The sequence below is a fragment of the Phaseolus vulgaris genome, chromosome 10, assembly GCF_051622355.1.
Source record: "Phaseolus vulgaris cultivar YP4 chromosome 10, ASM5162235v1, whole genome shotgun sequence".
NCBI lineage: Eukaryota > Viridiplantae > Streptophyta > Magnoliopsida > Fabales > Fabaceae > Phaseolus > Phaseolus vulgaris.
Window position 1 is genome coordinate 40,309,663 of NC_143507.1, and position 242,325 is coordinate 40,551,987.

Consider the following 242,325-nt stretch of genomic DNA (forward strand, 5'->3'; position numbering starts at 1 on the left):
TATAGTTTGAATGTTTTACATGAATTGCTTTAGAAAATTCAAGAATAATTTATCTAAAGAAATCTTTAGACACATGAGAGGAAGAAAACCTATGAATTTCCTCACTCTCAAATCCATCATTTTAATCCCAGAAAATCATTTTCTTTTCCTCTTACACTTTACACTTAGTGACTCGCACAAGCCGAAATTTCTGCAAGTGCAGAAGAAGTACACAAATGTGTGGGATTGACAAAAAGAGGACTTGTTCCTCTTCTTCTGTAGAGACAATTCTTGAGGATTTTAAAATTATGCATGGTATAAGTTTGAGCCTTTACTAATTTATCCTCCCATGAATCTAATTTTTTTCTACCATGACAAATATAATTTCAGCCTTCAAATATATGTAATAATAAATACACGTGCATTAGTAATAAATAGTTAGGTCTTAATTATAAGTACATATGATATGATTGGAGTATCATACTCAAGTTGGTAATGTTGTTGTTTTTATGTACATACAGGTTATATGATACGCAACACTACAACATAATTTCAAATTACTTGGAATGTGAAATCCTAAATTCATTTACTAAGTTCGTACAAATTTTACACAATGCCACAACTCCTCGATTTCACCATTTCTCTCCTCAGGCTCCAAATATGTCCAAATAGAGTTTCAGTAGTTTGGTTTTAAAATATGTATAAAAAAATTGTGTTTGTCCATATATATTGCTCTTATTTTTTTTCTTAGGAGTTACTTTCTGCATCCCATAATTTAAAACTAAACTTCTATATAATTTGAAAATTCATTTTTATTATTTTTAAATTATATTCCATGATATATAATACAAAATATAACAAATATATTTTGGATCATATATCAAAATAAATATTGTATATTTTAGATTATACATTTAAAAATATAAATTTTTATATTTTAGATTGTATTTCGGTATGTTTCGAAATGTACAAATTGAAATCGAAAAAAGTTTACTATTTTTTAGTTTTTTTTTAATATTTTGATATTTTTTATAATTAATTTTGAACACAATTAATTTATTTTAAAAAGTCATTTTTTTATTTTAAAAACAAATAATTTGTTTAATACAAAGATTTTTTTAATAATAATAATATTCTAAAGTACACAATGATATATAACATCTAATATATTAATGATACATATTTTTACAATATCTTGCTAAATTTAAATACAAAATTAATGTATATTGGAAAACTTTTTAAGAAAGCGGTCCTCCTTGACGATAAAAGATGGATTCCTCTTTGGATCCAATTTGTTGAACGATTATGAAGCTTTGAACATCTGCCACTGCAAGATGTTGACGGTGATCATTGTTGCGCTCATCACGGCCATTCTTTTTGGATTCTGCATTGCTCCAGTCAACGGCAGACGCCGGAGGAACAGAGCCGTCGGGTTCTTCCATCCGTACACTAACGACGGCGGCGGCGGGGAGAGGGTGCTCTGGTGCGCCGTCAGAGGCATCCAAGAGGAGATCCCTGATCTTGACTGCTATATCTACACTGGAGATCATGACGCCACCCCTCAATCGCTGATGGCTCGAGCCCTCGATCGCTTTGGGGTCACGCTCCTCTCTCCTCCAAAGGTACCTTCTTTTCTTAATCTCTTATCTGGGTTCTTATTTTTTTTCTGTTTTTGGATTGTGGGGTTTTGTTCATCTTTCGTTTTCATTGTGACTTCGTATAATTTGAAGTGGGTTTTTCAGTTGTAGTAACGATGAGAGAGTGGAATATTATAGAATGCTTTTCTGGGTTCGTAAGTGTATACTTTGTGTATTTTAGCATATTACTCAACCGTGGTTGTTATTTTATCTTTCAACTACTCCTCTTGTTGGTTCGGTTATTACTGCACTCATAACTCATGAATTTAATGTACTTTATTTTCTGCTAAAGAATGAGTGGATTAGGATCAATGGATCTAATTTTCCTTCTATAAGCTCAGGTGAAGCATTGAGTTTACTTCAAAGTCTTCACAACATTGATGATGTATTCTATTTTGTTGGGTGGATCAAACAACAGGACTTTCCCTAGTATCACGACCGCAGCAAAGAATTCTGAAGTAGTTTGGGGTTTAGGTGGAAGGAAAATTATGGGAATAGATTTGGTAAGCGTGTGGATAAAGGGTTTGTCTGGGATAGTCCATCGTGGTCCCGTGGATTAGAAATATGAAGTGATCAGAGCTGTACTCTTGGAAGAATGACTCAAAGAGGTGTTCTGTTTTAGTACAGTGGTGGACCAGAAGATATTTTATGAATGAACTGAACTATGTTCAAATTTACATAGACGTTCTGTTTTTATATTCCCAGGTGATTCTAGAATTGTCTGGAGCCTCACGTTGCTCAATCAAGCATTTATTGTTTTGCTAAAGTACCTAAAACACCAATGATGTAGATTCTAAGGCTCAACTATTTAAGCTCTCAGTTTACAAATAAGGGCCTGATTATCTGGAAAAAAATAAAACAAGAGAGGCCATTCCTGACAGCTTTGCTTGTTGTTGGACTATTTTGATGATAGAAAATACGGAATACTGAAAGCCAATACTCTTTATTTACAACCATAAGTTGCAAACTGATCTCAGACCTTTGGCTCTTCTTGAACTGTATTCCTCACTTTTAGGTGGAAGTGAGCCAGAGAAAGGCTGTAAAACATGGAATTGCTTGCTTAGCAGGTTTAGCAGACGATAGGAAGGAGGGGATGAGGGATGATTTAGCCATGGAATAAGATAATGTGATGATTATATAAAATAAACTAATATTGTTGTAATGGTATGGTAAGCAGCATTTAATTTTTTGGCACCAATTGTGCAAGAATATACTTGATTTGTTTAAAAGCTTAAACCTGTTTATCTTGTTATCCTGGTTTTCAGGTGGTTCATTTGTACAAGAGAAACTGGATCGAAGAAACCACTTATCCGCACTTTGCAATGATTGGTCAAAGCTTACTCCTTTATATTACTTTGACACAAGTGGATATGCTTTTACATATCCATTTGCCTGGTTGTTTGGATGTAAAGTTATTTGCTATACACCTTATCCTACAATCAGTTCAGACATGCCATCTCGTGTTCGTGAGCGCAGCTTGATGTATAATAATGATGCCTTAATTACAAATAAGGTTTGACTTCTTCTAACTATCGGATTTGTACATTTTGTTGCCACTTATAGTCTAGTCATACTTCACAAGCTTTCCTCACCTGTTAAATGATATCAGTTCTGTCATTTCAATATACAATAAATTTGAATATTATTCCCTATCCAATTTGTTTTGCGCCCAAGGTTAGAAGGGAATCAATCATTTTAAAAGTATTTTGGTATAGAAATTGGTAAAGTTGAAGCTTTTTCATGTGAAAGGTCACCTTGGCATGCTTCCCCATACCCTTCAGTGCATACACCCTTCTATGCTATAATTTGCATTAAATTCACACTCTATTTTGTCTCTTTCATGTTTTAAGTAATCTAACAGTTGTTTTTCTTTTCTTGCAGTGTTTGGCTTTCAAGATGCAAGATAGTCTATTATACATTCTTCAGCTGCTTGTATGGGATTGCAGGATCATGTGCAGACCTGGCTATGGTCAATTCATCTTGGACCAAATCCCATATTGAAAATCTTTGGAGAGTTCCAGATTGTATTAAGCGAATTTATCCTCCTTGTGATACTTCTGGAATCCAGGTTTGCAATTTGTTATTTATAGTCCTAGAAACGTTATTATATTATCTAGTTCATGTTTTGCTTATTTCTTTTGGTTGGGTGGATAGCTTTCCTATATTGCTTGTTACTTTGTGGCACTGAAGTCTGTTATGGTCTGTTTCTTCTATGTTTCCTCCTGGTGTAGTATGTGTATCTTTACCAAATGTTTAAAACATGAATTTAATGTCAAGTCTCAATATGAGGATGGTACTATGTGTGTTTGTGGTCTTTTTTACATAGTTTGGTAATCACCAAGGAATTCTAACAGGTGAGCAATATAAACAGGTACTTCCCTTGGAAAGATCAACAGAAATTCCTGTAATAATATCTGTTGCACAATTTCGACCGGAGAAGGTGGGCATATTCCTATCAATCCTGTGAACAAAAGGTACAACCTTTTTATGTGGCTCGTTTGAGCCTTTGTTGGTTAAAACCAATTTGACATTTTTTTCATTCAAATGCAGGCACACACTCTCTAACTAGAGGCTTTTTCAGCTGCCATTAAGAGATTAGATCCTACCTTGCCAAAAAATGTTTAATACCATTTAGACTGCAAAATTGGGTTAGAGGGAGCTAGCTCTAAACAACTATTGACAAGTGTTTACGAAATGGAAAGAGAATTATAGTAAAAACAGAGCAAAAGCTAATGTTTCACTGAAGAATCCATAGAAATTCTCTGCAAAAAACTGGGATCTTGATTGCCCTTGGTTAGCTATGATCCTATTCCCAACATGCTCAGCTCCTTACGTGGGAAAGGATTTGTTGAAGTATGCAGTAATTGTGCACTACGTGCCAAGACTTCTGCGGATCTACTTTTTATTCAAAGAAGTAACAAGCACTTCTGGCCTATTGACTGAGACAGCATGGGCTGGAGCAGCTTACAATCTTTTTCTCTACATGCTAGCAAGTCATGTGAGTTGATTTTGTCACTTACGTTCATAACACTTACCTATGTTCCTAATAATCATACTATGTTTTATGAGCATCAACTACCAGGTGGTTGGAGCTTCTGGTATCTGTTTTCAGTAGAATCAAGGGTGAGGTGCTGGCGCAAGCAGCTGAAGAATACTACTTTCTTTCATGAATCCTACCTTAGCTGTGGATCTTACAATTCTACTGTTCAATCATTTCTCAATCACTCTTGCCCTATCACTGATCGACAAAACATTGGAGACCTGGAAGCTTTCAATTTTGGAATGTTCATAGAAGCTCTAAAGTCTCGAGTGGTAGAATCAACTACTGATTTTCATCACAAGTTCTTCTACTGCTTTTGGTGGGGTTTGCGCAGTCTAAGGTAGGTCAATAATCTTTTCTACTGATACTCTTGACTGCATATGCAACATTCCCATTTTATAAACTTAGGAACTTAATTTAATCTACCTGTGTTCTTAATTTTGTTCCCAACTTTTCTATCTAATTGCCTATAGTTAGTGCATGTTTAATTTGAACCTCGGATCATATCAAACATAACTCAAACTTAAATCCGTGCATCCAAATCCATGCAAGCTGAAAGCATAGTACAACCTAAAGATGGAGGCTAAAAGCATGCAAAAGTCATATTTGTTTTGTGATCTTTTGCAGTTCAGTTGGGCAAGGTCTCGAGACAAGTACTTATGTAGGGGAGATAATCTTTGCTCTCTCCATTGCTGTCTCTGGATTGGTTCTATTTGCATCACTTACTGGAAACATGCAGGTAATTCTATGAGATAAGATAATAGACAAGAGAATAGAGTGATCTTGTATACATTGGTGTATTTACACCTCCCTAGTCATAGATACAGTGTAATTCATGAGTCTTTATTTTTCATTTTTTGCAAATTAAAGGCCAAACAGACAAAGGGACAGATTTTAAACCTTATAGAGGAAACAATTTTTTCATGAATTTTGAGTGTTATAGAAGAGTTAGTTTCATTCTCCCACCCTTGTCATTTGTTGAATTCATGGATTCGGTACTGTGTTGGTTATTGTTGCAGAAATATCTACAATCTCCCACTGTCAGAGTTGAAGAGATGAGAATCAAAAGGCAGAGAGATTGTTGCGTGAAGCAGAAAAAAGGATTCAAAATTTGGAGAAAGAGGAAGGGTCCTCACCAAGCTTTGTAGCCACTGTATATACATCAAGGTTTGCATCAACTGCATTGCGCCACCTGAGAAGTGGTAAACGCACCAGAGTGCCACAGGAAAAACTAGTTTCTTAAGAAAATTTACAGCAAAACTTGTTGTGATTTCACTTCTGTGCATATTCAACATGCATGTCCTTAGCAATTTTGTCAGCATATTTAAGTAGCAAGTGGTGTTAAGGATTTCTTATATGACAACATTATGTGCATAATCTTATTCTAATCAGTTTATATATTCTAGTATTTTCTTTGATAAACTACCTTGTGTTTTGTCTCTGTTCATGATAATAATACATTCACATCTTAAGATGATTATATATTATATGTTTTAGAAGTGCATTATGGTTGTTTTGAGAAAATGATTATGTTATATGTTTTGTTATGTTAACATCTTGGTTAAAATCATGTTAAATGTGATTTTTTTAATATTTTTTATTATAGTATACTTTCCATTACCTTTATATGTCTAATTTAATAATAATAAATTAATTTGAACTAAAATGAGTATTATTCTTTTCAAAATTAAATTAAGTACTATTTTGAATAAATGAATTTGAATCTTTAATGGTCAAACTAGTTGCTAAGAAAAATATTTTATATTCCACATCTTTTTTCCCTAATTAATAAGTTTATTATTTATTTCAATTCTAAAATGAAATACGAAATATTTAGTCATATTTACATAAATAAATTATGACATTTCCTTAAAATTATTATGCAAGTTAATAAAGATACGTTATCTTATCCAATTTCGTCATTTATGTTTACTAATTAGTTAACACATGCATGGATTTGATTCCGAAAAATCTTATCCAAGTCTAAATAATTGAAATTGAATTAAATTCAAAATCGAATTGAAATTAAACCAAATCCATATTTGTAAAAAAATAATAATTTAGATTTTATATATTTAAATCTAAATAATTGAATTGTGTTACTATTTTAAATCCATATTTTTTAAAATAAAGTTTGAATATTTATAGTTTGGTATATCCAAGTTTAAAATTAGATATTCTTTTTCAACTTCAGTTTTTATGAAAAATTTTGTTGCCATAGCTAAATTAAATTATCATAATCTCCGTTTGCATCTTTAGTCATTAAATTTGAGTATAAAAATTGGTAAATTGTCCATAAATTTAAGATTATGGTCATTTTTTTTTTTATAAAGTTTTCATGTTAGGCATCATTATGCAACTTGACATCTCAGTTAGGCTAACACCTCAAGTAACAACAATCATCTGCCATCACATGAAAAAAAGTATTATTAAAAAAAATAAAATAAAAATACAAAAAAATGGGGGATTAGATCAAAACCCACATGTTAACAAAAACGATACATAGGTAAACTATACCTATTCATAAAGAATTCTAATATAATATAATATACTTTTGCATATATCACTTTAAATATACCTATTTTTGCCCATTAAATATTAAACACATTTTTCACAATACAAACAACTAATGAAACCTAAACACCACATTAAAAGCTTTAGTTATTTTTCATTGTCTTCTTTTTCTTAGTCGTTGACAATTGTGCATGTGCTAGTTCCTTCAATATCCTGAGCACAATATTTTAGCTGTGTTACAAACAATTCAAGATCTACATCATCACTTGCTATTTTAGAAAACCTTTGCTCGAAAATTACAAATATAAATTAATTGATATATCTTTTAATTATGTAACAAAGAAAAATAAACAAAGAACCTATGCATAATTACTTATAATAAGATTTTAAGTATCTGCACATAAATTTATCATTATATTACAATAAAAAATTTATTATCTTCACCTAAATCACATTCATTCTTTTCTTAATTGTGTACTTTGTTCACACTATAATAACTAAAAAAATTATAAAGATCATTCAAACTATAAAAAATAGATAAATATCACAAAGAAAAACATTAAATAGAGATACTTATATTGAGTTTCTGTGTTATGTTTAAGTCTGGGGAATGAGTTTAAGCACCTCACTCTGCACTTAAAACACTTAGAAATTTTCTGATATCCCGAACTCCACTCCTTGTAGCTTAACCAACTCAAGAAACTTGAAACACCTAGATTTCAATCGTGTCCCAAACTCCACTCTTGCCTTAAGGAATGTTCCATAAAAAAACTATAGAGAAAAAAAAGCACATCTTGATAGAGGCAAATGCTCCCTGCACCCAACACTTTTCAACCTGCACCCAACATAATTTAAAAAATTCCGAAAATACTCTTTATTTCTGGAAATGAAAATCCGAAATTGAAAATAATGCATTCCAGAAAAATAAATCCGGAAGAGATTTTTGTGTTTTGGATATAAAAATCTGGAAAAAAAATTAAAATCTCATTTCAGATAAAAAAAATCCGGAACTGGAAATAATACATTATGAAAAAAATTATCTGGAAGAGATTATCTGGAAGAGATTATTGTGTTCTGGAAAAGGGGGTGGAATGTAATTTTATATGTACCCCAATTTTTTAAGGGTATTGTCGGTTTTTCCTGTGATTGGGTGCAGTTATATGGTGCAGGAAGCAATTGCCCTTGATAGATATACGTCCTTAATGTGCAAAGGACCGCTATGTCTGTCCAATTCACTCTTAATGGGCTGGGTTGGGTTGAAATCCTTCACTTAATTCAACTTGGCTGCTTCTTCCTGCACCTCCATACCTTCTTGTGTCACCCCATATGTTTTCTATATTCCAAAAATATCCTTTTTAATATTCTGGATTACATAATCTGGAAGTCTTTTTCTATATTTAGAATTAGCTTCCGGATTATGTAATTTAGAAGCCTTTTGTGATTAGTTTCTGGATTACATAATCCGAAAGTCTTTTCTATACATAAGATTAGCTTCCGGATTATGTAATCTGGAAGGCTTTTTTTTTTCAGATGTATGATTAGCTTCTAGATTACATAATTTGGAAGTCTTTTCTAAATATGAGATTGACTTCCGGATTATGTAATCCGGATATTCTGGATTACACAATCCGTAAGCTTATTTCAAATGCAAAAAAGAGTTCCAGATTTTATAAATCTCAAGAACACTTCCGGATCCAAAAACAATTTCTGGATTATGTATGGAGGTGGCAAAAAAAGGAGAAAATGGTATTTTTACATTTAGTATTGGGGTGGCAGAAGAAGATATGGAGGTGTAGGAAGAAAGAGTCATTCAACTTCCATGAATTCGAAACAAAAAACTGTGCCTAAGCTCTATTGAAAAGGGTGAATTTTTGTATTAGAACTTTTTTGTGTGACTTGCGGTTATCCACTTACATTACATCATTTTGTAATATTCCTTTTAGTATTTCATAATTCAATTTTTTACATGCAAAAAATGTGTTAAAACTGAAAAATCATGAAACCTTAATTACCACCATATTAAGCACTTAAAATATAATTATTGAATAAAAAATTGAAATATATTTAGGGAACTGAAAAATAGTTAATGTTATGTCTGGTGATTGATAAAAATATATTAAATCACAATGTATGCTCTTAATTGAGATCACAACTAAAATTCACCAAAAATCAACAATATTTGAAGGAATATATGAAGGATTAATTTGATTATTGGTTAGAAAAATGTTAAATAAAACTATTTATAATATTTTAGTAAACAAGTTTACATCCTAAAAAAATTAAAGATAAATTTTAAATAAAATAACAAATAATTTAAAAAAATATATTTGTATTTCTATATAAGATCTTCTACGTTCGTTTCATGTCTATATATATGGACTAGGTATTCAAGTTTTAACCAAAATTTATCTCAACATAATTTGCCAAAAGTGGAGTGGAAGTCACGTTTTCATAATTGCTGCTGTAACTACAGAATAAACTTCTGTTTCTCTTAATCTCTATTCTTGTCTAATTTTTCTTTCCTTGTTACAGTTTAATATGGATAAATTGTTTTCCTAAATATAACTAAGAGACTTCATAGTCTGTTTCCAATAGAGTTGTTCTACATACAGAAGATTATCACAACCACAAAATCTTAGCCAATGAAAGTTCACATAGAAATAACATTTATTATTAAGACCTCATGTGTGTAGTGTCCATTATTCTTATTATTTTAATTTAACAATGTAATACATTGTATTATTAATAATAAAAATATATCACTAAACAAAATATTGAATTATCTGCTAACAAATTGTGAAGGCTATACAGTAAATAGTGAGGGTCAAGCTTTTCATAAATTGAAGAGTAAAACTCACGTTAGATATTTAAAAAATATAAACAAGTATGCACATGAAATAAAAATAATAATAAAATATTGAAATTGTAAAGGTTTATCTCACTAACATAAGCGTGGGAATAATAAACGTAAAGTACACACTACATTTTTTTTTTAAAAATAATAGTGGCAACTTCTTCCTGCACCTCTACAAATTTCTTCCTGTACTCCCTTACTGTCAGAAAAGACTTTTTTCCCCTTTAAAAAATGACTTTCGGATTTCCTTTTCGAAATATTCACATCTTTTTCGGAACTTATTTTATGAATTCTGGATTTATAAATCCAAAAAAAAACTGTGTTCTGGAAAAGATATTCCAGAATGATTTTTTGTCTTCCAGATTTTATATTTCGGAAATATCTTTGATTTACGAAACTACAATGCTAGAAACATCTAAAACTGCAAAGGGTAATTTCGGTATTTTATAAAAATATAGGGATGCAGGAAGAAAAGTGTAAAGGTGCAGGAAGAAACATCCAATAATAAAATATTAAGATTGTGAAAGTTTAGCTCACACTAACATTTAAAAAAACAATAAAATGTCAAAACATGTGTAATCCTGATAACTGTAAAGACACTTAATTTAAAAAAAATTAATAAATATGTATGTTAAATATAAATAATAATAAAATATTAAAATTGTGAAGGTATGGTGCATACTAAATGTTAAATGTATTTTTAAATTACATTTAAATTCATAATAAGTTTATAAAGTTTGTAAATATAAAATGAGGATAAAAAAATATATAAATTTGAATTTTTTTTATTGGTGGGATATTTTGTGAGACTACTGTGTTTTTGAAAAATAATAATTTTTAAATTTTAATTAAATTTTATTTTTTATTATTATTTATATATTTTTTTATTGGTGGTGTGCCATATAAAATAGTATAATTAGAAATTTTATGAGTGAGAGATGTGCAATTTGATACAACAAAACAAAAGAAATATTTTTAAATATTAAAACATTTTATTATATATATTTGAATTATGTTAAATTAGTTATTGAAGAAGAATTTCACATAAAGTTAAAAGGTAATATAACTAATAATATTTTTGCATGAATAATATGATAAAATTAAAAATATTTATGAAATTTAATTATCTTAAAAAAAAATTAATTATTTATTTAATTTGATTCTTATGGTAATAATAAAAGATATAACCTTTTTATACTACATTACAATAAAAAAAATGTGAAAAATGCTACTAAATTTAGTAGTTAAAATTTTGGTAGTTAATTAGATATCAATTTAAAAATTATTTAACAATAATAAAAATTAATTTAGAAACCAATTTTTGTTTAATTTCTATGGTTTCTAATTTAGTCATTATAGCAACTAATTATTTTTGTGTGTCTAAAATTAGTTTTTACTCAATGATTTTCTTGTAGTGTATAACTAATTTTAAAAAATTAAATATTATCTGTAATCATGCATGTACTTAGTTAATAACGAAGATTTCCTATTAAAGTGGAATTGTTTTAATCATAATAAACATAAAAAATTTACGATAACATATACGATTATGATACTATAACAAATTATTGTATTATTATTATATCTAAATATACCTGTAAATATATAATACTATATAATTTAAATTTGTAGTGCTAAAACTGTCAGTTTCTAGTTTGCCAATATTTTCGTTGCCTCCAACCGCACTTTCTAATTTCCTAATATATTTCAATTTCTCAATCTCAAATCCCTTTCAGCTAAAAGTTTCGTGGCTAAAGCTCAGTTCCGGTATTGCATTTATAAGAGAATAATAAAAAAAAAAAATATAATTTTTTATTCTTTATGTGTATCACGTATAAGGAATATATAGATAATTGTTTTTCTCTTCAAATTACAATCTAATTAGGTAGAATACTAATGAAATTATATTATTATTAAATTAATTACATATAATTAGATATAATATTGTATAATATTATATACAATAATTATATATAATTTAATTATTATTATTTTTTTAATAGTATTTTTATTTTATTTTTTTTATTTTGTCTTGCTTCATGTTTTCACTATAATATCTGGATTATTTGGATTTTGAAGGTGCAGCTCTAATATTTTCTTTCACAGTTTGACGTTTTGTTTCACAGTTTGAGGTAAAACTTTTTTTTGAATTTTATGGAAACTTTCGCTTATGATCATTGTTTTCACTTGTGATGTGATACACCACAAAGTAGATGGCACAGTTCTATTTTTCTGCTGCGGCAGGGTCATGTTTTGGTTCTGGACTTGTAAGGTAGAGAGGTTTCTTTTTTTATATAATATCTATTAGGTTGAACACATTTTTAGTATATATATATACTTAGAACATGTTACGGATTCAACATGTTCGTCAAATCGTCTAATATAAATAAAATTGTAGACACTTCGATTGTTTATTATATGGTGTAACTTTCATTAATCAGTGTTAAATAATTTAAATCACATATAAAACATATAATTCAAATCACAAATATAGAAGTTAACAATTCAGTTAGCTTTTGTTATCATAAAAACATAAACTTCACATATAATTTTCTAATATATCAACAGACCATCTAAGCATATTGTAGAGTCTTAAAAATCAATAGAATTATTTTTAGTTATTAGTTCCTTTTTAATTTTCAAAGTTGTATACATTTATAAATTTTACTACAAGAAAATCATTAAATAGAGACCAATTTTAGAGATAAAAAATAATTAGTTACTATATTGACTAAATTAGATACTATTTTAAAGACTAAAAAAATTATTGAATTCTAAATTAGTTTTTATTATTGATTAATAGTTTCTAAATTGGTATATAATTAACTACCAAGATTTTTGCTATAAAATTTATAATCTAAATAATTGATAGCTAAATCACATCAATTACTAGTTGTTGTGTGTATTAGATAAACATGAACCTTTATGGTGTGTTTGAATCAAGAAAAAGATTTGAATGAGTGAATTAGAAGTGATTTGAGAGAAAAATGAGAAAAAAGTAAGATTGTTTGAATTAAGATACGTAAAATGAATTTATGAGAGAAATTTATTGATGTTTACAAGTGATTATTTTGAGAGAATTTTTAAAATGTAAATTTATAACTTTACCATTATCTTAAAAAATATTTAATTAATAAAATATGAGATATTTTTTGTTTAAATTTTGAGTTATTTTTTAAAATAATTGTTAGAACATAAAAAAATTTCATGTTAAATGGATAAAGAGAGGAGCAGTCATATCTGTAAATCTATGTAATTATGGCCTTTGTTCACTTGAAAAATGATGTAAAAGGCCTTTACAAAAAGACCCTACAGGAGAAATGCCTTTACAAAAACCACAAGAGAAATAATCTGTATGTAATCCATCAGAATCAAATTATTTCCATATTCATTCCATATTCCATGTAGTAATTATGGTTTTCCCATAAAGTTGTTCATTCTATTTTCTAATAGATTGGTGATTTTTATTATTATTATAAAACATTTTTATAACATAAAATTTATTTAATATTTTATTTTTTAAATATTATAGTATTGATTTTTTTAGATGGATTGTTTTAGAAAATTCAAGGATAATTAGGATAATCTATCTAAAGATGAATAAAACATGTGCATTGGGTCCCTTACAGTTCCAGTAAGACAAGGAAATTCTCCATCATTTCTTTATTCTTTTATGTTTTGTTTGTTTCTTTCCATTTAAGAAAGATTTGCGGGAGAATTTGTGTTTGTTTCAACAAATTGAAAGAGATTTACAAGTGAAGAAATGTGGGAATTGATTGAAATGTATTCTTTGCATATAAGCAAAGAAACTTCACAAAATAAAGGAGAAAAACATGTAACATTTATTTTTTTCTTTGTCCATATTTCATTTTTTAATTTTTAAAACATAACTAAATTTAAAAAATAAAAAGATAAATAAATTTACACAATTTTCAATTCAGAAAATAAATTATGAATATAAAATTATAAATATTTTATTATATGTATTTATAATAAAAATAAATATTTTTTACACCAAATATTTTAATTAACTCAAATTTACACAAAAATATTTTATATTTTATTATTTAAATATTTTTAAATATAAAGATAAATTTAATAATATAAATATATTTATATAGTAATAATAAAAGAAAATAAATTAGTAATATATTTAAAATTTAAAATAGGAATAATATATATAAAAAAGTAATAAAATTATGAATAATACTAGTAACTAAAATAATTTTTGAAAATGATAATAATAATAAATTATAAAAAATAATAATAAAAATAAATTTCATATTTAATAATAATTAAAATAAATTTATTAAATAATAATATTAACAGTAATAAAAATTAATTTTAATTTTTATTTGATTTGATTTTATGAAAATATTTTTTATATATATTTATAAAATTTTAATTAACTAAAATTTATAAAAAATATCTCAAATTTTATTATTTAAATATTTTTTAAACAAAAGGTAAATTTGTAAACTTATATTTTACACATTTAAAAAAAATAAAATTCTCTTTACGACCATCATATTATTCACAAACTTCAATAAACTTTTCTCACAAATCTACCATATTATATCCTAATCCAAACAATTTCACTTTCTTTACATTAAGTCGGGTCGCTAGAATCACGTGTCCAAAGAAAAATGAAAATGTTACATTCTTTTCTAATCCGTCACGTGATTGTTTGTTTCGGACAAGAAAAAAGCACAAAGAAAGTCCCACAAATATTTGAATTCTAAACTTTCTTTAATTCCTAGTTCATTATTTATTGAAGAAATCCTATTTTCAAAATATTATTCCCGATAATCTTTAAACCTTATTTTTTCTAATAAAAATATTATATTATAATAAAATAATGTTTTTTTTAATTTCTTTGATGGTTTTCGTAGTTTTGTATTTGAAAAATGTTTTTTTACATTTAAAAAAATAACATTCATTTAACAATCCATTTTAAAATATAATAATGTATATTAGAATTTTAAATTAAAAAAGAAAACAAATATTATTAAAATATTATTATTTTAGAGTGTAAAGTGAATTTTTATTTTAAAGACGGTGATATACTAACACTCTTAATAGTTAAATTATACACTTCATTACTTAATAAATTAATATTTTATTTTTTAATTTAAAAGTATTATTATACTTGTACCTGAGTGGAGAGATGGGGCCCAGGCACGGTCGGTTGATGTAGTGTAGTTGCTGACGTGTCGGTCTTCTTCTCCTTCAGTCGGTCGCTCCTTCTTGGTGTCTCCTTCGGTCGGGCGGGGGAGGGTACCTGCGAAGGCACTCCGACGCTCAAGTAAGTATGAGATTCTAAGTGAGGTTTAGTAAGTGAATCAAAACGTACCTTTCTCTGGCTTGAGCACTGTATTTATAGGATTGCTAAATGGGCTTTCTACCTCTAAATGGGCTTTCTACCTCTTGGGCTCAGGGTGGTTATGGATAGGTTTTACCAATCGTGCTCCGGAATACCCGGGGGAAAATATCTTCTTCACACACGTATTCCTTATTTTTCGGAGTATCTTAACTACCTTAGTCTTGTTGCGCCCTCACATTTATTATGAGATCGGTCGGCAGGTCGGTACATCTGTTCGTCCGGTGCCTGCCGGTACACTTGCCCCCCAGGCTCGAGGTGAACAAAGGCCGAAGAGTCGTAATGGTTGTTCTTTCGAGGTGTCAGGCATTAAGTGTAACGGTATGATGGGACATTTGCTTTTGGTCGAAGACGGCGGAGAGGAATCCGGCGGTGTGGATTAAATGACGTTTCGAATTCCGGCTGATATGGGTCGTAGGATGAGAGGGAATCTAACGGATGGGGGTGAGAGGGAAATGCTATAAATAGCGTTCCCAGTGGCAAAGAGATCACGTTTCGTTGAGTTCGGCATCCGAGTTGCTCTGATTGCAGCGTCTACATTGCGAGTTATTGCGCCGTACGAACCATAGTTGCCGACCGAGGTGTTAATTTGTGAACGAAAGGTTAGTTATGTCGCAACTTTCTTCAAATAGGGTAGGGAGTAGAGAGTCGGGTGAGAGTGGGGAGTCATCGTCCGGAAGTGACGAAAGTACGAGTGGATCTGTGGGTCCGAGCTATGACTGGGTAGATATGAGTGTTAAGAACACACCCACTGTTTTTAAGAAACCGGACGACCTTGACAAAGTGATATATTCTCATTGCTGAAATATGTGGGTACACCGACCGTGTCTGTCATGGAAGGGAGAATGCTCCGGTAGATTTCTTTTATGTTTATGGTACGTTATTCGTTGATTTGAAAGTAACGTTGTCGTTCGATGAGTTCACAATGGATGTGCTACGGTTTCTCAACATAGCACCAACCCAACTTCATCCGAACGCGTGGGCGTGCATGCAGGCCTTCCGAATGGTGTGTCAACTTTTTGACTTGACGCCCAGAGCGGGAGTGTTTTTATTTTATTATAACACACATTCGTCCAACCCTGTAAGTTGGGTGTCATTGACCAGCCGTCCGGGAAGTGTGCGGTTTGCGGCCTTCACCACGTCCTACAAGAATTTCAAGGAACGATATTTCAAGATATTCGTAGAGCCGGACGGCCTAGAGTACTTTTATAATGATGGTATTACTAAGTTTCCATTCCATTGGACCCAGGATCCGACTGTGCTTAACGCGAGTTCTCGTATGGCTCTGTCGGATTTGGATAATTTCATTATATGCGTCGTCCGACCCCTGGGCGGATTTTATTGGTATGTAATTATAAATTCGGTTTTACTGAATAACTTCATTAATAGTGTTTAATTCCTGTGTTTTGCAGAAATCATGAGTCGTGCGGACACTTCTATCGGTACGGCCGGGCCATCGGCAGCTGTGCCGGCCACAACGGTTACTGCGGCGGGTGCTTCGGCTGCTGCAAAGAAAAGGGGTTCGGCCTCCGAAGGGAAGTCGTGAGGGCCGAGCTGGGTCATCCCGTACGGCTTCGGAGCCAACGGTGTTGGCGGTCGGCCTAGATATAGCAGCTCACTTGCAGGCGGAAGAGAGTGAGGTTTTTGCCACCATCCCAACAACTAAATTGATGGTGGAAACATTAGAGTTGCAAAGTAGGGCGCTCATGGCAAGCCGGACGGTGGTTGAAGAGCTAGAGAGAGTGACGACCGTTACCATTCCTTGGTTAAAGAAGGATGTGACCGAGGCCACTCAAGCTGCTAAGATGTCGACCGAGAAGGCAGAGGGGTTGAAGGTTCAATTGGAGGAGAAGCAGACAGCCTTAAAAGCGCAAGAGGAACTTACAAAGAACCTTGAGGCGCAACTGAAACAAGGAGCCGACCAGGAGGAGGCATTAAAGACGGAAGTGGCTAAGTGTCAGGACTTTATGCTTCGCATTAGCGAAGAATACTTCCGGCTAGGCATCCAACAAGTGGCTTGTCTGCACGGTACGCCCCTGGAGGACGACCGGTATGATATTGAGAAGTTAGTGGTGGATGGAAAGCTTGTGCCGACCAACCTTGGTTGTATGCTGTAGATTTTTATTTTGGATGCCGAACGGGGTGTAGTTGATTCTGTTAGTAACAATGCGAAGCCGAACGAGTAATACATAATTGTGATTTCGTTATAGTAAGTTAATTCTGATGCTGAACTCGGCATAAATGAGTCAGATGCCGAACGAGGCATAAATAAATTAATTTTGACGCCGAGCGTGGCATAGATAATTGAATAATTTTGATGCCGAACGTGGCATAAATAATTCCGATTGTTAAAGTAATAAGTCTGATGCCGAACGAGGCATATATAAATCCGATAAATTCTGATGCCGAACGAGGCATAAATAATTCCGATTACGTTAAAGTAATAATTCTGATGCCGAACGAGGCATATATAATTCTGACTACGTTAAAAGTAATAATTCTGATGCCGAGCGAGGCATATATAATTCTGACTACGTTAAAAGTAATAATTCTGATGCCGAACGAGGCATATATAATTCTGACTACGTTAAAAGTAATAATTCTGATGCCGAACGAGGCATATATACTTCTGACTACGTTAAAAGTAATAATTCTGATGCCGAGCGAGGCATATATAATTCTGACTACGTTAAAAGTAATAATTCTGATGCCGAACGAGGCATATATACTTCTGACTACGTTAAAAGTAATAATTCTGATGCCGAGCGAGGCATATATAATTCTGACTACGTTAAAAGTAATAATTCTGATGCCGAGCGAGGCATATATAATTCTGACTACGTTAAAAGTAATAATTCTGATTTCGTTAAATACCTATGAAACCGAACGAGATATGAATTGAGTAAAGGACTAGGAGATTTGGATTTTAATTTAGTGCCTCGTTAAAACCTTCCCGGTCGTAAACCCTCCTTAGGGAAAAACCGACCGAGCGAGGAAAGAGTGCACTTTTATTATTAAAGTTCAACTGTAATAAAATTTGAGATGTGTGGCATTCCACGTTCTCGGTATTTCCTTCCCAGATAAATATTCTAAATAATAGGCTCCACCGGCTGCCGTATCTGCTATGCGGAAAGGTCCTTCCCAATTGCTGGAGAACTTGCCTCCTTCCTTCGTGCGCTGCTCCGCATTCGCCATACTAAGTCGCCTTTGTGGAACAATCTTGGTTTAACTTTGGAGTTGTATCGTCTGGCCGCCCGAATTTTGCATGCTTCTTCTCTAATTCTACACTTGTCCCGGAGTTCGTTGATGAGATCGAGACCGACCGAGAGGCTTTCCTTGTTTAGATCAAGATCAAGGGTTTGCCGGCGGAGAGAGGGTTCGCCAATCTCGACGGGGATCATAACCTCGGTGCCATACGTTAGGCTGTACGGCGTTTCTTGTGTAGTCGTCTGAGGAGTACAGCGATATGCCCATAAGACTTTTAAGAGTTCTTCAGTCCAGTTGCCCTTTGCTGGGCCGAGACGTTTCTTCAGTTCGTTCAAAATAACTTTGTTTGCAGCTTCTGCCTGTCCGTTTGTTTGTGGATGTTCGACTGAACTAGCGATGTGTTTGATGTGGAGCTTCTCGTAAAATTCAGTTAACGTTCGGTCGGTGAATTGCCGACCGTTATCGGTGATGATGATTTGTGGAAGCCCGAAGCGGCAAACGATATTTTTCCATACGAAATTTTGAACATTGCGGGCGGTGATTGCAGTCAGGGGCTCGGCTTCGATCCACTTGGTGAAGTAATCAATGCCGACTAGTAAAAATTTACACTGGCCTTTACCGGGGGCGAAAGGACCAATGATGTCCATACCCCATTGGACGAACGGCCAAGGTGATAACATAAAATGGAGTTCCTCAGGCTTTTGGACGAAATTGGTGCAGTCACCCTGGACGGTCGGCCAATAGTATCCGGCCCGGAATACTTTGGCAGCCATTGTCCGTGCGCCGGAGTGAGTTCCGCAAATTCCTTCGTGCAACTCTTGGATGACATAGGAAGCTTGGTCTGGTGTCAAACATTTAAGGAGTGGTTGGGTATAACCTCGGCGATAAAGGTCGTCGCCGATTAAGACAAAACGGGCGGCCTGCAGCTTCATGGTTTTTTCGCCGAGAGGACTACATGTGCCGTCGAGTAAATATTGCTTGATTGGGGTAATCCAAGTAGATTCCGTGTCGGTCGTCAGGCATTCCTGTAGGTCGATGCTTGGGCGTGCAAGCGTAACATGGATGACCGACCGATGCATTCCTTTACACTTCGTGGTTGCTAACCGGGACAAGGCGTCCGCGCGGGTATTGTGATCGCGTCGAACGTGCTGCATAGAAATTTCAGAAAAGGTGCCCATCGACTGTTTGACTAAGTGATAGTATCGCTGTAAAAAGCTTTCTCGGACTTCATATTCGTCGTTAAGCTGACCGATGACAAGCCGGGAATCACTTTTGCAAATTAACTTAGTGATTTCTAATTCTTGAGCGAGACGTAGACCGGCTAATATGGCTTCATATTCGGCCTGATTGTTTGAAGCTTTGAAGTCGAATTTGAGGGCTTGCTCGATGACAATCTCGCCGGGGCCTTCCAAAACAACTCCAACGCCGCACGACCTCTCGTTGGAGGAGCCATCAACATATAAGATCCATGATGAATGTTCGGTCTCGGCTGAAGAAGTAGTGAGTTCAGCTGCGAAGTCGGCGAGAGCTTGCGACTTGATCGCTCCGCGTGGTTGGTACTGAATATGGAATTCGGATAGTTCGATCGTCCAACCGATCATTCGTCCGGCTAAATCTGGCTTAGTGAGGATCTTTACAATAGGGTAATTTGTCCGAACAATAATCCGATGATTCTGAAAATACATACGCATTCGTCGGGCGGTAATGATGAGGGTCATGGCTACCTTTTCGATCGTCTGGTATCGGATTTCGGCGCCATGAAGGGCGCGGCTGACGAAGTAAACCGGCCGTTCTTCAAAATTAATTTCTTGCACTAAGACTGAGCTGACGGCTTCGTGTGAAACGGCGAGGTAGACTATGATGGGTTCTCGTGCGTCCGGTTTCTGGATGACCGGCGGGGTTGATAAAAAAGTTTTCAAATCGAGGAAAATTTCCTCACATTCGGTCGACCACTCGAAGCGGGATGCTTTTTTCAGTAGTCGGACGATGGGCCTCGTTCGTTCGGCGAGTTTAGGAACAAATCTGGATAGTGCGGTGAGTCGGCCGATAAGTCTCTGAATTTCCTGAATGGAGTTGGGACTTCGCATTTCGGAGATAGCTCTGCACTTCTCGGGGTTAGCTTCTATGCCTCTATGAGTTAGCATAAAACCTAAGAACTTCCCCCCCTCGACGCCGAACGCACACTTGTCCGGATTGAGTCGCATCTGGTGTTGGCGGAGGGCCTGAAAAACTTCTTTTAGGTCGGCAATATGTTGTTTGCATGAGTCGGACTTGACGACGATGTCATCGACATAGACTTCAACATTCCTACCAATCATGTCGTGGAATACGTGGTCCATTAGTCTTTGATAAGTGGCTCCGGCATTTTTGAGTCCGAAGGGCATCACTTCATAGTAGAAATTGCCGGAATCAGTCATGAAGGCCGTCTTCTTTCGGTCGGCCGGGTGCATTTGGATTTGATTATAGCCAGAGTAGGCATCAAGGAAGTTGAGGATGTGATGCCCGGCTGCACCGTCAACGAGACGATCAATGGTAGGCAGAGGATACGAGTCTTTTGGGCAAGCTTTATTGAGGTCTGTGTAGTCAACACACATACGCCATTTTCCGTTCGCTTTCTTCACCATAACCACGTTGGCTAGCCATGTGGTGTAATGGGCCTTCCGAATGAATCCAGCCTGTAACAATTTGTCAGCTTCCTCACGTGCGGCTTGACGTCGTTCTTCGCCTAGATGTCTTTTCTTTTGAGCTATTGGCTTAGCTTCTCTATACAGTGATAATCGGTGAGTGATAACCTGTGGGTCTACGCCAGGCATATCAGCGGCCGTCCAGGCGAAAAGATCGGAATTTTTAACAAGTGTCGTCCCGATGGCTATTCGGTCGTCCGGTTTCAGCGAAGTACCGATGTGCGTAGTGTGGCGATCATCGCGAAGCGGGAATGGATGCAAGTCTTCTCCTGCTTCCATACGGGGATCGTCCATGCGAGGGTCGAGGTCAACAAGGGCTATCATTTGACGACGGGACATGTATCGTCCGGAACGCCGTGTGGGGGAACGTCCTCGTTTTTGCGGGACTCGGTCGTCCGTATTGGTTGTATAGAGTCGTCGAGTTGGCTCACTTTTCAAACTTGCGACATAGCATTCCCTAGCAGTTTTTTGATCGACATGGATGGTTGCAATGTCGTTAGTGGCCGAAGGGAATTTCATGGCTAAGTGTGGGGTGGAGACAATGGCTTTTAATCTGTTGATAGACGGCCGGCCGAGCAGGATGTTGTAAGAAGTCTGGGCGTTAACCAGCAGATATCGTACGTTTATTGTTTTGTGGAGACCATCTTCCTCACCGAAGGTTGTATACAAGTCTATATACCCCTTAGTGTCGACCCGTTCACCTGAGAACCCTACAATTTGTTCGTTATAGGGTTGAATTTCTGATTCTGGAATGCGCATTTTTTTGAAGATTTCCCAGTATAATATGTCGACTGAGCTACCTTGGTCGACCAAGGTCTTGGCAATTGCGAACTTGTCAATTTCGACAGTGATTACCATAGGGTCGTCCTGGGCTGGATCTATAGCTGTAAAGTCGTCGTCAGTGAAGGTGATCGGAGGTATGTGTGGACGCCTCCTTGTGGTAGCATGAGCGGACTGGATGTCTCGGAGATGTTTCTTTCGGGCGGAATTTGAGCACCCGCCACCGGCAAAGCCTCCAGCTATATAATTAGCTTCATGGTTCGGTTCGCCCAAATTAACGGGTCCAGCAATCATGTTGATGACTTCGCGGACTCGTTGGCGAGGGCGGGTGTTTCGGTCGGGACTTATGTTGCGGGCGCGTGTACGCCGAACGGGGCTTTCACTGCGTTTCCGCGAAGCCTGGTTATGGTCGGTTCGGCGTTTATAATCGTTACGGTAAGACCGGTCGGCACCATGAGATGTACGGTCGGTACTCCGTGGTGGGGATCTTGAATTTCTTGCCCTCTTAACGAACTGTCTCAAATGACCAGCATGAATGAGCTCTTCGATTTTGTCCTTCAACGCCTGACATCCTTCGGTCGTATGGCCGAAGTTTCGATGGTATTGACAATGCTTAGCGGTGTCTGCATTCGGTGGCGTTTGATATTGCTTTAATATCGGAATTAAGTCTGTTTGTAGTGCTTCATCTAGGGCTCGTCCCCTCGGCACAGTTAAGGGGGTATAACTGTTAAACCTGGGCATTCGGCCTCCTCTGCTCCGGTCGGATCTTGGAGTGATTCGGGCGGTGCGTTCGGTCTCGACTTCTCTTTCTTTGTTCGGGGTTTGATCTTTGAGGACCCCAGATCCGACGGTTTTGAACCGTTGGTGGTAATCGATGTGTTCTTCGATTTGCATGAATTTGGTTGCTCGAGCTCGAAGGTCTTCCATGTCTTGAGGCGGTTTCTTGATGAGACTTTCAGTAAAACGGCTCGGCCGGATGGCCGAGACCAAATGGTGCAATGCAACTTCCTGCTTGAGCCCTCGGATGTGCATGCATGCTTTGTTGAACCTATCTAAAAAGGTTATGAGAGATTCACCTTTTTCTTGTTGTACCGCTAAGAGAGACATGGAGGACATGTGATGCGGTCGGCTGGTGGCATACTGAGTAGAGAATTTTACGGCTAAGACGTCGAAGTCGTCAATGGAATTCGGAGACAGCTCTGTAAACCAAGTAAGAGGTTCTCCCTGGAGCGACGTGGGGAATACTTTACACCACACATTATTATCTGTGGTATACAAAGTCATTTGCGTCTTGTAGACATTTAAATGCTCGTCCGGGTCGGTCGAGCCGTCATAGAGTTTAATAGCGAGACCTCTCCATTTGTCAGGAAGTGGAGTGGTGATAATTTCGTCTGTAAAAGGATGACCCCTTTTACTTGACTTTCTTTCGACTGTTTCAGCTCTGGAAGCAGGATTGGTATTGGCAGGTGTAGGTATGCGAGAGGCGGTTCGGTCGGCCATATGGGATTGGCCTTCTCGTTCGGGATTATCGACCTGTTGTTGGAGTCGTGCATTCTGCTCTCTTAATAAGGCGATTTCTTCTTCTTGGCGGCGTCTATCTTCTTCATGTTGACGATGGTCTTCCATCCCCTTTTGTCGCAGTTCCTCCATCTGAGCTTGGAGGATTTGAATCATAGTCATCTGTTCTGCCATAGCGTCGTTGTTGTTTCTTGTCGCAACCATTATAGCTTCAAAAATTGAAGATTTGCCTCGGCCCCACGGTGGGCGCCAATTGTACCTGAGTGGAGAGATGGGGCCCAGGCACGGTCGGTTGATGTAGTGTAGTTGTTGACGTGTCGGTCTTCTTCTCCTTCAGTCGGTCGCTCCTTCTTGGTGTCTCCTTCGGTCGGGCGGGGGAGGGTACCTGCGAAGGCACTCCGACGCTCAAGTAAGTATGAGATTCTAAGTGAGGTTTAGTAAGTGAATCAAAACGTACCTTTCTCTGGCTTGAGCACTGTATTTATAGGATTGCTAAATGGGCTTTCTACCTCTAAATGGGCTTTCTACCTCTTGGGCTCAGGGTGGTTATAGATAGGTTTTACCAATCGTGCTCCGGAATACCCGGGGGAAAATATCTTCTTCACACACGTATTCCTTATTTTTCGAAGTATCTTAACTACCTTAGTCTTGTTGCGCCCTCACATTTATTATGAGATCGGTCGGCAGGTCGGTACATCTGTTCGTCCGGTGCCTGCCGGTACAATACTATTATAAACAAATAGCGTGAATCTAAAATGTATGTTTGTGAACCAGCTTTTCTCTATTCATTCTTTATGGAACACACTTTATTTAAAGTTGTATGAAGACGTTCAAAATTAGTGAGCTAAGCCACACTTAACACCTCCTGCACAGACATATTACTCTATAAATATCTAACCATATATTACCATCCCTGAAGAAACATTTGAGAAGTGTAGAAATGTGTGGGAGGGACAAAAAGAGGGTTTGTTCTTGTTCATGTTCAGAGAAGAAGAACAAAAGGATTAAGCATGGAAAAAGGCCTCTTCCTGATCTCAATTACCCTCCTCCTCCTGATGACCACCACCAACATTCATCATCATCTTCTTCTTCTCCCCCTCCTCCTCCCAATTACGATAAGGTTCCACACTTCTCTCTATAATGTTTTCATCTTACTTAGATTCCACTACTCATTACTTTCAGCTTCAGCTTCTGGGGACTGCTCGTCAACACAGTCCTGCTGCTGCTGCTGCCTCTAGGAAGCGTAAAATGGAAGAGAGTGAGAGTGAGAGTGAGAGTGAGAGTAGCTCCCACTGGATCAAAGCATGCTGGAACAAGTTCATGAATTATATCATATCCAATCCCAACAACCCCAACAAGAAGAAGAAGAAGAAGGATGAGCCAGCACAACAAGAAGAAGGATGACCCACTACAATAACTCCAAGTCTGTCTCTATAACCCTTTCACTGTTCATGTTGTTGCTACAGTACGTGAAGAGTGAGAGTGGTCGTTTCGTTGGTGTTGTGTGTGATGTTGCAGTAGGTCAAGTTCTGTGTGTTATAATAAATTCAGTATTTTTATATACTCTCCTTATATAACTTTTGTTCCAAGTTTGTTTCACTTTGTTATTGGGAAATATGTAAAAATAAGTAAATTGTAATATATTATTTCTCCATTTGAATTCTATTGTCTTTATCTTTGGTCTATTTTCTTTTTTTTTCTTGGGAGTTACTTTCTGCTTCCCATAATTTAAAACCAAACTCATATATAATTTGAAAATTCATTTTTATTATTTTAAAATTCTGAGGTCATCCTTACCAACCTAAAAGCATATAGTTTGACACAGTAGATTATGTCAACTCGGCCACATATAGTTTGATAAAGTAGATTCTGTCAACTCGAGGCACATATGGCTATAAATAGAGATTCTGCAAAGGTCTAAACATATTGTGATCCCTAAAGGGTCATTTGGGTAGAAATGTGTGGGAGCTGCAAAAAGAGGGGTTGTTCTTGTTCTTGTGCAGAGAACAAGAACAAAAGAGTGAAGCATGGAGAAAGGCATCTTCCTGACCTGAATTGTCCGCCTCCTCCTTCTGATGACCACCACCAACATTTATCATCATCATCGTTTTCTTCTCCTCCTCCCAATTACGGTAAGGTTCCACGTTTCTCTCTATAAATATATGCCATCTTTTTCAATTACTTACTTAGATTCTCCTCATTACTAAGTTAAACTAATTTAATTATATCAGCTTCAGCCTCCAGCTTCAGCTTCTCTGGGGGCTGCTCGTCCTGCTGCTGCGGCCTCTGGGAAGCCTACGATGGGAGAGAGTAGCTGACACTGGAACAAGAAGAAGGATGACCCAGCACAATAACTTCAAGCCTGTTTCATTATACATGTTGTTTCAGTGATCGTTTCTTTTGTTTCTTTTGCTTTTGTTTCTTTCGATGGTGTTCCTTCCGGCCAAATTCTGTGTGTTATAATAAATTGAGTATTTTTATATTGTAACTTGGGTTAAAAGTTTGTTCACTTTGTTATGGGGAAATGTATCTTTTTCTTATTCACTCTATCAATCTAACAAGAGGGTAAATCTTGTTCATGTTCAGATCAATTTATTGAAGCATGGAAAAGGGTCTCTTCTTGATCATAAAACAAAAATGACGGAAGCGGTATTCAACATATAATGATTCTGTCTTTCCCGACATAGGCAAAAGTATTTAAGATTAAAAAATGGTAATGTGTCAGAACTTACCCCTTGTCCCTGCAGAAACAGAAAGTCCTAAAATAGCGTATCACCCTTTAAAAATTTAGTGAGAAAAATGAAAAGGATAACTTAACAAATGGATTAAAAGGTTATTTTTTCTCACTATTATACATAGAATTACATAAAATATTCTTATCTTATTAGTGTATTTTTATCTATAGATAGATTTTTATAACTCACTATTTATCATTGACGAAATAAAAGAAAATATAAATATATATAAATCACATCAATTATTGTTTGTCTATTCCAAGTTGGGAAGGGAACCGTCTTTACCAAACCATGCCCATTATGACAATGACTAGGATGGTAGTTTCAGTGATCGTTTCGTTTTTTTCGTTTCGTTTGTTTGTTGGTGTTCTGTGATGTTGCAGTAGGGCAACTTTTGTGTGTTATAATAAATTCAGTATTTTTTATATTTTTTAATTTTTTTTAAATATTTTTTTATCAGCACAGTATTTTTATATAGAATAATGTTTTTTTTATATACTCTCTTTTATAAATTTTGTAAATAGCATTAAAATAATGAATAAGGAAAGTGGAAGGTCCTAATTTCTAAAATATGGTGTGGACTTTGGGCAAAGGCAGATCCACCAGAAATTGCAGTCTTGGTGGTGGAGAGGAAGGCGAAGAAGTAGAGTGGGTCCAAAAAACTCTGTGTTGGAAGGTTGGATCGGGAAATAAAACAAGATTTTGGAAGGACACATGGACTGGAAGGAATAATTTCTTATCCTAGATTGTTCTCTCTGTCTTTGGATCACGGTTTGACGGTGGGTGAGATAGGAAGTTGGAAAGAATCAGTGTGGGGCTGGAGATTAAGGTGGAGGAGAAAAAGATTTGAATGGAAACTACACAAGAACTTGAATTGTTTAGGAGCATATCCTTGAGTTCTCTTAATAGGAAGGAACAGGATGTCCTTGTATGGGGTGGGAATCCTAATGGTGAGTTCACGGTAAAGTCTGCGTACAAAAACCATGCGCCAATCTGGTCTGAGGCTTCTTCAAACAGTTGTGGCAGGTCAAAGCTCTCCCCAATCCCATGGAAGATTTTTTTAGAAGAGGAGTGTTAGGTGGACCCTCGGGATGTGCATTATGCCAAGGTTCAGTAGAAACCTCTCACCATCTTTTTTTGGAATGCATCCTATCACAACAGGTTGTTTGTCCCACATAAGGACTTGGAGGTTTACTTTGAAATGCACTTGAGCACAAAGCAAAATCTAGCGTGGAAAGTTTGTGGGTGACAGCTGTGAGAGGAATATGGGAACAAAGAAACCTAGGCATATTTGGTATCATGCAGGTATACCTTGGCTTGGTTGTGCTGGTAGTTACTCCTCCGATTCTGGTAGGTACCCCTTAGCTTAGTGAGCTTTGGTTGTGCATGTTCCGTTGGTCCTAGTAAGTGTGATCAACAATCGTGGCTACCACATGGAGTTGCTTGCAATGTTGCTGCTTTGCTGAGAAATCTTTTGGAGCTAGTTTATCCCTTAATGCAGGTCATCATGGCAAGTGATTTTGCAATAGCTCAATTTTGGTTTCTGGAGAGCTCGGTGTTGGTACATGAACTTTGGAGGCATATGCCTCTTTCTCTGCTCAAGCTGCTCACAATGATTGGTAGATGCGTGGTGGTATGTAGTGATGCGGGAAGCAAATGCAGCAGGTTCGGGCATCATTTTGTCATTACAATTGTTGGTTATGCTGTGCTGGTCCTAAATCGCTGCAATGGGAAGGGAGGAGGTTGTATACACCTAGCTCTTAGCTTGATATTTTTCCAGCAGCTACCTTGTCATCAGGTTTATGTTTTTGCTGGTTTTATGCAGAACCAGTTTTTGGGACTGGGTATCTTTAACTAGTTTTAAGTTTTTTTTGAGTTAAGTGGTATATGCTTAACTAAAAGTGTTTTGTGTTTTAGTATAAGGGTTAGACACCCTAAATATTTCTTTTAATTTTTATTAATTTATTGTTGATAAAAAAAATGAAATTATTTAATGTCTTCAAATTTTAAATATTCGTTATTTTCTTTTATTTTATTTAATAAGTTGTAATTGATATAAAAAAATTATATTTATGAATCCCAGACAGTGCATTCTGCTTTCTCCTTTTTAGCTCCAATGCTGGAATGTAACAAATAGCAAAAGAAAACTCATCAAATAATTGTTGTATCATATCAAATAAAGCTGCCTTACTTAAAACTAGAACCACAGAAAAAGTGCATAAATGATATCACTCTTGTTGTGACAAGATGGAGTTGATAAAATCCTTCTTTTCAGTCTAGGTCTACCTCTAAATATTTAAATAATTAATTATAATTTTCTCTAAAATATTTAAATAATTAATTATGATTTTTTGTGTGTAGATTTGAATTAATTAAATTTTTTAATATATAATATTTATAATTATTTATATTTTATAATCAAAATTAAAAAATATAATAGAAAATATTTTTGTGTTAAATTGAAATAAAATTATTAAATATATTAAAATTTATGAAAATAATATTTAATTTTGATATTGTAATAAAACACAGAGTTGTTTAGAATTAATATAGGTAGTTTTTCTACCATTTTTTATAGTATTAATATATAAATACAATTTCTGATTTGTTTTTCATGCAATGTGAAGTATTAGTTGGTAATTTATTCTTACATTAATTTATTTATTACTTTTTTATATATATAATATCTAATATCTCATAGGTTGAATGCACTTTTAGTAGATTTATCGGGACTCGAAACCAAGTCTTTCCGGTGATCAAGGAAGTATTGACCACTAGACCAGACAAGTTTTTTGGTCATATTATCATTTTTATTATACTTATATATATTAATATAATTTATACATATTAATATAATATAATTTATACATATTAATATAATTTATTAATATTAATATAACTTTAATACTATAAATACATATATATTGATTAATATATTTTTTTATTTAATCATTTATTTTTTAAAACTCATGGTTAAATTTAAATTTACTTTCATATTATATATATATATATATATATATATATATATATATATATATATTAATATAAAATTATTTGATATCTTATTTTCAAATATAGGTTATTATAGGTAGTTGTGAAGTTTTTGTTAGATGGCTATATAGGTGCTTGTATCTTACACTTCTTTTCTGATTTGAGATTCTTGTATAAGGATTGAAATATCCTTAAAATGTTTCCTTTAATTTTTTTTATACTTTGTAGATAAAAAAAATCTTATTTTCAAATATTTACTTACATAGATTAAAATTGATATAATGTATAATTTTTAAAATATTTTAAATTATAAATTATTTAATCACTTTGTCATTATGATTTATATATTAGTAGAGAAAGTTATTTAGTAACAACTTTTTACATAGATTTATGGAATAATTAATATAGTTTAAACTATAATATATGCTAACTAGTAATTTGTATTAGAGATTTAATTAATAGTTAATGTAAAAGTCATCATTCTATGTTAAAAGATAATATTGTTTGTTGACAATATTCTTTACTATAACACACAAGTAAAACCAACTACCTATAATGAACTTAATTAAGTCAATATGATCGTAAAATAATAATTAATATGATAGTTGATTTTAATGTAATAGGTAATATGATAACTATGAGTATGACATATATTAAATGTGATTCATACTAATAGATAATATAATAAATTATGTTTAGTTTCAAGTAGATTATAGATAAATTAAATGTGATTCATATGTTAATATTGTTAGTATTATTATTATTGTTAGTATTGTTAATATTGTTAGTATTGTTAGTATTGTTAATATTATTAATATTGTTAATATTGTTAATATTATTAATAATAATAAGTATAATAAAAATCATAATAAAACTAAAGAATTTGCTTAGTGTAGTTGTTAAATTTTCTTTGGTTGCTGAAGGAACCCGGCTTCGAATAATTTTATTTTATGGTGCCAATATTTAATTCCCGTTCCATGGCGCCAAAAATTACATACGAATTTGTAATACGTTTACATACAAAATTTAATCCGTATGTAATGTTGATTTTACATACAGATTTTGACCGTATATAATTCGCGTGTACATAATGATTGGAGTATCATACTCAACCTGTTGGTAATGTTGTTTGTCTTTATGTACATGTAGGTTTGATGATAAGCAACATTTCAAATTACTTAGAATATCAAGTAAGATTTTATCATGTTTCTAAAAATTTTAAAAATTGACACCAACAAAAAATTTAGTGAAAAAAATGAAAAAGGATAACTTAACAAATAGATTAGAGATTTTTTGGATCATTAGTGTGCATAATTATTTGTGTATTTTTATCATAGATAGAATTTTAAAATTTAAAATAACCCATTAACTATGTTCGGTAACAAAATTTGTCACTAGTATTGTTTATAGTAAAATAAAAAACTAAAAAGTCTTTTTTGTGAACTTTTTACAATCCGTCTGTTCGTGTTTCTGACATGTTTCCGTCACAGACATTCACGTGTTGCCGAGAGATCTACCACTTACACTTTTCTTTCTGAGTATTCATTCACATTGATACCTATAAATTCAATTCAGTTCTAAAAGTATTAGCATCCCTAATCTGAGAAGTGTGGAAATGTGTGGGAGCGGCAAAAAGAGGGTTTGTTGTTGTTCTTGTTCATGTTCAGAGAAGAAGAAGAAAAGGGTGAAGCATGGAAAAAGGCCTCTTCCTGATCTCAATCACCCTCCTCCTCCTGAATCATCATCTTCTTCTTCTCCTCCTCTTCCTCATAATTACGATCAGGTTCGACACTTTTCTCTATAAATATATGCCATGTTTTCATTTTCAATTACTTACTTAGATTCTCCTCATTACTTATAAGTTACTAAGTGAAACTATAACTTCATTATATCAGTTTCAGGTTCTGGGAGCTACTCGTCCACACAGTCCTGCTGCTGCCTCTAGGAAGCGTAAAATGAAAATGGAAGAGGGAGAGAGTAGCTCCCACGGGATGAAAGCATGCTGGAACAAGGTCAAGAATTATGTCATATCCAATCTTAACTCCGGCAAGAGGAAGAAGAAGGATGAGTCAGCACAAGACCAAGAAGAATGAGCCTGTCTCTAAAACTCTTTCATTATACATGTTGTTTCAGTGATTGTTTCAGTTTCAGTTTCAGTGATTTCGTTGTTGTTGTCTGATGTTGCAGTAGGCTAAGTTCAGTGTGTTATAATAAATTGAGTATTTTTATATACTCTCCTTTTATGAATTTTGTTACGAGTTTGATCACTTTCTTATGGGGGAATATATTAAATAAAAATAAATATGCTTTAACAATTCTTAGAATTTATATAATTTTTTATGTGATGAATTTAAAAATAAATATATATATATATATATATATATATATATAATAAAAGGTAGATTTGTAATAATTAAATGATATGAAAAAAATATTTTAATTGATGTACTTTTATTATATATTTAGATTGTAACCTTTAAGACTAAAAACCTAACCTTAAATGTAAATTATATAGAAAACAAATGTAACCTTTAAAACTAAAGTGAAACCTAATGTATATTATATAGAAAACATTTAAGGTCATCCTTACCAACCAACCTAAAAGCGAAAGCTTCTAAAGTAAATATATTTATTTTATTTTCGTATTCATCTAAATCAGTAATTAGGTATATGTAATTAGACTGTAAAATTTCAATTATTGTGAAAAGCCACACCTTTTAAATATGATTCACAAAAGTAAATTAACTTAAGTATATGAATTAATGCATACAACAACAAAATAAATAAATTAACTTAGGAAATAAAATGAATGAATATTCATAATAGGATTTTAATAAAGTCCTTCATGTCTTTAATACTTTAAATCACCAACTTTTATTAGTTTTTGCCTTACCTGGTTGCAAGACAAATACCCATCATTTCTTAAATTCAACAAAATTAATTAGGATAATCTATCTAAAGAAATCTTTGGACACATAATGTATATTAGAATTTTTAATTAAAAAACAAAACAAATATTATTAAAACATTTTTATTTAAGAGTGTAAAGTGAGTGTCTTTTATTTTGAGGGTGTTAAAATAAAATAAAAATGGCAAAAGTTGTTTGACAAAAAATTACTCAGAATGTCAAATAAGATTTTATCATGTTTTAAAAAATTTAAAAGTTGACACCAACAAAAAATTTTGGTGAAAAAAATGAAAATGATAGCTTAACAAATGGATTAGAGTTTTTTTTTTTATCACTAGTGTGCATAGAATTACACAAAATACTCTTATTTTATGTTTTTATCTTTTATTAGATAATTTTTTATAATTTAACTATAACTCTATTTAATTTATCCTTTCTTCTCAATAAAAATATAATAAATAAATAATTTATTATAATCAAGTTCGTTAAAAAGTTATTGTCACTAGCATTGTGTATAGTAAAATAAAAAATTGGTGGATAAGGAACAAATTTATTGTTACTAGTATTTTCATTATATTTATTTATGTTTTTAATATAAAATATTATTGTATCATTTTTGCTTGAGCTAGGATAATTATTGTGTTGTTTGAATTATGTTTTTCTTTTCAATAAATTAAAAATATTGTTATATAGGTATCTCAAAACTAATTATTTCACCATTACATTAAGAAATAGTCAGTCAATTCTTATAGTTTATTAATATTCACTAGTGCAAAAAGAAGAAAAGGATACGCTTTATTTAGTGCAGTTTTTGCGCTACTCGTTTTCGTAAAAAACGCGATGGCATTTTTGAAATTATTTTGATTTACGAATGCGATTATTTGTATAACCGCACTTGTAAATCAAAGCGCTTGATTTACGAATGCGGTTATTTGAATAACCGCATTCATAAATCAAAATCCTTTTTTACCCTAAATTTTGAAGCGCGCCACACACAATTTCAAACTTTATTTCTCCTCTTTGCCTTCGTTTCGCGTTCGCACTCTGAGTTCGTCTCCTTCTGTTGCATCTGCTTTCTATTTGTGCAATGTAAGTTTCTTGAACTCTCTTTCTTCCTCTTCATCTTCACAAATATATGCATAAATGTTTTTCGTTTTTCTTATATATGTTTTTTTCCTTGCATTGGTGGTCTCGAAGCACTGTTTCGTTGGCTAACATTTGTTTTTCTTACATTGTTTGGTTTCTCGCATTGCTCAGTACTCTTTCATTGTCTTCGTGGTTTCTTGTGGATTTTTTGGTTTGCTCCATTGTTGCTTCCCTGTCCGCCGTCGCTTCTGCTGCCGCCACCGTTGTTGGCACTCCCGTGACTCTTCATCAATCTTGGTTTCACACAAGATTGACGATATTTTAAAATTTTTAATTTTTTTTAATGATTTGGCATATACAAGTGCGGTTAAAGCAAATAACCGCACTTGTAAATGGTATTTATAAATGCGGCTATATAGTCGTATTTATATTTATTGATTTACAAGTGCGTGTTGATCAAATGCGGCTATAAAGCCGCATTTATAAATTCGAAATAGCCGCATTTGTTTTATGTTTCTGCACTAGTGATTCTAATAGATCATCTAACAATAATAATAGAGTAAACAACAAAACATGAGCAATAAGAATAATGAGATATCAACCCATAAAAATTTATCTTGGTTCACCTAAACTCATACTACATCAAGTTTCCTTAAACAACTTCTTAATACTTGGTTACAACGAGTATTCACACCTCTTCACGTTACAATGAGTATTCTCAACTCTTTAGGTTACAAAAAAGATTTGTTCATCTCCAAGTTACAACAAGTATCATATTTTTAGCTTACACCTTCTTAATATCTCTCTAAGATTAAAATTTCCCAAGAAAACAAATAACACTCTCAAAAGAGAACAAAAACAAAAGTTCACATGTGCATAGTTTCACCTTGTGAAGAATTACAATGGTTTAGCACTCAACCTAATAGATTAAACACTATAACAATTTGACTAAAGCTCATTGTAACTCTTGTAATTTTAGCGTGATTACTTCTATAGCTTTTATTCTTTGACTTGCCTTCCTTTTGTTCTTTACCTTCAATCCCTTTGTATAGCTTTTTAAATTTGTCCATTCATACTTGAATTTTCAATTTTGTTTCCTTTTTTAAAAAAAATTATTTAGATTTTATCATGTTTCTAAAAATTTTAAAAATTGACACCAACACAAAATTTAGTGAGAAAAATGAAAAGATAACTTAACAAATAGATGAGTTTTGTTTTTTAACACTGTGTGTATAGAATTACATAAACTATTCTTATCTTATTTGTGTATTTTTATCATAGATAGATTTTTAAAATTTAGGATAACCTATTAACTAAGTTCCTTAAAAATTTTATTGTTACTAGAATTGTTTATAGTGAAATAAATAATTCAAAAAAATCAAATAAAAAAATTAAAGAAAATACAAATATTAGAATTTTTTATTTATATATAAATCACATCAATTATTAGTTGTGGTTGTAAATAAACATGAACCTTTATTATTAATCAAAATATTTCATTTAAAAAATATAAATTATCTAATTATTAAAAGTACATTTAAATGAAAATAAATAATATTCAAATATTTAAAATTATGTATATATTAAATAATAATATTATTTTTATATTTATTTTTTTATAATTAATACTATTGTTATATAAATTATCTTTTATTATAAATAATTATATTTATTATTATTATTATTAAATATTTTTATAACAAATTTATTTAATAGTCAATATTTTATTTTTTAAATATTATAGTTTTGATTTGTTTTAGATGGATTGCTTTAAAAAATTCAAGGATAATTTGGTTAATTATGATAATATATGTATAGAAATCTTTGGACACATACATGTGTAGATGGAAAAAACCTATGTATTTCCATTTTAATGTGTGAACACAAAGAGCAAAATCTTTGTCATTTCTTTCTTTTTTTTTTCTTTGTACGACTGTACTCATTCCACATTTGCATTTGCTTTTTGTTGAAGCAATGTTGGTTGTGTTTATGTACATATAAGTTTGATGATAAGCAACATTACAACAACATTTCAAATTACTCATAATGTTTTATCATGTTTCTAAAATTTTTTAAATTTGACACCAACAAAATATTTTAGTGAGAAAAATGAAAAGGATAACAAATGGGTGAGAGGTTTTTTTTATCACGTGCATAGAATTACACAAAATACTCTTATTTTATTTTTGTATTTTTATCATTTTTTTTATTTAACTATAATTCTATTTAATTTATCCTTTCGCAATAAAAATAAAAGACATAAATTTGTTAAAAATTATTGTCACTAACATTGTTTATAGTAAAATAAAAATTTAAAAAATGAAATAAAAAATATTCAACTAAAGAAAATATAAATATTAAAATGTTATATTTATATATAAATCATACCATCTGCTCATGAAGAAAAAAAAGTTGATGTGGTGAAAACATTTTCTTTTTCTCCTGCACTTTGCACTGCTCATTAAAAGGAAGAAAGATGTTGTCATAAAAGCATTCATCCTTTTCACAGATTCATCCACAGTACACATATTAAATGAGTAATGATACTGACTAAAAAAAACATGTGTGGGAAAAAAGAAACATTGGGAAGTGCAGAAATGTGTGGGTAAAAATAAACATATCCACTTCACCTATAGATAAATTAATATTTTAATTATACTTAATTTATTTTTTAATTTAAAATATTATTATATTATTATAATGATATGTACCTTTACTTTTAATTTTTTGCTTACTCTACATCAAACCTCTCCACCAACAGTTTTTCATTAATAATCACAAGAGTTACATGGTAAATCTTTTGCAGATACACTTAGTATTGAGCTAGCATAATAACTCAAACCTTCTCTCTAAAGCTCTTTCATTATACATGTTGTTTCAGTGACCCTTTCTTTCTTTGTATGTTGGTGTCGTGTGATGCTAGGCCAAATTCTATAATAATTGAGTATAACTTTTGTTACGGGTTTGTTAACTTCATTTTATAAATTCTATTGCCTTTATTTTTCTCCATTTACTCTCTTTTTTCTTTCTTGGGAATGACTTTCTGCATCCCATAATTTAAAACCAAACTTCTGTATAATTTGAAAATTCATTTTTATTATTTTAAAATTATATTCCATAATATATAATACAAAATATATTTTGGACTGTATATATCAGAATAAATATTTTAGATTATACATTTGAAAATATAACTTTTGTATTTTAGATTGTGTTTTGCTAATTTTGGAAATATACAATTTCAAATCTATTTTTTTTATTAAATAATTTGAAATATTCTTTTTTTGTTCTTTTTAATATTTGATATTTTTTATCATTAATTTTGAATGCAATTAATTTATTTTAAATAGTCTTTTTTTATTTTAAACACAAATAATTTGTTCAATACAAAGATTTTTTTTAATAGTAATAATATTTATCTAAAATACATATAATGATACATACTTTTACAATATCTTGCTAAATTTAAATACAAAATTGATGTACATTGGAAAACTTTTAAAGAAGTGGAATTATGTCCTTATTGCCTATTCCCTACCGCACGTGATCCCATTCCACAGACAATGTACTAGATTTTGTCTTTATGTTGGACTACATTCTCTCACATGTCCATCCACATTGAATCACGCCGCAACTTGCAAGGAAGGTGTCAGTAGTTCATTGAAATTGCATTAGACATCTCAAACCCTCTTATTCTCTTCTCCAACCTTTCTTTTCCTCTTCATTTTTTTTTTTTTAATGTTTCCTTTGTTTAATCAGAAAGATATTGGATTGGAACAGCTTCGCCGCCCTTATCGGAGCCCGTGGAGGAGAGACCGACGACGAGGCCTGCGCCGCCTTCTGCGGTGGTCGTGATGGGCCTCCCTCGCGGCGGTCGTCGACTACATTACTTACTGGTCAAAGGACTCCGTCGCCGCCGCCATAGTCGCCGGGTATTTTCTTGCAGGTGGGATCTATGGGATGCCCCAACTGTTGGGTTGCTTTTCGGTAAGAGAGTGAGCGTATGAAGAAGAGTTCATAGCAAACATTCGTTTATACCTTTACCATTTTATAAAATGCATTTTCATTTGTTGTTTGAAATTTGTTTTTTTGTATTCACGCATTCTCAAATAAAGATATGATGGTTCTGATTTTGAATACATAATTTAAGTTAAAATAATCGATTTGAAATAAGAGTTACTTGATTCGTAATTGCCGAGAATCTAAACCAATGAGTGTTTTTAGATCTATTTATTTTTAAAATAATTGTTCATTTTTGCAAATATTTTCATTTAATTTTTGTAGTTGGTCATGCTTCTTCTACTCTACTGTTATAAATCGGAAGAAGAGTTCATAGCAAATGATTTGCAGACTGCATTGCTGCCAGTGTATCTGAAGTTATGTTATCATGGGTACGAATTGGATCGTGCACATATATTTTGCATGAGCATGTTTGATGACTTTGACAGGTTTATGAAACAAAGCCATATGCTCCAGGGGTAATGTTTATATATACTTTTCTTCTTTTTGCATCTTAGGATATGTGATATTAAGCCTAGATTTTAATATATCGTTGCATAAATTACTTTTTGTGACAGTCATGGTCCTGACTTTTCCTTAGTTTTGTTTCAATTAACAATTGTGCCCTTTAGATACAATGTGCATGATGTATACCAGATACTTGGGTCATTGATCAATATTAGGATTGTTGAGGCTTTTCACTATGTATATGTTTGCACTGGCTCGCTTTTAATTTGGTTCTGTGCATATTTTATTATTACGTGGATTTTGTGAATACAGTTGCTTTACTTGTTGTGTAGTTTAAAGTTTGTACAGTATCTATTTGTATTTAGCTATGATCTTGTAGCTGTCACACTGGAACTTTGTAGCTTATTGATATTTCTTATGCTCTTTGGTTTTGGCATCTCTTTCAGGAAAATCTTCAACACTGGCTCTCTGATGCAAAGGCCAGGGACCAGTTTGTGATTCGTGCTGGTTCAAATACTGAGGTTTTGTGGAATGATGCAAGGCATTTGAAGCCTGATCCTGTTTATAAGCGGGCTGTGAATAGGCATTTTATTTAAGTATCTTGTACTCTATGATATTTATCATTGCCTACCTTTACATGATTGTGGATTGATGTAGTTTTGGACAGAAAGTTTTGTCCAATGGTCTCCTATGGAGACATACTTGGCCACTGTTCACAGATAGGGGCTTCTGTCTGGGGAGGTTCTTCAAGCTTTAACAGCACATCCTCAGGTTTTCTTTGAGATTTATTCATTATCATTTATCAACCGTTTTATATTTATGTTATCTTTTACATATTTATAGGCGAGTCTGATCCAAGTCCCCAGCAAAGAAGAACTCAGGCAGAAGAACCTTTTCTGCAGAGTTATTATATACTTTTTGTTAATAATTTGTGTACTTTTTATATGCTTATTGGCTACTAATTTCATAGATATTAACTTTACACTTCCCATGCTGCAATGCAGGTGATTGGTTCAGGAACTGAAAGGAAAGGATTCATGGCATTGATATTCATTTGAAGGATGGTGATAAGTGGATGTTTGCTGACCATGAGGTGCGTGTAATAGACACACCTGGTCACACCCGAGGTCACATTCATTCCTTATTTCCATTCTTAATTCTTCTTAATGGTGAAAAGTGTGAAAAAAATTATCATTTTTCTCTTGTGTAACTCATTTTTTCTAACTTTTTTACTTGATTTATACTGTAGGCCATATAAGCTTCAAATTTTAAAAATATTTTTTGGGTTAAGATCTTCAGTTGTTGACAATTTGATCCATGTTGCAGATGATGTTCTCTTAAAAAGATCATGTCCCTACCAGATTCAAATATATACTGTGGACACGAGTATACTTTGGCGAGTTACACTTACTCCAATGGACACGAGTATACCTTTATATTCTTTGCTTCTTTTTCTTAGCCTAAGTGCTGTGAAATTGACTTTGTTAATTTGGTGTTGGCACAGCAATACAAAGTTTGCATTGTCTATAGAAACTGAAAACAAAGAACTTCAATCTTATGTTGCTCATGGAGCTTACCTTCGAAGTAAAGGCTTTCCCACAGTAAGGTTGTATTAACTTTAGTTTTAAAATATTGTTGTTGTTACTTGGATTTGGTTTTGGATTTTAAAACTGAATTGGAAATATATTCCCTGCATTCTATATTCTAAATGTTGATTATAGAAAGATTTAAGATTAGTATTATAATTTACATTTTGATCTTAATTGAAAAAATTAAATTTATTCTGAAATTTGGATTTTGATAATAGAAAAATTAATGTATTTGGATATTTGAACTAAATTGAACATAACTATTGTATTTTCTATTTTGGTTTTTAAATTGATAATAAGGTTTTCCAAAATAAAATTAACCATCTTATCGACGGTCAAAGTTCACTCAAAATAATTCAATTTTTAAAAAAAAAAAATCTCTAACGATATCTCAATTATCAAATTATTTTTAAAAGTTGATCTAGAAAATAGTTACATACAGAGTATATATTCATGGAAAATTTTTTTTGGTATGAAATTATGTTTTACATACTGTTTTTTATGGATTATGAATTGAATATTATTCATTTATATTGAAAATAAATTAAAATTATTAAAATTATATATATTATTTATCTTTAACAACATAATATAACTTGCAACTATTTTGAACTAGTTGTACATGTGAATGAGTGTGACAACTTATTATATGCATCCATCATATTGTTGATTAAATCGTGTCAAAAGTAATAAAAATATTTTCTAATGATGAATATTGAACTCACAAGGAACAATTTTAAAATCTCAAATATAATATTAATTAAATATAATGTGCCAAAGTTTGTTGGAAAGGTTGTTTGTATTGTGAATTTGCAAGAAATCAATAAAGCATACAAGATTTGTAAAAGTCAATTGGGAAAATTGGGATTGAGATCCTTCTCACTCTTTTGTATTTTTTTAAAAAGAATATAATATCCAATTTTAATTGATATTGATGCACATATAAAAATCATTCATATTGATTCGTTGCATACAAAAATTTTCTGAGAGTCTCTTAAATATCGATTTCTCGCATTTATAAAATTTCCTTATTATTACAAATATATGTTATAAAATAATTAACATTTCAAATTTATTTCTAGCATTCGAATATGTTAATCATTATCATTTATGTTAAATGCTTTGAAGTACTTTTCATTTAAATCTAAGGATCAAAATCATGAATAATTAAAGTTTTGAAAATAATATGATAATATTAATTATCAATTAAGAACTTAATATTATAGATAAATATCATCTCAATACATAAGAATTTGAAAAGATTACTCCCAGTCCAAAGGGAAGAATTCATGTTGGTCATTATAAGCATGAAAAACAAAGAAAATAAGATCTAGGATGTTTCTCCTTAATGACGATCTCCTTTAGGATTTTCTATGTCTCTATATTCTCTATGTCTCATGCCTTCTATTTAACCTAGTTGAGCTTGGGTTATGACATCTTGTTTAAGCGAGTTGTTACTTGCTTAAGCAAGTAAGCAAGTTTGATGAGAAAAAAAACCTAATTTCACTATAGGCAAGTCTTTGGCGAGTTTCTCTGGAGTCATCTTGCTTTGACGAGTTTTGGGCGAGTTTCCAATATTCCAACTTTTCATTTTCATATTGTCAATTCTCCTTTAGCCCTTTCATCTCCATTTTCTCTTAGAATCCTGAAATTAACACAAATTTGAGAATAAATCGTTGTAATTCATTTTATAATCACAAAATATGTAAAAGTGTTTAAATTCCTAAATTAGGGGTTGAGTTATAGTTATTTTATCAATAAAAATCTATGAGTTTATATATTTTAATATGGAATATTACTAAATTATGACACTTATCACACACATCCTCACATTGTCAAATAACGATAAGTATGACACGCTAACTGATGTTATACTTTTATTAGCAACAATGTATCAACAAGTTCTCCCAATAAATCCTACTTACTCATCTTGTCATATAGCAGTTGGTGGCAACACATAAGCATCAATGTCAACGACAACTTATTATCTGTCCCTTCTAATGTCCAACCTCATTAGTCTTTGACCAACTTATTATGATCCATATTTAGTCCTTACCTATATTTTTGCCAATAATAATAACAAACAATGATTACTTTTTAAAATTAATACATATATTTTTGTGTTTTGGATTCGAAAATATATTTCAAAATGCATTATCCATAATGAATTTATATATTTCACACAGTGGATTTTGAAATGTGTTTTCAAATTTAAATACATACATGAATACAAAATTCAAAATATGTACTTATATTCTTAATTATGTATTTCCAAATTAAAAAAAACAGAGATAACACAACACTAAAAACATAAAAAAAAAAAAACTACATAAACCTTTAGTTATTCAACCGGCATGACCGTGCAACATAATCTATCAATGAAATTGACATGAAAGGGATGCACCACATGGGATATATAACACATGGGGTACGACTGAGATCGAGAAAAGAAAAGGTTGATTTATTAATATAAATATATGGGATGAATATTTTGGCCTTTTCAAATATACTATAAGGATGCAGTTTAAATTTATGTTCTTTTCAAAAATATACTATAAAATGCAGTTTAAATTTATGTTCTTTTATCTTTTGTTTTAAAATCCAAAAGTGAACGTTAATGTGGAATAAAATAATTAAAATTGTATTGATAGAAAATAAGGCATATTAGATTTAACAAATTTATTTTAGAAGGAACCAAAACTATTAATTCTAATTTAGACCGATTAAAAATTTGTATTTAAGTTAAATAAACTTTTGTTTTTGTTCTTGCAAAAATTAGGTAAAGTCAAACTCCATCATATGTACGTGATACCTCACGCTCTATGGTCCATTCGCTTTTCTCTTCTTAATCTTCTTTGTCAATATCTGTTTGGATTTATGCCTAATCTTCTTATCTCCGTCGGCTAGAAAACTTGCAAACATACTTCGATGTCCAAGTCAACTTCCTCGTATATTTGAATGACTTATTGTGGTTAACCTTTCTTTTGAATTTTTTCAACTTCCCCAACTGCATGAACTTTGTTACTCTTCTCCTCAATTCTTCTAAGTTCTCAGCCAACTTTTTACAAAGGATGTCAACGAAAGGGCCAAGTTTTAGAGTTGCTAACATGTAATGCATCATGACTTCCAGACTCAAGTTTCTTATATTGATTTGCCAAATTTTTTCCTGAATGTTCGTAGTGACTCTCACTTTTCCGCCTGATGTTTACCAAGACTTTCGAAGTGAGGTGATGCGGTCGACTGATGAAAAATTGCGAACTAAACAAACTAGTCAACATGTTGAAGCAGTCTATTGATTAGTGGGGAAGCCTTGTAAACCAACTCAGTGTCATGTTTTAAGTGAGGTAGGGAACACTCAACATAGTATGGTGTCATTGGAGGCATACTAACTGACCTGTGTTACATACATGACTAGATGCTCGTCTAGGTCAGTATACCCTTCATACTTGCCAAAGAGACCTCCATTATATCGGACGTAATATTGAGGAAGATCCTAACAACATTCTAAAGATATTCTAACGTTTAAATTAACTTTTTCTTATATATTTGAGTTATTATGATTTTATCTACCTTCTAAACATTCCTTAAATATTCTATTTACATTTATTTAGGATAGACTTAATTTTAGATATTTTCTTCAAGCCTAACCGATTAAACCTTTTAAAGTATATTTGTAAATGAATATATTTGTTAAACACATTCTACGACATTTTTTTTCTTCTTTTTTTGAGACCGACAAGCCGATATAAATTAATCCTACAAATAGATGAGGACAAAATAATTATGATGAGGAGAGAAACCGAGCGGTATAATTTATAAAATAAAAATATATTAAAAAATATATAAACATATTGCTTCGCATTATATTAACTCGATAAATAAATTTATCAAATTTTAGTTTTCAACTAATTACTTAATTTTTGTTTAGCTAAATATTTCCCTATTCTATGCTTTGGTGATTGGTTATGCACCGATAAAAGATGAATTCCTCGTTGGATCCAATTTGTTGAACGATTATGAAGCTTTGAACATCTGCCACTGCAAGATGTTGACGATGATCATTGTTGCGCTCATCACGGCCATTCTTTTTGGATTCTGCATTGCTCCAGTCAACGGCAGACGCCGGAGGAACAGAGCCGTCGGGTTCTTCCATCCGTACACTAACGACGGCGGCGGCGGGGAGAGGGTGCTCTGGTGCGCCGTCAGAGGCATCCAAGAGGAAATCCCTGATCTTGACTGCTATATCTACACTGGAGATCATGACGCCACCCCTCAATCGCTGATGGCTCGAGCCCTCGATCGCTTTGGGGTCACGCTCCTCTCTCCTCCAAAGGTACCTTCTTTTCTTAATCTCTTATCTGGGTTCTTATTTTTTTCTGTTTTTGGATTGTGGGGTTTTGTTCATCTTTCGTTTTCATTATGACTTCGTATAATTTGAAGTGGGTTTTTCAGTTGTAGTAACGATGAGAGAGTGGAGTATTATAGAATGCTTTTCTGGGTTCGTAAGTGTATACTTAGTGTATGTTAGCATATTACTCAAGCGTGGTTGTTATTTTATCTTTCAACTACTCCTCTTGTTGGTTCGGTTATTACTGCACTCATAACTCATGAATTTAATGTAGTTTACTTTCTGCTAAAGAATGAGTGGATTAGGATCATGGATATAATTTTCCTTCTATAAGCTCAGGTGAAGCATTGAGTTTACTTCAAGGTCTTCACAGCATTGTTGATGTATTCCATTCTGTTGGGTGGATCAAACAACAGGACTTTCCCTAGTATCAGGACTGCTGCAAAGAATTCTAAAGTAGTTTGGGATTTAGGTGGAAGGAAAATTATGGGAATAGATCTGGTAAGCGTGTGGAAAAAGGGTCTTTCTGGGGTAGTCCACCGTGGATTAGAAATATGAAGTGATCAGAGCTGTACTCTTGGAAGAATGACTCAAAGAGGTGTTCTGTTTTAGTACAGTGGTGGACCAGAAGATATTTTATGAATGAACTGAACTATGTTCAAATTTACATAGACGTTCTGTTCATAGACCCAGGTGATTCTAGAATTGTCTGGAACCTCACGTTGCTCAATCAAGTATTTATTGTTTTGCTAAAGTACCTAAAACACCAATGATGTAGATTCTAAGGCTCAACTATTTAAGCTCTCAATTTACAAATAAGGGCCTGATTATCCGGAAAAAAAAAAGAGGCCATTTCCTGATAGCTTTGCTTCTTGTTGGACTATTCTGATGATACAAAATACGGAAATTCTGAAGGGAAGAAAGCCAATACTCTTCATTTACAACCGTAAGTTGCAAACTGATCTTGGACCTTTGGCTCCTCTTGAACTGTATTCCTCACTTTTAGGTGGAAGTGAGCCAGAGAAAGGTGGTAAAACATAGCATTGCTTGCTTAGCAGGTTTAGTAGACGATAGGAAGGAGGGGATGAGGGATGATTTAGCCATGGAATAAGATAATGTGATGACTATATAATGTAAAGAAATATTGTTGTAATGGTATTTATTTTTTTGGCGCCAATTGTGCAAGAATATACTTGATTTGTATAAAAGCTTAAACCTGTGTATCTTGTTATCCTGGTTTCAGGTGGTTCATTTGTACAAGAGAAAGTGGATCGAAGAAACCACTTATCCGCACTTTACAATGATTGGTCAAAGTCTGGGTTCTATGTATCTTGCTTGGGAGGCTTTGTGCAAGCTTACTCCTTTATATTACTTTGACACAAGTGGATATGCTTTTACATATCCATTAGCCCGGTTATTTGGATGTAAAGTTATTTGCTATACACATTATCCTACTATCAGTTCAGACATGCTATCTCGTGTTCGTGAGCGCAGCTTGATGTATAATAATGATGCCTTAATTACAAAAAGGTTTGATTTCTTCAAACTATCGGATTTGTACATTTTGTTGCCACTTATAGTCTAGTCATACTTCACAAGCTTTCCTCACCTGTTAAATGGCATCAGTTTTGTCGTTTCAATATGACTTAAATTTGAATATTATTCCGCATCCAATTTGTTTTGCGCCCAAGGGTAGAAGGGAGTCAATCTTTTTAAAAGTATTTTGGTATAGATATTGGTAAAGTTGAAGCTTTTTCATGTGAAAGTTCACCTTTGCATGCTTCCCCATACCCTTCAGTGCATAGACACTTCTATGCTATAATTTGCACTAAATTCACACTCTATTTTGTCTCTTTCATGTTTTAAGGAATCTAACAGTTTTTTTCTTTTTCTTGCAGTGTTTGGCTTTCAAGATGCAAGATAGTCTATTATACATTCTTCAGCTGCTTGTATGGGATTGCAGGATCATGTGCACACCTGGCTATGGTCAATTCATCTTGGACCAAATCCCATATTGAAAATCTTTGGAGAGTTCCAGATCGTATTAAGCGAGTTTATCCTCCTTGTGATACTTCTGGACTCCAGGTTTGCAATTTGTTATTTATAGTCCTAGAAACGTTATCATATTATCTAGTTCATGTTTTGCATATTTCTTTGGGTTGGGTGTATAGCTTTACTATATTGCTTGTTACTTTGTGGCAGTGAAGTCTGTTATGATCTGTTTCTTCTATGTTTCCTCCTGGTGTAGTATGTGTATCTTTACCAAATGTTTAAAACTTGAGTTTAATGTCAACTCTCAATATGAGGATGATACTATGTGTGTAGTGTGTTTGTGTTTTTTTTACATAGTTCGGTAATCACCAAGAAATTCTAACAGGTGGCAATATAAACAGGTACTTCCCTTGGAACGATCAACAGAAATTCCTGTGATAATATCTGTTGCACAATTTCGACCGGAGAAGGTGGGCATATTCCTATGAATTTTGTGAACAAAAGGTACAACCTTTTTATTTGGCTCGTTTGAGCCTTTGTTGGTTAAACCAATTTGACATTTTTTTCATTTAAATGTAGGCACACACTCTCCAACTAGAGGCTTTTTCAGCTGCCATTAAGAGATTAGATCCTACCTTGCCAAAACCTAAGTTACAAATTGTGGGTAGCTGTAGAAATAAGTCAGATGATGACAGACTTCAAATGTTAAAAAAGAAAGCAATTGAGCTGAATATTAGTGAACAAGTGGAATTTCACAAGAATGTAACATACAGGTTAGTCCCAGTGGATTTTCAAATTTTCCTCCCTCCTTCTAATTTTAATGATCATAAGAAACATGTTCTCTGCAGTATAAAATACTTAAAAAAGTATTATTTTGTAGAATGCATACCTTTTATCCCTTAGTTATTGCCATATGGTAGTTACTAGTCCGGCTAGCGATGTGCAAATTCAGACATTTTTGTTTGGTCTATTTATTATTATACTTGACATTCTATTGGATTATCTACTGATTAACTAAAGAAACTTTAAATGAAATGGTAAAGGCATAAAGAGATGGCTGGACACCACCTATCAATTTACTATGTTTAATACCATTTAGACTGCAAAATTGGGTTAGAGGGAGCTAGCTCTAAACAACTATTCACAAAAGTGTTTCTGAAATTGAAAGAGAATTAAAGTAAAAACAGAGCAAAATCTAATGTTTCACCGAAGGATCTATAGAAATTCTCGGCAAAAAACTGGAATCTTGATTGCCCTTGGTTTGTTTTCCTAAATCCAAATTTCAAGCTGATGTTTAAAGTTTCAAAACTTAATTAATAGCCGATACCTAGAGTCCTCCTTAACCGACTTGTAGCTCTTTACCATTAACCAATCACTTACTTTAAATCCATAAAGAAAATTCCTAAACTGGATAAGGAATTCCTCAAGTGCAACCACATAACTAGCAACCTCTATTTCTTGAATTATACAAGGATGTGGTATTTATCATAAAAAGTAAGGACATGTCACAGTTTCCCAATCTCTACTCGAACATCACAGCAATCCATCAGTATTGAAAGCATTGAAGTTGTGTCTGATCTGTAGCTTTTTTAACCATCTTTTCTCCTTGAAAGTAAAAGTTTCTCTAATTAGCTTCTACAAAAGCCCTATTAAAGTTAACTTTTTAAAAGAGCTTTTTTTAGAGAAAAATCCAATAAAGTTGGGCTGGATGTTGAGGAAGTATAGATATTGCATTCAAGCCAAGGAAATAGAAGATCAATTACTTGATCCCATGCAAGTAATGTCAGAACTGTAAGAGAAATCAGCTTTGGAAGAAAGAAATCTTTAAGAAAACTTGTTCTTCATTGGGTGTCCAGAAGATATGAAACACTCCCCCTGTGTGAGCTGTTAGATTTAGGAGTTTGAATGATGACAAGCCAGAATTGACCTTTTCCTGTTTGTGAACTTTCTTCCATGCATGTCATCAACACTCCCACAAATAATCACCTAGATCGAATAAAAAAGGAACTTGAAAATTTTCATTTTAATGAAGGTAAAGAACCTAACTTGTTAGAACCACTCAAATGACTTAAAAGTGAAACCATGAAAAAAAGAAACATAATACTTCAGTAACATTAAATGAAAGACAGAAAGTCTGATCTAAGGTTGGTTTAGCATATTTTATCAGCGTTTTCTTAGAAATAATATTGTCTTTAACCGTGTTATCTGCATATTTGTTCATCTACATTTTAGCTGTATAAAAAGCAGCCTTACTTATGCATCATTACTGGAAACTTAATGTATATGATTGTATTTATCTTATATAGCTAGTTTTGTCATTAGTTGTGTTGGAGAGGAGTAGGGATGTGATCAATATTTTAATTTATAAAGCTAGTTAGAATCCTTAATCTAAATTTTTTGAACTAGGAAGGATAAGTCTGTATAGAACCATTTTTTGTAGGGTATTTCACAATTTTAGTGAACTAATTCTGTCTCTCAGACTATATTATTCTTACGATATAGACTTGTTCAGTTTTTCTGTAATTTTAAAATCATCAAGATCTATGGCCAAGTTGATAGGGCTGCAAAGACTTTCCTTGTAAGAAATTTCAGTTGTTTTTGTTGAAAATAAGCAATTTGAAAAATAACCCTTTGTACTTGGGTGTTAATGAGCCTTTGAGCTGGGTTGAGATGCACATTATGTGGCTGGGAAACCACCTGAAGAAGTCGATTGCATGGATCGTTAATTGGGTTTTGAATTAGCCAAGAATTCTGGATAAATGACTAACAATTCTTTCACTAAAATTAGTTTATCACTTTTATCACATGAATTCATTTTTGTAATTGTCTATCAATTATTTAGATTATATTTGTAATTTCAGAACCTAAATTTTAAATGCTGTCCTTCTACTAATACATATGATGCTTGCCTCAACCTACAGAGATTTGGTGGGACTTTTAGGGGGTGCTGTTGCTGGCATTCATTCAATGACAGATGAGCATTTTGGCATTAGTGTTGTAGAATACATGGCTGCTGGTGCTATCCCAATTGGTAGGCTTATGTGCAATTGCACCTTTTGGCAAATGTTCCCTTTTTTTGTCTATTTTGGCATCTCTTGCATGCATTAATTATTCTTGCAATATTTGCATGTCAGCTCATAATTCTGCTGGCCCAAAAATGGACATTGTGCTAGATGAAGATGGACAGCAAACAGGATTTCTTGCCTGCACTGTTGAAGAATATGCAGACGCCCTGGTGAAGACAGTAACTATGCCTGAGGTGGAGAGACTTAAGATGGCTGCAGCTGCAAGGAGAAGGGCAAAGAGATTTTCTGAGCAAAGGTTTTATGATGACTTCAAAGCTGCAGTGCGTCCTATTTTATGTCATGTTTCTAGGTGATGGTCTAGATCTAGCATCAAATTAGCATGATTGTAACCTGAGAATATATACCAAGAATTTTGTTGCACTGTCCTTTCTTACTAGATGGTATCTCTTGCCCTTTCTGCCAAATAGTAGATAATTTACTTGTACAGAGCACCGTTGAAAGTTGAATTTTTAGATCTTAAAAAGTAACCATTTACTTTTTTCTTTCATATTTACAATTCTTTCTTCCAAAAGGTAATTGTTGGATAAAGTTTTATTGTCTAATCCTAGTTATCCCTTCATCGTGGAAACATGTTTTGTTATGTGTTTGTAAAGTGAAATTCGAAAATCCTTAGTATAATGTTTGATTAGTAAGATGGAATCCTCACATTTTTACTGTAAATTGTACTATTTATACTATATTTTTTTAAACTGTTAAACATATTTAAAATAATAGAAACGAAAATATAGTTTTTTAGTTTTTAAAATTTTATCAAACTAAATAATAAATACATACTTTTTTTATCAGTAAAACATCATTTTCTATTTTTTTAACTTTTATCTCTTTTTTATTATTTTTAATACTTTTGTAATTTTTATTGTATTTTTCAAGTTAATTTATATTTTTCCATATTTTTAATTAATTGTAAAAGATTTGGTGTTGAGAGTAGTATAATTTTGACCTCAAGGCAAGAGCGATATGAGTGTTACGTTAAACGCGTTTTATGAATAAAAGCCACATAATCAAACACCATCGTAAGTGTAAACAAAAATACAAAATAAAGCAAAGAATTATAGTCCCAATACTTTCATTTTTCTGCCTAGTTTTGAAGTTCATTCTATTCATCACGTATATTTTAAGACATAATAAATATTAAATTTCTTTATAAGATATCAAACTATAGATAACCCACAATGTTTAATATTTATATAAATTTTAAAATTTTAATTATTAAATAAGTTTGAGATGTATAACAGCATATAGTTAAACTTATTAAATTGTTATTTTTAAAAAGATAAATAATGATTGTAGATTTTTTTTTATTAAGATATTGAACCAAATACACAAATCACTATCCAATGTATAATGATATCTAAATAAAAATCAAATCTAAAACATATTATTACATATTGAATATTTGGTGAGTTGTGAAGTTTAATAACTTATTCAATATTATATATACTTATATATGTATATACGTATTATTTAATTATTGTTTTTGTATAAACTACTATGAAGAAATAATGCTTTAAAAGTTAAATTTTTAAAAATACTAACACGGTACACAATCTAATCTAACACATGTTCATAAAAAAAATATAAATTTTAACAATTTATCAAGCAAAACCTGGATCCGTGATATTATTAAAATCTACTTATATTTATTATTCTTGTTTTTTTTTAACTGTTATATAGGTAAGACAGTTATTTGATTCAAAATATTGTAATTTTAAAATTTAATTAATAAATATTTAATGTAGTTTTAATATTATTTATTTATGTTTGTCTTTCTTTCATACAAATTTGTAATTTATATTATTTTTATTCAAAATTATAAATGAAACCCTAAACCTCTGCAAAGAAAAATTATCTTTTGCTCTCGTACAAATAGTATTTAAGTTTGTTTACCTTAGGAAGTTGTATATTGAGATAAAATTATTCGTTGGACAAACTAGAAATAAAAAGACATTACCAAAAAGGTTGAAATAATAGTGAATATATTTTATGGGAATAATAACAAGTAAAATTTTGACAAAGTGTAATATAATATTTATGTAGAATAAAATAACAGCTGAAACACATTTATATATATAGAAGTTGTAAAACTTTAGGGGCAACAAAAATACTAATTAAAAAAAATCATTTGTATTTAATTTCCTAATAATCTTTCTTTTTAATAGTTAATTTAATATCAAGTACTTGTATTATATAATTTCCTATCCTCGTTTAACTTTTTGGATCCTTTTTATATTCTTCACATAACTCTTTAGTGTTAATCTTTACTCAAATTGTTTCTAAGTTTTAACTACATTATTCCTTCTCTTCATCATTTTTTTCCTTACATTTTGAATACACGTGAAAAACACATTTTCAGATGAATCTATTTTTGTCAAAAAAAATTGAAAATTCTAAGGTCAACTTAGAAAGTTTGGGGGTAAGTTTAGAATGTTATTTACCTTTTCTTATGGTTTTGTTTGTGTTTATTTAACATTAGTTGGCCTTTTTCTTCCTGCACCTCCATATCTTCTTCTGGCACCTCCATACACAACATGAAAAAATATTTTTATTCTTCTTGTGTCACCCCATAGTAGTTTCTGGATTATGTAATTCTAAAACTCATTTGAAAAAAGACTTCCAAATTACATAATCCATAAACTAAATAAAACTTCCGAATTATGTAATCCATAAAGTAATCATTTTAAATTATATAATCCGGAAGTTAATTAACAATTTGAGAAATGACTTCCAGATTATGTAATTTGGAATATTATAGATGAGCATTTTTGGAAATTCGAAAATTTATGGAGGTGAGAGAAGAAGGTATGGAGGTGCAGGAAGAAACAGTCCATTAGTTGTTCTGATTTTTTTTTGTTTTGGGCAGCCGGAGAATGCACGTTGTTGGGCTTATGTGGACTGAATAGTACTCTTCGTTCCTTAGGGTATTGCATTCTGTACCCCATAAAATTTCAAATCTATCATCTTGAAAATAAATTATCAGTAGGTTTTCATTTTTGCACTTTCAGTTTCACTTTAGATTTGACATTCCAGACCATTAAAAGTAATATTTTTGTTTTTAAATTGTACATTTTAAAATATAATTTAAAATACAATTTGTATTTTAAAATATATTTTATATTATGAAATGTGTATTTTAAATACAAAATTTATATTTTAAAAGGTTGATTTCAGAATGTATTTTTCATTTTTTATAACATAGAATCTGGATTACATAATTTGTGTTATGGCATTCATTTTTTATACATTGCGAAATATGTTCAGAAAATATAGAATGTGTAATTTATAATGTATTTTTTTTAGACAATTTTATCATTTTTACATAGGGGTGCAGCATGCAACTCCACATTCTTTATCATTGTTGGACTTGTTATATTTTTGGCAAACTCTTCTTGCACCTCCATAGATTTATTTTGCACTTCCATAAACATGAAAATTTTCATTTTACCTTTTTTGTATGGTAAATCTGAAAGTCATTATTTTTCTAAAAAGAAGTTTTCATATTGCAAATCCGAAAGTCATTGTTTTTATAAAAAAAGGTTTCAAATTATACTGTAAAAAGTCATTATTTTTCTTTTGGATGGTATCATTCTGGATTGTGCCATTTAAATTCTTTTAATAAAGAAAATTAAATTTTGGATTGTATAATCTTAAAGAAAAAATAATTCTAAATTGAATAATTCAGAAATAAAAAATGAGTTATATATTATGTAATTATGAAATTATTAACAAAAGAGGCCAAATGGAAACTTTTATGTTTATGTTTATGAAGGTACAGAGCCTATATTTTATGAGTCCCCAAACTAAATGAAAGATATCTTGTAAAATAAGAATTATATTTTAAGATATCTCATTTTAAAGTGAAATAGGATGCTCGAGGATTTTTATATGCAGTAAAATATCCCCTTTATAAGCTTCGCTCTATGCTAGCTGTTGTGTTTAAATAAATGAAAGGATATATCAATTGTGTTTAAACTTTAAGTTGTGTACGCAATTTTTTTTTCTTGATTAATTTTAGTTACTAACGATAATGTTTAATTAGAATAATTATTTTATAATAAAATCCTTTTGGAAATACATTAATAAATGCTTTTCATAGCAAAACTCTGCGAAAATAATTACAACACTGAAAATAATAATATAGCCTTGAATAACGTAACTATCAAACTCAATTTTTACATTTGAGTTTGAAAGTTAATGATTAAAAAAATTTATAAATTCATTCAGGTGTACATCTATATCTGAACATTTAATAAAAAATTAAAAATATCAACAGATAATTATTCTTTTTGCAACACTAACTTCACATTTTTTTTGTTTAAATTCTCACACATTACCAGTGGATACATAAACATTGGTCTTGCCAAGAATGTGATTCATCTGCGAAAGAAAATCGTTGATGATGTTTAGGGGTTAATGGAGGTAACACGAGGAGAAGGAGAAGGAGAGGGAGAGTTACGACAAACTGGGCACGTGGTATTGATGCGAAGCCACTCGTCTATGCAATCTGCATGGAAGCAGTGTTCGCATTCAGGAATACATCTTATTGTCTCTTTGCTATTGTATTCTGATAAGCATATCCAACAGCAACCATTGTTGGGTCCAGGAACTCTTCTACTCTCTCCAAGCACTACCTTCTCATAGGACTCAATGGTGGACTCGTCCAAACCAGTGGTAACAATCTCTGGTGATGGTAATATTGTGGCTGGTGCAGATCTTGCAATAGCATTGTTACGAATGTTGGTTAGTCTGTCCTTGTAGCACACGCAACATGCCATCACAATTGCAAAGATTGCTGCTGGTCCAACAACGCTTAATGTAATGATTCTGAAGATTTGGATTCCTTGTTTTGATGCACCTGAACATTAAGCCAGAAAGAAAACACAATATATAAGATTGTCTGTTTTAGAATGGTTATTAATTGTGAAATCTGAAAATGGGACTGCAGAGGATCCTTGTTTGTTAGGAAATGTCATCAGTAACAGCAAATCGATTAATAGAGAGAAATCTTTGTCCTAAGAGTTGGGCTGCTTTAATCCAGCTTTTGATATTATAACCTAGAACAAAACATTATTCAATTTGAACCTACAGATTTATTCTTTAGACTGTTAAAACTCAGTACCAAACCTTTGAAATATTAGTTTTGACTCGAAGAAATTTACTTAATATTGTTTCTAATCATTTTTTTTCAAGTCAAGCAAGTTATACATAACGTGAAACAAATAAAATGGAGTTGTTTTAATTTACTCTAAAATCTAATGAGTACCAAGTAATAATTGAATAAAAAGGATTGACATGTACCATACATCTATAAGTGAAGATAATTTAACCTTTTGAATGCAGATATGCACATTACACTTGCCTATCTTGCTTTTGATTTTTCTAAAAAAAAGCATTATTTCCCTTGGTTTTAATTTAATGTCTGCATGCAGTTCTAATAATAAAGTCAACTACTCAAAGGTAAACAAAACAATAATTAGGCAGACATCGTGAATACCACGTAAAACCATTGACCAAAATATTTTTTTCCCAGTAACTTCAACATGTGACCAACTATGATAGATAGCACTCCTGTGATAATCACTTAAGTTATTTCTTTTAGTTCTTTGTACATGTTACGTCATCTAGAGCTTCGGTGTATGAAGTTTATGTAAATCCATATAAAAGATCTTTACCTGTTTGGTAAGAGAAACAGAAGAGTTGATTGTTGTTGTTTCGATCAAACCCACATAATTGTTCTTGTGCTTCACAATATCTACAGTCAGGTCTATCCCATGTTAATGCAAGATCTTCACTAAACTCACCTTTGAAATTACCCTCAAAGCGCTGCTCTGGTCCTGCAACTGGGACAAAAAGACTGGTAATAACATGGCAAGATGCAGGTAATGGATTGGGCAAACTAAGTGAGAGGACAGCTGATACAAAATGTGTGGAATTACTGAGGCAGTCAATGGGAATGAATTGTGATCCTGCGTTCTTTAATGGGCAGCTTAAGAAGGTGTAGTTACGAGTAAAAGTGGGACTAAAAGGAGAGGCTGAGACATTGAGGCTGAGAAGACGTTTGGGGAGGCAATCATCTGGGTCGTAGACTTGTATCTTTTGTGTGAGGTAGTTAATGTTGCGCACGTAGAATAGCCCAGAATAAGGAAGTTTTAGCACTGTTTTGCTATTATTCGTGCAAATTAAGTTGAAACCAGGATAGCCACAATAAGGATTTTGCTTACCTTCTTGTTGAAAGGGGAAACGAATAATGATACCATTGCTGCCACAAAAAGAAAATCGGCAATCACTAGAGGCATATATGACAGGAAAGATGAAGAAGGGAAAAAGGACTTCTAAGATGCCCATTATTTTTGAGATGTAAAAGTCTTCGGTAGGAAGGGAACGGACATGGTTATAAGAAGAAGAAACCGTATTTTAATCTTAAAGTCTATCCAAATTTAAAAGCAACGTTGAAAATCATTTTGCATTTTATATTGGTACAGTGTAAGAAACTAATAGAGATATAAAGAAGGTATGACTTAAGAACATTATAATATAATTCCTGTTCTTGTCACATCAGCCATTCTGGGGGAGAATATTCAAAATCCTCAGTTCCTCACCGATGATCATTAAGTTATTCGGATTTCGTTAGTTTGTTTCCAGCACACTGCACAAATCATTCTCTTTCATGGGAGCAGATGGATCAAGATCTACAGAATACTTTCTATACTTCCATACAAAAATAATAATGCTTGGTCATCACCAATTTGCAACTTTCCATTGGGAAATATTATTTGTCATTATATTTCAATGCTTAAACCAGAGCTACATGTGGAAAATTAATGGAGGATTATAGAATAGTTGTTTTCGGGTCCTAGAATGTAGACTTGTATAATAATGCCGAGAAGACATTTTAAAAGCTAGAAAATAACTACCCAACCCCTGCTCCTCTCAAAAGACAGGTTGGAGATGAATCACAGGAGCTGTTGAGAGATTCTAATAGAAACAACTTCTCCGTCGGCCCCTTCCCTCATAGCATGGTATTTCACATGAAGACCTGCATGTATTGAAAAAGAAAAACAAGAGAAGACTATAAGCAAAGGAAAGAAGTGAAAATGAGTTACTACACCGACCAGTGAAATTGCTAAGGAAATTCGAAAAAGGAAATCTGGGATTCAATTTTGCCCAGATTTTTCAAGTAATTGATACAGAAAGCTGTCAAGAAAAAGCTTCTCACCTTCATTTTCTTGTAAATTAGTATTCACAGCTACGGCATGGAAAGCAATCATAGCCTTGGGTTGCCAGTCATTTGCTCTTCCAATCCATGACTTGTAATCAAATACCGCTGCCATTTAATTTGGAAATCAAAACAGATTGTTTAATGTGTTAATGTCTCGAGTTAACAGTCTTCTAGAAAGTAGTAGGCAATAAAAAAAATTAGAACATGAAGTAATTTACTGAAATGCTCATAATCTAGACCCAGAATCATTCTGAGGCATCATGATATTGTTATCGAAGTTCGTTTGTGGATTATCTATGGACTCACTCTTCGCTCGCCTATCTGTAATTAAAACTACTTACAAAACACAATTTTATAATTATGGATCTGTGCGACAAACAAAAGGTGATTTCTTTATGTACAGACGATAGACCAAGGTTTATTGTCAAAAAAAAATTTGACAGGGTTACGGAGTAAGCCGACTGAAGTATCAAGATTTACCCGACGTTGAAGAATCCCCCAGGTGTTTAATGTCAAAAATGGAGCCAGCAGCCCCATCAGCTCGTTTTTTTATATCATGAGATCCTACAAGCTGGTAATCCCAGCTCCCATTTCGGTAGCCTTCACAGAGGAATAGTTCTATGTGCCTTGCATCTAACGTCTGCATTGTTCCTATATAAGTGGGAGAAACCTGTCAATTTAAGTTTAATCTCGCTTCTCTTAATGACAAATCCTTGCTGTGCAACACAATGATCAGTGATATAAATTCATGGGAGTATTATTGTGTTGTCCAAATTAGAAGGCAATGGCAGTCAAAGGGATTATGGATATGCAGGGCTCTGCGGATTGTATTCAAATTACCGTCGCACGTATTGAGGTCACAAACCGGGCATCTTACTAGCTGTAGGTCTGAAAATTTAACCATAATAAACAAATGAAATTAATTAAACACAACTGAGATAATATGTTGACATATTCACTTCAAGTATCATCTCATAATCCTAGTGTAAAAGTTAACTTGGAAGTTACCAGCTATCCAGATTCCAGATTTAACGTTGTCTAGCACGCAACAACCTTGAGACCGCAACAACTTTTCAATGCTTTCTCCTTTCCGTATCTTCCCCGGAAGACTCATTCTCTCTGCCAGGACGGCTACAGAAGAATCAAAAGAAAAGGCGCCGATACGCATCCAATCTGATGGTACATGATATAAATAAAAAGTTACAACATCGATAATTTTCTAAATCTAAGACATTGAAGCTGCACATTTTGCGCCTGTAACAAATCTTCTGTTAACTGAACTTCTGCTTTAGTCCAAAAATATATGCACTTTAAGAAAGACTCAGTTAGTGGTTGGGTAAATTCTAGAAAGACATACACTAAGAAATCGGCACAGAGGATGAAGAATAGGTGCTAGAAGTGGTTAATGGTCTCCGATCAGTTCAAGAGATTGCATTCATAGACTTTTCTGCTCTGTTGATATAAATTGATTCACTAAAAGAAATTGAAGATTAATTTTAAAATAAAATAGAATATCATGTGATAATGAAGAAAAATCTGGAGCTGTTCATCCACCAACAGTCATTGTGTCAACTTAGTCTTGTGAGAACCGGCCCACCGGTCTAGGCACAAGCTTAATAATCAAATGGTTGGCTATTGATTCGATCTTTAATAAAAAAAAATGGTATATATATCTAATATAATTTGACAAATTTATCATAAATTTCAAATTATTACCACTAACAAATACTAATATATAAAATAAAAAATAAAGTTAATGTAATTTTAAAATTCAAAATTTCAAAAGTATTATTATAATAAAATAACTAATATTAAATTCTTAAAACAATACAAATTCATAAAAAAATAATACAACTTTATAAATAAATTTGAAAGATATATATATATATATATATATATATATATATTGTTGTAGAAGTTGTTGTAAAAATAAAGTTACTCTAACATTTTTTAAGAGTAGAATGGGGTTAATATTTGTGTGGTTACTAAAAGTTAGTATGAATTCCATAAAGTCGATTCTATTTAAGGATTAATTATAGGTTTTTTCTAAATTGAGATTGATATAAAAAATGATGTTTTTTTTATATCTAATATTAATAAATTATTTGTAGAATAAATTCATTTTTATTGAATAAACAGTGTTAGCTTTTTTATAGTTTCACGAACTAATATAACTAAAAAAAACGTCTCACTTTATATATGTAAATACGTTAATTTAAAAGTAAAAAATACCAAAATCAAATTAACATATTTATTAAATTTTGATATTAAAAACACTGGAAAATTTTTAAAAGTAACAACGAATTAAATTTAAAAGTTTACAAAAATGATTTAACTAGAGAACTATGACTTACTCCACTTAAACAATAACTTTTTTTTTCATTTCATTTTAAGTCAATGGTTTTGTTAAACAAATTAAGAAAAGTAACTGATATTTTTTATTTTTTATAAAAATTACTGTATTATACATTTTTTAATATACTTCTTATCTTTCTTAAATCAGTGTTGTGTTATAAAACTTACTTATTATAGAAAAGATTAAATAATAGCCAAACTCATTACGTGTCTTTTGCGTTTTCTTTTATGAATGTGAAAGTTTACCATCCAGTTAAAAAAATTCATACCTCTAATTTCATTGTTTAAAAATGTAAAGCCAAACATATACTTAACAAACAATTAAATTAATATTTTTATATTTTAATTTTAATTTGTAATTTAAAATTTAAAATATTATAATATTATTATAAAGGATTGTGGAATGGTGTTAGTGTTTGCGTTGTTAACAAAACCTTTTCCAAATATAAAACAGAAAAATAGGACTGACAGGAACGAAGTGTGGCTACCAAAGAACCAACTCACCGATGTGTTTCTCTTTTTGACGGAACATGTAAGAGTGGCTTCCATCTGAAATTTCATTTCAAAATCGAATTTAGTCGGACGATGTTACCACTGGATTGATTGAATATTGAAGAAGAATGGAGAGGTCTTACCAAAGGCTGACGTATACAGCTTGCACCACCTGAATGCCACGCGTTCCGGGGGTGGAACCTGAAGATCACGCAGGCACACGAACTTCCATATACCGTCCTCCATAATAACACGCTGGAACCATCGGCTTGTGGCTGCCAGCATCACCAGAGATTTTCCATCCAGAAATTTAGCAATCTCTGTCCAAATGTCTTCTTCGAACCTTCTCGTTCAGCGTTCACAATTATAAGGTGTTCAGACAAAAATAGAAACAGTAACTAAGCAAAGCACTAGAAATGAAAAAGAAAACAGAGTTTCCAAATTCCACTTATGAATTAAACTTTCATACATACAAATAGAATCTACAGTTAACGCGGTCTCAAACTTTTCAGCATTTTCAAATTCGAAATTGGAAGGAAAAAAACAGAGAGGCATCCATTAATCGATATTAGTTAAAGCTATAGAAAATGACGATCTGAAATTCTGAATAGTTTTAACATTTTCTATTTAAGAAGTTCATAGAAACCAAAAACACTTCAGAAGGTCAAACTTTAAACAGAGTTCGAAGAGAGACTAGGCTGTTTTGAATTTTTAAATCGAAAATGAGCGTCTCAATTTTATGTAGATAGCCTAGAAACTCATGGAACTGGAATCTCGAGAATGAAGGAAATTATTGAAATCACAAATTACCTACCGATGAAGCTTACTCGTTTCCTCTTATGTCAAAAATGTCATCAAACGTGATTCAGCGCGCGAATTATTATTATATCTATATTCGAAGTTCATCCACAAGCCGAAACTCAGTAAGATCGCATTCAAAAGCATCTTGCGAAAATAATAATAATAATAATAAAAAAAAAACACGGAGATGTGCAAAAATAAAACGTATAAATTAATAGATCACACAACAGTTCTTTTACTAGTCTAATTTTGCTGATAAAAAACGAGTCTCGGAACAAGAAATCAAGCATTTATAATCACGCGTAGAACGGTTCAAAAACCATAACTAAATGAAAATCCGAATCCAGTTCAAATTCGTGACTAATAAACGCATAATTGCATAGTAAACATACGAATGCGTTTAATAAACAGCAGAATTCATAAATACAAGCTGAGTGATTGAAATTTAAATAATTTGCAATTGAATTTTCAGAAATATATATTCATATATATATATATATATATATAGAGAGAGAGAGAGAGAGAGAAAGAACCAGGAGAAAGTGGAATGAGCAGAGAGAAACGGAGGACGGGGAGAGTTGCAAGAGCAAATGGTTTTGCTCCGGCGGATCCGCTTTTCCGGCTGCATCTCGCCGGCGGAGGAAGTAGCGTTTTGGAGGCGCTTTCGCATGCTGCTTCAGGAATCTGTTATAGCTCCTTTTTTTCTACCTGAAATTATAAAGCTGAAGCGGGAACAACAACCCCCTCTCAACTCTGTACTGAAACACAACGGTTCTAGTGATCTTAATTCCCTCGTTTTATAGACGCGCCAAAAGCTCCCATTTCAAACAAAATAAAAAAATTAAATCACAATTTGAATCTTTATTGTAACAAAATAGTTTTTAAATAAACCTACTTTCTAGTTTTTTTTTTCTCTTTTTTCAAGAATCATTAACTTTTAGTAATTAAAAAGATGAGTTATATTGTGGTGTCTAAATTTCTTATTTAAATTTTTTGTTAGTTTTAATCATATCAATTCAGGTATCATAGAGGTACGATTTAGTCCATCAACTTTTAATTGTATCCATTGTTTCCACGTGATATATTTGTGCAATTTTATGTGATTTATAAAGAAAATGAGTTTTTAATACAAAAAATTATATTAATTTTTCAAATGACTGAAAATTAAACATCATAAAGGAAATACTTATATGTAACTAAATGTCTAATAAGTATTAATGTTTACATTTACTAAAATCTTGGGCTACTATTACGTTCCCCTTACCACTTTAGTTCTGCTTCAGTAATTAGTCATACAATCGTATAATTTAAATATATCTAAATAAAATTAATTATACATCAGTATTAAAAATCATATTTATTAAAGAAAATGAATAGTTACTTTTGCTAGATCAACCATGATCCAACACTTAATCTATTCACAACAAACAAAACTACATGTTTATGAGAAAGTATAATTCTTTAATATATCTATCACGCTTTTATAAATGTATGTTTTCACATATTAATAAAATTTATGAAAATCTTATTGAATATATAATAAATAAAAATACTATTATATTTACTTTTTTTGAATAAATTTAGCCGATGAAACATTTAAAAATAATGAAATTCAGACAAATGCTAATATAGTACATATAATTTAATAAACATGTATAATAATTTATCTATTCATTTTTAGACATTATTTAAAATAAATTATGAATTGCTATAAATTTAAATATATTCAAAATTATTTATTTGATGTTTGTAAAACACGACTTAAAGTAATAAAATGTAAAGGCATGTTAATATAATTTTAAAATTATGTAACATCATTTGTTATTTCATTTAGCTTATTTTTTTAAAATTAATAACTTTTTCTAGCTCTTTAAAAAGACTCTTAAAATTTAAGTTAAAACAAACATAACTCAAACCTTTCTCGCTTAACCAAGGGAATTTGAAATTATTGGCAAGTTATTCATGAAATATTATTTCATTAATTTTAGCACTAATTTTACCGTACATTGACTATTAAATTTTTTTTACGTATTTTACTATCTGAGTTTCTCACACTTTTGTCATCATATTTCGTAATTTATATACAATTTGTCAGCATGTAACTAATAAAATGACGTCATTTTTCAAAATTTGATAACAAATAAACTTGATCTTTTAAGGATACGTCAATACTTTGTAACAAAACAATAAAAAAACATAATAAAAGAGACTATGTTAAAATGTAAAAAAAAAAAAATACTTAAGTAACAAAATTCACAAAGTAATAGTAGCTAAGTTGTAATATAGAATTTAGAAAAACAAATTAATAAATGCATAATTAGTTATAAATATCTAGGGTAATTTTGAATGAGGTCCACATTTTACCCTGGAAATCTTATAAATGAATTAAACAAGTTTTTAATGTAAAAACACACAAAAAAAAAAAAAGTCAACAAGGAAATAAACGTAATTCAATCTTTACCTTAAGGAATGGGGTGATTTGCTAAAATAAGGTAGGGAAACTTGTCAATATTTTTCATATAATGAATACAAAACTACTGAAACTCAGTCCTACGATATGTAACAGGTATAATAGTTCATTTTACTGTTGTGAGGAGGACCATATAATTAGCGTGTCTAATTGGGAATTTGTTTCACATTTCGTTAAAAAAACATAGTATGGAGGGGAGAAGGGTCCTAATAAATAAACCCCAAAAGCCAATTTTGGTTTAATTTTGAAAAGGCCAATTCAAATACTGCATTTTTGGAAGAAAAACAAATCAGATATAGCAAATATGGGTTAGGGTTTACTTGGAATGCTCGAAATGTATTATGGAACATGTGTGCTCCTCTATAAATGCCTCTAGATGTCAAATAATTTGAAGAACATCCTTGCAAGTTAGGAAAATGCCACCATCTAATTTGCACTGAAGGTATCTATTTTATTTTATATAATGATATACAAATTATACTAAACTAGTAAAAAAATTAAAAAATGGCTCAATTGGACAAATTTACTGTGGTTTGGTAACTGCAATTTTTCAAAGAGCAAATAAAAGCTAAACCTAATTCATAAATCTCCTACAATTGGGGGCTTTGCAAAGGCAAGGAACTTTCAGGTCATCCCGCTCATCTGGATCGAACAAGTAGTCATACCTGTTGCAAAATCAGAGGAAAATAATAGTTCATTCATGTCAGTCTAATCAACTTCTTGATAATGCAAGATGTATGCAGCTTGTACATGTGAGCACGTTTAAAAAAAATGCAAACACAACAAACCGTACGTTAGTTCTTCACCAGCAGAAACATTAGTCTTGGCAATAAGAACAATCCGGCTCTCCTGATCACCCAGACTCATTATCCTTGCGTAGCAGTTTGGCATGCACTGAAGCAAGCAAGTCAAGGTTAAACATCAGTTTCTTTCCTTTTGTTTTTGGCTCATTGTAGTATTATCTAGTATAAAATTTGCCACGTTTTTCTTCTTTCTTTGGGCAAAACAGGAATTACTGCTGTATAAATAAAAACCAGACTAAGGAAATCTAGCAGCCTAAGGCAGTTAAAATTTAGAAGGAAGAAAAGCCAAGTTACTGAGGAGAACAATACTTCCCGGCTTTACTTATTTTATGCCCAACAAAGTATTAGGGCAACTCTCTGGGACAGGTCACAAATCAAAATAAAATAAAAAGATTCATGAAATTACTGTAAAGTAAACTTATAATAACTTACAGAATGATTTATTAAGCGTGCAATATTGCCCGTGTTTGTTGCATCAACTACCACTTCCTCGCTAATCTTGAACAGCTGCATATTTTATTTCCTTTCGTGTTAAGATTAGCAAAAATTAACTCAAATATTAACAGCAATCATGAAGCTGCCAAGACAGGCGTTTCAACTAATTACCAAATAGACTTCACCTTATTAACCAATACAAGAAAGATTGGAAGCATGTACAGATATTTAAACAAATCTTAAATATAATACTCACATAGCAATCTTTGCCTTCCGAACGATATTTTGCTTCCCTCAGATCAGCAACACTACGCCTTACATGCACACCACGATACTCAACAACCTACATACAAACACAACAAGCATGAACTTAATGTCTTCAGAATAAACTGCAGCAAGATAATATATCTAAATTTGAGTGACTCTTAAATTAATAAAGTTACCATCTCTCCTTCTTGTATATCTCTACGAGCAAAGAGGCCCCATCCATGAATGCCCGATTTTCCAAAGCAAACTCTCAATTTTTCCATTTCCTGCTACGCCAAAACATTGTAATTAAATTTAAAAATTATAAGAGAAAGAAAGATTATTTAAAATTAAAAAAGGAAAAAAAATGAGACAATTAAATGGATACATATGTTTTACCCGTAAATGGTGAAGACGTTCCTTGAAAGAAGTGAATACTTTAGATTCATCACCAGCCTATCACAATGCAGGTTTATCAGATAACAAATTGGCCCCTTTCCCCCCACATATTAAGCAACAACTCAGCAAAAATAGGTCTAACTCTTAAAATATATATATATATATATATATATATATATATATATATATATATATATAACCTTAGGCACAGAGATTACCTTAAAGCCATTCAACAGAGTTATTGCATCTAGGGAATGACGGGTGGGTCCCCTGGGCCAGTGAATTATTGGCTCATTGGCTCTCTGACCAAATGGGAGAGAATGAGTTGTAAGAGAACAAATTGAAAATAATAAATAATGTAAGTAATTAGCATGTTTGAATTAGCAACTAACATTAATGAAGGAATAGAATTGGGTGTAATAAAATACCAGAAGTTCCATGAAAGTATTTAGAATCACCTTATTAGGAGACCTACGGTACACACGACATCTAGCAGCAGACAGTGGCTCAACTACCTCATTTTCAGTCGTTGAAGATTCAATAAGCTCTATATTCTTTGATGAAATTAGCCTTGATCCCCTGAAGCATCCTTTCTGATTTTGAAGGGAAGTTCTGGGAGAGAAAATCCCCAGGGGTGTGTGTATGACCAGTACTGAATCTGGATTTGGGACCCTGAAATGAAATTAACTTTTAAAACTACTAACGAGAAAAGAAGTCAAAAATAGCAATAGGTATAATCACAACACTAAAGCTCGAACCTGTGAACTGAACAATATATTAGCTTCTTCGTTATTTGAGACCCATTCTTCTCCATGGAATGCAACTGTAAATTTTAAAAAATCAGCATATTTCCCCAGATATTGCAATCCACATATATTCAAAATTGACATATGAAAAAACAAATTTAAAAATACTAGCAATTCCAGATCAACACTTACTTCCATTGTATATCCTGCCCTTGATGCACACATCACATGAAAATATGTGGAACACTTGCAACAAGTTATACAGGAACCATGGCTCTGTTTACAAATCACACAAGTCTGCAGTCGCAGGGACAAGAACCAGATACACGAGTTTATTATTAAATCAAGCCAAAAAAAACAAAAAAGGAGGCAAAAGTGATTATTACAAAACAAAAACCACACAACCATCTTCGTGAACTAGAGAAATAAAATAAAAAATGATAGTGGAAGATTATATGGTGCATTTGGATTGTTGGTGTAGAATTTACTTTAACAAAAAGTAATTTGGAAGAATGAAATTTCTCTTTGCAGACAAATCATCCAAAAGCAATTTGAGAACAATTATATAAATAAATCATTAGATTACACCACAAAATGTATTTGGGTTCATTTTGGTTTACGAGTCAAATAAAAATTATAATCAGTCAGTATTTATTTGAGGCAATATTTAGCTGAAACCAACTGTAAAAAAACAAGATCACCATATTTACCCAGCTTACCTTCACAAACGAATTAGGAGGAATTTTAAGGATTCCCACAGCAGGTTCCATGGCCTCATGGTTTTGGAAAACAACTTGAGGTCGAAACCAAGCACATGTTACATGAACCCACAACATTTCAACATCAGTTGGCTTTAAAGCACCACCTGAAAAGCAAGTGTTTCCGATATAGTAAAAGCATATTAGCACTTGATCACAACACTGACCATTAAAGATAAAAACTATGAAAGACAAAACAAGGCTGGTGCAAATTGCAAATTTATAACACTAGGAATGCTAGATAACTACTATCACATTTGTATAAGGATTAGAGTTATAAGAGGATTTCTTAACAATGTGAAAATGCACAAGAATGGTAAAACATTAGATATTGTGATTGATGATCCACCAAAGTAAAACATTTTTTTAATATAATTAAGGTTAGTTCAATATATATGAATGAAAAGGGCCTCCCTCTTTAAGAGTGCTGAATCCACCGTGTCTACTTTTGTAAATAATTTAACATTGCAGGAAATAGACACAAAAGCAAATAGAATTCTTCAGACTTCCAAAAATACTAAATGTGACATGCCTTTTACTGGGCAGAGGCAACACTCTCTCTCAACATCAGGAGTTTCACATACTCTGCAAACCCAAGAAGTTAAATCCTTAACATTTTTTGCCCCGTAGCACTCTTGGTGGACAGCTATTTGACATCTGCACAATAAACAAAGTGAACCTTTGTAAATCACTTCCTTTAAAGCCTCGTAAATTTGAAATAAAACATTAGCAACCCAAAAATTCCAAAACTTAAGGGAAAATAATATGAAAAAAAAGGAGAAAACCTGTTGCAAATAATAATTTTATTATCTTCCCAATCTTCAACCCATCTGCAAACAGCACACCTTTCCGTTGTCCATTTTGCATTAACAGGCTCGTACTTCTCTGAGACAAGGTAGAAGAAAAATAAATTTGTTTCTAAAGATATATTCAAAAGAAAGCATGTATGTGCTCTGTGGCAAAAGACTGTCAATTAGAAAAAATACAAGCATTCAGTGTGTAAAAGTTTACATGAAATGCACATTTACCTTGCAAGAAAGCAAGTACCTGCTGCTGATCTAACTGCTGGGTTATTCCCTCTAGTGGAATGTGCTCAGCCATCTGAAGTAATTCATGTCAAGTCAACAATGAGAAATAAGTACACAACAGTAACAAAACAAGAGCACAATAATAGACACTAAAAAAACACAACGTATTCAAACTCAGAATGTGGAGAGTTTAGGAAGTCAAAGATATATGGGCAGTAATCAAGAAATCCATGTCACAGGACTAATGCTATGACTGTGAATTAAAAACCACCCAATAGAGATACTGGGCACCCCTCTAATATAGCAAGAAACACTTCATACCCATTTTTCCAGAGGTAGCATTGTACTTTTCACTTTCACACTATGTTTCCATTTTTTCGCTCTGCAACCAGTATGTTTTTCCCATTCACTGAGTGTCTGCTTCCTTGAACCACAATAACCACAATTGCACATGACTCTGCAAGAAAAGGAAATCACAAGCTGCTCAAAGAAATTGTTCAGGGAAGAACTCAAATGCATTCACCTGGGGTTCTTTTATGCTTCTCAAGCTGTTTTCATGGTATAGAACCTCGTCAGGTGATAAAAAATACTATTGAAAGTTCTGAGATAATACTGGATAAATGCTAACATAATAGTCAACTACAAATAATCATAAATAAAATAAATGGATATACAAAAAGGAACTTCCTTCTGAAATCCCTGGGGGCAAAAGGAAAGACAACAGTAAAGAAATGGAGAGAATTCCTATCCAGGAACATGAATTCAAGAGCCGTATAAAAAAAAATCCTACTATCATATGTAAGAAGACAAATATTTAAATTGAATTATCTCCCATTATATCCAAAAAACACTGAAGACGTACAGATGAAGCTTTGGGATATATATTCCTTCCATGCCGTTGCACACCACCAATACACTATCGGGTATCATAGATTTTTGGCTATTCTCTATTGATCTGTATCAAAAAAGTATCACATCATAAGACCCATAATAAAATGACTTTAGGTAAACAGATGAAAAAGAAGAAGGAAAAAGGCAATTACTGCATACTTGATTCTCGGCTTGTATGTTTGTGATGCTGGTAAATTACTAATAAATTTTCCCTTGCAATCTGGACAGTAGTAATCTGTATTTTCCAGATCCTGTAACCACAAGCCACGCATTTATCTTGGGCCACTTTACAAATGAGGGCAATTTAAAAAAGAATAGTATCAAGTTAAACATGATACAGCACCTTGAAAAGTCTGCTGGTTATTTTATCACACTCAGCATGCACCCACACATTACATCCATCACAACACACCTGAAACATAGTGTTCAGTCGCAAAAGATGTTGGAAGTGAGCATATTAAACACACATAAATTTAATTTTTTTTAAAAACAAATTTTAAAAAAGAAAATCTCACCCAATTCCCACCATCTGAATGATGCCAAGTCCTTTTGCAAATGCCACAATATTGTTTAGATTTTCGTAGCTGCAAGGACATAAATATAGTTAAAAATAAATATGTGCTGTAAAATTATTTAGTGAACAGTTTGAAACTATTATAAATTGACCATGCTTCGTTACCTTGGTACAATGTTTACAATAAAATCGTGGTGCACAATTTGAATCCTTAATCTTCTTCATGGTTTTGCATGGCAACATCAGACCACAGCCAGCACAGTACCCTGTAACCTGCAAAATATATCCATACGATAAAAGTATACAAATAACATAAATATACACGATACATTTTTCTAAAGTTAACTATTAACCAAATCTGCTTTGCAGAATAACTATCATTACAGGACAAAACATCAAAGTAACAAGATGACTGCACAAGGTTCATAATCAGCAATTCACCACAAATTATTTTCATCTCTCATACAAATGTATTAGAAAAGGCAATCACAGAAAGAATTGGTTAAATTTTTATTCGGAAAATGAATTGAAAACACTTAACCAAACAAATACTGCAGTTTAGTAAGTTGCTACAAATCTTAGAATTTGGAATTTGAGCGATGGCCATAGCAAAATCCTGTTTGTTTAAAGTTTCTCAAACAGGGTGTCACTCACGACTGGAAGATTTATTTTTTTTGAGGGTTGACTACTTTTTAAGTTGGGAGTAACGTAGTCATAAAACCAATTAATTTAGCATTTTAACCATTAATTAAATACTAAAAAACCTCACTTGCAAATGTGATAGGTTGCTAACGAATAATTTAAATTTTAAACCTGTGATGACTAGCTCAATCGTAACAGACCAATAGGTTAATCGCTTATCTTTTGCATGTCACGCAATTCAGACATGATCTCCTACTTCGATACAGGTAAACAGTATTAGTACATGGCTACGTACAGCATACAGACAATAGCCCACTCAATCCACCGGAAATACAGAAGCTTGATAAAATAATTATAAAAAATTAAATAGTTTTACTAAAGCTTTGCATTCCTTAAAAAAATAGTTTTTCTCTGTTGACCATTCTAGGTTTTTTCCATTTTTTCTAGTTCCAGCTCCGGCTGAAGAATATATATCATAGCCACTCCGTCCTTCCTCCACACATAAGAACAGTCATATCATAGACACTTCCGCAGTCCTTCCTCCGTAAATAAATATTGCCTAACGCAACCTTTGACAACGATAACTCGACATGTCTAAAACCTTTATCTTATGCATAACAGTTTGTAAAAGCTTTCATCAGATCATAAAGCATAAAATGAAAAACCCTGATAACATAAAATGAAAATCTCACCTGTTCCTGGCCGTAGTATTCTTCATCAACATAATAGCAGGTAGCCTCCATAAGTCGAGCAGGATGAGCTTCTGCATCAGGTACTTCCACTCTTCCCAAATGTGATTCCAGAACACCATCTTCTGCCAGCATTGCCTCCTCCAGGGCCATGCGGAAGTCACTAGGTTTGCTCTTGTACAACCGAGTCTGCCCCTGAAACCTGAACAAAGATAAATTTCCACCAATTAAACATCCAACATTCTTACAGAATCAATCCACTGCAGCAAACCCAAAAATAATTCACCCACACACCTGTGCAAGAACTCCGAGAAGGGGAACACCATTCCCTGCTTCACCCACGCATAGTCCTGCACACCATCGCTCTGTTAGACCCCACCACTAAAACCCGCGATCAAAAAACTCAAATCCTTGACAACATAAACAAGACTTGGAGATAACTTAACCCTTTGAGTTCCGTTCTTTGAATAACCAAAAAACATCACGCAGAGCGCGCCGGGAATACAACAGCTGAGTACGGACTCTGGAGCTTCCAAGGCAGGATCAATCACTACAGCAGGCCAAGCCGGATACCTCTTCCCACACTTAGCCCAAACTATATCCCCCAAAGAAAAATCCTCCAGCTTGAAAACCTCATTCCTCTTCTCCCCATTGGATTTTTGGTCAACACCCTCGAAACTAATCCCAGACGTATTACTCTCAGCCATAACGCCAGTCCTTCTCCCAACACTAGACGAACAACACACACTATCACTCCTCTCCACACTCACACCAATGCCACCCCTTCCGTCCTCCACATAACTCTTATCATTATCTTCAAAGCTCGAGTCTCCGTCCGCGTCAAGAACCGAGTCATTGAACCTCGACGGAAGCTTCTGGACGCGTCCACGAGAGGACCGCAGAAGCGGAGGACGACGTGCCTCCTTCACCATTTTCCGATTGAACATAAAAGAATTCGAATTGGACTGAACCTCACCACCACCACCCCAATACGATCCTTCACTGCTCCAAGAACCAGAACCGCTGCTGAAATACTCAGCATCCCCCGGCACTCCCAGCGAGTACAACCCGTTCACCCTACGCTTCTTCTGAATCGCATTCTCGGTCCCGTCAATCTTACATCGTTTCAGGTTCGGCGCTTCGGCTTTCATTGTCCGCTTAACTATCATGCTGTTGCAATCATCCACATCGAAGATTTCGCGCACCGCGAAACCCTAATTGCATTCAAATCGAAACGCCGTCGCCAAGAATTGTGCAATCTGAACCCCCACACTCACGAGCCTTAGCCAAATTCGCAATATAGCCTGTTATTGTCACGATAATTGAATCTTGAAACGCTCTGCGAACCACAAGTGAGTGAATTTATTTTATTAAACCCTGAATCGAACAATGATGCCGCTAGGGAATGAAAGAACGAATGCTAGAGTGGGTTTTTTCTTAACCTTTTGAGAACTCACGAGAAAACGGAACCGCAAGGGAATTGGACAGAGATTGAAACCTTGGTTCCGATCGAGGAAACGATTAACAGGAACGCGGAACGATATATCCCGGGAAAACGCAGCGTGGAGATTTTCCCGAGAAAGGAGCAATTTGAATTCGCAGAGAGAAAACAAGAAAGAAGCAGAAGAAGCTTGTGTGTGGGTATATGTATGACACAGGAAACGCCCAGGCCAAAACACATAACACAACAAACAAAAGAAATGTACAGGGGAATTTTATTTATGAAAAAAGATGCTTTAACAACTTTAAAAATTAAAAACATTCATTTTACTAATTTAAAGTATTAATATAAAATATTATATTATTAATATGATTCTCAAATGAATATTTTTAACTTTTCAAGTATCAAATCAAAGTATCTTTTATCTTAATTTATACTTTCGAAGAAAAATAAAAAAGAATGGAAAATCTTACTTAATATGTTAGTAGATGGAAAGAAGGTTTTCCTAATTAATTTCATGTTTGAGAACTTTATTATCAGTTCTTCTGTTAATTAATTTTATGTTTGAAGAATTTATAGAAATAATTCGATTTTAAATAAGCTGTTATTAATTAATTTGATGCTTTAAACTTTTGTAGAAATATTCTAAGTGCTAATGATTTGGTTTTCAATCTTCGATAATTAATTTTGTTTATCTTACGAAACGAAATAAAGGGAAAAATATTTGGGAACCTTATTACTTTGCACAAAAGAAAAATTGTATACTTTAATTATTTATATTTCTTCATTTTATTATATTAAAATTAAAATTGTATAATTTTAAAAAACATAAAGAAATATTTTTAAAGAAATAAGAGTTCAAGGATTATATAAATGTTTCTTAGTTGAGAAATTATCTAGTTATTCTTTAATCAATGAATCATTCAGTTACTCATCGCTGGTAGGATTAAATGATTATGTATCATATTAAATTAGAAACAAAAAGTCATAAAATTTTTATATAATGATATAGGTAGCCAAATAACTATTATTGACAACATAAGGTTTATTATCAGTTTTATTTTAGATGAAATTTTTACTTTCTTCATTTTATGCAACATTGTGGTGAAGAACAAAATTAAACTGAATTCTAATTTATAAGTAAATAAAAAAAATAGAGGCATACAAAATAAAATAAAATAAATATCTAAAAATAATAAAAAGATAAGAAAGACAACCAACAATAGAAAAAATTGTGATACTTATTTGTCTAATGTCCTTATTAAGATATGTTTTCAATTTATTTTAATAAAAAATTCCTTTTGTAAATAAGTCATTTTTTAAAATTACTTTTTAAGAAATGTCTATTTAAGTTTAATCAAACTGGTTTAATATATAATGTGATTAAAAAAATTAATTATTAATATTTTAAAAGTGAATATGCAAAAATAAATTGAAAGACAGGTAGAAAATAAATATTTTACTCAACAAAAATAAGAATAAAGGCAAGTAACAATAGAAAAAAAAATATGACAATGGTCATGTGACTATTGTTATTTGTGATTTTTTATTATTCTTTATAATCATGATTTAATTATTTTTTTTAATAAAAACGTGTAGATAATTGATATTGGCAGTAAATTACATGAAGAGGTTATGTAAAGCTTTTATAAATTAAAATAACTAAATAGTGAAAGTTATTTCTACATATTTCCTGAAATATATTTAAGAATGATTTTAATAACGTAAATAACTAAAATTTTGAAATGCAATTATATTAAATGTAGGAATTTAATTTCTCCGGCTTAACAAACCTTCAACCCTTTCCTTACACATATATAAACTTTAGTTCTCACGGTTTCAAGTTCAACCAAATTATTCAAAATTAATATTTTAATCTTGGAAGCCTTTAGAATTTTACTAAACTAGTCAATCCCTTTATCAACTAAACAAATCCTTACAAGAATCTTAAGAACTTTCAAAAATAAAAAATTGCTTCTTATTAATTATCAAACATTGAAAACAAATTAAAATTATAAATATGAATAACAAAATTCATATATATGTGTAAGTAAATAATTTAATGAGAGGTTAACATGTTTAATCAAATTTTATTAAGAAGAAAAAATTTATATAGTTTCACATCTCTCCATTATTTTTTAAACTTCATTTATGTGATTGTTTTCTCTCTTTCTTTTACTTGTTCTCCAAAAAGGATAAACAATTTTTATAACGATTTCCTACAAAATCTACTAAATATGTTGAGTTTTGAAAGAGACCTCTTCATATGGACATTTTCAAATTCCTTCAACAAAATTAGTTTTTTCATGTTGAACGTTTATTTCATTGCACACTTGCAAATTAATTCAACAAGTTGTGCAACTTTGACTCCAATTCATTTAGCACTTTCAAACTTGTTAAATGATGTGAGCAACTTTGTGATTTCGTTACCTCCAATTCCCTCAACGCTTCCGCAATGAAATATTGCAGAAAACACAACTATCAAATTTCTTTATTAAGTGGCAAATGGTCATATCACTTAAGGGATTGACTCTATATTTTTTTCTCTTGTCGAAGTCTTTCGTAATTTGCATTAAAATATTATAAATCTATCAACCAATATTACATATGTGAGATCTCCAACACACTCTTACGTCGAGAGGGACAATAACTCGTTTGTAGGATAATATATTATGGGTGGTTCGATAACGGTCCGATAACGGATGACACGATATGCTTAACAAACACTCATTAGGATAGACTTTAAATGACTCTAATACCATATTACAAAATGAACTTTAAGCCTAACTCAACCCCATAAAACCGACTCATGTTTGTACTCACTTATATACAATGAATTATCCTCTAGTCGATGGGATGTCCAACAACCAATTTGTTAACTTTTCTAAGTATCAAAATATTTGTCGTAAACAAATTTTAATTTTGATTTTGATATGCGTGATTGGTAATAGTGGTTATAATACTTTAATTTTGATTTTTTCGGTAAGACATGATTTCTAGAGTTTATATATATATATTTATATTTTGCCTATTATGTTGGTATTATTGACCGATCACTGCAAATTAAAAAGAATTTCATTTCGCTTTATTCTACGTTTGGTATATCTTATTAATAATTTATAAAATAAGCCTATATAGTGAAGGGAAAAATATTTTAAAAATCAAAGAACACATTTAGCCAATAGGCAAATCTGGCATGGTGTTTTTAATTTATTTTATTTTTGTTCCAAATAATATGGAATGCATGCGATTTGGCCGTGGAAATTAAGGATTTGCTTATTCTTTTGCGGAATGCGCGCCAATCACTCTAGTAATCATAACGTAATATATATTCATGTATGACAAAAATTAGTGGATAACTCACAGTTACAACATGTCAGGAATTAGACTCTGGTTAAATTAAAAAATAATATGATATAATAAAATGTTATTTTAAATGTTTATTGATACAACATATTTTTTAACATGCATAAAGGTATGAAATAATATCGCAAACAAAATTCGACTCTAGTTTAATAGATAGAAATAAATGTGGCAAATAAAATTCAAGCTCTTATTTTCCAAAATCTTATTCTTTCAAATTTAAATTACTATAATTATGACTGTATTATTACAAGAAACTTACAATTAGTTTGTATTATAACAGCTATCATATTTAATAAAATTTAAATTAAATATTAAAATTACCACTTTTCCAAATTAAATCAAATCCCATCTTAAATTCCAAGAATTCATCTTATCTTAAAAATATATATATATATATATATATATATGTGTATTAATTGTATTATTATCTTTAAATTCAGCTAAAATAAAGAAAATAATTTAATTCATTTAAAAATTTAATTTACACGAATATATATATTTTAGAATTTACACGAATTTAATTTTACAATGAGATTTTAATTTTTCAATTCTATTTTAGAATATCATTACAGAACACAAAATATCTATTCTAATTTTTTTTTCCAAAATACATTTTTTGACTTTTGGATTTTCAGTTTCAAAATAAAAGATAATTTTAGAAATTTAGAAGGAAATCGGGTGCAGGTCATAATTTATAAGGTGCAGGAAGCATTTTGCTTTAGTTAAACCCGCAACGGGCTTAAGTCCAAAATGACCAGGCTTGGGTTTTGGGCCTATTCGAATCCATAATATAACCCGTGTTCCTATCTTCGTTAGGTTTTCGCCCTTTTCACTAACGCCGCGCGCTCTCTATGTTACAAAGCTTTTCGTCTTCTTCCACAAAAATCCATTTAGTTTCAAATCTCAGTTTTCTTCTTCGTCGTGGTGGTGTGTTCGTGAAGTTGATTCGGCGTGGAAATGATGGGAATAGTAAAAGGTTTGAGCAGGAAGAACATGTGTTGATTTGGTTTGGCGGTGACAGTGTTTGGAGTTAGGGCAAAGTGAAGAAGGCCCCTGTCCCTTGCCGAGCAATTGCATTGCGACACTCGCAACTTCTTCCACATCAATGGTGATTTCAGGGGTTGTATGAAAAAGGCGTGGGTTGCATTCTAGTATGGAATCGCAACTTAGACTTCTCCCCACACTCTGTTCCCTCCCTACGACTCAATCACTGTTCCGCCACCACTGCACTTCCTGCGTTGATTACAACCTTCTCTCTGATCCACGCCGACTAACATTTCTTCTTTATTTCATCAATTTCTAAATCGTCTTTATTCATTATTATTATTCACTAACCTAACTTCTCACAATTATTCCTGACTATTGGTTGTTTCTGCAGAATTTGCTTTTCGTTTACGTAAATACTGACGTACATTGTGTTATTGTCAGAACTTGACGCTGGTGGTGAATCGCGTATTTGATCTATACCAGTAGGGCACGCACAGTAGGTTAATCGTAAATTTTTTCACTCGCTGTTTACTCTATCCTTGATTCGATTCGGAAGAGAAAATTCGTTTATTCCTTTATATAAATGTGTCCGCTGTTGATAATATAATTTTTTTGTTTAATAAGCCATGTAATAGAAATCAAATGGCGATAATTTCCTCAGATGTCAACAAATTAAATTTTAGCTTCATATATGGGTTTATTTTCTGTGTCACTGTATGAAAAACATATGTAATTTACGATTAACTGGATTTTATAAGTGGTTAATATTTTAAGGAATCTTATATTCCTAAGAGCAGGTTCCATGTGTAATTTCGTTTCTAGATTCACTTTGAAAATTACACAAATGTACAAATGCCAAAATGCGCATGCATTTATGAGTTAAAGTTTTTAATATTGTAGGTAACATCAATTAAATGCATTAAATTGTCATTGAGTTGAAGAGAAAGTAGGGTACAATTGTATTTAACATACTATGACGGTATTTTCATTTCAGTCATCTCTTATTCTCTTCAACTTTTAGAAGATCACTCAACTTTCTTTTTTCCTGCTCTCTTATCCTCATCTTTGCCTGATTCAAACCGTGGTGACATCTTCTCATTAGTCCTAAATCCAATCCAAACAAAATGTAAATATTGATTTCCTATTTCTGTTATAATTTCGCTTGAGCTAAAGTTTCTTGCTTAAGTGAAAATAAAATTCGTCATTATGATTTGTTTGCTTCTAAAGACTTATTTGTCCGAGTGAGGAACAACGAAAATTTTACTAAAATTAATAAATAAAAACTATTAAAATGTATAAAATAAAGCACATTGTTTTGCGTGTTTTATCTTTGTAAGGTAAGTACGATTTGCGAGAAGGTTAGTTTTTATTATATATATATATATATTTTAATTATTATATTATATATACTATACTTTATATTATTAATTCACTAATAATATATAAAATAATAATAATAAAAAGAAAAATAAAACGATTAAAAGAATTATAAAAATAAATAAAGTATAATTTTTACATTATTCACAAATTTTCATAATTTTTTTTTCCATTTTTTACTCTATTGTTCTTAATCTAAACAATCATATTTTTTTAACACTTTCATTTCAAATTCACTACTTTCAAATCCAAATAAAACATTTCAAATTCACTATTTCAAATCCAAATAAAACATCAAAATCTTTGCTTAAGTAAAAATATTAGAAAAAGCAACTTTATGCAACAATACCAACTAATTTTCAAACTTTTACCCCAAATGAATATAAAAGTTTACAACTTTTAAACAATTCAAATGGTCACATGACTTTAATTTGCTCAAAATATAACTTACTGAACTCATAAATCAATAATGACTAAGAAAATAACAACTATTCTCATCAAAATTTATATTCAAAACAAAAGTTTAACATGCTTCACAACTTAAGCTTATCCACCATCTCAATATTTATTTAATCAAACAGGCTCAAGAAATTATTCTATTAACCAAAAATTAAAATGTATTATACTCTAATTCAAACATTTACATATTTTGAAACAAAAATGCATGTCCTTCATACAAATCAAAATCATAATGACAAAGTCACCTTTACATCTAAGTTATCTATTCTAAAGTATTGTCAAAATCATAAGAGTTTTTCTTAGTTATTAAAACTTATTTAGATTTAATGTCAAACTTAAATTTTTTCTTATCATACAAGAAATTAGACATGTACACAATATGATCAATAATTTGAACATATTATTATGATTTTAGACTAACAAATATTCATCTTTAGTACTTGTGGATATAAAAGTTTTCAAAGAGAATCTTATTTTAAAACAAATTCTTATTGAACAAACTTGTTGTAATGAATAAATCTCTGAAAATTCAGATTTAAAAATAATATAAGAAAAGTAAAAAATACATTTTTTTCTATTTATAAATTTTATATTTAAATAATATGATTTAAACATATTATTATGATTTTAAACTAATAAATTTTCATTTTTCTATAAAAAGAAATTTACTTTAAAACAAACTTTTATTTTCTCTTTTTTCCATTGAAATTCAAAAAGTAAACTTTAATTTACAAAAGATTGAATAAATCTTTTAAAAAATTTAATTTTAAAAAAAATGTAAAGAAAGTAAAAAAAAAGTGTTTTCGAAAGATGGTAATTTATTTTAAAATAAAGTTTAATACTTAATTTTTTCTACTTATAATCTTATACTTAAAAATAATAAAATAGTATACTTCATCTATTCTCCTTCCACTCTTGTTTAATTCACTAGATCCTTGAATATAATTTTATAACAGTGAGATTTAAAAAATGAAATAAAAAAAAGTTATATTATAACTCTCATTCGTACAGTGTAATATCTTAAATAAAAAAGTAAATTTAATCTAATCACAAAACGTGACACTTAATATATTTATTTAATTTTTCAATAGTCATTTAAAATTTAGGTTACTGTAATTCTGCAACTCACTATTGCAGCAAGATGAACAACCACCACTGCAACCCTTAAACCCTAAAATGAACATTCTCTTTTCAAACACTATGCACCCTTAAACCCTCATGTCTATCCTCACTCGTGTTACCCGCCAAAATTCCTCCACCGCCACCTTCCTCACGCGCCACCTCTCCTCCGCCGCTTCCAAACTCCACGCTTCGTACACTTTCAAACCACCGTCGTCTCTCACTCCCGAGCCACAATGCGCCAATTCCCCTCCCATTAAGCCCAACCAAAGAAAACCCAAGCCCAAGTACCGGCCTCCTTCCTCTCTCGACCCGGCCGGCTACAAGCGGGTTCGTTCCAATGACCTGCCCTTCGATTTCCGGTTCAGCTACACGGAGAGCAGCGCGAAGGTGCGGCCCATTGGGCTCAGGGAGCCCAAGTACTCGCCCTTTGGGCCGGGCCGGCTCGACCGGAAGTGGACTGGTGTGTGTGCGCCAGCGGTGGACCCCACGGTGGAGAGCTTGGAGGCTGCGGAGGATCCTAAGTTGGAGGAGAAGAGGAAGATGAAGAGAGAGATGATTCAAGGAAAACCCCTTACCAGTGACGAGAGAAAGGCATTGGTATCGCAATTTGAGAGAAGCAAAACTAATAGGCATGTCAATCTCGGTATGAAAGTCAAAAGAGGCTTGATATTTTTCTTCATTAGGATCGGGGATGTGAAAAATATTACGAGAATTGAATACTTGTATATGTTCTCATTTAGTTAAATATTAATGTTGAGATGCTGGTTAAGGAGCAAAGGCTAGTGATGTACCGATGATGAGAGTAGTTTGCATGGTTTTTTATCCTGTGGAAAGGCGTGACCAAGAAGAACATTGTAGGGAATTGTTTAAATGGATCTCATGGTATATAAATGATCCTGAGAATTTGTTTGTTATAGATCCCAGTAGTGTCGTGTCATGTGATCTATATATGTGTCCTCACCTAATGTGAGGGGGCTTTTGTGTTTTTGAAAACAATCAAATGGGTATGCTTAAAAAATGTTGAAGTTTGTCATTTTTTGTTTTTGTCTTTGAATTTTTATGCCAGTGGGGTGGTATTGCATATGAATTTTTTGAATGGTTACTTGGTTTATAAATTTTAGTTTGATTAGATAGATAGCAAGACTTTCTATAAAGTTTTGCTTGATGAGAATGACAATTCACTGTTATTTTTTATGCTTTTGTTGGGTGTGGTCGTGTTGAGAAATGAGTAAGTCTATTGGTTCTTATAGTAATTGTAGTGGAAATGTATTGGATGGCTAAGTTGAGGAGGCATGTATGAAATGTTGTTTTCCTTTGTACTTGTTTTGAGTAAAATTCTGGCAGATTGATGTTTAAATAAAAGTTATTGGTTCCAATGTTGTGAATTTGATGCCTTCTCCTTAGTCCATTCAGTTTGGTCTCGCCTTTCTCAAGCAACTAAGATATTTTTGCACAGAAAAGGCTAAATAAAGTAACCAGAATTTATCCTTTTTTTCATTATGTATTCTTCAATCAACATCTTATCTGTTAACTACTGACTTTGATTGTTTTGGTTTCAGGAAGGGATGGTTTAACTCACAACATGTTGAATGTTATTCAAAATCATTGGAAGTTTGCTGAAGCAGTTAGAATCAAATGCATGGGTGTTCCAACTATGGACATGAAAAATATTTGCACCCAGCTTGAGGTTCATCTCTCTTCATGCTTTTTGACTTCTTTTTTCTTACTACTTTGCATATTATGTAAAGTTTTACATCCCAATCTATTTTGAAACATGTGGACTCATATGATTGTTGAACTTCGGGTTGCATTGTCTGTGATGCTTATGTCTAAACTTGTCTGATAGCATGCACAAGTAATTCTTATGTTCTTGTTGCAGGACAAAACATTTGGGAAGGTCATCTTCAGACATGGAGGTACACTTATATTATACAGAGGCAGGAATTATAATCCTAAAAAGAGATCTATTGTTCCTACGATGTTGTGGAAGCCCCATGAACCTGTATATCCCAGACTGATTAAGAAAACAATCGATGGCTTAAGTCTTAATGAAACAAAAGAAATGCGGAAGAGGGGACTAGCTCTTCCTGCTTTAACTAAGCTTGGTGTGTGTTGTTTTTTCTTATTTCAGTTGCTAGTATGCTTTTTGCAAACATTATTTATTGACTCTGAAGTGAATTGCAGCAAAAAATGGTTATTATGCTTTTTTGGTACCGATGGTCAGAGATGCTTTCCTCTCCTGTGAATTGGTTCGGATAGACTGTGAGGGGCTTGAAAGGAAAGATTACAAGAAAATAGGCTGCAAACTCAGGGTAGAAGACAATTAATTCTCTTTAGCTTTGCTGAGTATATTGTTGTGATAGGCAGCATTACAAAGCTATATTTGCCATGTAATTTTCTTGTGTTGTATCATTATAACAAAAAATGCCTTTTTGATGATTAGGTAGAACCTCAAAATAAGTTTTAAAATTGAGTCTGTTTGGGCATTATAAAGTCGAATCACTTTTCAAATAGGACTTCAATGATTCATTTTTATGGGGATATTCTGGGTCGTACTTCTTAAAAGAATTTATTTCGTTTTATGGAGGGAGAGGTGAATGGAAAAATTTAGTACCTTTTTTCTAGTTCTTGTCCCTTAAAATCAGTTTTTGGGTCTAGTCCCCATAAAAGTTTTATTTAGTTTTTGTCCGTAAAAATTACAAAAATATCTTATTTGATAATCCTTTCTCAAATGATAAGATAGGTCTCTCTCAATCTCCCCTCTTATTTGTTAGGCAATATGCCCTTATTTCTTCTACCATCTCAACTCACCTTTCTAAATCCCTCACTCACTAACACACTAACTAGCTATCAATGGATATCTATCGGTTTTTAAGTCAAACCAATGGAATAAGGTATAATTTTTCTTTATATTATGTATCTCGAAGGGAAATAAAAATGAGAGTGGTAATGGTAAGTAATACAATAATGTCGGCCCTCTGCTCTACCTTTCAAACATATAGAGAAGATATGATTTCTAATCTTCAAATTTTGTTCCCTGTGTTTTGTGATTTAAGTTGCTCATTTTCGATTATCTTATGTATTAATGCAGGACATGGTCCCCTGTATTCCGGTGACGTTTGAGAATGAACAGGTTGTGGTTTGGAGGGGGAAGGATTATAAGCCTCCAAAGGATGGATACTTTCTTAAAGATAGAGAATCATTTGACGACGACAATGGTGATTTGAATGTGGGAGAAGAGCAACAGGCTATGTAACACTGCATTCAGGTGTGATAATTAAGTAAAATCTTTGTACACATTGCAGCTATGAATCAGAAGTTCCCTTGAGATTGTTTGGATTGTTATGTTCTGTGCAAAGGTGGTGATTATGGGAATTTGGGATAGTTTACTGCCAAGTTTTATGCTTCTATTTTGAATATAAAAAGATATCTAAACTGTTTAATTCGAGTCTTCTCCCCACGCTTTGTTTCCTCCCTTCCACTCAATCACTGTTCTGCCACCTATGCCATTCCTGCGATGATTACAACCTTCTCTTTGATCCATGCTTCCAAAATTTCTCCTTTATTTGATCAATTTATGATTTGTATTGCACTCGTTGTTATTCAATATTCACGAACTTATAATTGTTATGATTTTTCGTCTGTCTTTTAGGTTATTTAAGTGACATATAGGTTTTTTCCCATAAATATATTTGTACTGATATAGACTGTGTTACTGTCAGAACTTGACGATGGTGTGGTAAGGTGCATATTCGATCTGAATGAGCAGGGCACGCACAGATGGGTAATCATATATTCTTATTGAGCCTCTAACATTTTGGGTTAAAATTTCATTATCATTCATTGGAGAAGAAAATTGGAATGAAAAATGTTATTTGGCCATGACTATTATTGGCCTTAGATGTTGTAATGAAAAATGTGAAGATATGAGATGAGCTTTTAATCATATGCTGGCTATTTACATTGCAGAATTGCCAGATATTGTGGGTTGGAATTTTTCATATTCCCTGTGATTTGCAATGGTGTATGCAGCTGTTCTATTTGGAATCAGACTGAAGTGCTTATCAAGAGTTTTTTACCATTGTTTAGTCACAATACATGTTTTGGTATTTCATCTTGTCAGAATCTTGGACTGGAAATCGAGTTGTCACCACTACCAAATTGATAATTTAAATGTACAGATTAGTATTTTTTTTACACAGTTTCATGTTTTGATTAGTTTAGTCTTACAAATTTCTTATTCCAATACATATTTTGGTAACAGTTTAAGAAATGGAATATCATTGCAGAAACTCAATAATAGCAAACAAATAATAGTAGTAGTAATCTGTGATACAAAATAAAACAATTATGATACTTTTTTATTTATTCTCTTTTCCCTTTCCAATGTTTCATCTAAATCAAACAATAAAATGTGTAAAATAAGTCTTTAAGTAATCTAACTTTAATTAATTAATTAGCAATTAGTGGCTAGTTAGCAACGAATTAATTTGACAGGACCTTTTTTTTTCATTTTAAAAATGTGAAGTAATCAAATATAATTTTTCTGATGGGAAAAGATGATCAATGTCGTGCAACCAAAAGAATCAATGACTTTTCGTACACGTTTAAACTACTCTCCTTTTAATCCTCGAAATACATGTTTTTTAAAATAATCTCTTTTTTATATCGTAAAAAACAAAATAAAAAGATATATACATGTTTTTTTTTCCTTTCAAATTCATCCTTCTTTTATTAATTGAAACTAGTCTAAATGTTATCGTGTTTAATAATATGAACAGAAATAATAGAGTTTAATAGATATATAGTTAGTGTAAAAAATTATGATGTAAACTAATATTTTTTTAATGAAAGTAAAAAAGTCAACACAAAGTTGGAGAGTACGAGGAGAAAAATAAAATAAAAAACTGTTTCGTATTTGGAGTTTGGCTTTCTCATATTATTTTCCACTAAAACAGCATGATTTTAAAATGGAGAAACTATCATATGATTTAAAATTTCTATATGTCCATAATCTTAATCCAATTTTACATTAATTATTTTTTTTAATTTGTTAATAATAAATCTAATTAGTGGAAATAAATGTTATTTGATTGAAAAGAACTAAATGAGAAAAAAGAGAAAGATTATTTGTATTAAAAAAGGAAAAATAAAAAATGCTTTTATTTCATATTTGTTATTATTAGTATAACTATTAACAAATAAAATTGTAAAAAAGTAGAATCGATTATTTTCTTAATTTTCAAACAATTATTTTTAATTTTTGAAAATAATAAATTATAATTCTAATTTAATGAATTGTGAAATAAATATATTTGATTAAGTAATAAAAAGAATGCAAGATATGATATAACTTTCTTATTTTTTCACGAGTTTTCTAGAAAAAAAAATTAGTTAATTATTTTTTATATTCATTAATAATTATAAATGTAATGTATATTTTGTTGATGTAGAAAGTGAGTGACTTTCGTAATTAATTTAAAGACATAGTAAAAGATTTACCTATCACACAATATAAAATAAAAATTGATTCAACATGAGATCAAAAATTTAGGTTAGAATGACTTTTTGTATTGATGGTAATCGATGTCATATATTAACTTTTTGACTTTGTTATTGATATATAAAGTGTCTTCATATTTCATCGATTATGTATATAATTGATGTAAAAATGATATATTACACCAGTTTTATTTGAAATATTGTAATTAATTATTTTTATATTAGTTATATGTAAAAGTATAACTGACATAGAAAGTACTTTAAACATTTATAATTATATACTACATTCATTTTTATGTTAATTTTTCATACTCTAGTCTGAACAAAATTCTCTACCGATAATAGATCTATCACATTAATATAATTTTGAAAAGATTTTAATATCGTGTTAAACTCTAGAAAAGATAAGAACATTAAACTGAAATCATCAAGATTTTAAAATCATCAAGATTTTAATATCATCAAGATTTTAATATCGTGTTAAACTCTAGAAAAGATAAGAACATTGAACTGAAATCATGATTCTAACTAAATTAGTATGCATTAATGAAAAGAGGAAGAGAATCACACATTTCTTCACAAATGAGCTATGATGAGCTTAAATGTCATCCATTAAAATTCATCCATTTTCATCCTCTTCACATGCTTTGAGTCCATAGAAATAGAAACTTAGAGACATGATATGATTGGTGTCATGGGGTGTGCTACACCTTGTTGGTGGTTCACTGCATTCTGCAGCTATCTTATGCTTATCTTTGCCTATACTATGCATTTTGCATGGCCTTTTACACTGCTCAAACTATGCTACATTTCTCTTAGTGCCCGACATCAGTGGAGACTAACAATCCAATTCATTGTAAGAATAAGTTTCAACTTTCAACTAAAACTGGTGTGTGATGAATTTCAATGCACCAAATAGTAAGGAACACAAATTGTTTACAATAAAAATGGTTTTAAACTCTCTCAAATTTGATCACTCGTGCATATAAATAGCTAAATATTTGTGTAGAGTGATAACATCGAAAGATTGTTGCAATGGAAAATCACATTTGTCGCTACATGACTGTTTTCCTAACACTTAATGATAAGAGTTAGACAAAATAATGTTATTGGCATGAATAACACACTAAATTTAACAATTTTAGTATTTCCAACAACCACATTAAAACTCACTTTTTATTACTCAACTCTCACATATACACTACAAGAAAATCATGAAATAGAAACCAATTTTTAAAAATAAAAAATAATTAATTTTTATAGTGACTAAATTAGAGACTATTTTAAAGACAAACAAAATTTGGTTTCTAAATTAGTTTCTATTATCGTTAAATAGTTTCTAAATTGGTATCTAATTAGCTACCAAAGTTTTAACTATCAATTATTTAGATTCTAAATTTGGTAGCAAAACCTTATTTGCTAATTAGATACCAATTTAAAAACCATTTAACAATAATAGAAACTAATTTAGAAACCAAATTTTTTTTAGTCTCTAAAATAGTCTCTAATTTAGTCACTATAGCAACTAATTATTTTTTGTTTCTAAAAATGGGTTTCTATTTCATGATTTTGTTGTAGTGATAATACCACATTTATTAATAAATTTCAATATATAATTATGCTGAAAAAAAATTAGTATTCTTTTAAAATTATTCAATACATTTGATTTCTACTATTTTTGTTGCTTTTGTTTTTTTCCCCAAAACCCTAAATTGGATTTTAAAATTTTATTAGTCGATAAATAGTTGTACTAAAAAAATTACAAATTTTATTTTATCTAAAAAAAATCATTAAATAAAAACTAATTTTATTAAAAAAATTAAAATCTAAATTAATTGGAAATTAAAATCTTAATAGCTAATTAGATATTAATTTAGAAAGTAGTTTATAAATTTTATTATTATTAATAGAAACTACGGTAGATATCAATAATTTTTTTAGTTTTTAAAATATATCTAATTTAGTCAATGAGAGCTAATTATTTTTATTTCTAAAATTGTACTAATTTAATGAATTTTTTAGTAATAAAATAAAGTAATTTTTTACTTTAGATAAAATAAAGTATCTACCAACAACTTCTTTTATAAAATCAAATAAATTTGAACTCACATATTTTTAAAATAGGTTTTATTTTTTGGATTTAATTTAATTTAATTTATAAACAAAGTCAAAAATGAATTCATAATTAAATTAAAATTAAAATTAATTTAAATAATTTGATTTTTTTTTCATTTAAAACTTAAATGTGAGATTCCAAATATAAAACCAAAACACTTAAACTAAACAAAGTTTCTTTTACTTAATATTTTTGTTAGTAAGATACTAGGGTAATTAAGGTGTTGTGGTAATGGGGCTTCCACCTTAGAAGGAATGAGCAAAAAGTGTATAGAAAGAGTGTCTCTGACATAAGGAGTGATGATGAAACCCTACTTCCATTATTTTACATTTTGAAGTATTCAAACTTAGATTCCTAGGAAAAAACATTGATTTCATTGGCTTCATTTGCCCAATCTCTACCTTGCATTTTCCAAATGTTTGATACACTTTGCACCAATAACAAGCCAAGGCCACTTGGAAGACACTTCAAAAATAACCATATTTTAATAAACAAAACTTCAATGTTAGTGTCATCAATATTGATTTGGTTATTTTTTTAATGAAGTTTTTTAAGTGCAAAAAGTATAGGTTTAATGGAATATTTTACTATTTCACTACTTAAGTTTAACTATAATATTTTTTCAATTTGCTAAATGTGTAACTAAATATAGATGTGCCTCTTAAAAAAACAATGTGGTTTATTAACAACATTTTGATAAATATGTATAAACGGAAAAGCATGAAAATAAAATGTGCGAAAAAAAAAACTTAGATGCTAAAATATATATATAAATTTTAATTTTAATAGTAAAATACGTAAGATAGTTATAGTTAAAAAGTGAAATATATATAACTACTCCTAAAATTTACCAATAGGTAAACTTGGAAACTCGAAAAAAAAAATACCTCAACTGTAAAAAACTCATAATACTATACCCAAATTTTGCCCCTCCTTTAATGTTGTAATAATAAAAATATATATACAAAAATAAAATAAAATTCTTACTCATTTTATCTAAGTGATTCTTTACCAATTTAACAATACATCATCATATACTACATAACACATATTTATCATAATAGTATCATTGTGATTATTACTTATAAACATATGAATCTCTTTTATTCTATACAAAATGAGTTTCATATAATTAATATCTACCAATCATACTCTCAACATCTTAATGAATCCACATCGTCCTACATAACAAATATAAACAATGAGATAATCAATATTCAACTAAAAATTAGGTAATTTATATACATCAATAATTAATGATAAAAGAATCAAGGACATGATGTTTGAGTTGTGAGTACTTGCTTAAATAACACTTACATAGTTTACATTATAGGAAAATCATGAAATAAAAATCAATTTTAGAGAAAAAAAATAATTAGTTGCTATAGAGACTAAATTAGAGACCATTTTAGAGACTAAAATTTTTTTTTGGTTTCTAAATTAGTTTCTATTATTTTTAAATAGATTCTAAATTGGTATCTAATTAGCTACCAATTTAGAATCTATTTAACAATAATATAAACTAATTTAGAAATCACAAGCAATTTTTTTTTAGTTTCTAGAATGGTCTCTAATTTAATCACTATAACAACTAATTATTTTTTGTCTCTAAAATTAATTTTTATTTCATGATTTTCTTGTAGTGTTAAGTGACAATTATCTTGAGAACCATATTTATTACTTAAGAGTTATATAATTATTTCAATAATATAATAAAGGAGGAGAGAATTGATGTGACTAACAACCATTTAAGTGTAGTAACTCAGGCTTTAAAACACGAACAACATTGATTTCCTGATACGTGAGTGATTACTGTCCGTGAGAACTTATCCGTGGTGTATTGTGCAAGCCCCCCCAGGATACAACCGGAACTCCATGAAAATTTTTGAGGATCAAAACTAGCAAGTTACTCTTAAAAGAGTAAGAACCTAGTAAAACCCAGAAAAATATTTATAATAAAAGAAATGAATAAAAAGTGAAGGGGAAGGGAGAAAGTGAGGAAGAAAGGAAGCGAAAATTTGTGTGCGAAAGTGAGAATAGAACCCCTCTTTATATAGGGAGAGAAATCAAAGATATTTTGCATCTTCACAACAAAATTCACTTTGTTGTTGCACTTTCAAAATCGAATTTGATATTTCTTTGACAACGTTCTCCATATTTTCGTAAGACCAGGACCAAGCAACATGAGTTTACAAACTGCTTTTATGTTTTTTTTGCAATATCTGCTTACGGTTTTACAACATTAAGTGCCAATAAAAGAAAGAGTGTTTTATTATTGTTTGAGAAGTCTCACATCGTTTTACCGATAATAGTTGTTAAAAAAATTTATACAACATTTCTTCTTATTCAAATCTCAAACTAATTTGAGTAAGGACCGATCATAATACATTTCAACTTATCATGGTTGACTAAGAAATATAAATCCAAAGTTAGAAAAAAAGTTAAAACTAAACTTAAAAACCTAAAAAAATATAAAAAAAAAATCACGTAATCAATTAAAACACTTATAAAAAGTTAAAACAATAGCTTTATCAACAATTAAATCTACAAACTTTAAAACATTTACTAGAAGAGTCATAAGAAGATGAAACAAAGAGATTTTAAAATAAAAAATAACTTATAAATTAAAAACAATCTATATTTAATCCGCTTTCTATAGTCCAATTAGTCAAGATTGTTGAAAAGATGTCATAGTTTGAGAACAAAATAAAGAAAAAAAAAACATAAAAAAAGAGGGATTTTCTTTTCTTTTTTTAAATAATAAAGGAAAAGGACTTAGAAATGTAGAACATGATTTTTGGTGCAATGAAAGAAAAATGTTATCCCATAATGTAACACCGCCCCACACATTTTAGCATAGGGTAGTGGAGTTTATATGTGGCCACTCTCCTATATATAACCTTTACCTATCTCTTCCCAAAACCCCATTAAAATAATTCCCAAAACCTTCAACCTTTGCTCTTCAACCGTTCAACTTTTCATATTGTCCCAAGAACTTGGAGTATTCATCTTAATTTAACCCATTATTCTTTTGGGTTCAAAGATAGTGGCTTTCTATGCATTTCATTAGTTAAGCTTAATTAGTTGAATCATGTGAATCATTTTCTTTTCTTTCAACAAAAAGAAAAAAAATAAAAATTAGACCCGATTGAAAAGAAAAAATGAAGAAGAAGACAAATAGAAACTCAGAAAATGTGTAAACCAAAGAAAAACACATATTTCTGTTTGGTAACTATATTGGAAAAAAATAACACTAAAAGAGACAAAAAAAAAAACACATTTCCACGTAGCGTTGTCGTGTAAGAAAGCATAGATCCAGTGTGTCTAATTGTCTATACACACGTATGACATATCAATTGCATTTCCATATATTTATTAGAAATTCAAAATAATATATATACATACATATATATATATATATTAATGTATCATCTAGTAGAGATTCCTCGACCACCCATAAATCTTAATTAAATAAAAAATTAAAAAGGATTAAAGGTAAAATTATAAATTATGTTAGACCATTAATTGAAAAAAACGATAATAATACATATCTAAAAACAAGAAAACTTAATTATACACATTTATTAAGGATTAATTATAGCAGGATACACATTTATTAAGAATTAATTATAGTATTTCATCTAAAATCGAAAAATAACTTAATAATCTTTTCTAAATATCTGTTTGATAATTTTGGTTAAAGATCGAGACCTCAATATTAATAACAAGTATATAAGAGAAATATATCTTCTTGATCCAAAGAGAAGCATTTAAAATTTAGTTAAATTATGTTTTTAAATTTAAAAATTAATTGTGTAATATAATTCAAGAGGATGAATTTTGTAAAATGAAATTTGTCCACTAATTAAATAGTTTGGAATTAAATGAAGTTGTGTTAGCATTGGAAATACATAATAATTGCATGAAACAAATGGTGAATGACGTATCCGAAAACACCATGGGAGTTATCAACTGTGTTTACAATTCTTCAAATACAAACAAAAGGATCAGACTGAAAAGTTTAAACGAAGTGGCTGCAATTTTTTTTTCATTTTATGCTCAATATTTCACGATTATTGCTGGAAAACTATGCACCAAGTAAATTATGAAAACTAAATTTTTCTCTAAAATAGAATAATAAACAAAGACAGCGAAAGCTTGTCATTACATTTCTTCACTCACCAAATTCTAATTTTTTTAAATATTAATTAGTTTGTTTTTCGTACTCAATTACATCTAAACAAGTTGGAATTCACCAAGTTGGTCCCTTTTATTAATTAAGACTAAAAACGTAATCTATATATTAACATTATACGTATATTCAAGCACAAGTCATGATAATAAGTTTATCGTGTTTAAAAAAATAAGTGTTCATTAATATTCTTACTCGTGAAATTGGTATAAAATTGATATAAAAGAATGAATTTAACTTATATATTATGGTAGGCCTAATATTTTTCTATTGCTTAAAAGTTGAAACTTAAAATAATTTTAATACATTTTTCTCTTTTAATTTTATGTATAATCTAGCATACTTGAGATCAAAAGAATATATATTATATATAATTAAAAAAAATTATGCATAATGACTATAAAATTTAAGAAATTTATAATAGATATAATTGAATGATGTTGATTCTATGGCTTTATAAACTTTGTTAAATATAATAATGTTTTTGTTATATTTTTTTTTTTGCCACAAAGGAAATATTACAATTAATTATCTGTGTGAACTTACCTCTCTCTAGGGGTGACAAAGTGGGGTGGGCCGTGCAGGTCGGTCTGCGACCCGCGGTAAAAAAAGTGGGGTGGATTGACATGTTCAACCCGCTGACCCGCATTAGCCCGCCCCGCATAACTCGCGGCCCGCGCGGGCCAGTAGCGGGGCGGGGTGGGCGGACCCGCTAGCCCGCCAAAAAAATAAAAATAAAATAAAATAAAAATAAAAAATTAATTGACTTGACAGCAATGGTCCAATGGAGGAGTGACAACTTTGAGTGAAAGAAAATTAGGTTTTCACTCAAATCACAACGTAGTTACGTTGTTCCAAAAAAACGCACACAACACACAACACACTCTTCTTTGCAGTGCCACCGCCTGCGACTCCGAGTGGCTTCGCCTGCAATTGTTGCACACTACTGTCGCTCCGCTACTGCACACCGCTACTGCCTTCACTCCTCCTCTACGTTAAAAAAAAGGCGTGTCGGCTTGCAAGCCCGCAGGGCAGGTCATGAAAACCAGCCCGTATTTTTACGAGCCTATGCGGACGGGCCGACCTGCTTTGCCACCCCTATCTCTCTCAGTATCATGTAATTAATTACCTAATGTTAGTTATAATGTAATTTCTTAATATATATATATATATATATATATATATATATTAACTAATAAAATTTTTCATAAGTCTTTTAAAGGAAGAAAAAATATAAATTAAAATTATATTTTGTTTTTTCGCATTCAGAGCCTTCATGACTGATCTACTCCAAAAATGATAATTCTTCGGAACAGGTTGCAGGATTCTCATTAAGGTGCAAAGACAGATAAGTTTGATCAGATGTTTCTTTTACCACTTATGTCATATCTGTTGAGAAAAAAAAAGATCTTAGGGGTAACAAATAATAAGATGGGATGAATAAAAAAAAAAGAACCAATAAAAGAAACAACAACAAAGAAGATATTAGATAACCACACAACTCTTTAAACGAGGAGTTCTGATACCATATTAAGAAGTGAATTTTAAGCCTAACTTAGTCTCATAAAACCGACTGATGAGGTTTACACCCATTTATATACTATGAAATGTTCTAATCTCTAATCGACATGAGATCTCCAACATATTTTTTTAAAAAAAATCGATTAATTTAAATTTTATTGATTTTATTTAAAAAAAACTTATAGATAATTGTGTGAAAACACCACCGTAGTTATCATATTTTTAAGTAGTAATTATAGATTATTTTAAATCATAAGATAATGTGATGAGTCGATCAATAATCATATAAAGTTAACTAAATAATTATATGTATGAAAGACTCTTAATTAAATGTGCACAAATAAATTGGAGCATTTTAGATATGTTGAAGTTCTTATACAAAAAGTTTGAGACTATTTATTTCATTGACTACTAAGAACAATATAAACCTTACAAACAAGACCTATAAAAATAGTGATAAAAATGTAAATTAGTTAATCAGATTGCAACCAATAAATTTTGTTAAAGTTGACATTTAATAAAAACGTGAAATGCAATATTGAAATTGGGTGTTAACAGTTTTACTTCACAAAAATCAGAAAAAAACTTGTGTGTTAAATAATCTAGCTATTTAAATGAAATTTAAATATATTTAATTAATATAATTTGGATATATAAGTTACCTTTTTAAAAGATTTCAAATGTGTTAGTTAAATTTTAATTTTTTTATATACCAATTAGTTTTCCAAAAAATGTATTTATTATATTGTTAACGAGAAATTTCGAGCAGTTTTTATTGGTAAGCTGACAAATTCCTAACAAGTTATACATACAAAAACTATTTATATTAGTTAATTTAGTTTTTAGTAAAAGGAAATAATTAAAATGTTACCTTAGAACTTAAAGTTAAATGCAATGATACTAGATACCTTTGTAAATAAGAGAATAAAAGTTTTAGTCATAAATGTCATATATTATTAAGAAAATGAAGTTTAAGTCTAATTTAAATCAGTTATAAAATATATTTTACACTTATTTCTATATTATGAAATGTGTTTATCTTTAATTGATGTGAGATCTCTAACCCATCCTCTTATGAGTGGTCGACATCGGATGATCGGATAGGTTCAACAAACTCTCGTTAGGATAAATTCTAGATTGCTCAGATACCATATTAAAAAGTGAACTTTAAGTCCAACTTAATCTTGTAAAATCAACAACTTATAAGATGAGATTTGCACCTACTTTTTTTATATATATTCTTATCTTTAATCGAGATCAAATATTCACCGTATGTAAAAAGAAATTAACTTTAATTAGAAATACCGAAAAATGAATTTCATATTAAAAAAAAAAGTGGAAGATCAAAACTATTTGGAGAAAACAAAAAAATTTCAATACAAAAAGTTAATTTAAAAACACAAATTATTATAAATTTCATGTGAACCTATACCTTAATTAGGATCCAAAATATAAATATTTAATAATCTGTTTCAAATTGTTCACACGTCGTTCTCAAGAGAATGTGTGGGTTATCAACTCACATGCTATAGGACAATTTTGCTCAGACGTATAAGATTGAAACCCTAAATTGTCTATTGACTTCAAAATTCAAATTTGATTTTTAAATATTTTATATCTTTTGCCATAGATTTCTTATTATTACCCAATATAACCAAAGAGAAAGACACGAGACTTCAACTTTTTAGGCCATTATTTAAAATTTATTAAAAATTATAAAATTATGAATGAAGCTTGTTAACTAGAATCTAATTCTGATAAAAAAAAATTGAAGCTATTTTTGTGTGATTTATAGTAAAATTTAATCAATAATGAAGTGTGTTTAAAATGCTATATATTCTTATAATGAAAATAGAAGTAACATAATAAAAAAATGTTTCATACTATTGAACGAATGAGTCTGCTAGAAGAAAATTATTCTAACTTAATAGTTTCAAAATATGAACTTTGGATATATAACTGAAATAAATATTTGGAGAATAATTTTATTATCCACAATAAAAAAAAAATACGTGTAACACTACTAAAAGAAAGAAGTATCACGCAGTGTTAATGTTTAGGTAATACATCACTGAATGTTTGGATAATCACAATCACAAAGTGGTTTTCTTTCAATGTTAGATAAGCAAATTAATGGGACAAGCTCTCCATAGCAAACCCCTTTGACCAAATGAAATTTTTTTGAGAAAGATATATTAATTTTGATAAAAAAAATCATTAAATAAAAATAATTTTAGAGATAAAAAAATAATTAATTACTATATTGATTAAATTATAAATATTTTAGAGACTACAAAATTATTGGTATATAAATTAGTTTTTATGATAAATAGTTTCTAAATTAGTATTTAATTAACTACTAACTTTATAATCTAAATAATTAGTAGCTAAAACCTTGATAACTAACTAGATACCAATTTAGAAACTATTTATCAATAATAAAAACTAATTTATATCAATAATTTTTTAATCTATAGAATAATATTTAATTTAGTTAATATAACAACTAATTATTTTTTATATTTAAGATTAGTTTCTAGTTAATGATTTTCTAGTAGTGTTAGTTATTAACAATGATATAAAAAAGACTATGAAAAAAAAGAGTTTCAGTAATTATTTTCAAAGTGGATGATGAGGAAGCTTATGGTTTGATCTCTTACCATTTCTTATATGTTAAGGAGGTTATAGGGTTTTATGATAAGTCAGCATGGATTATATAATAGGATGTGTAAGTTGAGGTTGTGTATTTGCTTTGATAAATAGAAGTTTCACAAATGAGTTTTAGAAGTAAAAAATGTTTACAAGGGGATTTATGGACATTTCCAATTCAAAATTATAACGAAGGGATTGAGTGGTTTGACGAGGAACAAACCTAAAAAGTGATGTTTAAAGGGGAGTGATGATGTTATACAATAAGCCACTTTCATTTAAGAAATTATTTAGATTCTAAATTTGGTAGCAAAAATCTTGGTAGCTAATTAGATAACAATTTAGAAATCATTTAACAGTAATAGAAACTACTTTAGAAACCAAAAGTTTTTTTAGTTCCTAAAATGATATCTAATTTAGTCATTATAACAACTAATTATTTTTTATTTCTAAAATTTGTTTTTATTTTGTGTTTTTCTTGTAGTGTAGGATAGTTGGAATGGAAGTAATACTAAAACCAATTGTAAATGGCAATGAGAGAAAACGTAGTTGGTGGACTATGCGGAACCCAATTGGAAGCATAGTAAAACAAAAGGATGCTAGAAATTAATAAGTCATTACTTTATCTTTCTGTCAGAATAATATGTCTTGTTAAGTTGTGGTATTGTTTCCAAGTTAGCTGTTTGGATAACTTTTACTGGTTGTTTGGATATTATATAAGGGTTGGATTATCCCTGAAATGCTTCATTTTAATTTATTTCATTCTTTGCTGAGAAAAAATAGAGTAAAGAAGGTCACTCAAGCTATGAACTTTCTCCTATTTATTGAAGATGTAAGCTCACTCATATGACATACCTTTAGTGGTTTTCATTTATTATATTCATGAGATGAATATGTGTGTCTGTGAATGTTTTGAACTAAATAAAATGACATGACGGTATGGGTGCCTATAATGGTATTGTGACCTGTAATAGTTATATAGAAACCGATTAAGAAAATAAAATATTTTGACTTCACTAATAATATAAATCACATAAATTAAGATATATATGATAATGAGACGTTGAAGGAGGTTCATGCATCAATTTTTATAAAGTAAGTGCAATGAATCACTCTAACATACGGAAGTTAAGATGGATTCCAATATTACTTCTAATGGATCAAGATATAAGTCTTTAGTGAGACATACTTATTATAAGTCTTTCAAAAGATTTAGAGTGTGACATATTATCTTGATGTCATTAGAAATACAATTGAGAATTCCTATAATCTTAGATAGTAAATCAAGTATAATTTATTTTTGTGGTTCTTTGGATTGAGAACATGAAATTACATGAATGATATATATATATATATATATAATATTGTATATATATATATAATATTGTATATCATTTTTAATAGTGGAGTGGCAGATGTGTCTGAGGTGTTCGCTTCAGTGCAAGTTAAGGTATGGTCTTGGATTCTTGCGAAATCTCGTTTTTCTTATTTTCCGTATTCTAGTTGGGTTTTAAATCATTTGGACTGTATGAGGTTGATTATGTAATGTTGGGTAGAGTTGGTCTGGTAGCCCATTTGACAAACTGGTAGACAGGCGTTCTAATAGGAGTTATTGTCAGGTATTTATGTATAAGGGTTGGACCACCCCTGAAGTGGTCCCTATTTATTTATTTATTTTATTGCTGATAGAAAAAAAAATTGTATATCATTTTAATATGATTATTGCAATTACATTTGTGTTATGTATTTTGAAATTATTATCATATTTAATATTTAATGTAAAAGTAAATAATGTTACAATTACAAACAAAAGGAGATTGAATGATATTATTTCATTATAATTTCATATATATATATATATATATATATATATATATATGAGTATGGTATGTTTTGATATAATTATATATATATATATATATATATATATATATATATGAGTATGGTATGTTTTGATAGGTAGTTGTTTTATATAATTAAATAAATACATAATTAATATACATAATTTAAATGTACATATCTTTCTAATTTTGCATTTGTTAGGAGTTATATTTTCTAGAATATTATACTCATGAAATATTTTTTTTATTAAAGATGCTTGAGAAAAAGTTTGTACAAACATAAAAGTCTAAATATAAAATCAATTTTTTTTATATAAAAAGCTTAAGGCATCACTATAACATCTCAGTTAGACAACACCTCAAATAACAACAATCATTTGTCATCACATGAAAAAAATATTATTTAAAAAAAATACAAAAATATGAGGGGACTAGACCAAAATCCATATATTAACAAAAATATACATAGGTAGACTATACCTATTAATAAAAAAATTTTAAATATAAATAATTTTAAAAGGTATTTCATTTTATTATGCGTATTATTATTAAAATACCATTTTTTGCGCGTGTTATAAAAAAATGCAATTTAGTTTATATATGCAAAAACTAAATTGTATTTTAATGATAACATATAAAGCTTTACTTGAAATGAATGACATAAAAGATAAACATACTTGAAATATTTTTTATAAGTTATTAGCATTAAAAGAATAACGTGAAACCACCATATACTTTTTTAAAGGACCACATAAATTACGTCCTAGGGTTTCTTAAAGTTAGGTAGGAACATGATATGAGACTCTAAGTTTGAGTTATTGATGTTAATCTTAATGCTTTTATTTATTAATTGAGCTTCATCAAAACAACTAGAGTTTAAGATGAAAATGGTCACCCACAAAGAAATTGTTGAGTTTTATTTATTTTCCTAACTCAAATGATACTTAATGGAAATTAGTTTTAAATGAAATAATTCAAAGTGGTAATTAAAGGATTTCATTGTCTAATCATTATTTTCCATTGTTGCTTTAACCCATGTGCATATGTTGTGTTATGTATTTATATTATTCTTTTTATTTGCATGTTAGGCATGAGACATGGAGGTTTTAATCACTATCTTAATCTTTATATATCCATATTATTGCTTTTGGGGACCTTATAAATAATATCTCATTTAAAAAAGTATCAATCTCATTATTAAGATCCTTTATATTGTATATATTGATTATGGAAATATGCTTTGCAACATTGTGTTTGAAAGAGACAAATGCAAATTTATAGTTTAGTGACAAGTATCCACATATATCTCTACCTCTATCTTTTATGCCTAAAAAAATTGTTCTATTATTTTGTTACCTACACAAAAATATGTGAGTTTTTTTTTTATATGTATGGGTATTGATGGATCTCACACATATTTTTTTTAAAGAAATTAACTAAGATTATTTAAAAGTAATTCTTTAAATATAAATTTAAGTAAAAATACTTAAATTATAATTCAAAATATAGTCATACAATAAAATATTAGTATAAATAATTTTAGTCTATTAAATAAATAATTTTAAACAAGTTATTCTATAAAGTATAATTTTAAAGAAAATAATCTTTCAAAAATAACCATAATTTCATTAATTAGTCTAAATAAAAATTAAGTTCACAACACATTTTCAATTGTTAATATTTCTTTCACCTGTAATTTTATTTATTTTTACTTAATTTTAGAATAATATCCAAACAAAAAACATTAATAATGACTAGTTATTTATGAGTTGGATACCACTATACTTATACTCGTACATCGGTAACAAATGGGTAATTAGAATACTTGTATACGTAATATCTATTAAAGATACTTATTTAGTACAATATTTATTGCAGATTTCACCCAAAAAATATTTGTGGACATATATTCTTTTGTCATCTCCAAGTAAGTGTGGTGTGAAATGAGTTATGATAATGTTGGAAGACTCATATCTAGATTCATAGATATAATGTTTGTTATAAGTCCAAGTTGTATTTGAGTTAGTCATATTGAAATTGATATATGAAATTAATTTGCCCTAATAGTATTTTTTTTATAAAAACTTTCATGTTAAGTATTATTATTCAACTTGATATCTCAGTTAGGTTGACACTTCAAACAACAATAATCATTTGTTATCACATGAAAAAAGTATTATTAAAAAAAGAAAAAAAATACAAAAATACGGGGGAACTAGACCAAAACTCATATGTTAACAAAAACGATACATATGTAGACTATACCTATTCATAAAGAATTCTAAGAACAAATTAGATAGAAGTCTATTATACCAATGAAATGATTCTATATGAATAAATCCTAAATTAGCCAACTTATTAGCACATGCATTTCCTTCCCGATAAATATGAATAACCCTAAACTTTTTGATTTTCCCACCGTAATTAAGACAAGTATTTCATTGATTACTAAACATCCACAGTAATAGTATGTTATAACTCAACATAAATTTTCATGTTTTGGATCAATAATTTTATTTTTATCTTGTCATTAAAAATGCATAATAATATGTGAAAGTTTGTTGGGAGTTTGTTATGATTGTAATAATTAAAAAAAAAGTAAAAAAGTTTGTTGGTTCAATTGGAAAAATTGGGATTGAGATTCATCTTCTTGAGTTTATTGGTTCAATTGGAAAAAATTAGGATCAAGATTTATCATTCTTACTCTTTTGTAGTTTGATTAACATGGTAATATTATATTCCTTGATTGATATGGATGTCCGTATAAAAATTATTTATATTGATTTCTCACCTATAAAATTATTAAGTGAGTCTCCTAAATATTCATTCCTCGCATATTTATAAAAACTTCTTATAATTACGGTTAGACGTTAATAACAATTAACATTTCAAATCTATTCCTAACATTTAAATCATATATTCTTATTTAAATTAAAATTAAAAAAACATAAAAAAATATAAATTCATAAATTAAGAATTATTTTATAATTATTTTATTAATTAATATTCATAAGTATTTATATTTTAATATAAAATATTACTGACTTATCAACTATGCTAATGATCTAATGATTTATTTTAAGTAATTACCAATTTTGTATTTTGTGTGTTTGACATTAGCTTTTAACAAGTTTAAAGTGGATTGTTATGCCTTATATTATTATTAATTTATGACTAAACTCGATGAATGTTACACAATAATAGTATCCTACATTTACAAAATAATAAAAATATTTTTTCTTGATAAAAATATATTCTATAATAGGCAAGCGAGTGTTAAAATTCCTATTATAAGTTTTAACATCGTTTAATATTATTAGATTAAGAGTTTACGAGTAACTCAACCATTATAACTAAATAAACAAATCATGTAGTTTTATTTATTTATTTTAAGAATGAAAGAATATTAAGATTTAATGATTTGACTTACTTGATATTAGCTATTAGTGAATTAATATAATATATAACAATCTCACCTAATTGATATTGATATTTGTATTATACAATTAATGCAATACTTAACTATCTTTCTATTCTATTATTATGTTAAACTTGATAAACTAAAAATTAAAACTATAATTAAGTAAGATGCAATTATTATACAATTCTTCTAACCTACAGTAACTACTTTTAATTTTATATCAATTCAATACTTTTAATATTTAATATGAATAAATCGTTACACGGGTGGTTGCTAATAATCTTTTACAATTTTTTTTATACATTATCTTATAAATAAAAAACAATCTAATTAATGTGATTAAAACAATTCATAGTTAAATATTGGTATATATGTAGACATACCATGTGTTGTGCACAATCCACGTTTGAATAATAGTGACACTGTGTGATAAGTCATAGTTAAATGTTGTTGTTAGAAATTTAATAGAAGAGATTAAATTATATTTTTTTAAAAAGAAAAAGAAAAGAAAAAAATTTAAATTTATTGTAGTAAATTGAATATTAACTCTAAATATAAAAAAAAATTAAATAATAATATAAATATTATAAATATGATACTCCACATAAAAGTAATTAATCTATTTCTTAATATAATTTTTTTTATTAGTATGTTATGATATTGAAGTCATATTAATATTTTTTTATTAATGTCTTAATTAACTTTTCTAAAAATGATAAATATTAATAAAAAGTATAGTAATCTATTTGTTTTGGCTCATCAACTATTAAATACGGACAAAATAGAGGAAAAAACAATTACAATAAATTGAGATTGTGTGAAAGATTATAATAATAATACACTACACCAAAAATAAAATTCTGGAAAAAAAGTGAAGGTGATGCTAGAAACCCTAAATAGTGTCCACTAAGTTTTCATTATTAAAAAATTAAAAAATAAAGCATTTAGGGTTTAAAAATAATTTTGTATGGATAACATGTAGGCTAAGTTTAAAAATTATGTGGCCAGCTTCTTTAAATAAACCATATAAAATATAATTTTGTGTGGGGAGCATATAAGCTAGACCTATTAAAAAAACACACAATTTGTGTCTCACACACCCGCCACTATTTTTAGGTCCAACATATTAGCTTCCAAGCTTTGTTGAACAGCTTAAAAGAAAATACAATTAGCCATTAATTATGATTAAAAATTTCATCATAATATCATGTTCACATGCAATAAAATTATATGTAACAATCAATATTTTATTTTCTTCATTTTCTACACTTTTGATCCCAATGTGAAAATAAATTCTTTAGTTTGTGTTTTTTTATGACAGATGTTTTTCAAGTATTAGATACATTGAAAAAATCCATCTCTTAAAATGTTTTTGAAATCCATCCTTTGTATTTTTAGTATATTTATTTTTTAAATTTTTTACTTCAGACTCTAACTAGGGTGTAATTAATATTAGGGTATATGTGGATGAATTATTTTATTATTTTTTTAGGAGAGAAAAAATAACTTCTATAAATTGACAAATTAGATTACGTTATAGATTAATAATAAAAAATAGGAAAACTATATGAAACAACTTTTACAAATTAATTCATATGTAAATTAATTTAAATTTTTTATTTTTTTTAATTTAAGAATAAACTTGTAAGAACTTTAGTTAAATCACATTATTTAACCTTTTAAAGCTGATGAGAAATTATGTAGTTTGAGGAAATATGTTGGTGAGTTAATTAAGAATTTGGTATGTCATTATTAATTTTCCAGAAATTAATCTAAATTTGGCATAAAAAAAGGTTATGAATGGTTTACTTATAATTATAAATGTTAAACACTTTAATTCTTCACCATTAAGTGAATCAGAAGACTAAATGACAAATATTTACAACGTTGAAGCTTATTTTGAGGTTTTCTTTCTCAAGAATTAATTTAGTTAAGTCATCTTAGATAGATTAATTTAGATATTTAGTATAATTATATTTTTTTAACATATTTAAAATTAGCTTAAGTAAATACTTTATAAATTTAGATATTTTTTTACTATGTTTTTTTTATTGAAATGTTGATTTTATTGAGTGATTACAATGTATTTTTATTTTTTTATCCTGTCATTTAATTTTTTTTGTTATATAGGAGATGACATGCAGATTGCTTTGGTTTTTTTACATTCTTTATATCTAATTTGTTGACTAATTTATATATTTTCTCTTTAATTTTTCCAACTCATGCAATTAACTATTTTTTCTTTCTTTTTTAAGAATGAATTGATTTTTTTAAGAAAACAAAAGTATCAATCAAGTAATCTCAATAATAAATATAATATTTAAAACAAAAATATAAAATATTTTGACTACTCAATAAAATATTTTTTAATAAAAATTTAATAAATTTATGAAATACTTACAAACTTAATTAAACTCTTTAAAATTTGAATACTTAAGTATTAAATTTGGTGGTGAATAGAAAATATATTCTTATATATGTATGCAAGTACTATCTTCTATAAATAGAGTGGTGTTGGATAATAAATGTGGCATATTTTCAGGGTAAGCATGTGTACTAAGACCAAAGTTTTTGCCATCTAACATTATAGTTTATTTTGAAAATTAATAAAATTGTTTACTAATGCAATTTTTCAACCAATTTGTGAGTGGAAGAAACCCGTGAATTAAAAAAAGAGAGGTTATTTGACATTTTTAGTTTATTTTATTTTATTTTATAAGAAAAATACTATTATTATGTTAAAGTTAAAATTTGCATACATTTTTAATGCACAGAAAGAAAGAAAAAAATCATATATTAAATAGATTTTATATTAAGTGAATTTTAAGTTTAATTTATATTATAATTTTTTTATATAAAATAAGTATGTACTTAAATATATACTAAATATTTATATTTATATTTTTAATTATTGTTCTCACTTCGATATCTTCAAACTTGTGCATGAAACAATATTTATGGATAATCTAATAACATATCGATAATGGATAAACTAATAAGTACAACAAACTCTGAACTTTAAATCTAATTCAATACTATAAAATCAGTTTATAAAATAAGGTTGGTATCTAGTTATATATTATAAAAATACTTTTATCTTTATCTTTAATTTATATGAAATTGGTGATACTAATTAATATCCCTAACAATATTTTATTAATTCAATAATGATTTGTGGTAAATAAAACTTCCTGGTAAACCCTAAACCCTAAACCCGTTAAACATGTACTATGAGTGAGATAATAACATATTAACAACTCTAATTTTGTTATACAACCACGCTACAATTCTCTCGATATTATTATTTTAATATTTTTATATTATTTAATTACAAATTTATTTTTTATTATATATATTTATATCTAAATCAATTACATAAAAAATGTTATACAAAATATATCATTTTTCTTATAGGTATTCGTTATTCTAATAAGAGTTCTTATTTATTATTTAAAAATTTAAAAATGAATTTTAATATTTAAAAAGTTCACATATGTTAAAATTAAAATTTATACACATTATAAGTCTTTATTTATTATTGTAGGAAAATGATTTGAATTTCCCCCCTCTATTCCATTTTATCCAGAAGCTATAAGAATATGTTTAAATTGAATGTGGATAATCTGATAAAAACTAGAATCAAACATAGCATGAGTGAAACCGACTTTCAAATTTCTTAAATAATATTTTGATCATAACATTTTAAACATAGAAAAACAATAAAAAAAATTGATCAATTTTTTTTTCACACAAATTATTTATTGATGCATGTAGATATTTTTTTATTGTACTCTTCTAACACTTACAAAAAATCTTTTGCTGGCTAAGTTCTGAATTGAAATTCACAATGCAAATTAGGTTTACCTGTCGACCCAATCCTTGCTGTGGTCCCTCTTGGCCTCCACCAAATGCTGCACTGCACCAGCTACTGATTCCAAAATAAAAACCCTTCTCTGCATTATTCACCCAATTAATTTTCTTAAATTTTAAAAAATACCCACAAAGCAAAATGATAACTTTAATAATAAAAAAATAAAATTTATAATTAATCTGTAATCTGCATAAAAAGGGTGTCATAAAATGCCAAATTATCTAACATTCTGACCGTTGAATCTCAGCCCTTCCTTTCTTATCATACAAACCTCTCATCTATATCTCTGTTTCCCTCTGCCATTTCTCTTCCTCTAACAATTTTCTTCCTTCTACTGGATGAGACCTCCAATCCAAACCCTCTTTTTTTATGCACACTTCCCTCTCAACTCTGAACCCTCTTTCTCTGCATAATACCCTATTTGTTTTCAGTTTGTACTTTAATGTTTCTACCTATCTACTTCATACTTTGAGTTATTTATAAACATGAACCCCACAATGCATTAAGGGTCTCTCTCTCTTTCCCTCTTATCCAATCCTACAATAAAAACATCTCTTTTGCTTTGGTAATTCTTTTGCTGCTCTCATATCAGTATTCCTTTCACACCTATGCAGCAAGAACTTTCTTTGCAGATGACAGATATATATTTATTGGTGCCTTCTGATTTTAATAATCTATTCTGTGAATAGCCTAACCTGTGCTTCTGTGTCTCCTTGGTGCCAGAATTTATATTGTTTTCGATTTCAAAGAACTGCAAAATGGCACCAAGAAACAGTCGCGGAAAGGCCAAGGGTGAGAAGAAAAAGAAGGAAGAAAAGGGTAATCCAATTTTGTGTCTCAATGAAATTGTAATTCTTTTAAACAGAGAAACCATCTAAAATCCATAGCTTTATGTTCTAAAAACTGAAATGGATAAGTTAAGTTAGTTTTCAAGGAAAAAACTCACTTCATTTTACTTTCTTATCTTTTTATCTTCTTATTCTGTTAACTGGTTTTAACTTAGCAGATAAGTGTAATTTATTTTAGCTTCTTTTCTTTTTCTCTGTAAGGTTATAAGCTTTCATAAAAAGAAGTTCATGCAAACAGAGATAAGACATATTTAAGAGCTAGTTCATGCAGGAATGGCTTAATTTGAGAGTCTTTTTTTCCTTTCTGATGATTTTGCAGTTCTTCCAGTTGTCATAGACATCACAGTGAAGCTTCTTGATGAAACTCATGTTCTCAAGGTTTGTTTTGTTTCTTGGAGAAAAAACAGAAAAAAAGGTTTAATCTGGTTATGTTTTTGTGCATTCACTAGTTATTTTTCAACAACTTGTGTGTCTGTTTTGTTATGTTTCTCATTTTCACTAGATTGTTCTTTTTAGTGCTGCACTTTATCCCTTATAGATTATTATTATTATTATAAGCATAAATATTGTTATATGTATAAGATTTAACTATAGGTGCCTGCCATTATCTCACTTTTACATTTGAAAATTCTTATCATTTACCTTTTTCCTTTGCACTCTGATGTGTGGCTTGGCATTAACCAAAAGTCCTGTTTCTCAACATGTGCTTCACATCAATTCTCTGGTTTATTTTTTGTATCACATGACTTTGAAATGCCCTTTTTTTAAGTGAATTTAAGAGAAATTCCACGTACTTTATTTAAATTTTATTGTATTTGATAATATATATTTCCATTTCTCTGTTATCATAAGTAGCTTCTTTTATTGTTTTTCTTGTCCATATAAATGATGAAACACAAATTTAAATAGCTTGTTTTTTTTTTTTTTAAATTTTGAAGCAGGGAATTTCAACAGACAGAATAATAGACGTTCGTCGGCTTTTATCAGTGAATACGGACACATGTTATGTCACAAATTTTTCCCTGTCTCATGAGGTAATCAAAATTAAGAGTTCAGAATTAATAATTTAAATTATTTAATTTCAAGTTTTCAACTATTGTTTTGTACCCATTTGGAACTATAGTTACGTGAACTCCAGTTTTTGGTAATAATGCCCTATGAATGTCAACATGTTTGATTTTTCTTGCACAAACGTTAGACATAGGTACCAATAAAAAACAACCATCATCGTCTCTATAACATACAAACCGGTTGAAAAATTCAACATTAGAAACCAACAAAGTTACATTAGGTGACAAATTCAATTCAGAAATAAAAAAAATGAATAATATCCACCTTATAAGATTGTGAATGGCAACATTTTTTAAAGCATAAAACAAATAAATATCAAATTATAGATAATTTTAAAAATTGATTATAGATACTTTATAAAGTATACTGAGATTTGATAATGAGTTGTTACACAATTAAAAATGCTTAATTTTATAATAATTGTTTTATAAGTGAAAATTAAATTTAGTCACTACGAAGAATTGTGACACGTATTACTTTTTAAATTTGTTTTTTATATTATGTTTACTTACCAAACTATTTTTACGTACAAATGCAGGTAAGAGGGTCACGTCTGAAGGACACGGTGGACGTGTCCGCACTGAAGCCCTGCCTCCTCACTTTAGTTGAAGGTATATAATCGTTAATTACTATTAATTTATTTTCTTTTATTATTATTATTATTATTATTATTATTATTATTATCGTTTTCTTTTATTTCAAATATTAACCACGAAGTTGTTGCATTCATCTTGATCCTCATTTTCGGTTTCAAAAATTTTCATGCGTAGAGGAATACAATGAAGAACGAGCAGTGGAGCACGTGCGAAGACTCCTTGACATCGTCGCCTGCACCACGAGCTTCGGTCCGTCGCCGCCTCCGCCACCGAAGGTCGCCGCCGGCACAGTTACGAAGTCCGGCAAGTCCGAGGTCCCGCCAGCGAAAGATGCGGCGGTGACGGTTGCGGACGTAGACGGCGAGATAAGCCACTCGTGCCCTAAGCTGGAGAACTTCTACGAGTTTTTCTCTCTCTCGCACCTCACCGCACCTATACAATGTGCTACTCTTAACTCGCTCTCTTTCTTTCGCACACTTCTCCGTGTAATTAATTGCATTAGTGTGTGTGGATGATGGAATTTATGAACCGATCGATGTACGCAGATGTGAAGAAAGGTTCGAGACGGCGCGTGGAGGAGATATCGGAGGCGGATTATCTGTTCTCGCTGGATGTGAGCATTTTGTTTGATTTTTGCTGTGTGGCGTGTGAGGCGAACGGTAGTTGAGGAGCTTTTGTTTGTTGTGTTGCAGGTTAAGGTGTGCAACGGGAAAGTGGTGCACGTTGAGGCTTGCAGGAAGGGATTCTACAGCGTTGGGAAGCAGCGGATTCTGTGCCATAATCTGGTTGATTTGTTGAGACAGATTAGCAGAGCTTTTGATAATGTAAGCCCTCTTCTCTCTCTCAATATGTACATACACACACATATACAAACATATATATATATATATATATATATATATATATATATATATATATATATATAAAATAAAATAATGTCGTTTCATTTTTAAGCATTATTTTTGTGCATGTTACATATTTATAAAACAATAATAACTAAAGCATAAAATGTACAATTACATTTTTCTTTCCTGTATTTTAGGATTTAGATTTTATTTAGATTTTACTATCAAGCTATTATCATTTTCATTAACTTTATCACTCAAGTTTTAAGGTACATTTTATCATCATAGTTTATTAACCCACATTAAATATGTAACTATGAGCTCTCATATCGTAAAAAAAATGAAATGATGTTTTTTTTTTGTAAAAATAAAATAAAATAACAAAACGATGTTTTTATCAAACTTCTTTTACAAACATATACGCGTGCTGTTGATAACATACCAGTAAAAAGCATGGAAAATAACAATTAGGATGTTAAAATTTGGCAAGAAAACTTAAGTGGTAAAATTCTCAAAATTATAATAATTGAGCCTAATTATTTTGTGCTTAATATTGAAGTAAATGTATAATTTAATGTTTAAAAAGTATATTTAAGTACACATTTATTTATTTTAGTTTGGACAACATGTGGTTTTATCATTAAGTTTTTAATCAATTATTTTTTTATTAGTTTTAAATTTTTATTTTTTCTATCTAAATTATGAAATTTTAATTTTCTATCTAAATACTTGAGAGTTTATAACTATGACATGAAATAGTTTTAAAAATACAAATTTATTGACATTTGAAAGAGTTTATAGAATATGAAATTCAGATTGAGGTAGATAAAAGTTGAGAATTTGTTTTTGGGTGAAGTTAATATATTGAGCAGAATTTTTTAAAATAATTTAGTTTATTGAAATTGAGTAGAAAATAAATAGAGTAAATGCTCAATTTAGTCTTTAAAATTGTATCTAGCAGTCATATTAGTTCTTGAAACTAGGAAAAAATTGAAAAAGTCTTAGAATTTTTTTAAGACTTTCATATAAGTCCCTGAATTAACTCATTTGTTTCTTTTGGTCCTTAAATATATGATATCATTAATTTTTTTTTTTATAAATTTAGGAATCAAATTAGCCATTTATTCAACTTTTTTTAAAGATTTTACGTAAAAGAAACGTACTGAAAGATCATTTTTACTTATTTTTTAAAATAAAGATATTTAATCGACTTTGTAAAATAAAGACACCAAATTCATACCTTGTCAAATTTAAGAGAAATAAAAGAATTATTAACTTTAAAATATTATTGTGTTCTTTATCTCTCAAATTTTTCATTTGTACAAAAGGAAGTTGTTAGTAGGCATAGTCTCTTTAAAGCATGATATCAAACATGTATGATCCATTTTTCCTAGTTTAAATTTTCTGAAATGAAAATAAGAAAAACGTTAAATAAAAGGATAAACAAAATAAATTCTATAAGAGTATAAAACTTTAGTTACTAAAGGGATAGTATGTTATAAATATTTTTTAAACTTTTATAATCATTGTTTGTTAAATTTATTTTGAAGATTTTTTTTATTTTATTGATTTTTTAAAAGATAAACAATTATTTTTCTTAAAACTCCAATCATGCCTTAAGCTACACCAGTAACATTTATATGAATCAAATTGGACAAATTTTAATAAAAAAAATATTTTTTTTTTCTAAAAAAGAATTAAAAACCAAACATGCAAGCACGCTGCTTCATGAATTTAAAAAAAAATTATGTTTAAAATTCATGTTTGTACATCTTTTAGATTTGTTTTTTGTTTTAAGATTGAGGAAAGGGGTTAAACATAGTAAAATGGTGAATGTATTTAGATTAACATGTATGAGCTGTTGCAAACTTGTGATAAAATGAATGGAAAATAATGGTGAGTGTACACCTTATTTATTTGTACATCTAATGTGTTACCCAAGTTTCATTCTTGTGAACGAAAAGAATGGTGAGTGTACACCTTATTTATTTTGGTGAATGAATGGAGAAAATAGAGATAAAATGAAAAATAATAAAGGAAAAGAGAAAGTAAAACATGTGATAAATGATGTGATGAGAAGTGAAGACAGATTAGAAAGAAACAAATGAGATGAAATAGAAAAATTATATATGATAATAAGAGAAATGCTAATAATAATACATTCTTTTTGACACATTCTGTATTGCTAATTAAAATTACATAATCATGAGAGAAGCTCATTGAATAAGAAGTGAGACTTGCAAATTATTTGTGATTTTCTATAATTTTCAATCAATACAAGAGAATGTGTCCAAAAGAGTTCGTCGTTACCATTTCTTTAATAATAATTCTTTAACGTGCGCAGCCTTTGAATGAACCTTGCTAGGTTATTTTGCAGTTGCTATATATAATATCACCACTAGCTTCTTAATATTATGTTTATCTAATTAAATGGTAAATGATTTCATATTGATTTTAAATAGTTTACAATTTCGGTATGGTGTTTCTTAGCTAAATTTATTTTGTTACCCTGGAACACGAGCATAATATGGCACCTCTTACATCACCAATTTTGAGGAAAATTTAGGTTAGTATAGGAAACTTGGTATTAGTTAAGATGAATGATAGCAACAAATTCTGTATAAACACATTTTTGTAATTAGTTAAATTTATTAAAAAATACAAAATCGCGAGTGAAATCATTAAACAAAGAATGACACCCACACAATTTTCTGATTCCAGCCAATGTTGGCAGTAGTATCTTTAATGAATGTTTCTCGTAGCTTAATGTATGTTTTGAATTTGATATTCAATGAAGTATGGGGAGACAAACGTATAGGTGTGCAATAAGACGAAGTTTTAAGTTCCCAGTTTCAACATTCTTATTGATGGTACTATATGTTTAATGTGATTTACGGTGGTCGTAAGTCATAACTTGCTCAAGTTTGCAATTTTACTCTTAATTTCAGGCTTTCGATGACCTCTTGAAGGCATTTTCAGAGCGTAACAAGGTATTGGAAAACTTTTTTGTTTGTTTTCAGTTTTTAAATTACAAAAAAAATTGATAACTGACGAAAAGAGCCATAGAAATGTTTGACTTCTGTTGGTATATGTGATTGATTCATTGTCATGACCATTGTATTTATTTGTGCTCTCTGCCCCATTTTCGTGTCTTCAGTTTGGGAATCTCCCATATGGCTTCAGAGCCAACACGTGGCTTGTTCCTCCTGTTGCTGCACAGTCACCCTCATCTTTTCCTCCTCTTCCTGTGGAGGATGAAACATGGGGAGGAAATGGTGGTAGTCTCGGAAAAGACGGAACGTATGATTTGATTCCTTGGGCCAAAGAGTTTTCATTAATTGCATCTATGCCTTGCAAGACAGCAGAAGAAAGACAAGTTCGTGATAGAAAAGCATTTCTTCTGCACAGCCTGTTTGTTGATGTTTCTATTTTCAGAGCAATAGGGGCTGTTAAACATGTTATGGAAGAACCCAATGTTAGTTGCTCCGTTGTAGAAAATAATGTTGTTTACACTGAGAGAGTAGGTGACTTGAGTATCAAGGTCTTGAAAAATGGTTCTATTGCAAGCTGTAAGATTGATACTAAAATTGATGGAGTTGAAGCTACTGGAGTAAATCAAAAGGATCTAATAGAGCGAAATCTACTGAAAGGCATCACTGCTGATGAAAATACTGCTGCCCATGTATGCTACTTTTATATAGTTAAGATTGATGACATTTAGGGCTGCTGCTTTTCACGGAAGTGACTAATGCTTCGCATTTTTTATGTGCAGGATATTACCACTTTAGGTGTCATTAATGTAAGATACTGTGGTTATGTGGTCGTTGTGAAAGTTGAGGGTGGAGTCAGGGAAAATGTTGACTCTCCATCGCAACAAATTATTGAATTGTTTGATCAGCCAGAGGGTGGTGCCAACGCACTCAATATTAACAGGTTGCCGAACCCTTCCACATTATACACTTTCACCAGTTTACAACTTTGCATAATATTCATATCAGCCTGTTGTGCACTCTTCCATCCCCTTCCACTCTCTCTACAAATGTGATTGTTCCATTTTCCAGGAGAATCTACTGAAAGGCTAGATAAATTTTTCTCTATCTTTGTATAGTGCGGCAAATTTTATTAGCTTGATCTGCAACGTGTATGGGAATAATGTTTTTGAATAAAATCTCGCCATGGTTTGGCATTGTTTCTTAACAAGAATCTTTGTCGAGATTTTCTCTGTTTCTTCTGATGATGTTTTGATCTTGCATTACTTTTGGATATGTATTAATTGTTTTTCATTTTGTTAGTGGGCCGTAATCCTAGAAGATTTTGATCATTTAAGTTTTGCTTCTAGCTTCGAAGTTATTTTTTTTTAAACTTTGAATCATTTACCAGAGGTTCTTATTTAGTTTATAGCTGTTGTTCAACTTCATTTGGTCGATTGAATTCTTTTTCATCATCTGACATTGTCATTGTGCCTTGCAGTCTGAGATTACTTCTTCACAACACAGCTCCACCAGAAAACAATAAACCAATGATTCAGATACAGACGTTTGAGAGTGAAGAGACTGGTGCTTCCCATTCTTTTGTGGAGAAGCTGATTAATGAAAGTCTTGCTAAGCTTGAGGAGGAAGAACTTGGTATGGACTATTTTGTAAGATGGGAACTTGGAGCTTGCTGGATGCAACATTTGCAAGACCAAAGTAATAATACAGAAAAAGATAAGAAACCATCCTTGGAGAAGGCTAAGAATGAGATGAAGGTCGAGGGTCTTGGGAAACCCCTTAAATCCCTTAAGAATTTTAAAAAGAAATCTGATTCAAGCAATACTACTTCTGCATCTGAATATTCAAAATTTAGTCGGGAGTCCCAAAGCCCTTCATTGCCCTCAATTGAATCGCAACATGAAACTACAGAAGCTGAGAATGAGCTTGTTCTGAAAAGGATGTTATCTGAGGAAGCTTTTACTCGATTTAAAGAATCAGGAACAGGACTTCACTGCAAGGTAAGCCTTATGGGTATAATGAAGTATTTTTAAGTTTTATTACAAGTGAAAGTGTCTGAACCAAATCATCTCTTGTCATTAACAGTCTATGCATGATTTGATTGACTTATCTCAAAAATATTACACAGACGTTGCACTCCCAAAATTGGTAAGTATGGAATTTTATTTGGTTGCCTGTTTACAAGGATTTTGGTTAAGACGACTCTGGTGATTTTATTTTCATCTTAATTGTGGAATACAGGTAGCAGATTTTGGCTCATTAGAACTCTCGCCAGTTGATGGACGCACTCTAACTGATTTTATGCATACTAGGGGTCTAAGAATGCGTTCTCTTGGACATGTTGTGAGTGCTCTAAACTTATTTATGTTATTCATCTGTAAACATCTTCAATGGGAATCCCCTTTTCTCTCCTAACAATCCTCTTTGTTCTGAATTTTGGTTATTTTCCTTAACTTCTTCTGCCCTCTGAATTTGTGAAATTCAATTTTAGAGTTTCATCAATATGTCTATCCTAGTGTTACTTCTGAAAATATGACTTTAGAGACAATGTGTGTTGGTCTGTCATTTTTTAACAGATTAGATCGCTTTCTCTTTCTATTTGTATGGAAGTTTTTTCTTTTACTTTTCAACTCTGCCACACATCTTTTTAGAAGGCTTAGAGAGTGATTTTGTGTCTTAGGTTTAGAATCATTTGTTATATCTTTATGTCTGATATTTGCGTTTTACTTTTGTTTATAGGTCAAGCTTTCAGAAAAGCTTTCACATGTGCAGTCACTTTGTATTCATGAGATGATAGTTCGAGCTTTTAAGCACATCCTGCGGGCAGTAATTTCTTCTGTTAACAAGGAGAAAATGGCTTCATCAATTGCTGGTGCTTTGAATTTGCTGCTCGGTGTTCCTGGAAATAGAGATTCAGATAAATCACATGAAGTTCATCCCTTGGTGTGGAAATGGCTAGAGATGTTTTTGAAAAAGCGATTTGATTGGGATCTTCACAGGTTGAATTACAAAGATGTGAGGAAATTTGCAATTCTCCGTGGCTTGTGTCACAAGGTAATGAAATCTATAATTAATCAATAGAATCCAAAGTCCTGCTTGCTCTTGCATTATAAATTTTGTTGTTAGAGTCACGCGTTTGTATATTTCCTATTTTCTAGGAATTTACTTCACTAAATTTTATGAACTGAATTCCCTGCTTGAATATTGCCAATTTTCTCTTTTATGGAAGAGCGTGTCTCAGTTTAACCTTCTCAGTGAAGTTGAAGTATCCTCAAGTATCGTGGTAAAATTTTTTACATACTTATATTCTGTGTAGGTGACCTTGTCAACATAATCGCATTCATTTACTCATACGATGTGGTTCATTTGACTTATCTTAAAAGTTAACTCCTTTCCTTCCCTCTCACTTCAACTGCTATGTATGTCAAATTGAAATTTTTGTGAACTGCTTATATGTTCTGTCCTTCTTTTCTTCGTAGGAAAAGATTATATTTTCTTGTACAAGTTGTATATGACTATGCATTATTCCCAATAAACTTTCAAATAGGTACATATAGATACACAAGACGGATCTACTTAAGTCAGTATTGGGTTTATTATAATGATACTTTGACAGAGTAGTTGATCATGATTTGTTTCTTATTATCACTTTCTATGTTAGGTGGGAATTGAGCTTGTTCCAAGGGATTTTGATATGGATTCTCCTATTCCCTTCCACAAATCTGATATTGTCAGCTTGGTCCCTGTTCACAAGGTAATAAATAAGGCATGCCAATTACAGATTTTCTAGATTATTTCTTTGAAGTTGATTGAATAGATCCAAACTTAATGCGTAATGCTCATGCTGAGTATTTGCAGCAAGCTGCATGCTCATCTGCAGATGGAAGGCAGCTCTTGGAGTCATCCAAAACTGCTTTGGACAAGGGAAAGCTTGAGGACGCTGTTACCTATGGCACAAAGGTATCTGCATCCAGAACCCTTTGTTTGGAAATCTTCAAACTGTTGACAAGGTTTTCCACAGTCAATAAAAAGGCTTTAATTTCTGAATTGTTATCACATATGCTATTATTCATTGGTGACAGGCTCTTGCTAAGCTAGTAGCAGTTTGCGGTCCCTACCATCGAATGACAGCAGGAGCATACAGCCTGCTTGCTGTAGTTTTATATCATACTGGAGACTTCAATCAGGTCTTGTTCGTCTTGTATTCATCTAAAAAAGTTTGATATTCTGTTGACATTTTATCAAATGGAAATAGTCCAATTAAAGTAGAGGACTAGTAAAGTTCAAAGCAAACATCTGATGAAATCTTAAAAGGACCTGACTAAAAATGGTTTCATGTAAAATTTGGTTTTTAATAGTGCCTAATGGTCAATGCCATTGTTTGGTCCATGTAATCGACACCATCTGTAGGGACAATGCTTGTTTTTATTGCTTTATGCAATAGGAATTTTAACTAAATATTTCAGCCACTGTTTATTTGCACCTGTCTCAAATCTCCATTTGATTTCTATTAATCAAGTTGTTTACCTAAATCACAGGCTACAATATATCAACAAAAAGCTTTGGATATCAACGAGAGAGAGTTAGGTCTGGATCATCCTGATACCATGAAGAGCTATGGGGATCTTGCTGTTTTCTATTACAGACTACAACACACAGAGCTGGCTCTGAAGTATGTTTTGCTCTTGTGCAATATAGTGATATATGAATTTTCGTGAGTTTAATTCGGTTTTGAATTAATATAATACTTACTCACTTTCAATTTGAAAGCAAAGAATTTATCGAGAGAGAAATAAAATTTACAAATTTGTGTTATATGTTATGGGATAATCTAGGTTTTCTTTTCATCCTTAACAGAAATTTATGTATTGATGACCATAAATAGGGAAAGATAGATTTTGAAGTTTTGAAATACTAATTAGTTAATTTTAATTTTTCTTCTGATTTAGCCTTTTGTTACATTCAGGTATGTGAAGCGTGCTTTATATCTTCTGCATCTAACATGTGGCCCATCTCATCCAAACACTGCTGCTACTTACATTAATGTGGCTATGATGGAAGAAGGTCTGGGAAATGTGCATGTTGCTCTCAGATATCTTCACAAAGCTTTAAAGTGCAACCAAAGATTACTTGGCGCAGATCATATTCAGGTTATTTTATTCATCTTATTCCTGTTTTTGCGAAATTATGAAGTTAGGTTATTTTATATTTTATATTTTTTTATGTAAAATGTTGTATGAAAATTCTCTTCTTGTTTCATATCAAGAAATGATCAACAGTGGGATCCATATGAATTAATGTGCCACAGCTTTAGCATAATAAATAGAGATTACTTCGAAGATTATTTTAAAATTTGTCAGTAAGTTAGTTAGATAAAATTTGATGATTTGCTTTAATTTTAAAGGATGATATTTTCAGTATTTGTTATAATTATTGTAATGATTGGATTCATATGAAGCTCAGAATCATATCTTATAAAGGTACTAAAATAATAAGAACCAATTGGATTGTATTATTTGTTTAGTGAAATAACTTCTCGTCATTCTTACACTTGCATCTTTTCTTGGATGTTAATCCTCTGCAGACAGCTGCAAGTTATCATGCAATAGCAATAGCACTCTCATTGATGGAAGCATATCCATTGAGCGTGCAGCATGAGCAAACAACTTTGCAAATTCTGAGGTCAAAACTTGGTCCTGATGACTTGCGAACACAGGTATACCGTCACACTTAGTATATTCTTTGTCCTGAAAATAGTCTTTGGCTTTGAATATAAGGCAATGATAAACATACTAGAACACAACTTTGTAATTATAGTTGGTCGAAAGTTTCGCAGGGTGTTGTAGAACACTGTTTAAATGGTTTGCAACATAATCATGGTTATATATAATGGTGCTCTGTGTTTAAAAATTTGATGATTTCTCTTTTTCTTAAAAAAGGAATGAGGAATTTAACTCTTCCCATAATCTATAGTTTCGTGATAAATTTGACAGGATGCTGCGGCTTGGCTGGAGTATTTTGAGTCCAAGGCTTTTGAACAGCAAGAAGCTGCTCGAAATGGTACTCGAAAACCTGATGCATCAATAGCTAGCAAAGGCCATTTGAGGTATGGTAAAATTAATCTTAGCGATGTGGTTAACTCTGCTATGTTATCATATTCAAATGTAATTTAAGTATGAAAAGTCGTAGTTGTTACATCCTTTGAGGTTTCTGTTCAAGACTGCCTTTGATACAGTTGTCTCTGGGTTATAGCTTCTAAGAACTGCTCAATTTGGTTGACTTATAAAGAACTGTTTTCTGTACTTTGCCTACAATCTTGGTCTTTGCATATTTTAAAGTGACAATGCTAAGAAGCATAAGAAAATATACATGAACACTACAGACATGGAAATTGCAACAGGAAAAAATTTAATCTGTATGTGGCAGAAGAATAGAGTTTCGAACCTTTCAGCAGACAGACACAACTATTTTATTTGTCTAAATGTCTATGGTTTATAGAGTGATATATTATCCTATTGACTTGTCAATATTCTTATGTTTACTTTGTATAAGAAAAATATTGATATGTTGTACATATTCAGGTATTCATATCATATACATTTTGCAATTTTTTTTAATGATTTCCTTTTATTTTTATTGAATTTGTCAGTGTGTCAGATTTGCTTGACTATATTAATCCTAATCATGATACTAAAGGGAGAGATGCAGCAACAAAGAGAAGAAGCCAGATAACAAAGGTATGCTGTTTTGTTACGTTTACTGGTTTTGATGAGTTGAACTCATCAGTTTGAGTCTTGAGATCTAGGGGAAACAGTTACTAAGAGTTGTCTGATTATTAATTACCACTGCCACCACCAGTCGTCTTATATATCTCCTTTCATATAGCTACAAATATTTGACTAGGAAATTTTCAGGATTTATAGAACTGTTGGTTGCCTTTGTTGGAGTTAAGCCTCTCAAGGGTATTCTATTATAGCTTGACATTCTTAAACTCTATGATCAAGTAAATAAAAAGTATTTGTCATCTGGGTCATTAGATCTCTTTCCTATTCTTTAAGCATTACTTTGGCTTTAATTTGTGAAAAGCAGGCAGCCATGCCAACAATCTTTAATCATAAATCTGGTCAGCTGCACAGTTTTTTTGAAAACTAATGAACAAAAAGTGACATGTTTTTCTGTTGGCAAAGCCCAATTTGGCAGTCAAAGAGTTAGGGTCTGTTTGGACAAACTTCTCCATAAGAACTTTTAATAGAGAAAAATAAGAAGAAAATAAGGAAATTGACTTTTCCATAAGTTAAATTTAGCTTATGCACTTCTAATTTGTAGAAGTTCTCTCATGTAACTTGTCTAATTTATTATTTTTAACTTGAGCATAAGCTAATTTTAACTTATGAAAAAATCAATTTTATTTTTTTCTTTATATTTTTCTCTCCTATAAATATTTATGGAGAAACTCATCTAAACAGGCCTTTAATAATGTGCAATACATATAGTAATTTCTAATGTATGGTAGAAATCTAGCTTACTTCTGCTGTTAAGAAGGCTAACCCCCGTTAAAACTAGGCAGCTGTTTTACCTAACATATAGCCTATAAATTGTGACAAAGTAAGGTCCAATTAAATCATCTTCTCTATTTTCATATTTTCTCCATACTGTTATAAAATGTAGAATCAACCTAATATGGAATGATCTTCAAGATGAATCCAATCTGTTATAAGATGGAAAAGAAGTAATTGGGCGATAGTACCTAGATGAGGCAAGTTTCTTGCCTTGGAACTGTTGGTCTTTAAATTATTGTGAGAACTGGCTACTTCTGCTTCCTTTTTCATACATCCACATCTTATGTGATATAAATATACATGGACACACACACGTGGGTATATACTTAGAGTGGTGATACACAGACCACTCATTTTTTGAAACACCCACCTATGTGGCTTTATTTATTATTTTAGGTTGTTTTGTTTGTTCCTATTTATAGTCACTTGTAAATAGGGGTGTTGGGACTGTGCTGGGTGACAATTTCTCCTTTTCCTAGTTATTAATATTTTAATATTTGGCAGGTGAGAGCGACATCCTACCTTAACCTTGGCATGTCAAGTTCTGATGAGTCTTCAAAAGAAATTCCCAAAGAGGCTTCAGATGAAGAGGTACAAATACCTGTAGCTGAAGGTAGTGCAGATTCTGAGCAGGAAAGCAACTCTGGACCTGACTCAGAACATACTATTTTAAAACAAATACCAGATGAAAAGCCGCAAATTTATGATGAAATATTGTCTGAAGCACATGCTGAAGGAGAAGATGGATGGCAACCAGTTCAAAGACCAAGATCAACTGGTTCATATGGCCGGAGACTGAAGCAGAGACGGGCAACACTTGGCAAAGTTTATAGTTATCAAAAGAATGTGGAAGTTGGCACAGAATCTCCTTTTGTAAGGAATGCTAGTCCAAATAGTAGGTATTATTTCTTGAAGAAGCGGCCAATTTCCCATGGGGGTTATACTGGTGATCATACAGTAAACATCACCCAAGGCCCTAAATTTGGAAGGAAAGTAGTTAAAGCTCTTACATACAGGGTCAAATCCATACCCTCAACTTCCAAGGCTAGTGCAAATGAGACGTTAGAAACAGGTGACAAGCTGTTTAGTTCTGTTTCAGAACCTGATCCAATTGATGTTAATCCAGTTAAGAATTCTATAGTTAGTCTTGGAAAGTCTCCTTCATACAAGGAAGTGGCCTTAGCACCTCCAGGGACAATCTCCAAGTTTCAGGTCTATAATCCTCCAAGTGAGATTTCTGTTAGCTGTGAACATGATGGTGGCAAACCTGAAGAGGAAGATATTGAAGCTAATAGGAATGTTAATCCAACCCCGGCAGAGGCAAATGATATGGATAAAGGCAAGAGTAATAATTCTGTTTCTAGTTCTGTTGATGGTTCACAGGATGATACTGGAGTTACTACTGAGGGGAAAGAGGAAACTCAGTTGATTGTTGCTGTGCAAGATAAATGTATGAATGCTGAGGGGAAATTAGGAGATGTTGAAGCTCAAGGAGCAATCGATAATAGCAGTTCGATTCAGGAAGTAGATGATCATGTGGATTCTTCCAAAAAAGAACTCGATGCAAGTAATTTAGCTGGCAGTTTGGAACCTAGTGATAATACAAATCCCATTTCCCAAGGTGGCAAGGATTTAAGGGTCGATGTGTCATCATCAAATCAGAGTCACACTGGGGGCATCCCGTATAAGAAATTGTCTGCATCTGCAGCTCCATTCAACCCATCGCCTACCATTGCACGTGCTCCATCAATTGCCATGAATATGACTCTTCCTTCTGGTCCCAGTGTAGTGCCTGGAATTGGCCCCTGGCCAGTAAACATGAATGTTCATCCTGGACCTACCACTGTGCTACCTGCAGTTACCCCCATGTGCTCCTCTCCTCACCATGCATATCCATCGCCTCCAACTACACCAAACATGATGCAACCACTGCCATATATGTATCCTCCTTATACTCAACCTCAATCAATGCCACCTGGCAGCTTTCCGGTCACTAGCAGTGCCTTTCATGCGAATCATTTTACATGGCAATGTAATTTGAACCCCACAGTATCTAAGTTTGGTCCCGGTGCTGTTTGGCCTGGTTGTCATCCTGTGGAATTTCCTCTTCCGTTACCTATTGTTGAACCAATCCCTGATCCCATTTCAGAGTCACAAGTTCCGTGTAATGGTTCTGAAAGTCCAAGTTCAGCTTCAGTTCTTCCTGAGGACATTGATAATATTGGTGATTCTAATCAATTGGTGAAAACTTTAGTATCAGACACTAGTGAAGATGAAGCAGTGAGAGCTGGTTCAGAAAGTGTAAAAGAAAATGGTGATATGAATTTACATGGGACTGAAAATTCTGGGAACGAGCAAAATCAAAACATTGGTTCTAATGGAAACTCTAGCAGTAGTGAAACAAACATGGATGGTGAGAAAACCTTCAGCATTTTGATTCGGGGGAGAAGAAATCGAAAGCAGACTCTAAGAATGCCAATAAGTTTGCTTACTCGACCTAATGGCTCACAGTCATTTAAGGTTATTTATAACCGCGTAGTTAGAGGAAGTCATGCTTCCAAGTCTATCAATCTCTCGTCTAGTAAAGATTGTACTGCTACTGCTTGATGCACAGTTCTATGTTGTTACTGATGAAATTTATCAGAACTATCATGGATAAAGAAGACCTCATAATTTTGCGTAAGAGGTGTTTGCTATTTCTATGATTTCTGGAATTCAGTTACAAAATGCCCTGCAGTATCAGCTTCAAATTTATAGCTGCACTATCATTTGCAAGGTTTCTGGGTAGGTCACTTCCATATCTTTCTATCTGCTGAAGTTAACTTCATATATTTGAAATTTGAAGAAACTGAGTCCTTTTGACCTTGGAAATCAGATTTAACTAGCTAAATCATTCAAATTCATGAAATATTGCAGATACCTGTCTCTCTTTAGGATGGAGGTTGAAGGCATTTCTTCATCAATAAACGGTACTATCTCACTGCCAACAAAATGAACTATTTTATTCGTTCCTTTTCCCCAGAAATCACAGTTTTATATTTCCACAATGCACTGAAACCCACTATTTTTGCTTAAATATGAAGTTACCCGTGGAGCACCATTCATGCTAATAATGTTGCTCAGGTTCGTCGGAGTCAGTTTCAGGGTGAGGCACCTTCAAGGTGAAAATTTTGGTATTTTGTACTTAGACAATTTTGATATAATGAATTACGGGATGGTGGAACGTTCTAATTACTATTTTTTTGTTAGAACATTACCTTTGGTTTTGATAATTAATTTTGTTCAATTGTATATTCTTTCTTAATTTCTTAATATCTTGTTAGGTAACACACTAATACATCATACTGATGAAGATCATTATTTAAATACGTAAGTGAAAACTTTAGCTCTATTTTTGGAATTAGTGTGCGTGTCAGTACCTTAGTTCTCAAGTTAACCACTAACTTCCTAATACCCTCAGTGTTCCAAAACATAATGTTAAGGGTAGTTCACAGATTAAGATTCATTTAATTAGTGTGGAATAGTAATGTATTTTGTCTACAATAACCCTTATTTAATATAAAAAGTAAATGTGGTTTATTGTTTGCTGAAGTGCTTTTTATATACTATAAGTGGGGTTTTCCTTGTAAAGACTGAATATAATTATTTTAAATAAGGGTATGTGTGGAAGCAGATTATTAAAGAGACTTGAGATTTGTCAAACGTCAATAAAAACAAGACTAAAACATCTTTAGTTTCGTAACGGAAGTGTTATTTACGTGTGCACGCGGGTTTGTAGTATGTATACGTCGTATTGCTTTATACTCCTTTTACGTACGATAAAATTAGCAATTATGAATTGTTATGGTTTGTTTCAAGAATGAAAGGGGTCTTAAAAATAAAAGGAAATAAAAAGAAAATTTGGTCTTCAAACTCCATCTTATTATTTTTTCCAAAAATTTCAAGATTATCCTCTATTTTGGATTTTCAAATCCAGAATTTAATAAATATAATTTGAAAATAAAAATCCCATTTTAAAAAAGTAAATTCGAAATGAAAAAATAAATTTAGAAAATAAATTTCGAAATACAAAATCTAAAGTTGTATTCTAAAAAAGAATTTTCAAAATTCAAAAATATATTCTGAAAAAAAATTTAAAATTCAGAAATGTGTTTTGAAAATTCAAATTTACAAATGTATTATGGAAAAAAGAATTCTAGAAATATTTTTTATCCACACTTTTCTTTTCGTTTAAAATATTTTTGTCATTTTATAGGATGTAATTGGTGCAGTTGCCATGGAATAAATAGCAACTGTCAATCTTTAAACCGGGCATTCAGAGTTTAAATAAATTTAAAGGGTAAAATAATCACTGAATCACATTTAAAATCATTAGCATATTGTAATACAGCTGGTAATGCGACGAACTCTGTACGTTTCTGTCAAGTTAAAGAGAGGACTATGGGCTCAATTAGGAACATATCTCTTGAAAAAGGTGCTCAATTATTAACATATTTCTTGAAGAAGGTACTAATGATTGCAATCTTTTGTCACTCAACAAAGAACAAAGTATGATTCTTAAATTCCAGTACATGTATCTCCAGAAGAAAAAAAGGCTACGAATTATAAAATCTAGCTGTAAATAGAAAGCTCTTATGAATCGTCATTTACAATCTTGGCAAACTTAAAAAGAAACCCGATGAAGAATGAATAAGAAAACAAAAAGACTTCAATCTCCTGAAATTGAGTGAGAATACCAAACAGGGATTGTCCAACTTGGCATCAATATGTATGCATTTCCACCAATATGTACACCAGGAAAAGCACACCCAGAAATGGCATCAAGAACATGCCAAAAAGAATTCAAATGTATGGCTGGTTTAATGGAACAATTGACAGCGTCTGTGAAAGTGTACAACTTGTAGTAATCACATTCCCCCTGCTTCATTAAAGTGGTATAACGTTGTTAATAGATAGAACTAAAACATTCTGTTTTTTCAGCACCATTTTTCACTCGACAGATTATATAAAATGAGGGAAGAAAAAGGCAAGAAAGGGCTTGATTACTTGGAAATGTAGCTCCTCCAACAGGGTCTGTATGGAAGTTAGGAGGCAGAGAACGCATCTCTAATCTTTTCAAATAAGCCAATACTTCAAGAACAGTAGCTGCAGCAACCATAATACCAAAAAGAAATCCATAGCCTATCTTCCAATCACTTCCTGCCCCAGCAGCTTGTATCCCCAACACTATGTTGATGGTTGCAAATATGAGTGCAAACCTTCCAAACCAACCGTGGTACCAATTCCAAATTTTTCGGATCTTGGAATCCTTGTTTGGTCTCAAGATCAATGCAAATATCTGAATTTATGTTTAAAGTTAGTTCAAATTGTACTTCTCAGAGTGCTATATAAAAGACTGAATATATTAGAGTTCAGTTGGATAAACTTTATTAAAGGAGAATAAGAAATGAATTAAAGCTCCCCCTATAAGCTTTTTCATTTTAATTCTCCAAACGTTAATTGAAAAGTTATCTACAGAAGGTTAGATATGGGTCAGTGACAAACCTGAAGAATACTTAGTACCAGGACAAAGATGCCTATCCCTCTGTGAGCTTGAATATTGGCATGCATTTTGGAATAGAGTTGTAATCCAAGAATGACTGTACTAAGCCCAAATGTGAATCCCACAAACTGAAAGACTGCATGGAGATAGAGCCACACGGGATCCTTGTGCCTGAAATATCTAGCAATAATTGCCCCTAAAGGCAGGATTAGACCCCACCCTATTATGCCCAAAATTCCATGGTTCGTCCTCATCTGAGTCAATTCTTGGGATACAGGACTCGTAGAACCTGTCAAAGTATAGTTGATCAAGTTTCATGCGCTCAAAAGGTTATGCTTCACAAAATGCCAGGCTTCATCATGCAGTTATATATATGAAAAAGACACGAGTATACATTTTGTTGCATTAAAATATGGACTAATTCTAGCTTAGATACTTAAGATAAAATAATTTTCTACTTCAATTGCTGAACTTGGTAATTTTAAGTTGAGATGTGCTTGTTTGATACAGTAGCATGTTGTTCACTGAAATGAAAGTTAACTAAAAGGAGCTGAGAATAATTCTATTTGGAATTAGAAACAACAGTCACTATGTGCAGCAAATTACAAAAATTGCTTAAACTGCTGTTAAGAGTCATAGATAAAAGACTTCAGACCTGCAGAGAAATCAAATACAATTGCTGTTTTGTCTTCATGAGTGGAGAGGTGATGGTTCTGTGGATATTTACTGCCAAAAGCCAACAAAATTGGCTGTTTCTGAAATGGGGTTGTCGTCTGCAACTGAAATGCCAAATGAATTTCAGCCCCATTAGTTGCCACAGCCGCAGGGACATTATTTAGGGGAAGTTCCCCTTTGTCTATTATGACTTCTGATGGCCTCTTTCCCCGTAGGTAAAATTGGTTGATTTTTGCATGACCATGTTTACTAATCCATCCCACCATTGCACTGGAACCAACCATCATACCATCTCTAGAAAATCCAATTCCAACCCACCCTATAGTGTAGGGAGCAGATAGTATGACAGTTGTGGTATCACCATTCTGGATGTACTGAAATAAAACATCATTCTAAACTTATTAGATTGTAAAGGAACAACCCAGTTATCCACAAATTAACAAAACAAAATTTCAAGCTAGATTTTAGATTTGGAATGGATGTCTGATAAACAGCAGCTCATTATGTACAAAAATTCTGTGCTTGCATAACAAATGAGACCAATCTGAACTAAATCAAAGTGAATTAGTTTCAACAAATCATGAAAAAAAAAGAATACTTGAATGGGTAGAACTAGAACCCACAAGACAACAACAAATTGAACTTACCCTCAATTCGAAGGTATGCCATACAGGTGTGCATATCAAGTGGGATATATTCTGGTACGGTGGAGGGAGGAAAGTTTGATAATTTGTGTTCTTGCAGGTGTCTTCTGTTGCAACACCACCATTTCCACTGTCATCAGCCAATGCTGTGATTTTGAAATTCACTACAAGATTCAGAACACACAGCCTGACAAAAGATGGCCATATCAGTGTCCAAGATCTACTATTTGCCATTCATAGACTTGGTTAAGTGAGATCCAAGGGTTGGAGCAATAGTGGTTGGAAAATTCAGCAGAAGGAGAGGAAGTGTGAACAGGAAGGCTAAGCAAGAAAGGTGAGAGTGAGACGAGAGAGATATGAGTCTCTTGCATTTGAAGATTAATGTGTGGTGGTTGTTGTGGGGTTTAGTGGTTGGTACTGATAGCTAATCATCACTCCCTCATATTCTTGAGAACTCAATATCAGCATAATTTCTCTACGTCAAAACTTCTTCCAGTTAATACCTCATTTCCATATTTATTCATTCATTCTCCAATCTTACACCTTCAACTGTTACTACTTTCAATTCAACCACAACAATGGAAGTAATGGAATACATAAAACCACAATAATTTTCCTTCTAAAGAAACTCTATCTGCTTCCTTATGCTTAACTAACAGTCTACCCTCTAACCCCATCAGTAAAAAAGGTTTTTTTACAGTCAAAAAATGTTATCTACACAAGAGAAACACACCCATTATAACAATTTTTTTTTCCAAAGATCATATTAAAAAATTTATTATGATTACCCCTCCTAAGTCTATGGTTATGTTTCTGACTTTCCTTTGCAAAATAAATTCTGTAGCATATAATGATTTATTTGTTTATGGACAAAACGAGTGCTCAATAATGTTACCCGTCAATATTCTTCAATTATTTTTTGTCGTTTGGGTTTTTTTGTAAACCACGAATTATGATATGTGTGTGATTGAACAACGACCTATACTTAAATTAGAGAAACTCATGTGCTGTTGGTAATTCATTTCATGCGTTTTAGTTTTTAAATATCTTGTTAGCATATTTATATGAGTAAAACAAAATGAATTATTTGTCTCGTGTTAGTTAAAATAATATAATACCTAGCTGTCTAACTTCTTGTTACAACTCATCATGCTTGTCATAAAAATGTATTAACGGTGTATGGTTGATACAAAATAATCAAGATACTTGTCATAAAAATGTTTTAACTAATCCAACATGTTTTTTTAAGATTTCTTTATTATTTTTTAATAAGGAGAGTACAAAAATAGAAAATGTCAAATGTTTCTCTTTCTCCATTGTTATTTTTTCTCACTTTGTTAGGGATGGTAAAATAGGTTAGCCCGATCCAACCTGTTTTGACTCGACTCACTGTTGATCTGCCAAAAATGGAGCAGGTTGAGTTGACCTATCTAAATTAGAAGTTGAAATTGATAACTCGTCTCGTCATAAGATGAGCTAGTGGGCTAGCGAACTCTTCCATCACTTTTCAATTTTTTTTTGTATGTTTTTTGTTTTGAACCTATTTTTGTTGTTGTAGTTATTGATATCATTCTTTGGACAATAAAAATAGAAAGAGCAATAAAATTGAATCAAACCTTAACATTCTAGTCAAATAATGTTTCATGTCTAACAAAACAAAGTAAATATCAATAATAATCCAATGAATAAAATGAATAAAATGATGTATAAAGAAATTAATGTAAATAAAGTTTTATATAAAATATTGACAATTAAAAATTTTGATTTCAAAAATATTTTAAAATTATCAAAAATAAAGAGGGTTGACTCGGTGAGTTGGTGGGTTAGGCGGGTCAACCCTCTTTTAAAATACTGAAAAATACCAATATAGACTAACATGTTAAAAAAGTTTATTCGTCCCGCTTAGTTGAGAGTGGGTTAACGTCACTGACCCACTTTTAACATTCCAAGATTTTATTTATTTTTTCTCATTTACAAAATCTATAGATACTTGTTAAAATATAAAAAAAAATACTCATTTCGAATTTTTAACAAGGTATTGGTATTTTTTCCCTAAGATATTTTATAAAATATTTAACTTTATATATTTGCAATAAAAAATATGATTTTTTTTTTATTTGTCGTTATCAAAGACTTTATTATTTGGAGTTGTTTTCTAACCAGTAAAGATATTTAAAAAAATTCAAATTATAGATATCACAGGCATAGGAAACATAAAGTTAAATGTTAGGAAATTAATATTGATTTAGAATTTAGATACACAATAATTTGCAAATCTATGCTTTGCAGCTAAACAGGACATGCTTTATTTAGTTCCTGACTAATGCTAATGCACTTTTGAGACTCTGTATATTATTTCCTAGCAGCAGAATACTCATATTCTGCTATGACATTCAACTCCAGAACCAATCAACCTGAGGTACCCTGTAAATATGTTCCTCACCACTCTCCTCATCAAATTTGGCAATCCATGAACTCTTTCTCCTTTTCTTCCCATTATCTCCTCTAACCCCATTTGTCTTATCACTCTCATCATTCATGCAAATCCTTGAAACTTCCATGTCATTCCCTAAACGATGGTTTAGAGATCTTACTTCTAACTTTTCATCCTTTCCTCTCAGATGCCATCTTAGCCCTTTTTTATCAGAAAGCACATTTTTTGCCACTACTATCGATCTTTTGATATTGATATCTACCAAGTGGAGCAACCTTGTGTAGTTCTCATCCTTGCAATCAACTAGAAAGAAATCAATGTTCTCATAATGAGATAGTAGCTTGGAGGGGTCTTCTGTTCTGAATTCTACTCGATCTTCAAGACCCGAGTTGATGATGGTTTCTTTCGATTCATCAAGCACTGACTTTGGGATAATACACACCAATCTTCCACCAGTGTGTCTTGCAGCAACTGCTAGAGCTATTGTATATAGGGACACACAAGAAGTCACTTCCACTATAAGTTTGGCTTTCATTCCTGCTGCTAATGCTGATATAAGTTCATTGCTTCCAGGATTTTGAACTCTCCAAATGCCACATTCTCTCTTTTGACTCTCGTACTGCAAAATACTCAAACATAATACTTTATAAAATCTTTTGGATGCATGCTACAAATCTCAATATGCTACAGACATTTTATAAAATTTCACATAGCCCTCATGTTATTTGAACACATTCATTAACTAAACTTTAGTTGAAATGACTCTGTGCTTGAAAATTAGAGATTTTATTGATCAAACCAACTAACAAAAGTGAAGAAGAATCCGTTGCACAAAATAAATTATTTGGTTGATCCTTTATGACTTCTTAAGATTGATCTACATCCATCTGAGAGCAACATAATTTATAATAAACATTAACAGATAGAAGCAAGTAATTCATAATCCCTTGTAGATATTTAATTCAAGAACTAGCTGATACAGAAAATGAACAATAAAAAAAAGCTGTAGAAAAGAATACTGCTAAAGAACTAAAAAAATGTTATATATAATTCTAGATCATTATGTCTCCACTAATCCTTACACGATATATCTAACTAAGATTCTTATTTAACGAAAATGTGTTAGTGATATTCAATAATCTTTTATGTGTAGTTGATGAGATCAATAATTCCTCTGTAGGTTGTTCTACACAATTTTGTGATAAAAAAGACAAGGAAAAGAATTGTCAAGCACATTGGATACAACAGAAGATAAGACCACCTTGATTGAATTGATTCTAAAATAATGAAAAAAAGACAGGTGAATATATACCAGTTGAAGGGTATCAAGGTATGCCCTTGAAGCAGATTTTGAAGACCATTCCATCATGAAAACCAACCAAGATTATTTACATAAATCTATGTGCAGAAACTATTCACAAGTCCAACTTATGAATAGTAAATTCAGGTAAAGATATAAGAAAGTGAATGCAAACGAGGACGAGAAGCTAGCTAGCTCGTTTGCTTGATGTGGTTCTGTTCTCAAACGTTAATGTTATTTTCTGGTTGTGGAAGTTATTTATATGGAAATAGAAGAGAAAATGTGATGTGATGTGTGTGTTGTACGAAGAAAAAGTGGTCAAAGCGTGGAACCATACAACGTAGGGAAGGGAGTTTCTGTTGCAACTTCCATGAATTTAGCTAAATTTGTGAATATTAATGTTTTCCTCCTAACCAACATATTTGCACTGTTACGCTATGTCAAAATTCACCTTTGACTCACTGCACGACTTCGTTCATGGTTGTGTCATGTGCATGTGCTCCTACAAACATGCATCATTCTAAGTCAAACCAACATGTATATATATAATTTTTTTCATTATAAATTAAGTCAAACCAACACACACACACATATATATATATTTTGTTTAAACACACTTTCCGTACACTTTGTAGTTTTCAATCTATTTTTGTATATCATATAATTTTTGTACTCAAAATATAAAAAATTAAGGCAGAGACATAAAAAAAATATTACTATTATAACTCCTTTAATCAAACTAATCCTTAAACATTTACAAAAAAACTATTAAAAGTGGATACTGATTTTTTTGTTAAAATGTAGTAAAGTTGACATATATTTACACCAATACCATGTTAATTCCAAAAAGAAAGATAAAAAGACACTCAAGATTAATTAATATATAACTTAGTATTGTAATGAATGACAAAAATAGGAAAATTAAGAAGACAGAATAGTGTATTATTATAGTTTAATGGCTATCAACAATGGATTGAAGCATTTCTACTCAACAATAGCAAGTTTTAAGAGAATATAGAAGAGAAAAGTAGGAAGAGAGAGACAACACAAATTTTTCCTCCTTCAGGTGTGAGTTGTTTTTTTTTTCCTTGTGCTCCTCCTATTTCCCACACTATCCGCAACATTTGATTCCTGTCTTTGACCCATAACAGAATTCTCTGATTTTTCTGTGACTTCAAACTTTGCCCTTGTCTCAGTTGCTGATATGACATTACCTCCTCCATTAAAAATAACCTTGTCCTTAAGGTTGTAATGTGGGTATGTTTGTTAAAATGATAGCCAATCCTCCCATGTAGCATTCGCATCATCTAAGCCTTCCCACTTCACTAGTACTTGTTGCAAATGTTCTGCAGAATCTTCACCGGTTGAAGAATTGGACCAATGTCATCTGTAATCATAGGAAGGTGAATGTAGGGTCTATGGTAATCTCCATGACATGGCTTTAATTGTGAACAATGAAAAACGGGTGTATTTTGACATGGGGTGGCAGAAGCACTTGATATGTCACATGACCTATTTTCTGCATAATTGGAAAAGTCCCAAAGTATCTCATTCTGATTTTTTTTTTCTTAGTGCTAACGAGTTTTGTCTATATGGTTGCAACTTAACAAACACCATGTCTCCTTCCTTGAATTCAATCTGTCGCCTTTTTTTGTGTGCATTTCGTTTCATGTTCTGTTGAGCTTTAAGAAGATTTGCCTTCAATTGAGTCAAGATAGTGTCCCTCTGTTGCAACATTTGGTGTGGATCTGTTGGGTCATCAGTATCCAAGACATACTTATCAATTCTACGAGGGTCCCTTCCATACACAGCCTTAAAAGGTGCCATGCATGAATCTGCTTAACCAAAACATGTTGGTGTGGAATAACCAACTTCCCATTCCAATACAATAATTCATCGTGGAGGAGTGCCCTTGCTGCATAAATCCCAAATGACCTTTAATTGTTCATCTTCTGCTACTGCAACTTTTAAGGTAGCTAAGATCTGTAGTTTAGGTTGGGAGCAGGCCATGAAAAATACTCTAAGATCTCACAATTAAAATTTTACTACTATGGAAGCCATTACGAACAAAATAGGCTCTTATCTTGTACCAAACTCTGAGGAGATTATTTAAGGCCACATAATGCCTTCTTTAATCTGTACACTCTCTCTTCTTCACCTTTTTCCCAAAATCAAGGGGTTGCTGCACATAAATGTTCTGTTTAACTTCACCATGAAAAAAGACACTTTTCGCATCTAAGTGAAAAAATTCTATCAAGTATTATGTGAATGGTATTAAACCTGACAACCGGAGCAAGTACTTTTTTATAGTTTAGTCCATATTGTTGAGTATACCTTTTACCTCTAGACTTGTTTTGAATTTGTCTATTTCTCTATTTTCTTTAAATTTGGTTTTGAAGATCCATTTTACTCCAACCCACTTCATTTCTCTTGGCAAATAATCAACTCTCAAGTATTGTTTTTCTCTATAGATTCTCTCTTTCATTATTGCATCTCTCTACTTCTTGTTCTTGATGACTTCCTTGAATGAAATGATCATCATTACATTCAGGTCAACATCATCTAATAGACCTTCTTCTCTTTCATAATCAATTATACAAACAGACTCTCTCTTATTCCTTCTAACCTTCCCTTTAACTGAAGTTTCATAATTATTAGGAGGAGCACCAGTAGTGCCTACAAAACTGTCCACAATATTACAATATTCTCTTCATTTTGTTCCTCAATTTTCTAATCATCATTTTATCCACAATATTCTCCTCATACTATCTTCAGTGTCACTCACACATTCTTCATCTTCTCCCTAATCAATAATATCATGTTGGTATTCTTCAATTTGCTCCCAATTCCATCATTTTGTTCTTCAAATATCACATCCTTGATTATCAGTAATTTTTTGTTGATAGGATAAAAAAACATTGAATTCATCACTTACTTCCAAGAGAACATATTGCTTGCTTTTATCATCCAATTTGACTCATTGTTGATTTTGTATGTGAACATGTGTTATGCATCCAACACACCTGAAAGTAATCAATTGTTGGTTTTGATGTTCCCTGTTATTTTACTGTTGGGCTGGGCCCTCTCTCACAAAACTGTTGGGCTGAGTCCTCTCTCCTTTCGTTCTCCACGTGTATATATATATATGACTCAATGCATGCAACTCAATGCATGAAAAACGTGAAACATTACGTTAATAATAAAAGCTTTAGTTTCTCTCTCATTGTTACTGTTCATCTTCTCTTTCCTTGGCTCTGCCCTTTATTACTCACTGTGGGAACGCAGAACTTCAAAACTATTGTAGGACCTATTGATAATATAAACACACCATCTTACAACTTCGGGCCAAAATATCTTAGGGTCTTGTCTTCCAATCAACATAGAATGAACTATATTCATGATTGTTTTATTTTTTGTCTTAGCAACTCTAGTTTACTAAGGTGTGTAAAATTGATTTTTTTTAAAATTCACTTTAGTAAATTGAATATTGACCCTAAATGTAGAGACCAATAAGGTAATTATATCTTCTTTATCTTAAGATCTTTCTTGTTTTTCTATTACTTTGAATTCAACTTCTGATGTGGCGACTTTATCTGTTACGACTGAAATCCCATGTTCTACCAAATTCTAGTACTCCTTAGAAGATTTTCTATTAGTTTTGCCCAATGATCATAATGTCCATCAAACTAGGAAATTACAAGTTGCACAAATTTGTTGGCACTAGAATTTTCCATTTTCTTTCTTCTCAAAATAATATCACTCATGACACACACTCACCATTATTTCTCTCACACTCATGGATTGTTATCCCAGACTCACAATTGTTTCTCTCACACTCAGATTCTAGATCATACCTCTTGTGGAGGAGCTCCGATACCAATTGTTGAACACAATTGTAAGATTTTTCTCTATTTTTTTTTTGTAATTAAGTGTATTGAATTCAAAGTACATTTTAGGGTTTATAGTCATGCAAACATAAAACAAAATATAGAAAAAAAAATTGATTCTAGATAAGACCCCTTGTGAAAGAACTCTAATATCTATTGTTACACAATTGTAAGATTTGTTTATGTTTTTTTTACTTAAGTGTATTGAATTCAAAGTGCATTTTAAGGTTTATAGTCATGCTAACATAAAACAAAATAAAGAAAACATCGTTTTCACTAACTAATTTCATGTACAAGATAGTGTGTGATTTCCTAAAAAAATATATCAACAATTGACCACCTAATTTGAAATAGAAAAGACACTCTACTTATTTAATTAAATTTTGAACAGAAACTGAAATTCTAACCGCTAGCATTCACAACATTTGACACCCTTGACCCATAACAAAATTCTCTTAATTTTTTAAAATTCCAACTTTGCCCTTGCCTCTTTGTTGATATGACAAATATCTTGTACTATTAAATTAATTTATATATATAATGTACATTACTCATTTTATTACTATTATCTTATGCATTATTATATTGGTATAGTACTCTTGTATTTTAATTCGGTTCCTTACATATTCAAGAATCAAATTCAAAATGCATGAGATAATAGGTAGCTGAGATCAAATCATTATACATATAAAGTGCAATTTATTATTTTTCATGTGTAGAAATAAATCATTATATATGCAAGAAATAAATCATTCGTTTAACCTATTTTTTTTTTATATAGAACAGCGACTAATACCTAATAAATAGACTTTACGATAAATTAAGCGTACAAAAAGTAATAATAATTCATGATTTTTTTCTTATAATTAGAATTAAAGAAAACTATTTTAGATTTATTATATTATTCTACTTAAGTATCATCAATGGGGGTGTAGCTCATATGGTAGAGCGCTCGCTTCGCATGCGAGAGGCACGGGGTTCGATTCCCCGCACCTCCAACTTTGTTTTATCCTTTTAATTTTGTTGTTCTTTTTTATTTTTAACTTTTTGCGTGGAGTTCATGTATGGGGGTATCAATGACAAGATGGTGCTCCTATTTATATAATCAAACTAACCTGAAATGGTCCAAACTCTACTATTAAATGAATGGGTTATTTTCTTGCAATTTAATCAAAAGGAACTGTTCTTACCTCAAAGGGAGTGCTGGTTCTGTTACTTGACAAAAAAACATATATTAGTGTCAAATCCATAACTAAAATGAAGTGAATAGGAAAAAATATTTAGAAAAACAAAATTAAAATCTTTTAGAGAAAACATTTATTAAATAAATTATTTTTAATTTTTGACAAGTATTTAGTCGATACGAGATATCCAATATATCATCTCATAATGCATGAGATTTGATATTGTGGATAATTTGATAACGGTCGGATAATAAATAACACAATAAGTTCAACAAATCTTGTTAGGATAAACTCCAATTCCTTAGTAAAAAAATAAGTTTAAGTCTAACTTATCTTCATTAAAATTCACTTGTAAAATGAGAATTATCCCTGCTTATATATTGTAAATTAGTTTTATTTTTAGTCGATGTGTGATGTCATATTTGTTCCAAATAAAAGAAAGGTAGAACAAATTAATTATATATATTTATTTCATTAACAAATTTTGTAAAAGAAATACTAATATATAAATAAAAAAGTAAAGAATATAAGTCGATTAATGTTATTTTGAATGAGATTAAAATTCAATTCTTCTATGAGCATATCGAAGTAAGTTCTAAATATTAAGATTACGTTGAAATGATAAATATTAAGATTACGTTGAAATGAAATGTATATATATGAAGAAGAAAAACTTTATTATTTAGAAGATTGAAGAGGTGATTGTACATTTGAAGAGGAGTTGTATATCAAGAAGAAAGTAATTGGTCAGATAAATCGAGAAAGAGATTATATGTCCATGTTTCATAGAAGATGACATTAATAATAGTCTTCAATAACATTGTATATAAATCATCATATTTGTCAAATACCATTTCTTCCACCAATCATTGAATTCTTTTAATGTTGTCTAGCTTGATTGGTGGGTCTTTTTAGTGATTACCAAATATCGATAGTTGATGGCATTGGATAATTATGGATAAGGTATGAGTTGACTTAAACTAAATTAACTCAAGAAGATTTGAGGTTAATAAAGAAATAGTTTTACATCCTTCATTTGAAAGTCAATGTGAAGGATGTTAAAGTTAAAATGTTACTTTAAATTTCAAATAGTTTAAATTAGACTTTAGATTTAATCGATATCTTTGTGAAGAATGATTAAGAATTTCTTTATTTGAGGAAATATATTTTTAAAAAAATAAAGATAAGCAAAATGGAATAAACTAGACATAACCTTATAAATTATCACCAAGCTTCAATGAATATAGTATGTTTGAAGGTTTATGAATTGTGAAGTAAACACCGACAAGTAGAAGAAATAGACGTGCCCCTATATATTAGAAAGCTAGATTGAAGAAATTCTAGGAAATTTAAATTAACCTCAAGTAAAAACTTGGGTAAACAACATACACTAGAAAAATTATGTGTTTAACCTGAGCAATAATAACTTCTCGATCTCATTATAATGATTCAATAAAAAAATAATCGTAAGCGTTTTGGGACCAATCTATCTCGCCATTAACATTAATTTTCAATTTAAAAGCTCCTCCCACAGTGTAGCATTCTCTAGTTAGCCTTAAGTCAATGATAACAACTACATCAAGAATACATCAAGAATAGTGGAGTAACGGATTCCATAGATAGTTTGAGATTGAATATGCACTACGACCATAATATGTAATTTTTTTTTAAGCTAGATGAGATTGAATATATTGATTTTTTTTTCCAATGAAAACCATATAACTTTTGGACTCATTTCAATTAATAATTGTTTCTTTTTGTTGTAGATTTGTGTGATAAACTTTTGCGATTATATTTATAAATTATATTCTTTCCTCTGAACTATGAACCAAGGCCAAGCCTTCTTTAGTAGAAGGAAAGAATCTAACAAAAGCAAAATGTTTACCAGAGAGTAGGGAATGGTTACTTGAGTTTTCCAAAAAAAATTGGTTTCTTCTTTGAGACATGATTTTTTGATTTTTTGTTGAAGTCCAACAATTAAACTTTAGCGGTGGAAGGAGAATAAGGAAGAAAGAAATTTAAAGAAATTTTGAGCTACAAAGAGAGTTAAATTACTAAATAGGGGTAAATATGATAAACATGACGAAAAAGACGGTCGTTTTTTACTTAAATAAAAAGTTGATTTGTTAATATTTTCAAATTGTGTAAAGTATAATCATATGTCACACTTAATGTATGATTTGCTCAAGGAAATAAGAATAACACTTAATGTATTATTTGCTCAAGAAAATAAGAAAGAGAAATATAAATTGCAAAAGTTAAAATAAAGATGTTGATAAACTTCTTTATATTCAATATCTTTAGAAGTAACTTTTTTATCAACCACGTTAACAGAAAGATGTTGATAAAAACATTACAAGGAAGAGATTGAATATAAATAAATTTATATCTCTTACCTCATTTTAATTTTAACATAGTATTTTATTTTGGGTCTTAAGATTCAAGTTAATCTTTTAATTCATATTATCTTTAACATAAACTTCTTCATATTCAATCTCTTTCATCTTGTTTCAAATTACTTACTATTTATTTTATTTACATTAATTTTCTTTTCATATTGAGAATTTCTATTTTCAATACGAGTCTTGTATATTATATATATTTATTATTAAAACATATTTCGTTTGCTTTCTTTAATCCATTCAGATTAAAAGTAGTTTTAAAGTTGTTAAAAAAAGATTTTGGATTTTAGTCACTACAAATTTGATCATGGAAAAGAGTATCATGAATTCATTAATGAGAGGTAGAAATAAATGAATAGAATAGAATTAGATGAGGAGTGAAAACTGCAGTGTTCCTGAAGAACGTATAAAATAAAGAATGGAAAAGGTTAAAATGAGAATTGAGGGGTGGTTTCTACCTCTCCCATGCAACTGCCTCAATTTCTGTTTGTGCACTTCTGTATAGCTCTAGCCTCTTTGCCAGGGAGGTACGCCGCTGCATGATTGCTGGGTCCTCATTTAGAAGTGCAGCTAGTTGTTTTCCCTACATTTTCATATCACACCATTTCAGCTACTCCAAATTCAATTTCAAGGATAGACTCAATTTTATGATACAAATAAGTTTCCATAAAAGTATACCAAACAAATTCAGATTGTAAAATAAAAACTAATCCAAAATTAAATTCATCAACTTCAACTGGAATATGCATGAATTCTTCAAGGAAGACAATAACCGAAACTCACCTCCTTTTTCCCCAATTCTGTGAAGAAATGATCCAGTAAGCTCCGCTTAGCCTCACGCACTTGACAATAAACTACGGACTTTGGAATGGTATTCCTCAGGGTCCCACATACCATGTTCACATAGGACAGGACCGTGGTTGCTGTTCATATTCAAGGAAACTTGGAATCTCAGTAAAGGGAAAAGAAAAACAAGGCCTCTAATTTCATGAACATATATATGTTGGTTTATGTGTTCATCATGTAAAATGGAAGTTTTTTTTTATCAGAATAAAATTAAATTAAGAGGGATACAAAAAATATCTCAACCTTTTTACATGAACCAAACCAAATTAAAAATCTCCACGAATAAAGAGATAAATGTACAGAAGTGCATAAACTAGACATAGTAATACAACTATAGTACGTGGCTAACGGCTCCTTCAGTTCTTTTATTAATTGAATTACTACCTAGGAATAAAATCATCGAAAATCACATGTCCTTACCAATTCGACGAAGATAAGCATCATTATATCTGTCGAAAAGTGAATGAGTTGGATTTCCACCCTTTTCTGCGTCTTGGGGAAGTTTGCGGAAAAATTCAACAGTCAAATAGCCATACTCCATGTCCACTAAAAGCAGAGTTGCTTTCTTACTTTCTTCTCTCATCCTCTCCAACGAATCAACAGCTGCACTTCCAAGTTCTACCTTCAAGGTGGGATACTGCTTTAATTCCTACAACCAAATGAAAACTGCTTCCATTGAAACACTTGAAAAATATTATACTAAACTATAATATCGAGCTAAATTACTTAAAGTCATCTTCAGGCTTAACACGTTGAAAACTATATGCATACACACAGACAACATAAAATAAGTTATATGCGACTTACCATTGTCTCACTCATAGATTTCTGAATCAAATCCTTCAAAATTCCGTGAACCTGAATGCATTATAAAAGTCAGGTGTCAAGTACATAGTTCAACGTAAAAATAAATGTTTCGGAGTTTTCCAAAAGTGATTATCAATTCTCCTTAAATAAAGTAGTCCAGAGTAAAAAAATTTAGAGACTTTTTAACTATGCCAAGGAAAGAAATGCTTAGGCCTAAAAAGTAATGCCAGTATCAGTCTGATCTTTTGGTTCGTGTCAAAATATACAAGGAGAAAGAAATCAGACACAATTTTCTAATATAATTTCTTTAGAAGAACATGTTTCGCACCTTAAAGCAAAGTATTTATTATATTTGTACAAAAATATATTATACCGCATCAACAGCTGCTTCAGCAGGCCCCCTAATTGATACCAAGCAAGATTCGATAAGGCGTCGGTATCCTTGCTCAGGAGCTATGAGATGAGGTTGATAACCATCTGCTTCAGTTATTAGTTTCCGCACATTGTCCATTGATAAATGTTTGTCAAACTGCAGCCGTTTTAAAGATGCTGGAAATTGATTATCAAATACTTGGTAAATTTTCTCTCCACCAGGCCGTCTGTGGACATTCAATCATTTCCAAGGTCAAATATCATAGAGTTACATGTAATTCAATATAAATACCAAATAACATTGGAAAAAAAGGGGACATACATGCCATCAAGATGATCTTTAAATATCTGATCAAAAGTTCGACAGATTTCCATTATCGTGTACAACTTCCCCTACAAATAGGGAAAATAACTTTAATTATTCCTGCATCCAAAAATGCAAATGGTAGAAGGGGAGGGGAAAAAATGAATAACCTAATCATGAAGACAAGTTAGTACTTATAAGAAGATTCCAATTGTTTTACATATAGAATCTACTGTTAGGGGTGAGGTGAAGAAAGTGGCATACTCCAGTATCAGCAGCAATAGGTTTGCCAATACGGTTCAATTCTGTCTCCAATTCAATGATAGTCTTGTTAATGAGTGATTGTAGGCCTGGGATCCGAGACTTGATGACAGTTTCCAAATGCTGAAAAATTAAGCACGTATTTAACGTAACAATAAAAACAATATTCAACTCAACAGTTTGAATCATTTACACCCCAAAGCCAATGCATCGATTGAATTTCAATTTTCAAGTAATACCTCTTAATATGCCACAGCTCAACGTACCTTGGATAGAACCTTTCCTAGATGCACAGAGCCCATTCTGGAAGCAAGATGTCTGTATTCTGGGGTATTAGCAAAATACTCGTTTTCTCTTTTCCGAGCAGCAATCATATCAACTTGTTTATTGATATCAGCTTGGGAGCGGTTTACAACACCAATCCAAGGGAAGTTTAGCTTATATGATTTCCCTTCAAGGATCTAGAAAAATTAAAAGGGACAGAGGAAGCCACGTTATGACCTTACCAAATATGATTCCAGTAATTTAAGCATAAGAAAGAAAAGGGAAAGTTAAAAGGGAAATCCCAATTTCTGAGAAACGGTTGTTTGAATGATTCCTAAGTTTTATGGGAGTTATTTAGACATGTATGAATACGTATAAGCCAAAACATAACAATGAGACTAAATATGAACGATATATAAATCCCATCCTTCATTCCGCGGGATAGATGTCCAAGTAACTGTTAGGACCATAAGGGCTTCATTCGTCACTGAGTTTATTAAATTTCCAGAAAACAAGAAGAACACAAAGTAGGGAACTTATTAAGATGTGATTTTAAGCTTATCTCATCCTCTCCGATGGCTTAACATGGTGCACTTCAAACCAACTTTCTTTAACCAAGAACATGTTGTGGCGTTCTCATCTTCTCCCTATTCACTAGAACCCGTCTTGGTGGTATGGAGTGTCCATCGTTAGTTTGGGAATTTTTCTTTGTAAGACATTCCATGATGAGGCCGCTTATTTGGTTCAAGTCGGGCATGTTTTCTTCTTTTTAGTGGAAAAGAGAGGGGGTCGTTTGTTGCATCCTGTTCTTCTTTTTAGTCTCTGTAGTTGCTATAGCTGGACAGCAACATTCTTCTTTCAATGCAATGAACCCATCTTATTCATCGTCATTTTACATTCTTATTTGACTTGACAATGTTATATTTTCTGAAACTACAAAATAACTCTCATATTGCTAAATTCTTGGTGAAAGGACGCCAAGAGGGAAACATATTGCCTAAGGCAAACCGTTCCAAATTCTGTATTGAGAGGGTCAAGAGAGTGCTTACCTCACTCGCATCAGTACCCTTGTCCATCAGATCAATCTTTGTCAACACTCCGAATGTCCTTTCCCCTGAAAATTTAAACTTGTTTCATAAGCAAGCGATCTCAAAACCACATAATAACCTATCCATCTAGTTAGTTGCTCGTAAAAAAATGAGTTTTTACTCATGTAGAGGGCAAGCGACATTGAGCAATTGACAAATCAAGAAGTACAAAAGTGAGAACAAAGAGTTAAAAATTTGATGCTCGGTAAAGAAGTCAACCGTAGAAACTTAAAGAAACCAAGCTACTGGATCTCTCAAAACACACAACCAGCCTAACCGTGTGCTTATAAGTTGTAGTTCTAAACCTTGAAAAAAATTAAACATGCATGTACTTTAATACTAGAGATATTTCTGGACAATAACTGCATAAAATCCCATACAGCTAATTAGGTTTCAACAAAATTGAATTTACCTATTCTATTGACAAACATTACATGTCAAGGAAATTTGAACCTGACATTCTGTACAAATATGAGAATTTATTGATATAAGAAGCCTAACACAAATGACTTAATCAATCTTCTACATATTGTGTTTTGCAGCAAACATTACGAACCTTCTGGGTTTTTATTTTCAACATCTTTTTGGTTTTCAGCTTCAGCTGTTTGATTAAATTACTTGATACGGATTAGCATCAACTAACAAATTCCCACTGTTTTGTCACCGAAAAATTATGTTCAGCATCTTCTTACCTTTAGGATCTACTTCACGGGAAATCTTAATTGCATCTGAGGTTGCAAGGTCTTGATTAGCAGGAGATATTGCCAAAATGATGCAATTCGGCTGTAACAGGTGATTAGTTCCAGAATTACTTTGAATGACATGGTCAGGAAGTTTAGCTAACACCAGTGGAGCTCATACATCAAAATAAATAAACTACGAAGAAGCATTTAACTACAGTAAGAGAGCTCAATACACATGCTGGATCGGGAGGGATCACTAAAATTGAATAGAGTTCATGAGTATTAAATATTTAAATTGATGTTTCAATACAACCTCTAAAGATTGCATTCAAATTTTCTGATCTCATAGTAAATTAATGTTCCCATATGCATCAAAACCTTTCTCGTATGCATGCACATATTCATCATTTTCATTGTATACAGGAATAATTTACCTTTTCAATAAAACCCCGAACCATATTTTCAATGTCTTGCACAATGCCCTCATGCTGACCATCTGCAATTTACCCCAGAAAACTTTATTGCCATTACACTCCATATTTATAATGTAATGGTTCTCGGAATTTAGAGGTAAATCTTAGAAACTCACCAACAGCGACTTTTGTTAGTCCCGGAAGATCAACCAGTGTCAGATTCACAACTGCCAAGTGAACAAATTCATTGCATGAAATGAGTGCCTAAATAATAATATCTACATAAATAAAAAAAGTAACAAACAGAAGAATTTGTATGTAGCCAAGCCAAGTAAAAAGGTCTCTGCTCTCATAACATTAACAATTTGAAACGTAACTTATTTAACAAAGTGGTCACTGTGAAGTAGAAGATAGTAGTTGATATTCATCTCGTTTTGAAAAGGAATAGTAGTTATTTACGTTATTTGATGAGAAAATCAAATTACCTAATACTATGTATATAAAAAAAGGTAAACATAAAATTTCTGTATATTCATGAAGAGATAAACTAGAACATAATTGCCGTTAGTACGGTTTGTATTCTCCAGGAAATCATTGGTAAAATTCTTTGTTTTAGAAACCGAACGGAATCAACCAATCGGATAAAAAAACTAACGAATCAGTTCATAAATAACAAAATTAACTAGAAGAAATCAATAAAAGAACTGAAATATCGATCAAATACAGACAAAAGAAAACTTATTCACAAACTGAATAAAAAATATTTAATTCAATGTCTTGTTTTATTTTTTAAATCAACCTATAATACTTTTCATTTTCTTTATTATTCTTAATGTAAAATTGTTACTATAAACAAATGATGACGTATATTGTTAAAATTAATTTTTTAAAGAATTTATAAATTTATGTTTTTGTTTAAACAAAATAAATGGTAGACCTATTTTTCATTAAATCTTTACTGTGGATAAAAATATCTGCTAATATTTATATCTCACCGTGAGGGGAGTAGATACTCAGATGGATGGGGACAGATGAAATACCCTTGTTGCGTCCTGTTTCTCTATCGGTCTCGTCAGCGATCTCCTGCCTAACAGCAGCTACAGAACAAGACAAAATTAGTAACTATGCGACAAACAGAAACACAAAGATGGTAACAAAATTAAAAACTAGTTAATGCAAACTAATTGAAAGGATCATATTCAACATTTGATAAGCCCCTTCCCATGAAAGAGAACAATGAACAATGGCTAACTGACGCATCTAGGAATAAAAGTAATATGTTGGATTCAAAACTATAACAAAGAGTGAGCTCTTCAATAGATCATTTATTGAACATGATTTAGAGTAAAACATCACAATTCTCAACCTTGACTTCAAATCATGATCATGGTAGAGCTAACAACATCATCTTCCTTTGTCCTCAAAGGAAAGATTAATAGCTTCAGACACCGTTTGAACTCCAATCTTGACAAGGACTTCGTAAATACATCTATTGGAATATTCTCTAAGGCTATCTCCTCGAAGTGCAATCAAGTCTATGTGTTTCATCCTCTCGTGGTAGGTCCAGTGATAAACTAAATGTATGACACTTTGACTATCACAATGAATAGTCACATAAACTTGCACAATATTCAACTCTCCAATCATCCACTTCAACCAATATGACTCCTTCACCCTTCCTGGAAGTGCAATATACTTTGCCTGAATAGTAGATAAAGTCACTACTAAATGCAAATTGGATTTTCAACAAACTAGAGTACCAAATAGTTTAAAAATACATCCAAAAAATAACTTTTTAGTATCAACATTCAATGCATAATCAACGTCTAAAAACTCTTCTATAACAACTATGTCATAGGTAGATCATCTATACATTAGACCAAGCGATATTATTCCATTCAAATATCTCAACACCCAATTCAAAGTCTCCCAATCAACACATTCAAGATCTGTCATGAACCTGCTAACCACACTGATAACATGTGCTATATTTGGTTTGCTACATACCATCTCATACATTAAGTTCCCTACTCCATTAGCTTGGGTAACTGAGAGTTTTGTGTGGTGTCCCAAAGGTGTTTTGAAAAGTTTATATTCATACATCCTAAATCTCTCAACCACCCTTTGCAAGTATCCATGTTGAGACAAACGTATCCTAACCGCCCAATTCCTTTATATGTCCATCCCCAAAATTTGCCTCGTGCTTCAATTCATCTTTATACTAGTTGGATATAAAGATATTGTATACATATAAGATCAAGATTAACATTACTGCTCCTTTAGAACCTCGTCTACCTTAGAAAGTGATCATATCTTTTGTACCATTGCTCCAGACTCTGTTTCATGTCATACTAAGATTTCTTCAACAGACACAACTTCCCCTTTTCTTCAATAAACCCCTCTAGTTGTTGCATGTAGATGATCTCCTCCAAGATTTCATACGGAAAATGTGTCTATATGTTTAACTATTTCAGCACTAGATTGTACTGGTTAACAACAAAGATCAAAATCCTTACAGAACAATGTTTTACCATAACCGAACAGATCTCATTATAGTCTACCTCTTCCACTTGTGTAGCATTTAACCTTTGTCCCTTCACACCTGGTATTCCCTCATTTCTCTTGAACACCCACTTTCATCTTACCATCTTCTAGTTTCTTAGTAGATCAACAAGTATTCATGTGTAGTTCTTCCATAAAGATTCGATCTCCTACCCCTTGAACCTGTCATTGTTGACCTTTTATGCCTTCTATAGCCTCATGAATGTTTTTAGGCTTTGAACCACTTATCTCTTCAGTTGCTGTCACAACATAGTTCATAAGGTTAGCATATCCAAACAGTTTGACTGTCCTCCTTTCCCTACCACACGTAAGCTAATAGCTAAAGTCAACTTTTGTACATTTTAGTCTTTCTCATGTAAGAGATAGAAAGTTGGTCTATATTGTCTTATGCTTCATCGTCTAACACCTCCAGATGGTTTGATCCATCACTAGAAGGCTCTACCTCAACATGAATTTTCTCCTTACCCTTATCTGGATATCTACACATCATAGTCATTCGAGTCTCATCGAATGTGATGTCCCTATTCACAAAGAATTTTGCATCTCCAAGCTCCAACCTCCACATCTTATATACCCCTTCACACCTTCTATGTATTTAATAAAGATACATCTCTCAACCCATGCTTCAAGTTTGTCCTTCTTGACATGTGTAAATGTCAAGGAGCCAAATATCCTCAAATTCTCTCATAATTTGTTGATCTTACACTCCATACTTTTATAGGAATCCTGCAATTAAGAGTGAATAATGGACTCATGTTTATCAGGTAGACAATAATGTTTGCAACTTCTCTCCAAAAGGACTTAGGCAATCTAGTTCCTTGCAGCATAAATCTCACCCTATCCAAAATGGTTTTGTTCAACCTCTTGGACAACCCATTGTTGTGGTGTACTCTTTATACCTTTCACCCTGCAAAACTCGTTGAACTCCCCTAAAACAAAATCCAATTTGTTGTTTCTCTTAAGCACATTTTTGGTTCCTTGTTGATTACTCATCATGGTGTACCACTCCTTAAACCTCTAAAAATTTTCAGTCATACTTTTCAAGATATAGATCCAAACTTTTCTTCGAGTAATTGTCTATAATGGTAAGAAAATAAGACCCTCCACCATGATTCTATGTTAGCATTGGACCCCACGACATGAACATACATAAAAGGTCTACTGGGCACATGTTTACTAGTCTCAAATTTCAGTTTATGAGACTTTTCGAGTACACAGTGATCACAAAACTCCATTCTCTCCATTTGATAACCTTCTAGCCGGTTTTTCTTCTCCAACTCCATCAAATTACTTTCACTAATCTGTTTCATCCTCATATGTTACAACTTCATCTTATCTTGCATCGTCTGATTAACCAAAACACATGCAAAATCACTATTGAACCGTCTACGATGTATATGCCAATCCCCCCATACCCATTCACACCTTCTACGTATCCAACAAAGATACACCTTTCAACCCATGCTTCAAGTTTGTCCAACTTAACATGTGTAAATGTCAAGGAGCCAAATATCCTCAAATTCTCTTATTTTGTTGGTCTTACACTCCATACTTTTATAGGAATCTTGCAATTTAGAACGGATAATGGACTCATGTTTATCAGGTAGACAACAATGTTTGCAACTTCTCTCCAAAAGGACTTAAGCAATCTAGCTCCTTACAACATACATCTCACCCTCTCCAAAATGGTTTTGTTCATCCTCTTGGCCAACCCATTTTGTTATGGTGCACTCTTTATACCTTTCACCCTACAAAACTCATTGAACTCCCCTAAAACAAAATTCAATCTGTTGTTTCTCTTGAGCACTTGGAGGTTATTCCCTATTGATTAGCCACAAACACATGCACGATCACTATTGAACCGTCTACGATGTACATGCCTATTTTTAATCTAACAAAACCTATGTTTTGTACCTTACAGGATTTATGGTTTCCAAGAAAGACCACTCCACCTTTTTTTCAGTTCCAAGGTCTCAATGAACTCTTTCACTAGACACATGCGATAAGCACATCCTGAGTCCATGACTCAACTCCTCTATGTATCATACGTATCAGACACAGAGGCCACCAACACCCTTGCAAACTTGTAGCTATTAGAAGCTACAAGAACATCAACAGATTCCTTCTTCAAGTGAAATTTCTTGCATTTCCCATTTCTCTTCTTCTGTGAACAAATCATCTTGAAGTGACCTTTATTGTTGTAGTTGTAGCACTCAATGTCTACCAGATTATCTAATGAGTATTGTTTTGACTTCTTCCCCTTAAAATCCTTTTCTTTCTTTCCTTTTGACTTAGACACATTCAGACTCAATCCATTATCCTCTACCTTTGACTCTTAAAACTTTTGAAGGTCCTTGGTTCTTATTGAGGTTTGCACCTCCTCTAGAGTAATGTTATGTTCCTTTTCGAACAACAAAGCATCTTTAAAATGTTCATATGTATTAGGCAAGGCATTAAGAAAAAGCAAAGTCTTATCCTCATTCTCAGGCTTCACTTCAATGTTCTCTAAGTCGTCCAGAATCTTGTTAAAATTTGTTAGTTGCTCCATCAACGTTCTTTGTCTTAGTCATCTTGAATGAATATATAGTTGTTGCTTCAGACAGAGTCTGTGTGCCAAAGACTTAGTCATATAAAACGACTCAAGTTTCACCCACATCAGTACAATAGTCTTCTCCTTAGTGACTTCTATCGGTAATGTCAATTATTGGGTTCTCAAAAATAACAAGCAAGAAAACACAAGTACAAAATTGAAAGAAAGGACTTTCATTAATACTGGAAGGTTCTATACACAAAGTCTAATACAATACAGTGTATCATCTATATTCATAAGTGTCTCTATGTATAAAACCTAAGTTAAGAGAATAACAAAAAATCGTTAAGATAGTTAAGCCTAATAAATGTCTACATTAGACGGTTTGTCACACTATTATTAGACGATCTCTAGTGAGAAGTATTTTGCTCCCTTCCATCAGACAATCCAATCGTCTGATTGAACTCTTGACAGATTGTCTGCTAGCCAAATATCAAATTATTTTTATTTTTTTAAAATTTAAAATAAAGTTGCTTGCTAATTGCTACTGTGAAAATGTTTTACGTATCAGGATACCAAAATCAGCAAATTTCTTCCTTGGAAGGTGCATAAATTCAGCGTATTCTCTCCCTTCGTCAATCTTATGAAGTTGCAAAACAAGAGGACGCCGAGTAACAATTCCTGCATAAAAATAGTGGTTCAATTATCCAGAAACTCATCGAAGGGAGAGAGCAGAAACTCATCGAAGGGAGAGAGCAAGAAATACAATCAGGAAATAACAGGCTCAATTACCAGATCCACGTGGTAGAAAGTCCTTTCCGACAACACTCTCTAACACTGAAGATTTTCCAGAGCTCTGCAAATTAAAAGTAGCAGGAAATTTTAAATTGTATATACTTATGACAACTAAATGGTAACATTAAAGTTTATCACAAATATATAATAATCAACTAAAATATGTAAAGAAACGTGGAATTTAATCTTCTTTTGTTGCAACTTGCAAGGTCAATACAATAAATGACAAAGAGAGCTGAACCTCGAATTTAACAGTGGTAGATTAAATGGATACAAAATACAACAAGCAACATATCAATAAAAAATCCCTAAGCGATTGGATCAGTTTGAATTTTCTTTTAAAAGCCAAAATTATATTGAAAAAGGAAATGGTAGAAGCACAAGATGTGCCAAACCCTCCAAAGGTCATAATGCATCCAATATCAAGACGTTGATTATAAATGAAGAAGGTATCTTGAATATTGATAATTAAAGAATTAACTACAACTTGTAAAATCAAAACGAGACACATTAATTCGAAACAATACAAATTGAAAAATGTGTTTTGTAAACCATTCATCCTAACAACTAAGAAAATAATTAAATCCAGTTTTATTCACACTATTAAAATTATACCTTAAAAATAAAAATAAATAAAAATTCACAACACTTAAATGATCAGAGAGAAATCGGTTACTAATAAAATCCAAATATATTACAAGCAGAGACAAAAGTTTCACTCATGGATATAAAAACTTGTTGCCAATACTTAACAGGCTGCATTTACTTGTAATTCCTCGCTACATCAAATGTCATCATGAAATTGATACTCCAGTTTAAAACCTTAGTTTCATCTTAACGAAGGCATGAAACACCAATATATAACTATCTTTTATTTTCTACATCACTATATATATATATATATATATATATATTATAATTTGTCATTAGAATATATTTCCATACATAATAAATTAGAAGTTGTCTATGATATTATCATATTGATATAAAGTATATAAAGGACAAAATTAAAGGAAAAGTCAAAGCAACTGTGTGGAACTATATATTATAGGTAGTCTAATAGTAGTCCGATGATGGATGATTAGATAAGTCCAATAAACTCTCGTTAAGATAGCTTCTAAATAACTTTGATATCATATTGAGAAATCAACTTTAAGTTTAACTCAACCTTATAAAATCGGTTTATAAGATGAAATTTGCACCTAATTATATATTATGAAATATCTTTATTTCTAATGTAATAGTTATTAAAAGCATAATAGAATTTTTTTCGACTAATATCGAGATTGATTGTAAACTTCTTTAAAAGTATTTTTTGGGGGTGCTTCTGGCTTGGAAGGGACAATGGTGGAACAATACAGAGAGGATTGCAATTTAATGAAGTTTCCTTTTTCTAGAGGGAGGAGATTTGGGATCCCGTTATTGAAAAAAATTCTTGAAACATAAAATATTGTATTGGGAAGAGCGTTTGTGTTCATTAAATCTTGTTCAGATGCGTACTTTTGTTCTTTAAGATTTCCACTAGGATGAGAAGGAATAAGTCAATCAAGTTTATTATGGAAGAACAACAAGAAGATAAATTTGGTAAAGTGGGAAAAAGTCTGCAGCCCGAGAATAAACGGGACTTAGAATATAAAAAATTACATCATTAAATGAAGTTTTGTTAGAAAAATGAAGGTGGTCATTACAAAATGAAGACAGTATCTTATCAGATTGAGTACTACTTTCAAGGTACGAAGCTGGAAAAATCTAATAGGGATGCAGAAGACTTCTAGTTCATCTTAGAGGAAGGATTTAAGAAGGGTAGGTGGGGTAGAAAATCAGGAAGTGATTTGATAATGAAATAATGATACACTTAGATTGGGTATTGGCTACATAGGTGGTTAAACGATTCTATTACAGCAAAGTATTTTAACAAGTTGTACCTCACAAAAATAACACAAAATGGAGAGTATGGGAAAGTGCAAAAAAGACACCTAGAAATAGAGTTTTGATTGGGGTAGACAAATAATTCTAGAAAGAGGATAATTTGCAAAGATTACAAAACACATACAAAGGGTTTAAGCCAACAGAGAAAAGAAGGACATTTGGATTTAAAAATAAGAATATAGTGAGGAGTTTTTTTTCTCGGCAGAATATAGAGAAGAGTATATTCTGAAAAATAATGATATATGAACAATCTATTTTTTTTATACAACTTTCAATATTATTATTTTAATACTTTTTTATATTATTTTAATTATAAATTTATTTTTTATTATATATATTTATTTATAAATTTATAACATCAGGATTATATCAAGGTTGTATATGATTCTTTGAGTTGTCATATTTTTCTATTCTGAAATTGACATATAACATTATTCAACAACATAACAACGCAGGTTGATAGCAGTTTTATTAGTTTTTGGAATGAGAAAATATGAAAACACTCCTACCTAGTAAATCACGAGACCATTACTAGAAACACAAAATTGGTGAAGAGCAAATTCAAGAAAAAAGAGTGGACAATTCTTTGATTTGTTGTCGCATGAAGCCTATGGAATGCAAGAAATCAAATTATGTTTTATGGTAAAATCTTTGAAGGAGGAGAAGAAATTCAGAAAAACATAAAATGAAATAGGATTAATTCCTTTGGTTGTACATCTTTCTTTCAATGGCCCTTTTGTCCGGGTCATTTATAAGGGTTGAAGTAGGTGCCATATTTTGGCACGACATAATTTAGTGTTAATGCTCTTAAATATACCATGTTACCATTTTTAAATCTATTTAGTTGAAAATAAAAGGGATTTTTGTTACATCTTTGTAAATGAGTTAGTACTCTGTACTGTACTACTATATAAATATATGTTTCTTTACTAAGAAAAAAAATGTCAAACAGTGTGCAGCCACAATTAAAACTACATCAATGTTCACAATTTTTCAAAAGATCATGGATCATGATGAAAGAATGACCATGACCAAAATGTAAACCTTATTTTCACAACATCACTACATAACTATTTATATATAGTAGTAAAGACATTTTCATAATGAAATAAAGTAATCAAATATTATCAAATTGATACACCAAATACAAAGTTTTTAGATTTTGAGCAATTCCATTATGACCAAATTATAATTACATCAATTATATCTTTTTCACAATTTATTACAACATCAAACAATCGTAATAAAATTAAAGCCTTTATATTTTGACAATTTTGTTATCTTATATAACAACTACATAATTAAATATATTATTCTATTTTAAAATTTTATTTATAATTATCTGAGTACATTTTATTATTAAAAAGAGTCGTTTCCTGGTTGTTTAAAAAAAGTTGATTATGAAAGGATATTTTACAAAATATAATTCTAACTACGATTTAAAACTTTACTTTCACTCTAAAAGAGGATTTTGGATTTCTGTAACGGCATTGCAACCATAATTGGAATTGCATCGACCCACCTTTATCTACAATCTCCCATAATATCAATCACCGTGTAGAAACACAATGCAATTTAAAACCTTAGTTTCACTTTCTCACAATCATCTTGTGGAAATCACAATGCAATTTAAAACCTTAATTTCACTTTCACAAAGACACATCTTATAACTATCTATACTTATATTTACTATTTTTTCTTTAAAAGATATTTTCATAATAAGCTAGAAATAACTAATGATATTGTTATGTTGATACACAACTACGATGTCAAGATTTTTGGTCTTTGAGCAACCAAAACACAACAATAATTACAACAAAATCAATCACATGTGTTAACAATTTTCAACAACACCAAAGATTGCGATGAAAATGTGATTGTGCCTCAATTTAAAACCTTAGTTTCACTTGAACTAAGGCATCAACATCACTGCATAATTATCAATACTTACTAGTTTTTCTTTCAAAAAGATATTTGCACAACAAATTAGAAATCACCACTGAGATTGTTAAATCAATTTTATAAGTACAATGAAAAGATAACTTTATGCAACCACAATTATAACCACATAAGGATCGTGAGGATTAAACTATCATCGCAACTACAGTTCAAATCCTTAGGTTCACTAGAACATAAGGATCAACATCACTGTATAACTATGAATATTTATAAGTTTTTATTCAAAAAAAATATATTATAAACTAAATTTCACCAATGAGATTATCATATCATATGCTGATTACAATGTTAAGGTTTCAGATTTTGTGCAATGACATCACCACCACAATTACAACCGCATTTGTTTACAATTTTTCATAACATCAAATATTGCAATGAAACTGCTACTATAATGTAAAATCTTAATTTACCGAGACAATTATCACAGCTTAAATATATATCTACAGTTTTCTTTTTAAAATACATCTCCATAGTAATTTAGAAATCAGCAATGAGATTATCATATTAATACGCCAAATACAAACTCAACTCCACAAACAACTCCACAAATTACGCAAAATCACCCTGAAAAGTGGAAATGAATGGACAAAAACATTTATTGAAGAGAAAACATTGATTTGCGTGAACAGATGCGGAGTTGATAGAAACAGCAAGGAACTGAAAAGGTAGAATTTCAATCTCAAATCTTAACACAGAAAAAGTTATATAAAAATATTGCAGTAGAAGAACGATTCCTAAATTAGAAAAAATAGTAATAACAAATCAATGGCGATGAATAAGATGCAGATCGTTAAGTGTTTTGAATGACCTGTCCTCCGACGACAGCGATGGACGGAAGGGCGTCCCATAGAGTAGGCATGGCGCTTTCCTCGCCGTGATCACCGAGTGCAGTGCACGCTCTCTGGATTTTGTTCACCAACTGTATCAGATTCTCCATTGTAGGAGAAGAGTGAGTTAACTCGGAGCTTCTGAATGAGAGAGATTATTGAAGCGCCAAATGCAGAAAGAGGAAGAGAAGTTGAAGCAACTTTCCAAAAGATGGTATTGAAAAATTCCTTAACTGATTTCTGTTATGTGTCTATTAACCATTTTGCCCCTCTTCCTTTTCATCTATAATCTTATATTATAATATTAGTCCTTAACATTAATAAAGAACTCACCTTAACTACTTTTTTTATGTATATAAACTTTTATCATTTTAATTAAGGAGTGATTATGGAATAAAGTAACAAATGAATTATATGATGTTTATAAATACAATGGTGCCAAATTACAATAACCATAAATTATTGTCCTTCTAAATAATAAAAAAATTATATCATAACTATAGTTATAACTTTTCTTACAATGATATAACAAAATTAAATTATCCACTAGAATAGTCTAATTAGACCAACTCTATTGTCAACTAATATGATAGCACCAAATTTACAGTTTTTTTTGGGAAAATTTACAAGATATTTGTAAAACTAATAAAAATGGAAAATTCAAGTTACATTGTATAAATTTTCTTATTAAAAATGAGGATATAAAAGTCATAAAAGGTTAAATTTAAGAAATGCAAAAAAAAAATCTATATTGTGAAAAGACAAGTTTAATGAACAAACAATGCTATTAAAATAAGTGAAGGAATTGAAATTATAAAAAAAGATACAGTGTTGGCATAAAACTGTCCATAATAATAAGAAAAAAATTGAAAATTACTCTTTTGTACTCTTTGAATGAAAAATTACATATTAAAATTCATTTTTTTTTCATGACTTAAAATTATTAATAATCGAAGAATAAAAACTTTAAACAATATTTAAATGTAATAGAAATACTAACAATATTAAAATACTCTATTGAACTTTTTTATTCTTATCGGTTAAATATGATTGTATATTTTGATCTTATAGTTTTAGAAAATTTTAATAATAATAATAAAATGTTAGTTAAACGTATATCAAATTATAGGTATATCAAATGATAGGTGTACCGGTATGGACGAGACCGACCCTTCGTCTCCCTGACCGAGATCCACCTGGCTGCCCGAGATCTCATCTATCTGACCGAGATCAAGGAACCTTGGCCGAGACCTAAGAGATTTGGCCGAGAGGACGAGGCCGACGGTTTACCTGATCGAGATCATGGAATCCTGGTCGAGACCTCAAGGACTTGACCGAGACGACTGAGATCATGGAATCCTAGCCGAAGGCCGACCCATATTACCGTTAATGCTCAAACCAAGGTCAATGAAGTTAATCCGTCATTAAGAATTAGGTAATACAATCCTAAGCGGTATCCACTCCGGTAAACGGGCCCAACAAGGTAGGCCCATTAGAATAATATAAATAGCACGCATCCCAAGGAGTAAGGTACGTCATTTATTATTGTTCACCTACTAGAACACCATCACTCGCTTTACTGACTTGAGCGTCGGAGTGCCTTCGCAGGTACCCCCACCATCCGGTGTTCACCCGAGACCGAGTGTCGAAGGAGAAGCAGGAGGACGAGAAGAATCTCAGTTCATCACCCAGCAACCTGACCGACCGAAGGAAGGAGAAGAAGACTTCAATAGTTCTCTAGGTCTCATCTCCCTAGTAGGAATAATTGGCGCCCACCGTGGGGCCGAGAGAAACTAGCTGAAGGAAAAAAGTAGATGATCTCAACCAGAAACATGGAGAGAATGACCGAAGTCGACAGACTCCAGAGAGAGATGGCAGAGATGAGAAGGAAGACCGAGGAGGCTTCTCAGAAAAACGAGCAGGAGCTGCAAGTTCTCCGTAGGGAGAACGAAGAGATGAAAAAAAAGCTGGGAGAGGGAGGACCTTCTGTCATACCGACAAACGTTGTTGGCAAGTCCTACACCTCTCCTCCCAACCCAGATGTGGCCGAGGGGACGAGAGGCCGACCCCCTCCCAAGGGCGACGAGTCGTGCCTAATCAGGTCCACCCAGACGACCCTGACGGCCGACTCGACCTGCCAACATCTCTTTACCAACACCATCATCAAAATCTCACTGCCTGAGAAGTGGAAGGGTTTCAACCGAGACCGATATGACGGGTTGACCGACCCGGACGAGCATATGGACGCCTACACTACCCATATGAGTCTCTACACCTCGGATGACGTCGTGTTATGCCGAGTGTTTCCTACATCCTTGAAGGGAGCAGCCCTTAATTGGTTCACCAAGCTCTCACCCAACTCCATCGACAGCTTTGCCACGCTCGTAGCAAAGTTCGAGATGAGAAGGAAGACCGAGGAGGCTGCTCAGAAAAACGAGCAGGAGCTGCAAGTTCTCCGTAGGGAGAACGAAGAGATGAAAAAGAAGCTGGGAGAGGGAGGACCTTCTGTCATACCGACAAACGTTGTTGGCAAGTCCTACACCTCTCCTCCCAACCCAGACGTGGTCGAGGGGACGAGAGGTCGACCCCCTCCCCGAGAGACCAAGATGGGCGACGAGTCGTGCCTAATCAGGTCCACCCGGACGACCCTGACGGCCGACTCGACCCGCCGACATCTCTTTACCAACACCATCATCGAAGTCCCACTGTCTGAGAAGTGGAAGGGTTTCAACCGAGACCGATATGACGGGTTGACCGACCCGGACGAGCATATGGACGCCTACACTACCCATATGAGTCTCTACACCTCGGATGACGTCGTGTTATGCCGAGTGTTTCCTACATCCTTGAAGGGAGCAGCCCTTAATTGGTTCACCAAGCTCTCACCCAAATCCATCGACAACTTTGCCACGCTCGTAGCAAAGTTCGAGACCCAGTTTGCGACTAGCCGGCCGCACTACCTAACCTCTATCGCCCTGGTAGGCATCCGCCAAGAGAAGGGAGAGTCGCTGAGAACCTTTGTCGATAGGTTCAGTAAGGTGGCAATGAGCATCTGGAATTTGAGTCCGGACGTTGCCATGCACCACATGCTGACAGCCCTACGTCCAGGGCCCTTTGCCGACAACTTGTGCATGCAGCCAGCCGACAGCCTGGACGAGCTGAGGAAGAGGGCCGCTAAGTACATGCAGCTGGAAGAGCTCAAAGAATTCCGCAACCAGGCTCGCGCTGAGGCCGGCGGGAATAAACACAAAGAGGAGAAGGACCGCCAAGGGCGGTCGAACCAAAGAAATGATCGACGCCGAGACAACCGAGACCGACCAATCCAGTTCTCAGATACACACCCCTGACGACCGAGAGGGAGAGGATTTTGGACGAGGCCTTCAACACTGAGCTGATCCCTCCTCCAAGGAAGGGGGTCAGCCCAAACAATGTCGACCAGAGAAAGCAGTGTCGGTACCACCAAAACTCCGGACACTCGACCGAGGAGTGTCAGGCCCTGAAGGATAAGATCGAGGAACTTATCCAGGCTGGGCATCTTCGCCGATTTGTCAGGAATGACCGAGACCCACTCCGTCGGGCGGACCCTCCCAGGTGGACAAGGTCAGCTCAACGTGACCGAAATGATCGAGATAACAGAGGCGATCAACAACCCAAAAGGGACGATCCCCCCAAAGGGACGACCCCCAGGGAAGCAATAGGAAAGGTAACTGAGAGGTTATCAACACTATAGCCGGCGGCTTCGCCGGGGAAGGAAGCACGAACAACGCCCGAAAGAAACACTTGTGGGCGGTACACCAGGTAAACGCGGTGGCATTCCGACCGAAGATGCCACCCATCATGTTAATGGATGACGACTTTAAGGGCGTGGATTATCGCCAGCAAGACGACCCGATGGTGATAGCTGTCGATATAGACCGATTCGCCATCCGGAAGACCCTTGTGGATCAGGGAAGTTCGGTAGACATCCTTTATTGGAAAACTTTCAAGGCTGTGAGGATAGTCGAGTCCGAGATGATGTCATACGACGATCACGTGGTAGGATTATCGGGCGAGAGGGTGGGTACCAAGGGTTACATGGGAAAAATTAATTTATTATAACTATTTTTTAAATTTTATTATTTTTTATAAATATTTTTTTCTAACAACTTTAAGTTCAATATTTTCATTAAGTCATTATTACTATCATTATTATTACAAGAGGAAACACAAACGCTACCGCATCTATATCTGGATTTTTTTGTTTATGTATATATTTATGTTTTATATTAAAATTCTAATAAACAATGTTATTATTTGCCTACTTATGTTAACAATATGAATAAATTTATAGTACATTATGAATAAAAAATGTCATCATCATCATTATGTAAAATTATTATATCCTAAGTGTCAATTGGCTTAACCAATGCGAGTGATTGATCATTCTTTCATTTTCTTTTATTTATTGTTTTCATTAAATTGATAATTATTAATAAATATAAAATATTGAATCATTTTTTTCTTTATTGTTATATTATCACTTTAGATATGTTAATGATAAAAATAAAAAAATATGGACACATAGGCACATGAGCAATGAGCAATAATGTCAATCTTCATTTATGTTTAATATTAAAATTATAATAAACAATATTATTATCTGCTTTTTTTTATTTTTATCATTTATAAAAAGTTTTAGATTTTTCTCATTCTCATAATTTGTACTAAATAAATCTCATAAAAACTGACTTGGTTCAATTGTGTTTATTCATATCCCATATTATATAAAATAAATATCTTGTTTATTGCACAAATTACTAAATATTTTAAGATCAATGTAACAAACAAACTTCTTACAAAACCTAAAAATTAGAACTTAAACCAAATTTGATTTGAATTACATTTTTTTTTAATTTTAAAGACAAAGCAAGTAATGAAATTATTTGATTCAATGGATAAAACTAAACAACTACTAAAACAACTGAATTTTGAATATTAATAAAAATTACTGCACGAAAATAATATATTTATTAAATATTAAAGATAAAAAAAATAGAGATACCACTTTCAACATAAGAGTGACCACAAATTAAAGAAAAAGAAAAATATCCCATTTGAAGATGGGATAGGATCAATCGAAAGAGGAATTGTGAGGGTTGGGGCGTTGCCTCCTTCTGATGGTGGTGCAAGAGAGACTCTTGGCGAGTGTGTTAAATTCCGTCATCTGAAAAATTCTACTGGTTTTTGTTTTGTCTAAACTCAAAAGAACATGAAGATAAAAGGGTTAAAGGAAAATAGACAATTTTACTAGGATGGGTGACCTTCTAGGAAGTCATCGTGTTGCACCTCTTTTTTTATTTAAAAATAATAATAAAAAATGGACAAGTTGAAGACAACGAGAAAATACAAAGTTGAAGTATTGAAAATTCGCCCAAGTAAGATCACTCTAGAGGCAAACTTGTTCTCAGGAGAAAACTTACCCAAGACTCGCTCAGGCTAACCTAAGTGAGTTCACTCCAATGAAGTTGAACTTTTTCTCATAAAACTTGCTTAAGCAAGTAATATCTCACTTAAGCGAGATGTCATTTAACCTACATCAAAATAGGTTAAATAGAATGTGTAAGGTGGAACCCTAGATGACAAAGGAAGGATAATCAAAGATAGAAAATCCTAGAGGAGGCAGCGGTCAAGAAGAAACACCGTAAATCTTCTTTTCTTGGTTTCCATGCTTGTAATGGCTAATATGAGTGGCTAAGTCTTCCCTTTGGGATTGAGAATAATCTATTCAAACTCTTATGTATTGAGGTGATATTTATTTATAATATTTTGTTCTTGATTGGGATTGGTATTATCATTTTATTTTTAAAGTTTGAATCTTTATTCATGATTTTGATCCTTAGATTTGACTGTAAAGTACTACTAAGCATCTTACCTAAATAATAATGCTTAATTAACATATTTGAATCCTAGGAATAGATTTGAAATGTTAATTGCTTTATAACATATGTTCGTAATAATAAGAAAACTTTTATAAATATGCGAGAAATCAATATTTAGGAGACAATTTTAATAATTTTGTATGCAATTAATCAATATGAATTATTTTTATATGTGCATCAATGTCAATCAAGATGGAATGTTATATGTTTTTATTCATTGGAAATACAGAGTAAGAAGGATTAACCCTAATCTCAAACAAGATGGAATGTTATATGTTTTTTTCATTGAAAATACAAACGAGTAAGAAGGATTAACCCTAATCTCAATCTTATCAATTGTATCATCTAAATCATTTACTTTGTTTTTATTTAAATTTCTTACATAAATTCCTAATACCAACAACCTTTCTTTCAAAAAAACTTTGATAGATTTTTTATATTTAGTGAATATTATACTTGATATTTTATAATTGTTTCTTGTAAGTTCGATATTTGTCCTTAAGGATAATTTATTACTTATGACTCATTATACTTGCTGAATTTAAGAGCCATCAAGTTTTTTTATGGCGTTGTCAGGGAACCGTTTTAATTTTAGAGTACGAATTTCTAAATATTGTGAATATTTTTAATTTTTTTGTATTTATTTCATATTTGTTTTAAATTTCATATTTTATAAATTTTATTGGTTTTATTGCTAGTTACTCCTTGTGCTAATCCTTGAGTGAGATATCTTATATAATATTAAGAGGACATGTTTCTAAAGATCAATTGCAATTTGAATTGAAAATTGAAAAGGCAACTCAAAAGAAAATAGTTAAAAAGAGAAAAGAAAAGTAAGGAGAAATTAGAGAAGAATCACCAACCATCTCTACCCTTCACGTTGAAATTTTTCAAGAAGAAAACAACATGGTTGAAGAACAACTACATCCCAGAAGAACACTTGATGATTATGCTAAGCAACAGGGCCAAAACATTTTTCTAGTATTGTAATATTTGCTACCATTAAAGCCTTGGAGATGAAATATGCACCTCAATTTGATCCGTACCCATCAATTTACAACAATGGACCATGAGGATCCATATACACATTTGTCTACATTTTATGAGTTGGTGGAAACAATGGGTTTTCAATCAGATGATATAGAATCCGTTTATCTACATTTGTTTCCTTTTTCATTGCCAAAAAAGCGAAGGAATGACTCAAATCTCATCCAAATCAGAGCCTCACTGGTTGGCAAGACGTAGAGGATGACTACCCCGCTACATCTAAGCAAAGTCTAATATTTCTATGTTCATATAAGGATCAGATGAAGCCTTTTGTGAGATATGGGAAAGAGAAGAACAACAAAGATTATTAATACATTGGCATCAACGAACTATCAAGCCCATAATGATAGACAAAGTGAGCAAAAGAAAGGGATGCAGGATTTTAGTATTTCATATGCAATTATGGCTCAAAATAATCTTCTACCACAGCAAATTGAAGCATTGACTGCCCAAATGTCTAAAATGTCGCAATAATTACAAGTTGTTTAGTTTTGTCAAAGTCAACATCAACCAATAAGGTGTGATTTCTATGGAGGTGACCAACCAAATGGTCATTGTTCTTACCAGAACAATCCATCACAAGAGAAGATTAATTATATGAGCAACCAAGGAAGACAAGGTGATTTCTCCAACAACAATTATCAAAATAATATGCATCAAGGTTGGAGAAACAATTAGAATCAAGGTTTTGAATGAAAAAAATGCTATAGTTCAACCAACAGACAACCTCCTTTTCAACAACAACCACTTTATCCTTCCGAAAAAAACAAACAAAAAAAAAGTGTGCATATAGAAAAAAAAAAAGAGAAAAAAATGTGAAAATCTAGAAAAGAGTGTTCCCGTTATGAATCTATCTTATTCACATGCTCTATCAAGAAAGGACAAAGAACCACAATTTATCATATTTTTTGATATCTTCAAGAGAAATTGAATGTACATCAAATACAATAATCATTTAACACCACAAGAAACATTTTAATTTTTAATAAAATCCCATATACATTTCATAAATATATAATAATAATAATAATAATAATAATAATAATTTAAAAAACACGATTAAATAAAACAATAAATAGCTAAAAATAATTGATGCAAAATCTTTAAAGAAAAATTGATAGTTTTTTAAATAAAAATACTGGTTGGCTACAAAAATGGACATAAAATTACATATTGATATATTTTGTTTGAATAAAAATATTATACGTACGTATTTGAAGTTTTAATGCAAAATAATCATAAAATTCAATAATGTAATAATTTAATAATTTTGAATTTTTCACTAGTCAATATTCAACAATGGAACAACAACAAATTAACAAATTAAATTATTACATTTAAAACTGATTAGAAATTTTTCAATGTATGGAATAAAATGTCATTTAAAGGCTAGATCTTTCACTACACACTCCTTGATAAATCTTCTTAAAACTAGATCATGTTTTTTCACTGTCCATTTGTTTTAAGATTGTACATAAGGAAAACATTTATAACTTTTAAATAATAAAATACTTATTTTGTATTTAACTTCAATTTTTCCCTTTTAACTTATAATATTACCTACAAAAGTGTGAAATTCTTTTTCATTTTGTAATATTTATAGCCAGTTTAAAAAAATGCACCCATTCTAAATTAATTTCAAGAAAACTGATTAGTTAAATGCTTGTACTTTATAGATAATTTTCAATAGTTGATATTTTATCACAATATTTTATAATAATTAAAAAAAATTAAATATTCATGAATTAAATTGAATTTTTGTTCTGCTAAAAATTAAACTGACAGTGTATTATGTATTCAAGAATTCACACTAATAAAAAATAATAATTCCAATAATTAAATCATATATTTCATTTCCAATAACCACTAATTTATAAAAAATGTTGTACATAATTTTTAAAAAATATATTAACTTATAAAAAAAACACTCTATATTCAAGTACTATCGACCGTTAAGGAAAGAGGCGTGAGTGACATGACAGTAGTAAAATGATGACTAATGTCCCTGTCACTATCACTTCTGTCATTGCTAACGTTATGAACTTTTTTTTTAATATTTTTTTAATAATTGTTTATTCCTAAAGTGTGTGCCTGTGAGAACTACATGCAACGGCTTCTCCGAAAATACCACCAATAATCACTGTTCGTGTGCGAAAGAAATGGACAAAAAGAAAAAAAGAAAAATACAAATAAGAAGGTCTCTACTAGGTATAGGTATACGTGTACGGTATGCTGTATTAATCCTTATGTTTTGATGTTTTTTGTACGCCAAAAGCTGTATACTAGTAGTTGTACACCAGACGTATACGCGCGTCTTTCTTGTTCTGCAATCCATTTTTTTCTCTCTCTCTCTTTTTCTATCTCCCATTTGTGTTTCTTGTTTTTGGTCAGAGTCAACAATAACATAACAACTCTTCCCTACTTTCCCGAGTATTGAATAGAAAACTCTTCCACAACTCCATTAAGAAAACCACCCCATTACTTTATTTCGCATTATTCGGGTAAAAGGTTCAAACTCTCTGCTGCTTCTACTTCTGCTCCCCCAGGGTAAGAATCTGCTTTCTCTTGAGTTTGTAGCAATTGATTCTGGCCCTTTTGTGATTGGATCCAAATCCTAGAGCTTTTCTCTGCTGGGTGGCTTGATTCTGGGTTTGGGTGGGGAAATGATGGGAAATTAGGGCTTGGGTCTGGAATTTTTCATCATTTCTTACGGAAAATTGTTCCTTGTGTGCATACTTTGTTAAAGTTTCATTTTGAGCTTGTTTGGTCATATGGGTTGGTGGTTTGTGTGTCATCTCACAACCCAGGCAGCTGTAATTGTATAAATCCCATGGCTGTGTTATTGTAAAAATTGTAGAAATTAGGGTTCAGGCTTAGGTGAAAGCCTCGAGCTTCTTTGTTTTTCATCGCCTTAATCAACCTTAAGAATGTCTTCTGCTGGTGTCACCATCCTTAGCCCTGTTCCAAGGGAACTATTGTTGTTCCCAGATGGATACCATTGGTCCCCACTGCACTTGTCATTGGATCCTGGGTTTATTTTCATATATCTCTCCCATTCTGGATCTTTGACTCCGATGCGAGTCCTTCCGTACGATACCATTGAGTCGGTGAAACTCAAAATCCAAAAGGGGCTTCCTTCATTGACAAACAAACAGAAGTTGGTTTGTGATGGGCGGGAGCTAGCGCGGAGCAATTCCCTGCTGAAGGACTATGGGGTGACTGAAGGAAATGTTTTGTATTTGGTGATTAGGCTGTCGGATCTCCAGACCATCAGTGTGAGAACCTCTTCTGGAAAAGACTTTACTTTTCAGGTGGAGAGATGCAGAGATGTTGGGTATGTTAAGCAGCAAATTGCGAAAAAGGAGAAGCATTTTGCTGATCCTGAACAGCAGGAGGTTGTGTGTAACGGGGAGCTGCTTGAGGATCAGAGGGTTATTGATGATATCTGTAGTAAATATAATGATGCAGTGATTCGTCTTTTTGTTAGAGAGAAATATGGAGAAGTTAGTACAGGACAAGATGAGTTGTCCGTCAAGGCGAGGGAGTTGAATGGTACAAAAGATTACGATGTTAGTGAAAATAATTGTAGGAGAGAACTTGATGTTAGCAAAGAAGATCCGGGAAGAGAGGATGAAGCTGCTGAGCAAATTGTCCCGAGGAAGACTGTTGATAGAAATCTTCTTTTGGAGCCTGTCATTGTTAATAAGAAAATTGAATTAGCTTCAGAGATTTGGAATATGATAAACTTTACATATGAAGGACTAACCAGTGGAAATTATCCAATCAGATCTGCAGAGGGTACAGGGGGAGCTTACTTTATGCTTGATCCAACCGGGCAAAAGTATGTAGCTGTTTTTAAGCCCATTGATGAAGAGCCAATGGCTGTGAATAACCCTAGAGGTTTACCTTTCTCAGTAGATGGTGAAGGCTTAAAGAAGGGTACGAAAGTTGGTCAGGGTGCATTCAGGGAAGTTGCAGCTTATATTTTGGACCATCCAATGAGTGGTCGTCGATCATTATTTGGTGATCAGAAGGGCTTTTCTGGGGTTCCCCCGACTGTTCTGGTTAAGTGTTTGCATGAAGGATTTAACCATCCTGGGGACTTGACTACTAAGCTTGGCTCCTTGCAAATGTTCATGGAGAATAATGGAAGTTGCGAGGATATGGGTCCTGGGGCATTTCCAGTGAAGGAAGTGCATAAAATTACTGTTCTGGACATGAGACTCGCAAATGCAGATAGACATGCTGGGAATATTTTGATAGGCAAAGAGGATGAAAATGACCAGGCTGTTTTGATTCCAATTGATCATGGATACTGCTTGCCCACTAGTGTAAGCACCTTATTTTTATTGTTCAGTTCAGTTCAGTTGTTCTTCTTATTTTTATGGATCAATTGTTCTCTTTTAGTGCATCTTATGATATGCTTTATAGTGCTCTTGGTCTGAAATGCTTAAACTTGGTTTTCTGGTTTTGGGTGGTAAATGTTTTATTTACAGATTGCAGAATTCTGCTGCTCTTGACCCAATATATATTCAATCAAGTTTTATTTATAATATAACTTTCAAAAGGTTTATTGGCTGGGGTTATTTTTAGAATACATTTGTTTTTTTCCTTTTTCTTTTTTAATGAATTGTGCTACTATAGATCTTTTTCCTTGCATGTCAGCAAGGACATGTCTTTTCAGGTGCTATTCTTCTCACTATTATGTTCATTTCATAAAAGTTGTTATTTTGGATAGACTGCATGTATTTTGAGAGGTGGGAAACATTATTCTCTTGGTGCAATTTCCTGTTTCGAAAGAAGCATGATTCATGTAGCTGACCTCTCCCAAGGCCTTGATGTTGTTATAATTACAAGTTTTGAAAAATCTTATATTATATTATCTTCTTTTTTTTCTTGTTTGGTTGGAGTAAAGGGTTTAGTGATATTTTGTGTGGATTCTCCCCTGAATCTTTGTTTTTGCCATTCCAACAGTTTGAAGATTGCACCTTTGAATGGCTTTATTGGCCCCAAGCTCGCCAACCATACTCCCCTGAGATCATTGACTATATAAGGTCACTGAATGCCGATGAAGATATTGCCCTTTTGAAGTTTCATGGATGGAATCTGCCAGTTGAATGTGCCCGCACTCTTCAGATCTCAACCATGCTTCTGAAGAAAGGAGTGGAGAGAGGGATGACACCCTTTGCCATTGGAAGCCTAATGTGTAGGGAATCCTTGAACAAGGAGTCTGTGATAGAGGGAATTGTAAAGGCAGCTCTGGATTCTGTTCTTCCTGCCACAAGTGAAGAAACATTTCTGGATGCTGTTTCTGAAATCATGGACCAACACCTTGATGAGATTCTGTCATAGAAGTTGGTATATAAGTAATATTTTGTATAATTGTTTTCCAGTACATATCTATAGCTCAAATGGTTGTTTTTACATTACTTCATGTATGCCTTCCTAGATCTTGGCTTTTAGTATTTCCAGCATTTCACAAATTCTTTCATTGATATTTACCTTTTGACTTCTATAAATCCTTTTCCTTTTCATTTTATAGCTTCACCTTGCTTCAGATTGGATACACAATTTTATAATTTATAGAAATTTTGAATATATTGGATTTGTCATATCAATGTCAACTAAAAGGACTGACCTACACAAATCGATAAATAGAAAAATAGTTTTATGGACATCATTAAAAAAAAATTGTTGATATTTGTTGAAAAATAGTTCATATAGATTAAGAAAAATGTTGGTTGAGAGATAATTTTTGTTAACAGAAAAAAATATTTTAATATTAGCAAAAAGCTTATTGATGTTGACAAAATTCTTAGTTCTAAGTTAATTTAGAAATTGATTAATTTTAAAAAATAATTAAGCTAATATCACTTATTCTTTATATTTCAATTTTTTTATCTGAGCAATTTTTGTTATTTTAAAATATTTCAAATTCTTTATATACATAAATCATCTTCAAAAAAATGTCTCACCCAAAGTGATACTAACATTTTGTGTTAATTATCATTAATAAGTGGAAATTAATGTCTGGATCATAAGATATGAAATCATTTTCTACCCTTAAATCATTGAAATGCTAACTTTCTAAAGCACATTACAAAGATTTTCTCGATCAAAATTTTCAATAAAAACTAAAAAAAAAATGAACTTTTTCGTAAGCCAAAATTAATTTATGAATAATTCAAAAAATAAAATTTTAAAAAATTAGAACTTTCATAAATTAATTTTAACTTTTGACGAATTTTTCTTGTAGAGAAGTTTTTCAGCCATAGCACAAGTATTCCAGCTTCTACAAAGCTTAAATAAAAGCCATGCAGAATAATTAATACCATTTTTGTGAAGAAATAATACTTTTCAAAGCATTAATTTTTGCAGGGGTGCTTAAAGGTACTGAAGTGGAAGATAACTGCTGCTGTGATATAACGTTGGAGGTGGAATCGTGGCAGTGACAATGCAACAGATTAAAATATCAGAAAATTGCGTCCTCCCATCAAAATTGACTTTCCTTCGCAGGAAAGATGAGATTTTGGAGAAACCAATTCTTCAAAGTTATTAAACTGTCTTAAAACTTACAATGGAGAGTTTTTAATCAAAATTTGGGTGGGAAACAGGTAACCTTATATTAAGTATAGTTAAAATGTTATAGTAAAATTGTCTAAAAACTTGTAATATTTTTTCATTTATTTTGAATTAATTAGGACACAGTTATATGCACAAACTACATTCAATCTAGCTTTCATATCAGGAATACAGAACTGCAAAAATGTACGAAGAGATACCATTTTAGAAATTAAATATTAACCATACAATTAGAAAAATATAAATTGGCTTTTGACAGAAAACATAGTTGGCAAAGTTGACAAAGTTATTCAACTTTGACGAAATTATTTCATGCTAATCAGCATTTTTGCTTTTAAAAAGGATCCGCAGCCAGCTGAAAATTGAAAGAGTTTTATTCTAAACAATAAATAGTACATGCATGAAAATTAATGTAAAAGACATTCATAAGGTCATGTTATCAAAATCCAACATACATATATGAAAGGTTTATTGATTTTTATAATAAGTTATGGATTTTAAATGGTGAACACAGTAATAAACTTTCTACACTTGCATGGCTATAAAACTTTATTGTAAAGAAGCTTTCTATTTTCCATGTCAAAATAAATCAAAAGTCCCACTTCTTGCTTTTTCTACACGTGGAGCTCTAAGTTGATAACTACATTTTACTCAATATATACAAATCAACTATGATTTGCGTAGGAAAAACAAAGTACAAAAACCAGAAGTTTGAAGGAGGTTACCACATCTCACTGATGATGTGTTCTCTCCATCTCCTCGTGAGTAGGAAAATCTGGTCAAAAATATTTGTTCCGGAAGCAAGAAAATTTCCTTGCTTTGTGAAAGGTTTTTATGTGCCTGTGTTCAATGTTTGGGTGGAGGACTTTTCACTGTCTTGAACTGGTCACATTGCTGAAAGTTTAAGAGCCATCACCCTTTCTGGATTTCTTCAACTTCCGCTTTAACCTTTAAGATACAAATGAAACCACTAAATATTGTATACACAATGATGAAAAACTTCACAGATCTGAACTTGTAATGTTGTGTATTCCATACCACTGAAGAATTGTGAAACTAGAAAGCAAATAGTTACCTCTTGAAGGAGCGGTCATTAAAACCAAATACTCCTTTCATTAATGTGTTTATGTCCACAGATCGCTCTTTCATCATCATATCGTGATACATTTTGCTGCCAATCTCTGTAATCAGTTCCTCCACTTCTTCTAGTGGTTGGTCTATATTAAGGTGAAGTTCGCCTTTCTTGATGACGGTAACACCAAACCCATTTGCTTTGGCCTCTCGAAAAGCATCCTATAAAATGCAATAGAAGTTCAGAAAACATCCATATAATTTACACCCTTAAAGACAACATCAACAATGCCTTGTTCTACCAGGTGAGATCTGCCATATGATATGGATCATACTACATTAAATTTTTTTAAAAATCAAAGCTTTTGGAATAAGAAAAACCTCCTAGCAGAATCCCCCCTCACTCCCCAGAAAAAACATTAAAGGGTGTTAATGCATATTATCTGCACAATAAAATACTGCTTGGGACAGGGCAATTAACCCAAATCATCAAGAGATCTAAAGCTATCTCTGTCAAACCACTGCAGTAATTTTTCTAACAAATACATTATCACAGTCTAAAAATCTATGAAACCAGTAACACGCCAATGGTGCCTCCCTTCACAAATTGCCTGCTGCGTTTGGCAAGAATCTGCCATGCCATTCCACATTTGGTGCCTCCATTTAACAATACAGATATCATTGGTGAGAGCGCACAAATACCTTAGGAGGTCGTGCAACTACGAAGGCATTGCCATTTCCCAGCATTTCCATATGAGCCTGAATTATGTAACAAAGATTTTTGCAGTCACTGGGATCTTGGAAAGCAATCACATGAGATGGCTTAGGTTCCAATTCAAGATCTCCAGCCATCTCCAATGAATAAAGTCCTACTTTCTGTTCTCCCTCCTCAACTGTGTACAATTCGATGCACTAACAGAAAATAATCAAATTAATTCAGCATCAATGGGCAGAAAAATAGAGCAAATCTGGAATTATCATTCAAATACACAACTGATATGTCATCTGTAATTTGATGTGCGCCAGTGAACAAGTGGAAACTGGAAACCAAGAACAAGATGTATACACGTACCAGTATGTGTGAAAGATCTAACCACCATAAGTAATCTTGCTCTTTGTCATCTGCATATTCACGATACTTGCTAACCACTGCTTGAGGGCCAAACAACTCCATCTCTCTTTTAATCTTGTTGAGTTTCTTTTCCATGAAACTCTTATTCCTATCAGGGAGTTTGTCCATTAGATCAGCCGCTTCCTTTATTTCTTTTTCAGTGATCCAGCGATCCAAATCCTTCCCCATATCCTTCATTATGGACTTTACTTCTGGGTCTGTCTCATCATTGTAACAGTCCAAAAAACCTTGGGACCATTTCTTCGTGTGCTGCCAATATTCCTTCCCTGATTTTTTGCCAGCTTTAACAGAACCATCACTTCCTTCAATGATAGTCTTGGGATTTTTCAACTTCTTAATAGGCACTGTAGAGCCATCAAACTTTTCTTGTGAAGAGGAATCAGATGATGTTATAGCAAAACCACTCTCATCCTTCTTCACTGGATTCATATTTCTGGTGGAACCTATCTTTCTTTCATCAAGGAATTCATTTAGAAACTCGGGAATTTTCTCTACTGCAGGCCCTTTCCAGCGTGGTATGATTTTCTCTGGTGGGTCATATATGCTAATGCCATCTAGAGGAATTAAAAGACAGCTATTAGCATCATGTTTAAATTTATTCAGAAGAAAATGCTAGTTAATATATTTGGGGAATTTCCAGGAACATACTAATCGCAAAAAGAAGTTGTTAAAATCATTTCAAGAAATTAAAAGTTGATCAAATTCTCTATATCATATAATTTCAGAAACAGGTACTTACCTGCTCCATAATCAAGATTTTCAATATTTGAATGTAGCCATTCATGTACGTAAGAAAGTTTCATATTCTCTTTCTCCACTTTTTTCTCAAGACCTCTGAAAAATGTGTCCTTATCTTCATCACTCATTAAGTAAAATGGATCCCTTTCAGACAGCTCATTCTCCCGGACCCGAAAGACAATATCTCTAAGATGATCATCCTGCATCCAGTCAAGTTCTCCACCATCCCCAACACCTCTAAGTGACTCCATCTCAGTGAGTATATCTAAAGGTTGATCGACTCTATCTTTTGCAGCCATGTAGTTATTTCTAAATCCCGCTCTAATTTGCTTCACTATTGGCTCAACTTCATGGAAGTTTTTCTCAAGCCAGTTTTCTGTCTTTCCAGACACCTTTGTTTCTGTACTAATGTCATTAACTTCATCTAAAGTGGTACCTGAATTAAGATGGTTTCTTATTCCAGGTTCAACACCAGCAACTTCTGTTTTGCCTAATTCCTTATTCTTCTGATCAGAAACTTCAATAGGATTTGTGCCAGGCTTAGAATCTGATAATCCATTTAAAGCATCACTCCTGATTTGCTCAACTTTGAGGAGGTTCTTGTCCGTACTGATGCCGTTGAATTCAAGGTCTAAAGTGGTGTCATACTTTTGAAGGTTTTCTACACCAGGTTCAACACCAGAGTCTTTGAAGTAGTCATCCTTCATTGGGCTAAATTCCTTATCCTTAGGATTAGAATCTTCACTAGGTTTTGTGGCAGGCTTAGAATCTGATAATCCCTTTAAACCATTACTAATGATATGCTCAACTTCGAGGAGATTTTTCTCTGGCCAATTTTTTGGTGTCCCACTTGTACCATTGCCATTAACTCCACAGTCTAAAGTGGTCTCAGACTTTTGATGGTTTCCTGAGCCAGGTTCAACCCCAGAATCTTTGCAGTCATTCTTTATTGGGATTAGTTCCGTATCCTTCTGAGTAGAATCATCTTGAGCATTTTTTACAGGCTTAGAATCCAATGTTCCATTCAATGTGCCACTTCTTGACCCAGTTGTGTTCATCTTCAAGTTCTGGCTTTTCTGGTCCGTAAAGTCAATAACACTTGAAGACTTCAAATCAGCAATACTTTCTTTCATGGATTTAAGTTTAGATACTGTGTCAGCACCAGGATTTTGCTTGTGATGTTTTGACGAAAGATAATCCCTAGCTTCTTTAACAGACCGTATGATCCTGTGTTTCTTCTTCACAGAATTTTCATTTGTCACAGATGAGCCATTAATAAGAGTATCTAAGGGATTGTCATTTTCTTTATCCTTCAGGTGCACATTATTCTCAGAAAATTCTATTTCCTTATCACCAGAAACTATGACATCCGAAGCATATACCTTGCCTTCATCTGCAGGAACTACCTGATGCAGGACTGAATTATCAATGTTCTCTGGGACATCAACAGAAGTTGATTGCATAATGACATTACTATCTGTCGTTTCCCTTGCAATTTCATTTTGATTATCACTTAAGCTGTCATCTTGTTCGATCTTCTTTTTAATGAATTCATTATCATCAGATGATTTCTTAATCACCGAATCATCCATTTCCAAATCCTTCTTAACTACAACACTATCTCTTCCCTCAATTTCCCGTGCCTGCCTAGCCATTTCTTTTATTTCTTGAACTTTATAATCTACCTCCATGGATATAGTTTTTATTTTATCAGACGAATCACGTACTACCAGTTTATCAGAAGATCCCTTAGCTTTCAAAATATTACTCCTTAGTTGTTCCTTATCTAACTTAGGCCTTTTTATGTCCACCATCAGAGTCTCCGAAGGTTCAACAATAACTTCAACAGCACCCTTCACCAACTTCTCTTTCTCCTTTCTCGCCTTCATCTTCCTCCTCATCATTTCCTTCTCTCGTGCTGTATACTCCACCTCCTTATCTCCTTCTCCAAAAGCAAATAACTTCTTCACCCCCCACATAACAACCAACCCATATAACACATACCTCCCAACCCTGGAAAGCCTAGGAAGCAATTGAGGCTTCGCAACAAAACCTTGGACAGCCTTAACAAAACCACCCTCCTCCTTACCTTGAACCACAAACTTAGCCACAGAACTATTCCTTGCAATCACATTATTCCCACTCTCCATCTCCCTAGCCATTTTCTTAGCATTCAAAATTTTACTTCTCACTTCAGGGAAGTCCCCAATCACATCCCTCCTAACCTTGCTTCTTTTCAAAATTTCTTCTTCGTCAACAAACACCCTCTTGACACCTCCAAGGGAATCTTCATAAATAGTGAACACAGGACCAGACCCTACACCCCAATACTCAATATCTCTCTTGTACTGGTCAACCCAACTCTCGAACTTATTCCACAAAACAGATTCACCCAAAAGCTTGGACTTTGTTTTTTCAGCTTCAACCACACTGTCAACAACGGAAACCCCCTGAACCCCTACACCACTCTCTTCAACGCCATTACCAGAAACAGAAAGAGGGTCGTTGGGAATCTGATTAGGGATTACCTTGTGATCGCGGAGAATCTTCTTCCTCAGGGAGTTGCGGCGCTTGGTGGGGCGGCCGGAATGCGCCCAAGTTTGAAATTTTACGGCGGTGGAGCGTGATAGGTAAAGTGGGAATGGGGTTCTGCGAAATGGGGATGTGGGTTTGTCATAGTTTGGTGAGAATTTGCGGTTTAGGGTTTTGGGGTGGCAGAAAGAGGGGACTGAAAAGTTGGTGGGGTTTGAAATTCTGAGAATGTCCATGGATGAAAAACAAGGTTACAAGGAAAGAAATGGTGAGAGCATGGTTAAGTTTAATGAAGCTTTTTGCTTAACTGTGTATGGAGATTGCAGATAAACCCCAAGCAAGACGATAACGCCTTGCACTGAACAAGCACTACGTCGTTTTTGTTATCTTAAAATGGTCACACATAAATTACATAATTTATGAAGTGTTAAAGATTAATTAATAATCTAAATCAACAATTAACTACCTCTAAAATATGGTTTTAGTCCAATATTTTTATGTAGATGAATTTGATTGAAAAAACGTAAATTAAGTTTTTTTTTCTTTAAAAATCCAATATTTTTTTCTTAAAGTTAACTGTAACTAAATCAACATACTTCTTAAAATATGAATATCAAACTCAATAATATTTTTTGCAAATAATCTGTAAGTACAAAAAAAAATATTCCTTTTTTCTGTTTGTTTACTGTTTGTGATGTTCATGTCATTAAAATGTTCATGTTCATGTCATTTACTGTTTGTTTTTTAGATTGTGATGTTCCTTTTTTCTTCATCTAATTTGACCATTTAATCAACTTTCATCTTATCTTTAAAGTTTTTTTTTTCTTTTGTATTCACATTTTTTTCATTTATCTTTTCTGTCTATTTTAGTCATCTCATTTATGATTTGTTTTTCACTTTCTGGATTCCAGTATTCTATATAAAAAAAAAAAAAATCAAGATTCTACATCTAAAAAGACTAATATGTTCTCAACTGAGTTAGTGTGAAATGAGTATACATATAAAGACACTCCATATTTAAGTTAGTGTCTCTATTAATGAATAATTAATGTTATGGGATATTTTCTAAATCCGTAAAATGTGATAATGAATTTTGATTTGTATGGGTTTGGATTAATATGTTCATTAACTCTAATGATATATTATTCATATAATTATATTTATCCATTTAATTTTAATAATTGTTTTTTTTATGTAAGTGAGTGGTGTGCTTTTTGTGTGTGAAGAATTCTCAATCTACCGAGTACATATATAATATTTTTCCTTTATTATATGCTACTTTTAGCATAAAAATATTTAAAAAATTCATGTACAACTAATATTTCTCTTGTATTATTAAATGCCTGTTTGTTTCCAAGTGTTGAAAGTTGGAGTGGATGGAATGGAAAGAAAGTGCAGATTTCAAAATTTTAAAAGCTAAAAGAATACGGAAAAATGACAAATTTTTTATAACCTAAACTTCGAAATGATTTGCGGAGAAACACTGTGCATTACAAAAAGATATTTGGTTATATAAAATTATATAGTCGATTACTATTTTAATATTTATATTTTTTATAATAAAATAAGTAAATTAAAGTAAAAATATTAAAATAGTGCATTAAATCAATTAAGTTATTTTTAAAATATTATTTTGCATATTACTTTTTAAATATATTAATGCAAAAAATAATTATACCGTGTGAATCAAATCATCTACTATTTTTTATTCAAATTCACTATCTTCCTTTTAATCTAAATAATCTCAATTTTCACTTTTTTTTTATCAATTCATAATTTTTTTTCTTTCTCAAATTCATTCTCCAATACAAATAAAACATAATATTAAATCCTTACGAAATTTTAATACCATTAAAATCGTAGCCTTTTCTTTATTAGGTAGTTTGATCTACCTAATAAAATTGAATTCTTGCACCAAGTATGAAAATAAGTTTATAGAAAAAATGTGACTATAGGTTAATAATGCGGCAAAGAAGGGATTTGTTTTTGAATAAATTATCTGTTTGTTTTTTTGTCTCTAGTTCAGAGTCGTAAGAATTTAATTAAGAGTGAGAATATTTTTGGACAAAAAGAAATAATGGTAGTCTTGGGCACTGTTCTTCAATGCAAAGCATAATATTTTATTGAATCCAACACTTTTGTCTTATACGCTCTATAATTAAAGTACCATGAACTTGCGTCGGCCCGTCTTCTCCAAACAAACAACATTTAGAATTTTTACGAATGTTCATCCTTGCTCCTTCAATTATTCAACATGTTTTGCACTTTATTACAGATACATTTCTAAATTATAAATTCTAAAATTCAATAATTTATTTTTAAATAAAGCTCTAAAAGTGTTCTAGTATGGAAATAGAACTGAGAGAACTATAACATTTTTTCTTGATCGGTTGATCGTCTTTATTTTATTGAACGACTTCCTTTCTTTTTTTTTGTTGTTTTCTCTTTTTTAAAAACTCTCAGTTCGAATGATACTTGTAAAAGACACTCTAACCATTAAGTAAGATCTTGATATTTGGTATTTGGTGTAATCAATGTGTGATGATGACGTACATTTTTCTCGACGTGATTATCATGAACTTTTTGTCATTGAGTCAAATTAAAATTTTGAATCATAATTAAGAACGTATTATCTAATATTTAATCATTGTTTGGTCATATTAATCTTCAATTAGACTTAATAAATTGATCATGTCGATTAACACTTCAGACATCGAGACCTTCATCTTTTGTCCGATACCGAACCGGTAGAAAAAATAACACAATTTAAATCCTTTAAACTTCAAATTATTTCCGTACTTTTATTAGAAAGAAGATACTCAAAATCTGGTCTTTATTTAAGAAAACTTGTCCTTTTTGAACTTGCTTTGGGAACACATTTAAGAAATTTGTACAAGAGATTGAAGAAAGAAAGAGAAGGAAGAAGTGAGTGTTTGATGTTGGAATTTGAAAAAAATAAAAATGAAATGTACTTGTACTTCTGCAGTGACTTGGTGCTTTCTCCGGTATAAAAAGTCTCTTTCACAGGTTTTAGAATCAAAAGACATGGAAAAAAATAATTGCTGTGCTCTTTCCTAACGTATCTTCTAATTAACCATTTGCCATTTTAATTTTCTCAGTTTCTGAAAGGCCATGTTTCAATTACTTTTCAACTTTTTTGCATCAGACTAATTACATGCAAATAATTACAGAACAAAATGTTTAAGAAGATAACAAAACATTTTTTTAATTAGTATAAAAAATATTTCTAACATGAATTTTTTTCCCACTTTGTGCTAATTTAGTTTCTGTGAATGAATTTAATCACTGTGTACAACATCTAAGAATTAAATTGATTAGAAATTTACTATAGGAAGGAAAACCTATTTCATGCAAATCATCAGGGCAAATCTTGGTTGTAAACTTTAATTCATGATCAATTTTGTCTGTAAAAATTCTGAGATGTTTTTGACTAAAATTTAGATAAAAAGCCTGATTTAATATAATTTATTTACTATTTTTAAATTCTTTTTGTTAGATTGTTATCTAGATTTTATATTTAAGTAATTTTAATATTATTAAAGTAAACTTGTCTGATAGGATATCTATCATAGTAAATTATATAACTAGTTCATCAAGTGCATCTTAATATATAAATTTCCTTCTTAAATAACATTTAATAAAAAGAAGTTTTGATTAACAATAGTCATAGGTATAATATTGTGAAGAATAAATTATAGAAAAGTTACATTTTTTTTTCTTAAAATGCTAATAAATCCACTCATAATTTTAAAATAAATATTCATTTTTTATGTTTGTTTTGAATAAAATAAAATGATATTGATATTTCATATATTTTTTTTTTACTTTTAAAGTTCTATTTTAAAATTTTGTTTAATTTTTTATCAATATAATATTCTAAAATAAAATAAAAAGGAATATCAATTTATTAAAAATATTAAAAAAATCAATATAATTTATTCAATTTATAGAAAAGATAAATGCTTAAACATTAGAGAAGAGAGGAGATTTAATTAAAACATAATAAAGACAAATATCAATTTTAAAACTAAAGGGAGGATGAGTGGTGTTATCGAAAGGGTGGTGGGATCTAGAGAACGGTTGTTCTTCCACTCTCTTCGGTCAGTCACGGTCTCATAGGCGGAAATGGAACTTACAATAGGCACTTCAACGCTCAAGTCAGTTAGAGTGTCGACCATTGAGTGTCAGAGTACAGTAGATAATGACGTACATGGTTCTTGGGGTTTGTGCTATTTATATTACATTAATGGACATTTGTTAGTGGGCCGGATTAGAACGTTAGTTCGTGTTTAGGATTGTGTTAAACAACCCTTAATTGTTGATTAACTCTACTGACTTAATCAACTCATGCGTCGGTCAATACAAGTGTTATTTAATATAACCTTTAATTTCTCCTAAATTATTAGCCATGTACATTTTATATTAATATATTTTATTATAATTTAATTAAAAAAACAAAACGTATAATTGTCATTATTCTTCACGTTATAGTCAACATATGATTCAGCGGAAAATAATGAAGATGACCTCCGTGATTGACGATTCACAATCTCACACACTCTTTTCTACCTTCCTTAGATGATATCATATTTTTACATTTTCATAATTAAACACTTTCATTACAATTTAATTAAAATATAATTATAGTGAAATATTTTTACACAATCAAATTTAGATTATTACATTACTAGAAGTTGCTATTTCTAGTACAAATTTGGTGTCATTTTTTAAATTGAAAATAAACAATATTTAGTAAAATGGGATCCTATTTTTTTCCCTTCATATTAATTTTATAATGCATATATAAGAAATACTATAAGCAACATCAATACATAGTAATTTGTAAGCACTTAACGAGCTAATCACTCTTTTTTTACCACTAATCAACATGTCATTAGGTAAAACGATGAAAATTAATATCTTCATTGGTCTACTAATTTCCCATAAATAGTAAAAAAAAGAGAGAAACAGAAGAAAGTAGAGGGAAAGAGTTGTTCCCAAAACCCTACTCGCATCACATTCCATCACGCGCACCCTCTTGGGGCAAACCCGACCCGAGAACCCGCCAAATCGAACACGACCCGAAACCCTTGCTGTTGAATGTTCCCAATAATAGAAAGCCCACTCATCGTTCCGGCGAAAGCAAAGCAGAATCTGCCGCTATTATCCACCGGAATGAGATAATTCGCCGCCGGAAACGACACGTCGGCACCGCGGAAATGCATCACCACGGTTGGAACCTTAACTTCCGATATCCCCGACAGATCATAACACGTGTCGAAAAGCGAGAACTCGGGCGCGCGCTTCAAATGAGAAGCTCCAACCCGAAACGCGTCTCTGAGAGCCACGTAAGCAGGTCGCGTGAGGCGGGTCACGGAAGTCCCCGAGTCAATAATCACTCCACCATTCCCGGTCGAATCAAGCCGAAAGAGTGAAGCCGAAATGCCCCGAACCGGCGCGCCGCCAACGCTAATACCGAGTAACTCGAGATAGTAAAAGGTATCTAGTTTAGGGTTATTAATTATAGGAGTGAACCGCGCGGTTCGCGAAACGGCCGAGTCGCCAAACACAATTGAAGACGGTTTGGCGGAAGCGGTTCGATCGGTTAAACAGTAGGAGAATTTGTTGTTGAACCGGGTTCCGGCTTGGGTTGGGAACGACAACCCACCGCGACCTAGGCCCAACAAACCTGCGGCGCCCACAAAGAGGCCCTCGTTGTCGTGGCCGCAGCCGAGGGCAACACGCGGGACTTGGGCTCGTCGGAATGTGAGGGTTTCCATTGAGAAATCGCCGAACGTGAACGACCCGTCGCCGTAGGAAACCTGATACTGGCAATTGCTGCTTTTCCTGCTGCATCCCGGCGAGTCAAGGCTGCGGCACAGGGGGGAGGAGCAGGATATTCCGGCGAAAGATGAGGACTTCGAGGGATCGAAGATTTCGTCGGTTTGGGAGTAGCATTTGGCGCAGGGTTTGCATTGGAGCCAAACGACGTCGCTTCCAGTGTCAAGGACCATGTAGACATACTTCGGAGGAGTTCCCACGCCTAGGCGCGTGAAGTATTCACCACTACCCTGGGCGAGACCCGAAATGACAGAGCTGCTGAAACCCGACCCGGAAGTGGTAGGTCGGGTTTGGTTCAATGCGGCGAGGGAGGAGAGGCTTTTGACTCTAGCGGCGTCCCGTTGGAGCCTAAAGTGGAAGAGTTGGGAGGGGGTTTTGTTGAGAGAGAGCGCGTCTATGTGGTGGACGTTAACGGAGATGGTGTCCGGGTCGGGTTCCGCATCGGAGCCTAAGGTGGTGGATTCGGGCCAAGAGAGTGTGGGTGGGTTGGGGAGGTTACGGAGAATGAGGGTTTGGGATTTGAGTGGTTCAGTGTAAGCGGCACAAACACAGAAACACATGAAGAAGGTTAGCAAGGAAGAGAAAAAATGGTACTTTACTTTCTCTTCCATGTTCATTCTTGCAGAGTTACCTGAGAGGAAAATGGGACAAGAGTCTCTTGAGAAGGAAGCCAATTATATAAAGAAGATTTTTTTTGGAACTGTTCTCATTTTGTATTCCATTTACAAATTCAGTTAATTTCACTGTTGTGGGGAATCAATAATTTTTACCTGTAGAAGGAAGAAAGTTTGAGAAATTGTAAAGAATAATTATATCACTTGTATATAAGTTGGTTTTAGTGCTTGGTTAGTGAAAGTTTGACTTGTTCTTCTGAAAAGTGGTGGGGAACTTTGTAAAGGTGTGTGTGAATTTGTTTATTTCAAGTAATTATTAATACTTTGTGCAAAACTTTGAAATGAAGACATTATAATACGTAAAAGCTAAAATAAACTGATTCATTTCAATACTCAATTCTTTATGCAGAGTGCAGTAAATGGAGTGGGCCATGTTTGCTTCTTCCAATTGGATTATCTTCTTGTTCTTAAAAGATGTACCAATGTGAATGTTTTGAACATTTAAGTGTTATTCCTACAGTGATGATGGAGTGAAGAAAAAGGATATGGATGATGATCCAGAACACATGCTGGAATTTAATATCCTTGTCCCTTATGAATCCTAAGAGAAAATTTTCAATATGCAAAACTTACTCATTAAAGTGAAACCTTTATTTTCTCATCATGTTTTTTTTAGTGAAGTCACTTTCTTGTTGTCTAAGCCAAAACCCCATAAATTTTCTGAATTCTTTATGAGAATATTAGCATTGCTGAAGAAGCACTCTCAAAGTTTACAAAGAGAATGCAATTTCAGTAATTGGTGAGTGATGAAAAAATACATGCTTGATGCTTGAATTATATAAATTTGCTTCAAACATTTTCGAAGTACCTTAAATCTTCTTTATGCTTGTAAGATTTTGAAGATGTAGAATAGGAATCAATTATCACTAACTTGAAAGTTACTCTGGCAGATATATAATTACATATTTGTATTTAATAATGTTCTCAATGATTCTTATCAATGATAATGTTTAATCTGTGATATGTATTTGTAAATGACTATTGAATGAAAATTTTCTACTTTTTATTGAACAAAAATAGTACAAATAAAGGAAAGGTTAGATTGGGTTTTGTTGTAGCTAAAAGTTTATCGAAATGATTCCCAAAAATATCAAGAGTTAAAGTGTATTTGTTTAGATAGGTATATTTTACAAGTCTGGTTAGTTATGTTATTTTTTAGAGTTTAATTAATATTATTGAATTTTTAAAATGTAATTTTTTTTCTACCGATTTTAAGAACTACAAATAAATATTTCAGTAATTTTAACTTTATTGTAAATAATTTTATTAAATTTCTCTATTAATTATTAATAGAGCATATGCCTATTAAATAAGTTACTTCTTTTTAATAGAAGATTACACACTAATTAAAAGTAAAGATCTAAATTGAAAGAAAGTAACTTTAAGAGATACCAAATTAGATGTTTTAAGATCTGTTAGTAATTGACTTGTTTTGATTTATTTTGTTATATCATATTTACATTTAATTTGTGTATTTATTGTGTAACTATGAATGTCATGTATAAATCTTAATAAAAATTGTTTACTAATTTGTCGTAGTTCAATTTTAAGTTACTAATTCACGTGAAACACATTTTTTATTTAAAAATTTCTTATTGACTAATAGTTCATGTGTTATATGATTTTTTTTTGCAAATAATTTATATATATAATAAAACATATTTTAAGTACTTTATAAAATTGTACTTTATAAAATTGTACGTTTAAAGCATATAAAATAAAATTAGTTGACACAAACAAATTAGAATTTAGAAAATTACTGTCAAAATAATTATAATATTTTTATTCCGAATAATGAATAAAAAATTAAAAATAAAAATAATTATTTGTTATCTTAAAGTGAAATTAGTACCACAATTGATTTTTCTTAAAAAGAGAAATATTAATTACATTAAAAAGTGGTTAGATTTAAATGTGAGTATTTTTAATGTAATAAAATGTTACTTTTATTATCTTCAAAATTTGTTGTAATTTTAAATAAGTGATTAATCAAAACCAGGAAAATCTCTACAGACCAGTGAAATTTCTTTTAGAAAAAATATTTGTAATGTGATATTATTTTAATTATTTCTTTAAAACTAATCTAAAATATGTTACATTTTATATTCTGGATTTAAATTTTACACTATTAGATAATATAACTCTACATAGTTAAAACTTATATTTAAGTGTTATTATATATTTGATTTGATTTCTTTTTGTATAATTTGAATATTAAACATGTGCTATTTTTAATATTAATAACTTAGTTTTTTAATTTTATATATTAATTAATTATTATTATTATTTTGTTTATAGGATTCTAATTATAAATTTAAACTAATAGATTAATTTTGGAAACATTATAACTTATTAATAGCTACATACTTTTTTCCATCTCAGGAAAAGCAAGCACGCGCCAACTGCAGTGGCTGCCAAAAGCTTCATCCCACTATGCATGGGCTTAGTGGAAAGATACATTAAAGCAAAAAAAAAAAAAAAAGTTTTCAAAATTACTATTTTGAAAAATTATTTTTATGATTACATATTTAATCTCTACACTACGATGTAAAAAAATAAAATAAAAATACCTTGATAATTTAAAACAAAAATAAATATATAAAAAATACTTATTTGAATTTCGATTTTAATTCACGATTTATAAATTTGAATATCACCCGTATTCATATTTAATGAATATAAATATTATACTCTCGAATAATTAAATATCTAAATATTGTTGGAGATCCCACGGATATTAAAAAAAAATTTATTGTATATAAGGTGGATATAAAAATCTCAACGTCATGAACCGATTTTATGGAATTGAATTAGGTATAAATTCGTAATAAATATATCATAACATTTCAAAGTATAAATAAATATAGTCGAAGGTATTTTTTTTCCAAAAAAATTCACTGAAAATTTGAGATACAGAAAGTGAGAGTACTGAAGAAGAATTTGTAAACGTGTGGGGTCAATAAGAATCCTGAGAGGAAAAGTAATAAAGTTATTAGGTACATTGAATAATATAATCTAAAGTAGTGTGAACATAGGACTCAACAAGACAAGGACACATGCAATCAAAATAACCAAAAAATATATATTCTCATTTCCTTACCTTATAGTCTCGTATTCAAGAACAACAAACAACGTTAATATTATATATTATAAATGGTGTTCAATCAAAAGAGGTGCATTTCTTAAAATTTGAGTTTTGTGAGGAATGATGGTGAATTTGAGTTGTGTGGTCCTTCACCACATGCCTTTTCTTTTACTTTTTTTTTTCTCCTATTATCTCTCCTACTTGTTCTTTCTACTTTAGGACAAAAAAGGAAAATACGGAGTTGGAGTTTTACCTCGCATACACACACATAAGAAACTAACTAGATATACTACACAAAAGCTAAATATCAATGATAGAAACATATACAATTAATTGTAGATAAATTTTAAAAAGGACAATAAAAAAATAAATATCTTTCAATTAATGGACAATGAATGAGTAAGTATTTAATATAAGTTTCCGATCAGTTGGTGGGAGGAAACGTGGAGAAAGTTGATAATAATCATCCAGATATTTTGACAGGTTATTAATAATTTTTTTATTAGCAAAGAATAAACAAAATAAGATGAGATACTTTAGGGGTGTCCAAACCCTTATACAAAAAACTCAAAACAAGTTTCCTATTTCCCAACCAGCTAAGGATCCAATCGAGATCTAGGTACAAGAGTCCAACAAATACAATTACATCAATCCACCGAAGAGATCACTCCCTCAAAACATGACACAAAATCCAACAACTAAATAAGATCTTTGCCAGCACAGAAATACACCAAATATCCAAGTGCCAAACTCAACAAACTGATCCTACAAGAAGGATACATAAACCAAAAAAACCCGCACGAAGTGCACAACAACTTCCCAAACCAAGATCAAAATCATCAACCTGACCTTGCCAGGTAGAAAAAAGCCAAGAAAACCTGCACAATACACACCACAACTTTCAAACCTGGACAAAAACATTAAACATGAAACACCAAACATCAGTCTCTCAAATACCTCATACAACATTGAGGTTCCAAACACCAGTCTGAATAAGAGAAATCAGTCAATCTTTCCTTTACTGTAACCCAAGACCAAGTCTTCCTTTGTACCACAGTAAAAACCTCAACTAGATCTACTCACTCATTCTCGACTAGAAGGTCATCAATAGTGACAAGAACTTGTTGTTTCCACAATAGAAAATTGTCCTCCGCAAGCTTTAAGAAGATATGAGTGGAGAACTGATGTACGAAAGCGGTGGTTGTTCCCATGGTGACAAAAGAAGCATTCGTAGTGGACATGGCAGAAGACATGATCGACAACAAAAAAATATAGCTCTTGATACCATATCATGAATCACACATAGCCATTATAAGAAAATAGAAAAAATATTATTTATGAATATAAAGATGCAGTGAGTGCAGAAAGACAAAAGAGATATATAAATATATCCATGTAGAAAACAGTAATGCAATTATATAACTGCTTGCCTAATCGACAATGACACCAAAAACTTCTTAGATTTTCTTTTAGTGATGCTATCACCCTAATTAAACTTGCAATAAAAAAGATTTACAAAAGAGTTAAAGTGAAATGTTTTTAATTTATTATTGAATTATAATGTTAAATAAAATGCAAATACTATAAAACTAAAAACTAAAGATAGAGGAGATGTTGAAATTGAACTTCACCTATCTTACTCTTATATTTTTCTATGAATATATACGAATTTCATCATTCAATGTTTTTGAACTCCCAAAAATCATTTTAAATCATTTTTGCTACCAAATTTAGAATCTAAATAATTAGTAGCAAAAATCTTGGTTGTTAATTAGACACCAATTTAGAAACCATTTAACAATAATAGAAACTAATTTAGAAACCAAAATTTTTTTAGTCTCTAAAATGGTCTCTAATTTAGTCACTATAGTAACTAATTATTTTTTGTCTCTAAAAATTGGTTTCTATTTCATAATTTTCTTGTAGTGTATCATATAGATTTTCAGTAACATCCACTTATAAAAGGTTAGCAAATCATGGAACCAGGAGTGTATATATCTTTGGAATTTAAAGGTTATGTCATCAACTCAGTTTTATGTATGAAGGGTATTTTTTGAATAGGATGGCAACTAAACAAAACCTGTACAAAAGGGGTGTTCTCTTGAGGGATACATTGTGCACCCTATGCGGGAGGGAAGAGGAGTCGACATCACACATTCTAATTTTGTGTAATGTATTTTTGCAGTTTGGAATATGTGCAATAGGTGGCTTGGGATTAGCTCGGTGTATCACAATGAATTGATTAATCATTTTGAGCAATTTTCCTGCATCTGCTTTAATAAAGAAGGTAATAGTTTATGGAAAAGCCTATGGGTTTCAGTGATATGGTGTATTGAAAGCATAGAAACATAGTCATTTTCAATCAAGCAAAGATAGATTTAGAGGAAATTCTTACCATGACACAAATCTAATCATGGGCATGGATGAAACACAAGGTAAAGAAAGCTAAATTCTCTTTCTCTGATTGGATTTTATCTCCCCTTATTTGCATTAACATGGCAACAAAATAATTTGTTTGGTATACAAGCCTCACCTGTAATATTTGTTTGATTATTCACTTGTTATTGGTGGTTTTGAATTTATTTCCGTTGTATAGGTTATTATAGTCAATAGTTATGGTTTTGCTTTAATATTATGCGCTAGATTATGCTTTATCTTATGTTGACTAAGACGGTGTGGAATGCCCAGGTTGTTTTATGTTGATGCTGCAGAATCATTTGGTTTGTTAAGGGTCTACAAGAGCTTGGCAGCAGCTTAACAAACCAAACTTATTATATTTACTGCATAGTTATGTAACAATTGAAGCATAACCTTGCAGGGAGTATTAAAGTTGATGTCACAAGGGTCCACAAGCACCAAGCAATCGGGCAACCAATGAAGGGTGGAAGCAAACTAATCTTGTTTTTACATTGTTGTACAATGCATAATTATGCAGTATTGGCCATTACAGATTGTTGTATTATAGTGTAGGGAGCAATTCTTTGTTTTGGATGCTTGTAGTGATTATGTGGTTGTTAGTTTGATGGAGAAGCGGAGAGGTTGAAAGTTTTTGTATAAGGGTTGAGACACCTTTGAAGTGTTCCCTTTTAATTTAATTAATTTATTCTTTATTAAAAGAAGAAGAAGAAAAGAATGAGTGATCCTTGAAGCATGGGTTTGCTTTAGTGATGGATCTAACAATTTGCCATTTATTGAAACTTAAAGTGGATTTGCATTTGAACCACATAGAGACACACACCAAAAACAAAATGGGTCACATCTACAGTTGTTTGCTTCAGCATCACACCACATCCCATTATTCATTTTCTTGACCCTTATGTTGTTGCATCAGACGATCCACCTTTCTAATGGACTTTCACTACCTCCCAAGGCCAACTATCTTTCATATTTTCTCCTTTTTTATGGAATCTATCAAAATTAAGTGTCTTCATCATCTACATGGAATAGAATATGGGTCTCTTCTTACACTGTGACTACATGATTTTCAACAAAGGAAAATAAAAGATTCTCACCATGCAAAGATTACGAACTCGAAACAATGTTTTACAAACTCATTCACACTTGTTGGTCCTATGGATTCCATCCACAACTAAAGGAGAATTTCATGGCACATTTTGTTGTATTTTAAAATATTGCTTTTATTTATTTATTATATTAATTAAATAATTTTGAGTGTTATTAAAAATAAATATTTTATTTTAGTCGCTATCAAAATCAGTTTTTGGTTTCACTCCTTCCTTTACATTTCATCTCACCTTACCCCATTGGTAGTTTTAAGAAACTTCATTTTATTATTATAAGTAGTATACAGATAAAAAAAATTATATATAGAGTTTTATATTAAAGAAATGAGTATCCATTTTAATATTAAATTATATATCATTTTATTTATTATGATTTTTATCTTTTGTAAAAAATATTTTTACTAGGTACAAGTATACTTATTATGCAATGAAGATGAGAAAGAGACACAAATGTTCATATTGATCGGATATTGAGGATGAGAATGTATATATGTTTACATCACAAAATAGAATAGGTAGAGTCAAAGTCACACTACATTGTCTTGATGTCATATTTACTAATAATCTTTTCTTTTTCTATTTATAAGCCTTTGGATTATTCTTATTTTTAAATAGCTTGTTATATATATATATATATATATATATATATATATATATATATATATATATATAAAGTGTGAATTTTTTATATTGTTTGGGCAATATTCATGTTTGTAATTAAGATTTTTTACCTAAATATATCCAATTGATTTAAGAATCTTATAACCAATAGTAAACCCTAGAAAAAAATTTAATATATGCATAATCAGGAAAGGTCAAAAGGAACATTTACACATCTTTCATTAGTAGTAGTAAAAGCAACACCCTTGCCTAGTTCATGTGTTCGAAACCATAAGATGGTGAGACCTACCTTAGAGGAAGTAATGGTATAATTGCATGCCCAACAAGCTCAAAACTGAGTTATGTTAGGCAAAACAAAAAAATTAGTTCAGAACTGAGAACCATGAAAATATTTGATAGAGAAATCATGGTTGAACCTCCATGAGACTTTCAACCCTGCAAAGGAGGTCACACTACTCTAATTTCCTACAACTTCATCCTTCCTTTAAAGAATTCCTTTGACGAAACTCAAGAACACATACAACATGTCAAAAGCTTATGAGCCTAAATGTTAACTATGTGAGGCAATAATGCACATTGCAATGCAAGATGATTGTGTCTGTCACAAATTTTAGGAAATGTTATGAAACATTTATGATAACAATGGATCACCTAAAGAATTTTTTGTGTAATCAAGTTATTCAATGAAGATTATGAAGGCATGACCCTCCACGAGGACAATCATGTGCAGTGGTAAATCTTAGACCAACAATTTTGAGGGAGCAAATAATTTACCAATAGGGTCCGCACGACTAAGACTCTGATTCAGTACGCGGTTTAGATTTCATTTCAGACCGACTAACATGACTAACAACGAGACTGATTAATGATTCAGCATTTGTTAATCTCCTTTTATTATTAGGTCCATTAACGACAATGGACTCACAATAATTATATAAATAAGCACAAATTCCAAAAGATCATGTACACAATCATCTAATATTAAATATTGAGTGTCGAGTGTCAAAGTTGACTTGAACGTCGAAGTACCTTTTGCAGGTACCATAGAGAATGAGGTGTAGACCGACCAACCGAATAGTGTTTTATCGTTCACTTGATTTCAATCTCGTTTGAAAATAAATAATATACTCAAACTAAACGTAATTTTAATATATATAATGTCCATGAAATATACAAGAGTTCATTGATCGCATTGACCCTTGCTTACCTTCAAAAGTAGTAGGTTTGACACAGGGTTGGAAAGGCCAAGGTTATCTCTTCTCCTTATAAGCTTTGTCACTGATCTTGTGGTAATATCCACCATTATGATAGGTATAAAGTTTTATAAAGTCATTGTTGACCAAGAAGCTCTACCAATGTTTTATATTAGGATGCCTATGGGTTGAAAATTTGTAAAGACGTGTTGTAACCTCTTCGCCAGACCCATTGCTTCCGTAAATTTTTTTTTTCATGAGACAGTGGTGGGTGTTAATGATTAAGAAAGGTACGTACAATTATTCCATATCATTGTTGTTCACATGTAAAGTAAGAATAGTACAATACACATCCACATGTAAGAGAAACATAAACTCGTTTATACGAACTTCTGACCAATAAAAAATGAAGGTACATAAAATTATACATATTACTCATTTGGGAATGCAACGTCCACCTGTAATATATCATTTGGTCCTCCCACTTTGAACAACCTTTGCAGTTTCCACTGTGCATCTAAAACAAAAGTACATGACCTGCAACGAAAAATCAATGGGAAGCATTAATGTGAATGAGGAGATATAAAGAAAGTATGCATTCTCTTAAATAATTTTCAACTTCTTATAAATCGATGATGGTACTCTTCTCCCATACCCTTAATCATGTATTTTTAAGAAAAACAATGAACTATTCAGATTTTAAAACATTATTTGAAACACAATGTTCTATGTGCTGCTTTTCCGTCACCTAACTTGGATCATATTTTGTCAGTTTTTACGTTGTTCCTCTGAAATGAAAAGCACGTTTGGGCGAATGTCCCTATTCACTTCTTCCCTGGACCATTTCTGTTTCTCTTTTTCTTTTTGGGCTTTTGCCCCCTGTAATCTTCCAAATTACTTCAATAATGCTACAACTATAACACCACCTTCAAATTGTAATCCGCTGCACCTGTTCAAGAAATAACCATTTCCCATTTTTGATGTTCATCAGGTTATGAATCTGAAACCAACATAGAAAAGTACAAACAATGATTTTTGTGTACTAGGATTTTCTTTACAAAAATCTCAAATCATAGTTTATATACAAAAATTATCTCGCAAAACACTTACCCTCCATCATGTCACTACCCATATTCATTTATTTTTATTTCTATCTCCTTTCAAAAATGTTGTGGTCCCCAAGTTGGAGATTATTATTGTTCTCTTAAAAGATATTAAGATAACTTTTACTTAGTGATTTATACTTGGTTCACTTTTTTTTTTAAGATAACTTTTACTTAGTGATTTATACTTGGTTCATTTTTTTTTTTTTATTCTCACTCGGTCAAAAGGACATATATAAAAAGTAATATTTCAATGTTTAATGTTTAAAGTAAATATTTTGTATTTGGTACTCAGTGCAATTAATGTGCGATAATGACATATTTTTTCTTGAAAGTTGTAACTATTTATATTTTAATCATGAATCCAATATTATTAAAGCCAATTAACATTTAGATCATAATTAAAAACGTATTATCTAATGTTTTCATATTGTTTAACTCTTTAAATTTCTTCTGATATTAATGCATTTTGAACATGTGGTCGGTTAAAATCGCGTACTGAAACTTCTGGATTTTGTATATCATTCATATAAAAGAAGCTTCGTTATTAAAGTTCAACATGGATAACGAGCATTAAAAATCATACCATTGTTTGTTAGAGCTTGCATTAGTGGTAGTTTTACCATGATTATTATAGCTTCACAGTATTTTAGAAGTCACAGAGTAACAGTGAATGGAAGGGGAAAATACAAATATTGGTGGGCGATCTTTATCATTCATCTATAGGGAAGGAATCATTCGCAAGAGTTTCATGTAAAATTGACACCACCTCGTTGGAGTTTCTCTCACCATCAACGACACTTTCTTTCCTTTGCTTTTCTCAAAGTCCCACCTTTTATTCTCTTCCATAAGCAAACACATGCACCACATGATCCTTGTCACCGCATAACTCATTGGCACGTGAACGTTTAACAATTCAATATCATCAAAAAATATCCGTTCACAATTCAATATCATCAAAAAATATCAAATGGGACACGAGTCACACGATGCTACACTGTGCAGGACCACGCAAGATAATCTATATTATTATTATTTTATGTGAACTTTGCGAAAATGCTGCTTCTATCTCCTTAATTTTTACTTTGTTTCTGGCCTAGGCCATGTTTGTTTGGCCTCCTTTTTCAGCTTCTTTTACTTTCCTTCAAACCCGTGAAGGTTCTTTTCTTCTGCATGAGATACCTCAAACTCAAACTTATTATGGAAAGGTGGATATAGTAACAAAGGAACTGACTACAATTTAAGGGCAGTGGTCACTTTTCCTTCTAGTGTAGAATGTAGAATCCATTTACAGTACTATGGTTGATCAAATAAAACCATGGATCTACTGTGCAAAAGTTTGTTGGTCCTTTTATTTCTCACTCTTTTTCTAACTTCTGGAAAAGCCAGCTAAAGAACTGAATCACAGACCACTCCCATATGCAAGCAGAAAGAAAAAAGAATGCCCAATTTCAATAAATTGCCCATGTGAGTGCTAAAAATAATAAACTCACCTTCCTATAAAAGGAAACTCTTCTTTTACACCAGCTAATGCATTTTAACAATAAACATGCATTTCTATAGTAGGAAACAAAGATGTTATTGAGTTAGGAATAATGAAGTATGCTGACATTAAAAAATAAAGTATCCTGTATGAGAAAGGATTAGGAGTATGAAAGAAACTACATTGAAATGTGACAATGACAAAATCAGCAGACAATTAACTAATATTTTGATGCAGAAAAGAAAACTAGGTAGAAAACAAGAAACAGGCCAAGAAAAAGAAAAGAGAGAAATTATATTAGGCTATGATATGACCAAAGTAAGATGGTAGATTTGTTAAACTAAACAAAATAATTGACATAGCAGGAATAATAGATCTTATGATAAACTGTGTATATTATAGACAAACATAAATTGACTGCCCTAGAGGGTTAATAGAAGCTATTATTCTACTTTCCTAGTTCCCACTGCTTTACTTTAAGATTCTCTATAGTATAACAAAATTTCTGAAGACGATGTAGATATTTGGCTCTTCTATATGTATCATGCCTATGGACTATGTTAATTGCAATTCTCCATATCACGATGTCTGTATGGGGTTGGATGCTTTGGAAAACAATGCAATCAACTTTTCCTTGGTCAGCTGATCAGGTCCCTGAGATTTAACTACAAATGTATGGAAAACAGTATCATTTGCAGCAGTAAGTTTTGAATCAACAACACCAATCTCTGCCTCTTTGAAAGTTTGGATGACTTTTGAAACTGGATGAACATCAATAGGGCAGCTCACCTTTACTACCACCCCATCTTGTGCAGCTTGAACATCCACATCAGGAGCTCCATTACTATGATTTTCTGCTCTTGCATTGGCTTCCACTGCTGATCCATCCATAGAGGTGCTTCCAAATCTCTCTCTCTCAGACTCCATGGTCTTGAGTTTCGCTTGAAGTTCATTGATGTAAGCAATAGCATCACCCAATAGTGATGCCTTGTCCATCTTGGAGATATTTGGAACAACAGCACGCAGCGCATAGAACCGCTGGTTCAGCTTCTCCCGCCTTTGCCTCTCTGCCTCCACATGATTGAGGGGTTCCTCCCTTCCATTAGCTGGCTTCCTTCCCCGCTTCCTCGGCCTCCTGTCATCAGCAACACTCACTCTCTCCTCCTTGCACGAGGCCTCAACATCAGAAATCTCAGATTCAGCAATGATTGATCTCCCTGAAGCCCTTGAAGTGGCTCCCCTTGAAGTGGCTCCTGAGAAATCAATTTGCATCTGAACCGGCCGTTGCTGCTGATAATTGTTATGCACAAAATCATGCCTTGTGCCATTGGCCAGCTCAGGCACAGGCACAGACAATGTACCGGAGCTGGCCAACCTACGAGCATGCATTTCAGGAGGAGCAACCTGCCTCACAACTTGACCGGTCCCCCAATTAGAAGTATGGATACCATTCGGAAAACCAATAGTATTCCCATTGGGATGACCTCCCCACGCCCTGGGCCTCTCCTCCATTTTCCTCACAGCAAGTTTCTCCCTGAATTGAGTCACACTGTTCAAATCCTGCCCAAAAATCTTTGGAACTCCAATTCCTTCAACTCTATTATTACCATTACTGCTGTTATTGTTATCCTTATCCCCAATTGGCACACTAGAAAAAGGGGCATCTGCATTCTCTTCTCTCTTCTCACTCACCAAATCCAATGGTGCAATTGGCTTGACCCTGGGAGGGACCAATGATGCCTGTGAAGAAAACACAGACTTCAAAGCCTGCAAAAGCTCAAAACTCTCACCCACCATCCTCACAGACCCCATCTCCACCACCCCCATATCAGTAGGCACTAAAACAACAGTCTGAATTCCAGCAGATTTGGCCAAGAAAGACCTCACACAGTAATCAAAACTAGATTTGAACACATCCGAGAGCCACAAATGCTTCCCAGAAGCAAAGCACTTACCTGGACCCCCTAGTCCACGGGGAAAAGAGAAGTACATGGAAGCAAGAAAGAACATCTCGGTGTCAGTAACACGGTCCAACCCAAAAGCATAATTGTCCTCGTCAGAACCCCCAAAAGTCATGTGCAGCTTCTGCAACACCCTCTTCCTCATCCCCTGCACCTTCTCGTCATCAGCAACAACCCCTCTACCTTTCCCTCTCGCTTCTCCACCCTCTTCTCCCTCCCTCGGTTCCCTACAACACCCATCTCCCCACCCCAAAACCCAATCCCCAAACTTGGACTGCGAAATTTGCCAGAAGATCGCGTAGTTCCAACTGAAGTTCGACGCGTTAGGACGCTCCACGAGATCCGAAAGCTTGTTCTGCAGATTCTCGCCGCTCCCAAACGCCATTAACAGATTCTCATTAGAAACCGAATTCGCCACCAAGTAATCAAACGCACCGCGACCCAAAACCTCCACCACCGTCGCTTTCTCTTCCTCATTCCACACCCCTCCCAACCCCACCTCAATCTTCATCCCCGAAACCCAACAAAATCTCAACTTTCTCAAAACCAAATCCAGAAACCTCAGATCTCGCAGAATTTCAACCTGGGGCTCCGGAAAATAAAAAAAACCTAAAAAAATGCCCAAAGGGGTAACAACTCAACAAGGGACAACATTACGAGTACACCCAGTGTTCAAGTTATCAAAAGGGTGTCTGTGTCTCTGAGGAAAAACATGTTTATGTCCAAGTTTCACCAAATAATAAAAAAAAAGGAAGAGATAAAAAGGATTTTTCAGTTTTCTCAGTGAAACTATTCCTAAAACGAAACAGCGAACAAGGAAAAAAAAAAGGCTTCAGAGTTTGGGAGAAAGAGAGAAGTGTGTGAATGAACAATGAACAAATAACAATGCGGCTTACGTTCTCTAACTCCGAACTCACTCTCTCTTTCTTTCTTCCTAAGTTGTAACTGCAAAGTGCGAGACAAACCAACCAGGGTTAAAGTTTAACCAGGGTTACTTGGTTGGAAGTTGAGAGGTAGTGGTTTTGGTTGTTTGCTCCTATCTATCTACTAGTCTTGTACTGAAGCCTGCAAATACACTAAAATAAATATATTAAATAAACTCATAGTAATTAATGTTTGATATAAATAAAAAATGTATATTTAAATTAGCATGTGTGGTAATAAATGAGAGAAAGAGATAATGGAAGAAACAAAATAGTGTGTAAGTAGATAAAGACAAGTTAACCTTAGAGTTTAAGGGAGTATATGAAATTCGTGATACTCGTGCTCAACAGTGACAAGCAATAGCAATAGCTTCTCACATGTGACTCACAGTTATGAATCTGAATGGCTGAATTTCGTGTTTCTGTGTGTCCATGTTAAAACATGGAATTGGTTGGTTTGGTGCTGTCTTTTCTCACTCTCATGCCAAAAATCATTGCTCAACTTTATTTCCTTTTGCTCAATCAAAACATCAAACACTACCAACTGCTCTTTTAAATACTGGCAAAAATCCACACTCTATCTCACTTCTGCATTATTTTGTCTTTTATTTACTCTCTCCAAACTAAACTCATCAAATCTGTCATCACATTCAGGGAAAATACCTTCTCTGATCTCACACTGCATTGGTCTTTCTAAAATCTTGGGACATTCAGAGCCAAACTTTATTCTCCAGATCTCTTGTTCATAGAAGAAAATGAAAAAGAAAACAGATTTTTTGGGAAATAAATGAATATTTACTTGATGTTTACTTTGTCAAACATTGAGCTAATCAATAAAAAACAACTTGTGAGAAGATATAATGCAGTGGATACAGGTATTAATAACTGCCTTATTAATGCTTTATTTATGGTGAATTACTATAGTTTGTTAATTACAATTATGTATGGTGTGAATATAAGTTGGATGTGCAATGCATAATAAATATATCATTAATAACTAATTAATTTATGTTTTTCTTGGAAATTTTGAATTTTTTAGTATTTTGGAAAATTGCATTCAATAAGAATCTATTTGATATTTTAGAAACATATATATAAACGTATTTAATACTTTTAGTAAGAATGTGATATAAATGAAATAGAAATATGAAGTAAATATGTTGGTTATGTTAATTTTTTTATCCAATTGAGTTAGTCTCATGGACTAAAATGTTTATTTCTCAAATTTGGAAAAGTTATATATTTTAAATATAAGATACCAAAGGTGAGCATTACCCTGTTTTGATAGACTAAAAAACATTTAAATTCTAAAATCAATAATTCTCTTCCATGGAAAATAAAATAAAACAATATGTATAAATTTAGATGTAATCTTTTTCATATTTGTATGTTATTATCTTATTAAAATTAACATTTTCATGCATGTGATCCAAAGAAACTACAAATTTTAATTAAGGAATAATATTAAAATGCTTAAAGAATACTTTCTTTTTTCTCTCATAGGATAGATTTGAGCATAACTAAATTTGAATATCTCAAAAAAATGTTGATTTAATTTAATTTCATGTGATAAGTAAATCAAATGAACATGATAAGGGGATTAGTATTTTCTTCATCTTAAAAGTAAAAAATAATAATATAATCTATAACAGTATATATAAACAGATCTCTCTTTAGTTTTTTAAATTTTATCCTTTATAATACTAAATTATACTAAATTTAACAAATATTTTTAAACAGAAAAATTGAATTTTAAAAACTTTAAAGAAATTTGAATTTAAAAAGAAAAAAAAACAATTTCTTATAATTTTATCCTTTAAATAACTACTTTTTAAAATTTAAATAGTTCTTCACAATAAAAAATCACCTATACAATAAAAAAATTAAATACAACAAAATTTATTTATTTTTTCATAAATATGATTTTTCAATTCTAAAATGGTGAATTTTCCTTTAAATATAAAATTAAACAATTTTTAAAAACACAAACACGTTATAAAAATATTTGGAAATATATAATTTTTATTTTAAAATAAATAAATTTCCAAATAAATGTTTTAAACATTAATTCTTTATCTATATTCGTGTTTTGAAACACTACTAATTTTTTTTCATAAATATTTAAAAATTTAACTATTTAAAAAATCTAAGAAATCACCCCAGTTACATTGAAAACGTCATTTATTGGCAACTAATTAAAATTAACTTGTAATCAGTGTGAACCTTTGTTAACGGACTTCACTGTGCCAGAAATAAAAGTGAGGTTTTTATTACAAATATTTAAAACACTTAATTAAAAAACTCCATTTAATTTCTGAAAGAGTTATAAATAAATATAAGAAGACAAAAAAAAAATAGAAATCACTGAAAAAAATTAATTGAATTTGTTCAGACGTTAAAGGGATACAGATAAAATAAGATATGAGAGAGGAAATAAATGATATCATATGAAATTGATAAAAAAGATATTACTTTCAAAATATATATGATACTATATAATTTTAGAATTATTCTAATTTTTTTTATGTGAAACTTATATTTTAAGAAAAAAAATATTTATTTTTCTAAATATAATTTGATGGAGAATTACTATGGCATAAAAAAAATATATGGTTCACGCATGGTTATGTTTATTTCACTTTTTTTTTTTTATCATGATACGGTAACACGACAAGGTTAATATAATGATGAAGAAAGTTGAAGAGAGGGTAGAAATTGCAAAGAAACATTATTATTAATAATTAATTTGTGGAATCATAAAGTTGAAAGCTATCCAGAAAAGGATTCATAGGAACCAAACATATTTGTTGTGTTTGAGGTTCCAAGTTTAATTACTTTGCTAAAGATAAACCACTACCTTATCCTCTTCCACCTTTATGGTGGACCTAATTTGGAGTGGAACATAAGACAACAAAATTCAAAATATAAACCCATATAATAAATATCAAATAACCTAAATCAATTTTACTAATTCCATTTTTAATATTTATAGTTTATAACTATATAACTCAAATTTATAATTTATAATAATTAATTTTCTTACTTGATATATAAATATATGTTCTGGCAACACAATTTTGTTTATAAAATACCCATAAAAAAAACTAAGACTATCTTTAAGTTAGTGATGAGAGAGTATTTCTACCAGTTTACAAAAATTAAAGATTTTCCGTTTTACAAAATATTTTTCTTCTTCTTTTCCTAATCATCATTTATGTGCATTAAATAAAAAATTGAGTTATCATAAGTTTTTTAAACAATGGTATTAATGTCATTTATTATTTTGCACTCATAGTCATGGTTGGAGAATGAAAGCCTTCATCTATCAAATCAATTTGTAGTTTCCTCCTCAATCATCAATGAAGAAAATATCTCTAATCAATCAACTTCTTCCAAATTTTAGCTTCCAATGTGAATTATTAGCACATGAATTTTTAATAGTGAAAACATTAGATTTTCAAAAGAAAATCTATTTGAAATTTCAAAATATAAAATTCTTACATCTCTAAAGATATTATATTAATTTACCACATCATCTCCCTTATATAAATAGATAGATGATCATAAAAAAAAAACTAATTACACATGTGATATTAGTAAATTATCTTATTAATTTTTTTAATTATCCATGATATTCCGCGTTATTTTACCACATTTTTTAATATAGAGAAATTTATTTCCATCATAAATTATACTTAATTCACCTCAATGTCCATTTAGCACTACTTGACTATTTTAAAAGACTTTTATACTAAGTATATCTTGCTAAAAATTAAAATATTATTTATTATAAAATCATTTGGTCTGTCAACCTTAATTGCATATGACAAGTTAATTCTTTACACTGAATTTATATGAACATTAGTATAAAAAAAATCAAAAGATATATTTTCAGTAAAACAATATTGTTAAAATCACTATTTTTTACTAAATGATGTATCATTCATCGCAATAGCTTCCATTAATTATAAAATAACTTTTAAAAGGTATAAAAATAAGAAATAAATGATTCCTGTCCCACAATAACTACAATTTGAATTAAAAAAAAGAGTAAAAGATAGTTTAACTTTTTGAGAAAAAAAAATATTTTTTTATTCTTAATTTAACTCAAAATTAATTAGTCTTTCTATCCAATGACACTGATATTATTTTAATAAAATGATTAAAATTAATTTTGAGAACAAAAGGAGTATATTATTTTTATCAGCATTGTTTTTTATTAGTAACAAAAGGGGTAAATTAAATCCTAAGAAATCAACTTTGTTCAGTAAGTGGTAATTTAAAGCCTTTAAAAAATAACCAATAGAATCTTAAATTAATTATATCTCTATGAAAACTGAGACAAGAAAGTGTGTCAGACGTGAATTTAAAATGCGGGTCTTAAATAAAATATTTAGAAATTAATATTTATAATTTGACATTTTTTTCATTCTTAACAAAGGCGCGTGAAAGGTGTTAACATTGTTATTGGCGCGGGTCATGTCACGCGTTTTTGGTAGCTTTCCATGGATGCGACTTGGTCTGAATACAAACACGTTTTTACACATCACACGCGTTTCACGTTTGGGTTACACGTGTTGCAATATGGTGCAGTTAGGTCCACTTTGAGACTAAGGATGCACGTGAAGGTCACGTGAAGGAGGTTGAAGTTGGAGGGGGAACACGTGAAGAGCAACTGCACTAATGAGTATAATAATTTACACTTTTCCTTTTTGGCATTTTATGGCTACAAATTCTCCTTCTTATCAATCCACCGCTGCAACGTTTTTCTTTATTTATTATTTTATATAATCGTGTCTCAATTTGTAAGTTTCTTATACATTTAAATCTTCCAAATACATATTTTAATTAATATAATAAATTGTGATTATTTAATTAATATAATGTATTTTAATATATAACTAAATTATTTTTATTATTTTAATATTTATTATCATTATTATCATTACTAGCGGGAACACAGGCACTCAGCATGTGTATCCGCATTTTTCATTTTTACTATTTATATATTTATATAATTTTAATAAATATTAAATTATATGTGAAGATACGTAAATTATCTAAATGCACCATTGATAATAGTTTTATTAAGATTTTATGTTAATTTTTTTATATTTTCATTTTATTGTTTTTGAATATTAAATTTTGATTTAACTTTGGTGTAATCTTGAACTTTGTAAGGTTATCAAGATTAAAATTAAGGTTTAAAAAAAATGGACCAGCAAACAATGTCAAAACATAATGCAAATGGTTGTATGTTGGAAGTTGTAGAATCTATCACCATATCAATTGAATCCACATCTTCCATGGCAAAGAAGTTGAAAAAAATAAAATAATAAACTAAATACAAATTACCAAACTTACAACTTATGTAATATCTAATAGATCAAAGCACCCGTAGACATAAAAACTTTGTCCGCAAAGCTGGGTTTAGGATTCATACAAAAATATAAAAAAAAATTACGAAAGCAATAGAAACAAAAATGTTCAAATCCTATAACAATGAGACACGTCTCTGCTTCGAACGCTGGTGGTTGTTGTTGTACAGTGGTGATTGAAGAGGTACTAAGATGGGTGAGAGTAGGAGAAGAACATGGAGCGTGAAGGAAGAGGGTCCAAAATGTGTCAAAATTTATGAGCATTTTTTTTATGCAACGACTACTCCTTATAAGGGAGTGAATATAACTGGTAAAAACTACTCTTTTCTAGGAAGGTGGATGTAAATGGTGACGGTGGAAACTATTAAAGAAAGTGGTAACCGCTCAGTAATAATCAAATTGTTCACGTTTGGCCACTACTCACATCTCCTAATATTTATTTCTCTCTCATAAAACAGACACTCCCTCTCCTTATGCAATTAATTTTCAAAATAAATTATCTTTTTCAATTCATAACCACTTATTCACCTCTCTTTCAATTCATAACCGTTCATCCACCTCTCTCTCTCAATTCATAACTGTTCCTCCACATCTCTTTCAATTTAAAACCGCTTTTTCACCTCTCTTTCAATTCAAAACCGCCCCACTATTGTAGAAAAAATAAGAAAGGACACAATGATCATAATACAATACTAAAATTAAATATTAATATAAGGATAAAATGAAAAAAAAAATTAAGAGTAGTTAAGAGGGGAATAAGAAATGACACAATGACCATGATACAATAATAAAATTAAATATTAATATAAGAATAAAATAGGAAAAAAAATTAAGAGCAGTTAAGAGGGAATCCCCTTTGTATATAGGTATAGATTATTTTTTTATTATATAATATAATGAATTATATATACTCAACAAAATATATTCTATTTAAAGTTTAAATAACCACCACTCAAAGCATATAAGTTGAGTTCACTTTGTTATTGCTTAGTTATCAATTATTTTTTAAATTTTAATTAATATTATTAAATTTTTAACAAAATTTGAACTGATTTCAAGTATCAAAATATAGTACTGATTACTTACCTTTTATTTTTTACATCTCAAGTTCTTCAAATTCTTATAAACTGATTTTAAGTACCAATCAAGAATTCTTTTATTTTTTTTAAGATTTTAAGACTTTGATTGGAGCATCTGTTAATATTAATAGGTCGTATAACAAACTATTTAGATAAATTATATTTTCATTTAATAGGAGATACTCAGATTCAAATTAGGTAGAAGAAAATGTTTATCTAAAAAAAACTTAAAAATAAATGATGATATAAGTTAATTATATTCCTTTTAATAAGAGATATATGTATACAAACTTTTAAAATAAATTATATCTCCTTTTTAATAGTAGATAAGGCATATTATATAACATAATTTATTATGCTAGATGTTATATTTAATCAATTATCATAATTAATTATATTATCTTATATAAAGTAACATATTTTGGTGTTTGATGTTGGATTGATGAATAAAAGTAAGGTTTGTAAAACATTAATGCCCACCTTTTTATAGTTGTGAGTGTGTAAAAACCACCATTAGCTTAAATAGGGTAAAAATAATTATGTTTGAATTTTATTTTTGAAATTCACTCATATGAAATGTCATTATCAAAGTAAATTTTGTTGAGATATGTTTAAAGTTTTAATTTTATTTTTTATACGATTAATTTTTGTAAAAATTAGTGATAAATTGCAGGTCAAAAAGTTTTTTTTTTCTATTTTATTATGATACTTTTTTCAATTTTATCTTATTATTTTAAATGCTTTTAATTTAATTTTAATTTTTTCAAAAATAAGTTAATATAAGTTTTCCGTTAAATGTTATGATATGTTACCAGTTAAGATAAAATTAAAAATATATTATAACAGAAAAATAAAAAAGAGTATTTAACATAAATTGCATAAAATGATAGTTCATTAAAAAAATAATTATTGAAATCGCATACAATTTTTTTTTACTAAAGATTCAATATATTTAATTTATTTATTAAAAATTAAAATAAAACTAAATTAAATTTCCTAAAAAATAGTTTCATCTAATATGAATCAGATTTGAATAATCTATGAACTTACAATTTTAATAATTCTTATCTAATTAATTCAATGCCTCAAATGATAGAATATGAATTTTAAAAATTTAAATTTAAGTTAAGCTAGATTCATGGTATTAGATCTGAATCCAATCCAACATGATTTTTTGCTTATTCCAATACCTACTATTATTTATTCAAAACAAAAACTTTAAAGATCTTCTTTACCCCTTTTGTTAACTGATAATTAAGTTTTTAAAAAAATATTAATATCAATTATTTATCAGAAAAAAACATGATTAATTTAATTTTGGTTAAGGATATAATTATAAACATAAAATAATGCATATAATTAAAAAAGATGAATAAAATATGGTTAATTTTATTTCGTTATGGCTTTCTCACGATTTTAGGTCAAAATGGAATACATCCGACTTGTACTTGTACTTGATGGATATATGTTCAATCAAATTAGAGATGGTACACAACTCCCTAGTCTTGAGTCGAGCAAGTGAGGTGAAAAGACTTGTCAAAAACATTTGCGGCTAAGTCCGACCATTCAATACATTTATCTTGAAGAATAATATAAACTTTTAGGCAAGAAAGGTCAAGTTAAAATCAAACCTGAGCTTTGATCGATACATGTGCGAGCATTTATCAAAGTTGTTTGCGGCTAAGCTCGACTGCTTGTTGGATCTACCCTTGAAAAATAATATATTTTTAAGCAAGAAAATAGACCTAACCTTTGGCAAGGGCGTGGGTTCAATTGGGCAGCTCAACTCTGGATGACAATCGAACTGAATCTGAGTTGCTTTGAAGCTACTATTGTTCATAGACTAATTTGGTCTGATGCAAGGCCAACTAGATTTTTATTCCAAGTTGTTGTTGATCGCAGATTCTGATGTAGAGGCAACTAGTTTTTATTACAAGTTGTTGTTGGTCGCAGACTCATCATGTCCAAGATGGAGACAATCAGATACAATTAGAGTTGTTTTTTTATCAGACTTCTTGGGCCCAAGATGTAGACAACCAGATACAGTGTTAGTTGTTTTTATTGAACTTCTCGAGTTCGAGAGGAAACAACCAAATACGTTTGAGTTGTTTTTTTATTGGACTTCTCGGGTTCAAGAGGAAAGAATCAAATATGTTTGAGTTGTTTTTTATTGGACTTCTCGGGTCCGAGATGAAGACAACCATATATAGTTTGAGTTGTTCTCGAGTCCGAGATGAAGACAACCATATATAGTCTGAGTTGTTATCGGGTCCGAGATGGAGACAACCAGATACCGTCTGAGTTGTTCTCGGGTCCGAGATGAAGACAACCAGATACCGTCTGAGTTGTTCTCGGGTCCGAGATGGAGACAACCAGATACCGTCTGAGTTGTTCTCGGGTCCGAGATGGAGACAACCAGATACCGTCTGAGTTGTTCTCGGGTCCGAGATGGAGACAACCAGATACCGTCTGAGTTGTTCTCGGGTCCGAGATGGAGACAACCAGATACCGTCTGAGTTGTTCTCGGGTCCGAGATGGAGACAACCAGATCCGATCGGAGTTGTTCTCGGGTCCGAGATGGAGACAACCAGATACCGTCTGAGTTGTTCTCGGGTCCGAGATGGAGACAACCAGATCCGATCGGAGTTGTTCTCGGGTCCGAGATGGAGACAACCAGATCCGATCGGAGTTGTTCTCGGGTCCGAGACAACCAGATCCGATCGGAGTTGTTCTCGGGTCTGAAATGGAGACAACCAAATTCGTAAAAAAACAAAACACAACGAAAAATGCAAATTTATTGAAAACGCCCTTGTTAGAAGTAATTGTTATATGCATATTTTTTTTCTTTTCATTTTATGGGGAACATACTAAAATTAATCATCTTCAGATGAAATCAAATATACAATGACATATAATTTTATGTATAAGATATAAAATGTTTTAAAATGAGTGTTTAACAATTATGATCTTATAACAGAATCTGAAACATTATGATCTTTATATTTTACTATTATATAAAATTGAAGTATCTTTTATTTTATCCACATAAAAATTAGTAATGATTTATTTTATCAAAATATCTAATTTTCTCCCTTTCATGTATTGAAATAATATTTCATTTTTATAAAACAATATATAATGAAACGAAAGTAAATAATAATTTGAGTGTAGTGGATGAATATAGTATACATAAAATAAAGTTAAGACATAATAAAAATGCATACATCTCTTTGTAATTTTTTTTATTGTTTTAATCAGATTTTTAATGCTTAAAAAAAACGATTTCCATTGATATAAATTTGCATCTTAAGTGGGTTTTTTATCCTTTTGTAAAACTGTAATTGGCCGACAAAGCTAGTGCAACGAAACACAAAATAGTTGTTTTTATTTTCAATTAAATAATTGCCAAACATATTCAAGTGCTCCAAAGTTCAAATTTAATACAACAAAAATTAAAATCCTAGTAGTTCATATGTTTAAACCTAAATATCCACTAAGGATGGATTGAATAAATTTTATTTGAAGTTATAACGGATGGGATAAAACAAATTCATTAATTTATTTTCATCCATTATAAATTTAACTAAAATGCGGTTTAAATAAAAATTTAATTCAATGTTCATTGACAATTTTTTCCATAGATGCATATCTAATCAATTCATAAGAAAATGTTTTTAAGAAAATTAAAATAAATTCTTTATTTTTTTTGCCAAAATTATAGTTAAAGTTGTAATAAAATTATGTCTTATTGAAAATAAAATCAATAAAAATAATATATTCTAAGTGAGTGGTGGTAGTAGAAATAGTTTTACCTGTCTCACGGTGGATGCCAAATGTTCTTGCCAAGATGAGGTTGGTTATAATCTGGGTTAGTTTTGAGTATTCTCCCTTCAAGTTCTAGTGATACAACATACAGGGGATGAGGGAAACTTCACCTGCAGTATTTAATACTCCGACGCTTAAGAGCATCAAAATCAAATCTTGTGTATATAGTGCTAATATTCGAGTTGGGATATACTCCCTATTAGTGGTCATCTATTTATAATTTTTCATGGGTTTGGATCTTTGACACTAGTTTCTCCAGGGTTTTAATGTGACATGTTATAATATCTTTTCATAAAATCTGAATATCATGTATGTAAATAAAGTATTTTGAAATATAATCGGAGCATTGTGCAGGTAGATTAGAGCATTCAAAGATATCAGGATATTGTGCATTAAATTCACGTTAATATTGCATTAATCAGATTGATTCCATAATATATTTATCTAAATTAATATTATTACACTAACATAATTATGCGGGAGTTTATAATAATAGTCCAAAAAATCATGGTTAATTTTACTTCATCATGGGCTTTCTCACGATTTTAGACCAAAATGGAATACATCCGACTTGGACTTGATTGGTATATGTCCGATCAAATCCAGGACGGTACAAAACATAACCCACTTAAAAATTACAGTTGAAAACCGAGAACTTGTACTATGTTTCTTTAGCTCAGGTTTTCTCCCTAAGGTTTTACCAAGCAAGGTTTTAATGAGGCAAGCTCGGAAAAATAAAATCTCTTTCTCACAACACAGTCTTGTTACAATTCAATCAAGAACTAAAGATGTTCGACTAAGAGCACAAGTTCAATCAAGAACTAAAAACGCTCAACCAAGAGAAAAGTAAAAATAATATAAGTTCAATCAAGAACTAGAAACACTCAACCTAGAGCATGTCAATCGACTGAACCAAGAGCACGACAAAAAATGTTCAACCACGAGCATAGCTAAAAATCAAATCCAAACGAGTCCAAGTTGAACCTGTACATCTTCTCGGTTTCTGAGCTGGGGGACTTATGTACATATTCCCAATTACGACTGGGTACATTCAGGCCAATAACCACTCATTTAATATAATATTTAAGGCACATAAATCAAACAATAACTGTCCATTTAATATTATATTTAAGACACATAAATCAGACCATAAATTGATTATAAGTTACTGGCGATTATAGGTTATTGTTATAAAATCCATTTATATCACATGACTATCATTCAATGTTTTTCTTAATGGTCTGAGTCCAATAAAACTTATAAATAGATGATGACTCTCTCGGTAACGGGGCACACTAAACTTTATTTTATACTACTCTTCGCTCTCTATTAAGAATTTATCATCATCTTTGTGTTCATACTGACTTAAGCATCAAAGAGTCTTTTGCAGGTGGACTTCTCCCCTCATCGGAGACCAACTGAAAGCTCGTTCCATGAGGAACACAGAGCCCTTGTCGAGTTGCACTCTCCGAATTCATTTTCAGTAGGAACAATCTCTAAAATAGTATCTAATTTAGTTAATATAGTGACTAATTATTTTTTTTTATCTAATTTTGATTGTTATTTAATGAATTTCTTATAATGTTATTTATCAAAATTTCATATAAAGTAATATGAATAATGAAAAAGTAATAAAAATACTATAAAAATAAAAATAAGTTGATTTAAATGTTGTTATCACAATTTAATAAGTTTTTGGTTTAATTAAATTTGAAGTTTTTTTTTATAAACTTAGATATTTTAATTGATTTTTATTAGATTTTTTTATATTGATCATTTAAATTTTTTAATCAAGTTGGTTGTTTAATTTATTTTCACTAATTAAGCAACGTAATTGTTATGTTGTTAAGAAATGTGACATGTTGTGATCATTATAAATATTATGGTTAATATAAAATAATAAATAAATTTTATTATTTTTTATGAAAAATAGGTTGAATAATAAGAAATCATGGAATCACTTCATCAATGGTGATGACGATAAGAGTCTCTCGTTTTTGTTGTAAGTGTGATGACATAGAAATTATCGAAAAATATGATAATCTTTTTAATAAAAATAATAAAATTAAATTTATTTATTCACATGAAATAAAAACCAATTTTTAGAGACTAAAATAATTAGTTATAATAGGAACTAAAAATAGAGACCATTTTAGAAATTAAAAAAAAAATTGGTTTCTAAATTAATTATATTATTTTCTATTATTGTTAAATAATTTCTAAATTGGTATCTAATTAGCAACTAAGGTTTTAACTATCAATTATTTGATTTCTAAATTTAGTAGCAAAAACTTTGGTTGCTAATTAGATACCAATTTAAAAACTATTTAACAATAATAGAAAATAATAAAAACTAATTTAGAAACCAAATTTCTTTTTAGTTTCTAAAATAGTTTCTAATTTAGTTACTATTGCAACTAATTATTTTGATTTTTACAAATTGATTTTTTTTGGGATTATTTTATATTAATCACAATAGTGTTCTATATTAATTACAACTGCTCATATTTTTTAACACAAAAAAATAAGTAATCAAGATAAAACAAATAACATTTATGTCATTTAATTAACAGAAATCTAAATGATAATTATTTAATTAAAGATATCAAAATTTCGAGTATTTAATACAAATCCACCTAAAAATACCTAAACTTAGGAGAAATTTAAAGCTTAATTAATTAAGTTTAATTCTTTTAGATGGATATATAATCTAAGATGCCTAATTAATTTAAATTTGTGTTACTTAACTATAACTTTATTTATGATTGTATTTATGATTTTTCTTATTGAATGATTGGGAGTAGATTTGACCACGTAGAATCTGCAGACACACAAAAATTTATTATGCACGTGGCGCTTGAAATAGATTTATTTATTACACCAACATAGGAAAACATTAATTGATGAAGCTACTAATGACAGAGACCATCTTTTGTTGTTGTAGCTGGGAATAAAAAATTGTTAAGTAATTGAAGATTCACAGCTGAATTGGTGTTTTATGTCTACCTTCTAACCCTACTTAACCTACTTTCAGTATCACTATTCAACACTGTCAATACCTCTTTTGACAAAACCTCAACACTAACTCTCTTATTTGTCCACACACCTAATTCTGTCGGCCATTTTCTGTTCACAGGTCAAAATAAATAATTTTTTTATTTTCTCTGCACCTCATATATTCGTCAAATAAATACTTGTATTAAATGCCTCTATTATTTAGTACATGCTTGATTTATGCATAATTATTGATATAAATTCATAATTTATTTCTAATTTGAGATTAATTTAAATAATTATTAACAACTTAAGTTTTACTTATCGACGGTTGGATTTATTTATATATTATTTTTTTAATTATAGTCGATCTAATATCTCCAATATAGGTTTGAGATTCTTAAATACTTGAATGCGATTATACATTTATATTTAATTTAAAATTATTTTAAATAATTATCAAGAAGTTAAGCCTAATTCAATTTTATCATGAGTCTTCACCCACTTATATATTATAAAATATTTTCAACACACCCTCATATCAAGATCCTTAAAATTGTGTATGAGACTAAATATTTATGAATGTTCCGATAGTGATGACTTGACAAGACTAATAATCTCTTAATATAATAAACTCTAAATGACTCTTATATCATCTTAAGAATTAAATTTTAAATTTAACTTAATCTTAAAAAATTAAATGATTATGAAGTGTTGAAGATCCCACATTGACTACAGATTAGAGCCTTTCATTGTATATATGTAGGTGCAAACCTTATCCTCATGAGTTGGTTTTATGGAGTTGAATTAGGCTTAAAATTTCCGCTATCCGATCATTTTCGGACCACCCATAATGTATAGTCTCACCCATAATATCTTATTTATATAGTAGGATTTAGAAAAAATTATATGTGAAATGTGATAAGACATTTTAAACATGATTTTTTTTTATGCAAAAAGCAATGGCATGTTTTGAATTTAGCTTGTGATTCACGAAGTGTGCTTCTGTGGTCGTAAATGGATGTTTTTTTTCAACATAATTTGATTGCGGGTTTGAAAATTGAAGTTGAAGATCTACGCCGTCATGCATGGACATGCTGACCCATCGTACGTACAATGATGAACCAGTGAACCTGTACTGTTTATTTACGATCAATTCCATACTTGTGTTTTGAATTTCCTTATTAGACTCAAGTCAAATAAAATTAATCTTAATTTATTATCAAAATTATGCCTCACATAACAAACGTCTCCATCTTCTATACTAAAACATCTTCTCCTCAAATTCTTATATCTTTAATTAAATTTTAACTATATTATAAATTTAAATATTTTTAATTAAGTTTGGTAAAAAAATTATTTATTATTTTTTATGTTGTTTTCATTTAAGTATCTTGTTACTGCTGAATTTTGCTTTCAACCGGATATTATGATCATTATTTGTATCTTATTTTCTGTTTGTCACCAATTACGTATACTACAAGAAAAACATGAAATAGAAACCAATTTTAAAAAAAAAAAATAATTAATTATTATAGTAACTAAATTAGAGACATTTTAGAAACTAAAAAAATGGTTTCTAAATTAGTTTATATTATTGTTAAATGATTTTTAAATTGATATGTAATTAGTTACCAAGGTTTTAACTACCAATTATTTAGATTTTAAATTTGGTAGCAAAAACATTGGTTGCTAATTAGATACCAATTCAAAAATTGATTTCTATTTCATGATTTTCTTGTATTTCTTGTAGTGGTAGTTCATTTTCTTTAGAATATGCTCTAACTTACCAACGAAAAAATATTTTATTATTATTCTAATATTGTTTTCACTTCTAATAATAAGGTATTCCAATTGTATGATTTTAATTTATTTATTAATGTCATGTTAGTATTTCACTATGTAAGTAACTTCTAGTAATATTAATTTTATCAGCATTTATATCTAATATACATACCAAGAAATTACTATGGAAAAAACAAACTACATCACTCATAATATTGATTATCCAAAAATTAGTAGGATAACAATTTTGTAAGTAGTATAATAATTTTTTATGTTGTTTAAAAGTATATATTATATTGATTGTGGAAATAATTGATGTAGAATATACTCTTTATACTATTTTAAACCTTTGAAGCAATATAGAAAGCTTTTATAATAAGTACTAACATGTGGTTTCTCTCACTTTTCACTTTTCTTTAGGAATATGTCACAATTCCTCCGTCTCCATTAATTTCTATCTTTGTGACAACAACAATTCTTCTCCTCATTCTATGCTATTTTCTATATTGTAACCCCACTCTAATATTGCCAATCATTCTCCTTTTGTACAATTTTATTGTTTGAAAATGTAAGTTAATTCTTTGTATAAACACATCCTAGATCGTGGTTGTTCTATGGTACAAGTTGGAAGTTGGAACAATGGTAGGAGGAAGTGGAAGTTGGGATGGAGGAGAAATTTATTTGTGTGGATAGAGAATAGTTCCCTCATTTGTTTCTCTTATTAGATAATAAGGAGGTAGTCGAGGAGGGGGAGAGTGGTGTGGACAATTGGAGTTGTAGGGATGATAAGCATGTGCCTTTTTATGTGAAATATGCTTATAATTCCTTAAAGACGAGGAAGGTGAGGATATGACTCTTTTTGAGAAATTCTGGAAGATAAAGGTTCTTCCATCTGCACAAACTACAACTTGGAGGGTGTTGATTAATAGCATAACAACAAAGAATAATCTACTGAGACGAGGAGTCTTACTAGTAAGTAGCTTGTGTGGATTGTGTGGTGAGGAAGAGAAGATTGTTTGCCATTTATTCTTTAAGTGTAAGGTTGCATGGAGAGTTTGGGGTTTGTATTTGTCCTGGTTGGGATGCTTCTCTGTGAACCACTTTGATGCTAAGGTACACTTCTTGATGTTTGGACCTAGAAATGATAAAGGATCATTATCCAAAATTTGGGGAGGAGTGTGGATTGCAATTGTAGGTGAAATTTGGAAACATCGGAAATAGGTGTGTCTTTAAAAAGGGAGAGTAGACCTTATAGAGGTGTTTGCGGTGGCACAAAGAAAAGTTTGGGCTTGGATTACTAGTAAAGAAAAAAATACAAAGTTATCTTATTTTGATTGGTGTTTGGAACCCGTGGCATGTATGAAATCAGTTAAATAATTTTGCTTTCTTTACTTTGGTATGTAATGCTAAACCTTTGTTTTTGGAAGGAAGAAGTTGTGAGTTTTGCAAATTGGATGTAGGCAGTCTAACTATCTGGATGGAGTAAAAGGATTTTTGCAATAAGAGCATTTGCTCCTTACATTAGATTAATATGACTCTTTGGAGGTGTATTTGTGTCGTGCAAATATTATGTTTTTTTTTTTTGTGTTCGTAGTTTGTTAAGATGTTGTGCTTTTTGCATAGGGGATTAAAAAAAAAGGAAAAAAAAAGTCTCATACTGTTAGAGGCTAATGTTTGGTGAACTGTTTTTGTTTGTATGTTTTTGGAGTTTGTTCTCATGATATACCCTGATTGCCACCAATGACAGATCTCTTTGGTTGTTTTTTAGAGTAAGGTTTTGTTGTTAGTTTCTGTTGAGAGTTTGGGATAAAATGTAGAGTGATGTCCTAATTTTTTTTTTCTAGATAAGAGTTGGGTCACCCCTTAAGTGACTCATATTTATTTATTATTTCTTGTTGATAAAAAAATCCTTTCATTCTAAAATAAAGACTTTAGATGTTGAAATCATTTAGAAGCATAATTATTTAATTTCTCTGGTGCTATGATCTTTTATATATATATATATATATCAACTTCCCTTGAGTTGAGTGTAGAGTGTAAAAAAAATCTATGTTATCTTTATTATTTTACAGTTATGATTTATAGGGATAATTGAAGTTTATTGATTGATATAAAATATTTATCAAATATTTATGAGTTTATTATAAATGAAAAATGTGTTAATTTTATTGAACACTCGAATTCTTTACCATATTAATTGATTTAATAAAAATTATATAATATTTTCACCTGATAAAAAATAATTCAGTCTAGGAAAATTAAATTATTATGTCATATTATTTGATAAACTTGTTTAAAAAACGTAGTTATTTAGAAAATACAAAATAATAGTTGTAATATTTTTCTAGTTATACACTCATTTATGTATACTAACACATTTTACTAAGATGTTACATTAAAATTTTACAAAACTATTACATTAAATAAGAGTATTTTAGTCTATAAATGTAATAATTAATATTCTTTAATAAATTTGCACTAAAGTAAGAAAATATGTAGATTTTGAGGAGAAAAAGTATTGAATTATATTTTGAAAATTTCTCACAGTTGTAATTTTTAATAACAACACTTTAGTGGGTTAAGAAAATAATATGTATTCATTTTAACCTCGAGTCTTAACTAAAGTAATACTATTTACTATTAAATATATCAATAAAAATTCATTTTTATAATATCAATATTTCAATTTTAAGTTTATAAACAGAACGTTAGAACCAATCAATGCATCTAATAGTTGACTTTAACATTATTATCTAAAAAATCTTGGGATCAAAATAACAAACATGAAACATGTTTACAAAATTAGGAATAAAGAGAGGAAATTTTAATAAGGACAAAACTTACCTACAATACCTAAGATATTATATATATATATATATATATTATGCATATAAAATATAAAATAAATATATGAGATTAAGAGTTATCTTGAATTAACAGTAACATGTTATATATATAAAGAGTTAGGGGAAGTAAAGGACTTAGTTGGAATTGATGAAAATAAGTTTAGATAATATGATTTGTAGGGTTGCTACAGAACAGGAAACACTGATAGATATTTGTGATTTTTAATGTGAAAGTGGGAATAATTTGTGTGAAACCTTTGCAATTGTTGTATGAACAAGTCAATATCAACGCGGTTTCGTAGTTGTTGGTTCACATTTCAACCTCAAACTCTCTTCTCTGGATCAATATGATTCCGTCGCTGTCATTCCATCACAGACACATAATCAAAACCAAATCATAATTAATTAATTAATTAATTAACTCATTAATTAATTTTGTTAAATTATCTCAAACATTCTCCACGCACTTCACGGGTTACAGTGTAATCTTTTCATGATATCTAAGCACGTCTTTTTCACCATCATTCATGCATAAAACATAAATTATTGAGAGCGTGATCACAACAAACTTTCACCAACTTCACAGACTCAACAATTATGGATTTTATTTCATTTTTTCAACACTTTTTCTTTATGTGTAAATTGGATCTTACAACTTTTTATCTTCTTAATAATTATTGGTTTTTAGTTTTTATACGTCAAAGAGAGAAGAAAAGAAATATTCAAATGGGCTAGCTAAGCCCGATACAAAACCTGTGCTTAAAAAATACGGGATTATTTTCTACATCTCCGTATTTTCTTTTTACACCCCTATTTTGTTTTTTTGAATCTCTATTTTACCCTTTGTGATTCATATCTCTTACTTTTGTGCTTTTTTTATATGCAACGTTGACTATGGCACCATAGTAAACATGCATACTTGAACATGGCACATGCATTACACCATGTTGCATGTCTTTGTCTAAGTACTTCTTTTTGTACACTGCTTTATTGCCAGAAGAAAATAAACTTAATTTGGAAGTGAAAAAAAAAATTAATAAAATTGGAAGAAAAAAAATTATATTATATTTTCTGGAATTGAAAAAATGAATTCAAAATTAAACATGTATTTATAAATTACAAATCTGAAAGTAAACAAATAATTCTGGTAATCTAAAATGTTTTTTATATTGCACTATTTTTTTTACTTTTGAGATTGTATAATCCAAAATATTTTTAATCATATAAAACCAAATAAGGGGTAAGTTTGACATTTCTTGCTATGTATGGAGGTGTTGACAGAAAATATGGAGGTACAATAAGTGTTTATCTAAAAAAAATAATAAAAACAAAAGAAAATACATTGCATGTCAGAAGCACAAATTTCACTCATTCAGAAATAAAAGAAAGTATTTAAATTAAAAAATAAGATACAAAAAATGTAAAGAATAAATAAATTTTTTCATCCATGTGTTTTTTCTACACAAACAACTAGTGAACAAAATCTCATGAGTGATTTGAACATAATTGAATCCGAGAAGTATGTGAAAGCTAATTATAGTAAGTGTCTAAAACACGTTATCAATGAATTATTATTTTTCATTAAATACACTTTAGATATTTTAATTTTAATTATTTAGCAGATGCACTTTAAACTTCTTTGACGATATCTCGTCGCTAGAGTTGGACACTGAACTAGTATGGATCCAATTGCCAATGGGCTCAACAACTCATGAGCCCACTTTTAAATCCCTTTAAATAGTGTGAGCAAATTCTCCTCCCCATCCATATTTTTCCATACCTCCCTTGTACAATAAAAAGGCAGTTTTAATCTTTTTAAAAAAATTCAATAATTTTAAATAAAATATATATATAATTTTTTTAAATAACTTCAATTGATGTTCTACTTTTTTTTCCATTGTAATAACGTTTGACAAAGTAATTTCATCATTTGAGTATATGTGAAAGATATAATAAAAAAATTCATTGAAATTCAACATTTCCTGATGTAAAAGTATTTTTTGTTTTGTATTCTATTTTTGCACCTCATTGATTTTTTTGGATTTTGTTTTGTGCCTTTCAAAAAAATGAAAAAAAAACGAACCAAAGTCACAAACTTTTATCATTGTCTACCACAAGTAACTATCACAAACAATCGTCACCACTTGAAAATGACCAAAAAGGAACATCACACTTTTCATCATTATCTGAAGAGTATTGTTGAAATTAAAAAAAATATGAAATTGCATTGAGGTTTCTTTTCATGGGGTCAGTATATTTTTCAGGAACTTTTTGCTATTGATATTTTTTTTTCAAAAAAATCTATGCTACGAAAAATGGCAAAAAAAAGAAGAAAGTTCTTAAAATGTCCTTAGTACATAGCGTTAGTTTTTAAAATCAAGGAAAGTTTAAACAAATTTCAAAATGTATTAATGACTTAATGCTATTTTGATCTCTAAACATATTCAACCTAAAACCCCTCGTCCAAATCATGTCGTAAACTTGGTTCATCTAGTACAAAATATAATACCTTAGGAGTTTGCTTGAATTTTATTTTTTTCTCCTATGTTTCAAACTCTTTCATAAAAATTCTAAAATGGCTTTTTATGGAAATTCGAAAAAATGATTTTCAGATAATAGAAGTGAGGGAAAATGAGATATATCATGGGTGATGGGAAATTGAAAATAGAAAACCAGAACAACTTTTTGCATTTTGATTTTAAGGTTTTAAAAAGTCAAAGTAAATGAACTTTCAGTTTTCAAATTTATTTTAAAATCTATTCTTATTAAATAATTTTTATTCTATAATGAGATTTTTTTTTCTATTTTAAAAATATAAAATAGTTTATAGAAACAGAAAACAAATAGTCCTACATGAGCAGGAAAAACATTTCTAAGAAAAAATATCCATAATTTCTTATCTCATCTTATATTCTTAATAATATCAAAATTGTATGTTTCAAATTTTAAAATTCAGAATACAAATTTTATTTTTAAAATTTTACAATCCACAATACATGATTTTACATTCTGAATTATAAAATTCAAAATGTAAAAATTATAACTTTAAGTGTATAGTCTAAAATACAAAATTGTATTTCAGATTCTATAATTTAGAATATAAATTCTGATTTGTATTTTGAATTCTAAAATTTGAAATATAATATATTTTGGATTGTATTTCGAATTTTAAAATTTAGAATATATTAAATTCATTAATTTATATTATTGATTGTTAAAGGTAAAACTATCATTTTGACCTTATTTCTAATCCCGTGTCCAACTTTGTGAAAAATGGGCCTTTTCATTTGTTATTTTTCTGTTAAGAACACAATGGGCTTATCAATCTTAAAGGCAAAAAATGGTTAGAGGGTTTTTCTTCCTACCCTCCATAATATAAAAAATATCAACAACCCTGTTATAAATTTTTATAATCAATTTGAAAATATATTTTAAAATACATAATTTAATTTTTTTATAGATTAAACAATCTAAAACTAATAAAAATATATTTCAAATTACATAATTTAAAATTACGTAGTTATATTTCATATTATGTATTAGAATATTATTCTAGACTATTAATTAGAATCATATTCTAGATTATGTAACCATGTTCTGAATTATAAAGTTCAAAATCTTATTTTGAACTATACATCTAGAAATATATTTTATATTATGTAATACTACAAGAAAAATTAACAAAAAATAGAGGCTATAAAAAAAAGCCACTAACAAGAATCAAGTCTACTCAAGTTGGACACAAAAATAAATATCAAATATTGTGTTCACAATGGAGACGGTTCTGACGGGCTCGACGTCGGTCGGAGTATTGATGAGCTCTCTTCGGATTCCCTTCTGTTGCTCGGTCGCCTAACGGATGAGGTGCTTGGTGAATGGCCTCTAGGCTTTAGCAAACTGATCTCCTAGGGATGGGAGGATTCCACCTGCGATTGCACTCCGACGCTCAAGTCAGTGAGAGCATTAAATATAAGGTATATGATAAAATATGTTTCAAAGATGCCAGTTGAGATACTCCCTGTAGGTGGTCGTCTATTTATAAGCGTCTACGGGCTTGGATTTCAAACCTGGGTCTTTCCAGACATTAATGTGTCATTTTTTAGTAACTCTCTATAAAATATGGATATAAAGCATGTAAATCAGAATAGTTAATCAGCATAATCAGGGATACCGAGGATAAGATTCATTATGTTATCGGGTATATGAGCATTTACATTTATTACGCTATCGGGAATATGTGTGTGCAGGAAAAATGTTATACTTTCCTTTAGTGGAATTCGTTCCTTGCTGTCCTGTCGCGCGATACCGGGCCAAGGACAAAACAGGCCGTGTTTTTGGGCCTGTTCATTCGGTTTGTGGCCTATGCCAAGTTCTCACATCGTCACTTCCTTCAGTTAGGCCCTTAGTGACCTCGACCAAATACCTACCCGATTCGGGACAGGACAGAGACCTTTAACTCACACTAAAAATTATTAAAATAATAATAATAAGTTAGTGTCTAGAATGAGAACACAAAGTAGATGCAATAAAAAAAATTAAGTGACAAAATAATATTGAGACTAGAATGAAGACACAAAGTGGATGTAAGTTAAAAATTATTAAAATATTAATAATAAGTTAGCATCTAGAATGAGGACACAAAGTAGATGCAATAAAAACCTAAATTGCAAAATGATACTCTGTCAAGAATGGGGACACTAATATTTGTTTTCCAGGTAGTGTACCCCATGACGACAATTTACTCACATTTGATTTCTCAAGTAGTGTTCCCAACTACTACGCTAAGTTTAATTATTTTTGGAGATTCCACATCGACTAAAGATTTGGACATTTTATAGTATATAAGTGGATGCAAACCTCACCTTATAAGCTGATTTATAAGGTTGAGTTAGACTCAAAGTCCACTTCTTAATATGATATCAGAATCATTTCGAGCCAATCCTAGCGATTATTTGGCTTATCAGACCACTTGTTATCAGTCTGTTATCGGACCACCTATAATATATAGTTCCACACACAAGTGCCTCTATGTGAGAGAGATTTGAGTTAGGCTTAAAGTCCACTTCTTAATAACTATTTAATTTTATATCCATTTTAAAATAATATATTTAACAATAGTTAAATAATATATTTTTCTTTATGTAGGCTTAACCAGCACTACCTTATAAATTTGTGTCCCATTAGAGACCGTCTCTAATGCATAACCACCAAAAGATTACTTTCTATTTTTACCATCATTATTTATTGTAGTGTAAGTAAATTATGTAATTTAAAATATATTATATAAGAAAAACGTAGAGGCTATTGGGTAAGGAAAAAAAATTCTAACATAAAAGAAGAAATTACTTTATTAAAAATGATCTTCAAATTAAAAATTATTAAAATGTTTTATGAGTGTACTCTAATATTTAAATTGACACAATAGTTTATCCCGTTGTTGAAATTTAAATGCTGAAATAATATTTAATAGTTTCCCATTTTTGAATTCAGATTACTTCTTCTTAATTAATTAGAATTTTCACTTCACAAATTTGCAAAGTGTTCACCCTGTTTTGAAGTTACATTGCCCCCTCAATTTTATTTTATAACATTCCATTGATTTATTTCACATAAATCCCTTACCTTCAAACATCTTTTAAAATCTAGTTAAAAACTCATCAAAGACCTCTCATATAATCAAGTGTTTGATTCTTTGTACACATTCAACTAATAGCATGTTGTTATTAGTATTTATATTTTTTTCTCTTATTTTTATCAAATGTCATTAATGTAGAAATAGACAATCATTTTAAGATGGGCAGTTAAGCTTCTCTTGTTTACAATTTTTTTTTTCACTCCAAATTTATAATTTTCATCCAACAACTAGATAAAAAACTTATATATTTGAGTAAAAAATAAATTAAAATTGATATGGTATTTTGTGTTGCCTCACAACATTAGTTTGATATTTTTTTTAATAATTAACAACTCCGTATATTTCATATTTAGCTCATAGTATTTTTTTTATTCACTCGTGTTTTTTTATATTTTTTTTTAATTTGATTCATACCAGTTTTGGAATGCCAACTTAATTGAGATGTTAAAATTCATGTTTATCTTTAATATGGGTTTTATATTGATCAGAGTCGGACAAACCAACAACACTCTGTATTAAGAAGATACACGACAAATAAGGTAATTTCATTAAAGTTATGATACACATTAAATATGATCTATCAATGATAGAGTTCATTACAAACTCTATAAATAAGCATGTTATACAAAAATAAGATTACATTTTGTTTACTACATCAACCACACTTAGATACTGAATACTCACCTAAACGTCAGAGAAACTTTTACTGGTGCACTCTTGACTGAGAACAAAAGTTCGAATAGAGGAGAGGAAGAAAAACACAATTGAAGAAGAAGATTCAATTATAAATTGAAGTTGATAGAAGATATCGTCTATACTTTTAAGTTATACTAATTATTCCCATTTGTTCTTGCTTTTGAATTTGAGATATTGTGATACTAGATAAGTTGATACTTTTAATGCTAATGCTAGTAATCGTTTTACAAAAATGATCTAAATGTTTATCTACTATAATAGTTAACCACTTAGAGAAAAGTATGATTTTATGATATTTTTATTCATCTATCACCTTTGTCAATAATAGTTAATCACTTATAGAAAAATATGATTTTATGATATTTTTATTCATCTATCACCTTTGTCAATTGTACACTACTTGATGCAACACATTGGTCTTGCTTTAGTGGATGGATATTTTGTCTTAATCAAACAATATGGTTATTTTCATTGGTATGAGACAAAGCAAAAAGGGACATCGTTACCTTTGTAATGTAATAGGGTTATTAATGTAGGGTCTCATAGTATAATATAGAAATGTCTTTTCACATGTATTTCGGATTTGTTATCTCTTTTATTTATGTATTGATATATTCATGTATTTGCAAAAAATTTAGTTATGCATATATTTAAATATTGATATGTGTGTTCAACATTTTAGATTAAGTTAATTGTGTTTAGCCAACTTCATCCTATTTCAAGTAAACAAATAAATCAAATGAGTTTTTTTTTTTAATGAGAGTGTGAGTTTTTCTTCTGTTTTTTTTTTTCAAAGTCCGTTTAGTCATAACACAAATTCAGTTTTCAAACATAAAAAATGAGAATCATACACAACTATAGTCTTGCAAAATTCACCATCAAACTTAATAAAGAAAGGTAGTAAGGCAATCACAAAAAAAAAAGAGATCGTAACCTGCATCTTCGGTTATCATTACAAAACAATTCATTAAATAATAATTAATTTTTTAAAAATTAATTATTATATTAATTAAATCAGTATCTAATTAAGTTAATATAATATATTTTTTAAATTAATTTCTATTTAATAATTTTAATATGTAAATAAATAAATAAATTGTAAAAATAAAATGAAGAAAAGAGGGTGTTGAAGAAATGAAGTTACAGGAAAGAGTACCATAATTATAAGATTGCCCAGATGTAACGAATATTTCCTTTATTTCACTTCGGCATTATCAACTTTGGATCAAAACTTTTATATAAGTTTTGGATTGGTTATTCTCTAAAATAGAGAATTTTTTTTTTTACATTAATCAATTTAGAAGTAAATATTTTAGTCCAGATTATATATAATAATACAATTTAAAAATTCAATTTGAATTGTATAATCCAAAAATATATTTTAAATTGTTTCATCTAAATTAAAGGTTAGACAACATAAGAAATAAATAATTTTAAATTGTATAATTTAAAAAAACAAATTTTTAATTTCTAAATCGTATATTATGAAAATATTTTATGATCATTTAATAAAAAAATTCTAACAAATTCACGTAAAAAAATATTTTTTACATTACACACTAAAAAAAATTATAAAATAAAAACCAATTTTTAGATAAAAAAAATAATTAGTTGTTATAGTGACTAAATTAGAGACCATTTTAGAGACTAACAAAATTTTGGTTTCTAGTTTTATTATTGTTAAATGGTTTCTAAATTGGTGTTTAATTAGCAACCGAAGTTTTTATTACAAATTATTTAGATTCTAAATTTGGTAGCAAAAACCTTGGTTGCTAATTAGACACCAATTTAAAAATTATTTAACAATAATAGAAACTAATTTAGAAAGCCAAATTTTTTTAGTCTCTAAAATAGTTTCTAATTTAATCATTATAACAACTAATTATTTTTTTATCTTCATATTTTTTTTTTACATCTCGCAAAGAAATCATTCGAAAATGTGTACAGTAAAAAGGCCTTTCATCTTAATATTAAGGATGGTACCATCAACAATAATATAAATACACTATTTTGTCTCCTTCAATTCTTTCTTGAACAAAATGATTGCACATCTATTTTGATTTTTAAATTTAATACTATCATTTTCACTACTGATAACAACACTTTTTTTTTTCAATTAGATTTGATCCATAAAAAAAAAGTCATATACAAGGAAGTCTTTTCATCTTTATTTGATCCAATTTAAATCACTGATTTGTTTAAAATGATAACATTGTTTATGTTTTGCATGATTATAGATCGTACAAACAATAAGTTATCCATAATTACCACGAATACGGAAATTATGTGAGTATATATAGAAAAAATTTTAGTTATTTAATTTAAATATTTATATATAGTAAGAAATTTTAAATTTATCAAACCACCTACTATTAAATTACCTATAAATTAAAAATTACCTATAAATTAAGTTAAACTTAAATTCACTTGGAATAAAGATGAATGAGATAACGGTAAATGGTATTTTTTTTAAGAACTCAATGGGAATTCAAGACGTTTATTTCATTAAATCTTCTTAGAAATCCTCTCCCAAAAAAATCTATTTCAGCTTTTATATCAAATAAAACAAAAAAATAAACTTTTTGTAATATTGTTTATAAAATGTAGCTTTCAAGTTAATGCATTTTTAATGAATAGCAATTCAACTGTAAAATGAAGACATTCAACTAATATTTTTGGGGCCTGGTCTTCATTTATTATTGGACGAAAAGCTATGAGTGAGTGTGAAGCTAGCTCCATTCCAACTTTCGTGTTCATATATTTATTTGTCAGAGTATTAAATTTTTGTATGGGTTCCATTAACATTCCATGCAAAGGAAAAGTTAATTACGTGAGTAAATAAGGGTAATAATTGAAGAGTCTAGGGCATGAAATAAAATGAGAATGAACATCATGTGAGAATATTCAATTCTGTCCTTACGTTTGAACATGTTTATGGCGTAGATTACAAACTAGGAAGGAAATCTTGGTAGGGCATAGTTGTGTTGTTGAGTGAAAGGACATGCACACACTTGTGAGATTCTGAATCACAGAATGTGCCTCAGAATGCACGTTGTCTGCGTAACAAAAGATTTGCTGCATTCACTTCATATGTAGACGTTTATCGTATTGTACAAAACCTGGAAACCTATTCTGCTTACCCACACTTCTCATACCAGTAATCGATCACTTCTTCCACTAACCATTAGTTCAGAATGGTCCACACCTTTTCTTCTTCAAATGCCAGCTTTTCAACGCTACTCCAATAATACTACTAATAATAACTATTAGAAATAAATTTGGTAACTATGAGAAATTTGATTTTATATTTTAGTTTATCGGTTATAATTGTATCTATTTCAGACAAGTACAAACTCAAATAGATGGAAATTGTGAATACGAATGTTGTTATTATAAAATATCAATATCAGATGTACGTATAACAATATCATTATCAAAAATAGAAAGAAACAAATGCATAAACTTAAATGGATCATGTGTCCAAATTGATATTGGTTTTATTTTTATAGAAAACAATAATTTCATAAAAGTAATACCTTGTGTCACAAAAATATTCTTGCGATTCATGTCAAAAAGAGTAAAACCTTTTAACCCATCTTTGTGACTGAGAAAAACAATTTTTCTAGTTCTAGAACTAAGCTTTGTTCTTTGAACACCACTAGTAGTAGCGAAAAATGGACAATCAAACATTTGTATATGAAACAAATATGATATTACATTATAAACCGTTTGATATGGTGATTTATCATGTAAAAGAGGAGTAGGAGTTTTATTGATTAAATGAACGAGATGCTTGATAGCATATGACCAAAAACAAAGAGGTAATTGGCACTGGAAATCAGTGCACAAGTGACATTCAAAATATGTTGATGTTTACATTCAACAACACTTTTTTGTTGAGGTTTTTCCACACAACTAATTTGATGAACAATCATTTTTCTATTAAAGAAACCAAACATAAGAAACTCATGGTCATTATCACATTTCTCAATACTTCCAATTAAGAAGCACGAGAAGGTTCCGTACACAAATGACCGAATATGGCAGAGAAGCAATCCGCATTTCAACAACTCAACAACATCATCAAATAAGGTTGGCTCTACATCATCTGTGTGATTTTGTATCTAACATTGATATTATAAATTGTAATAGATTGTTTTGGATTCAAAATAATATAAGGCTAGTAAATTGTGGGACTTGGAAAAACAAATAGGTGTAACATTTACAATAGTGAAAGAGCTATTTTAAACCATATACAAGAATTGGAGGAAAGGGATTGTGAGGCTAACCAGGGTAGGAAAGGAGGGGATGAAAAAGGTCAATAATGAATATTATGAGTATGAACATAAGGGGATTGGGGGATCCAACCAAATGAGGGTATTTAAGAGAGATTATTCGAAAATAAAGGTCTGTCATGGTGTGTCTATAGGAAGGAAAGGAATAAATGATTAATAAGGAGAATATTTATGCAATTTGGGGTGATAGTGATGTAGAATGGATAACAAGTGCAACACAAAACAATGTAGGGGATATATTAACTAGTTGGAGAGAAAATTATTTCAAATGTTAAAAATTAATAATTAAAAAGGGTTTCATAATAGTTAAGGGGTTTAACGACATGAGGGCATTCATGTTAACATTGCTAATGTATATTCATCGTGTGAGTTCAGTGAAAGAAGTAACACGTGGAAAGAAATAATAAAATGTAGAAAATAGGAGGGAATAAGTGTTTAATGTTTAATGTGAGACTTTAATGCGATCAGTAAAAGGATGAAATGAATACATATAACACTAGGAGGAGGAGGGAAATTGATGACTTTAATGACTTCATAGATAGAGTGAATGAAGGTAATCATATATTCTAAGGGTAGGAAAAAATTAAAAATGGTATAGGACAAACGGTCTAGCAAAGAGCATGTTAGATAAAATCTTAACAACTAGAGAATGGTTAGATATTTGGCCTACAAACAAGTTATTGGTGTTGGATACATTCATATCATACCACTGTGTGTTAATTTTGAAACCAAAAGCCATAGAATGGAAACATATAACTTTTAGGACTTTAGATATTTGGAAGTCTCATTTAGATTATGAGGTTTTTGTTAAGGAAAAGTGGGAAAGTTACAATGTTAGGAATGTCGTTAGTTTTGATAAAAGAGAAACTAAAGAGAATGAAACATGACCTCCAGATGTGAAATATGGAGGTAGATGAAGAAATAAATAAACAAAGAAAGCATATGATAGTAATTATAAGTGATATAGATAAGATTGATAGGTAAAAGAAATGTGAGATATGAGAGGAGGGAGAGGATTCAACTTTTTGTGTAACTAAAAAAAATAGATGAGACAAGAATCACTACTAAGACAAAAATATAAAAATAAAGTGGTTAATAGCTAGAGACATGAATACGAGGAGCTTCCACCTAATAAAAAAATGGAGAAAAGGGAAAGGTGAGCTCAATAGAATGAAAATACATGATACACAATGTGAAGATCCGAGGGTGATCAAAGAGAGGGTGAAGGTGTATTTTAAGGACAAATTTAAAGAAAAAGTGGCGTGTGGCATTAAATTAGGGAATATACAACTTAAGTCTATCACACAACTCGAAAATAAAAAATTGTTGGAGAAATTTTTCAAGGAAGAGGTTAAAGTGTCATTGGGTGTTGTGGCTGGAAGACTGGTGTTGGTGGTGTTGTTGTTGTTGAAAAATGACGCCAAGGAAGGATTAAGTTTAACGTTAAGGTTAAAGTCACTACAAGAAAAACCATAATAACAAAAAATTTAGTCATTACAAAAAAATGGTTTTATTATTATTATAAATTTTTAAAATTATTTATTATTTTTATTTACTACTATTATATTTTTAACATATCATTATTAAATATTATGATTATTATTATTAATACTTTTATATTAATATACATAATTTTTTTGGAATAAAAACTTAGTATAATCATCGATTTTGTGACTAATTTTCTATGATCACTTTTGTGATGGATTTGGTGACCACTTTTGTGATTCATTTGTTGTGATTGATTTAGTGACCAATTTTTTGTGACTAAAATTTTAGTCACTATTTCAATCATTAAATCATAAAAAATAACTTTTTGTCATTACTTTTCTCACTTATAGTGACCACATCTTTTGGTCACTATTCAACAATTTTTTATAAGTAGGTTAAGGTTAAGAAAAAATATTTATAATTTTCTTAGAACCATCACATCACTCACGTATCTGAATAAACTTTTTTCACACATTCATTCTGACATGCCCTATTCCAAACACACTCACTTTTTTCACACTTTCTTCTCATACTCTCACTCTCCCACACCCTCAACTTTCCACTCTCCAATCCAAACAAAGCCTAAGTGGGGGAAGGGAAAGAATTTCCTTTGAACCACCACACCGGAGCAAAATGATAAGATCTAACTCTTCTTCTATTGACACTAGAGTGAGATGTTGCTCTTCTTCTATCGTCAATGGAGTGAGATGTAACTCTTCTTCTATCGTTATTGGGATGAGATGTAACTCTTCTTCTTTAGTCATTAAGGGAAGAAATAACTCCTCTTCTATTGCCATTGAGTTAAGGTCTAGCACTTCTTCTCCTTATGAGTTATTGATTCCTGAAGGTGGGAAAAATTTGTCTCGGAAGATTATGTGTGTGTATGCCTTGAAAATTGAGAAAAACTGGTTGGATTGAAGAATATAAAGAGTAATGAGATATGATTTTATAAAAGATGAAGATATATGATTGTTTGTTTTGTGTACTAAAAGATGATAGGCAAAGGTATATAAGATAATATATATATATAGGTTTTGATATGTGTGACTTTGAGAAATTTTCTTTTACAGTGAGTGTAGTATCCGTATGCTCGAATTGTGATATTAATGGGCAAAGGCAATACTAGCTCAACTGAAAAACTTTTACTTATTATAAATTTAATTTAAAAAACCACTGGATAATCAAACTACAATTATTCCTCGCATTAAAAACTTGTTTATTATATATTGAGTTTTTAATAATATACATATTTCTCTTCTCCATCTTTTCGTTTACCTTTTTCTTGTAACTCGTCATTTTTACTCCATAAAAAAGTACAGTAATCAAGTAGGTCTGAAAAAAAAATCTGATTTATTCTTATTTAATTTAAAAATTATTTTAAAATATCGAAAAATAAATTAAAACTTGAGACGTATTTTATTAAGTTATTTTCTTACTTTATCTTTCTACTAAAATAATACATGTAATAAATATGAAAAAAATTAAAGTGTTTTAAAAATACAGGTATTGGGATAATAAGAAAATAAAAAAATAACTCAAAAAATATTGATTTAATTCATCATTTTTTTTATCAGCAATAAAAAATAAATAAATGGGAACCACTTCAGGGGTGGTCCAACCCTTATACATAAATAGTTAGCACCTTACCAACCTCCAACCAAGGAACACCTTCCTACTTAAATAAGGAACAACCAAAGCTACTCAAGAAAGCATTAAACAACCAGCCTCATACAATCCACTGGGTTCAAAACCCAGTTGGGGTACGTAAAAGAATTACGATAGGACTTTGCAAACATTTACCTGTACCAGTGCAAATACCTCGAGCGAATCTACCACGCCCCTGTCGAAGGTTACCGAGTTCCTATGTCTCCAAATTCCACTCACAACACCAACCCAAATCGCACCCCAAACGTCATTAACCACATCAGAAGCCGAACACAACCTGAATTGTTGAAAGTTTACCAAAGGGTCCTTATGAATAACAAACGACACTCCAAGCCACTCAAAACAAAGACACCACACCCGCCAGGTAAACTCGCAGACGGAAAACAGATGACAGGACGACTCTTCCACCTTCCCACACAAACCACACACCAGATTCTCTACCACCACCCCTCGCCTTTCCAAATTTACCCTAGTAACAATCTTATTCTCCATCACCCTCCAAGTAGTGACCAAAGCGGAAGGCAAAGCTTTGCACCTCCACAACTTACTGTAAACTGGAGAAACCTCCCCAACTCTATCCTTCCTAACCTGAAAATAGGCTGAGTTAACCGTAAAAGTATGAAACCCCCCTGCCTTCCAAATCCAGCAATCTGCCTTCCCTGATTCCAACTTCGCCCCTTGTAGTAACTGAAAGAACTGCTCCACCAGAGGTTTCTCCCATTCAAAAAAGGGTCTACGCCATTCAAAGTGCCACACCCAAACACCATCAATCCAATTCCCTAGTTCAGCCACCTTTGCACCTTTTGTCACACTAAGAGAGAAAATTCTCGGGAAAACACTCTTCAACGCTCCACAACTCAACCAATTGTCCTCCCAAAAAAGGACAGCCCTCCCCTCACCAACTTCCCACTCAAACCCATCTTCAAAACTTCTTCCCCAACCCTCTGAAGCCCACACCTCCTTCAAATCTTTCCACCAAAGAGAGCCTTTACCAACTTTACCTTCCTCTCTCAAGCTTCTCCACCCACCGTACTTAGAAACGAGGATCTCTTTCCACAGACCACCCTTATCCGTACCCAACCTCCAGATCCACTTACCTAGTAGAGCCAAATTAAACAACCTTAGGTCAATAATACCTAGACCCCCATTGTCACGAGGCTCACAAACCTTTTTTCAAGAGGCCCAAGCGATCTTCCTACCATCTGAACCCCATCCCCAAAGGAAATTCCTTTGTATTCGAACTAACTTCTCTGCCACCACAGAAGGTAGCTTAAACAATGACATAAAAAATAACGGGATTGAGGAGAGAACTGATTTTAACAAGCAAATCCTCCCAGCCAACGACAAACACCTGCCTCTCCATCTTGACAATTTACCCTGAACTCTCTCAACCACCCTGCTCCAAAACGCACCCCGTTTGTGACACCCTCCTATCGGCAATCCTAAATAAACAAAAGGAGTTACCATCACTTTACAATTTAGAATAGCCGCAAAACTCTGAAGCAAGCTCTGATCCAACCCCAACCCACCGATAGTACTCTTCACAAAATTGACCTTAAGCCCAGAAGCAAGCTCAAAGTAGAGTAAGATCGCCTTCAGATTGAAGACACTTTTTGTATTAGCTTTACAAAAGAATAAAGTGTCGTTAGCGTATTGTAACATATTTATCTTCACTTTATCCCTTCCAACCTCCAGACTGTCAAACAAACTCTTGTCTTCTGCCATCCTGGAAACCCCAGCCAACCCTTCCGCAACTATCAGGAAAAGAAACGGTGCTAACGGATCACCTTGACGAAGTCCCTTCCCAGGAGTAAATTCCCTAGTTGGACTACCGTTCACAAGCACCGGGACTGAAGCAGATTCTAAACACCCCTTAATCCACCGAATCCATTGAGCGCAAAAGCCCAACCTCTCTAGCATATAATAGAGAAAATCCCAACTTACCGAGTCATATGTAAAAATTGAATTAATAAAAAGTAGTAAATTGATTGTCTGAATAATATGGAATTTAGTCTCCTTAACTCAAGCCTTGCAATGAGTATTTTGTACATTGTGACAGCTAAAAAAGGGAAAAGGACAACATTTATAAGTCATGATATTATAGTATATTAGTTTCTAAGCATATGTATAAATTAACGAAAGTGTGGTGGGAGAAATAAAGTAAAATAAAATGATTTGAATTTGAATTTGGTTAATTTAATTTAGACATTTATGAAACATTGTGATGATTACGACATGCATTGTTGATGACAGTGGTGTTACTATCGTATATGCTATCCTAGTCCTAGACTCTAAGGGGGGAGTAGGTCTAGTATATAGGGGCAGGACCATCTTGTGTTAAGCGTTGGAGGGTTTGTTGAATCATTTAAACAACTTCTCTTCGGGCCTTTAGGGCCCTCCCCACTAATAACAAAATGAATCTACTTCTCATACACTTTGATTTTAGGAGAGACTTAAAAAAAGTGAAATTTTAATTAAAAAAATAAAAATAAAAAATTTATTATTATTATTATTATTATTATCTTTAATTTTATTTATTATTAAAATATTTTTTAATTATAATTATTAAATATATATATATATATATATTAAATACATTTTTGTTACATAATTATGTAACTTTCCCAAACCCCTCTTTCTCTCACCCTCTTTCCTCTTTTTTATTTTTTATTTATTTTTATTTCTTTCTAATTTTATTCCTCCGTTACCTCATCTTTTTTATGTAATTTCATCATACTCTATATCAATTATCATTGTTATCCAATCATATTTTCACACAAAGTGAGTTTTTTTTAGTTTAAATATTTTTCATTTTCTTAAAAATTTATTATCAACCGTAATGGGGTATGTTCTAAAAAGAAAAATGAAATCTTAACTAGAGCATTCAATTGAGTAAAAAATACAAAGATTTCTAGATAAGTTTTTGTTCTCTCTTTTTTATCTAGTATTTCCCCTTTTGTGCTCTACCAATCCTCTTTTCCTTCTGTATATGATTATGTATTTAGTCTTTATTTACTATTAAATTTCAATTTTACATTTATAACATTTTAAACTTACATTAAAACTATCTTAAATTAAGGATACATTAACGAGATTTCTTTATTAAATATTCAATTTTCGATCATATATTTTGGTGAGATCGACTCTTATCCTATCAAAATCATCCCTTAACGGATTAGACCCTACCTGTGATATCACACAATTCCCCAGCCTCAGGCCTTAGAGGCTTATAATCGAAAACTACTTATGACACCACACAACTCCCCAACATCAGGCCTTGAGCCTTAAAGGCTTATAATCAGACCCTACATACGACACCACACCTTTTTGTCACTATTTTTTAAAATATTATATTTTTCATCCATTGATCATGATTCGTGTGATGTTTGTTGTTAGTCTCCATTCATTACATTTATTACTAATTATCCCTCTTTAAAATCATGATTCATATTTAAAATGGTTTAAATGCTTTAACGGTATTATTGAAATTTACTTATTAAATAGATATAATTACTTATTAAATAGATTTAACTGTCGTATCTTAGTCTTATGTCGTCCAACGACATATAGAAAAATTAAAATTGAACTCAAAGTCACATGGTTTAAAAACTACACAACCTTCCAAGTTTGAGTAAAGACTTGTTTTAATTAAGTCGACATTTTATCTTTTAAATTCTAAACTTGCCTTTTATGTTTCCTAAACTTTTAAAATGCATTTTGCTTTATCTTTCAAACTTATGAGCTTTATAATATATTACTTTTTCTCCAACCAAAATGATCTAAAATATACCTTGGAAAAGAGGCGACTATCCAATTGTACGACTTAGTGATGATTTTGTTGGACCGAGTGTTGGATCTGACATCATCCAAGTTCTTGACTTGAGAATGATTTTTATTTGATTGGACCAAGTATTGGACTCGACATCATCCAAGTTCTTGACTTGAGAATGATTTTTATTTGATTGGATCGAGTATTGGACTCTACACCATCCACGTTCTTGACTTGAGAATGATTTTTATTTGATTGGACCAAGTATTGGACTCGACATCATCCAAGTTCTTGACTTGAGAATGATTTTTATTTGATTGGATCGAGTATTGGACTCTACACCATCCACGTTCTTGACTTGAGAATGATTTTTATTTGATTGGATTTAGTATTGGACTTAGCACCATCCAAGTTCTTGACTTGGGAATGATTTATATTTAATTAGATTGAGTATTAGAATCGACACCATCCAAGTGAAGACTTGGAAATAGTTTTTATTTGATTGGATCAAGTATTAGACTCTGCAATGTCCAAGTTATTGACTTAGGAATGGTTTTTATTCTCTTCATTGAAAATATCAACCGAACATATAAGCATTATTATCATTAAAAACCTTATAGGAAAAATCAACAAAATAAACACCCATAATTAAAAAATAGTATACAATTGACTAAAATAGAAACAAAGATTAACCACATTTCATATTCAAACATGATATGCTTTCAGTGAAAATATCAATCGAACTTATGATAAACACATGTCAATTATCTTCATTATGCCTCATTAAAAACCTAACAAGAAAAAAGAAAAATGTAAGAGACCTATAAGAAAAATAGTATATAACTTAAACACGAAGGTTTACGACATTTCATGTTCAAGATTTGGGATATCATCTCTCCTTTCTCTTGTGCTATCGTCCTTCTTATCACTTGCATGTATGAAAATGGCATGAGATTGATTTACCTGTCCGACGGTGTGCGCCAAAATGTTCTAGCCAAGAAGGATGAATCTTAACTAGAAAATTCAATTTACTAAAAGGCACCGGGATTTCTAGTTGGGGTTGTTTTCCTCTTTTTTTCGACCTTGTATCTTCCCTTTTATGCTCTAATGATCCTTCCTCCCTCCTATATTTGGTCCTGCCTATAAGAAAATGATAAAAAATGGTAAGAGTAAGAGATGTTTCTTATTCGCCGCTTATGTGTATATTACATCACTCATGTATAGGAAATATATAGGGAGTTTCTCTCTCCCAAATTACAATCTAATTAGGTAGGATACTAATCATGAGATTCTATAATTATTAAATTAATTGCATATAATTGGGTACAATATCGTCAAATATTGCATACAATAATTGCATATAATTTGATAATTATTATTTCCTTAATACTACCCCTCAAGTTGGTAGGTGAAGATCAAGAACCCCCAACTTGTGTCGTAGCGTCAAAAATCGTTCCTTGCCCAATGCCTTCGTAAAAATATTTACGAGCTGATACTGTGTCGGTACATATGAAGGACTGATTATCCCAGCTTGTAATGTTTCTCGCACAATGTGACAGTCTATCTCAATGTGTTTTGTGCGTTCATGAAATACTGGGTTTGCTGCTATATGTAATGCCGCTTGATTGTCACAGAAAAATTGAGCTGACAAGTTACATGACACCTTTAAATCCTGCAACAGATATCGCAACCAAACTATCTCCAAACAAGTATTGGCCATTGCGCGGTATTCTGCTTCCGTTGATGATCTTGATACGTTTGTCTGTTTTTTTTGACTTCCATGAGATAATAGAGGAACCAAGTAAAATGCAATATCCAGATACTGATCTCTGAGTTGTCTGACAACCTCCCCAGTCTGAGTCGCAATAAGCTGTCAATGTCAGATTGTTTTCGGATGGCAATAGCAACCCTTGTCCTGGTGATCCTTTGATGTACTTTAGGACTCGAATTGTGGCATCCCAATGAGGTTTCCGTGGATCCTGTATATATTGACTTAGGGTCCGAACCGAAAATGCTATGTCAGACCGAGTAACCGTGAGGTATATCAGTCGTCCCACGAGTCGCCTGTATTTTACTGGATCCTTTAATAACTCTCCATTGTTTGGTGTGAGTTTTAGGTATTGTTCCATTGGAAATTTGTCTGGACGAGCACCTGTGAGTCCCGTATCCTGCAAAATATCAAGCGCATATTTTCTTTGGGACATGTAAATACCAGCTTTGGAACGGGAAAATTCAATCCCTAGAAAATATTTTAGGTCTCCAAGATCTTTAATGCGAAATTGTTGTAATAAACAATCTTTAACACGCTGAATTTCTTTCAAATCATTTCCTGTCAAAAGAATATCATCCACATAAATCAAAAGGGCAGTAAATGATGAGTTATTCTGTCTTGTGAATAGAGAGTAATCTGTCTTGGACTGTTGAAATCCTACAGATTTAATCACATGAGAAAATGTTGAAAACCATGTTCGAGATGCTTGTTTGAGACCATAAAGGGATTTGTTGAGTCGACATACAATGTTCTCCCCCTGTCGATGATGTCCGGGTGGCAAGTCCATGTAAATAATTTCATGCAATGTGTCATGTAAGAAGGCATTTTGCACATCTAGCTGGTGAGTAAACCAATTTCTGGATGCTACAATGGTGAGGAGACACCTCAAAGTTGTTAATTTTGCTGTTGGTGAAAAAGTTTCAGAATAGTCGACACCTTCAATCTAAGTGTACCCCTTTGCGACAAGGCGCGCCTTATATCTGTCGACGCTACCATCTGAGTTGTACTTTATTTTATAGACCCATTTGCATCCGATGGGTTTCTGTCCAGCGGGTAACGGTGTCAAGGTCCACGTTTGATTTAGCTGCAAGGCGGAAAGTTCTTCGTCCATTGCTTTTTGTCAATTTGGATCAAGGATAGCTTGAGCATAAGTGTGAAGTTCTTTGGTGGTTGTGATGTTAGCAAGATATGCACTATGTGTAGAAGAAAATCGTGAATTAGAAAGAAAATGATGCATAGGATACCTGGTTCCATTCGGTCGGTCTTGGGCAGTGGTCGAATGATTGGATTGGGATCCCGTTACGTAGTCTTAAAGCCAAGAAGGTTGGGTTGATGTTCGACTGGATCGTCGAACAGGAAGGTCGGTTAGAGAAGGTTTGGTAATGGGTGCTAAACTTCTTGGCATGGGAGAAGAAGGTTGGTCTACTGGAGGTTCAGGTGTATTATGACGAGTAGGAGAAAAAGGTTGGTTTGATGGAGGTTCAGGTGCATTGTGACGAGTAGGAGAAGAGAGTTGGTTTGATGGAGGTTCAGGTGTATTGTGACGAGTAGGAGAAAAAGGTTGGTTTGATGGAGGTTCAGGTGCATTGTGATGAGTAAGAGAAGAAGGTTGATCAAGTGAATGTTGGACAGGAGTGGGTAAGTCAATGTCAATAGTGGGCAAAATACCTTGTAATGGAGGTGAGGATTGTGTCTGTGACTGTTGGCAGAATGGGAAAACACTTTCATGGAAGATGACATCCCGACTTGTAAAAAAAGTGTCTGCATCTATATCAAATAATTTGTATGCTTTTTGACTGTGAGGATAACCAATGAAGATGCATTGTCGGGCACGCGGATCAAATTTTTGCTTAGGCAAAACAACAGTTGCGTAACAGAGGCAACCAAAAGTTTTTAGGTGAGAAAGTGAAGGTGGTTGATTATATAGTAGCTCAAAAGGTGATTTATTTTTTAGTAAAGGTGATGACAAGCAATTAATGATATATGTGGCGGTTAAAACACATTCTCCCCAAAATTCTAATGGTAAATTGGACTGAAATAGGAGGGCTCGTGCTGTGTTTAAAACATGTCTATGTTTGCGTTCTACTAATCCATTCGTGCTGTGTTTAAAACATGTCTATGTTTGCGTTCTACTATTCCATTTTGTTGAGGAGTGTAAACGCAAGTGCGTTGACATTCAATACCTTTTTTGAGAAAAAAAATCATGCATTGAAATAAATTCCAGTCCGTTGTCAACGCGAATGGTTTTAATAGATGCCTGAAATTGATTTTGTGCAAATGTAATGAATGACTCTAAGAGATGTTGGGTTTCAAATTTGTGATTCATAAGAAATAGCCAAGTGCATCTAGTATAGTCATCGACTATAGTGAGAAAAAAACGTTTTCCAAAATGAGTTGGGGTTTTATGAGGACCCCAAATGTCACAATGCAATAGATTAAATGGAGAATGAGATTTTATTGTGCTTAAAGGAAAGGGTAGCCTTGTCTGTTTAGCTTTGGGACAAATACTACAATGATTATGAATGAGAATGAGAATTTTACAGATAGGGATAGGTAGTAGGGAAGATACAAGTTATAGACACGCTGGAGAAGGATGTCCAAGGCGCTTGTGCCATAAATCAGGATCGGTCGATATTTGAGATGCGTGGGCTTGGTTTGGAAGAGGGGACATGTAGTATAAGCCTGCATATTGTTTACCCGAGCCAATCATCCTCCCCGTAGCCAAGTCCTGTAAAACGCAACCATGTGGAGTAAAAACGACACAACAATTTAGTGAACTGGTTATCTTACTAATGGACATGAGGTTTAAATTAAAAGAAGGAACACAAAGAACATCTTTGAGAGTGATTTTGTCATTGAATTTAATTGTGCCTGTAGATGAGATGGGCGCAGTTGAGCCTGTGGGCAGATTAACATTTGAAATAAATGATGATGAAGTGTGTGTGAAAAATTGTGAATCAGATGCAATGTGATGGGTTGCTCCGCTATCCAAAATCCATGGTTTCGTAAAAGCAGAATTAGAAGAGGAGTTATGGGCAAGTAGACCTGCAGAGCTAACAAACGTGTCACTTTTACCGTTATTGTTGAGCGAGTAAATAGCCCTTGCCAATTGCTGAATTTGCTCGGCACTGAAGCGTTGTACGAGGTTTCTATCGAACTCGTAATTGCTGCCTTCTTTGTCAGACATGATTTTTATTTAGGGGATAAAAATGGAGAGGCTGTCAGGGCACCAAGATCGGTGCTCTGATACCATATAAGAAAATGATAAAAAATGGTAAGAATAAGAGATGTTTCTTATTCGCTTATGTGTATATTACATCACTCATGTATATGAAATATATAGGGAGTTTCTCTCTCCCAAATTACAATCTAATTAGGTAGGATACTAATCATGAGATTCTATAATTATTAAATTAATTGCATATAATTGGGTACAATATCGTCAAATATTGCATACAATAATTGCATATAATTTGATAATTATTATTTCCTTAATACTGCCTTTAGTCTTTATTCATTATTAAATGTCAATTTTACCTTTATAGCATTTTAATCTTGCATTAAAACTATCTTGAATGTGAATGAGACATTAACGAGATTTCTCTATTAAATGTTCAATCTTCGATCATATATTTTTCTAAGATCGACTCTTTTCCTATCAAATCATTCCTAGATGGATCAGAACCTACCTATGATATCACACAACCTCTCAGCCTTAGGCCTCGAGACTTAGAGACTTATAATCGAACCCTACATATGACACTACAAGGTCAATTGAGAAAAGTGATATTCTCAACTTGGGTAAGCTCATACTAAAATTTGGTGGTGTTTGAATACCTTACTTTAGGTCCTTAGATTTTGAATTGTTCTCTTGTTTGAGCTGAAATTTTCCTCGGAATAAGGAATTTCAGTATGAGCTTACCCAAGTTGAGAAGAACAACAAATGCAACTCAACCTTACTTTCAACCCTATTTTTCGCTTAATCAACCATTTTCACCAATTTTTTACTCAAGCGAACTCATTCTCACTCAAGCTAAAAGAAATATTTTTTTTTTTTAAAAATGTTTCTTTTCTCATTGTCTCTTCAATGGATTGAAATTGTATGTGAAATTTTATTTTAAATGTAAAATCTAATTTAATTTATTTTAAATGTATATTAAGTTGTAAATGTAATTAATTTTGTGTTTTTATTTAAATAAGTTATAATGTATGACGATTAATTACTGAGATTGATGAAATTTGTTTGAATTTGTGGTCACATATCTAGGATGGTATGTGAACTATTGTTTGGTTTGTGTATTAAATATTGAGACATATGTTGTAACAATGATATCATTGCTTCATTGTTGATCTAAGTCACATAGACTAAGATATGTGGTGAGAAGTTGAGGGGCAAGTTCTTGCACACCGTGACATAAGTGGATGTACGACTTGGATTTTATTGAACTTACCCTAGTAGTTCTCACATATCGTGACATATGTCGACACATGGCTTGAGTTGTAATAAACTTATCATGATTCATTCTTTTAGGTTTATTTCTAAATTTAAGTTTTGTGTATTGGATCAGATGTTAATCTCTCGTACGACATACTTAATACGAGTCTTTTGAAAAACATTAGATGATATTTTACTTGTTAAATATCTTTGATTGTATATAATATGTGATTTATATGGTTGTTGTACGTTGGTATTTGAAAGAGATTAAACGGTTGTAATCTATTGATTAAAATATCTTCTTTAATATACTTTTCTTATGCTGAAAATTTACTTTAATACCTTATCCTTACATGTTTTGTTTGTATTGTGAACTAATATGACAGTACTGTATATAAGAATAAATATAAGTACAAGTGATGTAACAACATTTTGAAAAAAATATTTTTGTTTCTAACCTTCCTTTTATAAATATTTGTATTTACATATATATAGTAGTATTTGAGTTTATATTTTTAAATTATTATAAATTTTGAATAGACCCTTTTATATATTAATAATATTGTGAGTAATTATTTTTTAGGTGTTAAAGAATATATCTTAACATTAATTATGCTAAATATAATCAATACTTTTAAGTGTGTCTACAAGGAATGTGTAATACTCTTATAAGTACCATAAAAGCAATCCATGTGACATACACTTTCCTCCATGTTGGTTATGAAGAAGATTCAATGGAAAAAATGCCTTGTAAAACTAATATAAAATTAACAAAATTAATCTATAGTCAAATTTAATAAAATTTAACTTATAACTAATTGTTTTCAAATTCAATCACTAAATTTAATCAAATTAAATGTGCAAGTAATGTTAGATTAAATATTTAACTGTATACACTAAAACAATATTTATTATGACTAACTTAATATATAATTTTTATAACAAATATAGAAATAACAAAATAGAATTCTAACTTGAAGGTAATTTTCGAATGGAGAGAGATGACGAAGTGGTGGTGTCAGCCTCAAATAATAAGGTGGCGATCTCAAAGTAACTACACATGTTTTTTTATATAATTTGGTGGTTAGTGCAGAAAAAGAAATAAATAAACAACACATTGTTAGTACTTTAAAATGAATCACATACCACATTTTATATAACTATTAATAATAAATTGTACAATACAAATAATATAATTTAAAAATTGTAAAATATTATACTTATATGACACAATAAAAGAAAGAAAAAAATTACAATAAACTAAAATAAAGTGAAATATATAAGTTAAATGGATATGGATAGTTTTGTAACATTATTTAAAAATAAATTATTATTATTATTACTCTTAAAATAATTATTATAAAAGTTAGTAAATATATTATACATAATAATTTATAATGAATAAAAAGCATTTATTGTTATTTCATAATTTACTACTTTCAACCAAGTTTTTTAAGTTATATTTTTTAATTTATAGAACTTCAATTTTATATATAATAAAATTATATTTATTTGAATTAATTTAATTATATTTTTATTAAATAATCTTAAAAAATTATATTTTTATTTTTGAAGGATGAAATAATAGTCATATATAGTGATTGATAGTATGATACTGCAATAGAAATTACAAATATTCAACTATTCTAATTGAAGTTTTTCGTTTCTTTCTTTCTATATTACTTATTTTAATTGCTTAAATATTTAAGTTTATACTTTTTTTTTCTTATTTTTTCTTATAATGACTTGTGTTTCTTATGTTCTTTATGCTGTAAGGTACATCAATTATTATTTCGTGTATGTGAGATAGAACAATTGCCATAATGGAAATAGTAGGCCTTGAATTATGCTATTAACTAATGTATTTATTATTATTTTTATTGATAGCACCATTTAAAAAAAAAAGCTTTCTTAATATTTAGAGTAATAATATTTGAATAAATATTTTTTTTAAAGAAAATAAAAATAAAAGAGGTACAAAGTTTCCTTTAACAAGCAAACAAGAGAGACTGTGAGAATTGTAATTCAATTTACAAAATAATAATGTGCACTCCTTGGACCTTGTCTTGTCTGTGCCTTTTTCTTTCCTTCCTCTAATGGCTTTTGGTCTTAGGTAACTGTCCCAAACTTAGCTTCTTCTCTTCTTCAACTTTCCACTTTTTTCATGTTTTTGTGTGATACTATCATATTATTTTAGGTTTTATGGTTCTTTGCCATATATAAAGCTTCTTTTTGCCAACTGTTTTAATTGCACATGTCAACAAACATTTTCACATGTCCAAATAACTAAATTGATATAATTGAAGAAAAAAGGAAAACTGTATATTTAATGTTTACATTTTTTTGGCTCTTTTATCCATTAATAAATTACTATGTATTTAAAAATTAATAATACATCAGTTTCTTATTTTATCGTCACTAATTTTTTGGTACTAATAAATTATGAGTGCACTCTATAATATATTATAATATTTCAACTTAAAATTTTTAAGACAGTATATATTTATGAACCTTTATATGTTATTCAATATTTTTATATTTTTATTAAATGTGGAAGTGAGAATCATAGATTTGTAACACTTTTAACATGTATAGACTTACCTTCTACAATTTTAAGTGAAAATTTGACAATCAAACATGTGAATTAATTCATGAAATAATATTGGTGGTGTTGAATTCGAGTTTTAGATATATATTTGGATTTTAATATTTAAAAATAAAATTTGATTATCTATAATAATTATATTTAATTTAAATAACATTGTCGTTCTATAAAAAATATGATAAAAAAAGTGAAAATTAGCTTGAACTGCTTCGAGAGGGTTGATCTAACATGAATGAAGATTGATTTTGAACCCAAAAGAAAATCAATGAAAGTTAATGTGAAAAAACTTGGTATCAAGGTAGGAAAATTAACAATAATTTTTTTTTTCAACAAAATAAATAAATAAATATAAATTATTTAAGAAACATTTCAATCTTAATAAAAATAATCTATATATCATAACCCCGAAAATATCCTAAAAAAACATGGCCTAACCACAACCAAATACATGTCCCCTAATGGCAGTTGTATAAAATAACATATTGATGAAGATATTACATATAATCATATAGCCTTCAAGAAAACTATCTGCTAAACTTAATTACTTAGTTTATTATTTTATTATTCACGCATTAAAATTCGTAAGCAGCCTCTCCAAACATTTTTTTAGTTATCATGGTAATATGTTTGGCATTTAATTCAAAATGAAGATATTAAGTAATTATTTATTTGACCTAACATTATAAAATCTACGTTCAAATACGTTTTTAGAAATTGTCCTCGTTTTTTTTTATATTATTACATTTGTTTTAGTTTTTGTAATACATTATATTTTTGTCTTTGTAATATGTGGATACTTTAGTTTTTACCCCTATAATATATTTCACGATAATTTAAAAGTGAACTAAATATTATATATATATATATATATATATATATATATATATATATAAGAACTAAAACAAAAAGAAAAATATTAGGAGGACTAAAATAAAATAACAATGGCAAAAATAATAGCTACAAAAGATCATTTGGGGAAAACAAACGCAGAATGTAAAAGATAATGATCAACACACAAGTATATAGGACTAAGAAGGTATTTAACTTATAATTTATATGTCATAGATTCATTATTTCCTCTAAATAGTGATTCTTTGTTCGTGGCAACTCTCTCTTACTTCGCAGGTAATTAATCTTATTTTTTATTATTATATATGGTATTTTAGAAAAAAAAAATTGAATTATATATTTGATGAAGTGCTTTTGTTATCCGAATAACATTTTATTCGATGTACATACTTCCAACTCTTTCATGTTGGATACATTCAAACAATAAATCTCTTTTAACTTTTATATTTAAAATATAATCAGATCATAAATAAGTTATAAGTTAGTAGATTACTATTATAAAATTTATGTATATCTCATGATAATTATTTAATGTTTTTTTTTTTGATATTTTATTGGTATGAGTTCAACAAAATCTTTGAGAACTTATCATCATCTTTGTTCTTCTATTAACTTAAGCACATGAGAATATTTTTCAAGTGAAACTCCCTCCCTCTCATCATAGACCTCGTTTCTTAAGAAACACGCATTCCTTACCAAAGTACCTTCCAAATACATTTATGGTAAGAACATCCAACATTACATTTTAATATTCATTACATGTCCTCATCAATGTCTTTGTGTTTTTTCATCTAATTATTCATTACATTTTATACTTTTTTTTTTCTTTTTTCTGTATTAGCCGTACATATAACACTTCTTATTATTACTATTACTTTTTATATAACACTTATGATTCATATTTTAAATACCTTGATTTAACTTCCATTGTATACCAACAATTAAGTAGAGGAAAAATCAAAATATAAATATCTTAGCATTCTATTTACCCATGATTTATCTTTGAAAGGTATTACAAAATCATTTGTATACATATGTTGAGTGTATAAATATATTTAAATATTATAGGTTTAAAATATATATATATATATATATATATATATTTTAATATATATATAATCTTAAGAAAGCTATCGATTTCTTTGAACTCCATTTCATGTAGAATTATGTACTTTTGAAAAACATAAAAAAAAAACTATAAAATAAATTAATATTTCAATTAAATATATAATATAATTAATATCTATATCGGTTGAATAACACATTAAATATTCATATTATAATTATACTATTTTTTTCTAGAATATTAATATTAAGTTTGAATTCAGATATTAAAACATGTAATTAATTTGGTATGTCCGAAAGTTTATGCATTCGAGTATAGATCCAATTAAACAATATACACAACAATAAAATCATGAAATAGAAATTCATATGTAGAAACTAAAATAATTAGCTGCAATAGTAACTAAATTAGAGACAATTTTAGAAACTAAAAAAAAAATGGTTTCTAAATTAGTTTATATTATTTTCTATTATTGTTAAATAGTCTCTAATTTGTATCTAATTAGCAACCAAAGTTTTTGCTACCAAATTTAGAAACTAAATAATTGGTAGTTAAAACCTTAGTTGTTAATTAGATATTAATTTAGAAACTATTTAACAATAATAGAAAATAATAGAAACTAATTTAGAAACCATTTTTTTTTTAGTTTCTAAAATGGTCTTTATTTTAGTTCCTATTGTAACTAATTATTTTGGTCTCTAAAAATTGGTTTCTATTTCATGATTTTCTTGTAGTGATATTTTTTATACTTCTAATTGAACATCTCACTCTTAATTTAGTGTACAAATATTCTATTGATTTTTCACTACCACTATAAGAAAATCATGAAATAAAAACCAATTTTAAAGACAAAAAATAATATAATTAGTTGTTATAATGACTAAATTAGAAACCTAAAATCTTACATTGAGCACATTAAAAAATAATAAAAACATCATTTGTTTTAAAATAAAAAAAAATAAAATAAATATCACCACTCATAAAAGTAAGCATCGATATACTAATTACACAAAGTTTATTTTTTACACGTGCGTATTTTAATCTTAATATATACCTGAAATATATGAGAGTATAAAAACTTATTTTGTTTTCCAGTTCATATATTGAGTACTTGGGAGGAGGAAGATGGTGTTTCTTGTGTTTGTTTAAGTGATTTTGAGAGTGGAGTGGATGGGAAGAGAGTGAGAGCCTTTTTCATTATTCACACAAATGAAGAGATTTGCGTTGGTTCTAAGTAGGATTATTGCATTTTACCTAAATACCTTATGCATACATTTTATTATGATATACAATATACAAAATTAAATATTACATAAATTTATTTAACAATTTAAAAAAAATTAATTATATTATTAATAACAACATATAATTATAAATAATAAAATAAAATTATAATCAACGAAAACATATATAGTTATATAAAATAACAAATGTATATAATAATAAATATTTTTTTCATAAATTTTAATATATTTAATAAATTTATTTTAATTTAACACTAATATATTTTCTATTATATTTTTTAATTAAAAAATACAAGTAATTGTGGATATTATATATTAAAAAAATTTAATTAATTTAAACCTACGCAAAAAATATCATAATTCATTATTCAAATATATTTTAATAATAAGGATAAATTTGTAAACTTACATTTTACATATTTAAAATAATTTTTAAATTTCATTTCAACTATCACATCACTCACAAATCTCAATAAATCACCTCATATATCCACTTTATTATCCCTCAATCCAAATAACCTCACATATCATCATACATCATCTCTAATCCTCACAAATTCACTCTCTCGACTCTTCACAAATTCCTTCCTCAATCTCAATCCAAACACAATATCCTAATGAAGTTAATTAGATACTAATTTATAAAGTATTTATCAATAATATTAATTAATTTAGATATCAATAATTTTTTTAATTTATAAAATATACTTAATTTAGTCATATAACAATTAATTTTTTGTGATTATAAACTTATTTATATTTAATGATTTTTTTATACTTACTTATCTCAAATTAATATTTTTTTATAAATCAAAGCTTTGTTTAGTTGTATGACATGTGTGAGATAAGATAATAATAAAATGTTGATGCTTAGATGTTTATCCTATAAATGCATAATACAGTCTGTACATATCACATTGCTTTTGTAAATATTCATTTTAGTGGAAACATATTTGTAGCTGTATAAAACTTTCATTTAAATATGACAAACTCACTTTCATGTGACTGGGTTTTATATGTCGGGTATCATCATTCTCAAACTCTAAAAATATCTTATATGGGAGGATTAATTGTAAGCTAAAAGTACTACAGATATTATAAGAGCTTAAGGTTCTAAAAATAATAGATACACGAATATTAAAAAAAGTTTTTTTTTTTATCTCTTATCATGTCCAATAATACTTGGTATTATGCCAAATATATATCATAATAATTTATATCATAGATGAACTAATAATTTAAAATATATATGGTATATCATCTAAAGTCCACTCACACAAATTAAAACACCCTAAATAAATAAATAAATAAAAACACAGGGTCAAAAAGTTTATGTAATAACTTCTCTTAACACAAGATTAAAATTAAAGAAAACATATATTCAGGTATTAGTTAATTTTCAAATGTTTTGCTTCCCATCACATGTCATGTTGAAAGCTGACATATTATTCAGAGTTATTTAACTCTTATACTTGATTCAATTATAATTATTCTGTAGCTGTTCTTACATATTCTTACTTTGAATTTGAATATGTTGTATTTTATATTTATAGGTAAAAAGGAAAAAGAATGATATGTAATAAAATAGTTAAAACATAATAAGTGTATTAATGTTCATTCATTTACTCGTACTCATCCACTTATAAAAGTAACATTAAAAAATGCTCATCTAGAAAAAAAGAGATGATCACCCATAAAAATATCGATTTGTAAGATTAATATTTTTTTAAAAATTATACAATATTTCTAAAAATTCAATTGTTACATTAGTTGTTCGTTATTTAAGTTATGACTTGAAGGTCGAACAAAAATATACCAAAACAATTATCTTTTTCTTGAAATAATTATTATCGAAGTCATAAGTGGTTGCTTAATTGATAAAGTCAGAGTTTTGAAGTGTGTTTGAAAATTATGACTTAATGTAATAACTTGTGATGTTTAAGCGATTAAATTGATGTAATAAATTGTGTTCTACTTTTATGTAAATGAGTACATACACTACAAAAAAAAGTGTATATTGTGGCGGTTATTTTCGTATAAACTGGCGTTTATAACCGCCACAATATACGCTTGTAGCAGTTTCCCAAACCGCCATAGAACTGGCCGCCACAAAGTTTAATGTGGCGGTTTTACGCTACCCGCCGCAACACCCGTCACTTTAAACATAGTGTAAGTAGTGGCGGTTTTTATATGTAAGTAGTGTCAGTTATAACTGTCGCAATTTACATTCATTGAAGAAGATTCTGGCGCCACAATATACATAAGTAGTGTCAGTTATAACTGTCGCAATTTACATTCATTGAAGAAGATTATGGCGCCATAATATACGTAAGTAGTGTCAATTATAACTGTCACAATTTACTTTCATTGAAGAAGATTTTAGCGCCATAATATGTATAAGTAGTGGCGTTTTTAACTGACGTAATTTTAATTCAGAATAAATAAAATTTAACCACCACTTTTTCATAATAAAATAAAATAATGTATAAAGTTATAATCATCTATTCATTTTATTGAAAATTAAAACACACATAATAATGTTCAAAAGTTTATATGGAATTGAAAATTAAAACACATAAAAAGTTCATACATCCTTAATCAAGTTTAAATTACAACACATAATTGTTCAAAAGTTCATACATCCTTAATTAAGTTTAAAATTAAAACACATATCCCTAATAACTTTTGCTTCTAACACTTGATCCTATTACTTGATTAGGTGATGGAGCACCACTTCCATAATTTGATACCTGAAATAAATCATTTAAAAAAGTGTTAATAATCCAAAAATTGTAATCATATATAGGATTTACACATTCACACAAAAGCTGTAGAAAGAGGAAGATGAAAAAAATCTGACAGTTCAAAGATAATTGTGACACGAATATAAGGAATGGTGAATGGAGGGAAGAGGAACACGAGATTTTATTTTGAATGAAAATTGTGACAGTTCAAAATGACACATTTTGAACGATAATTATGACGCTTATTAAAACGTCGTATTATACGAAAATTTGTGACAGTTATTAATAACCGTCGTATTAAAACCGTCACTTTATACATGATTTTTTGTAGTGATACATACACACATTATATCATATATTATGGTTAATTGAAGTGGAGATATGTGATGAATTGGCTAAATTATGATTGTTGTATAATTAAAAAAAAAAGAATTTACTAAAAGATATCTTTTTATTTTATCAAGTTTAAATCACATAGTTTAAGATATTAGAGGACGAGAAGTTAAGAGACATTCTAGTACTATTATTTGTATATATCTTTTCAAAAAACTACATTTTTTTTATCAGCAAACAATAAATAAAATTAAATGAGGTACTTCCTTTCCTTATATATTATGTAGACAAAGTTGATATAAAAAAACTTAAAATAAATTATATATTGGTATCAAAATGTTCAACATAAATATTTAAAAAAAAATATTGAGTTGTGTTGAATCATCCTAATTGTATGAAATAACTGAATTTTATTTCACATTTCTATCTTATTAATTTGAAAAATTAAAAGTAGGGTAATATTTTGATAACAGTAGTTACAAATATATAAACTTATAATTTATATATATGTGTGTGAGAGAGAGTTATATTATTTATGTCACAAGAAGAAAATTATTATTATAATTACTAACCCTTTGTGTCAAAGGTTCAAGATAGATTTATACAAAACATCTCCATAAATTCTGAAAAGAATATTATAAATTATAAATAGAACAAACCAAGACAAGTGTATTCATGGCTTTTGTTGAACTAGACTGCAGATAGAGAGGTCTTGAACTTTTTATAATTTTTATTGAAAAAAATTACAATTTTACATTTGTTAATGATGAATTTTCAATATATATATATATATGGAGAGAGCAGTTATCATCATATAAATTTATTTTACAAAATTAAATTAGACTTAACTTTATATTTTAAAACAATACTAAATTTTATTTAAGAAAATGATGATGCATCATTTCCGTACCGAATTTAACATTTTAATGTTTAATTAAACTAAGCAAGATTCAAATTGAGACACAAGTTTCAACTGAGTTTATATAAGTGGTAACAAAATTGAATTTCTGAAGTCAGATTCGAGATCAAATTTTTGAAATAAAAAACTAATAGAGAAACTTCACTAAAAGTAATAAATTATATTATTTTATTGAAAGTTTTATTTTGTTTTAGTGTAATAATTGAGAAGCAGCTATAAAGACACAGAACAAAGTGTGTGTCCACAATGCCTAAATCATATAGGACAAATTTTGGATGTCTTTTTCTAATAAGCTGTTCGTCTAAACGTTTGGAGCCAATTTACATTTGTTGCTTCTCTGTTAAAGTTAAAATTCATCGAAAAAGTACGAGACCCTTATTTATTATTTCAAAAAAATAAAAAATAATCATTTTTTTAATTTTAAAAACTAAATATATGCATAAAAGTTAAAACGCATCCTATAATACCACATCCACATCATATTTAAGGCAAACCATATATGTAAGCGTGTGTGGCTCAAATTTGGTTGTTGAAAAATGTTAGTTGAATCTTTTAAAATTTGAGTTAACTTATTAATATATTTATAATTAAACTTATTCAATTATGTCACGAGTGGAATTTGAGAAAAGCCAAAATTTCATGGGACTAGACAATTTTCTCATAAAAAAAATATAAATTTCTACATAATTATAT

The 242,325-nt window shown here is 31.0% G+C and overlaps 14 protein-coding genes, 1 long non-coding RNA gene, 1 other non-coding gene and 2 pseudogenes across 27 annotated transcripts; 8 read left to right on the forward strand and 10 right to left on the reverse strand.

Annotated features, from left to right (window-relative positions):
• Positions 1–1,212: 1,212 nt before the first annotated feature.
• Positions 1,213–4,440, forward strand: LOC137818933 (GDP-Man:Man(3)GlcNAc(2)-PP-Dol alpha-1,2-mannosyltransferase-like; annotated as a pseudogene). Its single transcript, XR_016516396.1, has 5 exons — positions 1,213–1,601; positions 2,882–3,129; positions 3,498–3,684; positions 3,988–4,090; positions 4,167–4,440. The product of XR_016516396.1 is annotated as a GDP-Man:Man(3)GlcNAc(2)-PP-Dol alpha-1,2-mannosyltransferase-like (transcript).
• A 125-nt stretch (positions 4,441–4,565) lies between these two features.
• Positions 4,566–6,078, forward strand: LOC150024802 (putative cyclic nucleotide-gated ion channel 3 pseudogene; annotated as a pseudogene). Its single transcript, XR_016516162.1, has 3 exons — positions 4,566–4,996; positions 5,284–5,395; positions 5,676–6,078. The product of XR_016516162.1 is annotated as a putative cyclic nucleotide-gated ion channel 3 pseudogene (transcript).
• A 12,448-nt stretch (positions 6,079–18,526) lies between these two features.
• On the reverse strand, positions 18,527–23,797 carry LOC150024803 (uncharacterized). The gene is made up of 3 exons (XM_090296172.1): positions 23,428–23,797; positions 21,233–23,340; positions 18,527–20,284 (listed from the first exon to the last, which is right to left on the reverse strand). Exons 1-3 carry the CDS (start codon positions 23,795–23,797, stop codon positions 18,527–18,529), a joined length of 4,236 nt encoding a protein of 1,411 aa, XP_090152298.1.
• A 13,141-nt stretch (positions 23,798–36,938) lies between these two features.
• On the forward strand, positions 36,939–39,478 carry LOC150024804 (uncharacterized). 2 transcript variants are annotated; one of them, XR_016516310.1, is made up of 5 exons: positions 36,939–37,300; positions 37,598–37,791; positions 38,227–38,551; positions 38,785–38,907; positions 39,107–39,478. It is a non-coding gene; the product is annotated as an uncharacterized LOC150024804 (long non-coding RNA). The 2 variants fall into 2 exon arrangements; XR_016516311.1 differs by lacking the exon at positions 39,107–39,478 and adding an exon at positions 38,624–38,683 and having other exon boundaries at positions 38,785–38,849.
• Positions 39,479–43,157: 3,679 nt separating this feature from the next.
• On the forward strand, positions 43,158–49,282 carry LEW3 (UDP-Glycosyltransferase superfamily protein). Of its 2 annotated transcripts, none has more exons than XR_016516309.1 (7): positions 43,158–43,702; positions 44,961–45,247; positions 45,616–45,802; positions 46,111–46,213; positions 46,289–46,482; positions 48,631–48,740; positions 48,844–49,282. XR_016516309.1 is itself a non-coding variant. In XM_068622079.2 (7 exons), exons 1-7 carry the CDS (start codon positions 43,415–43,417, stop codon positions 49,086–49,088), a joined length of 1,380 nt encoding a protein of 459 aa, XP_068478180.2. In that variant the 5' UTR covers positions 43,158–43,414; the 3' UTR covers positions 49,089–49,282. The 2 variants fall into 2 exon arrangements, 1 of the variants encoding a protein (XP_068478180.2); XM_068622079.2 differs by having other exon boundaries at positions 46,111–46,179.
• Positions 49,283–52,932: 3,650 nt separating this feature from the next.
• Positions 52,933–55,181, reverse strand: LOC137819535 (putative RING-H2 finger protein ATL21A). Of its 3 annotated transcripts, none has more exons than XM_068623417.2 (3): positions 55,014–55,179; positions 54,465–54,626; positions 52,933–53,647 (listed from the first exon to the last, which is right to left on the reverse strand). In XM_068623417.2, exons 1-3 carry the CDS (start codon positions 55,135–55,137, stop codon positions 53,196–53,198), a joined length of 738 nt encoding a protein of 245 aa, XP_068479518.2. In that variant the 5' UTR covers positions 55,138–55,179; the 3' UTR covers positions 52,933–53,195. The 3 variants fall into 3 exon arrangements, with proteins under 3 accessions (XP_068479518.2, XP_068479517.2, XP_068479514.2); XM_068623416.2 differs by having other exon boundaries at positions 54,465–54,632; XM_068623413.2 differs by having other exon boundaries at positions 54,465–55,181.
• A 370-nt stretch (positions 55,182–55,551) lies between these two features.
• Positions 55,552–60,429, reverse strand: LOC137819536 (putative F-box protein At3g61730). The gene is made up of 8 exons (XM_068623418.2): positions 60,193–60,429; positions 59,002–59,201; positions 58,871–58,915; positions 57,020–57,184; positions 56,852–56,899; positions 56,492–56,662; positions 56,009–56,116; positions 55,552–55,828 (listed from the first exon to the last, which is right to left on the reverse strand). Exons 1-8 carry the CDS (start codon positions 60,327–60,329, stop codon positions 55,746–55,748), a joined length of 957 nt encoding a protein of 318 aa, XP_068479519.1. The 5' UTR covers positions 60,330–60,429; the 3' UTR covers positions 55,552–55,745.
• A 2,108-nt stretch (positions 60,430–62,537) lies between these two features.
• On the reverse strand, positions 62,538–70,986 carry SDG14 (SET domain protein 14). 2 transcript variants are annotated; one of them, XM_068622010.2, is made up of 24 exons: positions 70,723–70,986; positions 69,727–70,619; positions 69,575–69,630; positions 69,284–69,482; positions 68,115–68,222; positions 67,951–68,019; positions 67,779–67,847; positions 67,595–67,686; positions 67,407–67,499; positions 66,866–67,001; positions 66,545–66,617; positions 66,302–66,401; positions 66,049–66,173; positions 65,478–65,623; positions 64,951–65,055; positions 64,771–64,835; positions 64,471–64,684; positions 64,231–64,314; positions 64,013–64,069; positions 63,811–63,900; positions 63,624–63,710; positions 63,365–63,439; positions 62,923–63,023; positions 62,538–62,794 (listed from the first exon to the last, which is right to left on the reverse strand). In XM_068622010.2, exons 2-24 carry the CDS (start codon positions 70,447–70,449, stop codon positions 62,704–62,706), a joined length of 2,958 nt encoding a protein of 985 aa, XP_068478111.2. In that variant the 5' UTR covers positions 70,450–70,619; positions 70,723–70,986; the 3' UTR covers positions 62,538–62,703. The 2 variants fall into 2 exon arrangements, with proteins under 2 accessions (XP_068478111.2, XP_068478110.2); XM_068622009.2 differs by having other exon boundaries at positions 63,811–63,903.
• Positions 70,987–78,007: 7,021 nt separating this feature from the next.
• Positions 78,008–82,229, forward strand: LOC137819280 (RNA-binding CRS1 / YhbY (CRM) domain-containing protein). 3 transcript variants are annotated; one of them, XM_068623079.2, is made up of 7 exons: positions 78,008–78,675; positions 79,592–79,719; positions 79,912–80,137; positions 80,217–80,344; positions 81,124–81,300; positions 81,755–81,816; positions 82,002–82,229. In XM_068623079.2, exons 1-5 carry the CDS (start codon positions 78,129–78,131, stop codon positions 81,286–81,288), a joined length of 1,194 nt encoding a protein of 397 aa, XP_068479180.2. In that variant the 5' UTR covers positions 78,008–78,128; the 3' UTR covers positions 81,289–81,300; positions 81,755–81,816; positions 82,002–82,229. The 3 variants fall into 3 exon arrangements, with proteins under 3 accessions (XP_068479180.2, XP_090152929.1, XP_068479182.1); XM_068623081.2 differs by having other exon boundaries at positions 78,030–78,675; positions 79,912–79,948; XM_090296803.1 differs by lacking the exon at positions 80,217–80,344 and having other exon boundaries at positions 78,020–78,675; positions 79,912–79,948.
• A 21,135-nt stretch (positions 82,230–103,364) lies between these two features.
• On the forward strand, positions 103,365–120,345 carry LOC137819774 (protein REDUCED CHLOROPLAST COVERAGE 1). 2 transcript variants are annotated; one of them, XM_068623757.2, is made up of 26 exons: positions 103,365–103,710; positions 103,869–103,964; positions 104,313–104,371; positions 104,935–105,027; positions 105,603–105,675; positions 105,835–106,101; positions 106,206–106,273; positions 106,353–106,484; positions 109,454–109,495; positions 109,663–110,187; positions 110,278–110,438; positions 110,976–111,495; positions 111,581–111,643; positions 111,737–111,838; positions 112,235–112,549; positions 113,157–113,249; positions 113,354–113,455; positions 113,578–113,682; positions 114,034–114,167; positions 114,462–114,645; positions 115,080–115,211; positions 115,489–115,601; positions 116,145–116,232; positions 117,559–119,838; positions 119,971–120,023; positions 120,138–120,345. In XM_068623757.2, exons 2-24 carry the CDS (start codon positions 103,904–103,906, stop codon positions 119,659–119,661), a joined length of 5,535 nt encoding a protein of 1,844 aa, XP_068479858.2. In that variant the 5' UTR covers positions 103,365–103,710; positions 103,869–103,903; the 3' UTR covers positions 119,662–119,838; positions 119,971–120,023; positions 120,138–120,345. The 2 variants fall into 2 exon arrangements, with proteins under 2 accessions (XP_068479858.2, XP_068479857.2); XM_068623756.2 differs by having other exon boundaries at positions 103,432–103,710; positions 104,932–105,027.
• A 1,174-nt stretch (positions 120,346–121,519) lies between these two features.
• On the reverse strand, positions 121,520–124,748 carry LOC137818921 (cytochrome b561 and DOMON domain-containing protein At3g61750). 2 transcript variants are annotated; one of them, XM_068622579.2, is made up of 5 exons: positions 123,919–124,748; positions 123,252–123,645; positions 122,599–122,885; positions 122,101–122,392; positions 121,520–121,972 (listed from the first exon to the last, which is right to left on the reverse strand). In XM_068622579.2, exons 1-5 carry the CDS (start codon positions 124,147–124,149, stop codon positions 121,962–121,964), a joined length of 1,215 nt encoding a protein of 404 aa, XP_068478680.2. In that variant the 5' UTR covers positions 124,150–124,748; the 3' UTR covers positions 121,520–121,961. The 2 variants fall into 2 exon arrangements, with proteins under 2 accessions (XP_068478680.2, XP_068478679.2); XM_068622578.2 differs by having other exon boundaries at positions 121,520–121,975; positions 123,919–124,609.
• Positions 124,749–126,218: 1,470 nt separating this feature from the next.
• Positions 126,219–127,857, reverse strand: LOC137818038 (uncharacterized). The gene is made up of 2 exons (XM_068621258.2): positions 127,662–127,857; positions 126,219–126,968 (listed from the first exon to the last, which is right to left on the reverse strand). The coding sequence occupies exons 1-2, from the start codon at positions 127,716–127,718 to the stop codon at positions 126,309–126,311; spliced, it is 717 nt and encodes a 238-aa protein (XP_068477359.1). The 5' UTR covers positions 127,719–127,857; the 3' UTR covers positions 126,219–126,308.
• A 4,604-nt stretch (positions 127,858–132,461) lies between these two features.
• TRNAA-CGC (transfer RNA alanine (anticodon CGC)) lies at positions 132,462–132,534 on the forward strand. The gene has a single exon. It is a non-coding gene; the product is annotated as a tRNA-Ala (tRNA).
• A 2,865-nt stretch (positions 132,535–135,399) lies between these two features.
• Positions 135,400–150,964, reverse strand: LOC137819634 (phragmoplastin DRP1B). The gene is made up of 15 exons (XM_090296825.1): positions 150,744–150,964; positions 146,045–146,108; positions 145,829–145,933; positions 141,156–141,257; positions 140,182–140,243; positions 139,757–139,847; positions 139,035–139,090; positions 137,979–138,173; positions 137,716–137,835; positions 137,470–137,540; positions 137,149–137,374; positions 136,776–136,826; positions 136,389–136,617; positions 135,906–136,045; positions 135,400–135,705 (listed from the first exon to the last, which is right to left on the reverse strand). The coding sequence occupies exons 1-15, from the start codon at positions 150,870–150,872 to the stop codon at positions 135,577–135,579; spliced, it is 1,770 nt and encodes a 589-aa protein (XP_090152951.1). The 5' UTR covers positions 150,873–150,964; the 3' UTR covers positions 135,400–135,576.
• A 9,028-nt stretch (positions 150,965–159,992) lies between these two features.
• On the forward strand, positions 159,993–163,261 carry LOC137818346 (phosphatidylinositol 4-kinase gamma 4). The gene is made up of 2 exons (XM_068621703.2): positions 159,993–162,058; positions 162,702–163,261. The coding sequence occupies exons 1-2, from the start codon at positions 160,655–160,657 to the stop codon at positions 163,077–163,079; spliced, it is 1,782 nt and encodes a 593-aa protein (XP_068477804.2). The 5' UTR covers positions 159,993–160,654; the 3' UTR covers positions 163,080–163,261.
• Positions 163,262–164,762: 1,501 nt separating this feature from the next.
• LOC137818365 (uncharacterized) lies at positions 164,763–170,183 on the reverse strand. Its single transcript, XM_068621740.2, has 5 exons — positions 167,252–170,183; positions 166,453–167,066; positions 166,083–166,292; positions 165,385–165,602; positions 164,763–165,257 (listed from the first exon to the last, which is right to left on the reverse strand). Exons 1-5 carry the CDS (start codon positions 170,016–170,018, stop codon positions 165,212–165,214), a joined length of 3,855 nt encoding a protein of 1,284 aa, XP_068477841.2. The 5' UTR covers positions 170,019–170,183; the 3' UTR covers positions 164,763–165,211.
• Positions 170,184–174,551: 4,368 nt separating this feature from the next.
• LOC137818251 (aspartyl protease family protein 2) lies at positions 174,552–176,535 on the reverse strand. The gene has a single exon (XM_068621551.2). It carries the CDS (start codon positions 176,259–176,261, stop codon positions 174,828–174,830), a length of 1,434 nt encoding a protein of 477 aa, XP_068477652.2. The 5' UTR covers positions 176,262–176,535; the 3' UTR covers positions 174,552–174,827.
• An 11,102-nt stretch (positions 176,536–187,637) lies between these two features.
• On the reverse strand, positions 187,638–190,615 carry LOC137818384 (transcription factor MTB1). The gene is made up of 2 exons (XM_068621783.2): positions 190,514–190,615; positions 187,638–190,353 (listed from the first exon to the last, which is right to left on the reverse strand). The coding sequence occupies exon 2, from the start codon at positions 189,797–189,799 to the stop codon at positions 187,907–187,909; it is 1,893 nt and encodes a 630-aa protein (XP_068477884.2). The 5' UTR covers positions 189,800–190,353; positions 190,514–190,615; the 3' UTR covers positions 187,638–187,906.
• Positions 190,616–242,325: the final 51,710 nt, after the last annotated feature.

What these genes read in the sequence shown, in the direction of transcription:
- LOC150024803 (XM_090296172.1), bottom strand. Translation starts at nt 23,797, where the DNA reads ATGGTTGCGACAAGAAACAACAACGACGCTATGGCAGAACAGATGACT. An exon ending in ACTTCCTGACAAATGGAGAG is followed by an intron (nt 23,341 to 23,427) that starts GTCTCGCTATTA and finishes TGTATACCACAG; the next exon opens with ATAATAATGTGTGGTGTAAA. An exon ending in GGCTAGCCAACGTGGTTATG is followed by an intron (nt 20,285 to 21,232) that starts GTGAAGAAAGCG and finishes ATGTATTTTCAG; the next exon opens with AATCATCGGATTATTGTTCG.
- LEW3 (XM_068622079.2), top strand. Translation starts at nt 43,415, where the DNA reads ATGTTGACGATGATCATTGTTGCGCTCATCACGGCCATTCTTTTTGGA. An exon ending in CACAAGAATGTAACATACAG is followed by an intron (nt 46,483 to 48,630) that starts GTTAGTCCCAGT and finishes CTCAACCTACAG; the next exon opens with AGATTTGGTGGGACTTTTAG. An exon ending in TGCTGGTGCTATCCCAATTG is followed by an intron (nt 48,741 to 48,843) that starts GTAGGCTTATGT and finishes TTTGCATGTCAG; the next exon opens with CTCATAATTCTGCTGGCCCA.
- LOC137819535 (XM_068623413.2), bottom strand. Translation starts at nt 55,137, where the DNA reads ATGGGCATCTTAGAAGTCCTTTTTCCCTTCTTCATCTTTCCTGTCATA. An exon ending in CTGTTTCTCTTACCAAACAG is followed by an intron (nt 53,648 to 54,464) that starts GTAAAGATCTTT and finishes CTTAATGTTCAG; the next exon opens with GTGCATCAAAACAAGGAATC.
- LOC137819536 (XM_068623418.2), bottom strand. Translation starts at nt 60,329, where the DNA reads ATGCGAAAGCGCCTCCAAAACGCTACTTCCTCCGCCGGCGAGATGCAG. An exon ending in TCAAAAAGAGAAACACATCG is followed by an intron (nt 57,185 to 58,870) that starts GTGAGTTGGTTC and finishes ATGTACCATCAG; the next exon opens with ATTGGATGCGTATCGGCGCC. An exon ending in GGGGGATTCTTCAACGTCGG is followed by an intron (nt 56,117 to 56,491) that starts GTAAATCTTGAT and finishes ATTAAATGGCAG; the next exon opens with CGGTATTTGATTACAAGTCA.
- SDG14 (XM_068622009.2), bottom strand. Translation starts at nt 70,449, where the DNA reads ATGATAGTTAAGCGGACAATGAAAGCCGAAGCGCCGAACCTGAAACGA. An exon ending in CAAAGAACGGAACTCAAAGG is followed by an intron (nt 69,631 to 69,726) that starts GTTAAGTTATCT and finishes GATGGTGTGCAG; the next exon opens with GACTATGCGTGGGTGAAGCA. An exon ending in CGGAAGGCAAAGATTGCTAT is followed by an intron (nt 63,440 to 63,623) that starts GTGAGTATTATA and finishes TAAAATATGCAG; the next exon opens with CTGTTCAAGATTAGCGAGGA.
- LOC137819280 (XM_068623079.2), top strand. Translation starts at nt 78,129, where the DNA reads ATGTCTATCCTCACTCGTGTTACCCGCCAAAATTCCTCCACCGCCACC. An exon ending in TAATAGGCATGTCAATCTCG is followed by an intron (nt 78,676 to 79,591) that starts GTATGAAAGTCA and finishes TTTTGGTTTCAG; the next exon opens with GAAGGGATGGTTTAACTCAC. An exon ending in TCCTGCTTTAACTAAGCTTG is followed by an intron (nt 80,138 to 80,216) that starts GTGTGTGTTGTT and finishes AGTGAATTGCAG; the next exon opens with CAAAAAATGGTTATTATGCT.
- LOC137819774 (XM_068623756.2), top strand. Translation starts at nt 103,904, where the DNA reads ATGGCACCAAGAAACAGTCGCGGAAAGGCCAAGGGTGAGAAGAAAAAG. An exon ending in GAACAGGACTTCACTGCAAG is followed by an intron (nt 111,496 to 111,580) that starts GTAAGCCTTATG and finishes TGTCATTAACAG; the next exon opens with TCTATGCATGATTTGATTGA. An exon ending in CTGATGACTTGCGAACACAG is followed by an intron (nt 115,212 to 115,488) that starts GTATACCGTCAC and finishes TAAATTTGACAG; the next exon opens with GATGCTGCGGCTTGGCTGGA.
- LOC137818921 (XM_068622578.2), bottom strand. Translation starts at nt 124,149, where the DNA reads ATGGCAAATAGTAGATCTTGGACACTGATATGGCCATCTTTTGTCAGG. An exon ending in GGCATACCTTCGAATTGAGG is followed by an intron (nt 123,646 to 123,918) that starts GTAAGTTCAATT and finishes GTTTTATTTCAG; the next exon opens with TACATCCAGAATGGTGATAC. An exon ending in TGTATTTGATTTCTCTGCAG is followed by an intron (nt 122,886 to 123,251) that starts GTCTGAAGTCTT and finishes ATACTTTGACAG; the next exon opens with GTTCTACGAGTCCTGTATCC.
- LOC137818038 (XM_068621258.2), bottom strand. Translation starts at nt 127,718, where the DNA reads ATGATGGAATGGTCTTCAAAATCTGCTTCAAGGGCATACCTTGATACC. An exon ending in ACCTTGATACCCTTCAACTG is followed by an intron (nt 126,969 to 127,661) that starts GTATATATTCAC and finishes AGTATTTTGCAG; the next exon opens with TACGAGAGTCAAAAGAGAGA.
- LOC137819634 (XM_090296825.1), bottom strand. Translation starts at nt 150,872, where the DNA reads ATGGAGAATCTGATACAGTTGGTGAACAAAATCCAGAGAGCGTGCACT. An exon ending in TAGGAAAGGTTCTATCCAAG is followed by an intron (nt 137,836 to 137,978) that starts GTACGTTGAGCT and finishes TTAATTTTTCAG; the next exon opens with CATTTGGAAACTGTCATCAA. An exon ending in AAAGATCATCTTGATGGCAT is followed by an intron (nt 137,375 to 137,469) that starts GTATGTCCCCTT and finishes GAATGTCCACAG; the next exon opens with ACGGCCTGGTGGAGAGAAAA.
- LOC137818346 (XM_068621703.2), top strand. Translation starts at nt 160,655, where the DNA reads ATGTCTTCTGCTGGTGTCACCATCCTTAGCCCTGTTCCAAGGGAACTA. An exon ending in GATACTGCTTGCCCACTAGT is followed by an intron (nt 162,059 to 162,701) that starts GTAAGCACCTTA and finishes CCATTCCAACAG; the next exon opens with TTTGAAGATTGCACCTTTGA.
- LOC137818365 (XM_068621740.2), bottom strand. Translation starts at nt 170,018, where the DNA reads ATGGACATTCTCAGAATTTCAAACCCCACCAACTTTTCAGTCCCCTCT. An exon ending in AAATCTTGATTATGGAGCAG is followed by an intron (nt 167,067 to 167,251) that starts GTAAGTACCTGT and finishes TAATTCCTCTAG; the next exon opens with ATGGCATTAGCATATATGAC. An exon ending in TAGTTGCACGACCTCCTAAG is followed by an intron (nt 165,603 to 166,082) that starts GTATTTGTGCGC and finishes TGCATTTTATAG; the next exon opens with GATGCTTTTCGAGAGGCCAA.
- LOC137818251 (XM_068621551.2), bottom strand. Translation starts at nt 176,261, where the DNA reads ATGAACATGGAAGAGAAAGTAAAGTACCATTTTTTCTCTTCCTTGCTA.
- LOC137818384 (XM_068621783.2), bottom strand. Translation starts at nt 189,799, where the DNA reads ATGAAGATTGAGGTGGGGTTGGGAGGGGTGTGGAATGAGGAAGAGAAA.